The 263,932-nt window shown below is 41.1% G+C and overlaps 19 protein-coding genes, 4 long non-coding RNA genes and 1 other non-coding gene across 35 annotated transcripts in view; 12 read left to right on the top strand and 12 right to left on the bottom strand.

Annotated features, from left to right (window-relative positions):
- bcan (brevican) overlaps positions 1-20,354 on the bottom strand; it is a 24,805-nt gene extending 4,451 nt beyond the window's left edge. The window contains exons 1-11 of the mRNA XM_069656595.1: positions 20,242-20,354; positions 10,480-10,562; positions 9,763-10,155; positions 9,405-9,579; positions 8,942-9,069; positions 7,745-8,038; positions 6,356-7,282; positions 3,743-4,585; positions 2,745-2,984; positions 1,382-1,486; positions 1,113-1,271 (exon numbers count right to left, since the gene is read on the bottom strand). Coding sequence (XP_069512696.1) covers positions 1,113-1,271; positions 1,382-1,486; positions 2,745-2,984; positions 3,743-4,585; positions 6,356-7,282; positions 7,745-8,038; positions 8,942-9,069; positions 9,405-9,579; positions 9,763-10,155; positions 10,480-10,562; positions 20,242-20,246 — 3,352 coding nt within the window. The 5' untranslated portion in view covers positions 20,247-20,354. The remainder of the gene's footprint in view (positions 1-1,112; positions 1,272-1,381; positions 1,487-2,744; positions 2,985-3,742; positions 4,586-6,355; positions 7,283-7,744; positions 8,039-8,941; positions 9,070-9,404; positions 9,580-9,762; positions 10,156-10,479; positions 10,563-20,241) is intronic.
- Positions 20,355-26,169: 5,815 nt separating this feature from the next.
- Positions 26,170-29,839, bottom strand: isg20l2 (interferon stimulated exonuclease gene 20-like 2). Of its 3 annotated transcripts, none has more exons than XM_069656434.1 (4): positions 29,766-29,839; positions 27,506-28,337; positions 27,105-27,305; positions 26,170-26,806 (listed from the first exon to the last, which is right to left on the bottom strand). In XM_069656434.1, exons 2-4 carry the CDS (start codon positions 28,193-28,195, stop codon positions 26,693-26,695), a joined length of 1,005 nt encoding a protein of 334 aa, XP_069512535.1. In that variant the 5' UTR covers positions 28,196-28,337; positions 29,766-29,839; the 3' UTR covers positions 26,170-26,692. The 3 variants fall into 3 exon arrangements, with proteins under 3 accessions (XP_069512535.1, XP_069512533.1, XP_069512534.1); XM_069656432.1 differs by lacking the exon at positions 29,766-29,839 and adding an exon at positions 28,982-29,014; XM_069656433.1 differs by lacking the exon at positions 29,766-29,839 and adding an exon at positions 28,695-28,963.
- On the top strand, positions 29,572-34,489 carry mettl25b (methyltransferase like 25B). The gene is made up of 8 exons (XM_069656444.1): positions 29,572-29,811; positions 30,162-30,283; positions 30,766-30,982; positions 31,063-31,125; positions 31,372-31,509; positions 31,738-32,531; positions 32,726-32,910; positions 33,959-34,489. Exons 1-8 carry the CDS (start codon positions 29,674-29,676, stop codon positions 34,042-34,044), a joined length of 1,743 nt encoding a protein of 580 aa, XP_069512545.1. The 5' UTR covers positions 29,572-29,673; the 3' UTR covers positions 34,045-34,489.
- Positions 34,490-38,187: 3,698 nt separating this feature from the next.
- Positions 38,188-76,226, top strand: LOC138584248 (uncharacterized). Of its 2 annotated transcripts, none has more exons than XM_069656437.1 (8): positions 38,188-38,481; positions 38,575-38,592; positions 39,740-39,803; positions 39,893-39,936; positions 41,215-41,365; positions 41,471-41,584; positions 42,123-42,190; positions 76,016-76,226. In XM_069656437.1, the coding sequence occupies exons 1-8, from the start codon at positions 38,248-38,250 to the stop codon at positions 76,037-76,039; spliced, it is 717 nt and encodes a 238-aa protein (XP_069512538.1). In that variant the 5' UTR covers positions 38,188-38,247; the 3' UTR covers positions 76,040-76,226. The 2 variants fall into 2 exon arrangements, with proteins under 2 accessions (XP_069512538.1, XP_069512537.1); XM_069656436.1 differs by lacking the exon at positions 76,016-76,226 and adding an exon at positions 42,806-43,024.
- Positions 42,252-53,954, bottom strand: LOC138584242 (protein NLRC3-like). Of its 2 annotated transcripts, XM_069656421.1 has the most exons (13): positions 53,783-53,954; positions 52,694-52,831; positions 51,341-51,430; positions 51,157-51,264; positions 50,972-51,061; positions 50,770-50,895; positions 50,546-50,609; positions 50,116-50,335; positions 47,818-49,615; positions 47,555-47,728; positions 46,010-46,171; positions 45,845-45,891; positions 42,252-45,587 (listed from the first exon to the last, which is right to left on the bottom strand). In XM_069656421.1, exons 2-13 carry the CDS (start codon positions 52,780-52,782, stop codon positions 44,989-44,991), a joined length of 3,567 nt encoding a protein of 1,188 aa, XP_069512522.1. In that variant the 5' UTR covers positions 52,783-52,831; positions 53,783-53,954; the 3' UTR covers positions 42,252-44,988. The 2 variants fall into 2 exon arrangements, with proteins under 2 accessions (XP_069512522.1, XP_069512524.1); XM_069656423.1 differs by lacking the exons at positions 42,252-45,587; positions 45,845-45,891; positions 46,010-46,171 and adding an exon at positions 47,407-47,465.
- LOC138584257 (uncharacterized) lies at positions 57,073-59,002 on the top strand. The gene is made up of 3 exons (XR_011305439.1): positions 57,073-57,147; positions 57,959-58,026; positions 58,784-59,002. It is a non-coding gene; the product is annotated as an uncharacterized lncRNA (long non-coding RNA).
- LOC138584241 (NLR family CARD domain-containing protein 3-like) lies at positions 57,956-70,073 on the bottom strand. Of its 3 annotated transcripts, none has more exons than XM_069656420.1 (14): positions 70,034-70,073; positions 68,484-68,942; positions 67,390-67,479; positions 67,206-67,313; positions 67,020-67,109; positions 66,836-66,943; positions 66,639-66,743; positions 66,467-66,530; positions 66,037-66,256; positions 63,739-65,536; positions 63,476-63,649; positions 61,900-62,061; positions 61,734-61,780; positions 57,956-61,477 (listed from the first exon to the last, which is right to left on the bottom strand). In XM_069656420.1, the coding sequence occupies exons 2-14, from the start codon at positions 68,570-68,572 to the stop codon at positions 60,945-60,947; spliced, it is 3,588 nt and encodes a 1,195-aa protein (XP_069512521.1). In that variant the 5' UTR covers positions 68,573-68,942; positions 70,034-70,073; the 3' UTR covers positions 57,956-60,944. The 3 variants fall into 3 exon arrangements, with proteins under 3 accessions (XP_069512521.1, XP_069512520.1, XP_069512519.1); XM_069656419.1 differs by lacking the exon at positions 70,034-70,073 and adding an exon at positions 69,160-70,025; XM_069656418.1 differs by lacking the exon at positions 70,034-70,073 and having other exon boundaries at positions 68,484-70,025.
- LOC138584256 (uncharacterized) lies at positions 73,497-74,272 on the bottom strand. The gene is made up of 2 exons (XR_011305438.1): positions 74,204-74,272; positions 73,497-73,894 (listed from the first exon to the last, which is right to left on the bottom strand). It is a non-coding gene; the product is annotated as an uncharacterized lncRNA (long non-coding RNA).
- On the bottom strand, positions 75,318-82,944 carry LOC138584244 (E3 ubiquitin/ISG15 ligase TRIM25-like). 3 transcript variants are annotated; one of them, XM_069656429.1, is made up of 8 exons: positions 82,867-82,944; positions 81,264-81,722; positions 80,443-80,532; positions 80,259-80,366; positions 80,062-80,169; positions 78,545-78,706; positions 78,389-78,435; positions 75,318-78,130 (listed from the first exon to the last, which is right to left on the bottom strand). In XM_069656429.1, exons 2-8 carry the CDS (start codon positions 81,350-81,352, stop codon positions 77,601-77,603), a joined length of 1,134 nt encoding a protein of 377 aa, XP_069512530.1. In that variant the 5' UTR covers positions 81,353-81,722; positions 82,867-82,944; the 3' UTR covers positions 75,318-77,600. The 3 variants fall into 3 exon arrangements, with proteins under 3 accessions (XP_069512530.1, XP_069512529.1, XP_069512528.1); XM_069656428.1 differs by lacking the exon at positions 82,867-82,944 and adding an exon at positions 81,940-82,858; XM_069656427.1 differs by lacking the exon at positions 82,867-82,944 and having other exon boundaries at positions 81,264-82,858.
- A 1,872-nt stretch (positions 82,945-84,816) lies between these two features.
- Positions 84,817-86,039, bottom strand: LOC138584255 (uncharacterized). The gene is made up of 3 exons (XR_011305437.1): positions 85,864-86,039; positions 85,494-85,552; positions 84,817-85,184 (listed from the first exon to the last, which is right to left on the bottom strand). It is a non-coding gene; the product is annotated as an uncharacterized lncRNA (long non-coding RNA).
- Positions 86,040-87,241: 1,202 nt separating this feature from the next.
- LOC138584243 (E3 ubiquitin/ISG15 ligase TRIM25-like) lies at positions 87,242-94,143 on the bottom strand. Of its 3 annotated transcripts, none has more exons than XM_069656426.1 (8): positions 94,104-94,143; positions 92,554-93,012; positions 91,733-91,822; positions 91,549-91,656; positions 91,352-91,459; positions 89,835-89,996; positions 89,679-89,725; positions 87,242-89,420 (listed from the first exon to the last, which is right to left on the bottom strand). In XM_069656426.1, the coding sequence occupies exons 2-8, from the start codon at positions 92,640-92,642 to the stop codon at positions 88,891-88,893; spliced, it is 1,134 nt and encodes a 377-aa protein (XP_069512527.1). In that variant the 5' UTR covers positions 92,643-93,012; positions 94,104-94,143; the 3' UTR covers positions 87,242-88,890. The 3 variants fall into 3 exon arrangements, with proteins under 3 accessions (XP_069512527.1, XP_069512526.1, XP_069512525.1); XM_069656425.1 differs by lacking the exon at positions 94,104-94,143 and adding an exon at positions 93,230-94,092; XM_069656424.1 differs by lacking the exon at positions 94,104-94,143 and having other exon boundaries at positions 92,554-94,092.
- Positions 94,144-94,364: 221 nt separating this feature from the next.
- Positions 94,365-110,838, top strand: LOC138584250 (uncharacterized). Of its 2 annotated transcripts, none has more exons than XM_069656440.1 (5): positions 94,365-94,584; positions 106,246-106,519; positions 108,503-108,802; positions 109,393-109,462; positions 109,597-110,838. In XM_069656440.1, the coding sequence occupies exons 2-5, from the start codon at positions 106,351-106,353 to the stop codon at positions 109,667-109,669; spliced, it is 612 nt and encodes a 203-aa protein (XP_069512541.1). In that variant the 5' UTR covers positions 94,365-94,584; positions 106,246-106,350; the 3' UTR covers positions 109,670-110,838. The 2 variants fall into 2 exon arrangements, with proteins under 2 accessions (XP_069512541.1, XP_069512540.1); XM_069656439.1 differs by lacking the exon at positions 94,365-94,584 and adding an exon at positions 104,051-104,092 and having other exon boundaries at positions 106,188-106,519.
- Positions 97,573-105,158, bottom strand: sri (sorcin). The gene is made up of 8 exons (XM_069656442.1): positions 104,877-105,158; positions 102,604-102,642; positions 102,391-102,460; positions 100,897-100,940; positions 99,092-99,239; positions 98,648-98,761; positions 98,280-98,338; positions 97,573-97,970 (listed from the first exon to the last, which is right to left on the bottom strand). Exons 1-8 carry the CDS (start codon positions 104,910-104,912, stop codon positions 97,944-97,946), a joined length of 537 nt encoding a protein of 178 aa, XP_069512543.1. The 5' UTR covers positions 104,913-105,158; the 3' UTR covers positions 97,573-97,943.
- LOC138584252 (THAP domain-containing protein 2-like) lies at positions 109,960-111,845 on the bottom strand. Its single transcript, XM_069656441.1, has 4 exons — positions 111,747-111,845; positions 111,017-111,209; positions 110,781-110,888; positions 109,960-110,670 (listed from the first exon to the last, which is right to left on the bottom strand). The coding sequence occupies exons 1-4, from the start codon at positions 111,824-111,826 to the stop codon at positions 110,461-110,463; spliced, it is 591 nt and encodes a 196-aa protein (XP_069512542.1). The 5' UTR covers positions 111,827-111,845; the 3' UTR covers positions 109,960-110,460.
- snrnp48 (small nuclear ribonucleoprotein 48 (U11/U12)) lies at positions 111,825-116,406 on the top strand. The gene is made up of 9 exons (XM_069656430.1): positions 111,825-112,193; positions 112,552-112,665; positions 112,815-112,875; positions 113,169-113,249; positions 114,278-114,457; positions 114,641-114,762; positions 115,007-115,110; positions 115,234-115,353; positions 115,582-116,406. The coding sequence occupies exons 1-9, from the start codon at positions 112,047-112,049 to the stop codon at positions 115,664-115,666; spliced, it is 1,014 nt and encodes a 337-aa protein (XP_069512531.1). The 5' UTR covers positions 111,825-112,046; the 3' UTR covers positions 115,667-116,406.
- A 1,127-nt stretch (positions 116,407-117,533) lies between these two features.
- LOC138584259 (collagen alpha-2(IX) chain) lies at positions 117,534-145,745 on the top strand. The gene is made up of 26 exons (XM_069656446.1): positions 117,534-117,554; positions 120,793-120,877; positions 123,367-123,432; positions 123,535-123,722; positions 123,954-124,046; positions 125,402-125,455; positions 125,553-125,606; positions 126,895-126,948; positions 127,174-127,227; positions 127,403-127,456; positions 128,791-128,844; positions 129,119-129,172; positions 129,358-129,411; positions 131,417-131,461; positions 135,912-135,965; positions 136,063-136,116; positions 137,384-137,437; positions 140,224-140,295; positions 141,013-141,048; positions 141,437-141,481; positions 141,593-141,625; positions 142,563-142,709; positions 143,367-143,543; positions 143,716-143,806; positions 144,579-144,656; positions 145,042-145,745. The coding sequence occupies exons 1-26, from the start codon at positions 117,534-117,536 to the stop codon at positions 145,245-145,247; spliced, it is 1,977 nt and encodes a 658-aa protein (XP_069512547.1). The 3' UTR covers positions 145,248-145,745.
- A 4,585-nt stretch (positions 145,746-150,330) lies between these two features.
- LOC138583557 (uncharacterized) lies at positions 150,331-155,391 on the bottom strand. The gene is made up of 4 exons (XR_011305425.1): positions 155,334-155,391; positions 153,088-153,210; positions 152,113-152,194; positions 150,331-150,955 (listed from the first exon to the last, which is right to left on the bottom strand). It is a non-coding gene; the product is annotated as an uncharacterized lncRNA (long non-coding RNA).
- Positions 155,392-158,291: 2,900 nt separating this feature from the next.
- Positions 158,292-163,247, top strand: LOC138583972 (CD83 antigen-like). The gene is made up of 5 exons (XM_069656066.1): positions 158,292-158,373; positions 158,602-158,738; positions 159,487-159,715; positions 160,965-161,068; positions 161,180-163,247. Exons 1-5 carry the CDS (start codon positions 158,334-158,336, stop codon positions 161,339-161,341), a joined length of 672 nt encoding a protein of 223 aa, XP_069512167.1. The 5' UTR covers positions 158,292-158,333; the 3' UTR covers positions 161,342-163,247.
- A 2,364-nt stretch (positions 163,248-165,611) lies between these two features.
- trnas-aga (transfer RNA serine (anticodon AGA)) lies at positions 165,612-165,693 on the top strand. Its single transcript has one exon. It is a non-coding gene; the product is annotated as a tRNA-Ser (tRNA).
- Positions 165,694-166,420: 727 nt separating this feature from the next.
- On the top strand, positions 166,421-170,125 carry cfap418 (cilia and flagella associated protein 418). The gene is made up of 6 exons (XM_069656862.1): positions 166,421-166,594; positions 167,325-167,427; positions 167,907-167,971; positions 168,556-168,621; positions 168,841-168,936; positions 169,500-170,125. The coding sequence occupies exons 1-6, from the start codon at positions 166,449-166,451 to the stop codon at positions 169,654-169,656; spliced, it is 633 nt and encodes a 210-aa protein (XP_069512963.1). The 5' UTR covers positions 166,421-166,448; the 3' UTR covers positions 169,657-170,125.
- Positions 170,126-171,199: 1,074 nt separating this feature from the next.
- wdr73 (WD repeat domain 73) lies at positions 171,200-175,972 on the top strand. The gene is made up of 8 exons (XM_069656830.1): positions 171,200-171,297; positions 172,120-172,187; positions 172,664-172,749; positions 172,845-172,933; positions 173,519-173,586; positions 173,846-174,010; positions 174,212-174,583; positions 175,219-175,972. The coding sequence occupies exons 1-8, from the start codon at positions 171,239-171,241 to the stop codon at positions 175,455-175,457; spliced, it is 1,146 nt and encodes a 381-aa protein (XP_069512931.1). The 5' UTR covers positions 171,200-171,238; the 3' UTR covers positions 175,458-175,972.
- An 8,822-nt stretch (positions 175,973-184,794) lies between these two features.
- On the top strand, positions 184,795-190,388 carry LOC138584260 (serine/threonine-protein kinase Nek11-like). The gene is made up of 10 exons (XM_069656447.1): positions 184,795-184,800; positions 185,218-185,349; positions 186,123-186,213; positions 186,548-186,639; positions 186,735-186,818; positions 187,690-187,766; positions 187,878-187,940; positions 188,455-188,509; positions 189,017-189,205; positions 189,353-190,388. Exons 2-10 carry the CDS (start codon positions 185,233-185,235, stop codon positions 190,172-190,174), a joined length of 1,590 nt encoding a protein of 529 aa, XP_069512548.1. The 5' UTR covers positions 184,795-184,800; positions 185,218-185,232; the 3' UTR covers positions 190,175-190,388.
- Positions 190,389-194,681: 4,293 nt separating this feature from the next.
- On the bottom strand, positions 194,682-221,562 carry plekhf2 (pleckstrin homology domain containing, family F (with FYVE domain) member 2). Its single transcript, XM_069656797.1, has 2 exons — positions 221,432-221,562; positions 194,682-201,653 (listed from the first exon to the last, which is right to left on the bottom strand). Exon 2 carries the CDS (start codon positions 201,640-201,642, stop codon positions 200,902-200,904), a length of 741 nt encoding a protein of 246 aa, XP_069512898.1. The 5' UTR covers positions 201,643-201,653; positions 221,432-221,562; the 3' UTR covers positions 194,682-200,901.
- A 19,747-nt stretch (positions 221,563-241,309) lies between these two features.
- Positions 241,310-242,449, top strand: LOC138584780 (adenosine receptor A2b). Its single transcript, XM_069657089.1, has one exon. It carries the CDS (start codon positions 241,310-241,312, stop codon positions 242,342-242,344), a length of 1,035 nt encoding a protein of 344 aa, XP_069513190.1. The 3' UTR covers positions 242,345-242,449.
- The last annotated feature ends 21,483 nt before the right edge of the window (positions 242,450-263,932 follow it).

Here is a 263,932-nt window from a genome sequence, read left to right on the forward strand (position 1 = left end):
TATCTGATTACAACTACATCCTCTTTATTGGGGTTAATGTCTTTGTTGAAGTGTAAGAAGTTTTTTTAACCCGAAACAGTCGTTACATCGCTCTATTCAAAGCCACCAGACTCCATTTTAAAAAACAGTGCTTTTATCTCACAGAACAAGGTGGTTGCTGGTTTACTGCTGCATCAGTCTACTCGTTTTTTGTCTTACACATATATTGTATTTGCTCATACATTACCATTCAAAAACACCAAAGTAACACAGTAACACAGACAAACTAACTCATGAAGGCAGCAGTAGACCAGCAACTCCTGTGTTCTGTGAGGTAAACTTGCTGATTTTATCAATGGAGTCTGGTGGCTTTGAAGAAAGCTGCTGTTTCTGGTTAAAACAATCATCTTCCTCTGTAACAAAAAGGTCTTTCACTGTAGGGATGCTTTCAGTAATGTTGTCACTTAGAATAATAATCTGAAATTTTCAATGTCTAAAACTGATTAATTTTGATTTTGTAAAAAATGTTCTTTAATATCTCAACAGATATTAAGCCAAAAAAGGGGATACCTTTTAATGAAAATGAGCAGTTAAGAATCCTGTTATTCAACAAGCTTTGGATATTATACATAAGTTTTCCTGCTTGTAAAAAAAGTGTTTCCTTTACACTCACCTCACAGCATAAGTATCAGTCTATATACACACCCATGGCAACTGCCCGCAGAGTAACAATCAGCCACCAGAGGAATGTCTGATAACTATCTCATCCCCTTTTAGTTAGACGAAACACCAACACCAACTTCATAACCATGACATTTTCTTAAAAAAAACAGGTTCAATAAGAGGAGAGACATGAGAGGTCTTTGTTGAGTCTTGTCTGGGTGTTTTTTTAGGGGCCTTGTTGTTAAAACAAACCCATCACTGCGGGTTTTTTAGAGTCTCAATCAGAGTAATGATCAGATGACAGATCGATTGATATCATGGAAAGAAATGTTTCCATCCCTGGTGAGGTTTCTCACAAAACCTGTCTGCTTTACTGATGATGCGTTCAATGACTCCCAAACATCTCAGATCTGATGGTTGCCTTGTAAAAAGCAGCCCTGATCTCAGTAAATGTTGTTCTTTATAGTTACCGTTGATGTAGTCCTGCTCCTCGGGCGTCATGACAGAAAGGAGATGTCCGCCACACATGCGACAGTGCTGCTCCGCCGCCTCCCAGCTCTGCCGCGTGGAGAAGTGATGATAACAAAAGCCCTGAAACTTCTCCCAGCCGGGCTCACACGCCTCCGCGTCTGAACGGGACGATGAATGAAAGAGAAGAAAATTAAAAAAATATTCAATTATAAATCAGTAGAAAGTGTTTCCTAGTAGATGGAGGGTGTATTAAATAGTGATACTGAACCTGTCTCGCACAAGTCTCCTCCATAACCGGCCAAGCAGATGCAACGTGTTGATTCACCGTCGACACACGTGCCTCCATTCAGACACGGGTTCTCCAGGCAGGAGTCTGCAGCCATGAGAAGATGATGGTGCTTATTAACATTATATTAATATTATTAATTAATTCGTATCTTATTTGATAATTGAATAAACTGTCCAAGATGTGTACCAGATTTTGCTTCATTCAAATGATATTGCACTAACAGGAGTGTCCATCAGAGGGAGCTGTTGAATCAGATATTTGACCCTCTAATTTGTAACTACTGTACATGTTCCAGCATAAATAATGTTTGTAGAGTATAATAAGTTTTAGTTTTCAAAATAAATAAGGTTGTGGTGGTTTAAAATACAATCTTATTGCTTGTGCAAAGATTCAGTAAATCTGGAAGCTTTAATAATCTGCAGTGATAAATGAAGGCAGGACAGATCACAGTGCAGGGGTCCAGTTTTCATACCAGCAAGCTTCATTTCATGCTTGTGCAAACCAGAAAATATTGTTGAATCTTAACAATACTGTAATTATCTGAAAGGCAATTCCAATATTTCTAAACCTGGACTCTATGTTAGACCTTGATGAGTTTTTAACCAGAAAATGCTGTTACATCGCTTTCTTCAAAGCAGTAATTTTACCTTGTAGAACACAGGAGGTGCAGGTCACCTGCATAGTGGTATGTGACTCTGGTGTGTTTTACAAGTTATTTTAGATCCATCACAACAACATTAAAACATAACAGATCAAGGCAGCAGAAGACCATCAACTCCAGTGTTCTTCTGACAAAACTGATATGGCTGCTATTAAAAAAATATTTTAATAGCATCCAACTGAAGGTGCTTGTCTTCATCTGACTCCATCTTGTTTGACTTGTTTTTGGAGTTTGAAATGGTTTGTTTGGATCCAACCAAATATTGTGTGTAACACACAAGTGACACAAACAAATAACCAAAAAAATACCAGCAAGTCCGGTATTCTGCGGGGTAAAATCACACTTTTTTTTTTAATGGAGTCTGGTGGCTTTGAAGAGAGTATGACAACCATTTCTAGTTACAAGAAGCATATTACTCTAAAAACTGATAATAAAAACTTTCCTCTGTAACACAGAAAGGAACTTTCTTTTTGTTATTCTCTGAGAAATCCAAACTGGGAAGATAATCTCTCTCTGTAGTGCTGAATCAACCTGAAGTGAAAAATTGCAGCATCCCGTGAATCTCTCTCCTGATTGGGCATTTTCATTTTTATCCCCATTTCCAGATCAATGACACGCCGTACAAACACAAGCTGTTGTCTCTGTTAGCCTACATTTTCTGTACTAATGGAGTACAGGTACCTGAAGAGCCTCCTTGTCTTGCAATGGACACTTTAACAGCAGGCAGGGAGGCAGCCATGGCCGTCAGTCCCTCTCTGTGAGACTCGTCGGGGTTCATGGTGGGATCAGTGTCGGTGACATCGCTGCTGTCTGTGCCGAGTGTCGGGCTGATGGTTTCCTCCTCATCCGGACGCCATGTGCAGATTTTGACTGAAGGCTCGTCTGTGCCGGTGTCCCCCTCTCCTCCCTCTGATCCATGATCTGTTGAGACAGTTATTATATGTTCACAGGTTATATTTAATGATGAAAACTCTCTTTATAGGCAAAAGTGTGTCCCTCTTAGACAAATGTATGTTCAGGGCCTGTGTCCACGGAGTTTTTTTGCGCTAGCAGCACCCACAAACTCAATTTTACAGCGCCTCTCAGCGGCGTTTACTGTTGCTAGGTTACAAAAGTTGTCTAGCAGCACTTCCGCTTCCCTTGGTCGGCACTGTTAAGTCTGTTTAAAATCACTTTGTATGCTTAATATTCAAGGAAATTTAACAATAAAATGTAACAAAAAAAATTTTAAAAAAAGGAATCGTTTCCTGCCGTTAATAGCAGCTCTACATCTGGAAACTGTACCCTCGAAAAAACGAAAGGATTAGCTTCTCCTCCGCCATTGTTGTTGACAAAGTTGATATTGGAAGTCCCGCCCCTTCTTGATTTTGATTGGTCGGTGGATGTTAAATAATAAAACAACAACTGAAACCATTTAGATCAGATTTTATAAAGATTCTTTAACAACAATTGCTGCTCCCTGTCTTTTATTAAGGGCTGCAAATAACATTTATTTTAATATTTAACTCTCAAAACTCAAAAAAAAATAAATATAATAAAATAAATAATAAAAATGTTCTACCAGAGCATACACTGATATATATCCTTATTATAAAATACTTTCATGGAGTATTTTCAATACTTCATATGGCTGTGCAACTTAAGCTAAAAGGTCATGTGATAATTTAAATAACCATCACCATTGTTGCTGCTGGTTGTGTCCTCATCCTCGACATCTTGCTCCTTGGACACATCATCAGATTCCTGATTGACAGGAGGCTCCGCGCTGTATTCCCGATCCGAGCGGGACTCCTGCGGCGTGGAGGTGGACGGTTCAGGTTCCCAGCCGGGTGAGAGGGTCAGACGAGGGATCAGCGTAATCTTTACATCTGACCGAGACGAGGAATCAGTGCCATCCTCGCCGTCAACTCCCACTGAGAGGGTTGGATTCACCTCTTGGCTGTCTCCGGACGATTCACCTGACCCCTCGTGTTCTGGTTCTGTCTCCTCGGGATCGCTGTCTGTGGTATTTTGGGATGCGCAGACGAATACTTCTGGGTTTTCTCCTATTCCCTCCTGTTCAAGTTTGTCCTGGACGTCCTCCACATGTTCACCCCCGGATGAACAATTGCTTATGAAGGTTAAAATCTCTGGGGAGCTGGCTTCAACCTCCACAGCAGGCGGAGACAAGGTTACAGAAACCGAGGATGTCAACAAAGTGACCGCATCAGAAGAGTCGGAGTCGTATGTGACTGTGAGGACGTCTGCCGTTGGGATTTCCGTATGATGTCCACTGTGGTCTGTTGGATCATCTGTTGTTAACTCTGAAGTGCTGTTTGATTCATCGTCATGAGACGGGCTGGTCGGCTCTACAGTGCTGTTGGATTCATCGTCATGAGATGGGCTGGTCGGCTCTACAGTGCTGTTGGATTCATCGTCATGAGATGGGCTGGTGGGCTCTACAGTGCTGTTGGATTCATCGTCATGAGATGGGCTGGTCGGCTCTACAGTAACAGCTGTGTGCTCTTGAGTTGGATCATAACCTGTCAGGAAAAGCAATTTAGTGGAAAACCAAGCAAAAGATAGAAGAATTAAATCAAAGTGAAAACGAAATACAGGAGAAATACATAAAACATTTGCTAAAGGATTTGTCTGCTGTAGATTTGTTGAATATCAAGGGCCATGTTTGAGCAGCATGATTGAGGGATGTTGAAGCATATTGGTCAGGCTGCTCAGAGTGAAATATGTTGGTTGGATTGCCAGACATTCCCAATCCTTAGACAGGATGAATCCAGATACTTAGTTGAATGCAAACTGGTCAGAGTTTTCACTTAGTGAAGATGACTGTCATACACACACTGTTCATACACTGACTTACTTACTTCCCGCGGCAACTTATTCACAAATTCCTGTCAGCCTTTAGTTTGCGGTTAGCATTAAAAAAGCATGCTAATATTCTAATGTTAGCATGCTACATAAAGATGCTAAATCTAACATGTGCCAATATTGGAATGTTCCAAAAAAATACATGCTGATGTTTAGCTATGCTTAACGATGTAATCTCGAGGATCTCAGTTTCGTTCTCTTTGGCGACACCGATGGTGATAAACAGTAATTATGGGAGCACAATGTGCTGCATGTGTGACGTCCACGGTCGGCTCCGGTTGTAACTCTTGATTTTCCTGGCTGACGGTCGCTTTCCTTTTCAGACTGTTTGCTTCATCTGAGCATCGAGTTTGTTTCTTCTTCTTTGGATTTTCACTTCTTGTTGAAGTTGTATCTGTAGTCATCCATCTTTTCTTTGTTTGTTCAGCCATAGTAGATTACTGTTTACTCGCAACACTTGCAGAGAGCGGAAAAGCAGCCGCTTAGCTCCGCCTACCCTCTCTGGCAGACCAACCACTGCTGGCTGATGGAAAACGCGTCACTAACTTGGCGCCGCCACAGACACCCAGTCCATAATAATACTATATACTGCAAATGCAAAGGCTTCCATCAGCGGGCCATAGGCTCAGTCACCATTGTGTTACCTCATTCGGCGATAGATAGAGACTCAACAGACACTTATTTACATGAAAATCTGTCACAGTTCGGTTAGATTGAGGCACCAACACTTCTTGGTTAAGATCATGGTTTTGGCTTAAATATGACATCAACGTTGTGTTTGAGTTTCACGAGGGGACAAAAGAGGAGCTTTGCTGTGACGGTCACAGACTTCACCAACGATTTTACTGCTACATCCTGCAGAACCAAGACCATCACTGTGTACTGTGTATTTAGGAAAACCCCGTCAGGACCACAATCAGGTCAAATGAAGCATTTTTATCAACCTGGGGTAAGGATCTCTTCAGTTTTCATCCTAAAATTTGGTTTCCTAGTTTGCAAAGAGAATGAGCCAAATACTAAATGCATCCTCGTACAACAGTCTGTATGATATCTTGCCAAAAGCTCTGCACAATTTTCAAACATAATCCTACAAATCCCAGGTTGTCAAATACCAACGCTTGGTCACTGCTCCTCTTCTGATTCTTTCACAGGCACACAAGGATTAAAGGTACCCCTAGGTGTCTGATTACGTCCTTTCTAACACTTGGTTAACGTGAAACAAGACGTTTGGTTGAGTTTCGGCACAAAAAAAAAAGACTTGTAAGGTCCTCCAGTGCAGGAACTTGTGCATCAGCCTCCCTTTGACTCTTGTACGGCTCACAATAACATAGGCTATATACAAAATATAGTGCATTACTTTTGTATGCATATCAACCAACAGTGAATGAGAACAACTGATACCATCGGAACATAATATTGACTGTTACCTGAATCGGTTGTAGGGACCAGCTCAGAGGTGGCAGAGGTGTCGAAACCAACCAAACTTTGAGTCACGTTGTTTTCTGTCTCTTCATCTTGACTTGCAGTCTCCTCTCCGGACTCCTCTTCTTCTGGATGGTTCTCAGGTGTAGTGTTGTCGAAAGGTGTAATCGGGGTGGGGGAGTAATCACTTGTCTCATCAGTGTGTGGTAAAGTAGTCATCACCAGTATCTCCACAAGAGTCACAGTGCTGGCGTCTTCGGCGTGTCCTGAAACATCCAGAGAGGTGACAGTTTCGGTGTCCTGGTCCAGGTGGAGATCTGAGGTGTGGTCTTGTAGAACAGGAAGGTCTCCGTCTTGTGGAGCTACAGTCGAGCTGTTGAGGAGCTCATCTGCATCGGCTACAGATGTTGCATTATCCAGGCTTTCATTCTTAAAGCTATGATGCTCTGTGATCTCGCTGCTCTCTGGAGTTGTTGCATCAGTTGAGGGTAAAGTGGAGTCTTCACCGACAGTTGTTTCTCCATCAGCCATTGGGGAATCTGTTGGAGAGTCCTCATGATCTGTGTCCTGGTTTTCTTCAGGTGCTGGCTGATAGGACTCTGGGTGGTGAACCTTTTCTATGTGCTCCTGGGTTTCCTCCTCGGACACGTCCTCTTGGTGCTCAGATGTTGGAGCGACAGACGGATGAATGTCGACCGTCAGCATTGGCTCCTTGTCATAGCCAGACGTGATACCTTTAGCCTCCACAGGCTCCTGTTTAACTGGATTGGCCGTCTGTGCACGTTGGACCTCCTCGCCCTCCTTCGCCGTCCCCTCGCTCAGGCTGAACTCCTCCCCTGCTGGATTAGTCAAGAAAACAATGTCCTGGCCGATGTCCTCTGGCTCGGTGGCAAGAAAATCCTGAGGGGGTTCAGTGTAAGCGCCATTATCGCCTGGAATAAAGGGCAGAATTAGAAAGTGTTACTATAGTTTCCAGGATTTTATTGGAAGTTTTCCTACAGGCCACCAAGGAAAAGCTTGGTTGAGAGTCTGCAAAGAAAGCTCATTTGGGCCTCACATTAAGCTAACATGTCTGCTTGCTTTCCTCGATCGCATCTCTTCCTCACGTGTCAGCTACCCCAGGCAAGGATGTAAGATAAGGATGCAAGGAAGAGACACAAGGATGGAGGGACTGAGGCCAAATGAGGAATCTTTGGGACAGTCTCAACGTCAAACTTTGCATCACATTTTGAGGTAAGGCATTTATACATCATGCCGTCATGTTCGAAATCAAGATCAATAAATCAATCAAACCATCTCCACCCCCCCGGACTCATCTTGCAATCCCTTGGACAGCTCCCGATCCCCACGATCGCTGAATAACTCTGAGAATAAACATGAACCACCCTTCTTACTTCTGAAGCAGTAGACGTCATGTTGAGCGTGCACCTCAGGGAACCCCGTCTGGTTGCTGTAGCGATACACAGTCCTGACCCCGGGTTCACCTCCTCCACAGCGCTCTCTCGGGGTGACGATGGGGTAGCGCACACTCCCGTCTGCGAGCCAGCCCGGGCTGCAGAGGTTCAGCCCGTCGTTCCAGGCGGCGTACAGCTGAGCAGTGGTGGCGAGCTCGGCCCCGTGACTCAGGCAGTACGCTTTGGCCTCCCAGAAGGTGAAACGCTGGGGGGCGGAGCCATGGAACACTTCACCTTTACACAAGGGGACAGGTGTCAAGTTTGGATGTTTTACTTTGTTGTGGTTTTGGAGCTGAACATGATCAGGTAGATACTTTTTAACATACTACTTAAACGCATTAAACATGTTTGTTTAACTTTGTCTGCATCACTAATTATTTCTGTCTTGATATTTGTCTGTAATTTCTTTTACACTGTTTCATTATTGTCTGTAAAGCACTTTGGTCAGCTCACGTTGCTTCGAATGTGCTATAGGAATAAATTTGACTTGACTTGAGGTTTGTTTTTACAAATGGTGCGACGCCTGCGAGCTAGTTCACGCAGGCAACTCGAGCTGCACTGATGCGCCACTCTCCACAATCACCTGACAAACACTTCCTCCCAATTTGCCATCTATTTAAGCTGCAAGATTTTCCCTGCCACCGCTGCCCTGCACCAGCACTGCACCACCCCAGCATCCTCCTGCAGGCCTCCTGCTCTGGGGCTTTAATCTTGGCGAAAAATGAATGCAACTCCTCAAGCGTATCAAAACGATGCCACGGCGAATGGGTGCCGTAATCAAAGCTAAAGGCGGTCCAACTAAATATCAGAGTGAGTGACTTTTTTTTGGCCAGGCAGTGTATCACCTCATCAGTCCTCAAATTTCTGCATGTGAAATAAATCTGCGAGCAGTGATGAGGACGGAACAGAGCCAAACACAAGCTGTGTTCTGCTGCTGCAAACATTTCAAACTATTACAAAAGTGAGTCGTCTGACTGAACCCAGGTTCGTCCTTAAGTTTGCTCACTAGCTTTGTTGGTGTGACTTAAAGAACATGTAGTTAGACAATCATTTCAAACAAGTGCCAAATCACTATTCTGGAGCCCAACCTTCTACAAATATAAAACAGTAAATTTTATACATTTAATTTTGTCTTACCTTCAATATTCTCCACGTAGCAGTAGACGTCGTACAGCTCATCGGGCTCTAACAGCCCATAATTCCTCACTCCTGGCAGTCCGTCCATGTCCCCAAAACAGCCCTCCCTCGGCATCTGAATGGGATATCTGAGGATGGAAATAATGCACGGCGTTGAAACAGCAAGTACCCTTTTATGTCGTAATGGCAGCACTCGAGAGCTCATGCTTATTCTGGCTCCATGTTTGGTTTCACATCACAAGAGAGACAGCCCTCCAATCTGACAGACCTCCATGTTTGATGCTCCCTCCGGCACATGTTGCTGTTTTTGTCGATTTGGGCCGTTTCCAAATGTACATCTGAGTGTTTGAATCATAATTCTACACAACGCGAACTGCAGAATATTAAAGCTAAGAGGCCACTCCATCCAGCGTAAAATGGTTTGTCCTCTTTGTCGTTGGACCATTTCCTCTCAGGTGCTCACCTCACTGAGTGGTCTGAGAGCCAGCCGGCGTCACACTGCTCGTACCCGCTGTGGTAGGCGGCCAAGAGCTGCTCTGGAGTGGCAATTTCAGCCCCGATCTCCTCGCAGGCCTCTCTGGCCCGCTCAAAGGTGAAGGCGTAGCGACTGGATGCATCACGATAATGAAACACTACTCCTGAAAACCAAACACAACAGCTCTTTGAAGTCAGAGTCCTGTGAATGTCATCATCCTGCAAAGAAGCAAAGTGACGTACAGGTATTTCTACACCTGGGTCGTATTCCTACAAATTTTGGGTTGTTAATGGTGCAGTTTTGAAACTGCTCCAGTAGATTGCTTCAAATTGTACTCTTCTCTCACCTTTGACCTTGACCTGAGCCACGTCGTCAGCGTCCTCCAGGCCCTGCTGCACCTCGCAGCGGTAGAAGCCGGTGTCGTTCTGCCTCAGGCTCTCCAGCCGCAGGGTGAGGTCGGCGGGGGACGAGGCGTAGTTGAGCAGTGAGGCTCGGTCTTTGTAGGCCTCGTTGACTCTCACCCTGTCCCCGCGCGCCACAAGGATCTCCGTCTCTCTGCCTTGAGTCAGGACGCTCCATTTGACCCGGGGCAGGGACAGCACACGGTGGCGGCCGTTGGTGGAGGGGGATGGTGGAGGGTGGGCCAGAGACACCAGGCAGGGTAACGTCAGGGAGCCGCCCAGCACGGCAAACACAGGCGGGGAGGAGGGGATGGTCACCTGGAGAAGCTTTGAATCATCTGAGGAGGAGACAGTTTGAGGATATAGCCAAGAGTAGTTCCTACTGGTCACCAGCAGGGGGCAGTAATTCTATTTTACATATCTCTTGCATTGCCTGCACTGTTATAATGTCATCAGCGAAGTGACCTCTCTCAGTCTTCAGCTGCATCCTTCAGCCCATCAGTAACCTTGATCATAAAAATATCCTACAATGTGCATGTCAGCAAAAACAATGAGCAACAGGAAATGATTAAAGAGTGCCCCCGTGCCCTTAAAGGTCAGAGGTCATGTTTGATTTAATAGAGCAGTGGATGAGACAGGGATGCAGAGGGAGGGGCTCGTACCTGACTCGTGGTGGGGGGTAGAGGACGACGGCAGGACGAGCAGACAGATGGCACACAGCAGCACAGGGTGAAGCACATCCAGTCTGTGGGTGGAAGACAGGGAGGGAGGGGAGAGGAGGGAGGAGGGGCATGTTTGAACTTGAAATGACAATAAAATCTGGACTGCAGAGTTTGGTGATAAAGTATGTTTGACTTAAACTTTGCTCCTTTAAAGAACGTGTCAGGATTATTTTTTAACCCTTTAAATACTGAACATACCCAGGCTGCACATAGAGCAACATGCACACGGATCACTTGGAGGTGTTTGCATGGCCACCAGTGGATAACACTCTTTATACAACTGTTAGTTCTGTAATCTGATTGGACAAGAGGCGTTCCATGAGTGGCGATATAGAGAACAACATCACTCAGACTTTTCACTCAGTGTATCACTCCGCCTCAGCCAGGTGTTTTAAAAGCAGACTGTGTTTGTCTAATCGATCTGGTGCCTCTGAATCACACAGCAGACTAACCAGACTAACTAATCAAACAGATAAATGTACAGCATACAAAGTAGCTGATCTGTGGTCACCTGTAGACACAGCGAGCAGGAGAATGTTTGGGTTGCTTGGCAACAACAGTCCAGTTTCAGTTAAGTTGTGGAACTCGTTATGCTGGTGGAGCAAAAGCTAATCTGTTGTTGATTTTAATCTTTACTACTATTTGCCGCTTGTTCAACTGATGTATAAAAGCACTATCACACTTGAAGTCGTGATGTTGCGGCGCAAGGCACAGACGTAATGACAATCAGTACAACAGCACGACCTCGAGCGTGTTATTGCTTAATTAAACTTCTGTCTTTCTCAAGGAGGATGGCGGCTGCACTGGTGATCATGACGGTGCATGTCCTGACCGTGATAAAGCTTTAGCTCGATTATGGCGCCATCGTCTGGGTTAAATACCGTAAATAAATGTATTAAAAGTTTGGCATATACACCAAATATTACAGTAATTTAAAGTCGAGGTGAAATGAAAAATGTCATTTTAATCCTTTTAGATCACATCCCGGTAATATTGTGCATCTATTTGACAATATAGGCCAAAAAAATACAGAAAATCAATTTCTTCGTATTCTTATATCAACATCTGATCATTTTTTCTTCCGGTAAAACTAAATTTCACACGTGCTTACGTAAGTTAGCACCAAACAATTTCAACCAATCAATCTGCAACATTTAGCCGCAGAGCACCAAGAACTCGGTCAGTTAGCTAGCTACTGCGCTGTGGAGAACGTCTGTCTACGCCCACTTCTCAACGATCAAATCAAATCCCTCTAATGATATGTCCCGCCTGCACGTCCTGTTTCACTCAGAAATACGTCACGATACGGAAGCTAGGTACTCTCGAAACGCCGTTTCAACTTGCAAGTCCAAGTTGAATCTCAAGTCATTTATTTTTTGTCAAGTCAAGTCGCAAGTCATCAAAACAGCGACTGGAGTCGACTCAAGTCCACATCTCTGTAAAAATGTCATCGGAACCCCAATCTCGGAACCCCATCCTCTTGGAACGGCGGCAAAATTTTCAGGCTGTCCGGTGTAGCCAGCGGTTAGAGATAAAGGACTTCCAGCCAAGACTTCCTTGTCCGTGCGCTGCATTGTTTACGGTCAGACTAGCAACTTGAGAATCAAGAATGGTCTTGGAGTTGTGAGACGAAGTCTAAGAACAGAACTGTAAAATACATAGAAACATGATGAAAATACGGCCATCCTAACAGTAACCTTAATGATTTTGTTTGGTAATTGTTAGTGTGACAGAGTGTGTGTGTGTGTGTGTGTGTGTGTGTGTGTGTGTGTGTGTGTGTGTGCAGCAGACAGACAGCCTCAGACAGACAGAGGGACCGTCTGTGTGTCCTTGGATCCCCCTCTTTGCTGTGAGTCAGACTCGAGGAGCTGCAGAGTGTGAGCTGAATTCTGATTCTCTGAAACTCCCCGGAGGCTCGGACTGAAGCCCAACACCAACTAGATTTAACATTATTTAGGTCCTTTGATCCTCCGCTTTGTTCACTTTGAGGTTTTCTTTCCATCCTGCTCAGCTTTGTTGTATTGTGATCCTGTTTCCTCTGCACACCTTTGTTCACACCTTTGTTCTGCTCCGAGTTTCTCCTCTTCTCAGGGGCTGAAACTCTCCAACCGACCAACTCAAACTGTTTAGAAGAGCTTTGGTGCAACTTCGGATATGTGTTATATAACAGATGCTGCATGAGGAGATTGCAAACATCAACAGCTCATCATGGTGTAAAAGTAGTAGTAAAGTTTTTACAGACCAAAGGTCACTGAGAGAGTTTAAAGCTGAAGCTCACAACATCCCCCGAGGCCAAAGATGTGTGTTTATTTCCACTCCTGCCTGTCCCTGTGTCATTTCATGAATCTGCATTCCTGTGGACGAAGCAGTGAATAAATGATCACAGGCTCCCCACAGTGAAATGAAAAATGCATAACAGTCGAGCTGCAACCTGCAAGTAAGACCGATTTCCTGTAGTTTTTATGGATGAGTAAAATCTAATTGTCAGTTCATGCAGGAACAAACAAACCAACACAAACAGAAAACAGCTGGTGACCTCTGACACCTCACCGACAAGGGCAAGACCCGTCAGCGCTTCACCTGCAGGCCTGAATTAACGAGCACATCACCTGGAGGAGCCAAATCCAGACTGTTTAGTGTTTGATACACTGGAGAGTCTGCAACTGAGGGAGAACATGGGAATCTAAGCGTCAAATCACAGACGTTACGATTCCTAACTGTCAGTGAGTCCTTTCCTTTGACTGAGAGGAGAACTAAATTAAGAAGACGTGTGAAATTAAAGTTTGTTTTGTGCTCTCAGCAGAGGCACATTTCTAATCAAACCAGGATTAATCACTCAGAAAGTCTTTAATGCCTGAATTTGGCTCTGTCACTCCAAACTGAGAGCTTTGAAGACAGAAAAGCTGAGCCGACAACTTCTCTAAACTGAGCTGCAGACTGGCTGATACTGGCTGATAGGGGAATTTCAATATCGTTTAAACCATAGCCTTATTATTACATATTTTAGTTTAAATGACAGCAAATGCTTATTAGGGCCAAAGTCAAGTCAAGTCATAAAGTCATAAACTTACGAGAAACAAAAACTAGTAAAATCGTGTTTACAGGAACCTGTTTGAGCCACAGCCCCCCCAAAAAGTAGGTTGTGCTTCACGGCCCCCTCCCTCTGATTCACCTGTTTCTCCTCTCTGCCCTGTTGGCTCTGCTGCTCACACAGGCGTGCATGGCACGGAGCTCGGAGCAGATTTAACCTGTTTTCTCTGCACACAAGAAGCAGACTTCACAGAGGAGAAAGACTGAGCGACCCTCTGCTGCAGAAACACACGTTGCCCCTGGGGTTACCATCACCAACGACAGTTACCCTACGACCTCATGACAGAGACTGAAAGTAAACCAACCTGCATTACAGACAGAACATACAAAACTACTTTAAATCAGGGTGGGCATCCAGAGACAATTTGTGTGCATACATTTGCCAGTTTTGTTCTTGCAAATTTCTGACTTTATAATCTCATAAATTTGCCATTTTTTTCTGTCAAATTTACGACTTTAATCTTGGAATTTACAAGTTTTTTCTTGGAATATTACTCTTCTCCTCCAGCTTTTTTTTAATGGCCTTATAAGCCATCGTAAAATAGGCTTTTACAATAAGTTCAGCATATTTCTTCAGCCTGCAGCAGTGAAACAGGCTGTAATGGCTGCAACATAATCCTCGATCGATCAAAGTGCGTCCACTAAAAGTTCTTGTGTTTTCCAAGAACAGAAACATCACAACATTACAGAAAGGATCCCAACAGAGATGGAGCTTTATATTAAAGAGGAAGAGGATCTTTTTAACCAGAAACAGACGTTATGTTACTCTCTTCAAAGCCACCAGCCACCAGACAAGCTAACCAATCGAGGCAGCTCTCGTGTTCTGCAGGGTAAAATGTCTGTTTTCTTCACATCCAACACAATATATACCTGATACATTCAGCAGTTCAGATTCTTTCAGATTCTGGGTCATTATTAGAAATCTGAGCACAGCATAACAGGCAAATCTGAGCACAACAATCAAACACATGGAAGTAAAAAAATACGACTAGAAAGATGTTAAAAGTAAATAAGAAACAAGTTATATTGAGGTGTAACATTCGTCAGTTTTGTCCTCCATAACAGCCAATAAAGGAGAAAGTGGTCGGTTAAACCGTCAATCTCTCCGCTTCCTGCCAGGCTGCTTTCAGTTTCCCTCTACATCAAATGGACAAGAGATGGACACATTTAACTCCTCGTGACAGCCTCCTACCAATCAACTATTCATTTCAGACCTATCAACTATCTGATACACACGTGGGGCTGAGCTGGGTGTATCAGAAAAGAGGGGAGAAAGAGAGCGAGTAGAGGACGCATCCCAGGCAACATCAGAAGTGCAAAGACAGGCATCACAAGTGGCTGAATAGTCGATGACTTCACCTTGAGGGAAAAGGCGGCGAGGGCCAAAAGAGAGAGAGAGAGAGAGAGAGGATGTTTGACCGCTCGGTTTGCCAGAAAAGGTCATTTGAGGATGGAAAGGGGGGGAGGAGGGGGAGGGGGAGGAGGAAGGGGGTGAACTACATTCTTAAAGGACTGCACCAGCTTTGTGAGAGTTTGGCCCATTTGTCAGGTTACCCAGTGTGTAATGAGAGGACTGGTGCCGCTGCTGCACACACAGACAGCACAACACATCCTCACTAACAAGGAAATAAACCTTTGAAAACAAGCTGACGACTTCTTTCTGCTACTTTTGCATCTAAAGTTTATAATTCCACTTGTACCTGAACCTGTCTGCCACGACCAGAAGCTCGAGCTCGGCAGTTTGACCATCATCGTGATTTTTTGGAGCCAGAAGTGACCATATTTGGACGAGAGGGTGGATTTGTTTTGTCACTTCCCTTACCTAGTTGACAGACAGGTGACAACTTGTCAATCACCATAAACTCATTAGGAACATTTTTACAGAGGAGATACATCAAAAGAGAAAGAGGCTTCTCTTTGCAACCACGTCGCCCCCTGCTGGCCATTAACAAGAATGCAGGTTTAAAGCAACCAGAAACCAGAGGCTACGTCCACTTTCTGTGCACTCTGTGGTTGCAGAAAAAAATGAATCCTGTTTAAACGTTTAATTACCAGACAATCCTGCACTTCCTGTTTTCAACAGGAAATGTAAAGTCTGTCTGAAAAGGACCATAAAGATGATTCATTCCATCACAGGCCCCCTGCTGGACCCCCTGCAGCTTGCCTACCAGGCAAACAGGTCGGTGGATGATGCGGTCAACATGGGACTGCACTAAATCCCGCAACACCTTGACTCCCCAGGGACCCACGCGAGGATCCTGTTTGTGGACTTCAGTTCGGCATCAACACCATCATCCCTGAGATCCCCCACCACAAACTCACCCAGCTCTCTGTGCCAGCCCCCACCTGCCAGTGGATAACCAACTTCCTGAGGGTTGGAGACCCCTGCTCTACACGAATGACTGCACCTCAGGGGACCCCTCTGTGAAACTCCTGAAGTGTGCAGAACACACGACGGTCATCGGCCTCATCGGGGCGGTGACGAGTCTGCTCACAGACGGGAGGTGGATCAGCTGGTCCTCTGGTGCGGCCGGAACCACCTGGAGCTCAACCCTTTTTAGACTGTGGCGACGACAGTGGAGAAGCCCCCCCTCACAATCCTCAACAACACCGTGTCTACTGTAGACGCCTTCTGGTTCCTGGGATCCACTATCTCCCAGGACCTGAAGTGGACCTCCCACATAGACACCGTCAGGAAAAAGGCCCAGCAGAGGATGTACTTCCTGCGCCAGCTCAGGAAGTTCAACCTGCCTCAGGAGCTGCTGATCATGTTGTACATCGCCATCATCCAGTCTGTTCTCTGCACGTCCATCGCTGTTTGGTTCGGATCTGCTTCCAAACAGGATAAGAACAGACTGCAACGAACATCCAGGACCGGCACCGGTCCAGGGTCAGGAAACAGATTCTGATTTTCTCTCCTGACACCAATTAAAACACCTCAACGAAACCAAGTGCTGATCCGATACCTTTAAACAATAATTAACATCTCAAGGGCTTTTTTCTGACGTTGATTAATGATGATAAACAAATATGCACCTGGAAAACGCTTGACAAGGTCAGCCCCCACAAAGATACTGATCTGGTTGATTTTATCGCTGTGCCTCTTCCTACAAGCAGAAAGCGCGAGTGCTCCAGCTGTGATGCGGACGCTGTAGACGGCTGTAGTAATTAAAATTGGTGCATATCTGTTCCATCAAATGTGCAGGAGACAGAGGGCTGAAAATGTGGCTTGTGTCAGCGTGAATTTAGAGGACAGTGAGTTAATAGCACAGAGAGAAATATCAACTAATGCGCTCACTGAAATCACAAACTCACATGACCATGGCTTGATGTGACACTGAGGGTCTTAACGGGCTCAGATTGTTATTCTAAGTGTGTGACAACATGAAAAAGGAAGGATCCCTACAGAGATAGACCTTTTTGTTACAGAGGAAGATGATTGTTTTAACCACTAACAGACGTTACATCGCTCTCTTTAAAGCAACCAGACTCCATTGACAAAAACAGTCATTTTACCTCACAGAACACTGGAGTTTCTTGACTGCTGCTGCATCAACTGGTAAGTTTTTATGTTATTGTGTGTAACATAATTATTGTTATGAATCTGAACTAACCATTGAAAAACTTCAAAGTCAATCAATTTGAGGCAGCAGTAGACCTGCAGCTCCTGTGTTCTGCAGGGTTAAATTACTGTTTTTGTCAATGGAGTCTGGTGTGTGTGCAGAGAGCGATGTAACGTCTGTTAGTGGTTAAAAAAAACATCTTCCTCTGTAACAAAAAGGTCTATCTCTGTAGGGATCCTTTTTGTAATGTTGTCACACACTTAGAAGAACAATCTGAGCCTGTCAGTGGAAACAACAAGAACTTTTAGTGGACGACCTTTGATCCATCAAGGATTATGTTGCAGCCATTACAGCCTGTTTAATGGCTGCTGCCTGAAGCAATCTACTGGAGCAAAAAACACTAAAAGCTCTACAGGTTGTGAACATGACTTGGCCAATCACTCAACAACCATTCATGCGTTTGTGATCCAGTCCAGGTTGAATCTTTTAAGGGATCAAAGGATTCAGATGTGATGATTCAATAAAAGATCCAAAATCAATAAATGAAGATGAACCTGGTGACCTAAACCACCTTCTCTCTCAGAGTTTTTCACACCAAACCACAAAGCCGAACACAGCCTCCTTTTGTCTCTGTCTTTCAGATTTGAGAAAAGGGTTCAGAATCGCTTGCTGAGCCGTCGTTGGACCAACCCGACGCCTCCACTTCCCCTCCGCTGGAGCCCTCCACTTTCTCACGGGGAGAACTGACCACCGCCACCAACCTCCTGCCCCCGGGCAGCTCCTCCATCACGCCGGGCCCACCCGTCCCACATCACGCCACCTCAAATGACTCGCTCTGCCCATCTCCAGGGGCAACCTGAACCCCCCTCCCTGACTGACACAATCTGACAGGAAGCAAGGAGCAGCCGGGGAGGGCTGGGAGCACCGGAGACCTCTCAGAGAAACAGAGAGAGAGAGAGGAAGAAAGAGAAGAAGAAAGAGAGTTCGTACAGCCTGACTGAGTGCTGAGAGAGACGTCGAGCTCACAGGAACGATCTGGAAAGAGTCGGCCTCGAGCAGCAGCCATGTCTGATTAGCTGTTAGCCGCTGAGTGTGTGTGCCAGAGGGTGAAACTGTTAAAGACGTGACAAAAGCCATACGCTGCAGGAGTGTGAACTACTACAGCATTTAGACTGTGTGTGTGTGTGTGTGTGTGTGTGCTATAGTCTGCAGGCCACAAGCTGATTAGGTCGATTTCTGTACGTTTTAAGGACTTAACCTCAAACAAGGTGACAGAAATAAATAACAACAATTACAAAACTGTTCTGATCTCATTATTTCTGTGGGAAACTTCCAGATATACTGCAGAGTTATTGTTGTAGATTAACTGTGCAGAGACGGCAGTGACCTGCATGACCTGCTGCCCCCACAGAGAGCCAACTACACATTCAGTACACACTGAATAAACACACATCAGTTTTAAACGCCCCCTGTAGCCTACGTGTGTAATTGGTACAGGTTAACAATATTTAACATTGATGTGGACGCTTTAGTTGCCTGAACATCATAAACGCTGTCACAGTTCAGATTATCTTTGAGCATCCACAAACATCTGAGTGTAAACAAACTAGTTCCAAAAACAGCTGATTTTGCAGTTCAGACCATGCAACATTAGCGTGTTCTCAAAGCTACCAATGCGACGCTAACTGATAGCAAATTAGTGTCAGCTATAGCCGTGTCCCAGTCCACGGCTGCAGCCTTCGAAGGAGGCGGTCCACAGAGGATGCTCCATTCATAGCCTGCGTACACCGTTAAAGTCGAACTGAAATGCGACCTTGACCTTGTACCTGTTGCCTAGCAACAGGTAGCCAGCAGGCTAACTAGCAAGCATAACTAACGTTGCGTAAGTTAACCTATTATTTTAAAGATAATTTGTCTCAAGGGCCCTTTCGTTTTCTTAAACATGTGTAACACAAGCTATTGGATTGAGTTGAAACCAAAAACTTTGACATTTTAAAGTGTATTCCTCGGCCGTTTAAAAGTCCATCTCATTTCAATTGCCGCGCAATGCATCTCGGGATACGGAGGGCCGCGAAGGATGCACACGATGGATCCTTCGCGGCCGGGGTAACGGAGGACGCAATTGTCGGCCGCATCTGAAGGAGCCTATGAATTGGGACAGCCTTCAACGCGCCTCTGTGACGCAGTCGGCCTTCGAAGGCTGCAGCCCCTGGATTGGGACACAGCTTATGTCATGTAGCATCCTTGTTCAGTCATGTATTTCATTAATATTGGGTTGTTCAGTCATCATTTCCTGTTTTAATTTGAACCTCGTGTGTAGTTTACTTCCTTCCTTTGTTACCTTTCCCTTACTGTTTTCACCTGCAGTCTCACCTGTCCCCGCTCACTCACAGTCATATAATCTGTGTCCCAGTTCAGGGTCTGCATCCTTCGTAGGACGACGAGTATTTTCATTAAGCTCTACTTCATTACAACTAGACATTAGGGAAATATTGTAACTTTTTTAAACTGTAAAATCCTTTTTCATATAATATGGTAACATGGCAAATTTAAAGTTTACGTTAAAATATAGTTGATAGATGAAAAAAAAGACGCATTTTTGTATCATAACCTTCCAAAATAAACACAAACAGTTGAATAAAGTTCCACCTGACCAGCCACAATATTCAATGCTTAATAATTATAATTATCTATTAACACAATCTGTTTAGTAAAATAACTCTTACAGGCATTCTGCCTACTTGATCTATTTTCTCATTATACTTTGAATCCGGTGTTTTTACTTGTAATGAAGTATTTTTAACATGATGGTACTTTTACTGACTTGTGCACGTGTTATTACAAACTCTGCATTCAGCCTTATCGCGCGCATGTAAGGCATTTGTTTCGATTTCTGATCAATTAATTTGAACCATTAACAAGTTAAAGGATAAAAAAAATAACTGTAGCTTGTAATCAGTTTATTGTCCAAAAAACACACTCGCCTATTTAAGGATCAACGGCAATTACGACGTCAAGCATCATTATTAGTCAGACTAAATTGACTTACTTCATTTTATCAGACTTCTTCGTGTCCTCGCGCAGCCTCCAGGCACGTGCAGCTCGATCTTTTTCTCTCTTTTCCGCCCAAAAGTCCTTCAGCAGCCTCCGACCGCTTCTCGCTCAGTGACAGGGAGACAGAGGCTCTGACCGGCCGGAGGAGAGGAGGTGAAGAGAGGAGAAAGTGGGATGAGGGCAGCAGTGTTAAAGGACCAACACCTCCTCCCCTCCTCCTCCTCCTCCTCCTCCTGCTGCCTGGAAAATCATAATCCTGCTGAGGAGGAAGGACAGACTGAGAGGTGCTTATCAGTTATTTTCCTGTTAAAGATCAGAGAGAATCACGGGGATGAGGACCCAGGATAAATATCACCTTGTAAGATTACATGTGTCATGCTTTGCCCTTGAACTGCCCTATTTTGAGCAAAGATTAAATCACTATTAAAGCTGCAATAACTGACGTTTTAATGGCCACCAGGGGGCAGAGGAGCCCCACAGCAGGCGAGAACACACATCCCTCATAGGCGTTTCAGCTTGTTTTAGCTGATGTGCTAACAAACGCACAGCTCCAGCAGACAGGAAGCGACATTAGGTTATATTTGTCTGTTTCTGTCCTGAGAAGCGTGAACAACATTAAACAGTAATGTTTTAATGCCAAGTCTGGTTATTCTACTGCTGTCCAGTTGGTGGCAGCAGTGCACCTGTAAGCTGACGTATTGACAAGAAAATATTGGTCAATAAGAAGGGGAAGAACAAGGAAGAGAAGAGAAGGAGGGGGAGAAGAAGAAGGAGGAAGAGGGGAAGGAGGAGAAGGAGGACAAGGTGGAGGAGCAGGAGGAGAAGGTCAAGGAGAAGAAGGAGAAGAGGAAGGACAAGGAGAAGGAGGAGGAGGAGGAGAAGGAGAAAGACAAGAAGGAGAAGCATCTTGACTATTGCAGAGAAGGAGAAGAAGGAGAAGAACCAGGAAGACAAGGAGAAGAAACTTTTGAGAAGGAGAAAAAAGAGAAGGAGGAGAAGAAAGATGAAGTAGAAGGAGGAGGAAAAGCAGGAGAAGAAGAAGGGGAAGGAGGAGAAAAAGAAGAAGGACAAAGAGGAGAAGGACAAGAACAAAGAGAAGAAAGGAGGAAGAGGAGGAGAAGGAGAAAAACAAGAAGCAGAAGCATCTTGAGAAAGGGTTGTTCAAAACGTTTGCATAGAGGAGAAGAAGGAGAAAAAAAGAAGGAGGAGAAGGAGGAGGTGGAGAAGGAGGAGGAGAAGCGTGAGAAGAAGAAGGACAAGGAAAAGAAAGAGGGAGAGGAGGAGGAGAATAAAGAGGAGGAGGAGGAGGAGGAGGAGAAAAACAAGAAGCAGAAGCATCTTGAGAAAGGGTTGTTCAAAACTTTTGCATAGAAGGAGAAGAAGGAGAAAAAAAGGAGGAGAAGGAGGAGGTGGAGAAGTAGGAGGAGAAGCATGAGAAGAAGAAGGACAAGGAAAAGAAAGAGGGAGAGGAGGAGGAGAATAAAGAGGAGGAGGAGGAGGAGGAGGAGGAGAAAAACAAGAAGGAGAAGCATCTTGAGAAGGGGTTCAAAACTTTTGCATAGAAGGAGAAGAAGGAGAAAAAAGTTGGACTTTGAAAACCCCGGACAACAGGAAGGTGGATGAGCTGATCTTGGACAGCATTCTGATCCAGATTAAACTTTATACAACCTGGCCCTGATGTTTAGGATACACGCTCTTACCTTCAAGTGAACCCCTCCCCCTGGAAAAAAAAGCACGTTGCTTATGTACTGCTGCCTTGATCGGTTATCGGTTGTTGTTATGTGTCACACAAATGTGTTTGATCTGAACTCTGAGCATTAAAACTTCAAAGTCAAATCATAATACATACAAGGTGTGTAGCAAATAAATACAAACGTACTGATGAATGTAGCTATAGAGCAGCAACGCCTTTGTTCTCAGAGGTAAAATTACTGTTTTTTTCCATGGAGTCTGGTGAAGTTCTCGAGATTGATGTAACAGCTGTTTCAGGTTAAAAAAAACTTTGTTAAATACTTTGTGTTCCTTCTATTTCAAACTCTGCAGCTTTAATACATGACACTATAAGACCCCTAATGTTTCACATGAGCGTGCTCAGTGTATGTTTGTTAAAGGTCAACTAACATTGTGCTAAATGGACACATTCCTGCAGGCTTTGCAGTGTGTAATAAAAACTGAATTATGCACAAGTGGTTGATGCTGGGCCGTGACTAATATGTGGTGTGTGATGTGTGCATGGAAAGGTTAATCTGCACAGTCTAGATTACAATAACTTGACCCGGGGTGGTAATAAAATCCATTGTGTTGCCTAATAAGACCTGCCACGCTCTTTGATGTAGTTCAAGGCCTTATGAATACAGCAGGTGGTCTTTAAGTCCCACTTTCGAGAACAGTATTTAAATCAATAACGTGTTATTACCCCTAACAGAGATCTAATGGAGTAAAAAGGAGCCGAAAACGTGTTTCTGAGAATCCAAAGCCTGAGACTCGACTTGGACCTGAGGCATGATGACTCGGACGACTTGTGTGTGTTCATAAGTTTGAATGTTAGCTGTTAAATATAAAATGATCAAATTGTCAACATTCTGTCTAACTATCAAGTATGTACCCAGCGCAAACTGGGAGTCATGACGACTCAAAAAGCTCCCCGGTATGTGATCGTCATGATTGGATGACTGGCTGTCAGTCAAACTCCTCGCTATGGCAACAAGCAACATCAAAGCTCCCAAAGAGAAGCCTCATCAGTCGTACTCGTTACTACTCAACGCGGTCTCAGAGCAGACCATCATCATGGCTGCGTCTGTGCCAAGATAACACAGATACAATTCACTGTCAGACTTTGTTAACAGGTTATATAAACTGGCCAATAATATCGTTATTAGACGGGCTGCTAACACCTTGTGTTTTCTCCTTATAAAGACCGGATCCTACAGGTCAGAGTGCTGGAGCTAGGGTAGAAAAAAGTGACTTGACTCGGGACTTGAATTGCCTTAGAAAAAATGACTCGAGACTTGAGCAAAGATGACTTGGTCGCAACACTGGCTTTCACGTACGGAGCTAATAACAGAGCATCAGATCAGGTTAATCACATTGTGATCAATGCACATGGGGGGATAACCAGTACAGGATAATCAAAGCTAGTGAGTGGATTAAATCACATGTTGCTATGCAACACTTGTTTGACCTTGTCTTCAAAAGCTGAAGTCTCCAGGGATAGACTTAGACTTAGACTTAGACTCAACTTTATTGATCCCTTTGGGATGACTCCCTCTGGGAAATTCAGAAAGAGCTACTGGAGAGGCAGCCGTCTCCCACAGCGCTCAACTACAACATCTTACAAAACAGGAACCCTTTCTAAGGCTGAATTGGGGGAGTTCAAGAACTTACCTTAAACAGCTGATCCAGCAATCAGGTCGACTTTAAGCAGAAATAAAATGTGCAGATGTGTGCAAGAAAATAATGGCTCGATCCTTTAAAAAGAAGTAGATACCAGACAGATGGTGCTTACGCTTGCTTCATTTTTCACAAGATAAAGTATTAGATCCGAGACTTCTTCTGAACGGCTTATTTCCATGAAATTTTGTTCACAAATCTGTTTAAATCATCGTTACTCAGCACATTTAACAACACGATTATTATCATAGACTGTATATAGAGCGGACGTAGCCTCCAGGTCTGAAAAGTTAAAGGAGAAGTTTGGTTTTTTTAAACCAGGGCCCTATTTTTTTTCAAATTTGTGAAATGACTCATAGGAACAAAAACTTTTGGAATCGGTCCGTTAGATGTCCTCCGGCGTAGCCCCGATACGGTTGCAATAGCTGCAGCATAATCCCCTGGGGCAACTGCGCCCGATCAAAGTGCTTGTTTTTGCCACCGACAGGCTCAGCTTGTTACTCCAGGTGTCCGACAACATTATGGAAATGATTCCTACAAAGATCGTCCTTTTGTTCAAGAGTAAGGTCCTTTTTGAGAGAACAGAAGTCTGTTCAAGGAGAAGTCTCGAGCTGAAATCTCGCGGGTGGTGAGATGTTACCTGAACAGGACGGTGGAAACATGAGTTTTAGTTGGAGAGAGGATTTGTTTACGTAGACATCTGCCAGCGGGAATATATTTCAAAAGCCATGGCTGAATATTTACCTGATCATGATGAAGGTGAGGCATTTGAACCATCGCCCTGTTCAGGTAACAAAAATAAGTCTGACCTTACTTTTCTCTTGATTTATTCCCTCAGTAAATATTTTCAGCAAGGTAAAATTAAGATTTTTGTCAATGGAGTCTGGTTGCTTTGAAGAGAGCGATGTAAGGGCTGTTTCAGGCTAGGGGTCCTTTCTGTGATATCATTGGACAAACAATCCCAAGGATGACATCACAGCCATTTTTTCTTTATAGCTATAACAACAGGATCAATTCCAAAACTAAGGGATGATTTGTACGAAGGATTTAAACGATCTGAAGCCTTCTCTACTGTTAAACTGCGGCTCCAGATTTCTACTGTGTGGTTTATTCCCGTCTTCTATTGAGCACCTAAAACACTGTGCAATTCACTGCCTAAGAATTTTCCAGCACAGGGGATTCTTCTGCCTCCTCTGCCAGCTACTTAGACTGTGACCATGAGATGCTTTGGCCTCCTCTGTGGTGATGCTCGGGGGTTTTCAGCTGCCTGTTTGGTCGGCAGACAAAGAACAGACACAGGACTTGTCCATTGTAGAAACTCTGTTAAAGAGGTGATTCCAACAGAACTCTGCCAAACCAGGATGCATGGTTGCACTTAAATCTCACCTCACAAACTAACACTTTTACTTCCAAATGCTTCTGATTTAAAGCGAGAAAGTGCTGCTGAATTACAGTGAGGTTTGGTGCCTTTTTATCCCTCTTTAATGAGCCGCTCTGTGCCAGCAGATGTGTCTGGTGTGGCTTTTTCAGGAAGGATGGCATGCTGTATAATTAATGAGCCGGTGTTGGGTTCACAGCAGGGAAATAGTGCTGATCGCTCACCTTTAAGGACAAACACTTGCCAGAGGATACAGAAAAGTGGAGCAGAGTGAAAGTGAGGAGGACAGACGTTTTCAGCGTGGCTACTAGAGTCAAATCTGGGGAGAGCAAACTCCACGATGAAGCTTTTATGAGCTCTGAGACTGAAAATGTTGCAACACTCTCCACACTGACGTGACATGAAGATGAAACTCTCCCAGCTACTAACAAAGTTGAATCTCTAATATACACCTGGACTCATCCGGCATTGGAAAGGAATGACTGACATTAAAAGACTGAAAAGAGTTCAGACAAACAAGTGGACAATTTTTCTAAGTCGATGTGACGTGTAGTCGTTTTAAGCCCCTTTCACACGTGCTCTGCACTCCTGAAATATCCCCACATTGTCTGGGTGAACTGCATGTGAATGCGAATTTTTCATACCACGACTTTATGCAGCCTCCGAGAAAAATGTCCGCAAGAAGTCGAGGTGAGCCGATGCGTGAATGCAGCAGGTAATAGTCAGGAATATTCAGAACAGACAACGACATGCTTGATTATTTATGGTTCCTCATTTCACTATCGGCAAAATGTATTTTTCTTTTCTTTTCTTTTGTTATCATATCTTCTGTCGATCATTTGATGAGAGAAGTTAGCGAGTGGAGACGTGTGTTGCTTGGTAACAGTCAACGCTTTTCGAGTGTTCACATGGACACGCATCATAAGATCAGGCGCAGCTACGACCGGTGTCAGGCTTGGTGCACTCGGTGTGAATTCCAATAAAGAAGTCAGTCGTAGCTAAGACGGACGTAAGAGTTAAGACCTGTGTTTTTACGCCCAGCTGGTGCACTCGGCTCCAGGCGTGCCTGTGTGAAAAGGGCTGCCATGCAGGATACAGAGGTGTTGTCATTTATTTGAGCTGTGAGGCTGCTGGTTACTCAAAAAATCATTTATTTTCCACAAAAGTCACAGAGAGGACTATTAACCTCAGTGTTTCTTAATCCTGATGCCTTCCCTGCAGAGCACCATGGAAGCAGAACAATATGACAGTGTTGAAAGGAATCAAAGCTGAAAAGTAACACAAGTCAGGGCTCTTCTTGAGGCATTTTCACAAACCCTAATGGTGTGAGTGTGACTGTGAACTGCAGGCTTGACCTTTTGGAATGAAAACATGACTGCCCCCTCGTGGCAGGAGCACCTTTTAAACACAGCGTGAACCCTGAGAGAAAATCTAAGTGTTGAAACTAAAGGTCAAAGCAGAGTATCTATATTTTCTCCCATTATTATATTTCTGTTTTAAAGTTCAGGCAGCTTGTCGAAGCTTATCCAGGACATCGAATGAGCAGGCTCAGTTTCCATCACATCTCCATTCAAATACAGGACAGCAAAAAATGTAGCATGTAGGACAGCATAAATCTGCCACATCAAATGTCATTTTACGCTCAGTTTATTTCCACGTCGTCTCTTCAAACCTGGCACTAGCTGGCCTGTGATTTGGAGGTCAGTGTCCTCTCCCACTCCTCCTCCACCACTTTGTAAAGCTCCATAGTGGCTCTCGCATCCTCCACAGAAGAGTGACCCTTCCTCCCAGTCTGAGGACACAAGAGAGGACGAGTGTGACTCAATTAATAAAAACAGGGCATTTACCTTGTGGAACATGGGAGTTGCTGTTCTGCTGTTGCCTTGATTGGCTAACCAATTGAGACAACCAAAGACAAGCAACCCCCATGTTTTTCTGATGTAAAAGTCATTTACTGCATTCAAATTCATAACTGCCAGCTAAAGCAAACTACCAAAGGAATTCTAAAGGTTTTTAAAAAGTCATTTTGACGCCCAAAATATGTCAAAATAGAGAATTTCAACGACTCAAAATTCTTTGCTTCCTCTTACCTGGATGTCTCGGTTCAAGAGGGCCTTGGTGAGCCTCTTCAGGGAGGCACACTCCTTCTCCGCGAAGCCGGCCTTCTGGTTGAGCAGAGGGATTCGAGACGTGTCTCTGGTCATGGCAGAGGGGTGAGAGTAACAGAGGACCTTGAAGTCGTTGTGGACAGCGTGTCCAATCACCACCTTCCCCATGAGCAGCCTCAGGATCTGCCACCAGAAAAAACATCCACTCATTGAACTCCTTTGCTCTGTACAGTCCACTGCACCAAATTCTTAGTCATCTAAAATCATCTGACTTTACATTTCTTTATATTTCTGCTTTGGAAAAATGAAAATAGCTGAGCGATGTAACAGAGGACATACAGTATTATAACCAAACAATAATCTGTGGGAAATGACTTCCTTACCTCCTTCCTGGCTTCAGTGTAAGGCGTGGCATTGACGAGGTCACTGCGCCGGATGCCGCTCCATCGTGTGCGGTAGTCGGTGACAGGCACAGAGGGGTTGATGAATTTATCGTAAACTATGTCCCCTTCATAGTTCACCACACTGCAGCGAGCCAGCTGGCTGATGCTCCCCTTAGGTCCCGTTCCAACCATCTCACAGTCAATAGCCAGGTACTTAGTGGGGATTCCTGCTGCTGATGTCTTCGTGGTAGGTGGTTTATGGCTGCTCGATACAGAAGAGGCCGGGTTGGTGGTTGCTGATTTTGTGTTCACAGGTTCCTTTGGCTTTTCATGGCGGCTGTTGTTGTTCACAGTGACAGTGAAGGAAGGCAGACTGTGTATGGATGTTGAAGGCTTGTAGCTACAGTGTGAAGTGCTGGCTGTGCTGCTTGGAGTAGGTAAACATCTGTTATGTGTGGAAGCATGAAATGATGGCTCATTTGCGGGTGCTCCATTTTGGTGTGGAGCATGGCCATGTCTGAAATGTCCCCTTCTGTGGTTGTGTTGATGTTTGCCTTCTGTGTAGTCCTGTCGCTCCAAAAAACGCATCTTTTTCTTCAACCACTTATTTTTTCTGTTTTGGTTTCTTTTTGGAGCTCCCGTCTGTGCAGTTTCAGCAGGAGAGCACACGTTGATCCTAATGTCCGACATGGCTGAAGTCTAAAATACTGTGGCCTCAACACAAACTTCACACAAAGCAATTGTGTAGATCTGCTTATTTTGGCCTCCTCAAAAGTGTTTCACCCTCTGTCGTCCAGTTTGTACCAGCTCAAACCAGTTTAAATGTACCATCCTAAAAGACAAACACAATGTTATCAAAACCTGTCTGGATTTGCAGGATGCACCTGACTGACAGCAAGAGAAATAATGTAGGAGGGGCAGTTGAACGCATCAGATTTTTCACTTATTACAGGTAACAATAACATCATCCTATGGTGTTAATATTGTTTATGGTGACAGGACTCAGTGACAGCAGCACACATGTTTCAACTACATTACAGTAGCACTAAATCTGTGTGTATAACCCAAATAATATGTATTATATGACAGGGAACGACCCAAATTTGCTTCATATTCCACATTTAGGGTACCTAAAAATAATGTAATGGCTGCTGACTTAAAAATATGTACAAACAAGTTAAATCATCACCTCATGTTCTCAAAATGTTGAGATAATAACGTAACGGTGGTAAATCTCACTGTCGTTTGACAGATTAGCAAACACGGATGTTGACGTTAGCCACCAGCGACCGTTAGCTAGCTTGTCTGTGCTTTACTTAGCTAATTCCGTAACTCCGTGGATATTAATGTTTGGATACGATGGTAATCTAACGTAAATTTCGACTACGCATGTTTGTGAACATAAATAGGTTGATACCGATTGATTCACTATTAGGAAAACCTCTGAAAATAACTTTGTGAAATGTAAAACCAGACCTTCTGCACACTGTGGACCGCACGAGTCTTCCTGCTAACAACAAACTTTTCATATCCGGGTCATGATGCATTCAATGACAACTAGAAATTGGGAGAATATTTACCATAACTAGTATTAGTAGAGGCCTTTCAGGACAAAGTTTATAGAGATTTACAGAGTCTGACTTTATTTGGACGTTCATCAGTGAAAATCACAATAATCTAAAAACTGACATAAGCTACACAGAAGTTAAGTACTAACCAAAATAAAGTAACCTCACAAATTCTGCGACATATACACTCACTGAAGCCCAAAGTGGCGACGTCATTTAATTCTGGATCAATAATAATACCCCATAAACAGCCACCGATATAGCCTTTAAGTTGTTGTGACATGATTTAATGTAGCTGGACTTATTTTACTCATTTGTAACGCGAACGTACGAGCGCCGACCACCTAAAGCGGAATTAATGAGTAGCATTTGAACGCATCAGCATTTTACATGTGAACGTTACAGTTAGCTAGCCTGGTGGCTAAACACAACAAGCATTTGAGAAATGATACGCACAATATTTGCGTTATGAATGCCGAATTTAAGTACAATGCGAGTCATTAACTTTCGAGTTATTTTAGACACACTTTGTCTAACTTAAAAAGATAACGTAGCATTAACAAGCTAACTTATGTTAGCATTAGCTCGCCTATAAGTCCCATGTCAGTGAAACAGTCAGCAGCACGAGATGTGGAGATGTTTACACCGAGCCTGACAGCAGAAGAGCAGAGAGAGCTGGCGGAAAGACTCACATCGTTCCTGTCCCTGTACAGCCACCTGTCCAACTCCTATATAATCGTAAGTATCGATAACTGTCTGCTTTTACAGGTTACAGCCTTCCCATTCAAACATAGCTGTGTCAGGGAAGTGATTGCTTTGTTTTGATTTGAAAAATAACACTCATAGCATCACGTAGCCTTGGCAACGAAGCTGTTTTTATTTTGTCCCTCTTGTTTGAACATCAACAGCAGCAGTGATACATAAAGATAAGAATAAGAATACATGAAGAAGAAGAATTTGTACTCTCGAGTTGGGAAGCACTTTATAAAAACGGTCCTTCACTTCTTTTTGTACATTTGGACAGCTGTATTCAGGTCCCATCATTTCGTAGTTTCTCCTCTAATTGTAGGTTTGTTATTCCCCTCCAGGAGTTCTTCACCGAAGATCTCTGGCACACATTATCCAGCTCCTGGCAGCCGGTTCTGCAGGACCTGTCATACCCACAGATTGCAGACCTATTACTGGATGCCGCACATGGAGACAAGAGGAGGTACTACTGGTTTGTAATCAGGCCCTTTAGAAATTATTTTATTATGGGGTTTTATATGTGCCAAAATCAGGTAAAATTACATCAGAGCAACATAAATACAACAAACAAGCAACTAACATGCCTGAATGACATTCAAAGCAGCACAGTCAAACGACAGAGAGTGCTTAAGATGACAGAAGTAATAGTTCAAAGTTAAATAAACAGACAAATGTTTGTCACATATTCAGTGGACATATACAGTGTGCATTTAATATTATTTTGGCACAAATTATACCCCATAACATATGTTTTTAGTCCAGACTTATGGGGGGTCTCAGGCTGCAGATCATTTCATAATGCGTCCAACAAAAGATCAATCCGTTTGGAAAGGTCATATGTAGACATGCTTAAAGCAAGAGGATGTGGTCTTCTCAAACAGCCTGATTATTCTCTGTTAATGTTGAATGATTTAAATATTAACCACACAGAATGTGTCTTTGCAGATATCCTTCGGTGTGGCCTCTGTCCTTGCTGTCGTTCCGCGCCACAGCTCACGCTCTGGCATTTCCCAGAGAGCAGAGACGGGAGCAATGCAGGACGGCCGGCTCGGTGAAACCCGAGGAGTTCCTGGAAAACCAGAGTCAGAGCTCACTGCTGGGTCACATATTCAGGAAACATGTCAAGCCCAAGAAGCAGCATGAGATCCGCAAGCTGGGCACGGTACAGGAAACTTTATTTTAAGTTCATAGACTTTTTCCTTTTTTCTACAGCGTTTCTAATGTTTCTTTTTTTAATCCCAGCTGGTGAAACAACTTTGTGAGCAGACTGACTGCAGCAGAGTGGTGGATGTCGGCTCAGGACAGGTATCATATCATCACTCATTTTTTAGCAATATATGTACAGTACCTAAAAGCAATTTGACTCAATGCCAAATCACATCTTCATCTGTGCATGGCAACTATAATTATTATTATCATTATCGTTTGACCATTAATTAAATTATCAACTGTCAGCTAATGTCAGTTTTTAACACATGTGCACACCACATTCATAGGGAGTAAATCATTACATAAATAAAATAGATTTTTTCGCTGCTCTCCTCTGAACAGGGTCATCTGACTCGCTTCCTGTCCTTCGGGCTCGGGCTGTCTGTGACTGCGATAGAGGCTGATCACACCCTGGTTTCCATGGCGTCTAAGTTTGACGGACAGCTACTGTGGGCCTTGGAGAAGGACAGGCAGAAAAAGGTTGGTATACTATTAATCCGTGGACAGAGATATTTTTTTGAACAAAATTAAATGATCAAAATCACTTTTGTAACAGCTTCTTGAAGCTTTTCGCAGCATGTCCTCTTCCTCTTACTTATTTCTTAAAGGGTTAGCATTGATGATTAAAGCATCTTTAAGTGGACTTGAGCTTCATCTCCTGCTTCACATGATCCTTCCATGAGCACCAAACTTCTTTCTTCTTCCTAGAACGGCTCCTCTCTGCTCCCAGTATCACACTCCTCTCCGCACCATGTGGCAGGTTGGGTAAACCCCAAGGCATCATGGGAGGACTTCATCAAGCAGCTGAGTTCTGCAGTCTGTGTCCATGAAGGTCCCCGAACTCCATCTGGACCCAGCAAGAAGAGACTGCGGGGCTCTCATGTGGTCCAGACTTCATCACATCCAGACTCTGATTTTCCCTCGCTGGACTCTGAAATGACTTCACAACCACTGTTGAGCCGGAGTGAGTCTGAGGAGGAGTCCTGCTGCTCGTGTGTGCTGCCAGTCTGTGAGGAGGGTGTCCGTCCTGGTGTAAACAGCTTACAAGGATACCCAGACTTTGTCCTGACTGGTCTACACGCCTGCGGTGACCTCAGCGCCACCCTCCTCCGCCACTTTGTCAACTGCCCTCATGTAAGTGGCATCACCTCTGTGGCATGTTGCTACATGAAAATCACAACTAAAGAAAACCCCACCCCTCCAGGACTAGTGGAACGACCCGCTCCGCCGACACCAGGCCAGGAGTCGCCTCCCTCAGAGTTCGGCTACCCGATGAGCTCCTGCGTGCGGGGGCTGCCGGGACATCAGCTGTCATATAAGGCGCGAGAGGGGGCGTGTCACGCTGTCGAGGACTACATACGGAGGCTGCGGGAGGAGAGCGAGCTGCTGAGGACGCACTGTTACCGGGCCACGCTAGAGACCTTCATCAGGGATACGAGGCCGGATCTACGCAGGGCGGGAATCCAGACCATAAAGAAAGCACACTTATTACCGTTTACAGAGTGAGTCAACACGACACATATATTCTCTAAAGTTACAGCAGAGTTACAGCTTAAATGCTGCCCATAAGAGGTTTTTGTCACTTAAAATGCTGGATAAAAGCATGTCCCTATTTAAGATGGATTGAAACCCTGCAGTTATTCAATAAAACTCAGTATTATGATTATTCACAGCACTAATCTAAGATATATCTCAGGTACGCCCGTCTGGGTCTGGCTCGGGTCGGCCTGCCTCCCGGGCTGCATCTGGATCCGGAGCAGGTGGAGGCCATGTTGAAGCAGCAGGGCCGGGTGGTGGTGTACTTCAGCCTGGCCCTGCTTCTGGCTCCTGTGGTGGAGACGCTGGTGCTGCTGGACAGGATGATGTACCTGCAGGAGAACGGTGAGCTGCTGGACACATTTTGGGGTTTAAATGAGTAACAGGTACAACAGGTTTTGGAATTTCTCCAGTAGATTTCTTCAGCCTGCAGTGGTGATCAAAATGCGTCCACTAAAAGTTCTTGTTGTTTCCACTGACAGGCTCAGTTTGTTATTCTAAGTGTGAGACAACATGACAGAAAGAAAGACCTTTTTGTTACAGAGGAAGATGATTCTGTTAAACCACAAACAGACATTACATCGCTCTCTGCAAACACACCAGACTCCATTGACAAAAACGGTAATTTAACCTCCCAGATCATGGGAGTGGTCTACATTTTTGTACATAAAGGGCCAGTTCGCCGATTTTCCACCTCAGTCCTATCATGCTATTATGGGGAGCTAATGCCATTATGCCATTGAAAAAATTCAATTTGGCTCTGTGCCTTCGGAGGACGCCATCTGCTTCTCCAGTGGGCCCTGGAAAACCTCCGCCAGACTACGTAAAACGCGTCATCTGGTGGAGGCCAGGGAGCTCGCTAAACTACACTTCCTCAGTCTAGGATGCCCGCAAACCACACACCGTCTCGTTCACAATCGTCAAAAAATAGATGTTGATGTTTTAGACGATCCACCGGTATATTCTCAGCCCGCTCTGAGCCGTCACCTGCAGCAAAAACACTAGTATTTCACTCCACCGTCTCTCACTGGGCCGTTCCTTTCAGAGGGAGGGGCGAAATGCATGCTGGGTGTTGTAGGATTGTAGAATGGGCATTACAGAGAACGCCAGCTTTGACTGACAGTGGCTTTTTCCAGGGGAGAATTTTGTTATGTAGCTTATTCTTGCTCTTGGCCTTCATACACTCATCACGCTGCACTTTGTGCTGTTTTCATAGCTGCTTGAACAAGTTAGTCGTGTTGCTTAGCGACGCAGACGCAGGTTTCATGACCTCTTTGCATATCATTTTGTCTTGTTAACATCACTTGTCCTAAACCTGATATAATTTCAAACAAGCGATGACGAGCTGTTTTCGGGGGACCAGCACTCTTACTAAATTCTCTTCCGTCTGCAGGTGTGGACAGTCAGCTGGTTCCTCTCTTTGACCCAAACTTCTCTCCAAGAAACTTTGTGCTGGTGGCTCTGAAGTCTCGAGGATAAAGAGGAGGAAAACAGGAAGTCAAAGTACTGTTGTTACTCCTGTGTGGAAGAACAAAAGGGAAGTCTTAATGTTCTTTTCATTTTAGATTTTAAATAATAAAGGGAAGGTTTTCCTGGACATCCTTCAACATATTTTTTTTTACCAGAATCAGAACATGTCTCTCTTTCAGCTTCAATGTAAAACTGAACCATGCTCCAGATCTAAAGCGCTGGTATGTTTTTGTCAGGTTTTGTTGACATCATGCACGTCACACTGGTTCCCACTCTGTGTCCTTGTGATGCACAGACACAATCATGTGTCTGCCTTTTGTTTTTGCTTTCGTTTCTGCACGCTCAAATATGTGTGATATGTGGTTTGACTTGTTTTTTAGTCTATTCATTCCTCCGTGTCCTTTTTTGTAAAGCAGCAATGGAGCTCTGATGTATCTGTAACTCGAAAGCAATAAACAAAACCGAGACTGATATTCGTGTCCAGGCGTCCTCACTGATAAATTAAGGCACTGAGAAAGGAGACAATAATGTGGTGCCTCTTAGGGAGAAAAGCTGACCACATTTCCTCTCACTGCTGTCTTTTAAGGTCAGCCTGTGCAGCTTCAGTGTTTGTTTACAGAAAAACAACTACAGGGCACTGCAGGCAGAGTTGTTTTTTACACATTACAACATGTTTACAGCTTTATTTTCTCGTTGTGAAATATTTTCCATGCAGGTTTTATTGTTCCAGCTTTTGTACAAATAATTCTCACCCCCCCTAAAGTTAGTCAGAAAGCGCACAATCACAACCAGATGTCTAACAAAGCTCTCTTAGAATAAGGCTGCTGCTCTGGGACCAGTTAGGCTCCCGCTTTGTGTTGAGCATCTTGTTGATTTGCGACCTTCCCAGTGGTCCTAAATCAGTGCTGTTTGTAGAAACTCCATTCGTGGACTCCTACTCCACCTCCTGAGCAGAGCAGCAGAGACACACTGGTATCACACCTCCAGAAGCTTTGTCAAACAGCACAGGGCAGGTCTGAAGATAAACGAGAGCCATGAAGAATTTAGCCTTGGTGGTTTTGGGTTTGCTGCTGTCCTCTCAGCAGGGACATAGCATCAGAGACAACAGGGCAAACTGCAAGCCAGTGACCTCCAGCTTTTGTCAAGGTTTGGGTTACACCACGAGCCTCAGTCCCGGAGGAGTTACAGGCTATAACCTGCGGGAGATCGGTCAGATGGTGGAGACTGCTTGCTCACCGTATGTCGCCACACTCATGTGTCGTGTTGTCGTGCCTGAATGTGGCTCGGAAGACGACAGCCGGATGAAGCCATGCCGAGCTCTCTGCGAGAAGGTCAAATCGGACTGCGAGCCTGCCTTCAGAGCCAAGAGGTTGACCTGGCCGATGAGGCTCCGGTGTGAGTCTTTACCAGAGAATAACTGTGTACCTGTGAGTATGAGGGGACGTTTGTTGTTTTATTTTCATGATATAAAATGGAATCAGTGGCTTGTTCAGGTCTGGTTTCACATTTTGGAAGATTGTAAGGTTTGCATGATAAGATGTTTTCAATTTTAAGGAGGCAGTTAGCTTAGCTTAGCATTAAATGACTGGAAACAGGGAAAACAGCTAGCTTAGCTCGATCAAAAGACAACATAAAGTTCCTGCTAGTTCCTTTAAAGCTAACTCATTAGCACATCATATTTTGTTTGTTTAATCTGCACCATAAACTGCATAAAAGACAGGATGTAGCCACTGTGACATCACCAACTGGCTAGTGAATTCCTGTCGCCATCTTGCTTTTTTTGGGGCCATAGGCGACCCTATTTAGACTCGATGCTGGACACGATGCAGTGTTAAGTTTCTACCTGAAGTGACAGGCTGCTTTGGTCGTGACTTGTCAATCACAGGTGGCCCCGCCCTAAACCCTCCCCTCTTTCTGGTCTGTGTGACTCTCAGTGGGAGCATCAGTGACTAAATGAACATCATGCTGTGTTGAAGAAGACTTGAAACTAGAGATTGAGACCATAAACTCATTAGGAACATGTTTACTGAGGGAATAAATCGGGAGAGACGTAGGAACACTTTCTCACAGACTTATTTTGGCAACACGTAAAGTCACCCCCTGGTGGCCATTAGAGAGAATGCATGTTTAGTTTAAAAAAATCTTGTTATGTTCAGTGTATGATCTGTTTTTCAGCCTGCTGTAGCTTTCAATGTAAAATGTCAGCTTATGGTTTAAAGTTATAATCTCGAAGTTCTCAGTTTCGTTCTATTTGGCGGCACCTCATGGCGATAAAAGGCACTCGTGGGTGCATATGTCCCAGACAACCAGACGTCTTTGTGAGGGGTATCTGTCTCCTCATTGAACTTGCAACAAAGAGGCATATTCGCTAAAATGTAGAAGCATTTCTCTAAAGGTAAGGGTGAAAATGAAAAAGAGGCACCATTACTACAGTGCACAGTTTGGGTTTAATTGGGTTTAAAAAAACATCAACAAAGTGGTCATATAAACATCTGGGCAAGCCAAAGGTCCTCCTAAGCCCACCATTTGTGTCAACCCGAAGACAAACCGCCCATTGTCCTGCTTTTTTGCAAGTTGCACGATGCAGAAACAGGCAAAAGGAGCAAGTGTACTTATTATTGGGGGAAACTACAGAGCAACAGTATTGTGTATTCATACATCACTGATACGTGTTTTTGTTCCAGGGTCAACAAAGCCGTGTTGCACCGACTCCTCCCCCTGCAGCATGTGAGACAATCACTGTCCCTCTCTGCAAAGACCTGCCCTACACCGAGACGATCATGCCCAACATGCTCGGCCACAGAACTCAGGACGATGCAGGCCTGGAAGTACATCAGTTTTTCCCACTCGTGAAAGTGCAGTGCTCCCCTCAACTGAAGACCTTCTTGTGCTCCATCTACACTCCTGAGTGTGAGGCAGGAAAGCCTCAGCCTCCCTGCAGAACGCTCTGTGAACAGGCACGCTCTGGCTGCGAATCACTGATGAACAAGTTTGGCTTCCAGTGGCCTGACTCCCTCAACTGTGAAGCATTTACCACCGAGTCCTGTGAACGCGTAAGTCTGTTCATTTTGTCTCCAACATGACGATGAACAAATGTTTGCAATGACGAATTTGCCTTATAACTACAATTCAGTAGAAGACACCATCTCACATCTAAATCTATGTAAGTCACAGACTACAGACTTTGCAAAGACTGAGTAACTTGCAGGACCATTACTTACAAGACATGCTCCAAACACAGGAGCACGTAGGGATGCTGGGGTCGACCAAGAGGAACTTGCCACAAACAAAAGAAGGAGGTTCACTTGTAGTTGAGAAAAAGCATACAAGAGCAAACATATCGTAAATTTAAAAATCACTCATTTATGTTTGTGTTCTTCCAGAGACCAGCCTTCTTTCTTCCAACAACACCCCCATCAAAATGTGAGACAATCACCGTCTCTCTCTGCAGAGACCTGCCCTACACCGAGACCGTCCTGCCGAACCCTCTCGGCCACCTAACTCAGCAGGAGGCGGACCTGGCAGTACAAACGTTTACACCTCTTGTCCAGGTGGAGTGCTCGCCCCATCTGAAGCCATTCTTGTGCTCCGTCTACACTCCAGAGTGTGTTTCAGGAAGACCTATACCTCCCTGCAGATCGCTGTGTGAGCGGGCACACTCCGGGTGTGAATCTCTGATGACCAGGTTCGGGTACAAGTGGCCGGAAGCCCTCAGGTGTGAAAAATTTACAACGGAGTCCTGTGAACGCGTAAGTATGCTCTCTTTAACTCCACAACACAGACTTTATATAAGCAGTGGACTAAGCCCTGGTATCGTCACAACTTGGTTTGTGGACAGACAATTTTCAAGGCCCAAGTTCAGCATTATGGCCGTCACCATCTTTGTTTACTTAGTCACTAACGTACATGTGATCTAATAGCAAACTATGACGCTGTCTGCAGAGCTTTCCACAGGAAGTAAACCTTCTTGCAGTCACTGTGTGTCACCAACTATTTGGCCACTGTAGAAAAATCACTCCTATACCAGGCCACTCGAGTCAGGCCAAAGGAAATGTACCTTTTAAGTGACCTTGTGCACTTGTTTTTTTCCAGTACGGAGTGGGCAGCAGCGGGGGGATCTGTGAGCCCATCACCATACCGATGTGCCATGGCCTGCCCTACAACCAGACCCTCACTCCAAATCTTCTGGGACACGCGAGTCAAAGAGAGGCGATGGTGAAGATGTCCTTTTTCAACTCCTTCGTGCAAGCTATGTGCTTAGTGGACATCCGCCTCTTCGTGTGTATGGTGTACGCCCCCAAGTGTGTGGCCGGGGAAGTGCAGCGGCCCTGCAGGTCCTTTTGTCAGAGAGCCAAACGGGGCTGCGAGGGTTTGATGACCAGCTTTGGCGTTTCCTGGCCAGAGGAGCTGCAGTGCAGCTCATTCCCAGAGGAGATGTGCATAACAGTACGTTTTTGACAGCTTGTGAATGACTGAAGATTTGGTGAAGAAAATGAATCTAAATGTTTTCTGACTTCTTCTTTTCTTCTTTTTTCACAGGAAGACAGCAGGCCGGAGGTATTTCAGCTAAACTATTATTTTACTCCAACTAAAAAGTTTTCTAATTGCTCAGGTTAAAACCTGTGCAACTTAAAATGTAGAAGCCGGTGAAGGATGATGCTCCATTCCTACACTGGTGACTCCTACTGGTGGGTGAGGGGCTAATCTGAGAGGGATTTCATGTGCTTTGCCCAATAAAGCTTCTTACACAACTTTTAACAGAAGAGGACATCAGTGGTACAAGCTCATACCGACATACGCTACATTTTACCTCACAGAGTACAGGAGTTGCTTGTCTACCGCTACCTGAATTGGTTGGTTCTGTCATGATATTGTTGTGCTTTTTTTTAAATCTTCCATCCATCCATTCTCTATACCGCTTATCCTGTTGAGGGTCGTGGTAAGCTAATCCTAGCTGTCATTGGGCGAGAGGCCTTTCACGCTCACTTTCACCCCTACGGGCATTTCTAGAGTCACCAATGAACCTAACGAGTCTTTGGACTGTGGGAGGAAGCCGGAGTACCCGGAGGGAACCCACACATGCACAGGGAGAACATGCAGACTCCACATAGAAAGGCCCACAATGTCTGAACTGGGATTCAAACCAGGAAACTTCTAGCTGTGAGGCGACAGTGCTAACCATTTAAAACAACCAATAAATCTCGTAATACCACACGACAACAGACAAGTTGATGCAATGGTGTAGCAGCAACTCCCTTGTTGTGCAAGCTTAAATGAAGTCAGTGTCAGTGGAGTCTGGTGGCTGAGAATAGAGAAATTGAATCTATCTCTGTAGGGATCCTTTCTGTAATGTTGTCACACACTTAGAATAACAGCCTGAGCCTGTCAGTGGAAACAACAAGAACTTTTAGTGGACGACCTTTGAGGTGACACATTTGCCCCATCACAGCAGCCATTACAGCCTGTTTCACTGCTGCAGGCTGACGCAATCTACAGAAGGAATTCCAAAACTTTTTGTATTTATTGCTCATTTAGACCCCAAAATATGGAAGAGAAATGCAGCCAAGGTTTAAAAATGTTTGAAAAATCCCTGACAATTCTCTATGCATATTTTGTGCAAATGTATTTAACTTATAAATAGATTTATCAGGTTCTGTTGTATGTTGTGTGAAGCAGGAACCTCACTTGTCCTTGTTTCCTACAGATGCTCACTGCAGAAGGTGTTGTTGACAAGCTCAACGCTGGTGGCTATTCTGTTCGTGGCAAATGTCAGTTTATTTTCTATTTATTCTTATCAAACTATATTACCAATGACACATTTTATATACGAATGATCCGATTTATTTCCCCACTGTAGCCCTGACTCTCAGGACAGCTCGCCTCCTGCTGACTCTGGTGGACGTATCCTTTGTTCGGTCTTCATTGCTTGTAGTGTAACTACTCGGTACTTAGTTATGATACACTACTGGTCCCAGGGTCAATGATTCTGTCCATCTAGACATTAAGAAATCTGTACTTTCCGATACATCAGCATCTTTTGTGGTGGGACCAGAGAATGAGGTTGGGTCAGGTCCGGTCTTTAACGTTAAAAGAAAATGATAAGGTGCCACAGATATTTTTTTTTGCCCAGTGTGCCCAGTTTATAAAATTTGATGCAAGCTGGTCCAGTATTTTTCTTGCATCATTTGCATCATTTATCATGCTTCAATATATGTTGATTTCCCAAACACAACATCATAAAAGGTGAGGTCTACCGTAGGCAGACGTAGGTGACAGGATGCGATTCTTAAACCTTGCTAAACATACTTTGTGTGTTTGTATGAGACATATAAGGAGGGCCATTGCAAAGTGACAATAACTGACCCTAGGGGGTGAGAAGGCGTTGGACATTCGTAGGATTATGTAGGCATAATCCGAGGTGTTCCAGATGGGATATATAATCCCTCCAGCGAGCTCGAGGTCTGCCCCGGGGTCTCCTCAATGTGAAGGAGTAGCGGCTCTACTCCGAGCTCCCTCCGGATGTCCGAGCTCCTTACCCTATTTTTGAGGCTGAGCCCAGACACCCTGCAGAGGAAACTCATTTCAGCCGTTTCCTTATCTGCAACGTCATTCTTTCAGTCACTACCCACAGCTCATGACCACAGGTGAGGGTTGGAATGTAGATCGACTGGTAAATCGAAAGCTTTGCCTTCAGCCTCGGCTCTGTCGTCACCATGACGGTCCAGTACAACGCCTAGATTACTGCTGAAGCTGCACCAACCAGTCTGGCAATTCAAGACCCTGAGATACTTGAACTCCTTCAATTGAGGCAGAAACTCACTCCCCACTTGGGGAGAACAATCTACCCTTTTCCGGTAGAGGACCATGGCCTCAGACTTGGAGGTGCTGACCCTTATCCCAACTGCTTCACACTCAGCCCTTATGCCTGCTGGAGGTCCCAGTTGGATGAAGCCAACAGAACCACATCATCTGCAAAAAGCAGAGATGAAATTCTGAGGTCGCCAAACTCCAGAGTAGTTAGTTAATATCAAGATAAATGCTATCTGCTTTACCGACCAAGACCTCCAAACTGGTTCTGAATGCAATCTTAGACTTGTCCGTCGGTTGTAGTAGGAGCTATGATGCACTAAGGTGTTGAGCTACTTCAATCCATTTAAGCTCTTTAATCAGCACTTTCAGGCAGACAAGACTGGAGACCTGGATCAGGTGGAGGTCTTCAAAATGGAGCACTATGTGGCTGTGGCCAGGAGGGAGTATGTGGAGAGCTACGCGAAGAGGAATCCTCCCGCCGTCACTCAGGTCCAGCTGAGGAAGGCTCTGACTGCCCGTGGTAATACATCACATTTTTAACAGTACAGTAGCGACACACAGATTTCACTGAGCCCAATTCATCAGGCTAACTTCATTTGTGAATTGCTTTTCATCCATAATGCAGAGTTTAATTTAGATGAGGAAACCTTCAGGATTCTCTGGCGTGATCACCACTCCGAAGGTGGGATCGACTACGATGACTTTGTGGCCGTCCTCACAAAACTTCAGATCCTCAGAGGTAACGGAAACCAAATTTAGCTGTGCATTAATAATACCAAACGTTAGCTACACATGTGCCAACAATGTGTGTGTCAAATTGAGTGCTGTTACTTTAAGAATAACCCCAGTGCTATATGGTTTAGCAAGGTGCCTCTGTAACTCTATAACTTTGATAGAACTTGTGATGCTAATTTTGGCTAGCAAAAAAATGGCCTCCAACAAAAAGTACTCACCAGATTATTTTGTCATAATTTTACAACAGAAGACAAGAATCCCAGATGAGCTGTAATTCAGATTTTTCCCTGTCAAAATGTGGATTTTATTTTATTTGACCTTCTTACAAAATTTGATTCAGTGTGTTTTTGTTTGTGATGAATTGGAGGGTGTTTTCGTTCTGGATTGTTGTTCATGTTAGAGAGCAGTTTTGGGTATCTGGGATCATCAGGTTTGGATTAAATAATATCGACAATATGAAAACAATTCCTGACTTAATAACCGGTAGATACTGCACAGAAACACTGCAGATGTTTAAATTATATATTTGCTTCCTGTCTCAGATCGTTTCCGGGCACAGCTGCTCAGTTTGCCCTGCGACTGTGAGGTCGCCAGCTTCTCTTTCAAACAGGTGAGTTTAAATGTTTTCATTAATTCTGTCCAGAAATGGAACTTAATTTAACCATAAGACACGTCTTTATTGAGGGTAAATTCAGGTATTAGAGCAACAAAAGGACAGAAATACAAACAGATACATTGAGAAAGGTAAAACATTATAATTATTATTATACAATTAAACATTAAAAGAACTAATTTCTTGATCTGACAACACATATGATACGAAATTAAAGTAAAACATTGAATGAAAAGGCACAAAAGATAAAACTACATGATCAACAAGGCCAGAAATCATAAATGTCCCAATTCAGGAATTGGTTGTTACGGGGTGTGCAAAGCATAGTTGAAAACCTCAACAAATAAAGTCTGCCATATACGACATTGTAGTAATATTACATTAGTTTCATTTATATAACAAACAATTTGCAAAAACTTTCAAAATCAAGAAATTTTACACTCAAAATAGAAAACAATGCAAAATATATACAATATACCGTGTGGCATCTATGTGTATGTACAAAAAGATCTGTAAGGAAACAGAAACGGCAGGTAAGGATTTAACAATATTTTACCAGCACAATTTTATTTTCTTCTTGTGGGATTATCGTCCTTTTTTTTCTCTTTTCAGTTCATGAAATCAGCCGTATTCTGAGCACTGAACAGGAGCTGAGCTGAATGGACCACAGGAGGAATGTTTTTTTAAGACTGAGTAGCAGAGCTGTATTTTCAGATCACATACATGAATTGTCTTTTTAAAAAAATAATTTTAAACATTAAAAATGCTAATCTCCAGTAATTAAAAAACTTTCTTTACACAAATGTGTTGATTTTAATAAAAAAAGATGACTACATCCTGTTTAACTTGAGCCCATTTTTTATGCTTTGATTCTATTTTTGTAGATGTTTGTTGCACGTAACTGCTGTGATCATGACTTGATGCCGCTCTGATAATGTGCTGTCGACACTGAATCCATAAGAAACAGCAAAAGAATCTACAATACAAAAAAATACACTGATAATAGAGTACATTTGATTGGATGTTAATGTTCAACAATAATCACTTAACTTGTAAGTCTTTTGGCATTAGCATACAACATTCTATATAATCTTTTTTCCATATTAAAAAAAACAAAAGGTTTTATTTACACTCAATGGTCACACTCAGAAAAAGAAAAGACTATGGGCCCCTTTGACAGATCTGTGGCACATGGTAAAACTGCATGACCACGGTGCATCCCGGTCATGTTTTCGGGTGTCTGAGCGCATGTATTCGAGACAGAGTCTTGGTGTTGGGTCGGACTGGAGTTTTTGGCTCGTGCAGCGTTCTAGCAGGAAACACCAACGCTCCCTGAGGTGAAGCAGGTGTGGGAAGACCTAGCAGTGAGCGTGTCCTCATCTACTGGCCTCACAGGAACAGTAGCACTATCCCTTAAGATGTATAATAATGTTAGGAGTTCGACTGTCCTCTGTCCTATCAGCAACTCAGTTGTGGATAAATGCAAATTACAAAGTACATTTGCTACTTACACAACTGAGCTGGGCGTGAAAAGTACAACCATGGGGGCATAGTTCTTCTAGTCTTCTCGGTCCCCAGACCAGCCACACCTTGCCAAAAGCAGTATGATGTCAGGAGACAAGAGACACGAAAGCTTTCTTTCCCTTCCATCAGCAACTCCATTTCACTGCATATGGGCGATTACACTGAGCAAATGTGGTCTGAACCAGCCCTTCTCTGTGCAACTTACAATCTGAATATGTGTCCTTAAACTAGCAGAGACATACGACACCCACAGATGGGCACAAGAAGCTTTGCTCTGAACACAATGTCTGTGCTGGCCGTGGATAGGACAACTATATCCTTAGTCTTTTGGCATTCTCAGACTGACTGCACCTCGTCAAAAGCAGTATAATGATGACAAGGGAAACAAAAGTTTGCCATCTCAGAGTCTGATCTCCCATCAACAACTCCATTTGATTGCATTTGAGCAAATGCACCCTGAACCCACCTAGTATGTGCAACTTATTATCTCAATCATTTGTCTTTTAATCGCAGGAAAATTCTTTGCCAATGCCTTGAGACAAGGTTCTTGGTGGTCAAGAGTTCAATGGGCCTGACCACCCATCATTTTAAGACCTTTTTAAGACCTTGGGCGCTCAGCTGGGTGCAAGTACTTTTCACCCAGTTTTATTTCTGCATACTCAACGCTGGCGCTGGGTGTGGAAAGGACAACTATGCACTCGTCTTCTGGCATCACCAGATCTGCTGCACCTCTCCAAAAGTGGTATAATGATGTCAGGAGACAATGGAAACAAAAGCTTGCATTCTCATGGTCCTCCCTCCCATCAACAACTCCATTTGACTGCATATGAGCAAGTGGATTGAGCAAATGCACCCTGAACCCACCTAGTATGTGCAACTTGTTATCTCAATCATTTGTCATTTAATCGCAGGAAAATTCTACGCCAAAGCCTTTAGACAAGGTTCTTGGTGGTCAAGAGTTCAATGCGCCTACAATGGGCCTGACCACACATCATTTTAAAGCCAGTAAGACCTTGGGCGCTCAGCTGGGTGCAAGTACTTTTCGGCCATTTCCATTGCTACATTCTCAAAGTTGGCGCTAGACGTCGAAAGGACAACAATGCCGAAGGCGGTTTAATGATGTCAGGAGGTAAACAAAAGCTCACCGTCTCCCCCTCTCTGTCCCATCAGCAACTCAATTCAATATCATATTAGCCAATGCACTGGTATTTAACTGAAGACTCACAACATAACAAGCACAATGGAACTGAGTTGTGAACCAGCCAACGTAGTCAGTAATGCTTCCTTTCAATTGGAGGATAAACAAGGTCTAACATCAGGCCTAAGAACGATTTATGTTTTATATCGGGCACAAAGACAGAGGAGTTAAATGGCTTCGTCCTTATCCTGAAGGCAGGATAGACGGGCTCAGTGAAGGTGGTGTTGACGGTGTGAAGGTGGGTAATTTTATCAGAGGATATTTCGTAGAAGGACAGAGTGCCAGCAGGCCAGTCCAGGTACACTCCCACTCTGTTTGAGGTGGGGACAGAAATGGGTGCTCTTTTGTTACTGTGCAGCACAGAGTAACCTTTATCAGAGCAGCTCAGACTCCAGGACTGATCATTGCCTCCGAGACAGCTGTCTTCACCTTCCCCCTTCCTTTTGATTCCCTTGTACGTCACTGCTATATAAACTCGTCCTGCCCACTCGACCTCCCAGTAACAGCGACCAGTCAGACTGTTTTTACACAGCAGCTGCTTCCAGTAGGAAAATCTCTCTGGATGTTCAGGATATGTCTGGTTCTCTTTCCCGACTGTCAACTTCTTGTTCTTGTCTGACAGTATGAGCTTTTTGTGTGCTGTGTTTGGGTCCACTTTGAGTTCACAAGCATCTGAAGGAGAGAACAAAATTAAAAACAGCAGCAGTTGTTGTTTGACAAATGAAGTGTTTCATTTTTATTCTTAATTTTTTTAGGAATGGCTTTTCCAACATCTGTTCCTTTAATGACGTGAAAGTGGTTGCCTGAAGTTATTTGCTATGAGAAGCTGCAGATGCTTGGTTCTCCATGGTTCATGGTTGGCCAACCCTGTCCTGTCAATTAAAATCCATTTTGTATAACTTCTACTCATTAATAAAATCAAAACTTACACTTTCTCAGACCAGGTTTCATTGACTGCGATCCTCCATGGTCCAACCTGGTGCAAAAACAAAGCCACGTCAGCACTTTTCAAAAACAAGGGATGCTTCTGTTGAAGAGAGATATTTTGACCCCCGACACAAAGAAACTCTACCTACACTCTTGTCAGTCCCTACCTGACAGTGTATGATCTCTGCAGACCAGAAGAAAGCTGCTTCCCTCCTGAGTCTCCTGGATTATTGTAGCTCAGGTCCAGCTCTCTCAGGTGGGAGTGACTGGATCTTAGAGCAGAAGCCAGAGAAGCACAGCCTGCCTTTGTGATCAGACAGCCCGAGAGCCTGTAAACACACCAACACACAGCATACTGAGCAGGATATTCGAAACGTCCTTCTCTCTGGTCCACCTGGAGGAACCCAAGGTGTTCCCAGGCCAGAAGAGATTTATGATCCCTCCAGTGAGTTCTGGGTCTTCCCCTGGGTCTTCTCCCTGTTGGACTTAGTTTTCAACGCAAAGAAGAATTTACTCCGAGCTCCCTCCAGATGTCCAACCTCCTTACCATGTCTTTAAGGCTGAGCCCAGCCACCATACCACCATGAGGAATGTCCTTTTGTCTTCTTGTATCTGCAATCTCATTCTTTCGGTAACAGCAAAAACCTCATGACCACAGGTGAGGTTTGGAAGTAGATGAACCATCCAAATCTGAGGTTCAATGGGATAGACCAGGCCTAAACCTGGTTGCTCATATTCTTATCCCTAACTTCCACTCAACCTGCATATATGTGTTTTTTTGCTGAACTGAACCGACAGTCCAACCTTCTGGCCTGCAAGTTCCTGGGTGCATCTTACTAAGTTATCCAGGCCTCCCACCACTACCATACAGCAATGGCCGAAAGCCTCTGTCTCTTGTAGGAGCCCTACTCCAGCCCTGATCTGACCAATCCCTGTGTGGCCAATGTGGGATAGCTGATGTAATTTTAACTAAAGTTGGTGACCACTTCGAATCCCTGTAACAGCGGCATCCACCAGTTCCTCCCACCAAATTCAAATTAGTTTTGAACATCAAAGTTCACTGTTGATGTCAAAGTGGCGACAAACATGCTTCTGTACACATTTGGATAGACCCATGTTCCAATCAGAGGAACATTCCTTTTGATGGACGCCAGTTCTTCAATTGAAATTTTACCAAATCATGTAGAAAATCAGGCAAACATTCCTTCCAACTAAGTGGAGTTGTTAGTTCTTCTTTAAGAGAAAATATGCCATTCAACCATATCATTAAAGACTCATGCAATTTCAGACTCAACAGAACGTTGACCAACATGGTTGAAAATTCCTTAACAGAACCTGTATTCAGTCAATGTATCTCACACCTCACATATTAGATAGACATGGTTGTATTTGGATCGACCAGTGCTAGGTAAGCTGGAAATCTACCTTAATGGAGGGAGGACCAGATGCATTCCAGATGCTTTTAATGTAAATATCAAAGTCCATGAAGTTCTCAAGAACAAGAGGAGCACCTTGTTGTCCTCAACATATAGCTTATATTTACAATCCAAGTTATGAGTGCCATGTTTACAGTTCATTCATTAGACGCAGCTGTTTACCACCATCGCTGGTCCACTAAAGTTACTGTGAAATTAGAAGTTTTATATATTGGGTTATCCCACAACAATCCTCTCATAAGCACAGATTTGAACAGTCAGTTGAACAGTACTGACCTGAGAACCTCCAGTGTACAGTGTGGACTCTCAAGTCCAGCACAGAGCAGCTTGACTCCTGAATCTTGCAGGTCGTTGTTACTCAGGTCCAGTTCTCTCAGATTACAGGAAGGGGAGCTGAGAACTGAAGACAGAGCTTCACAGCTTCTCTGGGACAGGTTGCAACCACTAAGCCTGAAAAAAGAATCGGCGACAAAAAGAGATCGTGTTATTTTAGTCCATTTTTAATGTATTCAATTTATGTCATTGTTTTTTTAACCTACAGAGCTTTAGTGGAAGCTTTGACAACTGGTAACAGCCTCAGAAGAGCTTCCTCTGAAGCAGAGTATTTCTTCAGGTCAAACACGTCCAGGTCTTCTTCTGATGACAGTAAGATGAAGGCCAGAGCTGACCACTGAGCAGGAGAGAGTTTGTCTGTAGAGAGGATTCCTGAAGTCAGGGACCATTGGATCTCCTCCACTAGAGAAGAGTCCTTCACTTCATTCAGACAGTGAAACAGATTGATGCTTTTCTCTGGAGACAGATGTTCATTGATCCTCTTCTTGATGTACTGGGCTGTGCTCTGATTGGTTTGAGAGCTGTTCCCTGTCTGTGTAAGCAGGCCGCGTAGGCGAGACTGATTTGTCTGCACAGAAAGACCCAGAAGGAAGCGGAGGAACAAATCCAGATGTCCATTTGGACTCTGTATGGCCTTGTCCACAGCACTCTGGTAGAAAAGTTCAGATCTGTCGCTGAACAATCTAGACCACAGTGAAGCTGGTTGCTCCTCTGACAGCAGATTGACACCTGACTTGAAGAATGTCAGATGAACATGAAGAGCAGCCAGAAACTCCTGAACACTCAGATGGACAAAGCAGAACACCGTGTCCTGGTACAGTCCTCTCTCCTCTTTAAAGATCTGTGTGAACACTCCTGAGTACACTGAGGCTGCTCTGATATCGATACCACACTCTGTCAGGTCTGACTCATAGAAGATCAGGTTTCCTTTCTGCAGCTGCTCAAAAGCCAGTTTTCCCAGAGAGTCAATCATCTTCCTGCTCTCTGGACTCCAGTGTTGATCTGTCTCAGCTCCTCCATCATACTTGATGTTCTTCAGTTTGGACTGAACCACCAGGAAGTGGATGTACAACTCAGTGAAGGTCTTGGGCAGCTGTCCTCCCTCTCTAGTTTTCAACACATCTTCAAGAACTGTAGCAGTGATCCAGCAGAAGACTGGGATGTGGCACATGATGTGGAGGCTTCGTGACGTCTTGATGTGGGAGATGATTCTCCTGGCCTGCTCCTCATCTCTGAATCTCCTCCTGAAGTACTCCTCCTTCTGAGGGTCAGTGAACCCTCTGACCTCTGTCACTAGGTCAACGCACTCAGGGGGGATCTGACCTGCTGCTGCTGGTCGTGTGGTAATCCAGATGTGGGCAGAGGGAAGGAGTTTCCCTCTGATGAGGTTTGTCAGCAGCACATCCACTGAGGTGGACTCTGTGACATCAGTCAGGATCTCATTGTTGTGGAAGTCCAGAGGAAGTCGACACTCATCCAGACCGTCAAAGATGAACAGAACCTGGAACTCTTCAAACCTGCAGATTCCTGCTTCTTTGGTTTCAGTGAAGAAGTGATGAACAAGTTCCACCAGACTGAACTTCTTCTCTTTCAGCACATTCAGCTCTCTGAAGGTGAATGGAAACATGAACTGTATGTCCTGGTTTGCTTTGCCTTCAGCCCAGTCCAGAGTGAACTTCTGTGTTAAGACTGTTTTCCCAATGCCAGCCACTCCCTTTGTCATCAGCGTTCTGATTGGTTTATCTGTTCCAGGTGAGGCCTTAAAGAGGTCTTTGCATAGGATTGTTGTTTCCGGTCTGTCTTGTTTCTTAGATGCTGTTTCAATCTGTCTGACTTCATGTTCACAATTGACCTCAGCTGTCCCCCCCTCTGTGATGTGGAGCTCTGTGTACATCTGATTCAGTAGGGTTGGATGTCCTAGTTTAGAAACCCCCTCAAACACATATTGGAACTTCTCTTTCAGGTTGGATTTGAGTTTACAGCGACATACTGGAGCAAGAGTTCCTGCAAGGAAACATGATAAATAGTTCAATTATGACATTAGATTGTACATGTCTATTGCAAGAATCTGGAAATATAAAGGCAATACAGAGTTGAAGTTCAATTCTGAGCTTCAGAAGATTGTTGGCCTGCAATAACAACTCGTTTTTGCTCGCTTCTAGGTCAAATGTGGTGGCTAGTTGCCCAAATTTGATTGGATATCTTTAAATAATCGCTCCATGTTCAAGATAAGTCCACAAAAAAGGTTCACAGAGAGACAGAAGTGCTGACAGTATTTTAAATAGGTGATTCAGTCATAGTTTAATGTTTACCAAAGGTTATCGTTACATTGTCTGAGCAAAGTTTTGGGGACTTTACCAGTGAAAACTTACCAACCGATTCTTACCAACTTCATTGCATCAGCTGGAAAAACTGCTATATACAGTGTGAGATCTGATAAAGGTGTTTGCACAGAAGAATTAAGATTATTATGATATTTTCTTCTCTACTGAAAGGCCTCTTACTGTTCTGCAGACAGATGGCCAGCTCCTCCAGCTTCAGTGTCCTCATGAACTGCAGTGTGAGCTTCAGAAATACCTCTCTGTTACAGCTCTGCTCTTCATCTTCCTCATCAGTCATCTCCTCCACTTCACACTGGCCCCCTGAACATTCTTCTTCACTCAGAACCTTTTCAAACTTCTTAAGCTCGTTCTCCATAAAAGCAACCATGTTTTCCTTAAGAAGCTGTAACAAAACAATATTCACTTAACTTTCAGTTTCATGAAACTTTAAACAGACATTTTGCATCTGAGAGGCAAAACTTCTTCAAGATCTTCAACCAAGTGCAGTTGCTTTTTGGATTGAATTTAGAATGAGCATGACCTGAAAGACTGAGTAAGTATTTATTTTATTTGTGGCTGCTGTAGTCGGTCAGTGTGATTGTACATTACACACCATGAATATGGAGCCCAGGTCTGGTTTACTGCCACTGAAAACCTCTGATGTCTCCTGTTGGACTCTGTGAAGAAAACATGATCCACTTAAGATTGTTACAAATGATTACAACAGACGGACACTTAGCAGACCGATTAATGTATGCAGTACTGTTAGAGTGGTGTCATACTATATATAGATACCCCTAAAAAGAGTATTTGTGCTGAAAAGCTCTGCTGACTCACTTTGAATTTGAATCTTGACGACTGAAAGTAACAGGCTCACGCATGGACCAGTCACTCTTTAGGGACATACCGCTTGGTACGGGAGAATCTGCTCTGTCCTGCTGCGTCCTTAGTTTCAATGGGTCACTAAAAAATACAAAGAGAATTAAATGAACATTTGTGCTTTACGGTTCTGCTGAATAACCTAGAAATGTAATCTTACCTTTTGAAAGTAACAGGCTCACCCATGGACCAGTCACTCTTTAAGGACATACCGCTTGGTACAGGAGAATCTGCTCTTTCATGTTCAGTCCTGAAAAAAATGGAACATTGACAGGACATTAAGACAAATGAGTGAAAATGTGTGCTTTAAAGTTTTGCTGACTTACTTATAAAATTGGCTCTTACCTTTTGAAAACAACAGGCTCACCCATGGACCTGTCACTCTTTAAGGACACACTACTTGGTAAAGGAGAGTCTTCTCCTTCGTGTTCAGTCCTTAATTTAAATGGGTCGCTGAAAAAGACAAAGAGAATTTATAGAACATTTGAGCTTTAAAGTTTTGCTGACGTGCTTAAAAATGTAATCTTACTTTTCAAAAACAATGGGGTGACCCATGGACCTGTCACTCTTTATGGACACGCCGCTTGGTACAGGAGAATCTGCTCTGTCCTGCTGCGTCCTGAAAGAAATGACGCATTTACAGAATACAGTGGTATGACGGTAAGTATGATGGATTCCATGTCTGTGAAGAAATACTATAGTGTGTGTTACAAGCAAGCAGCCTCCGAGACTGAATATTGAAGCCTCCGCATAAGAGAAACAAACTGTAATTCATTTAATGACCACCTGAGGCTGGATCAAAGGCAAGTAAAGGCTTCTTCAGTTCTAAACTGACTGGTGGAGCTAGAAATATAAGCCTCTGTGGGTCATTAATACGTATAGATAGATTAAGCTTCAAATTACCAATACAGTTTCTTCTCTTTGTGATCGGAGGAATAAACTCCAGCTGACTATATACATACGTTCTGGCACTGCCCTTCTTTAAGTACATATTGGTCAGAAATGTTTGTTGCGTTATCCAAGGTCACAGGGAAAAATATTGTTCAGAATGCTCTTACTGCTCTGTTTGGTGTGTTGCCCCCTACACTTTGTCTTCCCTCAAATAAAAAGGACCTGGTAGCATTCTCAACCCTGCTGGCCAGGAGGCTGATTCTGCTGAGATGGAAATCCTCAGCTCCACCTAACATGTGAACTGGATTAAAGAGGTGCTTCATTTTCTTGAACTGGAAAAAATCAGACTAACCCTGTCTGGATCTGAGAGGACCTTTGAAAAAACTTGGAACCCCTTTTTGTCATATGTCAAAGGCACAGAATCTCATCTTAACCTGGTCTGAGAACCTAGCCTGAAAAACCCTGCGATATTTCACCTACTTTTTCTATTAACCCTGTTTTCTATTTTTTTTTCCTTTTTAAGGGGATATGTGCCAGGGGAGGGGTACGGGTGGGGATGGGGGGTCTAATTGTTAACTGTTTGTTTGTATGTATGTGTTTCTCTTGTTCTTATTGTTAAAAAAAAACACATTCTGTGCTTACATTATTGAATGGAACTATTATTAATACGTAAAAGCAATAAAGAAGGTTAATAAAAAAAAGCTTCAGATGACCATGACCTGGATGACTGAGAACCTTCACAGACATAACTTCAATAACGTTTGTGTACATACAGTTCGACTTTAAAATGTAATCAAAAACTAATCAGGATTGTTACAAGAAGCTAATCGCTTTGAATCCAAGGACCGAACTGTCATGGTACTGAACGACGTTACATCCTCTCCTCACTGAAAAAGCAGGTTTTACACAGTACTCAGACTTTTCTGGATCGAGACAGTGTACACATTTTAAGCTGAGCTCTGGCATGGAAAGTTCAGGATCTTGATCTTACCCCTCAGGTGGGTCCTGGCTCTCATGTTCCTCAGACAGAGTGGTGTCGGAGGCTGGGACTCCCTCATCCTTCTCTTCAGGCTTACTCATGGTTTAATTACAACAGTGATCAACTCTGTCCATAATGTCCATGAGAAACCTAACAAAGGTTTGTGACATTAGAAAAAATGTTTAATAAGAAGTATTCAGATATTTTCATTCAGCAATCAACAATCCAATAATCATAATTGTCAATTCCAAAAATAGCAGCCAAACACCAAATGGTCTTGTTCCAGCCTCTCCAAAGGGAGTGTAATAAAACAGTGAAAGATAACACCAAGGCAAGTGTGGTGCTGTTATCAACCTCCACATATAACTAATAACATAAAATCCTATTTTATACACAGAATAAATGTTTTAGAACTCAATTCTTTATCTGCAACACAGTAATGTTAAGATTAGAAGTGAAAGTACTGAGGTCACCTCAATCTGTAGCGCTTTCTTTTTACTGACCTCAGCTGTCTACCCCTTTATTTTTTATTTGGTTATTGTATCTTTCCCACTGAAACAAAGTCAATAAAAAACATTTAATTCATATGTGTCTCAAAAGCAAATCAGGAAAGTTCACTTTTGGTGTCTCAATCAACTGTCAACGCTCAACATCACAACTAAATGACAACGCTAAATGATGTGAAATTAAGGCCAGCCTCTGTTTTGTGCAGATGGAGTCTCTGATTATATCCTTGGCCTGTCTGTCTTCTTGCCCTGTCGGCCTGGCACATATTAACATTTTTAACTTCCTGTTCAACTTGTTGGTTAGTCAAACGTTTTTCTTTAAAAAAAAAGTAATGCTTTGTTTGCCTATGTTTTAACATCTTTCACACACCATTTCTTGCTATTTAGAGCCTGTATTAAAGTGAATTAAGATCAATTTCAGTGTCTTTGCCCACTTTTCAACAAGTGAGGGGGCGGAAAAAAAGTGCCCCCAAAACGCACTTATTTTGAATTACAAACAGAGATTTGAGCTTTTATTAACGGTATTCATTAACGTTAACAGTGACATATTAGAAGCACCGATGTATGACAAATTGTTACCTGTTTCTTACATTACCTTTTCAGCACAGAGGTGTTTTGCTTCGAGAGAACGGAGAAACTAAAGTATAAAACATCAGGAAATGACCGCGTGACGCCTTTTCTTTTCCTTATGGCGAACAGTGGTGTAGTCTACGTGATATACGCCGTACAACACGCTTTTATTCATAAAATTCACTTTGTGCGCTCTGTCTGTTACGACGCTCTTACGGACTCTTGGACCATGTCTTTCCATCGACCGTGACAGTATGTCACCTTACGTTACCAAGGAAACAAGTTTAGTTTTTTTAAAAAACTTTATTCACAACTTTACAAATACAGACAAATAAGGCACAATGCTTTATGTACAGCATAAGACAAAGTTTTGCCTCAGGTTGAGCATACAAATAAAATAAAAAGAACAGACAAATTATTTAACTGACATACAAATATAACTGAAAGGAAGCGCTATCTCATATTAACTTCAAATGTTCAAGTAGAGAAAACAATTTTCTGGCTTTCTTGTCTTTTACCAGTCTAAGTGACTTACTTAAGAGCTGTAACTCCTTCTTCCAATGGTTCAAGCAAGGTCTATTCTTACAGTATCTACATTTATGTATGAAGAACTTCCCTAGCAGCAATAACGCATTTAAAAAACAAAATCCAAGTCCTTGTTTTCAATGAAAATACCAAACTTAACTGTCTTTACTGTCAGAGGTGCAATTCAATCGCCCTGGACTGTAGCCAGCCCTGCATATCGCTCCAGAAAGACTGCACTGATTAACAATCAACGAATAAATGTTCAAGCAAAACACAGTTGCTTGGCGGCCATTTTTCTGGCTCGTCGATAGCTATGTAGCGTTTCATGTTTCAGATTGGCTAACTTAAATGTGTAGAATAACCAGAGATATGAAACAAAAGCAAACCCAGAAAGCTCTCTTTCAGTGTTTTCATAAGCCCGATGGCCCTGAAGCTGCTGCAGCTTTGGGTGAAACGGCTAACGTTACGAAAAGTACAGAAAGGGAGCCTGATACCTGTTGTCAGATGAGAGGGGAAGAGATACTGCCACTGCTGCTGTTGCTGTTTGTGTATGTCCAGTAATCAACAGAATGCAATGTTTTGATCCACTGTATATGGTAAACAGTGATACAAGTTACAAGTTACGCCCTTGTTCCTTTTAGATGAGAGCTGGACCTGTGGAGTGGGAGTAAGGCGAGGAATGTAAAAGCAGGCATCTTTGGTTAGGAGTGGAGAACCAGAAAGTTAGGTAAATATCAGCCAACATGCAAAGCTGGTATAAAAAATTGAAATGAATCTTAATCTGGTAAAGGTGCATTACTTTCATGCATTTACACAATGTTTTATACAGAGGAACATGGAGATGTTTAGCCTGTCTAGTATGATAATTCTGCAACTGTGAATTGTTAACAAAATAATATCTGTAAATAACTATTTAAAGACAAATGTACAGATTTGGACAATGTTTATAAAAAACAGTGAACAACTGCAATTTCAGAAAGAGAGCTGCACTTGGTGCAACAGAGTTGGAAAAAGTAGCCAATCTAATAAACGTTTTTTGCAGCCGTAATATTCTTTGGAGGTAAGTTGGAAAGGCACTTGCCCATACCATATTACAGTATGATAAATATGGATACTGGAACTGTAATATAATGCTAAGAAAGTGTGAATAAGTTATGAATAAGAATGTTGTTTACAAAACTCCTTATTTTTCTTAAAAGCCAGAGAGATTTAATGACCTTTTTGAAGACAAAACCAACCTGTTCTCTCCAACTGAGTCTGTGATCAATACCCAAAAAACATGTTGATGAAACTTTGATAATTTCATCATTGTAAGTTTTTTGATCACTGGCTTGTTTATTAATAACTGCAAATACCTGCAAATAAAGTGAAATGAGATGTTTTGATATTTAAAGACAGCTAATTTGTTTGAAATCATTATTTGAAAGATCATGATTTATTTCTCTAACGAGAGTTGTTAAATCTCTTGTAAAAGACTGACATGTAGGGATGTAGGCTGTTTGGAGTAGGCTGGTTACCAGCAGTTGTGATTAACACCATGGATGTGCTATCAGACACAATTAAGCCCATGAAGACCAAGAGTCCACTTCATTTGTCTTTATTTCAAGGGGTTGCAGAGGATGACACCAATTGTCTCTGGTTTTATATCTAAACAGAAATATACAATGGGTATTCAATATAATTATCACAGCAACTAAAACTTACACAATTGTAAATACATTTAGTATAAACTCAGGATAAAAAAAATCTAACATCTGATTCCCATCCTCCTGATGAGCCACTCCTCCTACTTCCTTTTTCCGCTCAAAGGAAAGCTCCTCCTCCAGACCTACTCTTCACAACATCTCTATTTGAAACAAAAAGGTTGGTGTCATCTGCAAGAAGCAATGGGACTGTAGCTAGAGACACCACATCAATATCATTTATATAAATAAGAAATAATAAGGGTTCTAATATGGATCCTCGAGGTACACCATATTGCATACGATTCCTTTTTGACTCATGACCATTAAAAAACATATTTTCTATTAAGAGCAGTTACTTAGCCACTGTACCATGAAAGCCATAAACATTTCTGAGAGCAAAATTGCATGGTCAACTGTATTCAGTGCTTTTCATAGGTCTGAAAATATAGCAATTGCAAACTCATTATTGTCCAAAGCTGAATATAGTCTGTCCGTAAATTCTTCATGGAGACAAAGACACCTCATGGGCATGGGCGACACATTTGTGTGTGTGTGTGTGTGTGTGTTGTGACAGTTTGACTTTTGGTGTCTTTGTTTTATTTTGTTTGGGTTGCCAGCCAGGTTTCTCTCCTGGCACTTAAGATAAGTCAGTCAGTTTTGTTTAAATCAAACCTCACAATGGATGAACACATAAAATGGACACCCACAATAAATGACAAAGCCCCACCCGCCAAGAACAACACAAACTCAAATTCCTCAGTTGCAAATCAGTGTATTAAAGCGCAAAACAACAAATCCCACCATCCCAAAATCCACAAAGTAATATCAAACAGTCCAACTCAAAATTCCACTTCGGGTTTTCTTTGTTTTCTGTACTCTTCTGTTTATGTCCAAATAAAAAAATATAAAGTTACATTTTTCAACTCAAAGTTCAAGTTCAGTAAAAAGAAAACAAGTAACAAAACAAACAAAAAAACCTTCAGGCAAAAAATAATGGGTGCTTACTTCAGTCAGTCCAGTTCAGTCAAATGGGAAATCCAGTTCGGGTTTTTGGCTGTGAATGCCAGTTCTGACGAGCAACAGCGTAACAGGGTGATCCAGGAGGGTTATTTCAGACGGAGGACAGATGACGACGGTGAATGAAACATACGGGATTACACGACCTTACTGTCTTCAGTCGGTAAGATGAGCGTTTGCTCCGACCGTCCGCACTGCTTCTGCCTTTTCTTTCTCCTCAACACTGACGGGGAAATAAGGGGTTTGAAAGGTGGCGCGAGCCAGGGACGAATCCGTGAGTGCGTTGTGAAAATGGGTGTATCCAGGGTGTGTATGTGCGTGCAATCCTTTTGGATGAAATCCAAATTGTCACAGTGTGTGTGTGTGTGTGTGTGTGTGTGTGTACTTCTGTACTTTTACAGTAAACTTAATAAGTGATAGGATTGAGTTTGAGAGGAGTAAAGGAGTTAGCTAATGGCAATCAGCTAAAGCTAATTTGCTAACGCCAGGGCTATATTGGTTAGGAAGCGGTGCATTCATAACTTTCTGTAACTTTAATAGGACTCGTGATGCCAATTTTTGCTAGCAAAAAAAACCGCTTTATTGTCACTGAAAGGGCATAAGTATCCCAAATGTGCTGTAATTTAGATTTCCTTTCAAACTCTTGGATGCAAGATTTTACCTTCTAACCTAATTTAATCCAGTGTACATTCATATTTTTTTGGTGGATATTTTCATTCTGTTTTTTGGTCATGAGACCAGTTTCGCTGTCTAGGAATCATCAGACGCCCCATCTTCAACACATTTACAGTTTGTAGATAATCTGAGCTCTAGTGAGATGGAAAAATCCATAATAAAGAATATCATAATACACATTTTCAAATACTGACCGTTTTAAAACAACTCATTCATAAATAAACAACATGCAATTATAGAATATTGTATATGTGCGTTTAATTTTTTTGGTTGGTTCTAATATTTGCTTCCTCTCTCAGATTGTTTCCAGGCACAGCTACTCAGTTTGCCCTGTGACTGTGAGGTCGCCAGTTTCTCTTTCAAACAGGTGAGTTTAAATGTTTTCATTAATTCTGTCAAAGTAGTGGTACTTCAGTTCTCTGCAAGATAAGTCTTTATTGATCCCCACTGGGCAAATTAAAATGTTACAATAACACAAGGACAGAAATACAAACAGATACATAGAGAAAGGTCAAAAATTATTATTATACAATAAAATATACGCAATACAAGAATTGGATTCTTGACCTTTCAACTCATGCCGACACTAAATGAAAATTAAAAAAATGAATGAAAAGGGACAAAAGATAAAACTATCTACATCTGGAGGCTCAACAAGACCAAAAATCATACATTTATAAATTCAGCAATTACTATGGGGTGTGCAAAACATAGTTGAAAACCTCAACATAAATTAAATATTAAAAAAAAACATTCTAATGGAAAAAAAAAAAATATGAATCCTATATCAATTTGATGTCTGTTTTATGAATTGTATGATAATACATGACCATATCACTCGATTGCAGAAGAGAAATAAAGTTTGCCGTGTTTGACATTGTAGAAATATTACATTAGTTTCATTAATATAACAAACAATTTGCAAAAAGTTTCATAATCAAGAAATTTTACACTCAAAATAGAAAACAATGCACAATATATACAATATACCGTGTGGCATCTATGTGTATGTACAAAAAGATCTGTAAGGAAACAGAAACGGCAGGTAAGGATTTAACAATATTTTACCAGCACAATTTTATTTTCTTCTTGTGGGATTATCGTCCTTTTTTTTCTCTTTTCAGTTCATGAAATCAGCCGTATTCTGAGCACTGAACAGGAGCTGAGCTGAATGGACCACAGGAGGAATGTTTTTTTAAGACTGAGTAGCAGAGCTGTATTTTCAGATCACATACATGAATTGTCTTTTTAAAAAAATAATTTTAAACATTAAAAATGCTAATCTCCAGTAATTAAAAAACTTTCTTTACACAAATGTGTTGATTTTAATAAAAAAAGATGACTACATCCTGTTTAACTTGAGCCCATTTTTTATGCTTTGCTTTTTGTAGATGTTTGTTGCACGTAACTGCTGTGATCATGACTTGATGCCGCTCTGATAATGTGCTGTCGACACTGAATCCATAAGAAACAGCAAAAGAATCTACAATACAAAAAAATACACTGATAATAGAGTACATTTGATTGGATGTTAATGTTCAACAATAATCACTTAACTTGTAAGTCTTTTGGCATTAGCATACAACATTCTATATAATCTTTTTTCCATATTAAAAAAAACAAAAGGTTTTATTTACACTCAATGGTCACACTCAGAAAAAGAAAAGACTATGGGCCCCTTTGACAGATCTGTGGCACATGGTAAAACTGCATGACCACGGTGCATCCCGGTCATGTTTTCGGGTGTCTGAGCGCATGTATTCGAGACAGAGTCTTGGTGTTGGGTCGGACTGGAGTTTTTGGCTCGTGCAGCGTTCCAGCAGGAAACACCAACGCTCCCTGAGGTGAAGCAGGTGTGGGAAGACCTAGCAGTGAGCGTGTCCTCATCTACTGGCCTCACAGGAACAGTAGCACTATCCCTTAAGATGTATAATAATGTTAGGAGTTCGACTGTCCTCTGTCCTATCAGCAACTCAGTTGTGGATAAATGCAAATTACAAAGTACATTTGCTACTTACACAACTGAGCTGGGCGTGAAAAGGACAACCATAGGGGCATAGTTCTTCTAGTCTTCTCGGTCCCCAGACCAGCCACACCTTGCCAAAAGCAGTATGATGTCAGGAGACAAGAGACACGAAAGCTTTCTTTCCCTTCCATCAGCAACTCCATTTCACTGCATATGGGCGATTACACTGAGCAAATGTGGTCTGAACCAGCCCTTCTCTGTGCAACTTACAATCTGAATATGTGTCCTTAAACTAGCAGAGACATACGACACCCACAGATGGGCACAAGAAGCTTTGCTCTGAACACAATGTCTGTGCTGGCCGTGGATAGGACAACTATATCCTTAGTCTTTTGGCATTCTCAGACTGACTGCACCTCGTCAAAAGCAGTATAATGATGACAAGGGAAACAAAAGTTTGCCATCTCAGAGTCTGATCTCCCATCAACAACTCCATTTGATTGCATTTGAGCAAATGCACCCTGAACCCACCTAGTATGTGCAACTTATTATCTCAATCATTTGTCTTTTAATCGCAGGAACATTCTCTGCCAATGCCTTGAGTCAAGGTTCTTGGTGGTCAAGAGTTCAATGGGCCTGACCACCCATCATTTTAAGACCTTTTTAAGGGTGCACAGATGGGTGCAAGTACTCTGAGCCCAGTTTTATTGCTGCATACTCAACGCTGGCGCTGGGTGTGGAAAGGACCACTATGCACTCGTCTTCTGGCATCACCAGATCTGCTGCACCTCGCCAAAAGTGGTATAATGATGTCAGGAGACAATGGAAACAAATGCTTGCATTTTCATCGTCCTCCCTCCCATCAACAACTCCATTTGACTGCATATTAGCAAGTGCATTGAGCAAATGCACCCTGAACCCACCTAGTATGTGCAATTTATAATCTCAATAATTTTTTAATCGCAGGAAAATTATACACCAAAGCCTTTAGACAAGGTTCTTGGTGGTCAAGAGTTCAATGCGCCTACAATGGGCCTGACCACACATCATTTTAAAGCCAGTAAGACCTTGGGCGCTCAGCTGGGTGCAAGTACTTTTCGGCCATTTCCATTGCTACATTCTCAAAGTTGGCGCTAGACGTCGAAAGGACAACAAGGCCGAAGGCGGTTTAATGATGTCAGGAGACAGGGGTAAACAAAAGCTCACCGTCTCCCCCTCTCTGTCCCATCAGCAACTCAATTCAATATCATATTAGCCAATGCACTGGTATTTTGGAGGAAAAACAAGGCCTAACATCAGACCTGAGGCCGATTTGTGTTTTATATCGGGCACAAAGACACTGAGGAGTTAAATGGCTCCGTCCTTATCCTGAAGGCAGGATAGACGGGCTCAGTGAAGGTGGTGTTGACGGTGTGAAGGAGGGTAATTTTATCAGAGGAGATTTTGTAGAAGGACAGAGTGCCAGCAGGCCAGTCCAGGTACACTCCCACTCTGTTTGAGGTGGGGACAGAAATGGGTGCTCTTTTGTTACTGTGCAGCACAGAGTAACCTTTATCAGAGCAGCTCAGACTCCAGGACTGATCATTGCCTCCGAGACAGCTGTCTTCACCTTCCCCCTTCCTTTTGATTCCTTTGTACGTCACTGCTATATAAACGTGTCCTGCCCACTCGACCTCCCAGTAACAGCGACCAGTCAGACTGTTTTTACACAGCAGCTGCTTCCAGTAGGAAAATCTCTCTGGATGTTCAGGATATGGCTGGTTCTCTTTCCCGACTGTCAACTTCTTGTTCTTGTCTGACAGTATGAGCTTTTTGTGTGCTGTGTTTGGGTCCACTTTGAGTTCACAAGCATCTGAAGGAGAGAACAAAATAAAAACAGCAGCAGTTGTTGTTTGACAAATGAAGTGTTTAATTTTTATTCTTAATTTTTTTAGGAATGGCTTTTCCAACATCTGTTCCTTTAATGACGTGAAAGTGGTTGCCTGAAGTTATTTGCTATGAGAAGCTGCAGATGCTTGGTTCTCCATGGTTCATGGTTGGCCAACCCTGTCCTGTCAATTAAAATCCATTTTGTATAACTTCTACTCATTAATAAAATCAAAACTTACACTTTCTCAGACCAGGTTTCATTGACTGCGATCCTCCATGGTCCAACCTGGTGCAAAAACAAAGCCATGTCAGCACTTTTCAAAAACAAGGGATGCTTCTGTTGAAGAGAGATATTTTGACCCCCTGACACAAAGAAACTCTACATACACTCTTGTCGGTCCCTACCTGAGAGTGTATGATCTCTGCAGACCAGAAGAAAGCTGCTTCCCTCCTGAGTCTCCTGGATTATTGTAGCTCAGGTCCAGCTCTCTCAGGTGGGAGTGACTGGATCTTAGAGCAGAGGCCAGAGAAGCACAGCCTGCCTTTGTGATCAGACAGCCCGAGAGCCTGTAAACACACCAACACACAGCATACTGAGCACGATATTCGAAACGTCCTTCTCTCTGGTCCACCTGGAGGAACCCAAGGTGTTCCCAGGCCAGAAGAGATTTATGATCCCTCCAGTGAGTTCTGGGTCTTCCCCTGGGTCTTCTCCCTGTTGGACTTACTTTTCAACGCAAAGAAGAATTTACTCCGAGCTCCCTCCAGATGTCCAACCTCCTTACCATGTCTTTAAGGCTGAGCCCAGCCACCATACCACCGTGAGGAATGTCCTTTTGTCTTCTTGTATCTGCAATCTCAGTCTTTCGGTAACAGCAGAAACCTCATGACCACAGGTGAGGTTTGGAAGTAGATGAACCATCCAAATCTGAGGTTCAATGGGATAGACCAGGCCTAAACCTGGTTACTCATATTCTTATCCCTAACTTCCACTCAACCTGCATATATGTGTTTTTTTGCTGAACTGAACCGACAGTCCAACCTTCTGGCCTGCAAGTTCCTGGGTGCATCTTACTAAGTTATCCAGGCCTCCCACCACTACCATACAGCAATGGCTGAAAGCCTCTGTCTCTTGTAGGAGCCCTACTCCAGCCCTGGTCTGACCAATCCCTGTGTGGCCAATGTGGGATAGCTGATGTAATTTTAACTATAGTTGGTGACCACTTCGAACCCCTGTAACAGCTGCATCCACCAGTTACTCCCACCAAATTCAAATTAGTTTGGAACATCAAAGTTCAAGTGGCGACAAACATGCTTCTGTACACATTTGGATAGACCCATGTTCCCATCAGAGGAACATTCCTTTTGATGGACGCCAGTTCTTCAATTGAAATTTTACCAAATCATGTAGAAAATCAGGCAAACATTCCTTCCAACTAAGTGGAGTTGTTACTTCTTCTTTAAGAGAAAATATGCCATTCAACCATATCATTAAAGACTCATGCAATTTCAGACTCAACAGAACGTTGACCAACATGGTTGAAAATTCCTTAACAGAACCTGTATTCAGTCAATGTATCTCACACCTCACATATTAGATAGACATGGTTGTAATTGGATCGACCAGTGCTAGGTAAGCTGGAAATCTACCTTAATGGAGGGAGGACCAGATGCATTCCTCAGAGCAAAAATGACCAGAGTTCACAAATGCATCTGCTCCCCAGGCAGCTTTTAATGTAAATATCAAAGTCCATGAAGTTCTTAAGAACAAGAGGAGCACCTTGTTGTCCTCAACATATAGCTTATATTTACAATCCAAGTTATGAGTGCCATGTTTACAGTTCATTCATTAGACACAGCTGTTTACCACCATCGCTGGTCCACTAAAGTTACTGTGAAATTAGAAGTTTTATATATTGGGTTTTACCACAACAATCCTCTCATAAGCACAGATTTGAACAATCAGTTGAACAGTACTGACCTGAGAACCTCCAGTGTACAGTGTGGACTCTCAAGTCCAGCACAGAGCAGCTTGACTCCTGAATCTTGCAGGTCGTTGTTACTCAGGTCCAGTTCTCTCAGATTACAGGAAGGGGAGCTGAGAACTGAAGACAGAGCTTCACAGCTTCTCTGGGACAGGTTGCAACCACTAAGCCTGAAAAAAGAATCAGCGACAAAAAGAGATCGTGTTATTTTAGTCCATTTTTAATGTATTCAATTTATGTCATTGTTTTTTTAACCTACAGAGCTTTAGTGGAAGCTTTGACAACTGGTAACAGCCTCAGAAGAGCTTCCTCTGAAGCAGAGTATTTCTTCAGGTCAAACACGTCCAGGTCTTCTTCTGATGACAGTAAGATGAAGGCCAGAGCTGACCACTGAGCAGGAGAGAGTTTGTCTGTAGAGAGGATTCCTGAAGTCAGGGACCGTTGGATCTCCTCCACTAGAGAAGAGTCCTTCACTTCATTCAGACAGTGAAACAGATTGATGCTTTTCTCTGGAGACAGATGTTCATTGATCCTCTTCTTGATGTACTGGGCTGTTCTCTGATTGGTTTGAGAGCTGTTCCCTGTCTGTGTAAGCAGGCCGCGTAGGCAAGACTGATTTGTCTGCACAGAAAGACCCAGAAGGAAGCGGAGGAACAAATCCAGATGTCCATTTGGACTCTGTATGGCCTTGTCCACAGCACTCTGGTAGAAAAGTTCAGATCTGCCTCCAAACAACTTAGACCACAGTGAAGCTGATTGCTCCTCTGACAGCAGATTGACACCTGACTTGAAGAATGTCAGATGAACATGAAGAGCAGCCAGAAACTCCTGAACACTCAGATGGATGAAGCAGAACACCTTGTCCTGGTACAGTCCTCTCTCCTCTTTAAAGATCTGTGTGAACACTCCTGAGTACACTGAGGCTGCTCTGATATCGATGCCACACTCTGTCAGGTCTGACTCATAGAAGATCAGGTTTCCTTTCTGCAGCTGCTCAAAAGACAGTTTCCCCAGAGACTCAATCATCTTCCTGCTCTCTGGACTCCAGTGTTGATCTGTCTCAGCTCCTCCATCATACTTGACATTCTTCAGTTTGGACTGAACCACCAGGAAGTGGATGTACAACTCAGTGAAGGTCTTGGGCAGCTGTCCTCCCTCTCTAGTTTTCAACACATCTTCAAGAACTTCAGCAGTGATCCAGCAGAAGATTGGGATGTGGCACATGATGTGGAGGCTTCGTGACGTCTTGATGTGGGAGATGATTCTGCTGGCCTGCTCCTCATCCCTAAATCTCCTCCTGAAGTACTCCTCCTTCTGAGGGTCAGTGAACCCTCTGACCTCTGTCACTAGGTCAACGCACTCAGGGGGGATCTGACCGGCTGCTGCTGGTCGTGTGGTAATCCAGATGTGGGCAGAGGGAAGGAGTTTCCCTCTGATGAGGTTTGTCAGTAGCACATCAACTGAGCTGGACTCTGTGACATCAGTCAGGATCTCATTGTTGTGGAAGTCCAGAGGAAGTCGACACTCATCCAGACCGTCAAAGATGAACAGAACCTGGAACTCTTCAAACCTGCAGATTCCCGTTTCTTTGGTTTCAGTGAAGAAGTGATGAACAAGTTCCACCAGACTGAACTTCTTCTCTTTCAGCACATTCAGCTCTCTGAAGGTGAATGGAAATGTGAACTGTATGTCCTGGTTTGCTTTGCCTTCAGCCCAGTCCAGAGTGAACTTCTGTGTTAAGACTGTTTTCCCAATGCCAGCCACTCCCTTTGTCATCAGCGTTCTGATTGGTTTATCTGTTCCAGGTGAGGCCTTAAAGAGGTCTTTGCTTTGGATTGTTGTTTCCGGTCTGTCTTGTTTCTTAGATGCTGTTTCAATCTGTCTGACTTCATGTTCATAATTGACCTCAGCTGTCCCCCCCTCTGTGACGTGGAGCTCTGTGTACATCTGATTCAGTAGGGTTAGATGTCCTAGTTTAGAAACCCCCTCAAACGCATATTGGAACTTCTCTTTCAGGTTGGATTTGAGTTTACAGCGACATACTGGAGCAAGAGTTCCTGCAAGGAAACATGATAAATAGTTCAATTATGACATTAGATTGTACATGTCTATTGCAAGAATCTGGAAATATAAAGGCAATACAGAGTTGAAGTTCAATTCTGAGCTTCAGAAGATTGTTGGCCTGCAATAACAACTCGTTTTTGCTCGCTTCTAGGTCAAATGTGGTGGCTAGTTGCCCAAATTTGATTGGATAACTTTAAATAATCGCTCCATGTTCAAGATAAGTCCACAAAAAAGGTTCACAGAGAGACAGAAGTGCTGACAGTATTTTAAATAGGTGATTCAGTCATAGTTTAATGTTTACCAAAGGTTATCATTACATTGTCTGAGCAAAGTTTTGGGGACTTTACCAGTGAAAACTTACCAACCGATTCTTACCAACTTCATTGCATCAGCTGGAAAAACTGCTATATACAGTGTGAGATCTGATAAAGGTGTTTGCACAGAAGAATTAAGATTATTATGATATTTTCTTCTCTACTGAAAGGCCTCTTACTGTTCTGCAGACAGATGGCCAGCTCCTCCAGCTTCAGTGTCCTCATGAACTGCAGTGTGAGCTTCAGAAATACCTCTCTGTTACAGCTCTGCTCTTCATCTTCCTCATCAGTCATCTCCTCCACTTCACACTGGCCCCCTGAACATTCTTCTTCACTCAGAACCTTTTCAAACTTCTTAAGCTCGTTCTCCATAAATGCAACCATGTTTTCCTTAAGAAGCTGTAACAAAACAATATTCACTTAACTTTCAGTTTCATGAAACTTTAAACAGACATTTTGCATCTGAGAGGCAAAACTTCTTCAAGATCTTCAACCAAGTGCAGTTGCTTTTTGGATTGAATTTAGAATGAGCATGACCTGAAAGACTGAGTAAGTATTTATTTTATTTGTGGCTGCTGTAGTCGGTCAGTTTGATTGTACATTACACACCATAAATATGGAGCCCAGGTCTGGTTTACTGCCACTGAAAACCTCTGATGTCTCCTGTTGGACTCTGTGAAGAAAACATGATGATTAATGTAGGCAGTTCTGTTAGAGAGATGTCATATTATAGTGATTCCCCTACACAGAGTATTTGTGCTGAAAAGCTCTGTTGACGCACTTTGGAACTGGATCTGGCCTGAAAACAATCGGGTGACCCATGGACCTGTCACTCTTTATCAACACGCTGCTTGGTACAGGAGAATCTCCTCTTTCATGTTCAGCCCTGAAAAAAATTGAATATTGAGAGGACATTAAGACAATTTATCGAAAATTAGTGCTAAACTTTTGTTGACTTGCTTATAAACTGAATCCTACCTATTGAAAACAATCGGGTGACCCATGGACCTGTCACTCTTTACAGACACAGGGCTTGGTAAAGGAGAGTCTCCTCTTTTCTGTTCAGTCCTTAATTTAAATGGGTCGCTGAAAAAGACAAAGAGAATTTATAGAACATTTGAGCTTTTAAGTTTTGCTGACGTGCTTAAAAACGTAATCTTACTTTTCAAAAACAATGGGGTGACCCATGGACCTGTCACTCTTTATGGACACGCCGCTTGGTCCAGAATAATCTTTTCTTTCTTGCTCAGGCCTGAAATAAAACGGAACATTGACAAGAAAAAAAGACAAATTAATGGAAAATTTGTTCAAAAAACTTTTGTTGACTTGCTTATAAACTGAATCCTACCTATTGAAAACAATCGGGTGACCCATGGACCCGTCACTCTTTACAGACACAGGGCTTGGTAAAGGAGAGTCTCCTCTTTTCTGTTCAGTCCTTAATTTAAATGGGTCGCTGAAAAAGACAAAGAGAATTGATAGAACATTTGCGCTTTAATGTTTTGCTGACGTACTTAGAAATGTAATCTTACCTTTCAAAAACAATGGGGTGACCCATGGACCTGTCACTCTTCATGGACACGCCGCTTGGTCCAGGAGAATCTGCTCTGTCCTGCTGCGTCCTGAAAGAAATGACGCATTTACAGAAGACAGTGGTATGACGGTAAGTATGATGGATTCCATGTCTGTGAAGAAATACTATAGTGTGTGTTACAAGCAAGCAGCCTCCAAGACTGAATATTGAAGCGAACAAGCTCCAGCTGACTATATACATACGTTCTGGCACTGCCCTTCTTTAAGTACATATTGGTCAGAAATGTTTGTTGCGTTATCCAAGGTCACAGGGAAAAATATTGTTCAGAATGCTCTTACTGCTCTGTTTGGTGTGTTGCCCCCTACACTTTGTCTTCCCTCAAATAAAAAGGACCTGGTAGCATTCTCAACCCTGCTGGCTTCATTTTCTTGAACTGGAAAAAATCAGACTAACCCTGTCTGGATCTGAGAGGACCTTTGAAAAAACTTGGAACCCCTTTTTGTCATATGTCAAAGGCACAGAATCTCATCTTAACCTGGTCTGAGAACCTAGCCTGAAAAACCCTGCGATATTTCACCTACTTTTTCTATTAACCCTGTTTTCTATTTTTTTTTCCTTTTTAAGGGGATATGTGCCAGGGGAGGGGTACGGGTGGGGATGGGGGGTCTAATTGTTAACTGTTTGTTTGTATGTATGTGTTTCTCTTGTTCTTATTGTTAAAAAAAAACACTTTCTGTGCTGACATTATTGAATGGAACTATTATTAATACGTAAAAGCAATAAAGAAGGTTAATAAAAAAAAGCTTCAAATGACCATGACCTGGATGACTGAGAACCTTCACAGACATGACTTCAATAACGTTTGTGTACATACAATTCGACTTTAAAATGTAATCAAAAACTAATCAGGATTGTTACAAGAAGCTAATCGCTTTGAATCCAAGGACCGAACTGTCATGGTACTGAACGACGTTACATCCTCTCCTCACTGAAAAAGCAGGTTTTACACAGTACTCAGACTTTTCTGGATCGAGACAGTGTACACATTTTAAGCTGAGCTCTGGCATGGAAAGTTCAGGATCTTGATCTTACCTCTCAGGTGGGTCCTGGCTCTCATGTTCCTCAGACAGAGTGGTGTCGGAGGCTGGGACTCCGTCCTGCTTCTCTTCAGGCTTACTCATGGTTTAATTACAACTGTGATCAACTCTGTCCATAAATTCCCCCAGATCTTTTTATTCCATTAAAGTAGCAAAACAGTCCAGCCTTTAAATCTTAAACAGGATTATTTTCTATGATATAATCATAAGTTAAGCAGGAAGTAAAGTGTAGGTAGTCTAATAATCCAATGATAATTATTTACAAGGCAAAAATAGCAAAACACCAAACTGTTCCAGGAATCCAGCCTCTCTAAAGGGAGTGTTGGCTCCTTGTATTTGTTTTATATGGTTCTAATCCAAACATCAAGGACCTTTGGACTTTGGGTTGGACACACTGAAACAGTAAACAGTGGAAGATAACACCCAGGCAAATGTGGAGCTGAAATGTGGAGCTCTAGAATAGAACAGAAGAGAACATATGTTAATTGCCAGAGGCACAGGTACAGGATGGTACATTGAAATTTGGTGTGTGTTGCTCCAAACGTCAGCTTTATAAACTATAAAAGATAGAAGAGCGACTACTTTATATGTAATCAATAACATACAATCATATTTGATAAACTGAATGTTTTATAACTAGATACTCTCAGAATAAAAGTGAAAGTACTTACCGAGGTCACCTCAATCTGCACTTTCTTTTTGCTGGCCTCAGCTGTCCACCACTTAACTAACTGCTAACTAACAAAACTAACTGCAAGTGCGTCACTTTTGCCTGCTTTTTATTCCTGTCTCTAATTACATATCCTCTGCCCGTCTGTCATGTTAGCCCTTCTCCACAACACATTTTAACTTCCTGTTCAACTTGTTTTGTAAGTCAAATGTTTATGTCTCCAAAACAAAGTCTTGCTCTCATGCTGTCCTTTGTTTTTACACCTTCACATATTCTAGTCTACTGTTCAATTCATTTATTATTATCCCCACTGATGTCAGCTTTTCCTCTTCTCTTCTGATACTTCTCACAACTAGACATTAATATTGTTTTTAACCCTGTTGCACTATTGATTTCTTTACTGTCACACCTCAACATGACCAGACCCACATTCATGTTATTTCTATTTTTAATAACTTAACTTGGTCATATCATAGTTACAGCTGGAATAATATGAGATGTTTTATTAACTGTGCTCAAATGTTAATCTGTCAAAGCACACCAGTTAAAGTATAAAATGAAATTCGTCCACCTGACCATGAATGTTTAGGTTTTTATACCTTACTGTGTAATGACGTGTCCCTACGAGAACGCTACCCTGTGTCTGATCTGACTACTTCATAGTGTACAACAAAGGAGAATTCAGGACATTGGTAACACAACAAAATCACCACTAAAGGTGGAGTACGGCTTTAGAAGTGCGTAAAAAGGATCATTATTTGTATTGCAAACATTAGAGATTTAAACGTTTTATAAACATTATTTAGCATTAACAGTAGCATTAAATATGCAGAAGCATCAAAGTCTGAAACCGAGTTACCTGTTTGTTACATTACCTTCTCAGCGCTTTTCGTGCTTCGAATGGAGTAAGGGAAGAAAAATCAGGAAGTGGACTCGTGATACGTTTTCTTGTTTTCTACAAGCGGCAACCTCCGGTGTTGAAAAATGAAGCCAATGCGGAAGTGCAAAAAACTGCAGAAATAAACATGTTTACAGCCTGGTACAAAAAACGGTTTTGTTATAAATAGCTAATTTTATTGTTCAGGATACCTGTACGGGGGGTGAATCTTTTTATAACACACTCGTTTTAATTATATTAAGCCTTAAATTATAGGGGTCGGATCACTTGATTGATAGGTGGATCCTGCTGGCTGTCTGCTAGACGTCAACACAGACACAGACACTGAGCTTAACTTCACCTGTTTGTGTTGTTGGAGACTTTTTGGGATTTTTTCATTCAGAGTTTAGACAAATAATCTCTCTGTGGGATTTATGGAACTTTATGGCCGTGCAAGAAGTCTGAGCTCCAGCTTTTCGGTGAGTTAAATGTTCGTGTTATTGTATTGAAATATTTTAGCACTAAGTAGAAGGTATACTGTGCTCCCTTTAGCTGCTTGTTAGCCTGTGCAGTGTTTATTTATTTAATCGTCGGTCAGTAAATAGGAGTCAGGATTTGTTGGCGTTTCCCCGGAGAGATTACAGCGGACCGTAGTGATGAAGAGACCGGTGCTTTTACGTTTCCAGTTACGTGTCGGCTCGCCGCTCTCTCACCGGGCGAACGAGCAGCGAGTCCGCTACCTCTTTAGCCTGATAACTAAACACCTGCAGTCAGTCACCGACAGAATCTCCTGCTGGGAAAGTCAAACCAGCTCATTCATGATTTATACATTCTATGGATAATAACCGTTAGCTACGCTGAGGAGCATATAGCCTAGCTTCATAGCCGTAGCTGGCTGATTCATGCGGCCCGCCCATAAAGCTCAGCCATAGGCTGTAGCTCGGTCGCGCTCCGCCTCTTTGCCCTAGATTAGCCGTCTCTAGCATTTCCAATATGGCGACCCCCAGCGGCGGCGCAATTCGGGCTTCCAAACGCTTCTTCAGAAACCAATGGGTGAAGTCACTGAGACTACGTCCATTATTTATACAGACTATGGTTTTCTACCACACAGGGTGAAACTAAAGAAGCTAAAGGTTGAAAAAATAAGTAAATAAGAGTAATTACCTGATATCGGCGGTGTTGCATGTAAATTTGGCTGCAGCCTGCATAACTTTACGTCGAATTAATCCTTCCAACCACTGTTTGATCATTTGAATTAAGGCCAAGTTTCTCGATTTTATTGGGTTGGACCATAGTCTGTATAAATAAGGTTTGGTCTTGAGTTTGGGCGTGGTTAATTTATCAATAAAAAAAAACAACCTCAAAATATAAAAGTATACCTCAAAATAAGTGAAGTAAGGGATAGTAGTGAGCAGGTTGTGACAGAGGTCTCACCGTGAAGGGTTTCCAACAACCTGCTGATCAAACATTATCCCGCTTATTACACAGCAATTAACTTACGAAATTATTTATTTGGCAAAAAGTATTGATTTGGAAATGTTTATATTAATTTAAAAATGATTATATTTCCATTTAAAAATAGTCCTTTACACTCACAGTGAGAGCTGCGTCCATAGCAATGGTTAACTCTGTAGCCTTCTTAAAATTAGCTAATCTATCCATTATGTAAACGTTGCTATGGAAGCCCTTAGTGGACATGCATCCTTGCATTTAATTTACTCCGTTTTCCCGTAATAACAAGTAATTTCAGTTGTTGGCTCGAGATTTCGACTTAGTCTTCTCATTATTTCGAGAAAACAAAGCTGGTTTTCTCGCGATAACAGGACAATTTTCTGTCGATCTAGAAAACAGAACAACAGGCGGGCCACTGTGATAAAGCCACGGCTGATCAGAGAAGGTTGTTTATGGTGAATCACGGAAACAAGCGAGAGGAAGCCGAAGGAAATGGACTTTTTGACAACTCGAGATGTTTGTGACTGAGGTGGACTTCAGAAAGCACATATTGTTTGGAGGACACAGCGGGGGTCACAAAGGAAAGACAAACCAGCGAGTGACAACAACTTACAGCATTAAGTAGTTCACCAGCAGCGCCAGTGAATCCATCAGCAGCATTACGGACGAGTGTTCCCACTGTGTAAGTATGTTTACAGAAACCACAGTGATTACTTCACATTATAACTGAATGTTCTCGTCAATCAGAGGTATCTTCGCTCCTGGATATTATTTGATAAAAGATCAGTGAAACGCAAGCTTTTTAATGATGCGGTTTAGTTATGATGAACTCTGCCTGCACAGTGTTTGGGACTGACCAAAAGCATATGTAATGATTGTGAGAGCAGTCACTGGCTTTATTTGTGGACTGTGCTCATTAACACGATCCATATGTGCAGGTGGGAAGGATATTCCAGTGGAGGCGACAGATGAAGCAGCCACTGCGAGTCTCCGGTGCACTGAGCACCTGATGGCACAGTCATGATTATTAAAGTTCATTAAGTCACAATATCTTTATTAAAACTAAAATAGTTGCTGATATAAACACAGTGTTAGGAGATATTAATAAAAACTACTGATGCTCTGCTCTTTTGGATTCCTACATCCAGCTATTCAGGAGACGGTCAGGATAACGTTTGAAATTAAGTGTTTGAAACGGATCAATATTCCACCTGGCTTCATTTCACCACCTCACAATCTGTGTCGCCAAATTTCCCCTGTCTCCAGAATGTACGTAGGCATGGGTCAGAGCGTGCTTATCAGTGTGCACATTTTCCCGTCAAGTTTTCTTTATAGATCACAACCTTTGCGTGGGAAGTGACGTACGCCACTTTCAGGACCCGTTTTGTGCGAATGCAACGTTTATAAATGGGACCCCAGGACATGCCTACACTAACGAGGTCAGTTAAGTTAGTTATGATCATCTGACTTGACAGCGGTGCCGCAACGTTATCTCGTGATAACTTGAGAAGTCGAGTTCTAAGGAAACGACCAGAAATGACTCCTTATCACGGGAAAGGGGAGTAAATAAAATGTATGGATGCATGTCCACTAAGGGCTTCCATACATTTCCACTGATGATGAAGTAAGACGTGCTGAACGTGACAGCACGTCAAATTTACCGGACTTCTTTTGCCGATTGATGTGATTAAAGTTAGTCCTCCGGATTGTATGATAAGAGCCGCATCATAGCAACGGTCTGTTCTTCATAGCAACGTCAGAAGCAAGTTTTTAACACAGCCCAGTAATAATAAATATTAAATTCACTGAGCGTAGCTGTTCTCATTATAGATTCGATTCCTTCAGTTAGCATTGGGTTGTTACTCAGGACGTGAAAAATTATTTGAGTTCTTTTTTATTTGCAGAGACAAAAAATAGTACGAAAAAAACATCATTTGCAGAACTTTTTTTTTTTAAAAGAAAATCATAAGTCAGAATAACAGCAAACATTATTAAAGGGAGTAAACCAGTTTGTGTGACAATACAAGTGTGTGGATTTATTCATTTCGTACATGCTCATGGCTAGCATTGTGGGCTAACATGGTTACTCTTGAGGTAAAAAGCTATACATGTTAAAAGTGATAATAATCCCTTCCAGTATACAGGCACTCCTAGTGGGTTTTTTATTGGTACAGCCTGAGGTTATTAGTTTGTTTCAATATGTCATGCATATACACAGGTACATATGTTACTTTAATAAAAAGACTGCGTAAAATGGAATGTGGCAGTGACGTTTTAACCCTGTTTATACAACAATGATTAAAGCTAAACACAGAAATGACGTGGTGTTAATATGAGATGGTTCCAAAAGGCCGGTGTGTTCCCTTCAGCCTTTTCCTCTTCATAAGCTCATGGTGACCTGGATGAACTGGAGAGAGAGATTTATGTTAATATTATTAAAGCTGTCTTGTGATCAGTCATCTAGCAGAGTTGTCAACTTATTCCTTGTTATTTTAACCTTAATTTGAGGGTGACCTTTGTTTACTTTTCTGACCTTATCCCTTTTCCTTCATTCATGTTCTTAAATGAAATCGGTCTGTGTTTTATTGGAGTGTTTAACTTTTAATTGTACAATACTTTAGCCAGCTGTTGTTTGGAAACGTGCTTTATAAATAACCTTTGGTGTGGATTAGCTTTAGAAAAATGGAAAGGTGACATCTCTGTTGTGGAAACTTACATCATCATACTGAAAGGTGGCTGCTCCAGTTTGGGTCGTGTCTCTCCTTCGGAACTGATCTGAAAAATGTGAATGTTTTAAATAGTTTAATTCTTTATTCGGACTAAGCATTTGTTCATTGATATAAAATATATATAAATGATTAGCCTCATAATGAAAGTGTGGTCTGTTTCATTGCATGGGACGTACAGTATGTTTCTGTCAAAGCCTCAACAAGCCTAAGCAGCCCCTTCATCCACCAGAAAAGCTGTTAATAAGCTGACAGTGTTACTTCTTCTTTTCCAACTGTTAAAGCAGCAGCATTTTTTGGGGGGGGGTTGTATTTTTTTTTTAATGCTATTTAATTTAATGCTTCCTTCAGCTCACTTACCAGTCAGGGCTCGCAGTCTTATGCAACAGGTTATGAAATCATCAAAAGCGATACGGCCTTGAGTGCTGTTTCGCTTCATAATGATGTTCATGGCCTGAGGGCTCAGATTGAAACCTGCATAGGCAAGGCAAAGCAAATTCATTTACAGAGCACCATTCATACATAAAGTGCTTTACACATGAAAAACAGAGCATTAATAGGACTCGTGATGCCAATTTTTGCTAGCAAAAAAAAACGCTTTATTGTCACTGAAAGGACATAAGTATCCCAAATGTGCTGTAATTTAGATTTCCTTTCAAACTCTTGATGCAAGATTTTACCTTCTAACCTAATTTAATCCAGTGTACATTCATATTTTTTTGGTGGATATTTTCATTCTGTTTTTTGGTCATGAGACCAGTTTCGCTGTCTAGGAATCATCAGACGCCCCATCTTCAACACATTTACAGTTTGTAGATAATCTGAGCTCTAGTGAGATGGAAAAATCCATAATAAAGAATATCATAATACACATTTTCAAATACTGACCGTTTTAAAACAACTCATTCATAAATAAACAACATGCAATTATAGAATATTGTATATGTGCGTTTAAGTTTTTTGGTTGGTTCTAATATTTGCTTCCTCTCTCAGATTGTTTCCAGGCACAGCTGCTCAGTTTGCCCTGTGACTGTGAGGTCGCCAGTTTCTCTTTCAAACAGGTGAGTTTAAATGTTTTCATTAATTCTGTCAAAGTAGTGGTACTTCAGTTCTCTGCAAGATAAGTCTTTATTGATCCCCACTGGGCAAATTAAAATGTTACAATAACACAAGGACAGAAATACAAACCGATACATAGAGAAAGGTCAAAAAATATTATTATACAATAAAATATACGCAATACAAGAATTGGATTCTTGACCTTTCAACTCATGCCGACACTAAATGAAAATTAAAAAAATGAATGAAAAGGGACAAAAGCTAAAACTATCTACATATGGAGGCTCAACAAGACCAAAAATCATACATTTATAAATTCAGCAATTACTATGGGGTGTGCAAAACATAGTTGAAAACCTCAACATGAATTAAATATTAAAAAAAAACATTCTAATGAAAAAAAAAAATATGAATCCTATATCCATTTGATGTCTGTTTTATGAATTGTATGATAATACATGACCATATCACTCAATTGCAGAAGAGAAATAAAGTTTGCCGTGTTTGACATTGTAGTAATATTACATTAGTTTCATTAATATAACAAACAATTTGCAAATACTTTCATAATCAAGAAATTTTACACTCAAAATAGAAAACAATGCAAAATATATACAATATACCGTGTGGCATCTATGTGTATGTACAAAAAGATCTGTAAGGAAACAGAAACGGCAGGTAAGGATTTAACAATATTTTATTTTCTTCTTGTGGGATTATGGTCCTTTTTTTTCTCTTTTCAGTTCATGAAATCAGCCATATTCTGAGCACTGAACAGGAGCTGAGCTGAATGGACCACAGGAGGAATGTTTTTTTAAGACTGAGTAGCAGAGCTGTATTTTCAGATCACATACATGAATTGTCTTTTAAAAAAATAGTTTTAAACATTAAAAATGCTAATCTCCAGTAATTAAAAAACTTTCTTTACACAAATGTGTTGATTTTAATAAAAAAAGATGACTACATCCTGTTTAACTTGAGCCCATTTTTTATGCTTTGATTCTATTTTTGTAGATGTTTGTTGCACGTAACTGCTGTGATCATGACTTGATGCCGCTCTGATAATGTGCTGTCGACACTGAATCCATAAGAAACAGCAAAAGAATCTACAATACAAAAAAATACACTGATAATAGAGTACATTTGATTGGATGTTAATGTTCAACAATAATCACTTAACTTGTAAGTCTTTTGGCATTAGCATACAACATTCTATATAATCTTTTTTCCATATTAAAAAAAAAAAAAGGTTTTATTTACACTCAATGGTCACACTCAGAAAAAGAAAAGACTATGGGCCCCTTTGACAGATCTGTGGCACATGGTAAAACTGCATGACCACGGTGCATCCCGGTCATGTTTTTGGGTGTCTGGACAGGATAGGACAACTATATCCTTAGTCTTTTGGCATTCTCAGACTGACTGCACCTCGCCAAAAGCAGTATAATGATGACAAGGGAAACAAAAGTTTGCCATCTCAGAGTCTGCTCTCCCATCAACAACTCCATTTGATTGCATTTGAGCAAATGCACCCTGAACCCACCTAGTATGTGCAACTTATTATCTCAATCATTTGTCTTTTAATCGCAGGAAAATTCTGTGCCAATGCCTTGAGACAAGGTTCTTGGTGGTCAAGAGTTCAATGGGCCTGACCACCCATCATTTTAAGACCTTTTTAAGACCTTGGGCGCTCAGCTGGGTGCAAGTACTTTTCACCCAGTTTTATTGCTGCATACTCAACGCTGGTGCTGGGTGTGGAAAGGACAACTATGCACTCGTCTTCTGACATCACCAGATCTGCTGCACCTCGCCAAAAGTGGTATAATGATGTCAGGAGACAATGGAAACAAATGCTTGCATTCTCATGGTCCTCCCTCCCATCAACAACTCCATTTGACTGCATATGAGCAAGTGCATTGAGCAAATGCACCCTGAACCCACCTAGTATGTGCAACTTGTTATCTCAATCATTTGTCTTTTAATCACAGGGAAATTCTACGCCAAAGCCTTTAGACAAGGTTCTTGGTGGTTCACTGCGCCTACAATGGGCCTGACCACACATCATTTTAAAGCCAGTAAGACCTTGGGCGCTCAGCTGGGTGCAAGTACTTTTCGGCCATTTCCATTGCTACATTCTCAAAGTTGGCGCTAGACGTCGAAAGGACAACAATGCCGAAGGCGGTTTAATGATGTCAGGAGGTAAACAAAAGCTCACCGTCTCCCCCTCTCTGTCCCATCAGCAACTCAATTCAATATCATATTAGCCAATGCACTGGTATTTTGGAGGAAAAACAAGGCCTAACATCAGACCTGAGGCCGATTTATGTTTTATATCGGGCACAAAGACACTGAGGAGTTAAACAGGTCCAATCTTATCCCGAAGGCAGGATAGACGGGCTCAGTGAAGGTGGTGTTGACGGTGTGAAGGTGGGTAATTTTATCAGAGATTTTGTAGAAGGACAGAGTGCCAGCGGGCCAGTCCAGGTACACTCCCACTCTGTTTGAGGTGGGGACAGAAATGGGTGCTCTTTTGTTACTGTGCAGCACAGAGTAACCTTCATCAGAGCAGCTCAGACTCCAGGACTGATCATTGCCTCCGAGACAGCTGTCTTCACCTTCCCCCTTCCTTTTGATTCCTTTGTACGTCACTGCTATATAAACGTGTCCTGCCCACTCGACCTCCCAGTAACAGCGACCAGTCAGACTGTTTTTACACAGCAGCTGCTTCCAGTAGGAAAATCTCTCTGGATGTTCAGGATATGTCTGGTTCTCTTTCCCGACTGTCAACTTCTTGGTCTTGTCTGACAGTATGAGCTTTTTGTTTGCTGTGTTTGGGTCCACTTTGAGTTCACAAGCATCTGAAGGAGAGAACAAAATTAAAAACAGCAGCAGTTGTTGTTTGACAAATGAAGTGTTTAATTTTTATTCTTAATTTTTTTTAGGAATGGCTTTTCCAACATCTGTTCCTTTAATGACGTGAAAGTGGTTGCCTGAAGTTATTTGCTATGAGAAGCTGCAGATGCTTGGTTCTCCATGGTTCATGGTTGGCCAACCCTGTCCTGTCAATTAAAATCAATTTTGTATAACTTCTACTCATTAATAAAATCAAAACTTACACTTTCTCAGACCAGGTTTCATTGACTGCGATCCTCCATGGTCCAACCTGGTGCAAAAACAAAGCCATGTCAAAAACAAGGGATGCTTCTGTTGAAGAGAGATATTTTGACCCCCTGACACAAAGAAACTCTACCTACACTCTTGTCGGTCCCTACCTGAGAGTGTATGATCTCTGCAGACCAGAAGAAAGCTGCTTCCCTCCTGAGTCTCCTGGATTATTGTAGCTCAGGTCCAGCTCTCTCAGATGGGAGTGACTGGATCTTAGAGCAGAAGCCAGAGAAGCACAGCCTGCCTTTGTGATCAGACAGCCCGAGAGCCTGTAAACACACCAACACACAGCATACTGAGCACGATATTCGAAACGTCCTTCTCTCTGGTCCACCTGGAGGAACCCAAGGTGTTCCCAGGCCAGAAGAGATTTATGATCCCTCCAGTGAGTTCTGGGTCTTCCCCTGGGTCTTCTCCCTGTTGGACTTAGTTTTCAACGCAAAGAAGAATTTACTCCGAGCTCCCTCCAGATGTCCAACCTCCTTACCATGTCTTTAAGGCTGAGCCCAGCCACCATACCACCATGAGGAATGTCCTTTTGTCTTCTTGTATCTGCAATCTCAGTCTTTCGGTAACAGCAGAAACCTCATGACCACAGGTGAGGTTTGGAAGTAGATGAACCATCCAAATCTGAGGTTCAATGGGATAGACCAGGCCTAAACCTGGTTACTCATATTCTTATCCCTAACTTCCACTCAACCTGCATATATGTGTTTTTTTGCTGAACTGAACCGACAGTCCAACCTTCTGGCCTGCAAGTTCCTGGGTGCATCTTACTAAGTTATCCAGGCCTCCCACCACTACCATACAGCAATGGCCGAAAGCCTCTGTCTCTTGTAGGAGCCCTACTCCAGCCCTGATCTGACCAATCCCTGTGTGGCCAATGTGGGATAGCTGATGTAATTTTAACTATAGTTGGTGACCACTTCGAACCCCTGTAACAGCTGCATCCACCAGTTACTCCCACCAAATTCAAATTAGTTTGGAACATCAAAGTTCACCATTGATTTCAAAGTGGCGACAAACATGCTTCTGTACACATTTGGATAGACCCATGTTCCCATCAGAGGAACATTCCTTTTGATGGACGCCAGTTCTTCAATTGAAATTTTACCAAATCATGTAGAAAATCAGGCAAACAACTTCTTAAGCTCGTTCTCCATAAAAGCAACCATGTTTTCCTTAAGAAGCTGTAACAAAACAATATTCACTTAACTTTCAGTTTCATGAAACTTTAAACAGACATTTTGCATCTGAGAGGCAAAACTTCTTCAAGATCTTCAACCAAGTGCAGTTGCTTTTTGGATTGAATTTAGAATGAGCATGACCTGAAAGACTGAGTAAGTATTTATTTTATTTGTGGCTGCTGTAGTCGGTCAGTGTGATTGTACATTACACACCATAAATATGGAGCCCAGGTCTGGTTTACTGCCACTGAAAACCTCTGATGTCTCCTGTTGGACTCTGTGAAGAAAACATGATCCACTTAAGATTGTTACAAATGATTACAACAGACGGACACTTAGCAGACCGATTAATGTATGCAGTACTGTTAGAGTGGTGTCATACTATATATAGATACCCCTACAAAGAGTATTTGTGCTGAAAAGCTCTGCTGACTCACTTTGAATTTGAATTTTGACGACTGAAATCAAAAGGCTTATCCATGGACCAGTTTCTCTTTAGGGACATACCGCTTGGTACGGGAGAACCTTTCCTTTCTTGCTCAGTCCTGAAATAAAATAGAAAATTGACAAGACATTAAGACAATTTATGGAAAACTTTAAAGACTTGCTGACTAACCTAGAAATGTAATCTTACCTTTTGAAAGTAACAGGCTCACTCATGGACCTGTTTCTCTTTAGGGACATACCGCTTGGTACAGGAGAATCTGCTCTGTCCTGCTGCGTCCTTAGTTTCAATGGGTCACTAAAAAAGACAAAGAGAATTAAATGAACATTTGTGCTTTACGGTTCTGCTGACTAACCTAGAAATGTAATCTTACCTTTTGAAAGCAACAGGCTCACCCATGGACCAGTCACTCTTTAAGGATACACCGCTTGGTACAGGAGAATCTGCTCTGTCCTGCTGCGTCCTGAAAGAAATTACGAATTGACAAAAGACAATTCAATTTCAATTTCTGTGAAGAAATATAGTGTGTGTTTCAAGCAATCAGCAGCCTCCGAGACTGAATAATGAAGCCAACACATAAGAGAAACAAACTGCAGTTTACAGCCATAGACTGTATAGAAAAAGAGGGTGTAGCCAACAATACGTGTTTGCGGACTGCTATTTTTTTTAATTTCTGCATTTTGGCCAAAATGCGAAGCAACATATCTGTGAAGGTTCTCAGTCAGCCAGGTCATGGTAATTCAAAGCTTCATCCAAAAGGCAACTGGACCGGCAACTGGAAAGTTCTTGAAGACGTTTCACCTCTCATCCGAAAGGCTTCTTCAGTTCTGACTGGTGGAGCTTGAAATATAATCCTCCGTGGGTCATTAATATGCCAATAGATGTTATAATCATTTTAGATTAAGCTTCAGATGACCATGACCTGGATGACTGAGAACCTTCACAGACATGACTTCAATAACGTTTGTGTACATACAATTCGACTTTAAAATGTAATCAAAAACTAATCAGGATTGTTACAAGAAGCTAATCGCTTTGAATCCAAGGACCGAACTGTCATGGTACTGAACGACGTTACATCCTCTCCTCACTGAAAAAGCAGGTTTTACACAGTACTCAGACTTTTCTGGATCGAGACAGTGTACACATTTTAAGCTGAGCTCTGGCATGGAAAGTTCAGGATCTTGATCTTACCTCTCAGGTGGGTCCTGGCTCTCATGTTCCTCAGACAGAGTGGTGTCGGAGGCTGGGACTCCCTCATCCTTCTCTTCAGGCTTACTCATGGTTTAATTACAACTGTGATCAACTCTGTCCATAAATTCCCCCAGATCTTTTTATTCCATTAAAGTAGCAAAACAGTCCAGCCTTTAAATCTTAAACAGGATTATTTTCTATGATATAATCATAAGTTAAGCAGGAAGTAAAGTGTAGGTAGTCTAATAATCCAATGATAATTATTTACAAGGCAAAAATAGCAAAACACCAAACTGTTCCAGGAATCCAGCCTCTCTAAAGGGAGTGTTGGCTCCTTGTATTTGTTTTATATGGTTATAATCCAAACATCAAGGACCTTTGGACTTTGGGTTGGACACACTGAAACAGTAAACAGTGGAAGATAACACCCAGGCAAATGTGGAGCTGAAATGTGGAGCTCTAGAATAGAACAGAAGAGAACATATGTTAATTGCCAGAGGCACAGGTACAGGACGGTTCATTGAAATTTGGTGTGTGTTGCTCCAAACGTCAGCTTTATAAACTATAAAAGATAGAAGAGTGACTACTTTATATGTAATCAATAACATATAATCATATTTGATAAACCGAATGTTTTATAACTAGATACTCTCAGAATAAAAGTGAAAGTACTTACCGAGGTCACCTCAATCTGCACTTTCTTTTTGCTGGCCTCAGCTGTCCACCACTTAACTAACTGCTAACTAACAAAACTAACTGCAAGTGCGTCACTTTTGCCTGCTTTTTATTCCTGTCTCTAATTACATATCCTCTGCCCGTCTGTCATGTTAGCCCTTCTCCACAACACATTTTAACTTCCTGTTCAACTTGTTTTGTAAGTCAAATGTTTATGTCTCCAAAACAAAGTCTTGCTCTCATGCTGTCCTTTGTTTTTACACCTTCACATATTCTAGTCTACTGTTCAATTCATTTATTATTATCCCCACTGATGTCAGCTTTTCCTCTTCTCTTCTGATACTTCTCACAACTAGACATTAATATATTTTTTTAACCCTGTTGCACTATTGATTTCTTTACTGTCACACCTCAACATGACCAGACCCACATTCATCTTATTTCTATTTTTAATAACTTAACTTGATCATATCATAATTACAGCTGGAATAATATGAGATGTTTTATTAACTGTGCTCCAATGTTAATCTGTCAAAGCACACCAGTTAAAGTATAAAATGAAATTCGTCCACCTGACCATGAATGTTTAGGTTTTTATACCTTACTGTGTAATGACGTGTCCCTACGAGAACGCTACTCTGTGTCTGATCTGACTACTTCATAGTGTACAACAAAGGAGAATTCAGGACATTGGTAACACAACAAAATCACCACTAAAGGTGGAGTACGGCTTTAGAAGTGCGTAAAAAGGATCATTATTTGTACCAAAGTGAACGTGCGAACTCAGGCGGAACTTGCTCCGAAAACGCACTTTTATTTAATTGCAAACATTAGAGATTTAAACGTTTTATAAACATTATTTAGCATTAACAGTAGCATTAAAAAATTCTCTAAAGTCTGAAACCGAGTTACCTGTTTGTTACATTACCTTCTCAGCGCTGACTTTTCGTGGTGCGACTTGCGAAAGGGAAGCAACATCAGGAAGTGGCCTCGTGATACTTTTTTCACTGTATGATGAAGAAATTCTGTAGTTAGGCAAGGCTTAGATTGCAGCTTCTCTACATTAAGGAAACTGTTTTCTTGTTTTCTACCACACAGGGTGAAACTAAAGAAGGTTCCAGAGAAAAGCAGCAGGAGATCAAAATCTAGTGAACTGTGTGAACCCGTCAGCGCTTGAAAAAATAAGTAAATAAGAGTAATTACCTGATATCGGCGGTGTTGCATGTAAATTTGGCTGAAGCCTGCATAACCTTGCGTCGAATTAATCCTTCCAACCACTGTTTGATCATTTGAATTAAGGCCAAGTTTCTCGATTTTATTGGGTTGGACCATAGTCTGTATATATAAGGTTTGGTCTTGATTTTGGGCGTGGTTAATTTATCAATAAAAAAACCCCCCAAAATATAAAAGTATATATTGTGACAGTTGTCTCACCCTGAAGGGTTTCCTCTGCTATAACAACCTGCTGATCAAACATTATCCCGCTTATTACACAGCAATTAACTTCAAAAAATATTGATTTGGAAATGTTTATATTAATTTAAAAATGATTATATTTCCATTTAAAAATAGTCCTTTACACTCACAGTGAGAGCTGCGTCCATAGCAATGGTTAACTCTGTAGCCTTCTTAAAATGAGCTAATCTATCCATTATGTAAACGTTGCTATGGAAGCCCTTAGTGGACATGCATCCTTGCATTTAATTTACTCCGTTTTCCCGTAATAACAAGTAATTTCAGTTGTTGGCTCGAGATTTCGACTTAGTCTTCTCATTATCTCGAGAAAACAAAGCTGGTTTTCTCGAGATAACGGGACAATTTTCTGTCGATCTAGAAAACAGAACAACAGGCTGGCCACTGTCATATTACAGACCAGGGGTCTTATTTATAAAAGAGGGTGTAGAATCCAGACGAAAACTGTATGTACGGAGAAAACCTGCAAATAGCGTGCGCCAAAAATAATTCAGATTTATAAAACCGTGCGTTCCGTTCTTTTGGATTCCTACATCCAGCTATTCAGGAGACGGTCAGGATAACGTTTGAAATTAAGTGTTTGAAACGGATCAATATTCAACCTGGCTTCAGTTCACCACCTCAAAATCTGTGTCGCCTAATTTCCCGTCCCCAAAATATACGGAGGCATGGGTCAGAGCGTGCTTATCAGTGTGCACATTTTCCCGTCAAGTTTGGGAAGTGACGTACGCCACTTTCAGGACCCGTTTTGTGCGAATGCAACGTTTATAAATGGGACCCCAGGACATGCCTACACTAACGAGGTCAGTTAAGTTAGTTATGATCATCTGACTTGACAGCGGTGCCGCGACGTGATCTCGTGATAACTTGAGAAGTCGAGTTCTAAGGAAATGACCAGAAATGACTCCTTATCACGGGAAAGGGGAGTAAATAAAATGTATGGATGCATGTCCACTTAGGGCTTCCATACATTTCCACTGATGATGAAGTAAGACGTGCTGAACGTGGCAGCACGTCAACTTTACCGGACTTCTTTTGCCGATTGATGTGATTAAAGTTAGTCCTCCGGATTGTATGATAAGAGCCGCATCATAGCAACGGTCTGTTCTTCGTAGCAACGTCAGAAGCAAGTTTTTAACACAGCCCTGTAATAATAAATATTAAATTCACTGAGCGTAGCTGTTCTCATTATAGATTCGATTCCTTCAGTTAGCATTGGGTTGTTACTCAGGACGTGAAAAATTATTTGAGTTCTTTTTTATTTGCAGAGACAAAAAATAGTACGAAAAAAAACATCATTTGCAGAACTTTTTTTTTTTTTAAAGAAAATCATAAGTCAGAATAACAGCAAACATTATTAAAGGGAGTAAACCAGTTTGTGTGACAATACAAGTGTGTGGATTTATTCATTTCGGACATGCTCATGGCTAGCATTGTGGGCTAACATGGTTACTCTTGAGGTAAAAAGCTATACATGTTAAAAGTGATAATAATCCCTTCCAGTATACAGGCACTCCTAGTGGGTTTTTTATTGGTACAGCCTGAGGTTATTAGTTTGTTTCAATATGTCATGCATATACACAGGTACATATGTTACTTTAATAAAAAGACTGCGTAAAATGGAATGTGGCAGTGACGTTTTAACCCTGTTTATACAACAATGATTAAAGCTAAACACAGAAATGACGTGGTGTTAATATGAGATGGTTCCAAAAGGCCGGTGTGTTCCCTTCAGCCTTTTCCTCTTCATAAGCTCATGGTGACCTGGATGAACTGGAGAGAGAGATTTATGTTAATATTATTAAAGCTGTCTTGTGATCAGTCATCTAGCAGAGTTGTCAACTTATTCCTTGTTATTTTAACCTTAATTTGAGGGTGACCTTTGTTTACTTTTCTGACCTTATCCCTTTTCCTTCATTCATGTTCTTAAATGAAATCGGTCTGTGTTTTATTGGAGTGTTTAACTTTTAATTGTACAATACTTTAGCCAGCTGTTGTTTGGAAACGTGCTTTATAAATAACCTTTGGTGTGGATTAGCTTTAGAAAAATGGAAAGGTGACATCTCTGTTGTGGAAACTTACATCATCATACTGAAAGGTGGCTGCTCCAGTTTGGGTCGTGTCTCTCCTTCGGAACTGATCTGAAAAATGTGAATGTTTTAAATAGTTTAATTCTTTATTCGGACTAAGCATTTGTTCATTGATATAAAATATATATAAATGATTAGCCTCATAATGAAAGTGTGGTCTGTTTCATTGCATGGGACGTACAGTATGTTTCTGTCAAAGCCTCAACAAGCCTAAGCAGCCCCTTCATCCACCAGAAAAGCTGTTAATAAGCTGACAGTGTTACTTCTTCTTTTCCAACTGTTAAAGCAGCAGCATTTTTTGGGGGGGGGTTGTATTTTTTTTTTAATGCTATTTAATTTAATGCTTCCTTCAGCTCACTTACCAGTCAGGGCTCGCAGTCTTATGCAACAGGTTATGAAATCATCAAAAGCGATACGGCCTTGAGTGCTGTTTCGCTTCATAATGATGTTCATGGCCTGAGGGCTCAGATTGAAACCTGCATAGGCAAGGCAAAGCAAATTCATCTACAGAGCACCATTCATACATAAAGTGCTTTACACATGAAAAACAGAGCATTAATAGGACTCGTGATGCCAATTTTTGCTAGCAAAAAAAAACGCTTTATTGTCACTGAAAGGACATAAGTATCCCAAATGTGCTGTAATTTAGATTTCCTTTCAAACTCTTGATGCAAGATTTTACCTTCTAACCTAATTTAATCCAGTGTACATTCATATTTTTTTGGTGGATATTTTCATTCTGTTTTTTGGTCATGAGACCAGTTTCGCTGTCTAGGAATCATCAGACGCCCCATCTTCAACACATTTACAGTTTGTAGATAATCTGAGCTCTAGTGAGATGGAAAAATCCATAATAAAGAATATCATAATACACATTTTCAAATACTGACCGTTTTAAAACAACTCATTCATAAATAAACAACATGCAATTATAGAATATTGTATATGTGCGTTTAAGTTTTTTGGTTGGTTCTAATATTTGCTTCCTCTCTCAGATTGTTTCCAGGCACAGCTGCTCAGTTTGCCCTGTGACTGTGAGGTCGCCAGTTTCTCTTTCAAACAGGTGAGTTTAAATGTTTTCATTAATTCTGTCAAAGTAGTGGTACTTCAGTTCTCTGCAAGATAAGTCTTTATTGATCCCCACTGGGCAAATTAAAATATTACAATAACACAAGGACAGAAATACAAACCGATACATAGAGAAAGGTCAAAAAATATTATTATACAATAAAATATACGCAATACAAGAATTGGATTCTTGACCTTTCAACTCATGCCGACACTAAATGAAAATTAAAAAAATGAATGAAAAGGGACAAAAGCTAAAACTATCTACATATGGAGGCTCAACAAGACCAAAAATCATACATTTATAAATTCAGCAATTACTATGGGGTGTGCAAAACATAGTTGAAAACCTCAACATGAATTAAATATTTAAAAAAAACATTCTAATGAAAAAAAAAAATATGAATCCTATATCCATTTGATGTCTGTTTTATGAATTGTATGATAATACATGACCATATCACTCAATTGCAGAAGAGAAATAAAGTTTGCCGTGTTTGACATTGTAGTAATATTACATTAGTTTCATTAATATAACAAACAATTTGCAAATACTTTCATAATCAAGAAATTTTACACTCAAAATAGAAAACAATGCAAAATATATAAAATATACCGTGTGGCATCTATGTGTATGTACAAAAAGATCTGTAAGGAAACAGAAACGGCAGGTAAGGATTTAACAATATTTTATTTTCTTCTTGTGGGATTATGGTCCTTTTTTTTCTCTTTTCAGTTCATGAAATCAGCCATATTCTGAGCACTGAACAGGAGCTGAGCTGAATGGACCACAGGAGGAATGTTTTTTTAAGACTGAGTAGCAGAGCTGTATTTTCAGATCACATACATGAATTGTCTTTTAAAAAAATAGTTTTAAACATTAAAAATGCTAATCTCCAGTAATTAAAAAACTTTCTTTACACAAATGTGTTGATTTTAATAAAAAAAGATGACTACATCCTGTTTAACTTGAGCCCATTTTTTATGCTTTGATTCTATTTTTGTAGATGTTTGTTGCACGTAACTGCTGTGATCATGACTTGATGCCGCTCTGATAATGTGCTGTCGACACTGAATCCATAAGAAACAGCAAAAGAATCTACAATACAAAAAAATACACTGATAATAGAGTACATTTGATTGGATGTTAATGTTCAACAATAATCACTTAACTTGTAAGTCTTTTGGCATTAGCATACAACATTCTATATAATCTTTTTTCCATATTAAAAAAAACAAAAGGTTTTATTTACACTCAATGGTCACACTCAGAAAAAGAAAAGACTATGGGCCCCTTTGACAGATCTGTGGCACATGGTAAAACTGCATGACCACGGTGCATCCCGGTCATGTTTTTGGGTGTCTGGACAGGATAGGACAACTATATCCTTAGTCTTTTGGCATTCTCAGACTGACTGCACCTCGCCAAAAGCAGTATAATGATGACAAGGGAAACAAAAGTTTGCCATCTCAGAGTCTGCTCTCCCATCAACAACTCCATTTGATTGCATTTGAGCAAATGCACCCTGAACCCACCTAGTATGTGCAACTTATTATCTCAATCATTTGTCTTTTAATCGCAGGAAAATTCTGTGCCAATGCCTTGAGACAAGGTTCTTGGTGGTCAAGAGTTCAATGGGCCTGACCACCCATCATTTTAAGACCTTTTTAAGACCTTGGGCGCTCAGCTGGGTGCAAGTACTTTTCACCCAGTTTTATTGCTGCATACTCAACGCTGGTGCTGGGTGTGGAAAGGACAACTATGCACTCGTCTTCTGACATCACCAGATCTGCTGCACCTCGCCAAAAGTGGTATAATGATGTCAGGAGACAATGGAAACAAATGCTTGCATTCTCATGGTCCTCCCTCCCATCAACAACTCCATTTGACTGCATATGAGCAAGTGCATTGAGCAAATGCACCCTGAACCCACCTAGTATGTGCAACTTGTTATCTCAATCATTTGTCTTTTAATCACAGGGAAATTCTACGCCAAAGCCTTTAGACAAGGTTCTTGGTGGTTCACTGCGCCTACAATGGGCCTGACCACACATCATTTTAAAGCCAGTAAGACCTTGGGCGCTCAGCTGGGTGCAAGTACTTTTCGGCCATTTCCATTGCTACATTCTCAAAGTTGGCGCTAGACGTCGAAAGGACAACAATGCCGAAGGCGGTTTAATGATGTCAGGAGGTAAACAAAAGCTCACCGTCTCCCCCTCTCTGTCCCATCAGCAACTCAATTCAATATCATATTAGCCAATGCACTGGTATTTTGGAGGAAAAACAAGGCCTAACATCAGACCTGAGGCCGATTTATGTTTTATATCGGGCACAAAGACACTGAGGAGTTAAACAGGTCCAATCTTATCCCGAAGGCAGGATAGACGGGCTCAGTGAAGGTGGTGTTGACGGTGTGAAGGTGGGTAATTTTATCAGAGATTTTGTAGAAGGACAGAGTGCCAGCGGGCCAGTCCAGGTACACTCCCACTCTGTTTGAGGTGGGGACAGAAATGGGTGCTCTTTTGTTACTGTGCAGCACAGAGTAACCTTCATCAGAGCAGCTCAGACTCCAGGACTGATCATTGCCTCCGAGACAGCTGTCTTCACCTTCCCCCTTCCTTTTGATTCCTTTGTACGTCACTGCTATATAAACGTGTCCTGCCCACTCGACCTCCCAGTAACAGCGACCAGTCAGACTGTTTTTACACAGCAGCTGCTTCCAGTAGGAAAATCTCTCTGGATGTTCAGGATATGTCTGGTTCTCTTTCCCGACTGTCAACTTCTTGGTCTTGTCTGACAGTATGAGCTTTTTGTTTGCTGTGTTTGGGTCCACTTTGAGTTCACAAGCATCTGAAGGAGAGAACAAAATTAAAAACAGCAGCAGTTGTTGTTTGACAAATGAAGTGTTTAATTTTTATTCTTAATTTTTTTTAGGAATGGCTTTTCCAACATCTGTTCCTTTAATGACGTGAAAGTGGTTGCCTGAAGTTATTTGCTATGAGAAGCTGCAGATGCTTGGTTCTCCATGGTTCATGGTTGGCCAACCCTGTCCTGTCAATTAAAATCAATTTTGTATAACTTCTACTCATTAATAAAATCAAAACTTACACTTTCTCAGACCAGGTTTCATTGACTGCGATCCTCCATGGTCCAACCTGGTGCAAAAACAAAGCCATGTCAAAAACAAGGGATGCTTCTGTTGAAGAGAGATATTTTGACCCCCTGACACAAAGAAACTCTACCTACACTCTTGTCGGTCCCTACCTGAGAGTGTATGATCTCTGCAGACCAGAAGAAAGCTGCTTCCCTCCTGAGTCTCCTGGATTATTGTAGCTCAGGTCCAGCTCTCTCAGATGGGAGTGACTGGATCTTAGAGCAGAAGCCAGAGAAGCACAGCCTGCCTTTGTGATCAGACAGCCCGAGAGCCTGTAAACACACCAACACACAGCATACTGAGCACGATATTCGAAACGTCCTTCTCTCTGGTCCACCTGGAGGAACCCAAGGTGTTCCCAGGCCAGAAGAGATTTATGATCCCTCCAGTGAGTTCTGGGTCTTCCCCTGGGTCTTCTCCCTGTTGGACTTAGTTTTCAACGCAAAGAAGAATTTACTCCGAGCTCCCTCCAGATGTCCAACCTCCTTACCATGTCTTTAAGGCTGAGCCCAGCCACCATACCACCATGAGGAATGTCCTTTTGTCTTCTTGTATCTGCAATCTCAGTCTTTCGGTAACAGCAGAAACCTCATGACCACAGGTGAGGTTTGGAAGTAGATGAACCATCCAAATCTGAGGTTCAATGGGATAGACCAGGCCTAAACCTGGTTACTCATATTCTTATCCCTAACTTCCACTCAACCTGCATATATGTGTTTTTTTGCTGAACTGAACCGACAGTCCAACCTTCTGGCCTGCAAGTTCCTGGGTGCATCTTACTAAGTTATCCAGGCCTCCCACCACTACCATACAGCAATGGCCGAAAGCCTCTGTCTCTTGTAGGAGCCCTACTCCAGCCCTGATCTGACCAATCCCTGTGTGGCCAATGTGGGATAGCTGATGTAATTTTAACTATAGTTGGTGACCACTTCGAACCCCTGTAACAGCTGCATCCACCAGTTCCTCCCACCAAATTCAAATTAGTTTGGAACATCAAAGTTCACCATTGATTTCAAAGTGGCGACAAACATGCTTCTGTACACATTTGGATAGACCCATGTTCCCATCAGAGGAACATTCCTTTTGATGGACGCCAGTTCTTCAATTGAAATTTTACCAAATCATGTAGAAAATCAGGCAAACAACTTCTTAAGCTCGTTCTCCATAAAAGCAACCATGTTTTCCTTAAGAAGCTGTAACAAAACAATATTCACTTAACTTTCAGTTTCATGAAACTTTAAACAGACATTTTGCATCTGAGAGGCAAAACTTCTTCAAGATCTTCAACCAAGTGCAGTTGCTTTTTGGATTGAATTTAGAATGAGCATGACCTGAAAGACTGAGTAAGTATTTATTTTATTTGTGGCTGCTGTAGTCGGTCAGTGTGATTGTACATTACACACCATAAATATGGAGCCCAGGTCTGGTTTACTGCCACTGAAAACCTCTGATGTCTCCTGTTGGACTCTGTGAAGAAAACATGATCCACTTAAGATTGTTACAAATGATTACAACAGACGGACACTTAGCAGACCGATTAATGTATGCAGTACTGTTAGAGTGGTGTCATACTATATATAGATACCCCTACAAAGAGTATTTGTGCTGAAAAGCTCTGCTGACTCACTTTGAATTTGAATTTTGACGACTGAAATCAAAAGGCTTATCCATGGACCAGTTTCTCTTTAGGGACATACCGCTTGGTACGGGAGAACCTTTCCTTTCTTGCTCAGTCCTGAAATAAAATAGAAAATTGACAAGACATTAAGACAATTTATGGAAAACTTTAAAGACTTGCTGACTAACCTAGAAATGTAATCTTACCTTTTGAAAGTAACAGGCTCACTCATGGACCTGTTTCTCTTTAGGGACATACCGCTTGGTACAGGAGAATCTGCTCTGTCCTGCTGCGTCCTTAGTTTCAATGGGTCACTAAAAAAGACAAAGAGAATTAAATGAACATTTGTGCTTTACGGTTCTGCTGACTAACCTAGAAATGTAATCTTACCTTTTGAAAGCAACAGGCTCACCCATGGACCAGTCACTCTTTAAGGATACACCGCTTGGTACAGGAGAATCTGCTCTGTCCTGCTGCGTCCTGAAAGAAATTACGAATTGACAAAAGACAATTCAATTTCAATTTCTGTGAAGAAATATAGTGTGTGTTTCAAGCAATCAGCAGCCTCCGAGACTGAATAATGAAGCCAACACATAAGAGAAACAAACTGCAGTTTACAGCCATAGACTGTATAGAAAAAGAGGGTGTAGCCAACAATACGTGTTTGCGGACTGCTATTTTTTTTAATTTCTGCATTTTGGCCAAAATGCGAAGCAACATATCTGTGAAGGTTCTCAGTCAGCCAGGTCATGGTAATTCAAAGCTTCATCCAAAAGGCAACTGGACCGGCAACTGGAAAGTTCTTGAAGACGTTTCACCTCTCATCCGAAAGGCTTCTTCAGTTCTGACTGGTGGAGCTTGAAATATAATCCTCCGTGGGTCATTAATATGCCAATAGATGTTATAATCATTTTAGATTAAGCTTCAGATGACCATGACCTGGATGACTGAGAACCTTCACAGACATGACTTCAATAACGTTTGTGTACATACAATTCGACTTTAAAATGTAATCAAAAACTAATCAGGATTGTTACAAGAAGCTAATCGCTTTGAATCCAAGGACCGAACTGTCATGGTACTGAACGACGTTACATCCTCTCCTCACTGAAAAAGCAGGTTTTACACAGTACTCAGACTTTTCTGGATCGAGACAGTGTACACATTTTAAGCTGAGCTCTGGCATGGAAAGTTCAGGATCTTGATCTTACCTCTCAGGTGGGTCCTGGCTCTCATGTTCCTCAGACAGAGTGGTGTCGGAGGCTGGGACTCCCTCATCCTTCTCTTCAGGCTTACTCATGGTTTAATTACAACTGTGATCAACTCTGTCCATAAATTCCCCCAGATCTTTTTATTCCATTAAAGTAGCAAAACAGTCCAGCCTTTAAATCTTAAACAGGATTATTTTCTATGATATAATCATAAGATAAGCAGGAAGTAAAGTGTAGGTAGTCTAATAATCCAATGATAATTATTTACAAGGCAAAAATAGCAAAACACCAAACTGTTCCAGGAATCCAGCCTCTCTAAAGGGACTGTTGGCTCCTTGTATTTGTTTTATATGGTTATAATCCAAACATCAAGGACCTTTGGACTTTGGGTTGGACACACTGAAACAGTAAACAGTGGAAGATAACACCCAGGCAAATGTGGAGCTGAAATGTGGAGCTCTAGAATAGAACAGAAGAGAACATATGTTAATTGCCAGAGGCACAGGTACAGGATGGTACATTGAAATTTGGTGTGTGTTGCTCCAAACGTCAGCTTTATAAACTATAAAAGATAGAAGAGCGACTACTTTATATGTAATCAATAACATACAATCATATTTGATAAACTGAATGTTTTATAACTAGATACTCTCAGAATAAAAGTGAAAGTACTTACCGAGGTCACCTCAATCTGCACTTTCTTTTTGCTGGCCTCAGCTGTCCACCACTTAACTAACTGCTAACTAACAAAACTAACTGCAAGTGCGTCACTTTTGCCTGCTTTTTATTCCTGTCTCTAATTACATATCCTCTGCCCGTCTGTCATGTTAGCCCTTCTCCACAACACATTTTAACTTCCTGTTCAACTTGTTTTGTAAGTCAAATGTTTATGTCTCCAAAACAAAGTCTTGCTCTCATGCTGTCCTTTGTTTTTACACCTTCACATATTCTAGTCTACTGTTCAATTCATTTATTATTATCCCCACTGATGTCAGCTTTTCCTCTTCTCTTCTGATACTTCTCACAACTAGACATTAATATTGTTTTTAACCCTGTTGCACTATTGATTTCTTTACTGTCACACCTCAACATGACCAGACCCACATTCATGTTATTTCTATTTTTAATAACTTAACTTGGTCATATCATAGTTACAGCTGGAATAATATGAGATGTTTTATTAACTGTGCTCAAATGTTAATCTGTCAAAGCACACCAGTTAAAGTATAAAATGAAATTCGTCCACCTGACCATGAATGTTTAGGTTTTTATACCTTACTGTGTAATGACGTGTCCCTACGAGAACGCTACCCTGTGTCTGATCTGACTACTTCATAGTGTACAACAAAGGAGAATTCAGGACATTGGTAACACAACAAAATCACCACTAAAGGTGGAGTACGGCTTTAGAAGTGCGTAAAAAGGATCATTATTTGTACTGCAAACATTAGAGATTTAAACGTTTTATAAACATTATTTAGCATTAACAGTAGCATTAAATATGCAGAAGCATCAAAGTCTGAAACCGAGTTACCTGTTTGTTACATTACCTTCTCAGCGCTTTTCGTGCTTCGAATGGAGTAAGGGAAGAAAAATCAGGAAGTGGACTCGTGATACGTTTTCTTGTTTTCTACAAGCGGCAACCTCCGGTGTTGAAAAATGAAGCCAATGCGGAAGTGCAAAAAACTGCAGAAATAAACATGTTTACAGCCTGGTACAAAAAACGGTTTTGTTATAAATAGCTAATTTTATTGTTCAGGATACCTGTACGGGGGGTGAATCTTTTTATAACACACTCGTTTTAATTATATTAAGCCTTAAATTATAGGGGTCGGATCACTTGATTGATAGGTGGATCCTGCTGGCTGTCTGCTAGACGTCAACACAGACACAGACACTGAGCTTAACTTCACCTGTTTGTGTTGTTGGAGACTTTTTGGGATTTTTTCATTCAGAGTTTAGACAAATAATCTCTCTGTGGGATTTATGGAACTTTATGGCCGTGCAAGAAGTCTGAGCTCCAGCTTTTCGGTGAGTTAAATGTTCGTGTTATTGTATTGAAATATTTTAGCACTAAGTAGAAGGTATACTGTGCTCCCTTTAGCTGCTTGTTAGCCTGTGCAGTGTTTATTTATTTAATCGTCGGTCAGTAAATAGGAGTCAGGATTTGTTGGCGTTTCCCCGGAGAGATTACAGCGGACCGTAGTGATGAAGAGACCGGTGCTTTTACGTTTCCAGTTACGTGTCGGCTCGCCGCTCTCTCACCGGGCGAACGAGCAGCGAGTCCGCTACCTCTTTAGCCTGATAACTAAACACCTGCAGTCAGTCACCGACAGAATCTCCTGCTGGGAAAGTCAAACCAGCTCATTCATGATTTATACATTCTATGGATAATAACCGTTAGCTACGCTGAGGAGCATATAGCCTAGCTTCATAGCCGTAGCTGGCTGATTCATGCGGCCCGCCCATAAAGCTCAGCCATAGGCTGTAGCTCGGTCGCGCTCCGCCTCTTTGCCCGTCCCTAGATTAGCCGTCTCTAGCATTTCCAATATGGCGACCCCCAGCGGCGGCGCAATTCGGGCTTCCAAACGCTTCTTCAGAAACCAATGGGTGAAGTCACTGAGACTACGTCCATTATTTATACAGACTATGGTTTTCTACCACACAGGGTGAAACTAAAGAAGCTAAAGGTTGAAAAAATAAGTAAATAAGAGTAATTACCTGATATCGGCGGTGTTGCATGTAAATTTGGCTGCAGCCTGCATAACTTTACGTCGAATTAATCCTTCCAACCACTGTTTGATCATTTGAATTAAGGCCAAGTTTCTCGATTTTATTGGGTTGGACCATAGTCTGTATAAATAAGGTTTGGTCTTGAGTTTGGGCGTGGTTAATTTATCAATAAAAAAAAACAACCTCAAAATATAAAAGTATACCTCAAAATAAGTGAAGTAAGGGATAGTAGTGAGCAGGTTGTGACAGAGGTCTCACCGTGAAGGGTTTCCAACAACCTGCTGATCAAACATTATCCCGCTTATTACACAGCAATTAACTTACGAAATTATTTATTTGGCAAAAAGTATTGATTTGGAAATGTTTATATTAATTTAAAAATGATTATATTTCCATTTAAAAATAGTCCTTTACACTCACAGTGAGAGCTGCGTCCATAGCAATGGTTAACTCTGTAGCCTTCTTAAAATTAGCTAATCTATCCATTATGTAAACGTTTCTATGGAAGCCCTTAGTGGACATGCATCCTTGCATTTAATTTACTCCGTTTTCCCGTAATAACAAGTAATTTCAGTTGTTGGCTCGAGATTTCGACTTAGTCTTCTCATTATTTCGAGAAAACAAAGCTGGTTTTCTCGCGATAACAGGACAATTTTCTGTCGATCTAGAAAACAGAACAACAGGCGGGCCACTGTGATAAAGCCACGGCTGATCAGAGGAGGTTGTTTATGGTGAATCACGGAAACAAGCGAGAGGAAGCCGAAGGAAATGGACTTTTTGACAACTCGAGATGTTTGTGACTGAGGTGGACTTCAGAAAGCACATATTGTTTGGAGGACACAGCGGGGGTCACAAAGGAAAGACAAACCAGCGAGTGACAACAACTTACAGCATTAAGTAGTTCACCAGCAGCGCCAGTGAATCCATCAGCAGCATTACGGACGAGTGTTCCCACTGTGTAAGTATGTTTACAGAAACCACAGTGATTACTTCACATTATAACTGAATGTTCTCGTCAATCAGAGGTATCTTCGCTCCTGGATATTATTTGATAAAAGATCAGTGAAACGCAAGCTTTTTAATGATGCGGTTTAGTTATGATGAACTCTGCCTGCACAGTGTTTGGGACTGACCAAAAGCATATGTAATGATTGTGAGAGCAGTCACTGGCTTTATTTGTGGACTGTGCTCATTAACACGATCCATATGTGCAGGTGGGAAGGATATTCCAGTGGAGGCGACAGATGAAGCAGCCACTGCGAGTCTCCGGTGCACTGAGCACCTGATGGCACAGTCATGATTATTAAAGTTCATTAAGTCACAATATCTTTATTAAAACTAAAATAGTTGCTGATATAAACACAGTGTTAGGAGATATTAATAAAAACTACTGATGCTCTGCTCTTTTGGATTCCTACATCCAGCTATTCAGGAGACGGTCAGGATAACGTTTGAAATTAAGTGTTTGAAACGGATCAATATTCCACCTGGCTTCATTTCACCACCTCACAATCTGTGTCGCCAAATTTCCCCTGTCTCCAGAATGTACGTAGGCATGGGTCAGAGCGTGCTTATCAGTGTGCACATTTTCCCGTCAAGTTTTCTTTATAGATCACAACCTTTGCGTGGGAAGTGACGTACGCCACTTTCAGGACCCGTTTTGTGCGAATGCAACGTTTATAAATGGGACCCCAGGACATGCCTACACTAACGAGGTCAGTTAAGTTAGTTATGATCATCTGACTTGACAGCGGTGCCGCAACGTTATCTCGTGATAACTTGAGAAGTCGAGTTCTAAGGAAACGACCAGAAATGACTCCTTATCACGGGAAAGGGGAGTAAATAAAATGTATGGATGCATGTCCACTAAGGGCTTCCATACATTTCCACTGATGATGAAGTAAGACGTGCTGAACGTGACAGCACGTCAAATTTACCGGACTTCTTTTGCCGATTGATGTGATTAAAGTTAGTCCTCCGGATTGTATGATAAGAGCCGCATCATAGCAACGGTCTGTTCTTCATAGCAACGTCAGAAGCAAGTTTTTAACACAGCCCAGTAATAATAAATATTAAATTCACTGAGCGTAGCTGTTCTCATTATAGATTCGATTCCTTCAGTTAGCATTGGGTTGTTACTCAGGACGTGAAAAATTATTTGAGTTCTTTTTTATTTGCAGAGACAAAAAATAGTACGAAAAAAACATCATTTGCAGAACTTTTTTTTTTTTAAAAGAAAATCATAAGTCAGAATAACAGCAAACATTATTAAAGGGAGTAAACCAGTTTGTGTGACAATACAAGTGTGTGGATTTATTCATTTCGTACATGCTCATGGCTAGCATTGTGGGCTAACATGGTTACTCTTGAGGTAAAAAGCTATACATGTTAAAAGTGATAATAATCCCTTCCAGTATACAGGCACTCCTAGTGGGTTTTTTATTGGTACAGCCTGAGGTTATTAGTTTGTTTCAATATGTCATGCATATACACAGGTACATATGTTACTTTAATAAAAAGACTGCGTAAAATGGAATGTGGCAGTGACGTTTTAACCCTGTTTATACAACAATGATTAAAGCTAAACACAGAAATGACGTGGTGTTAATATGAGATGGTTCCAAAAGGCCGGTGTGTTCCCTTCAGCCTTTTCCTCTTCATAAGCTCATGGTGACCTGGATGAACTGGAGAGAGAGATTTATGTTAATATTATTAAAGCTGTCTTGTGATCAGTCATCTAGCAGAGTTGTCAACTTATTCCTTGTTATTTTAACCTTAATTTGAGGGTGACCTTTGTTTACTTTTCTGACCTTATCCCTTTTCCTTCATTCATGTTCTTAAATGAAATCGGTCTGTGTTTTATTGGAGTGTTTAACTTTTAATTGTACAATACTTTAGCCAGCTGTTGTTTGGAAACGTGCTTTATAAATAACCTTTGGTGTGGATTAGCTTTAGAAAAATGGAAAGGTGACATCTCTGTTGTGGAAACTTACATCATCATACTGAAAGGTGGCTGCTCCAGTTTGGGTCGTGTCTCTCCTTCGGAACTGATCTGAAAAATGTGAATGTTTTAAACAGTTTAATTCTTTATTCGGACTAAGCATTTGTTCATTGATATAAAATATATATAAATGATTAGCCTCATAATGAAAGTGTGGTCTGTTTCATTGCATGGGACGTATAGTATGTTTCTGTCAAAGCCTCAACAAGCCTAAGCAGCCCCTTCATCCACCAGAAAAGCTGTTAATAAGCTGACAGTGTTACTTCTTCTTTTCCAACTGTTAAAGCAGCAGCATTTTTTGGGGGGGGGTTGTATTTTTTTTAATGCTATTTAATTTAATGCTTCCTTCAGCTCACTTACCAGTCAGGGCTTGCAGTCTTATGCAACAGGTTATGAAATCATCAAAAGCGATACGGCCTTGAGTGCTGTTTCGCTTCATAATGATGTTCATGGCCTGAGGGCTCAGATTGAAACCTGCATAGGCAAGGCAAAGCAAATTCATCTACAGAGCACCATTCATACATAAAGTGCTTTACACAATAAAAAATAGAGCGTTAAGATAAGATACACAAAGGTTGTTAATAAAGCACATTAACATTTTACATTGTTATCGAACAGGTGCTTCAGACTGACTTCCAGCCAGCAGAAAGGCTCTAGAGACAGTTTAATTTAGGGTCCTTATTTCCAACTCTTTTATCCTGCAAATCCAAGGAAATAATCTGCATGTTAGATTTAGGATAACCTAAAAATAAATATACATGAAACTGTTAACAAATTAGATAACACGTTGTTCAGTTAGTTTACCCATGGAGCTGAGGGCATGCTGCAGCTCAGGGCCCTCCACCGTTCCACTGCGGTCCCGGTCGTAGGATGAGAAGGTCGCCTTCCAGCCGTTCAGGACCTGCGACAGTTCCTTGAACTCATGAAAGCCCATGGTGCCGGACATGTCCCTCTGATACACACTCAGTCAAGGACCCATCACACACTTTTCATTTAAGCTTTTCACTCGAACATGAAGTTGGAACAAATATTGCGAAAATCTCGGTAGAAGATGGGGCACTTAGCAAGAGAAGAGCTATGTGATAAGACACTGAAGCTACAGTCTCTTTAAATTAAATATGACATACTGATGCTACTAAAAGCTCAGACTTGGTTATACTTTAGTAAAACATAACAAGAATTTCCAATGTGCAATGGCTATTAGTTGAATAAGTGCATGGACATGACGTTTTCGTGGTTTAGGCCCCTTTAGTTACAATGCAGGGATATCTTAATGCTATGGGCTTCCAACTTGCAACAGTTGGCTGTGTTTATATTCCACTGTCCCTGTACACAAAGACGAGACAGTAACAACTTCTACAGTTTGGTGTGTTAACTCTTCATGCAAACAGTCAACACTTCTCTCCATATTTCCCAAAACAAAAATCTACGTCCCTCACTCGTGAACATTTTACATTTCAGTCTCAGTCTTTTTTAATCTGCAATGCAGCAGTCAAACAGCTCATCACTGAATGAGTGAAAAACATTCTGGGACTTTCTGGCACAGTGCTGGTTTGTGACCTATTTAAAGGACAGGTGGTTTTGTCTGTAACACACATCTAAGCGATAAAAAAACAGACTGGTGGAGTTCCCCAAGGCTTATTTCTCGGCCCCATCTGTTCAACATCTATATGCTTCCACTACCACAAAAAATACAGAATATCTAGGCAAGGCACATCCATGATTCATGGTAACACTGGTATTAATTAGAGTGGTAAGACAAAGTTCAAACAAACCAAAACAAACAAAAAAGGTGCACAGCCAAATCCTCACAGCGTCTTTTTAACAAAACACTGAACAGGATTTTTTTTTTTAAAGGTTGCTCTGTCACCAACTTGTCAATCACAAGGAAGTCACGCTGTAAACCTGCTTCTAATAAATAGTCAATGAGTCAGACTTATATTTTAACATCAACATGTTAAGAACAAGAGAAACAACATTAGTCCAGTTCCCACTTCTGTAAAATGACTTCCTGTTTGCAAACAGTGCAATTCTACTGTGGGGAAATGAAACACTGCGTTTAATGACCCCTCCATTCACTGTCATATGTGTCTGTTTAATTTGCCCTTTGATTCTACTCTTCTTATTTATCTTTTTACATTTAGTTTTGCTTCTTGTATAGTTTGTCCTCGTGCCTTCTATTTTGAATTAGCTTGTCGTTGAAAGGTGCTATGCTGTGTTTTCACAGAGCCCTGACCTCAAGCCCAACCACGGTTTCGAAATGGCTTTTTTTCAACATTGGTGTTTGGGTGTAATAAGAGATGTTCACATAAGTTTGGTGATATAATGCAGCTTGACATTTTAACTCATCTCTAGATTTATGTCAAGTCTTTGTTTTCATTTTTGAAAATTGAAGGAAGAAATGTCAAAGGAACATTTAGTGCAAAGAATTTCAATAACCATGTGATATTTCAAGACACGTTTTAGTTCCTGTGTGGTTAAACTTGTTAACTACACCTGACACACCTCATGAGAAAGTGCCACTTGTTTTGGGGTTGTGAACAGAGACTCAACCACAGAGTGTTTCGAAGAACTTAGTGATGTGCTTTTGTTTACACCTTCAAGGATACATCCAGCATGCTGATCATCAGCCTGCAGGTCTCCAGGCTGAACGCTGTAGAAGATAAACACAGACAGTTAGCACGCAGGCTAAACCTCAGAGCCCAACCTCATATAGACACATCTAAATACACAATTAACATGTTTAACATTCAGTGGTTAGGAACATATCGCATTTCTGCTACCAATGAGACCCTATGTTTGACAGGTACGATGACTGTATAAGAAATCTAACTATCAATCGTGATGTTATCCTGGTGCATTATTCTGTTTACTGGTCAGTAAAGCAAACTACCGACTCCCAAAACGTCATGGTAGTTAAAAAAAGAAAAATGATGTTGAGTTGCTGAATCGTATAATAAATGGAACATGTAGGAAGGACACTGACAAGAGGCAGAAACAGAGGTTATGTAACAGTGTTTGGTTTCAGTTCACCACAACCTCGTTCTCCTGATGTTTCCTGTTGATCTCAACTGTCAGTTACTAAATGTAAAAGTTTGAAAACACTGCCGCTCAGCAGACACATTGTGTATTTACCTTAGCTCTCTTTTCAAGCTGAACTATTTTACAGTATTCTGCTAATGGATGTGTGACAGTGCAGCTCTGATTGAGTCTGGTTATCAGGCTATATGCACAGGCCTGTTCATTGTGCTTTCATTTAGCTGCCATTAATAGCTAAAAACTGCAGGTTTCTATTCAGGACAGTCATCAGATATGTGCTTAAGATTATGATTTCTCTGATTTCTATAACCAAGCCAGCATGTGACTGCAGAATCTGTACACGAGGGAAAAACTACATGGTGTTTGAAGAGTTCTGGTTTCCGCCTGAAGTCAGTTTGTAGTCAGAGAAGACAGACAAACAACGTTTGAGCAGGTTTGGTTGCACGCAGGAAAACAGTCCAATAAGAGAGGGAAACAGGGAGACCCATCAACTTTTTATTAATCTCTTTAAAAAGATATTTGCGTATGAGTGCAGAAAACAATCCCGTCATAGAAGTCGTCCAGTAACTTCATTCTTGCATTTTAAGTTGCTGGTCGGACTGTAAACAATGAGCAGCACACTGCAGGAAGTCTTGGCCCTGATATCCAAAATAATTGATCCTGTTCATTTCTAACCACATCTCGCCCAGCATTATTGGCCTTTACCCCTAGAGGCTAAATCATCTACAGACAACAGATGGGTTCGGAGATTACAATCTGCTCGTCTCCGATGACCTTCTTTATGCCCATAACGATGAGCTACATGGTTAAATGTTCTGTCCATATATCTGTTCATTTATATATCTGGCACTAAATGAAATAAGTGTCTCTACTTGAAAGAAGCGTTGTTTCAAAATAAGGTTTCTGAAAACAAATAGATTTTTTGACTGATCAGACACAAAGAAGTATCTTTAACGTTTGCTCCATTTGATGCTTTCAGTGCATGACGGGCCTCTTTATCGAACAGCTTCAGGTAAACATGTGTCTTGAGTAGATGTTTAATGAAAACAGCGTGATAATCTTACGTTTGTAAGATCCAGCGATGCCGGACTGTGTGAGGCAGCGCTGCAGCTCGTCTGCTGAGATCTGTCCATCCTGTCAGAGCGTCAGAAAAACAGAAGAAAGGGAAATACACCAAGCAACAGAACAGTCAGATTACAACCAGACAACACTGACCAGGCCGATAACACTGAGATGAAGTGTGGCCTTAACCTTATTGTGTGTGAGTGGGGTGTTACCTGTCCAGCTACAGCTGAAAAATATCCGTAGAGAGGATCCTGCAGCAGAGAGAGACAAAGAAACAAGATTACAGATTGTTTTCTAGCCAATCAGAAACTCACATCCTGTCAGCAGCTATTTTCCTTTTTGTTACAAAGGAAGATGATTTTTGAAACCACAAACAGACGTGACATCACTCTCTGCAAACACACCAGACTCCATTCACAAAAACAGTTATTTTACCTCACAGCACACAGGAGCTGCTGCTCTACTGCTGCACTGACGGGTAAGATAGTTTGTGTTATTGTCTGAGTTAATGTTTAAAATGGTTAGTTCGGCTCCAACACTATATTTGTGCAACAAGATATAACACAACAAAAACTAACTGATGAAGGCAGCAGTAGTAAAGCCACTCATGTTCACTGCTGGGTTAAATTACCGTTCTTGTCGATGCATATCAAGCAGAGAGGCAAGAATGTGTGCATCTGCAAGAGAGCTCACTCTGTTGTTTTAGCAACAGTTCAGTCATTGTCCTTTTTCAAAATGTGTTAAAGGAAGCACAAAGCTCTTTATTCACTCAAAGCTAATCAGTGCCCGCTGCCTGCAATCTGTACACAGTCCACGAGAGCTGACTCAGTGTGTGCGTTCATATCTACCTCTGATAACACGTGAAATTGTTGGTCTCATTATCGTGTGTGTGTGTGTGTGTGTGTGTGTGTGTGTGTGTGTGTGTGTTTGCTCCTCGGGTCTTCACAGAAAGGAACCCACCCTTCCTCACCGTAGACCCTCACCCTGTGTGAATTGTTTACATTGGCTGAATGCTGAAGATCTTTTTACAAGAGCTAAAAGAGTTCAACAGAATATTTCTATTTCAAACTAGCGGTGGTAATTTAACCTTCTACTTTACAAAAACACAGTGGGAAATATTGTACTTTTTACTCTACGTTTAACTGTAAGCTTTAACTCATAAATAAGACATACTATCAAAGATTATACTAACAGTATGAACAGCACGCTGTACATACTGTTTGTTATCTAACCCTACATACCTAATGTACATAGAAGCAACCTGTTACATAGGTGTGTCGTATTTATTTCATCATCCTGCACTATTCACCACTGCACTGTTGTCTTATGTCTGCAAGTGTTATTTTTTTATAGTATAGAATGTATATATATTAATACTTTTAATGTATATTTATAACTATAGATCTGTTAATGGTAGTATTTTGTTTTTACCTGTGTTGAACTATTTTATTTTAGGTCTTTTTCATTCTGATTCTGAATGACTTAAGTACTGTTCTTAAGTACAATTTTGAGGTACTTGTACTTTACTTGAGTACTTCCATTTAATGCTTCTTTCTACTCCATAACTTTCATTTGAGGCGGCTGTGGCTCAGTTGGTCATCTCTCAATAGGAAGGTTGGGGGTTCGATCCCTGACTGCTACAGTCAGTGTCCTTGGGCAAGACACTGAACACCAAACTGCTCCCGGTGTCATCGCCATCAGGTATGAATAGGTATAGGTCCTGATTTGAGATTGGCACTTAGACCTTTGCCATCGGTGTGTTAATGTAACATGAAAGTAAAGTCCATTTACCATTTGACAGCTTTACATACCGATTTCTTTGCATATTTACATAATCTTTTCAAAATAAAAGCCAACTAATTCATTATGATTTACAACTACTGATTAAACTACCCAGCCGTATATAAAGTAATGAATTTCATTGTAAAGGAGTTTTTCTACACCTTGGTATTGCCACTATGAGACGTTCAAGATCTGAGTACTTCTTCCACCACACACAATAGTGTATTATGTAACAATGTGATAATCAAAGGGGGCATTTATCTGCATAGCAAATACTTGAAACTTGAGTACTTTCAGTGCACGCAGGAAGATTACGTTTAAACGAGTACTTTTACAATGTTGTATCGCTACTTTTACTTGAAGATCTGAATACTTCTTCCACTGAGCAGCATGAGGAGGAGTGTGTCATTAAATGTGTATGGAAACAATTAAAGAACGCTGTGAGCTAAAAGTTAGCCTATAGCCAGATAATTCAAGTAATCCTTACTTTTATACACATTAAACTTCTTAATAACAGATAGAAACAAGTAGTACAACTATAGCATTATGCATTTTGGGGGATTGAACACCTAATTTTTGTCGGTTAGACCAACTTCCGGACTGTTTGGACAGGATGAAGCCTAGCTATCCCGGGACAGGACGGTGGTCGGCGGACATATTCAGCTTCAATCCGATATTTAATCACATTATAGCAGTTTCTTACCGCTCCTTGGGCAGCTCCGTATCCTGGATATGCCATGTTCGGTCTATCAAAAAATATCAATAAAACGGGGAATTCTAGTCGCGGTTTTGCCTTCTTAAATTCAGAGGGTGTGTCTGCAGATGTACGGAAACGCCAAGAGACGCTGCAAACTGTGATTGTAGTGCTGTAAAGCAGCCTGAAGCAACGACACGGGTCTAGATGTGAAAATAACCCGGGCTGAACCTAGCAGAAACAGGTAGGACAACGTTAGACCTATGCGACTGTTGTTAAATGTCCTGTTTCCTCACCGCGAGCGACTGATCTGAATTCTGATTGGCGGTGAGTGACCATGTGACCTCAAATTGACCAATTGGATGACAGACCCGACTACAATTTTAATCGCTTCTTGCGACAGTGAAAAACAACGTAATAAAACTAAACAGACCTTCCCACAGTGAAGGTAAACGTATTTAAGTTTAATTTAGAGGTACTTGTACTTCAGATGAGTCTTTTTATGCCACTGTCTACTTTCAGATGGAATATTTACTTATTTTCTTATTTGACAGATTAAGTTTGCAGATAAACCCCTGTGAGGAGTTTTTTGATGGTTATGAAACGGACTGAAATTAATTCTGATTTCTCTCTATGACCTACAAAAGCAAACCAGTTATTTTTAATGCCTGAACAGTTTACAAAGATTTATCTGAAACAAATCAATCTTTTCATGTAAAACAATTTTAATTATCTATAGTTTTGACAAAACAAAAGAAAACCAGTAGATTATTTAATAATTTAACTAACCTTTAGCAGCAGTCCTATACAATGAGCTTTACCTCTTCTTATTTCGATATATTTAAAACAGGCCTAGTTTGTCAGATTTTCCTTTATAGTCAATTTTGTCACTATTTCAACAATTGCCATTGTTGTTACAACCAGTGTGAAGAGTTTACACATTGTTTTACCAGTTTACAAAATCTAAGTTTAATGTGAATGTGCATGTGAAAGTAATGAACTGGAACTGAACTACGTTATTATATTGAAATTGCAAGATTCAAACAATTATGGACATGTTGTTCACTGTGATTTACAGCTGACCATGTTTAAGTTGCCTTTTTAAGTTTCTTAAAAAAAGAGATTTTTTAAAATTCTTTGGCTCAATAAAAATGAGTCAGTGGCAGTCAGAGAAGAGAGAACACCACAGTCATAAGTCTAAAACAAACCAGCTTGGTCTGAAAAATGGAAATGTTTAAATACATGCTAAAACACAGGCATGATCCCTGAACGGAAGGCATTACATCATTTTCTGATCTGCCCAATCCGCTTGTTGACTAGAGTGATGCTCCTGCTGCGTCCAGAGAAAACCCATCTGATGCTCCGTGTTTGGCTTCAGAGGCAGAGCAGAGAGGAAGTGGTGGACCGGGGAAGGACACAGTGACTTCACCTCCCTGACCACAAACACTTTTGTAGGGGAACTGAAGACGGACTCTGGGCCGTGATGGACAGGCTGAATCCTGACTGTTGGATATGGTCTCCTAGAACTCCTCTGTGTCTCCTTCGTCAACATTCAGGGAGCATTGTATCAGCCGTGCTGAGCCACCAGGAGGTAGAGGAGGAAGAGGAGGAGGCAGTAGGGCACCCAGTTGCATCCTTCTGCTGCACCACAGGTAAGTTTAAGATTTTATGATTAAATACAGCATGATACAATGTGGTATTATTTCTATATATTTGACATGATACGGTGGGATACAAGCGTTACGATACAACACACAGGATGGTACGATACATTACAATGCAAAAGTTACAGTATGATACACCACTTCATGACATAATACAGTGTGACGTAGGATACAATAGGATTTTATACGGTATGATACAATTAGATGCAAAACAATTTGACACTTTATCAACACCTTCTATTCCCACAAAGAGATCTTCCTTAGGGAGTTGATCTCCAACGCCTCTGATGCTTTGGATAAAATTCGTTATGACAAAGGCTAAGACAGTGCGGTACAATATGTTATAATACAACTGGATTCAATACGATATGGAACTGTACGATATGATACGATCTGATACAATATACTACTATGATACTTTACGATACAAAGATATGATGCGATACAATACTTTATGATATGATACTGTGCAATGTAGAGGTTAGGCTACGAAGGGATACGATACCATTTAATACAATTCGTTATGATACAATAGCTTATGATAAAATACCTGACAGTACAATAGAAAGGTAAGACACAATGCGATACACTACGTTACCATACAATTGGATTGGATACACTATTGAAGGGTACAATATGATACAAAGGTTAAGACATAATTTGATACAATATGTTAAGATACAATTGAAGTCTATATGATGTGTAACGTTAAGATACAATACGATACAAAGGTAAGACACAATGCGGTACAGTATGTTAACATACAGTTGGATTTGATACAATATTAAAGGCTATGATACGATATGAAGGTTCAGACACGATATAAAACAATAAGTTACGATACAATTGGATTCTATATGATGTGGCCCGATACAATAGGATGGCATACAAGGATTTGATACAATATTGAACAGTTCAATACGATAATATACAATATGATACAATACGATACAGAGGTTAAGACACAATACGCTACAATATATCACTATACAATTGGATTCTATACAATATACGATACAAAGGCTGAGACAATGCAATACAATACAATAATATATACTTTTTTTTGTCCCTGTTTAAAAATTCGTCTTCGACTCTAATCCCACACACAAAGTACTTAAAATAAAGAACAACACAAAGCAGACAACAGGTAGACAAAGTTGCACATACTAATCAAAGCCACAAATTTTGATTAACATGTTCAATATATTTGTTGCAGTAGTAAAAAAAGGCAGGACTCTATAAAAAAATAAAATAAAATGAAAAGAAAAATGATAATAAGTCCAATATGACAAGATGAGATAAAATACAACTTTTTTCACCACAAATGAATTTTTGTGCCCAAGATGTAAAGAACCAACAGCATCATAACTGCAAAGGTGTAACTATGTAACTACAGTGTGAAGGTGTAAAAAAACAAAACAGAACAGAGAAGTGCATCTGTGTTTCTGTTTCAGATTACAAGAACAGAATCCATTGATTTAATTATTCATTTCTTTAGAGATGTTTTTGTCTTTAATTCCATCCCTGAGTGCTTGTTTTTGTTTTTCCACCCACTATTGCGCGTGCATGCCTGTTGTGTGTTCGTGTGTGTGTGCCAGTATATGCAGAACACTTGTGACTACATTCCCAGTCCAAACCCAGCAGGTCTCATCAGCAGGTACAGGAAACAGAAGGATCAGGCATATGATTAAGCAGTGACGTGCAGCTTTAAGCCAGGCCCTGTATAACCCAGCCATGCATGTATTAGAGTGTTGCTGGTCATACATTATTGTATATAACTCCAATAATCAATATACAATCTAAGGATAAATGGATCTGTAATGTTAGGATAGGTCATCTACTTTGAAATCTATCAATAAGCCTAAAATGTATTGCTTTCATTTGACGGTTGTCAGTAATGGATTAGGTACAATTTGAGCTTTTGTCAACACCTGGTTATCATCTAACTCTCCTCCTCACCTGTATCTGCAGGTTTTCATGATGTCATCAATCACACTGATGATGCTCACTGGTCCATCTCCCAACCTCCCACCCACTTAGGGACCCCCAGTAGCTCTGACCTGACCGGGCGAGGTCCTGGTGCTCCTTCCTTACAGAGGCCAAAACCAGTGATGGATGCTGACGGGGGAGACGCATCGCAGCATTTCATCAATGGTTGTTGCTGGGAGGCTCCGGGTCGGGAGACCCAGGGCTGTGTGTGTGTTTATGGGCAAAGGGAACCAGAGGGTTTGGGTCACTGCTGGCCTGGATCTCCGTATGTTTACTACGGAGGTGAGTGTTTATCTCATGTCTAAACTGTACATTCAGGTTTTCTGCTTTTCAGGTCGTTAATGTTAATATTTTTTAAATACAGACAGACTTTATTATTGTAGTGCACTTTAATCATTTTGATTTGGTGTATCGGTAAACTGTGTGATGCTCTTCATCCTAGAAGCAAGTATTTGTTCTTCTAATTTTTAAAATGGAGGAGATAACTGTCCTTACACCATAAAGGTTGGATACCATCTTCACTTTGTTTTACAGCTACCCTACATCAGGGTGGTTTGAGGACCTCTCCCTCCATATAATAGGAAAAGGTTGATGACATAGATCCAAATTGTTATTGCAGCTAATAAATCTTGTATCATTTTAAGAATTCACCTTGCACACACCTGCAGCTTGTTGCACAAGTCCATATTTTATCTCCACCATTTTACTCCAAAGTTCAGATCCTGCATTTTCCTCCTACAATTCTAATCAACCCAACTGAAAAACTCCTCATAACATAACATAATATTTATATGTAAGAACTTTTTTTTTATAGTGAACCATTATCATGAAGATTTCACAAAATGCTTATAAATTCTATCTACTTCCTGCAGTGAGGAGGAACCTGGTGGTTGGAGTGGAGGTGGTGGAGGAAGTCGCAGTTGAAGACACTCTAGAAGTTATGTAAGTACTGCATAAATATACTATTGCGATCTTGTAACCTATTTGTTTGATGCAGAGTTACAGCTTCATTTACAGAAATACAATCATGAATGTTTTGGTTGAAAATAGACGGTTGTTGTTTTGTCTCTCCTCAGAACAGAGGACGTGTATGCAGATGATCTGCTGCATGCTGAGCTGCTGCAAGACGAGCAGCTGTACCCCACATGACTGTTTCCTGTATACACTGTAAACAAAGATATTACACACATCATTCCCAAATGTGTTTGTATTTTATTAGGGCTATAAGTATTTTTGTTGTGACGCTGTTTCTTTATTTATTTATGTGTTTGTTTATTGGGTAGTTGCAGAATATATTCAGAACACCATGCAGGATGTAAACTTAGTTAGAGTTAGCAAAAATGCTAATTTACACCCACAGTCCTGAGGCTGGTAGCTATACAGACACACAGACATACAGACAAATGACATCATACAGATACTAAAATGAAATACACGAGTAGAAATGACAAAATATATTGTGCAAAAACTGAAGTTACAAATGATCACAGCTTTGGTTTGACAAAAGTCATTGTCAGTTGTAATTAATAAGATTTCCAACAGAAAACAAAATATTTTTATGAGTGATACTTTTAAATTTAAATCTATTATATTATGTATAAATTAAATTGTGGACTTCAACTACCAGCATGTATTAATTCCTTTTCCCGCTACAGCCTCATAGATATATACACGCACTTATTTACATTTTAAGTAACACATTATGTACAAATATACGCTTTATACAATGTAGCAGCAGGGTTGTGCAAAGTTGCAGTTTAAAAGTAACATTCTGATTCTGAAGTTTTCTGAAAGAATGTTAAAGTTTTGTGAAAATGAAAATGAATGACTAAAAATGACCACAGCTCTCAGCAAAAAAATGTCAGAATTATCCAAGACGACACCATGTCTTAAAGTTTCCAGGTCTTTCAAGTTTAAAAGGAAACGGGCGGGCAGTTCAACTAACCAGAGTCGATGTCAAGCTTGCGTTGTAGTTCCTCTGTCAGCATATTTTTGTTTTTTAAATGTTCTAGCAGGGTCTTCATTGTCCTCTTGAGCCTCCTCTCCCGATCCCTGGCATTTCTTAAATCCCGTGTCAGTGTCTCCACCTTCTCCTGAGCCTCAGTTAACTTTTTTTTTACATTAACTGGATCAAGTGCATACTGATGATCCTGAAAAATATTAATTGTATAGCTTAAATGCTTTGCCCTCCTTGTATAAATGCCACTGTAGCATAAGTCCAGCATCCTGAAACAGTGATAAATACACTTCGTTCACTCACTGATGTTGATGTTGACTCCTCCTTGACCTCTGGAAGCTTCATTTTAACATCTGGACATTCTGCAGCTGCTTTTTGTGATGTCCTGCTTGACCTGGATTTACAGGGCACCTGGAGATAAAGTAAATTATTAAAGTCAATAGGAACACGCAATATCAGTATATTTAGTATTGCTATGTTTAATTATATGTTATACAGATTGTTTGAATTGATATAGAAACAATTTTCAATCGCATTACTTTGCAACGACGGCTGGGAAACTTGAAAATGGACGGGGTCACTCCTTCTTTTAAACGTGTCGTCTGCCCAGTCATATCAAAGTCCTCTGGCTTGAAATGACTGCTGCAGACAACTGAATAGTCATTTGGCTGGTAGTCCTTTCTTCTTAGGGCTGCTGTCCAAGCCTGTCTTCTAGTTTTAGCTTTTGGGAACCTGCACACACAACAAGTCCATCTGAACAACACTATGCAGTTCTGCATGCTTTAACTACAAATCAGGAGCATAATTTAACTGTTAGTGTATGCCAGAGAGGTCATCTGAGTATACATGCCCAAAGAATGCTCCTAAAATATGAAATTTATCGGCATATCCCACATCTTAATCGTAAATTGCAACATTTGCAATAAGGCCAAATTCAAAATATCAAAAGGGAAAATGCTGCTTACATGACATGTATCAAGTTCAGAATGATGTCCTATTCAGAACATTAGTGGAATATTTGTGTGCATGTAAACATACTAATTGTTAATGACATGGGTCAAAATTGAGAACCACTGCCACCAAAGAATATCACTTTCTGTATCTTACTGATTATTACTAAAGGTTTCCATCATTTTCTAGCCGATATACTAGTGTTAGCTTGATTAAGTATCACCTAACTTTGTATTGGCTCAAAGGGATCACCTATTGTAAATACTACATACATTCAAAACGTTCGTAACAGTAAAATATTGTAAAACATCCTCTCACCTATGAAACGTTATTCCCTGTTCCTTACTTTTGGCACTTCTTTCATTTACACATGCAAAAGCTGCACAAGAGTGTGGCATTTTCGTTGTCTCGACCGTATTCTAACGAAGGTTTAGAAGGCGGATAACCCCTCGCCAAGATGGCGGCGGCGTAGACGCATCTCACAAGCCCGAAACGACATCTCCCGCCTCAGCATACGTCATAACCTCGCGCAAGCAGAATATGGCCGCTCTCGGTGCATCCAAATCAAACCACCGATGATTTCGGGGAAAATTCCCTGTTTTTTATGAAAACGGTAAAATGTCCGACTCATTACAAACACAAACCATTGAGGACCGACTGAACTGTCTGCAGGAGCTGACAGAGTTCACCGAAAACTGTAGAAAACAACTAGATGATATATTTGAATCGCTGGGATGGTCGCAGGACTACAAGAACTACAACAGCGTAAGTCAACAGTTAACTAGCTTAAGTTAATTTTGTTTTTATGGGTGCTTCACAATTTTGCCTCATTTGAATGCACAAGTAAGTGAAAGGAAAGCGTTTTAACCTGGATTCCGAGCTTTAGGGTTAACGTTATTTTTAAGCTAGCTAGCTTAAACTGTTGACGTTATATCGACTGGTTATCTAATATAATACGTCAATATTAAAGACCGAGGCATTCTAACTAAGAGTTACATCATTTAAGTGGTGAATTTCCCCTTCCTATAGCCCACATAGCATCTGCGATGTATTCATTGTAGGCACTACAATGTCTGTGTAATTCACAGCTGATGTTCCTCCGATGTTTGTGGTGTTTTCTCAGGAAGCAATGGAGCAGTGTCCTTACGACCCAAACCACAGTGTCCCAGCCAGGAGCATGGAGAAACACAAAGCCTTCTGCAGCCTCCGAAAGATGGGCTACACAGCTGAGGAGCAGGTAACATACATAACATACAAATAGCTCTAATGGAAACTAAAGAAGCGATGTGTCAGAGTCAGAGAGTATATATATTACATATATATGTGCCAGTAATACCAGTGCTTGATCATTAATGGTTAATAAGAGGCTTAATCACTCGTTTGCAGGCGGAGATGGTCGATCCCTCTGTTTGTTATGAGAACAGCAGTGTCAGAAGCTTTACAATGGGTGAGTCTTTACTGGTGACTGTTATTGTTAATCCTGGTTCAACTAATAAAGGTAGAGAATTCAATAAAATGTCCTCTCATTTGTGAAGAGATTTGAAGAATATTTTTAAGGACAATAAGATATAATGATGCTTTTGTTTACAGAGATCTTCTTCCCTTTAAATAACATACAAATACAACTATTTTTATGAAATATAATAGCGTAATATAAAAGTTTAACAAGCTCCAAAGGTCAGATAATAAAGGTTTGTCTTTGTTTGGGTGCATTTGTCATTCATCATTTTTTATGTGCAGACAAATCCACCCAGCACCAGGTGATCCTGCAGGCGAGATCTGCTGCTCCGCTGATGAGGATGGAAGGAGTCTTCTGGCAAGGTGTGAGCAGCTCTGTAACAGCTCTCTTTCTTCCAGCATGCATAACAACCTGACCAAAGACACACAGGTTTTTATAAAAACAGAGGCACACAGTATGATTTCACAATGCAAGAGTTAGTCTCATATTGCAGATACCATGACAGGCCACTGAGTGTCACTAGAGGATTGAGCTGTGTTAACCTCACTGACTGTTTCCTCTCAACTCAGAGTTGCCTCCATTCACCCCAAATATGTATTCAGTAAAATTAAAAGTGTCATTTGTGTAATTTTCAGATTAGTCTCAATTCGGGATTGTCATATTTTATATTTAATGGCCTTTTTACTGATGACGTGTAATCCGTTTGTTGTGTGTTTTGTTTGCAGCGACAGGGGTGAGTATTAGAGGGGAGCTGCTGCTCTGGTTCAGGCTTTCCTGATCACGTGTAGTATCCTTTAACATCATATCCTTTCAAACCACGGGGCTGGGAAGGGACACACCTCACACACAATCTCTTTTCCCTTTACGTCTTGGGATAAGTCTTCATACATTTAGACAAAATCAGTCAATTTGGATAAATACATTTTATTTCATGACTTCTTTATTTCAGAGTCTTATGTTGAAGGTTCAGAATATCTGTGTCGCATCCTCTTCCTTTGAAGTTCACTGCTCAGTAATTTGAGTAAAAAAAAAACTACAAAATGTCCTCAAAAAGTTTCAGAATAAAGCCGTTAGCCAAGCAAAGGTTATGTGTTTTAAAACAAAAAAATATATATTTGTGTGAAAGTAGCTTTTGCAAACAAGCTTAGAAACTCTTAATACTTTATACATTTTACGGGAGCTGAAAGGTAATTGAGCAGGGAGCTGTTAATTTAAAAAAACACGAGTGAAGTTACAAATAGTTAGATAGGGAAATTCTTTCGGAGGCCAGCGTAGAAATCAAATCTAAAAAAGGTATAATTTATTATATCTGACTCTTTGAGCTAATAATGAACTTCATCAGAAACTGTGTCCGGGTGCTTCGTGTGTTAAGCCTCTGCTCCTCCATCAGGTCAGTACTCCGGCCAGCCTGTCGACGTTCCTCAGAGCCACAAGCGTGCGGTGTGTGACCTCACTGTGGCCGACCGATTGGCTCTGTACGATCATGCCGTTGGCGTCTTCGGCCAGCAGAAGGAGGCTGCCTCCTCGAATGATGATCTCTACGTAGACTTGGTGTCCAAACTCAAGAAGGGTAAGACTCACACATTATGGTGAAGAGCTCCAAGAGCCTCTCAAACAGTAGAATCAAAAAATACCGCCAGATGACCTGTACTTGTAAAAAATGCTTCTAACAGGCCACATGGATTCTAGGGGAATATTCTACAGCAGTTTTGTTTCTCCCTGGTCCTCCATTGAAATGAATGTTTGTGTGTAGATGAAGAACAGAATGAACCCAAGACTCATCTGGAGCTCATGGCAGAGATGAGGGACTACAAGAGGCGGCGTCAGTCTTACCGAGCCAAGAACGTTCACATCACCAAGAAGTCCTACACCGAGGTACTCGCAAGCACCAGCAGAATATCAAGCTGTCTCTTTATCCACAATGCTTTATCCAGAATCAGGAAGAAACACTGTCTCACCGTGTATGGAAAAGAGTTGTTGGAGAAGCACAAATGTTTTCTGTGTGTAACTGAAAATCTGAAGCTAACGTCAGAGCGGAGGTCTCCATATTTGAGATCGTACTCTGTTTAATTAAAGGTCGACAAATAAGTAATGCGGCATCACTGTGATCAACCTGCAGGTGATCAGAGAGGTCATCAACGTCCACTCGGCAGAGCTCACCAGACAGTGGAGAGAGGAAGAGGACGAGGAGGAGTCGACAAGATCAGAGCCCTCCTCTCACAGGTACAACAAACACTCTGACCTCTGACCTCCTGATGATAATGTTGATATTGGGTTTCCTGCTGATTAAGGAAATGTAGATCAGAGAACTCAAAAGGCTGACAGCAGATGGTTTGTGTCTGTCAGGCGTCGGCTGGATGAAAGGTCGGCGTCGTCAGAGTCTCGTCACTCCCACAGCAGACGCCATCGCAGCCGTGAACGAAGCAAAGAGAGAGAGAGCAAGAAGAAGAGGAAGAAGAAGGACAGGTGAGAAAGGACTAATTTCACTCTGGATGCTTTATGCAGGTGATACATATTTTTAAGTTTTGCAGTTGAACATATTTTTTGTACATTTCTTCAATCTATCAGTTACACTTTATTTTAATTAAACTATTCAATGAAATGAATCCAGTTCTTGGTGTTGTGAAAGTGACAGGCTTTTGTTTGTGAAAGTGCCAAAAAGTGTCCTCACTTTTACTTTCTGGATCCTCACAGGGATTCCCGCTCTCCTGATGACCACCACCACGACCGAAAGAAGAAGAAAAAGAAGAAGAAGGAGGACAGGGAGAAGGAGAAGTGAGGGTGCTGGATCAGCAGTAGCAAAAGTCAGATCAGATGAGGTCAAAGGTCACTGTGGCCTCTACAGGTCAGATATGTCAGGTGTAAAGACATGTTAAGTTCATAAACTGAAGGATTTTGCAAATAAATAAAATTTTTGGGAACCAACAATGTCGGCATTTTGAGCTCTTTGTGCTTCAAAATAACTTTTAATCGTGTTTTAATTGCAAAGTTTTTTGTTCTGTAATTGCATGTCTGCCCATCTAGAACAGGCCCCGCCCACCTCCTCCTGAATGGCTGGGAGTGGTTTCCAGCAGCAGACTAAATGGAATGTTGGACAGGAGTGTCATAGCTGGCACGCTTTTATCGCAGGGTCAGAGGTCACTCTTGTTCTTCGCTGTGTGTCACAATTTTTCGACACTTATTGGGAAAACCTGAAGTCGTTGAAATTGAAATTTGTGTCTAAGAAGTCTTGACACTGTTTTACTCTGAAAACAAAGATCTAAAATGTGCAGTCAGCATTTTAAAACTACGTATGAACACATTTCAAGTTGTAGAGTCACCTGCAAGAAATCTTGATCTTTGGCCTTTTCTGCCTTTATTTAGAAGGACAGTGAATCGTGTTGGAAACAGGGGAGGAGAGTGGGGACGACACGGGGCAGGGGGCCTCTGTATATGGGACGTGCAATTTAACCGCTGAGCTAAACTGTTTGTTACCGCAGTTTGTTAAACGCTACATGCTACATTGGAAAAAATAAAGAATGATGAACAATGTACAATGCAATTAAGGCATCCTTATTGAATGTTTTGTCCAAATCTCAAAGAGATCTGTCTGCAGTAAAGATCAGTAAAAGCCTTTTTTCCACACATTTGAGGAGTTTGAACCATAAAATTGGTATTTTTTGATCTGAAAGTTACTTTAAACTTTACTTCCAACTTAATACTTCTGTAGCACACAATAACAAATACAAACTAACAAATTTAGGCAGCTGTGATCAAACAACTCCCCTGTTCAGAAAGGTAAAATTACTGTTTTTGTTCAGTGAGTCTGGTGGTATTGCAGAGTGATGTCGTAGCTGTTTCTTGACAGTTTTCTGTCATTAACTCCTGGTTGCAGCTCTTAATTTAGATCAATGTTTACTTTAGCCTTATATATTTAGGTAAAATTCAATATTCTTCAGTATAATAAAGTTTAAAGGAGAGGGAGGGAGAGAGGATCTTACACACAAACATGGGAAAATAGGGTCTAGGTTGAAAAATCCCGAAGTTATCCTTTAAGTGTTTCTTATGAACTATATTTGAATGTTTAAGATTTTTAAATCAAACTTTTCAAACTTTTATTTACAGAGATTGAAATGTATCGTTCGGTGCAGATTTCAGGCTGAGCAGCAGAAACAAACCTGCAGGATTCAGCTTTTAGCTTTGGGTGTGAGTACAGATAACAACAAAGGAGTTTAAAACATTTCAGATAATAAAATAATGTATAATCTAATTCTTTCTGGCTAATTTAAGCTGTAAACACTAAAATAATGATGTAAAATAATAACAGGCTTCAGGTCAAATCTTCCACAGATCCATCCTTCTCTCTTTCTCTCTGTTTTGTGTTTCTCTGCTCATTCTGGACTCTGCCTCAGGTATTTCTCACCCTGTTGAGACGCAGAGATAGAGGACGAGAGGAACCCGTCAGTGCCTGGGAACCTGAGGGATCCTGGAGAGACAGACAGAGACAGGAGACAGACAGAGAGAGGACAGGGGGAACCATCGGGTGATAATGCTGTGAGGAGAGCTGCTCAGGGAAAGCTAAATCAGGTCATTTTTCCTCCCCTCATCTGTATCCTGAAAGCGTCCTGTGTGGGATCTGGTCTGGTGTGAGGGGACTCTGCAACACCATGGGAGCCTCCAGTGACAAGGTAAGGTGATGGTCTGGGTTTGACTTGAGCCCTGCAGGTTTGGTGTCTGATTTGGCTGCCTGATGGGACCAGGATTGGACTTGATTTGATTTAATTGATATGAGGTTGTTTTGTGGATGTGTGGGTTTCCAGTTAATATTGATCAGCTTCAGCAGGTTTGAATGGAGTCAACAGTAAATTGACATTTGTTCTCGGCAGGAACTCCGGGGTGAAAATTGATAAAACAGGCTTCGGTTTTAAACACTGGGTGGCAAATTACCAGGTCTTAAAAATATATCATAAATGACACAAATTTCAATATATGACACATTAAGATGTCAGGAAGAGCAGTATCAGAGAATCACAGCTTTAACCGACGACTCTCTTTCTTACCGATAAACTTCACCTGAACAGTTCATTGATGTTTTTCCAGTTTCAGTTTGGGAAAAAGTTTTAGTTAAACCAAACCTATTTTATGTTTTATGCTTCTGTTTACTTCTAAAGCTCTTACTGGCAGCTTCCCATCACGTATGACTTCCCTTTGAAACTGGTCTTATTGTCATTATCTGACTCGTACAAGCTGATGCTCAAAGTCCGGGGTGCAACACACACACACACACACACACACACACACCTTAAAGGAAATCAGTATTTATTTCTATGAAGATTTATTCTCCCTGAAATGTTAAAAAACAAGAGCAGACATTACGAAGGCTTTTTTATGGTTAGAAAAAACATAATTCTGAAATTATTTCATTTTAGGCCCAAAAATAAACAAAAATCTTCCCGGGATTGTCACAGGAAAAGGACACGGAGTAATTAATAAGGAATTTCTTTCCCGGTTTTCTTACTCAGAATGTTTTATCTTTGGACTTTTAGCAGCACTGATTAGACATCTGTGTAATGTGCCTGTGTATGTGTATCTGATGATAGCTGACCTCACTTTTGTACCTCTGCTCAACATTTGTTCCTTATATTGATAAAGATATAATAAAAAATAAAAAAGCCGCACATATTAACGAAAACATGGAGCTCAGTGAAAGAATGAAATGTCTCACCTGAATGTCCTCGAGGTCCTGAAAGTCGGGATTATGTTGCAGTAGATTTTGGATTTAAGCCAAACCAAGCAGATGTTTACTTACTGTTAATCTTACTGTACACCCAACACAGCCCAGGAACACTGCTGGCATTATTGCACCTCTGATATAGATTATACATTGTATAGCTTAAAGTTTGTTCTGCTGCATGTGTTCCAAATGTCACAGAAATGTTCACACTGATTGTTTCTGTTTATTTTTCTGTTTTCTTCATATAATCGTGTCACAAAAACGGACTTTGCCTCAGCTGTTTGACGCAGTTTAACTAAATTAGAAATAATTAAATTATATTAAAATAATTTTCCTTTAAAAGGTTAAAGGAAAATATTTATAAAAAGTGTTCCATATTATTTATTGACATAAGATCAGTCGGCTCTCCGTGACTCCACTTTTTAAGGAAGTTAAATGAAGTTAGAAGTCGACAGAGTCATGGGAAGTTGATTTGATGTTTTGAGAGTTAAATATTTCAGCTTTAAACGACCTGTGAGATTTTATTGTCACGGTTTACTGACCTCTTGTGCAGCTTTCTCAGCACAGGTCAAATGTTCAGGTTTTCCTCTCAAAGAAGCTTCAGGAATGTCAGAGGAGGCTGAGAACAAACTCAGCGGTTTCACCCTGACAAAGAAACCTCTCAGTCTGTTTCATTCTCACCCAAACACCAGCTCGGAGTCGTGGAGCATTTAAAGATGAATCTCCGTTATAAATGTCGTTCACTGTAACGTGCTTCTGACCTGAAGCTTCTTTATCATGCTTGTTTCTCTTTTTGTGCCAGATTAGATGCTGTGTGAGTAATCAGGCTGTAATTGTGAATAAGATACATTGTTCTGTAACTTTGCTGCAGTATGTTTAGCAATGAGATTAAAAATGGAAGGACCTTTCTGGGGCTCATTTACTGATGGGTGCAGAAGATTTTGGATGTGTTCCAGTCGACTGTTTAGGCGGCAGCTAAACTAAATTTGCTCCCAATCAAAGTAGGTAAATGTCTGACAACACTACAGAAAGGACCACGACAGAGATAGACCGTTTTGTTAAAGAGGAAGATGATTTTTTTAAACCAGAAACAGTCGTTGCATCGTTTTATTCAAAGCCACCAAACTCTAGACAAAGATTTTACCTGGCAGGGCTCATGGGAATTGCTTGTCGATCACTACCGTCATCGGTTAGTTTGTGTTGTTTTGTGCTGCACAAATAATTGTCTTGGATCCGAATGAAGAATTACAAACACAAAAGTCTTGGGGTGCCGGTTTAGCTCCAGGGGCCCCGTGTACAGAGGCTACAGTCCTCGATGCAGCGGCCAAAGGTTCGACTCCCGTCCTCGGCCCTTTGCTGCACGTCTTCCCCCCCAACCCTCTTCTCACATTATCTCCTGTCTCTCTTCAGCCGGCCTTTAAAAATAATTAAGAAAACACATCCGATTCCACAAGATAAAATACTGCTTTTCTTTAATGGAGTCTGGTTGCTTTGAAGAGAGCGATGTACCAGCTGTAACTTGTCTTCTGTTTAACTGTAGGGATCTTTATCATAATGTTGTCATTATTATTTTATAAGCACATGAAACTCAGATCTGTCAGCTGGTCTGAGCTGTCTTTATTATCTGTCCTGGTAGCACACAAGAGTAAATGTAATATATACAATGTCCTTGGGTTCTCTTAATTTTAACACTTAAAGTTTCTTTAATTTAATCCTTGTCTTGTCCGTGACATGCCTATTAATCTGTGCTTTTATTCCAAGACTTCTTTGACGAGAGACAATGAAAGTATTTTTGACCCTTGACCTTGAAATGCTGTTTTATGTGTAGGTTAGATTATATCTGACAGATCTCAGAAAACTAAATTGGCATCAATTTGTTAAATAATCAAACAAAAAGTTAAAATCAGGACATTTATTTTCACACAGGGTCAGAAAGTGACCAAAAAATCTCCCAGATGGACTTTAAAAACTGTTAACTCAGGGAATCAGTGTAGTTATTATGACTGTATTCAATTTAACTTACTCACTGAATCGACCACATCAGTCCTGTAACCTTTTCCATCAGGAGCTCATGTCTCCCTCCTGCTGTGAAATGAACCGACTGTCAGGCTCACGTGTTCTTCATACAGGTCGTATTCAAAGGTAAATCGATGGCACTGAATTAAAGCTGCTGTGTTTTTTCCCCCCTGCAGGCGTCTCTCCTCTCAGGGCTGCTGGTGTTCATGCTGTGTGTCGTCTCTTCTCTCTGCCAGGAGGAATATTCTGGATACCACTCAGGTCAGAGCTGCTGCACCCTGCGATGTGGTGGATCATCAGTTTAATACATTTCCACTTTTATGTTTTTTATTTAATTGTTTGTTCATCAGGAAGTCCTTTGAGTTCAATATAAATCTCTTTTTTTGAGAATGAACTGGCCGGGACTGCGCACCATTACAAAGTTGCAAAGATGATTAAATAAAACTTGGACAGCAGACAGGAAGAGTAACCAAAAATCATCAGCTCTACACATTTGTATAAATTGTTATTTTAGATAAAAAAGAGAGAATTTGTCCCTCACTGCATTCACCACAACCATGAAGCATCTGGTTTAACTGCTCCTGCATGAGGAGAGCGACTTCCAGCACGTCAGACTGGGATCTCCACCTGTACAATCCTAACCACTTGAGCTGTGTGTGCAGGGTTGACATACTAATATTGCAGTAGTAGCGCGCACAACTCCAAACTTTGTTTCAAAGAAGCGTTTTGGGTGCACGGTAGAAAATCAGATCTAGAAAAACGAAAGCTCCGACACTCACAGAATCATGGATGACTCAGTTTAATGCTGACTCGGCATGCTGAGGCACAGAGCCGGAACGCGTTCGTTACCCACAATGAGTCATCCATGATTCTGTGACTGCCGGAGCTTCCGTTTTTCTAGACATACTAATATTAACACCATCCTCACTCATTTAAGCACCTTTAACATTTTCCCGTGTCTCATAGCGAGACGGAAATTAACTCTGACGTCACCACTCTCCCCTCCGTGGTCACGTTACTGAAGACTAGAATAGAATTGAACATTACGGAATTTCCCCCATGGAGATCAGTAAAGGATTATCTTATCTTATCTTTATTGTCAATGCACCAGGTACAATGAAATTGAATCCGCAACTCACCATCAATGCAACAGTAAAATAAATGAATAAATACAGCAGGCAGACGCAACAACAAAAAAAGCAAAGAGCTAGTAGGGTCCCCGACATGTGCAAATGTGCAATAGTAAAGGGCAGGGTAGGCAGTGGTGAGGGGCATGTAGGGGACTGATAAGAGGCTCTATGGCTCTAGAGATAAAACTATTCCTCAACCTGGAGGTGTGAGAGGCAAAGGCTCTCTATCTTTTGCCAGATGGAAAGATGCTGACGCGGGTGAGTGGGGTCCTTACTGAGAGGTGAGATACTAAAAAGGGGCCATTTTTTTTGTCTTTGGTGAATGCAATGCCCTTCAGTATATTTGAGCGCTAACATCAGCATTTATTAAAAGTTTGGTCCAGAAAATATATAAAAAAAAGACACAAAACACAAAAACAACAAAGATTTCTATTTGAAATTTCTTTTCTGGTGCAACCATGAAATGTTTTGATGCTTTTTTCACTTGATATTATAAATAAATAATTACTGTATTAGTACAAATATATATGGCAATATTTTTGTCTGAAAATTATTAGGGATGCACGATATTATCAGCACGTTATCGGTATCTGCAGATTATGGCTTGAAAATGACATATCGGTATCGGCAGATATGTCATTTTTCTGCCAATATTTTCTGCCGATAAAACAACGCTTTAATTCTGCCTAAATGCTGATGATTCCCTACAAAAGCTTGACGTAATGCTACGACATTAACTCGGCGTGAGTGTGCGTGCGCACTGCATGCACCACGCCTCTTCCGTCAAGCGTGAAGAAGGGTGCAAGATGACTGGCAGTTTTTCAACAGACAGCGAGGTGGATTTCATTTTACTTATTTGTTCTGTGCAACAGGTAAAATTTGCCCTACTTGTGGCTACTGTCAGGATTGTTTCTGGGAGAGCATCACATAAGCCCGTCTAAGTTGTATAAAGTTTACAGTTTTATTTGAAAGAAAATGTTACAAACAAATAAATATGGTATTTTGTACAGATCCTAAGTTTAAGTAGTTTTCTAATATTGCCCAGTGAATGTGCATATTTTAAAAAGGACTGTATTATGTTATTTCTGCATCTGCTATCAATCCCACTGCAGCGAGACTTGATGTTCTCTGCAGTTTGGCGGCATCGGCAAAAAGGGTCGGAAAATATTGGCATATCAGATATCGGCAAAAAATCGTGCTTCCCTAAAAATTCAGTTTGAAGTCAGGATTAGATTCAGGACAGATTATTTGACCATACAAAAAATATTATAGAAGAAGAATAAGAAATAGAAACCAAGTTATTTTACTTCAAGAAAATGATTTACAATAAAATAAACAATAATATATACAGTATCTACAATACCTGTTTATTTTAGAAGAGTTACTTATCAAGATTAAAACCTGCCTGTGATTACGCACAATTGAGTTTCTACGAGCAGACCTCCTCCACCCTCAGCAAAGGTAGCACACCTGTGTAACTGGCACAAATTTATTTCACTCCATGTTGCAGTTTTAAAAGTGGCTCATGTAAGGGAGCATTCAGGAGTTGAACCCAGGACCTCTCTTTTACCCCACATGTGGGGGAATCAGGTCTGACATGCAGTGTTTGTGTCTGTCCAGGTGAGGACCACACCTATGAAGGCTCCCTGGTGGACCAATATGACAACTTAGCCTCTCCTCAGCCAGGTGAGCACAGCGGCCCTCCCTCTTTATTCTTACCTGATGAGCTAGCGTGTTAAGTCCACCAGAAACCACATGAACCATGATGTCTTCGTGTCGTGCCTTCAGAGTATCCACCCGAGCCGACTCAAAGCTACGACGAGGACCAGAGGTCCGAGGATGGAGACTACGACCCCTACGGCCCCGCCCCCACCCAGGTCACCATGATCACAGAGGACGCCTTCCCCTACGCCACCACCACCGAGTCCCACTACGCAAAGGAGGACACAGAGACCATGAAGGTGAGGCTTCCCCAGGTTTAGGTTCAGTCCCGGCTTCTTTCTTCAGGAACTTGAAGGCTGAGGGTCGGAGTTGAACCCCGGGCAGCTATGCATGGGGAGAGTGCTTTAACCGCAGAGCTGAAGCGGTGCCCTCTTTCCCATTTTTTGTTGTTTTTGATGCACATTTCCGCTTGTGTTATATTGACATTTTTTCAGGTACCGTATGAGTATCCTCCTGAAGGGCCAGACACAGACTCCTCCGAGGAGTCGGGGCTTGATGAAGGGCTCGTAGAGGAAGGGCCGACGGAGTGCGACTGTGAGAACGGAGCGCCTGGATTCGCTGGCTTCGCAGGACCAAAGGTGATCACTTCTTCCTTACTACAGAAAAACAGCTGGTTGACCTGCTGACGGTGACGAAGAGACACATTAAGAGCTTCAAAGTCCTCTGAAATCTCTGCACTGATCAGCCTGATGGAAGCAAAACTCGAATCATTTAAACATCATCGAGTGCATCGATTTGCCTTTCGATCTTTAAAATAACTCAAACCAATAAATCTGTTTAAAAATAGTTGCTAATTAATTTGATGGATGACAACAAGTTAGTTTATTTAAACTACATTTAAAGTTGTGAATCTCCTGCCCCAGTGAGATTAAATTCTTTTCTTTTCTGTAGCAGCACCAAAGTATAATTGTCCCTCCGTATACAGTGCCTTGAAGAAGTATTTGACTTATTTGACTCAACTGGAAGGGCTGCACTGTTGCCTCAAAGCTAGAAGGTCACTGGTTCAAACCCCGGTTTTGGCAAAGTTGGCCTTTCTGTGTGGAGTTTACATGTTCTCCCCGTGCATGCGTGGGTTCCCTCTGGGGTCCCCGGCTTCCTCCCACAGTCCAAAGACTCGGAAGGTTAATTGGTGACTCTAAAATGGCCCATAGGTGTGAGTGTGAAAGGTTGTCTGTCTCTATGTGTCAGCCCTGTGATTGACTGGCGACTAGTCCAGGGTGTACCCCGCCTTTCGCCCAACCGCGACCCTGAACAGGATAAGCAGAATAGATAATGGATGGATGGACTCAACTGGAGGGCTGCTCGGTGGTGCTGTGGTTGGTGTTGTTGCCTCACAGCTAAAAGGTTCCCTGTTGGAGTCCCGGTTTGGACAAAGAGAGCCTTTTTGTGTGGAGTTCCTGCTTCCTCCTTCAGTCTAAAGAGATACTCGTTTGGTTGGTGATCAGTCCAGGGTGTAACCCCGCCGCTCGCCCAATGACAGCTTGGAGAGGCTCCAGCCCCCCGCGACCTGAACAGGATTAGTGGTTTAGATAATGGATGGATGGACTTATTTGGGCTTTATTGTATGATTATGAAACGAAGGCCCGTCCAAAAAGCAGACATCTTTCTGATGCAGAAGTTTCCCTGAAAGGATTTTTTTGCTGCTGAGTTTCACTGCAAAGCACTCAATATTTTTATCTTAAATCATTTTAAATACCGAATAATAATGTCCCCAGCCCAGGATAACCGCTTTATTCTTAAGATTCTAGTTTTCTTTTTCATAATCTTTGATAGAAAGTGGTGAAAGTTTCAGTTTTAACTGTATTCATTTTGCAGAGCCACAGTAGCTTATCTGCATGTACCAGGATTCAATCAATAAAATCATATATTTGTCTTGATTTCTTGTTCCTTCACCTTCCTGATCTGCTCCTGACTGATTGTTTTTCCCTGTCAGGGATCCAGAGGTCTGCAGGGTAAAACAGGTGAGCCGGGAGCTCAAGGCAGAGAGGTGAGAAGCTACAGCATTGTTACTGCATGTTTATTAATGAGCAGAAAAGCGGAGTTACAGCTGCAGCTGCTGTTTGTCTGTGTCGACCGATCTTTAGGGTTATAAAGGAACAAAAGGGGTCCGAGGAAGAGGAGGAGACACCGGGCCTGTGGTGAGTAAATCGGGCTTAAGATAGATACTCGTGCACGTACAGCGTTGTTTGTAGTAAACACACAAACTGAAAGTAGACGTTAAACTGGATGAGTGAACAAAGTAAAGGAAAGTGGAACTGAGAAGCTTCAGGAAGAATTATAAAGGAGGTTTAAACGAAAGTAAAAGTAAGAAAAGATTTAAAAAATCCCCCAAATATGTTTTTTTATTCTCAGCTATGAAAACAAAATAAACTCAGATAAAATCTATGATTAGAAATGTCGAGTGATAACAGTTTGTCCTTAGAAATGTGTGTACGATGTTTGAAGATGTCTTTTGATGTTTTGTCTTTACACAGTTTCGCTGAATATTTGAGATAATGTATTTATAATGATTATTACACTCAATTATTGGCTATTAATCGTCTTTTATTTCCCACTTTATTCTTAGTTTTCCTTTGATTCCTTTATGTAATTGTATTGCTTCTATTGCTTTAAGTTCTTTAGTTGCTTTATTCTCTTTCTATTGCTTTTGTCGTTTTAATTCCCTTTTATACCTTCTATTGCTTTCAACTGTTTTCTTGTTTGTATTGCCTTTACTAGTTTTTATCTCTTATCACTTTTACAGCTTTTATTGCTTTTATTGCTTTATTTCTTCTCTTTTATCGCTTTTAAATATTTCATCTCCATTTACTGTTTCTACTTCTTCCTGCTTTGTCCCCTTGGTCTTGTGTCCGGCCAAACTGAAAGTAGAAGTTAAACCGAATGAAGGAGCAAAGTAAAGAAATTAGAAGTGAAACTAAAGCTGCAGGAAGAATTATAAAGGATGTTTAAGCAATAAAACAGAAAATGAAAGTAAAAGAATAAAAAAGAGATGATTTACAAATATATCTTTATCTTCATTTAGGACAAAAAAAACCTCAGATTAAAACCATGTTTTATAAAGATCCTATTTTCAGCCTTAAATAATACTTTAATTTTAAAATAGAAGATACAACACGTTCAGTAAAAACAATGTGTCCACTTTAAAAACAAGTATAATGTTGTCCTGTCTGCAGTATTTACACACTTTGTAACATTTAGAATAATGTATAAAAACGTCATTTGAATTCTCCAAACCTCCAAAACTAAACCAGCATCAGAATCAAATTATAAAAGTTAGATGTCAACGGCACAAACCTCATTTATACTAACAATAAATATTGAATTCAAAATTGTTTTCCTGAACGACAAATCAAGTTAATAAAAGCAGTTCTTTCAGTTCATCAGATTCATTGTTCTTGCTTTGACCTTTGACCCCTCCTCTTGCAGGGTGACCCCGGGCTTGAAGGAGACGATGGAGCTTCCGGTTTCTCTGGAGCGATGGTGAGTTAAAAACCAGGCTACGCGTTCAGATCGCCGCCTGCAGGTCTGCTGATTGTGTTTAATAAAGAACAGAAGGAGAGGAGGTGTGTCTGCTAGGACATCATTAAACACACTTTAACTAATGCTGAGCTCTATGAAGATTAGTAGATTCTTCTGTGAGATGATCTTAATCTAAGCGTGTACGTTTTAAGCTGAAATGTGACTTCAGAGGTGAATCTTTTTCAGGGAGAGCCTGGACTTCCAGGAGACCCAGGCGAGCTTGGGGAGCTCGGTCTGAAGGTAAACACACTCTCGCTGCTCGTTCTCCCGGTGCATAATATTTAATATTTATATATATACTAATTATGGTGACGCTTAATGTTCCACTTTTATTCTTCAGAGTTCACCAGCTTCATGAAAAAGCTCCAGCAGTTTCAGTGTTTTATTAAAGTCTGACATGTCGTCCTGTCCACAGGGAGACTTTGGCATGGAGGGACCCCGAGGAGGAGTGGGCGGTCCTGGTGAGACTGTAAGAGACCCCATGTTCACTTCATCTCTGTCATTTGTATCTATGGAGAAATCTGATCGCAGCTTCGACCTCACACGGGATTCACACTACTTTGTTAGCATTTACACACAAGCATGATGCTGCCAGCTTCATGTTATCTAACATACATGTAGCTGTGTCTTTGACCTCTTTATTGCTGTACTTTGAAGGGAACATTAATCAAACAGATGTAAACCGGCTGAGGTCAGCTGGGAGGCTCGTTTCAATCAGCCCTCTGACGGATGTTGTTCCTGCATCCTGAAATCATAAATAATATTGAATTTATTTTTTTATCGATGACGTTAGGGATGGTGCAATTTAACACAATTCCTGTACGGAAGAGTTTAGGGCGTTCATTTTTAACTCTTGTCCCTCGTTGAGCCTTTAAATATACAGAGTAATAAAAAACTAGAGATATGAAAATACATACCATAATATAACAATAGTCAAATTCTAAACACCATTACAAATAAATTATTATTTTGTTGTGAAAGATTTTATATCTGGAATTATAAATCTGGATATTTAAAACATTTGTAATTACAGTAAAAATAATACAGCTCAGTTTAGCTATATTTAAATGTAATTAAATAAATTATATTTATCTATCTATTTATTTCTGATATGAATCTTGTAACTGTACATTTCAAACACAGTTTGATTTTCTCAACACCACCTTGATCCTGGAAGCAGCTCTTTAAAATCATTTAAAACTTTTTAAAAAGTTAAATAACAGAAGCCGAGAAAAGCCGATGTCGTGATTTTATTTTAAAGTTTATCTCTAAATTATTCTCGTGTTATTTCTGGATATCAGAGTTGTTTGAAATGATACTGAAATAGTAGAAAATCATTTATTTCAGGGAAAATGTGACAAAATAGAAAGATCTGTAGTGTTTATAGTAAACACGAGCGTCCCATGAAGAGAGGCGGAAGTTGTAACAGTCGGGGGAAACAACCTGCAGACCTGCGTAAAGTGTTTGGAAATCACCTGCCCCTCCTCCTTCACCACCATCACTACGTCACAACCAAACCTCAGCGGCCATGTTGGTTTTAGCGCCTCCTCCACACGCAGGCGGAGCGGTGATGACTTTGGGGGTTTCCCGGCCGACAGCTGCTGCAGCAGTTTTCAGTTTCACTCTTAAAAAAACAAAATGTGTGAAATGATTCTTATTGAATATGTTAATTATTGTATTGCTCTTATTAGTATCATTTTAAACCTTACAGTCAGCACAACACACACACACACACACACACACACACACACACACACACACACACACACACACACACATTGATTATTTATTTGTTTATTTCAGGGTCCTCGTGGTGACGCTGGAGCCACAGGATCAAAGGGAGGTAAAGGTATCAAGGTGACTGAAAACACACACACACTTTTACACTTTATATATTAAACTCTTGTTTACCTGTTCTTTTCCTTAAACCTTTTATTTTGAAAATATTTCTTTAAACGTTTATACCTCAAGCATGGATCAGTAACAAGAGGAACCCGTACGCTCACTCTCTGAACATCGTATTCGCTCTTTTATCCGTCAGTAGGGATTGTTCTTTCTTACAGCTCTCTTTTCTTTTTCGTCTTTCCTACATTTTTGGATCCGTTTTAACTCTCTGTGCTTTTGTTTTCAGGGGTCGTCCGGTGACGAAGGGAAAGAAGGTCCTCAGGGAGGAGACGGACAGAAGGTATGGAAGTAAAACTGAGCACAACTTTTAGAGTTTATCTGCGGGAGGTACGAGTGGGACTATGAACAGTTTTGTCAAATATTAGGGCCTCTGTTGTTTAGAGAAGTGCCTTAAGGCACTTCCTCTCCTCACCACTGGAGGCTGATAGAGGTCAGAGCTAACTTGATGTTGATCTTCTCCTGCAGGGTCAGACTGGAGCTCCAGGGTTCCCAGGCGACGTTGGCGACCGAGGATACAACGTAAGAAAGATGAGATGATCTGAGTCTGGATCGTTCACACGTCTTTTCTTGTTTAAAGTTATAAAAAAAGCCAAAAAATGTTGATATTTATTAAAGTACTGCGCACACAGAAGGTGGGTCAGAGTTTCTGCACTTCTGCCCTGTGGCGAAATATTTGCGCACATTTAAGATGTTTTTTTGTGCACACATTATTCTTTGTCCTTTGGAAATTATATTATTAAAGCCAGAGTTATAATTTCATGAACATCTGTGTCAGTTAAAGTCGAGCTGAAACGGCATTTCGAGAGTATCTAGCTTCCGTATCGTGGCGTATTTCGGAGTGAAACAGGACGTGCAGGCGGGACATATCATTAGAGGGATTTGATTTGATGGTGGGCGTAGACAGACGTTCTCCACAGCGCAGCAGCTAGCTAACAGACCGAGCGTTCTTGGTGCTCTGCGGCTAAATGTTGCAGATTGATTGGTTGAAATTGTTTGTTGCTAACTTATGTTAGGACGCGTGAAATTTAGTATTATCGGATTTTGATATAAGAATACGAAGAAATGGATTTTTTGGCCTATATTGTCACATAGATGCACAATGTTACCGGGGATGTGATCTGAAAGGATTAAAATGACATTTTTCATTTCACCTCGACTTTAAAGGTGTATATAATGTTGATGGTTTTTATTTACTTTATCATTTAAATACTCTTTTACTCCACTTGTGTATTCCAGTCCCTCCAGGATTTTGCGGCTTTCTCCGTAATTGTTGCGGCCTAAAATGTCTTTTTTCCTGTTAAACACATTAAACATGATAAAGCCTTTTTGATACTAAAGTCACTCTCCATGAAATGCTCATTATGCACTGCACATTCACATTCAATGCTATCAATATGTGCAAAGGAGAATATACACATTATTTATTGCGTTTAAGCTGTTCTACTCGTTCTTTCGGCTGCTGCAGCAGAATATAAAACACTTGACGAGAACAGGGGGATTACTGTCTCACTGAGACGACTGTTTGAAAGTGACTGAGCGGACTGCCAAGTGTCACCTCAGAGACATGGGTAAATAATAATAATAAGAAGAAGATTCATTATGATGGATTCACGGTTTAGAGGCTCGTTAAAGACTCTGTAGTTCTGATCTTTAAGCGCGCGGAGAAAAAGTTTGCTCAGTGTTTTTAAAACCTCGACAGGATTATTTCTCTGTTGTTTTCCACCCTTTCCTCGATCTTCTCGGACCGCTCCGCCATGCGCTGTAATTCTGTTGCCTGATTTCTTGTTTAAGATCAGATTGTTTCATTTAAAGTCTTTTAATTCCCCTTGAAATTCTCGGAGTTCTTCAGCGATGTCTGACGTTATTTCTCTAAGCATTAGGTTGATGTGAGATTCCTCCATGGCTGATCGTGTCTTTACTTCAGGTGCTCTTTTTTCGTCCTCTCTGTGACTGTACCAGAACACAGATTCATTCCTTATTCAATTTCAAAGTCTCTTTCATCTTTTTCAACTCAAAGATTCATTTTTGCATTTTTAAGTATTTTATGACAATAATTTTACTTAAAACACATCTGTGTGATTGCAAGGAATCTTTTTCTGTGCTCAAATTGTCCCATCACAGACACCGTAGATTCCACTCAGGGATCAGGAGACTCACAGTCAATTTATTAATTAATGTGTTTGATTTTTCATTTTTACTTAGAACAAAACCTTTAAGTTTACTTTAAGTCAGATTGTTCAACAACCTCGTGGACTTCTCCTTTATTGTGTTTATTGTATCATGTGACTTTGCTCCTCTTTCGTCCTTCAGTGAGTTTCGTTTCATCTACATAGATAACATCATCTCTGATGGGGAAGTGAGATTCAGCCAGTGTTATTACTCAACATGCACTGTTTTTACTGTGTTTAATAAGCTGCTTACACCAAAATATATACTCAGGTCATGTTCTGTTAATCTTTAATCTTCTTAATCCTCATTATGCAGAGATGCCTCAGTGATAATCTTCTCTGTTTGTCCTCCTCAGGGTTATCCTGGACAGCCGGGAGCCTTCGGACCCAGTGGACCAAAGGTATGACTATAGGTCATTATTAAATATCATTGAAACGTCATGGTAACTTAGTTCTGCATTTACATACCTCCCCTGCATGGGGGCTGTGTGTGAAACTGTGTGTGGGTGTGTGATAAATGTTGCGTGAACTTTGAGTTTCCTTTTGACAGCCCACATTCCAACAGTTAGGATTTCCCTTTTGTTTGCAGTAAGGGGAGTATTAGTATATATTCGTAATAACACCCAGAATGAGTGTAAAACTTGAAACATGAAACTACAACAACCTTGAACTGATAGTCAAGTCGGTGCTCAAGATTCACAAGGAGACCCTGTTTTGTTCAAGAGATCACAAGAAAAACACCTGAACAGCTCAAAGAGGAAGAAACTGTTGAGACATTTAAAGCTAAAAAAAACAACATGTGAAAAACAATATGACAGGTCAGGTCACAAGAATAACCAGAGTATGATCACAGTCAGCAGCCAAAGAGTCACAATGTGAATGTCAAGTGATCTGTTGAGGTGCTAATGAGCCAACCAGAAAACTAGCACCTGGTTACTGACAGTGAAAGACAGCTGCAGGCCTGAAACCAGACAAAACTCATGTGTGGACTATCAGTTACAAAGGGACTTTACACCGTAGAGTTGTGGGTTTTTTCATCTCTGGATGTTGACAATCTCCTATCAGCTCTCGTCCGACGCTGATAAATCTTCTGTTCGTGGCTTCTGTTCCGACCAGGGCTTCCTTTTCCGTGCCCTGCATTGTTTACAGTCCAATTGGTAACTTGATCAGTGACTGTATATAAAGATGGACGACGCATCTCCACCTCCTCTTGTACTTATTTGAAGCCTCAACTCCCCTCGGACCGGCGGCTGCCATCTTGCTCATGTGTATCCAGAGTGTGTGCGGTAGAGATCGGCTGGTGGAGCCGCAGTAGTGACGCCCCGCCCCTTCCTCTACCTAAAACACACATTGTGGCCTTGACGTGTCGGAGCCCTCAGGTGCACTAGAGTCCATCGCTGTGTCCGAACCAGCATACTAACGTACTGCCTACTACATACATACATAGAAGACACGCCCCCCTTCTTTCTTAAAGGTGTATGACCCTCTGAGGGCATTGTATAAAACACAGAGTTAACATAAAGAATGAAGAGTTTAATTAATTATTAACAGATCAAAGCAACCTGTGATTTTGCAAATCATAGTTTATCATAACATTAAATTGATATGCTTTATATATCTTTTTACTCTGTTTATATGCAGTGATGGTAATTATTTATCAAATCCTTATTTCTTATTAGTATATGTTAAGTGTACTAATACTATACTCTGACAAAAATACTAATTTCCCCAATTAACCCTCGGGGATTAATAAAGTATTTCTGATCTGATGAATTATTGTCGAGCAGTTTCCCATCCACCAGGATCCTTGCATTAATGATTTCACCCAGCTCTTCCCTCAACGCCCGAGCCAACCGAACCGGGTCAAAGGAGCTGAAACCTGCCCGACCCTCCTTCAGCTTGAAAATAACTTCCAACTCCTCTGGATGGTCCTCTTCCATCCTCATCATCTTTGAATTTCCCCGCTGCTTCCTCCCTTCGTCTGACTCCTGCCACAAATTGCTCTTTCTTTTCCTGTCTTTTTTCCCCATACTGCTTTGCCAACTCCCTCCACCTTCATCGTCAGTCTCCATGGTAGGTGCAACAAGACGTGTGCGTTTTATTAATTTATTGTCAGAAACGGCCGAACTTAACGCAGACCCACCTTGCTGCTCAAGATGTGCTGCTCCGCCTTCCCGCCCTGACATCTCGCGTGGTTATGCGTTTTGATCAACTTCAAAGAAGGGGTGTTTCTCGTAGCGGGGGGGCGTAACGTGAATGGTCTTGCAGGCCGCAGACAACCCTGTCTCAGTCAGTGGGCTCAGTCTGCAGCAGAACAGCTTCTTGTGTTGGTCTGAAGCAGATATTCACGCTGATGGAAAGTTCAATGACTGTAGTGTTAGTGTTAGTTACGTCTCCTCTCGCCGTTCCTCCTCTACTCTGCTACTCGGGAACAGAACGCTGCAGGAGCCCCATTAGCCCACAGAGCTGTCAATCATGAGGTCACGCCCCCTTTTTATAGCATCAAATAACTAATTAAAAGTAAACTTCTCACTTGGACATAAATCAGCATGATAAGAACTAACTATAATGACAGAAACCATGTTTGAGAAAAATGTCTGGCCATGTTGTTGTGTCTAAACCAAGATAAAATGTTCAGATGATCAATTATCTCATAACCACGAGGGAATAATTTGTCCGAGCTATCTTTATCCACAAAATTCTCCATCATCTGACGCTAAATGTGACTTCTTCAAACAAACTGGTTTAGGGGTAATACTGATGGTAGAATCTATGCTGAGGAACGAGTTAGTTACTGTTACACATCACTGGCACTTCCCATGAAGAAGAGTGTAAAGTTTCTGTTCCTCATTTTGAAATGTTGTAATGATTTTCAGGCAGGTTTGAAGGCCTCTCGTACCCTATCTGATGTGATCGCCTCTGACACTCTCACTTCATGTTTGAAAAACACCAGAATTGCTGCAGGGGTTTTTTAAGTTTTGCCCCACGTAGAACAGAAAGTGAAACATACGTGTCAGACGTCTCTATGTCTGGTTTGGGGTTTTGTCTGAGTAGAAAGTGGAATACTTAAACAATGATTGCTTTGTGTGTGAACATGCCCTCTGTAAAGCACCAGGGAATCACTGATCTGATGACGCGTTTCAGTTTCTCAGGTATTCTCTGTGGCTTTAAGTTTTGTGGGAATAAAGAAAATTACTGTTATGCTGGTGCAGGAACACCAGAACGTGTTGGAAATGAAGAAAAATTACAGGGTGTCAAAAGTGAAACAAAAACTGCAGCCACAGTCGGATGAAGGTTGTTAATAGTCCATATAGCTTGTAAACAAGGCAAGCAAAAGTGAAAGTCGGATCCTTTAATTACATCAAACTACACTGCAAAAACGCTCTGCAACAAGTTCAAGACCTCTATTGAAGTGTTGCTGAAAGCAGCTGTTAGGATCTTTTGTGACCCTTGTAGCGGTACGTCTCATCTCTCTGCTGATCCTGGCCTGTTCATGCGTGTGTAGTATCCTCCTCCTTCTGCTTCCTTTGAGCTGTCTAACTGTGAAACTTTAAACTGCAAACAAAGGCTCTTTTGTGCTGCATGCTGTAAATCTCTGTGTCAGTAGCATCAGAGCCAGGGGCCATCATTTAAAGCAGCTTTATTGAAGTTCTCAATCTTCTAGCTGATGGTCTGGTTTGCTTGTGTAGCTCATATAAAGGTATCAGTATCAAAGTGAGTCTGTTTCCACACCAGTTGAAACTCCTCACAGTAAGTTAAAGCACGCAAGCTTGATCAGGAAAATGTACTTAAAGTCTTAGAAGTAAAAGCACTGTAGTTTTTTTTATCATTAAACCATAAAAATGTTTACGTTAAAGCTCCTGTGAGGTTTTTATCTGGTTATGAAATTAACCCTGATGCCTCAACATGATCTACAAAAGCAAACAGACCATTAGCAAGAACAGGCGAGGAGATTAACAGCACATTGCAGAAACAGCCTTTGTTTACATTCTCTACATTCACAGTGAGTGATACGTTTGACAGTTTCAAGAAAGCAGGAGGAGATGTGATCAGAAAACACGACTTACACACGTACAGGACAAGATCAGCGAAGAGAGGAGACGTACCGCTTTGGCACCAACATAAACAGATAGATAAAACTTTATTGCAGCACAGCAGCTCCATTTGCAACACATGTAAGTTAAGGACAGGATACAAAATACATACACTGGATATAACATTTCATTACACAGAGGACAGTGTTCAGGGCCCTTTAGCGCACTTTTGATCTGGGATTCAGCTCGATATTTAATTTCAGGATGGACTGGTGAACACAAGAGTTCTTCAGTGTAACCTCATTAAAACCTGGGGCGCAAGAAGATCGACACAAATCGGAAGTTCCTCACAGAATAGCTGTAATGTTACAAGGCTGGGACTTGCATCCATACGTTTCCCTGTTATAAGGAATTATTTACGGTTGTTTTCTCGTGATAACGGGATAATTTCCTGTCAATCTAGAAAACAGAACAACAGGCTGGTCACTGTGTTTACAGAGCCGGACGTGCCATGCTGCCATTGCCCACACTAATGAGCTAAGTTAAGCCTGTTTCTATGTTTGTTAGGGGCACGAGTTATGATCATGTGACGTTACGGTGGTGCAGCTTTATTATCTCGAGATAAATATGTTGAGATCTTGAGAAAACAACAAGAAATTACTCATTATCACGAGAAGACGGAGAAAAAATATGTATGCTGCATGTCCACTTAGGGCTTCCGTACTTATGACTGTTTTCAAAGACATTAGAAAATAGTGAGGACGACCTAAACTCCAAAGGGACACATGGACTGAAGTTCCTTTCCTTTCTCTCTCAGGGCACTCAAGGTCAGGACGGCCTGCCCGGCAGTGACGGCGACCCTGGAGAAGATGTGAGTTGATTAAGAGTAAAAGTCCCAGAAATACACCCCAATACAAACCCTGTTGTTGATAGAAACCCCTGTTGACCCCCGCGGTTTGTCTCCTCAGGGTCCCATAGGAGTGCCGGGTGTGATGGGAGAGCCCGGACAGTTTGGTGCCAAGGTAACATGCTCCACCTCCACACAGTAGGAGTTAGTAATGGAACACACATTTAGAGTTTAGTTTGAAACAGGAAACAACTAATGATCTCATTTCAGCAGCTTATTTTTTCCACAGTTTGTACAAAATAATCTGAAGTTGTCTGATTGGCTCTTCCTCCTAAACATTTTGTCTAGCTTAATGTCCGATTCTTTGTAGTTCTGATTCAATCAGGGGATTTTATGTGAGTCAGGGGGAATTTAACTGCAGGCCTGCAAGAGCCAGATAAGCCCGACTTTCCCATTTATACTGTTTTAACAGTCTAGAGGGATGAATCATGGCATACAGTCACCAGTTGTTTTTTAGTGGTGTGAGTCATTTTTAAGTCATGCCACAAATCACTTGATTAAATGATGTTACTTTTATAAACTAGATATTTAATCAATATGCCCTATTTTGAATCCTCTTCCCTATTTATATATATATGTTGGGATTTGAATGTCTCACAGGTACAAAACGTTTGTTTTAGTTGGCAGCTGCTGTCCAAATTACGTCCACTAAAAGTTCTTGTTGTTTCCACTGACGGCACAGATTGTTATTATTAGTGTCTGACAGCATAACAGAAAGAATCCCTACAAAGATAGATCTTTTTGTTAAAGGCAAAATGCTTTTTTCAAACCAAAAACAACTGTTGCATAGCTCCCTTCAAACCCACCAGAGTCCATTGACAGAAACGTGATTTTACCTTGTAGAACACAGGAGTTGCTGCTCTATCTCTGCCTCAGTTGGTTAGCTTGTTTGACTTATTGTGTGACTTTTGTTTCAAATTGTACGTTTGGATCCAACACTGTATTCGTGTATGAAAAAATAACACACACTAACTAACCAGTTGACGCCGCGGTAAGCCAGCAACTCCTGTGCTCATGGGGGTAAAATCACAGTTTTTTTCAGTGGAGTCTGGTGGCTTTGAAGAGAGTGATGTAATGGCAGTTTCTGCTTTGAAATTGATCTCACTCTTTAACATAAAATGACTTTACTCTTTGTACTTATTAGTCAGACATATAGAAAACAATCTGAGCCTTTAAGTGGATGTTCTTTGAGCAGCTACCTCTGAGGTTTACTTTACAGCCATTAAAATAAGAGCCAGGTTTACAAGCACTGGACCTGATGGTCATAACACACATGATTTCCCCTCTTTAACAAGTCAAAGTGTCTGCTTTGAAATAACCCTGTTGGATGAATCGAACACCACAACCTTCTCACTGTAATAACATCTGTTCTACTCCTGCAGGGCAGTAGGGGGGATCGTGGTGTGAGAGGACGTCGAGGCAGAGTGGGCGCTGTGGTGAGTGTGCAATAAACCATCCTGTTGCTTTAATGTTGAGGCTCTGACAGGTGAATCATCAGAGGTTTCATTCTAAAGAGGGAACGCCCTCTGAGAGTGTGTATATAAAACCAGCTGCAGGCTGGTTAATGGATAGAGAAATTGTGTGGCAGCTTTAATCCCCACTAAGTGTCCTAAAACAAGACGCTTTTTAGCAGTTTACTCCTGGAAGTTATTCTAGATAACAACTTCAGTTCATGTAATTATTAGAAATAGGGATGCACAATACTTTTTGCCGATTGCCTGTTTTGGATACCGATACATTAGGCACATGTTTTTTTCCAGCTAATTGCAGAGAACATCAAGTCTCCCCTGTAGTGGAACTGATATCATGCCTGCTCTTATTGTAGTGGCCCACTGGCAGATGCAGACATAACATAATGCAATGCTTTTTAAGTGTCACTGGGCAATACAAGAAAACTACTTAAAGTTAAATTATGTTCAAAATACCATATTTATTTCTTTGTGGCATTTGCTTTCAAATAAAACTGAGACATTCATACAACGTCCCTGAGACAGTCCTGACCACAGCCACAACGAGGTCAAAGTTTACCTGCTGCACAGAACAAATTCATCAAATGAAATCAACCCTGCTGTCTGTTTTGGAAACTTTGAAAAAGTGTGAGGGAAATTCTCCTCTTGAAGATAATTTGCTGAAGAACTGACAAGCCGATGTTATGAGAAACGACGTGGTCACATATGCTGACTTTCCTTCTGACCGGAAAAGAACAGAAAGAGAAATAAACATGAAAGATGATCCATCAGCCTTCTCAAGAAGGGAATAAGGAAGGTTTTTTAATAATATACTTTTCTGAAGGGAACTGAGAACGCAGAGTTGACTAGTTTTATTTCAGAGCCACTTCCAGAAAAAAATCCTGATTTAAACTCTGATTTCATTCACCAAAGAGCCGCAGCATGTTGCTCATACAAGCTCCTGAAACAAAAGACATGGATTCACACCCTGAAAAGATCCATCTGTGTTTTATTTGAGTTTCAGCCTTTTTTAAAACAACAGGAAAATATAATAATAATATAAATGCAATGTGGAACAACATGATTTAATTATAAAATAATATATATTAATCAAGAACTGCATAATGGTAAAATAGAGTAAACAAATATGTAAATTAGACACAGAAATACATTGAGATAAATTAGGAGAAATGCACTTAAACAGTGAAGCTTTGTGCATTCACCTGATCAGCCAATCACACGTTGAGAAGAAGATAAATCCAGCAAGTGTGAAAAAACATGGGAGTGTTTTTTAACTGACTAATACATATTAATTTCAGTAGAACTTTGTGGTTTTCTGTTTAACTCAAAGTTTCACATCATGTTATTCATCCCGATGCAGCTGTAGAAAGTATCTCTGCAAATTCCCCACAGGTCACTTCCCGTGAGGCGGCCTCTTCATTGTTGTGGCCAGATGAGACACACTGACAACAATAACAGAGTCACAAGGGAACGTCCCTAAAATAAAAACAGACACAGTTTCATCGTGTGACCAGAGACATGCCAAAGACATCTGGAGAAACATGTCTGCTAAAAATACACTGTAAATACTTTTGTTTTCGTCAAGCCCTATTTTTTTAGAGCATATTTATAAACTACAAATGCGCTGCATCCATCAATAATAAGAGCATGAAACTAAATACAAAAAGGGACAAAGAGGTGACTGTCAGAATTTAATGGTTATCCATAGTTGTAGAAGATCTGTAATGTTTAATGCTTTCCACCCTTTTCTCTGTGTTATTTGTCAAACCGCTTTTGGAGCTTTTATTTTGAAGGCGGGTTTTGCTTACCTGCTGCCAAACCGGAAAAATAACCCCGGTCGTAATATGGTTCAGTGTGTGTGTACTGTTATGGAAGTGCTTACCGAAGGTCATCCTCGAGTGAAGCAACCAGCTGGAAGGTGTACAAGCTCTTACTGTAGCAGCTGGAGCCATGATCACACTGTTTTACTGATGGTTTGTGAACTGTTAGTGTTTGTGAGATTACGGCACCGTTCATGTAAAATAAAACTGTTGACAAACCATCAGTAAAAGAGTGTGATCGGTGCTCTAGCTGGGTCTGCTGCAGTATTTGTTTTGTGTGCCATTTTTTACGAGTTCTTCAACTTGTGGTTCTCCAAAGCGGGTGCAGAATATGAGAGGAGAAACATGGGGCTGGTTTATTTCTCACAGCTCTTCACGTTTTTAAACTTTGAAGGTAGATTTAAAAGTAAATCACTTAAAAAAGCGAAAACTTTTATCTCTGACAGTGGAAAATATGAATCCAGTGATTTATGACAAAGACGAACCTTTTCTCTTCATCATTTCTGTATCTGATTACTGTCAGCTCTAACTGTAGTGCTTTTACTTCTCCTAAAAAAAAACACATAATCTCTGTCAGACTGTCTGATCAGCAAACTAAAAACAGAGCTGCTGTTCATGCTTCCTTTAAATGTGACATTAATAGAGATTTAATTGTGAAGCTCTAAGGGAAGTGTTTTAAACAGAAATGTGAGTCTGTTTCCTTTTCTCTCAGTTTCCTTATTTTATTCATTTTGAACCTGGTTTTGTTTGCAATGAAACGCTGAAGCTGCAGAGAAAGAGAGGAAAGCATCAGCTCATCAAAATAAGATCTACATTCATATTCAACATAAATAACACATATGTATGTAGCATATTGTAATATATATATATATGTGTGTAAAAGATTTAATTAAATTGATTGACTGATCGAGTCTCTTCCCGTCTGTTCAACAGGGAGCTGGAGGAGAGCAAGGAGATGCGGGAGTACCAGGAAAACCAGGAGCGAAGGGTCTGCAGGGCCAGACTGTGGGTACACACAACACTCAGAGTACAATACACATCAGTTATTAACATACAGGCTCGTATTCATCTCATATCTCTGTAGACAAGAGATCAGGAGCTTGATGTTATAGTGAAAGTGCGAAATGTTCTTATAAGAAGAAACATTTTAAATACCTGGATTTCTTCTCGCACACGTATAGTTCTAATCTTGAAGATCTCAATGTTGTTCTCTTTGGTGCCACCTGTGGCGATCAAGCACACCTCCCAGATATCCAGACAGTGCTGCATGTGTGACGTCCACGGTCGGCTCCGGTTGTAACTCTTGATTTTCCTGGCTGACGGTCGCTTTCCTTTTCAGACTGTTTGCTTCATCTGAGCGTCGAGTTTGTTTCTTCTTCTTTGGATTTTCACTTCTTGTTGAAGTTGTATCTGTAGTCATCCATCTTTTCTGTGTTTGTTCAGCCATAGTAGATTACTGTTTACTCGCAACACTTGCAGAGAGCAGAATAGCAGCCGCTTAGCTCCGCCTACCCTCTCTGGCAGACCAACCGCTGCTGTGAAGTCGCCACAGACACCCAGTCCATAATAAATCTATATTCTGCAAATGCAAAGGCTTTCATCTGTGGGCCATAAGCTCAAAATCTTCGAGATTATTACTTTAACTTCTGTGAAAGTTCAAAGTCTTGAATGAATCTGAGGTTTTATTATAAAGGTAATGACTGAGTTTTTCTTTTCTTCCAGGGGGCCAAAGGTGAGACAGGACCTGACGGTGAGAAGGTAAGCTCCATGAGTTAAAGAGCACCAGTGTGTTAGACTGAAAGAGCATCATACGTCTACTTTAAACATAAACACTGAAACAACTCCATGTGAAACATTTGAATAACAACACAGTTTGCTTCACACGCAGTCAAACTTAAGTTCACTCATTTTCTTAAACTTGACCTTTGATTGCTCTTTAATCACTTGTCTGATAATCCTTGAATTATATTTGGGTTCTTTTCCTGTTCAACTAAAAATAACCAAACAGACACGCGGAGTTTCCCTTTGTCTGTTGTACCTGTTTTTCCAGCTTATTGTTTACTACAAGATAACCGCTTTACGCACCTCTACAATCAGTCAGCTGTTCCTCTTTCATCACATGCTTTGTCGGGTTGTTTCCCTGCAGGGCGCCGCAGGAAAGAAAGGATTTAAAGGTGCTAAAGGACAAAAGGTATTATCTGATGATGAAACGCGTGTTGTACTTTCCATTTCACTTCCTCTTTCCTATGCCTACCGGGATTCACTCACTGATTTTTTTGTTCCTTCTTCCTTTTACCTTCAGGGAAGCGGGGGAGACCGTGGAGACAAAGGACAGGTGGTTACTATGTTTTATTTTGAACAATGTCACACATGTCGCGGTTACAGAGTTTCCGACACAGGCTCCATCTAACGTCTGGTTTCACAGCACAGACAAAAGGTCAGGCAGGTTAAATATAGTAAGCAGTTTGAAAATGGATGGATTGAGGCTAAGGCAGTTAATGAATGCATGATGTGTCCATCACTTTTGTGCCTGTTATACAGCTGTCCCAATTAAATGACACCATACTGTATACGATTAAATCTCATTTAAACAGCTGACGTAAAATCTTCAAACAGAAGTGAAACCAAATGTGAGCCACAGTCGGAGGAACGTCGTCATTTAAGATACAGGAACAACAACCTCAAACAAGAGCACACAAACCTTTTCACATACGTCATACCTTTGCAGGCTTCCACACGAGGAAACGGTTTTGAACGTTCAGCAGAATCAGATCTCAAATGTTTGGAAAAACCTTCTGATGATCTCGGACATACATGACATCAGGCCAAACTTCTGTGTGTGGAATAAAGTCGTCTTACTCGTTTGGTTAAATTACAGTACTGATCAATATTAGTAGTTTTTAATTTAGTATAGAATTATTATATCTGGACCAGAATCTATCTGTCTGTCTGTCTGTCTGTCTGTCTGTCTATATCAGACTATCTGTCTGTCTGTGTGTCTGTCTGTGTGTCTGTCTGTGTGTCTGTCTGTCTGTCTGTCTGTCTGTCTGACTATCCGTTTGTCTCTCTATCTGTCTGACTGCCCACCTTCCCTTCTGTCTGTCTCATTATCTGTCTCTCTCTCTACATCAGTCACTACAAACATTGACTCTCAGATTTGAATCATCTTTATCGTCATTGCACGCAGTGACGAACCAACATGATTACAGTTAAATGTTGTCTCGTTTCTTCTTCATCTCTTCATCCCTCCTTTTATTTCTTCTTTCCGACAGCGTGGTCCCAAAGGTGCAGACGGCCGTTCAGGTGTCCCCGGCCCCGTGGGACCGCCCGGCATCCCGGGTACCAGAGGAGAGCGCGGCTCCATCGGTGACCTGGGCGTTAAAGGCCGAGCGGGACCCAAAGGAGTTCCAGGTCCAGCTGTGAGTAAATGATCGTCTGCCTGCAGATGACTCATACGGCACAGGTTTAGCAAGTTGTAGGTGTCACAGCAGTTTCTTAATAGACTAATATCTTTAAAATGACACCTCACATTACCATTTGTCTCCCGAAAAGTGACAAATTTGGATTCCTAAACCTCCCCACAACAGAAAGTGAGAGTTCTGTCCTCGAGTATATTAAATAATCTTTACCTTATTTCTTCTCATTCCCTCCTTGAGAAACACTGACTGTGATTTTACCCAGCAGAACACAGGAGCTGCTCTTCTACTGCTGCCTCGATTGGTTTGTTTCTTAGTGTAGTTGTATGTTACACTAACATTGTGGTGGATCCAAACTAAACATTTGAAACCCCAGAGTCGCACAATAACCCAAAACAAAACAATCAAGGCAGCGTCTGATTTGAAGGCAGAATTGTTATTGTTCTTGTCAGTGGAGTTTGGTGGCGTTAAAGAGAGCGATGTAACGTCTGTTTGTGGTTAAAAGAATCTTCCTCTCAACAAAAAGATCTCTGTAGGGATCCTTTCTGTCATGTTGTCAACAATCTGAGCCTGTCAGTGGAAACAACAAGAACTTTTAGTGGACTGACTTTGATCAGGTGCATGTACACGTGCAGTGTTGTTAAGATTTCTGTCCTGCAGGGCCCTGGTCTGACTGACGAGCAGGTCCTGCAGCTCTGCAAAGGCGTGGTCACGGCCCAGATCTCCCAGTATGCCGCCTCCATCCGGGCCAAGTGCTCCCAGGGCTGCCCGATCAACAACCGCACACTCATCGGGCCCCCGGGGGCCAGAGGGCCGCTGGGATCACCGGGAAAACCTGTAAGTCTTACCCTTACGTACAAGTACTTGTTTTCTCTTTAGTTACACAGGTTTTATCAAACAGATTATCAGAGCCCCCCTCTCTGCACATCATTATACTGTTCATCATTACGCTGCGATGTGATTGATAGATTAAAGCCTAAACGACACCATCTCTGTCTCCACCTTTCAGGGCAAAGCAGGAAAAGCCGGAGCGAAAGGTGCCCGAGGTGCTCAAGGTGACAGAGGACTGGAGGGACAGACAGGAGCGCAGGGCCACAGAGGTAAGATCAGATTTTAATGCTGTTTTAATTTGAATACATGCAGTAACCCTCCATTTAGATTCCATGACGTGTGTGTGGGGAAGTTACATGGCAGACGCACACTGAGCTGTGTCAGGAGGACATATGTGATGTTTTATATTTCCTCTAATAAATAAATAACGCCCTCCAGATTCTCAATCGTGTTTTCAAATTGTGTTATTTCCTCTAAGTTTTGTGGCTCTTAATCCTTGTTCAGACCAAAAGCGTGTTTTAGATGTTTTTGGCTCAGTACCAGGATTTAGCGAAATGACACCAATTATCTGTGATGGGAGTTTCACTGAATCTAGCAAGTCACAAGTCAGCTGAAATCTGGCTGACTAATTTGTAGTGATTTATTGACAATATACGGCTTAGAGGATGAAGGACTAACCACTGAAAGATGCAGATTTGCAAAAAGTCCAAGTTCAGGCTTTGTCAGGACTTTGTGCGAGACAAGCAAACAACGTTAAAATGCTTGTTTTTTGAATGTAGTTTGGATAATCATTTGTTCTGTAACCTCAAGATGTTAGAGGAACCTTGGCTGATGGTCTTTTGTGACAGCAACAACTTTTTGTTATAATTGAGCGCTAAAATATCAACACAAACGAAAAGCTAAAAATGAAGATGTTACAATCTAAACCAAGAACGAGGACCCAACATTTATCAGCAGCATCAGCTCACGGCCTCATACGATTATAAACCTGTTGTGATTATACTTCTCTTGCTCAGCAGCTCTTTGTGTTTTTGTCAACAGGTCAGAAGGGACCTAAAGGCCTTGCAGGTGCTCCCGGCAAAGGTCTGCCAGGACCTGATGGACCACAGGGCATCAGAGGTTCGACTCCACACACTCACTCATTATTTAACATCTCTCTGAAGTTGTTGAAGCCGATAAACATTTTAATTTAACAACTGATTAACTTTTTTTTCTGTGTTTATTTTTATTTTTTGTGTCTATATTTTAGGCTGAGAGCATCGATAGATGATTAGAAGTATTTTATACTTTCTATGTAGAAAAAAATAAAAAAAATAGATTAAAACTATCCTGCTTTAGTATTGGTGCGCTACATTTAATAGCTGGATCTGCACCAAATTACACAAGGGTTAATGTGTAGGGTTACATCTAAGGACCTTGTGTGCCTGTTTTACTTCTTTGTAAATAAGGCACCAGACTAGTCTTTAGAACGACTCATCTTTTTGTTACTTTTTCCTCTCTGCAGGTTTACCAGGTCACCCAGCAGAACCCAAAAATGGCATGGAGGGTCCCCTAGGTCCCCGTGGCTTCCCTGGTCCAGTCGGTCAGTCCGGCATGCTCGGGGTCGCAGGTGTGCCGGGATTTTGCGAGGCGCGGGACTGCAGCATTCATGCGCCGGTGATGCGTAAAGAGCAGGGTCTGGTGAAAGGGCCGGTCAGTTCAAAGATCTGAGCGAGAGCGACAAGGACTGCTGTGAGATTAAAGAGACATACCCCTTAAAGGGTCCTCTAATTCAATTCCAGCTGGGCTCAAATGGGACTGAAAAAGTGTTACATTATTGAGATTAGTTAAAAAGAAGTGATTCTATCATTCATTGACCTATGCTGAGAATGTCAGTGGGCCCAGTATAGTACCATGGGGAACTCCGCTAGGGGCAGGTTTGGTCAGAAATGAGAAATGTTCAAGTATAAAACCAGAAAAGACTTCTAATCAAGCCAGACAAGGCTTCAAGTGAACCCTTTGACCTTTTTGAGGAGTTCTACTTAAAACTCCAAAAATTGTTACAATTTTGACGAGGAACAAGTGCGTCTAAAGTTTGTAATTTGATCAAGACACTGAATAATTCCCCACTGATTCTTTCCTCCAGTTAAGGTTTTGTTTTCTCTGGTTAAATAAACAAAAATAAAAAGTGTTCTGTAAATATTTTGTAAAGTAACTCAAATACATGTACTGTGCTCTGGAATATGTTTCAGATAAAGTCTCTGACATTTTTTAATCTGAGTCTTCAGTTTCTCACTCACCACGTTAAAATGTTTGAAAGAGAAAACACAAAAAATAACCTGATTCCAGATTGTTACCAACATCTCTGATTCTTTCAGCGCATCACAGAAAAATCAAAAACTAGACAGCAGTTTGATTATTTCTGTTGATCACCAGATAACAATACTCTCCAGACTTATTGGTGCGAAAGCGCTCTATGCTGTTGGACGTAACAAGGCTGGCAGAATCTGTAATTCATTTCTGGATGTTGATTACTGTGATAAACTTTCAAAGAAGCGATTGTTTTTTTTAGGAGTTACCACATACATACTTATTTTCTACTTTTTGACAAATATAAACCTTCAAAATTATAAAAGTATGGCGGTGTATTAGGGCCATTGTTGTTGTTTTTTTAAAATCTGGAGCCAGAAAAGAAAAATATGATGTGAAAAAAACACCAAAAGTCTGAGATTAAAGTCGTAAATTTGCCTGAAAAAAATGGAAAGTGTTTAAAGTAGTTTGTATATTTTTGTCTGTAATGCAGGTGTGTTTCTTTTAGTTAGCCATCATGAGTGTGTAGGGTAACTTTCATGTGTGATGGTAACGCCCGGGGGCAAACGGGGAGCATAGAGACACAGGTGAATCAGAGGGAGGGAGCTGTGAACCACAACCTGCTTTTTGGGGGGGTCGCAGCTCAAAAAGGTTCCTACAAACACGATTTTACTAGTTTTTGTTTCTTGCAAATTTATGATATTATCGTCTCATAAATGTACTCATTGTTTTCTCACAAACCTGCTGGCAGATTTACCACTTTAATCTCAGATTTCCTATTTTTTCCTGGAAAATGTACTTAAATCTTGTAATTTGTAATTTTTTTTTCTCAGAATAATTCTCTTCTACTCCAGTTCCATTTAATTTAATTTTTTTTACAATGGCCCTAAACTGCTACTGTATAAAAGAAAATGTTATCCTCAAGAACAAATCTGTGTGAATTACTTGCATTTTAAGAAAATAAAGTTTGCACCAATTTCGCAAAAAAAATGTGCAAGAATATCAGACTACCTACGGACATTTTCACGGCGTTCTAAAGCAATACAGTTATTTAGTAAAATGAACCTGCCAAAAAACGTTTTCAAATTATAACTTCATACTTATTTTTTTCTTTCTCTTATGTGGCGGATTATTTTAACTTTAAAACTTTTTATTTTGAAATTCATCAACAAACAACCAAATAAATCATGAGACAGCTGCAGAAAGGAAAGAGGTATTTATTGCTCTACTGCTGTCACAAGACAAGCAACACAACAGGAAAAACATATAAGTCAGATTCCCCTATATTTAAAATGACACATGAGAATATTGGATTATTGAGGCGCACAGTTCAATCATCCATTTGATATGTTGAAGAGAAGGGAGATTTAAAAAAACACATGGTCACATGGTTCGGGGTACCTACAGATACAGATTTGTGTTATACAATACTAATGTTAAACATAGTGCTGGTGTCACATCTTTCATACAGAAATTCACATTCCAACAAATTAACCAAAACATAACCTAAACTTTCTCAAGATTTTCAGTTTATAAACATTCAGCCAGCAGCAGAGAACTTGGCAGAGAAACGAGTGTTAACAAAACTAAAACTGGACAAAACAAAAAGTACATTCATATGAAAAAAAACATTCAAGTAAACACACACATAAAGAAGAGCACCATGTTCCCCCAGCGTTCATAGATGGGCAGTATACTTGTGTTCTTACATGGCTTCATTTTAGGAAAATGCCCCCTGAGCGTATCTTTTAGTGCACGTCATTGGAGAATTAATGTTATTATGACCGGTCCCAGCTGACACAAAACTCTGTTTAAAAGCACCAGCTTGTGTCAATAAAGGTCAAATATGCTTACAGCCCAATTGTAGTGATGAGGTCAGTTTGTAGAAGGAGAACGACGATCAGGAAGCAGGAAAGAGCATCAGTAGAGCTGAAATGCTTAAATTAGAAGTCAAACAAAACAGCCAAATTAATGACAGATTTAAGACGGGACAGACAAGACTAACTGAAAATTTAAAGTATTTATGATTGTGAATGTAATACTTGTCATTGATTTGTTACACTAGGGTTAAATTGTTATATTTGTAATATTTTCCACCTGTACAAAATTTGACAAAAACTATTTTATTATTAAACTGGAAGGGGGCAGACTTAAAATCACGTCCAAAAAAGAGATTTATTGAGTCAGTTTTGTCATAAATTCGGTACCATGTCCAACTCAAATGTTTAAAAATAATTTGTAAAAAAAAAAAAAGATAAAGGATTTGGACTTTTAAGTTACATAAGAGAAATAAGAACTTCAGTTTTAAGCCTCGCTAAAAGCTAACTTCATGCTAATGTGTGTGCAAAATCAGAAGCTAGAGGTTAGAAAAGTGCGTAAAAGGCAAAGATTAAAGTGTCTAACAGAGCTGAGGAAATAAAGAACAGTAGTTATATAAAAGTGCATGAAAAGTTTTTCCTTCATATAGTTTCTGTTGAAGAAGGAAATAGCTTAAAATAGGGATCCACCATAAATATCAGCACGTCATCGGTATCAGCTGATCAAAGGTTTGAAATCAAATATCAGTATCAGCCCAGAGTTAATATGTTGATCGATAAGATGACACTTTAATTCATAAAATACTGACATATAGGTTGCTTAGTTTAACCTTTATTTGCGTTTACAGTGTGGGGCCTCTAGTGGCTACGGTAGGTGTTACATATTACAGTGGGATAAGCTTAAGGGGTGTAGTTTAAAGTGCAAAAAGTCTCTTTTTGGGGGCAGTGAATTGGTCAAACAAATACTGAACTTTTAACCAAGAGACGAGAGTTGTAGTCTCTTGTGAAACCAAAAGTTAAACAAGCAGACTTCTTTAAAATGATGTACATAAAGTCACTAAATGTATGTAAGCACACTGTTTTACTGCATTTTTTTCTGCAGTTAAAACACTGCAAACCATGTTTGTTTTTAGGTACAAACTACAACACTTAGGCTAAATTATGTTTAACATTAGAAGCGTACTTGTAACTGTGGTGGAAAATGTATTTGCAGTAGACTATAGACTTAATGGGTCTATAATTAGCAACCTGCCAAAATGATCTGAAAAATATCGGCATAAATACTGTGCATCAAATATCGCGCATCCCTAGTTTATTATTTTATTATTATTTCAGACCTCTTGAAAGTAAATCAAAAAGTATTTTATAAACTTGATTTGAAAACATGTATTTACATACAATAAATATACAATATATAAATACTTCTTTGTATTATATTTATAATAATACTACACTAAGTGAGTTGGGTACAAAATGGTTTAAAAATAGACCTACTGCAATCTACTCTTCAGCTAGAAAATGGTAACAGACCTGATTTTACAGGATTTCCAACAGATTTTATAATCTTATAATACTTATAAAACTCTGAACTGCATCGGGCATTTGGGGGATTTGTTTCGTTACTCTAACAAACTAACATTCGGGTTTATAAAAATACGATTCCCCTCATCATGATTCTGTTTTTACTGGTATTAAAATTCTACCATGGCACAGTCTCTTTAGGCTCGTGAGACTCGACCAATCAGATGCTCTTTCCTGCTCCGACTCTCTTTCACCTTCCTTCATGTACAGTCGGACAGATACTGGCTCGTCATTTTTTTTATACCATTTGCTGTAATTAGCCGATCAAAGAACAAGATATGCATCCAGCGGGACATTTTCCAGAGTAAAAATAAAGTTTTGTGCTTTTGTTTCCTCTTCATTTCGAGACCTTTGAGATGAGACTGAATCTGAGAAACGGGACACTCAAAGCTCCAATCGTCTCTTTTGGCAGCTATGTTGGATCTGTAAACACAACGGAATGTGCACGGACATTTTGGAGCTTTTCCTGACTGTAGTCTTTCTTTGATTAGCATGATACCTGGGCAGACAATACTGTAAACGTCTAATTAATGCAATAGCAGCTGATGTAAATCTTTGTTTTTGCTCGTCTGAAAGTTGCCTGTAAACCCTTTTGTTCCTATTAGAAGTCTCTTTTTCCTACTGCAACCTCTTTCCTAGAAACATCCCTTCTTTTCCTTTTGTTTCCCTCTGTCTCAGTCTGTACTGCTTAAACAAAAAAAGGAAGGTGTCAAAATCATAAGGCAACAAAAGCTTTGTTCTTGGAACTCTGCGGGCTAACATATACCGCGTTAAAACCGATCTGGGATTTTATTTTAATTCATTTATCTTTAATTTCAAAAAGCAGAAATCAGAAGTAAAAAAACTGAAGGCCATGTCCGTCCATTTACTGTCCACAGGCGAACTTCTTTAGCATGAAAAATTAATTGTGCAGTTTGGACAGATCCTGTCGAGTCTGGACTTTACAATAAACTGTTGAAGAGCTGCCCCCTCCTCTCCCTGCTCATCATTGATCCGTGGATGGAGCTGAGCTCCATCAGTTAACGCACGAGAGCAGAGAGGGGAGGTGCAGACAGCTTCTCTCCGCAAAACAAGAGCAAACTGCACGGATCTGCAAAACTTCACGGCCATGTTTGCGCTTGAATATCATCAGTGCGGTTTGCTTTGTGAATCTGACCTTGAGATGGATAGCGGAGAAAATGATGCGCAATTTATGGAGCTATCAGCGGCCGCAATTTATTTTGAGTGACTTCCCTCCTCAGAGTATTGAGACAGTAGATGGACGTGACCAATAAATAATACTTAAATTATATGTTTTTCAGAACTGGAAGACACTGCTTTTTTTTTTCTCGATAAAAACGTTGCCGAGAGAGGGACTAGTGAAATGATCTCAGAAGACCTGGATGTATCATTAGCATAGTATAAGGCCTCTTCATTGTTATTGTCATATAGGACCAACGATAACAGACAGCGCATGCAGCTTCACACTGTCTGCCAGGCACTGCCAGCGAGGTAGTGAGTTGTTTCAGAGCTAATACAAATATGAAAACATAAAAAAGTAAGCACAAATAAAAAGAGCTATCTAAGCGTGCGTGAAGAGGACATAAACAGACAGCCAACATGGAAATATCCCTGAAGCCTGTAATATAAATAGCAGCATAGCATGGAGAGAGCTGGTTTCAGAGCTCGATGATCAGGCAAACAGTCCCTTGGTCATCACAGAGAGGAGCAGCAGACCAACGGACCCTGCAGCTAAAAGACAAATTAGAAAGTAAGTTCAGCATCGGGGAAGAACTCTTACACATTACCCATGAAATGAAGTAATTCCAGCCTTTCCTGTTCAGATTGATGCTAACAAAGCATTAATCTCAAAGTATATGTTAGCACTAGCATGGCTCTGTTCAATGTTTGAATAGAACAAATCATGATGCTTGTTTACAATAACTTAGGTATTCACACTTTACAGACGCTGGGCAAATTGAGGCAAAGAGAAATAAAGGACCTCTGGCCATATTTTAAGTTAAGACAACATATTAGCTAGCAAATTAGCTACAATTAAACAACAGCTAAAGTTAGCATCCAGACACTTACTAGATAATATTGCTATTAGCTAGGAAGTGGCTGAATGCTTACACTACTATTTGATGGTGTTACATGATACAGTAGGATATAAATACCTAGCAAACATTTATGCTAGCTTGGAATTGGTTGAATGCTAACAGTAGCTATCCCAACCTGAGCATGACATCAGAGGAAAATGGCTGCCAACTTGATAATGAAGAGTTAGGGGGACATTTGGTCATATTTCAAGCATATATGATAACCCATTGGGTACCCTAAGGCAACAGCTAATGTTAGCATTCAAACTCTTCTTAGCTTACATTACATTAGTAAGGAACAGATTCCAAGCTAACATTATGCCTTCCCTATTGTATCTTTTAACAATACTAAAGTATTCGTTTTTAGCCACTTCCTAGTTAACGGTAATATTAGCTAGTTATGGCTACATGCTAACGTAAGCTGCAGTCTGACCTTTGCTAACGGGTTATCATACATGTTTTAACTGGAGGGAATTATGGTAATTTTCAACTTATGACAACACATTAGCTAACCAATTAGCTACAGTCAAACAACAGCTAAAGTTAGCATCCCGCCACTTACTAAACGATATTAGCATACTTTACTGAGATACTGAACATTGCATGTATTACTTTCTTAACAGCAACATGTTATTTTGCCAGGCTTTTTCCCTGGAAACATCTAAACGTTTTTTCCAAAAAAAACCAAGATCTAAAACATGACGGTGAGTCCCTGGATACGACATTAGTATGTTAGTGGGAAGACCTGGTTACAGATCAAAGTACACTTTCAGCAATCAGCCTGTTGGTGATTAATAAAGGGGGACCCACCCTGATTTCCTGTAGCAGAAAGAGAGTGTGGGCAGGTTTGGCCAAGGAAGTTGATCCTGTGCTCTTCAACTGTGTCCATCTCCTGTTAAAAGACAAATTAAATTCAAACCTGAAATAAAGAGGACAGGCTCAGATTGTTATTCTAAGTGTCTGACATCATTACAGAAAGGGTCGCTACAGAGATAGACCTTTTTGTTACAGAAGATGATTTTTTAACCACAAACAGACGTTACATCGCTCTCTTCAAAGTCACCAGACTCCACTGACAAAAACATTAATTTGAGCTCTCAGAGCAAAGAAGTCGCTGGACTACTGCTGCTTCGATTATTTACATGGTAAGTGTTGTTGGGTGATTCTGTTATGTTGTACATGTTTAGTTTGGATCCAAACACACAAAAAAACTAACCAATCAAGGAAGCGGTAGAACAGCAAACTCTGATGTTCAGTGAGCTAAAATACCTGTTTTTGTAAATGGAGTCTGGTGGCTTTAAAAGAGAGCGATGTAACATCTTATTCTTTAACAAAAAGGTCTATCTCTGCAGGGATTCTTTCTGTAAGGATGTCAGACACTGAGATTAACTATTTGAGTTTTAAAAATACCCTTATACATTGACTTTACTTAAAGGGATAGTTTGGTTTGTTTGAAGTCGGGTTGTATGAGGCACTTATCAATACTAAGTGTACTACATACAGTAGATACATCAGCACGTCCCTTGTTAGTTCCTACAGGGAAGCTAAGCTGAGCACGGCTGCAGACGGGGTCAAGAGAACCACGTACTCTAGCCAATTAGAAGAGTCCTACATATGAACAAACATCAGTTTAGTGTACACTGTATTTTAGTTTTTTATCACCACTTCAACCTGCCCTGCCGACCATTATCTACTGTACATAATACACTTGCTCTCGATAAGTAACTCATACAACTTCAAACAAACTGAACTATCCCTTTAAAATATCAAAGGTGGGTGACATACCGTATCGCACATTGTGCAAAGTTCAACATCAGCACATTGGTCCAGAATCATCAGTCCACTTTTAATTTCCTTGCATGGTGAAACGCATTTGTGCGAATCCTTGGCTCTGTAGACGGCGAAGGCCTGCAAGAACAAAAAAAACAAACAGTTAATAAAGTGTTGAATCTACATGAACAAGACGGTTTTTGGTTGCACCCATCTAAATAGAAGCTAATGTAACTAGGTGATAGGGAAGTATGGCTGAAGTAGTTTAACTCCAGTTAGCTGACATGCACCATGTCAGCCGTGACCAGGAAAAGTGATGTCTGGAAGTACTTTGACAAAAAAGACGACGATAACGCGCTGTGCAAGATATGTGCTGTTAAACTTGTATATCATAGAAATACTAGTTTGATGCTTAACCACAGAAGAAGTAGAGAAGCCAGCGGAGACAGGCAACAGGCAGTCTCACATCACAACATTTGCTAGCCCTGTTAGCACACGTCGTTGTGATGATACCAGAGCGGAGAAGATTAGCCTGCTAATAACGGACATGGTGAGTGGAGGTATGCTCCCATTAAGTGTTGTGGAAGGAGAAGGCTCTGTGAGCTGATGGCGTTTGTTGAGCCGGAGTACAAGCCACCGTCACGCCGGACAACAGCTACGAGAGGGGAAAACGTGAGTTACATGTGAAGCAACACAGAACAGAAGTGCACTCAGTCCGCTACCGCTGTGACGTTTGACAACGGAATGTTTTAATTAAAGGGTCTGTTAAGGTTGTTTAATGCATTTGAAATTACACTTGCTTTCCATTGTTGGCTCTTTATTTACATTAAAATAAAAGCGTTAGATAGTAATGTTCTCTTACAGGCATATAGCCTATTTCTGGGCCGGTAAAAAAATATAGAATTTGCGAGTACTCGATTACTTGTTCATAAGGTAATTAGATTACTGGAATATTGAGATTACTGGAAATGCTCATCCCTAAATGTAACATAACAATCCAGCCATAGGTTTCACACTATTCCAGTGACCTGCAGGGGGCAGTAACATGCTATGTTTGATGTCAGACGAAGTGATTCACAGTGTGAAAACTGAGAGTGTCCTTGTTTGCAATTTCCACAGAAAAGATTCAAAGTGAGTCATGTGTTTGTTCAAAGGAAGCAGGATGTCAGGAAACACATGTACAGGTAAAGACCAGCAAAGAGATAAGAGGTACCACTTTGTCCACAGGGGGCGCCAAAAACAACACCAATGGAAAGTTTCTCACTGTAGCTTTAAAACAACAATTTGCTCAAAGTGGAAATTCCGTTTGTGTGCACATAATGCAACGGAAAATTAAATTAAATACATTTTATTAGAATTTTGGTGTTTTGTTAAGTTGGTATGATAACCAATCCTAGTTTCAGAAATGCCTCAGATACAGCCTGTGCAGGAAAGTGCAGGATCCAATGTCACACTGAAAATACGTTATTTTCCTTGCAATGCATGTACATAAAGAGTTAATGCAAAAACACAGTAGGAACAAATTTGCATTTTTGTGCGAGTTTTATATTTTAACTTTTGCAACATGCTAGCATGAAGCTGTGTCCTGAAAGCGTGTGTCCAGTCTCGTGACCTCCTGAGGTTTCATCTGAAACGGTCAAGCCAAACTCCATTTTAAAACACTGCAGTTTAAAAGTTGTTTTGAATCCAGACCTGATTGTGTTTGGTTTTCCGATGAATCTGGTCGTGCTTAACCAAAGCGAACAAACATAAATAATCTTCACATCAAACTAGAGTAACACGAGACTGGAAGACTGAACACAGCATTACAACCAGCAGTCATGCTAGCAGCTGTACCTGTACTGAGGCTCAGCAGTGCTTAAGCTAAAAGCTAATGGTAGCATGTCCAATGCTTCAAATGACACATGCAGAGGTTTAGCGGGTAAAATGTTTACTCTGATTATCAACATTTTATAGTGTTAATGAATTAAAGGAAACAAAAATCTGCTTTTTAACCTTGATTAAAAAAAAGTACTGCAAATGGCAATTTTTAGTTAGATTTTAGTCATGACAAAATGTTATCTGACATGAGATGGAAAAGGGAGTTTGAAGTTTTTATAGTTTTTAAGATATAGTGGAGTGGGGGCAGGTTGGGGATTATTGATTTATTACCTGTCCGTGCTTCTTTGGGCTTTTTTCTGTTTGAATAACAGTGAAATGTCAGACATTAACTGTTAGTTGCTTTTGTATGAAAACACTTGTAAATTGAGGGGGGGTTTTACCCTGCCATCTTTGCTCCACCTGCTGCTTTTACAGTGTTGATCAAATGGGATGGTGGGATGGCCGCAGCATTGATAAGTAGAGTTGCTTTTCTTCACCTCTGCGTTGCATCTCAGGAACCCAAACGCTGCTGTGTGTACATACAAAGAAGAAGAATAGGCCTGTGAATGTTAAACCCATGTTGTCTCTTTGGAAAGCCTCCAGATCTACAGCACGTAAAAAAAGAAAATACGTGCAGGCTTGCTTGTTTGTCTGTTTTTTCTCCTGAGGTCTGGCAAGTCTTACCAAGGGCATCTCCATTCACCATATTCACACTGCAGTAGTGACTAGCTAGATAATGGTTCATTAAACACGTGATTAAAATATGGCCCAATGAGTGTGGATTCTGCTATCCATAGTTGAACTTTTAATGGAGAAGTGCTACAATTACTATAATTCCAACTATTTCGACTATTATAACCTGGACTACATATAGGTATGATATTATATTAGCATTTTAGCTTCCCATCCTGATTGTGATGTCAGAGGAAAATAGCTGCCGTGTGAATATACTCAATTGTGGTGAAATATCTGATTAGAGAACATTTTTATAGGTTGGTATGGGAGGTTTGTCAGTTAGGTCTAAAACTATTCAATTCAGTCTCAAACAGTGATGAAACACTCGTCAGTTATGTTATTTGTTTGGAAATTCATAATTCCTTTAGAAAAGAGGGTAAAGCAGTGAACAGATTTCTCTGTTATTTGGGGGTACGTTTAAAACACTAATTAATATGGCAGTTTTTATCTTACAAGAATGTGAGCTTCATACAGGAAGTACCATTCATTTATTATTGTGATAAATTATTATTTGTGTGTGTGTGTGTTTTAACTTTAAATAAATAAAGACATTTCAATAACTGATTAATAGAAATACTCCAGAATACTGAAAACAAAAAAGCCCTTGAGTCCTGTATAATAGGCTGACAGTAACCCAATAAAGGCCTTTAAACATTAACGACACTGTGGGGATTCCCTGTCCTTTATCTGTGTTGTTATTGATTGTAAAATGAAACGACCTCTTCCGAAAAAAGCACGGGGAATCCCACAGGGTGCTTTCATGAATACCGGATAAAGTAAATGTTTGCGCTACATTATAACGCCTGAATAACACATTATTACACGGTTTAATTATTAGCCTTAACTCGAGGCATACCTGATACAAAACTTTTACTTAAGAGGTAACTTTTTTTAAAGTTAGTAGTAAGTTGGTACGGTATTATCTGCAGCTGATATGACGCCATGTTTGTGACACATTCTTTCTAAAATTAGCAAACAAACCAGCAACATGCCTGGCTTGATAGTAAAGAGTAAATCCGCTCTACCCGTACAGTAACGCTGAACTCCATTCAAAGGTAATGAACTTATCAACTATTAACTAATTAATCAAAAAGTTAGTAGTAACCATGATGATACAGCAATTATATGCTAAGACAGGCAAAACGCGACATAATGTTCCCTTAACACTATCATGCTAATCTACAGGATCCGGTTGTTAATTCGGTTCACATCAAACTGACTTCCATGCGACATTTATTTTATAATACAGAGTTTAGTAGTTAGCAGTTACCTAGCTTGATGCTAGCTTAAAGGCCTAGACAATCGGCATTATTCTAACGCCGATTGTCTAGCAAACACCAACTTTTAACATGTGCCTTTATGTCTGCTCTTTAAGGTATACGTACACAGTAATAAGCAGGGGAACATTTTTATAGACATTTTTAAACGCAGTTTGGCGTGCGTGGCGATGCCAAACGTGTACCGGGACTTGTCTCCCACAGCATATACCACGAGTTTGCAAAAGTACACATACTGCATGACAAAGACGCAAATTAATCGCTGCCTTTACATTAAAGGTCGTTTATATACTGAGTTTAAATACTGAGCATACTCACCTAGCATAATAATTGATGACACAATAGCTTCTGTCATTCTCAACTGCATGATGAAATGCTCTGATACTGATGAAAGCCTACAGATTCAGAATGGAAGTTAGCTGAGTACAGAGGCGGGTCTTCCGCCTGCCGGTCATTGTTGTACTGTAAAAAAAAACAAAAAAACAACCCATACATTTTACAATATTATTTACACTGAATTTGGGAAACTAAGTTAAGATAAATTTGTATTGATTCCAAACAAATAAACTCTCCTAGTCAAATTACTTTAACATTATTTGAGGGACGTAAATCATTTAGTTTACTTAACTTTTAATTACAATTTAGTTGCCATAGAATTCTCTTGTTTCATCAACAAGTCTTAAAACACTGCATCAACCTAAAATATCTAGTTTACTTAACTTTATATTATCTATCCATCCATTATCTATACCGTGCAGCCATTTTAAATCTTAAACTTCATTGTAGATTACTTTTAAAAGGTTTTATCTCTAAAGGTTATTTGATGTTTCAAAGAGCCAATAAAAATCCTTCAGCCGTTAATGGCCAACATGGGCAAGGTATTAAAAGAACCTCTGAGTGGACAGCAAAATAGCAAATTCCATTAAATACATAGAGATTATTTCCTTGTCAATGTGCAGGTGGTAGACAACAGAGAAAATGACAGATAGCTGCAAGGGTTTTGTTGGCAAAGCACGTTCAACGTGCTAACATATTATAAAAACAGCCAGTGACAGAAACTATTAACTGTATGTCCCTTTGACTCACATTCTTAATTTCAATAGACTTATTTTTGTAACTTGGAAAACTTTTCATTAGTTGAGATGACATAAACAGTTATCACATTAAGAGTTATCACAACATTTACACCAACTTCTTGTTAAAGTTACAATCATGAGTTACCATGTATTTTTTACAGTGGGCGAAGAAAAAGGAAGGACTGTCTCCTTCTACAGGAAGTGCTCAGCGCTGACGTTCGGTAGGTGCAGTATAAAGGTTCAGTTTAAACTCTAGTCAGTCATACTGAACTTCAACACTTTTCACTCCTTTTGCTTCATCATCATCATCATCATGACTTTAGATTTTCTGAACGTCGCTGTCCTGTCCTTTTGTAAGTATTTAAAACCAAATCTTACTTAATTTAGAGCACTTTTTCCGGATGATAGGCTACATTAAGGCTACTCTGTGTGATGATACTGTATTTAATTTATAATTACGTCATATTTACTTTATAGGAGGAGCCAAATGCATTTTTAAAGCCTAAGAATTCTGGTGACGCTGCCTGCAGGCTTACATTCATAAAAAATGAACCTAATGTTTGGATTTATGTGTTTCTCAGGTGTGGGCCTCGCTGTGGGCAGGACTGGGACCGAAGACCTTCCGGAGGTTGTATGCCTTACTGGTGCGGATGTTATACTTCCGTGCCCCGCCAAATTTAAGCCTGACGTGGGGTACTTGGCAATAAGATGGTATAAGGTAAAAATTGGAGTTTAATATTTATTTATGACAGCTCTTAGAAGGACACATTTGCACTGACTAGCCTACTGCTATTACGTCTCTCACTAGCTGGTTTGAATTCAAATACGATGCTACTTTCACTTTCTTTTGAGGAAGCAACAAAATGTACTTTAATATTAAAGTGCTCATTTTAATGATATTCACGCTGTAATATTAATAGTAACTGATTGTTTGACCAAAAGGTCGTAACTCAACGTCCACTGAAAATCTTTGTCCTTGTAGTAATCAATACTGGTGATAGCTGAAGTAGGAACAAACTGTATGATGAAAATTGTAAACATATAATGGTATAGCTTTAGCCATTAATGGAGTAGTGTTCGATACATTAGTCACATAACCACAAGTAGTTAAATATATTGTAGTAATGGTTTAACTGTGTGTATAATAATTCCTCCAGTAGCATGATTACTACCACTGGTAAAAATAATTACCTTTATTATTATAATATATATATTATATAAACAATAGGAAGCTACAGTCAATATGATGCTAGACCAGGAGGACAAAAGATGGAAAAACACAGCCGAGAGACAAAAGAGTAAAAAGGGTTAAAGCAATCGAAGAAATAGAAGCAATTAGAAGATTAAATAGAAATTAAGTATTGCAATAAATTACATCAGTAGTGTTTGTTTACACCTGACTCAGTGCTGATGATGTCACAGGTCATGTGTTGTATACACCTGACACAGTGTTGATGTTGTCACAGGACATAGAACACACATCGTCCCGTCTCAGCGGCCTTCTGACCCGAGACCTCCCCAACGGAACGACGCAGTGGTACCTGGGCCTGGAGCGAGAGGTGGAGCTGCTGGGCAACTCAACCGACATCTTCATGCCCAACATAACATGCACCGATAGCGGCGTGTACACCTGTCACCTGGCTGCACCTTTGGGTGAACAGAACCGGGAGAGGAAGGTCCTCCTCACTGTCTCAGGTAACGGTCGGAAATACAAGAAGTTTCCTATTTCTTTAATTTTTCGTCTCTGAGTAGATTTGGACAAAAATGTATATTTAAACACAGATAGAAAAGAATATTTTGCATTTTTAAATCCATGAAAAAGAGAGAAAGAAAAGAGTTGATATTTGCACTAAACACCCACTAACTATTTGTCAATACCTTTTACTTCAGGGGAGATATAACCTACATATAACATTTTTAAAGTGAATGACATTTTCCTGTTTCATTACTTCTCTATTTTGAATATCATTGGACTCTTTGGTTAGGTCAGACACCCCCTCAGGTATCAGTAACTTGATCAGGGGACTTCCAGAGTCAGTCGAGTATCACATCATGGATGAAGCGTAGGTGTAATCGGGATAGTTAGCTTTCAAGTACGCCTGCTTGAACCTCAAACTGGAACATCGATTTTTCCCTTTTAAACTCACTTTAAAACAACAAAAGTTAAGTCTTTGGCCTCTTGTAGGAAAACAATATGCAGAAAGGCTCTGTGGGGCTTAATGCTAACGTCAGCATGCTAACATGCTCACAAGATAAGATAACACACCACACTTGTGCCACAAAAGAGCATCAAATACAAGTGGAATATAAAAACATAAATGTAAAGTGTATGAGGGTTAAATGCAAAGAAACAGAGAAATAGAATAGCAATAGAAGTTAAAAGTAAATGTTAATATGATCTTTAACAGGTATGATGTTAGCCACTGCAGCATCAAAGATTACATGTTTGCACTTGATACAAACTTTTATTGTGATGAACTTTGTATTGGATTTGTTGCATGAAAACTGTTGAACACAAGATACCACAGCATTTAACACAAACTGTATACAAAGTGTGTGCAGGTTTTTAGACAAATCAAACAATCTCCGTCTGTTTTAGCACATATACATTTGGTACCTTAGAAGCCGAACATGTTCAACATCTTTATTTAGCATGTTAGCTTTATTTACATTTAACTCCTCATTTAAGGAGTTGTTCATGAAGTTCAGAAGGAGGATCAGCAGTTGTTAGTTTTAATAGATTTTTACAGGAAGTTGTTTCTCTAGTTCTGGCTAAATGTGCTTCAGCTCCCTGATTATACAGTTGCTTCTTCCTGGCGTATACAAGCAGAATGTCCTAAATAAGACATGAACACGTTCACATCATGACCTCAGCAGCTCTGTGTTTGATTCAGTTCATTCAGGTTTAAACTTGTGTAACTTTAATCTTTATTTTCATTTCCAGATTGTGCTGATGCGTCAACAGAAATCCTGTTGAATGACGCTTACATACTGGTTGTCGCCGCTTTGCTGCTGATGTTTGCACTTATATTCTTCAGGATAAGCTATGTAAGTAATAAAATATGCTAACGCACACACTAATGCATGAGAAAGTCTTCTCTTCAGCACTAACATGACTTAAAGTAGCAAATGATGAACTTTCTCGTCTCTCCTTCACAGGTTTGTTTGAAGAACTTCCTCAGAGAAAGAAATGAAACAACAAAAAAACTAACTTTATTGGACGCACCATTCAAACCGCTTGACAAAAAGGACTTAATGTTGATATACACTTTAGGTCCTAAACCATCTAAAACACCTGCAATGAAGCATATCTGCGTCTGAAAACAAATCCTGGGCAGAGGATGTATTCTGCAAGAGAAATGGTTACGTGATAAGCAGGAAGGAAACAAATCTAAGTCCACAAAAAAGCTTCTTTAATGTGTTTCACTTGTCCTAAATTTCAGCCACATTTCATATTATGTATGATTAATGAAATGGAATGGCGTAAGATGGGACAGAGTGAGCATGTCCGTCTCCGACACCACCAAACAGAATCAAAGAGGGTCATGTTTTATGGTCATCAACCCTTAACTTGAATCACAGGCTTCTTTTAAATAATGCCCCTACTTCTAAAACTTTAGCAGAAAACCATGAAAAAATTGGAAAATAAATGTGGACTCTAGATCGGGATGTTCCTCCCCCGGGCTGTCCGGCCACACAGAGTCCAGTTCGGACCTGTAACTTATGGTGCTGGAAACCGACCGAGATCATGAACAGGCCAGCAGTGCGTCAGGAAGTAGCAGGAGGCCTGGACTATGAAACAGGATTAGCGGTTAGCGAGTTAGCTTCAGGGTTAACGCGGTTACATCGCCATGGTAGCTTACACCAAACAAGCTCTGGGGCATGTAATGTAAGAGAGATCAACCTTAAAGCTTGTCCTACTGACCAATCGGAGTCTTTACATCCTGGAGAGAGGGAGGAGGGCGATAGAATTAAGAGAGGAAAACAGTATTTAACATAATGTACCGCTATAACAACTTGTTAACTGGACACTTAGCTTATAGGTGAAAATGATTCTCTTGTGAGATTAAAAAGAATAAAAAAAGAGTTAACGACGTGAGATTGTAACACTTCTGCATTATTTGAGCCGACACAGACTCCATTTCTTCTATAACATTGAGTTTGGAGTCTGTTTTATGTTTTAAAGTTCTCATTTATGTACTTGAAATGTTTGAACTGGGGAAGCTGGCTTTAAATGTTTCAGCAGTTTTCAGTGCTTTGTCTTGTCCATATTCTAACCGGAGGAGGGTGGAAATCCAAAAATAAGAGTCAGGAAAGTTTTATAGAAAAAATAAGTGACTTTTTTTATTTATACTTTTATGTCTGATCACGTGCTGAAGTGGGAAACTCCAATGTGGTTTTTTTTCAGCAATGAGAACTAAGATGAAGTGCCCTTTTAAAAAACGAGATGTGAAACAGAATGACTTGGTCATCGCTTCTATGTGTTATTTACAGTTTGGGCTTTTAGTTTCAAAGCGGGGGAAGTGCCTATAGAGACAGGACTGTCCCTACTGTGCAGGTTCAATTTATACTGAATTCTTTATGTGTGTCACGTTTTGTAAAAATGTTCTGCTTATGAATCTTCTAGTGTTTTTTATGTTAATGTTGAACTGTTGGTAGATTTCTTGTTTAAAGCAGATTTTAAGTGTTGTTAAGTGAACTGTAGAGATCCTCTTTTTTATTTATTTATTTCTGTAATTATGTGAAGCCAAACTTCTACTTTGATTTTCTGTTTATTCATTTCACTTTTTCTCCCTATCACCAATTTCCCTCTGAATGTATGTAGTTATGGTACAACTGTTTTTCAGAAGCCTTCGTTTGAAACAGAATTAAAATCTAGATTCTTACAATTGTTGTCTTTGTTGTGTTTATATTTCCATTTATGTCGCCTGTAAATGTAAAAACTGGAATCAGAGACAGTAAAAATAAATGATGTGCTTGTGCTTTACAAAAAGAATTTTGAAGAAGTTTGTATGCAGTTGTTTGTGGTTTTGTGTGTGTTATGTGGGATTTCCTGCTGTTCATTTAAAGTCAGACATTATGGCTGCAGATGGAGCTTGTTTTGATGTTTGGGGCTGATGGTTGTAAGTTGTGTTCATCAGGGTTCCCACGCATCCTGTAAAACCTGGACATTTAGAGACTAGTTTTCCAGTCCTGGAAAAACCTGGAAATTGATTAAAATGACCAAATACCCTGGAAATAATTTATGTTGTCCTGGAAGTTTTTAATTTACTTTAGCCCCTCACTCAGATTTCATACATAAACCTAGGTGTGTAGTCTTGTTTGAAACTTGACTGTTGGTAGGATAAGCTGTGCAGTATGACAGGTTTGCCCTCTCCTGGCGCGCAATGTCTCCTCCTAGTGGTGGCTGTATTTTTAAACTCATTGCGTTTCTGAGTTTTGACCCTTTGAGGTTGCTTTACCTGGTTAGTTTGCTGAAGTGAAGCAGCAGATTGTTAGCAATGTGAAGTCAGCAGCTAATAGTTATTGTCCTTTAAGTATGAGCACACGCGTCATTTTATGTGAAGCATGTGAAGTAAAATGGATTGTTTGTAAAGTTAATTTATCGATGCTAATTGGCTTAATGAACGACTTCGCCCCGCCATTCCGCCTCTGTGTATTTTACACAGAAGACGGAACACGAGAGGTGTTATAATCCTGCCTTGAGGTGGCAGCGTAGAAGGAGCTTGAGGCACTTCATCGTGGACTCTACATCATTGGAAAAAGGAGCAATAAAACTGGGGTTAAATGTGTAAGAACTAGATTATATGACAGTTTGCGAGTAAGTGCTGTCCTGTATTGTTAAGAAAAACTCCTGGAAATGATTTCTTAAAAAGAGTGGGAACCCTGGCTCATGCAAAGAGATGGTGTGAGAGATGGATCTCCTGACTCTGTATGTTGTTTTATTTTTGCAAAGAGTAAAAGGTCATGATGCAACTTTTCGGGAATCATTGGGGTTTTTCCCTAATTTTCGCTCGTCCTTAGACCACGCTGGAAATAAAAACAACATAGCTTCCACTATAATGAAAATGACTTCCTCGGTGCTTTTCTTTGAAACGCGGCTCATGTAGGCTAAGTGTGAGTTTTGTTTTCTAGTAGAGTTTGCATCTTTTTTTTAACAGGAACAACAGAGGTGTGAATTGGGTTTCTGTAAACTTTGCCTGAACTGCTTTCCTGTCTGCAGGGAAAACCCCACCTCAGAATCACATTTTATTAAGCAGCTGGGGTTTTCTGATTAACCTAGCAGGAAAGCTCAGATTTCATTGAGCTCTGCATACAAACCATACGTAACCTATATTGTCAAATCAATCTTCTTAATACATAATCAGATATATAATAAGATGATTGATTCGATCATGCATTGCTATGTAACCTAGAAAGCTGAAATAAAGATGCAAACAACAGGTAGTCTGGTAAGAATTGGGAAAGAAGAAGAAAACATTATTCACTACACATGTAATACAAGACACTGTGAATAAGCTCTATATCTCTGAGGAACATGATATGATATGATGAAGAAAATATCCGGTTTTATCATGTGACAAAAGATGACAGCCATATTTCTCCACTGAATAATTTGATAAACTTGCAGTTTCTTGGATGCAGGATCTCTCAGTCCACAAAATCTGTAAAGGAGATTATTCCAGGCGTAGTTAAAAAAAAAAAAAAAAAAAAGATCAAATAGGACCAATTGTTGATAAGGTTAACTATTTTTGTAACACAGAGACTGCAACAGTTAAAGTAGCTGAAAAGGTTTGATCACAGTTCAAGTATACTCCTCTGAGTGGGCTCAAGACATTGAATGGTTTTGGGGGCAATTTCCTCCTTGATTTTAGCCAAAAGGAAAAACAAAAACTAACTACACTTTTGTCTGTGGAGGTTCTCAGTCATCCAGATAATGGTAATTCTAGGCTTAATCCAAAATGCAACTGGACTTGTTTGAAGATCTTCAAGAACTTCAACCAAGTCCAGGTGCCTTTTGAATTAAGCTTAGAATAACTACAATAATGTTATGATTGCGTATATTTTACACACATTTAGAAAAAGTCAGGGTCCTACAATTTACACAGTGTTCTATCTTCACAGTTATTACACTGTAAAATGTAAATAAAATAAAATAAAATCAATAATTTTACTTAATAAGCATGGCTGAAGACGAGTAAAGGCTTTACCACAAGAGGTCTCACCTTAAGCGACAGTGATATTTTATAGAATGTATTTTTTTTACCACAATAGTATATATTTATATTGCTAGAATTGAAGAGATGGGTAGTAACATTACGAACGTACTGTACTTAAGTATAATTCGAAGGTACCTGTATTTCCTCGGGGTTTTCCATCTAACGTTATTGTACTCCATTACATCCCAAAGACAAATACTGTAGTTTCATCTGACTTTTTAAATAAACATTTAACACTTGTATACAGAACTAATATTTGTCATAGAGTATGTTTACATAAATGCGTTAGTATTTTCATATATAATATATTCAGTTCCAACTATACATGATCTGTTTTATATAGACTTTGATGAACATTAACATGGTATCCGGTTGTCGTGGCCGAGTGGTTAAGGCGATGGACTAGAAATCCATTGGGGTCTCCCCGCGCAGGTTCGAATCCTGCCGACAACGTAATATCCTTTTCCGTTTTACATAAAAAAAACTTCGTTTTGCCATTACCTTTACCCGACTAAAGCTTGTGCCTTCGTACGTTCGTCGCATTATTTTAGCAGCTAGGCTAATCATTACTTTTGTAAATGCTAGATGCAACTGAATTTACAAATAACAGTACTTCCCTTTCATGTTTTCAAAATAAAATTGTGATGCTGAGTGAATGTAGTCTGCTCTTGTGATAAACGTGGCAATACTAGACGCGGAATACTCTTAATAATAATTTGTTTATAATTTTACTCGGATTAAAGTAAAAAGAGTATCAAAATATTCTTCAAGCACCAACATAATAACTAGTCACTTTGCATAATTGGCCATTGAAGAGTATTATGTTGAATTGTATTGGATTAAAATTATTGATTTATTAATGTTAATCACTTTAAAGTTGCAGATGGAAAATGTTGATCTTATATAAAATAATTTAGAAATTAAGGCGAGTTAAAAGTAAAGTAATTGCCCCTGAATTTTAGTCGACAAGAATTGTAAAGTAAAAAATGGTAATACTTAGCTAAAGTACTAGGACTCCAAAAAATGGTGTAACTACATATCTATCATTATCAATAAACAGTGGACTCATTATTTCTGCACATAACATTTATTTTGAAGGCGACGTCCTTCTGTTACCTAGCAACGACGAACGCTCTCGAGCGTGCTGGCCGCTCCACGAGATAACTAGGTTAGCCAACAAGCTAGCAGAGAAGATAGATTCCCCAAACATGGATGACGATGATGACCTGGATGAACTCCTGGATGAAGTTGAAAAAAAGTTTTGTCGCAACGTTTCTGTCGCATCTTCAGCTCGCGTGGAGACGAGCGAGGCTGGAAAACGCTTGAAAGACAATGAAGGACAGAGAAAAAACAGGTAAACAATGCTAATTCGGCTAGCTAATGTCCGCTGTAAGCTAACGTTTAACAGTAGGATGTGCAATATATCAGTGGGTTTCCATATAACTTTAATTTCTAAGCTTTTATGTTTTGAAAACGTTTAATGAGCTGTTATATTATGTGCTTTAAATTGCCTTATCGTTAGCTTAATATGCTACAAGCTAAGCACTGAGGCAGACGGTTAGCAGTTGTAGTTTGTGAACAAGAGACTAGCTAACGTTATATATTAAGAATTATAAAGTAAGACAGAATGTTTGGCTACGTTTGAATATACTACTAACTAGTTTTAAGGGATACAGTAATTAAACTAATTTAACGATCAAAAAAGTGTCATATTTGTGAGTTGTATTTTATTTAGGCTACATAGTACTAATGTATAGATCAATTTATACAACGTTGTAGATTCTCGTGTTTATCTTGAGGGTAAATAGTTTCAGAAAGCAGCTTTAGTGTGTGTTTTTTCAACAAGAAGCTGAAGCCAGGACATTTTAGTGAGAGCAGGTCCTTAAAAACATCCCTTGCCCCCAAAAGGGGACCAAACAAAGTTATCTAGAAATGTTTTATTATAATGAGAATTTATATATTAAGTACCCACAAAGCTCACAAGTGTGCCAAACTACTAGGACTACAATGGTATAGAAATACTGAATGATTTTATTTTGATTATAGAACACAAAGTTAGTTAAAAATGTTTTTTTCTGATTAAGTACCCAAAAGCCTGCTCAGCCGATAAGCAGCATCACTGAAGATATCAACGCTCTTTTGGAAGAACTACTTGAGGACGACTACAGTGATTCTCCTCAACAAAAGGTGATCATGTACTCGTACTTAGATTTGAAAAATACCTGTACACAGCTGTCATGCTCCCAATTTTCTTTTTATTCAAGGTGTCTGCAAGACCATTTTAGAGGTGTACCTGTGACACATATTGAGTCCTGTTTTTAAGAATTTTAATGAAGTGAAAATGGAAAAGAAAATTGAGGGAAACACTCCTCATTTGATAGACGGTATAATTTGTATGCTGTTGCTGCAGAAAAAATGCACTAAACTGGACTGTTTCGCAACACATGAGCAATTCAGTGATTTCCTTTTTTGCCTCTGGCTTCTTTACCCAACATTATCATCATGTCACTGCCTCATCTTTAAGTCTGTACTATAGACTACACACATCGGATGCACAGTGACAAACACAGGTGGTAATACATACAGTATATTCAGGTTTAAATGAACTGACAGGAAATTTCTCCTCAAGAATATACTTTTAAACTGTCTTTCAAATTTAATTCCAGACTGAACAGTTTCCTAAAGCTACACAAGAAGGGAAGAAGCTGCCGTCTCAGTCTGGAGGGAGAAAGTAAGTATAGTCCTAAGATTCTAAGAAAAAAAACAAAACAAGTACAAACAAGGAGAAAGTGCAATCTGCCATTTAGGAAGTCATTTAGAAGCTTTGTGTGCGTGAGTTGAACCAAATAAAGCCAACGCAAGGATCTATACCCAGTCCATTTGCCTTTGATGTTATTTTCCATTGGATCTAAACTAAAGTCACACATTGAAACAAACCAACCAAACAATCGAGGCAGCAATAGACAAGCACCCCTCGTTTTCTGCAAGGTAAAATTACTGATTTTGTCAATGGAGTCTGGTAGCTTTAAAGGGAGCAATGAAACAGCTGTTTAAAAAGTCTATCTCTGTAGGGATCCTTTCTGTAATGTTGTTAATGAAGGGTTAAGACCTCGAAATGTGGAAAAATTGAGCTCAGGTTGAAAAATACTTCAAATATGTGTCTATATTTTACATTTCTAATCATGTTACCCAGGTTCTGCTTTAAAAGAAATGCTTGTATTTGTATCGCTCTGTTGGCTCTTTTTATTTCCCTAAAGCTGGACGCTGTTTTTCTGTTTGCTTGGAGACGATCTGTCCCGTCTGTTCTGCATCCAGGTGCTGTCCTGTTTATGTTGGCGGGAGCTCTGAACCAAACGGTGTAGGAACAGCCACGTCCAAGAGGTGTGAAATAATAATTCTGCCTGTTTCTCGGTTTATAAAGATCGAGGACTCTGGTACTGATTGTTTCTCTGTGACTGAACTGCTCTCATAGTTAGCGAGTTATCCTCAGCTAGCTACTATTTGTTTGAATCAGTTATACTAAGATTGCATTTTAACATACAATAAATCATAACCTATAACGTTTAAAATACACTTCTGTAAAGGAAAATGTATCAACAGGTCATGTGACCAGCTGAGGTGTACATCCTGCGATTTCCGGGTGCTGATGTTTGATGACTGCGAGTGGGATTTGTCCTGTGATTACCTGTTCCTCAGGTGAGTCTGCAGCATCATTGCAAAGCAATTCTTACTTTACGACAAAGTGAACTACAGAACACGTTCACTTACAGTTAGAGCAACGACGATAAATTACTCTTAGGGAAATTAATCTCAAAATAGTTTTATAAAGCTTCATTTTGGTGATCTTTTAAGTGTCAAAAGTTTCTGTTTCAGCTTCTTAAATGTGAAGGTTTGCTGCTTTTGTCTTTTTGTAAATGAGGGTTTTGAAATGTGACAAAAGTAGTAATTTGAAGACGTCACTTTGGACTCTGGGAGGTTGTAAAGAGCATTTTTACAACTTTTGAAGACTTTATGGACTAAACGATTAATGGATTAATCGTGAAAATAATGAACACATTAAATGATATCCAAAATAATCTGTAATTATTTATTGCCCTGCACACAGTCGACTAACTTCCCCTTTCCAACAACATAAATCATTTTTTTGCTTGTAAGCCCTTAAAACCAAACAATGTTTACTTGCTATTTGCACTTAGGAGCTGAGTTAATTTATCTACAGTGCTCTTTAAACTTTCCCTTCTGTCTCTCTGTGTGTGTAGAAACAACATGCCGGACCGTCAGAAGCTCAGAGCCAAGCTGAAGAGGAGGAGAGGTTTCCGGGCGTACGCCTGCCAGTGCAGCTGGATCTCCACATTAGAGCCGACAGAGCTCAGAGACCAACCTCAGCTCAGATGGGTCTGTGGCAAACACACGTGATCTATGAAAAGTTCAGGAAAATGTGCACACCTGTAAGCAAACTCTGACCCATGTGTACAAGCATTTTGGAGGCAGGGGGATTGGGGACACAGATGGTGAGGGGGTGAATGAAGCCAGGTTGTAAACTGACGTCTCAGTTATGACAGAACCACCGTAAACATTCATTCCACTAGGGTTATTTGTACTCGTGCCTGTGGCGAGCCGTGTTCCACAAGCATTTTTCAATTGTAAAGGTGTAAACATATCTAAAGTAAAACTAGAATAATCCTGTCACACCTTCTCATTCCCCCCCGGAGCACAGAGAAGAGGGCCAGGTGTGGAAATCCAAAATAACCTCGAAAGACAAAGAATTGTTGAACACATCGTCAACAGTTTTATTAATATGTTGTTGTACAGTAAGTGTATATGTCTGCATTTTAATTAAACATTTCTCCTTCTTAGTGATTAAAAAATCGGTTGCTGCTCTTTAGTCTGACTGTTGTTTTGTTTTGGGTTACATATTTGAACAGAATATCATGTTTTCTCATCTTTTTCTGTCACTCGAAGCATTTTCTGAGCTGTGCTGGTTACAGTAAGACTTTGTTTACGATAAGCGGTCATTGTCTTTTTCTGCATTTAACACAAACGTTAGACGCACGGGGACATAAAATCTGATTCATTCAATTTTCTGCTTCAGAAATGATCACAGTTTTGAGTAATGTCTGTTACGTCATTCAAAGTACAAGTTGTGGGCTGTTAAACCAGCCAGTTGTATAATTTATCTTATTTTTGGATATAATATATATCTTGGATAACTATGGATATAATTTCCAACAAAATGTGATATTAAAACAGTTTGTACATTTTTTTCAAGCCTGATTTTTTTAGTATTAAAATGAAATATGAAAAAAAAGTATTCAAGATATATTGTTTTTCACAGTTGTAGTTCATTTAATTTATGACAAAACCATACCTGCAACACTACATGCATGTATGAAAATACAGTATACATACCGGTACATGTGCCTGTCTTTCTGCTGTCTCTGAGACAGAGACAGAGTGACAGAAAAGTGACTCACTGTCCTTCCTGTCAGATGGATGAACAGAGCAACAGGGCTGAGGAGGAGGAGGAGGAGGAGGAGGAGGAGGAGGAGGAGGAGGGGCGATGGGGCCCTGCAGGAAGGATGAAATGATGATATACACATATGAGACACGTCGGGGGCAAAGACAGAAACAAAAACAACATAAAAAGAAAGAAAAGGACAGAAATATGGATCAACAGAAAACAAAAAGACGTGTCCATTCACTTTTTGTCTACTTCTAATATATTTTCCTTTCTTTTATCCCTCTGTTTATCATTTTGCCTTTGTTGCTGTGTGCTTTCCAGCTTTACAAGTAAAAAGTGAAATAAGTTACCACTTTTAAAGAATACTGAGCTAGATCTGAGTGTTTCCGCACAGTAGAAACCAGGAGAAGGATCTGTCCAGCAGAGGGCGCGCTAGCTTTATCCTTTAGTTGAATGAACCGCCGGGAAACTCAAGAATGAGACGTAGAGGAAGTAAAACATCCACGAACAGACCGATACCTGTTGCAACGTGAGGAGATGGAAGAATCACAGCTTGATAATATTATAGATGACTGGTTCATCGAGTCGCTGAAAACGTGAGAAACTGTTAATTTAAACTTTATGTTAACTACTAGCTTGAATCGTCATTTAGTCAGCACCGCTTCCAGCTAGCCTTTCAGACTGAACCCCGCCGAAAGTCCTGCTAAGATTTACTTCCCCTTAGTTATCTTAAGATGTAAATTGATTTCATATTATATCAAAAGACTTTTCCTGCTTTAAATTCAGCCATTTTCCAATCGGCTCTCACTTAATACACTTAGCAGCACCCGTTTTACTTAAAGGGAGAAGTTTAAGAGCAAATCACTGGATACGACAACTTAACACCAGTGCACCAATGCATTAATTCCGTTTAATAAACTTACACTAGGTGGACTATTTCCGTGCCGAATTTAAGAGTGTATTATACTGATTTAGAAAATGAAGTCACAGTGCGTAGGTAATATATGTGCCCTTAATTCAAATGAAAGTAATACTAAATATTTACTTTTTTCAAAGGAATATGGTGTCAACATAAAAGTAATGCAGGATTAGAGAATAAAATAATCTATATTTTTGCCATTAGCTCTGCCACATATTTATAGTAACATTATGGAAATGTTTTGGTAAGATTTTACATTATGAAGAGTGTCAAAGTGAAGCTGTGAGATTTAAATATAATATCATCATGTTATTCCTATTGTCTGTGGCTGTTTAAAGGTTATGTTGTCTTTAACTCTTTCTCACACATCGTACATAACATTTCTCTTCTACTTCTGGGAAAATCATAATGTAATAATTTGTGTCAATTGGTTCCTGGACTTACACTCGATAGATCTGTTGATGTGTCCACGTCAGTAACACCTGTCTGGCGTCTTCAGGTACAAAGATCTGCATGAGTATCAGCTGGAACATCCCACACAGGTCATCGAGTGGACGTCAGGGAAGAGTGAGTAGATCTAATCCTCATTTTCTGAACGTATAATAGTTATAATTGGTCTGTTTGAAAACGTACCTGCTTCTTGTGGCCTTTAATGTCACATTTAGTATTTTAAACTGAAGTTTATATCATGTCGAGAGGCTAAGAAGGTGCACATTTGGAACCCTTTAGGAATATTTATTGCAAATTTCAGTCATGTTGTCTATTGAAGTCTTATTCATAATAACATAGAACTTAATTTTCTTGTGCACACATGTTTGCTAAATCTTTTCTGTGTTTGGAAAAGAACATAAAACACAACAAAACTTACACTTGATAAAAATTGGACTGAAATTAGACTAGAGATTTAGATTTAGAAGGATGAAGACTCAGCAAGAAACTGTTGACTTCACAGGAGATGTTTTCACAGCTTTTCAGAGACAGAAAGAGACAAACTTCTGATATTGATGCTTTTAATGTTAATAATTAGTTTGTTGTGTTTACAGCCGTGTGTGTGGCAGGATACACTCCGTCTAAAAATGAAATTCTGGAGCTGCTTTTGCCTCTGAAACTCTTCGCTGATGAAAATAAGGTAATCCAGCCCGGACTCGAGCATGTGTTGTCATAAACACATCATACAAATGTCACTATAAGCTTCTGCTGTGTGTGTGTTTATGTTGTGTTCAGGGTCTCTGTGCAGAACGGGATTTCAAAGTTGCCCACGGTGGCTTCACAGACGGTCCTGTCCGCTGCCTCAGACACGTCCCGGGAACGAGGTGAGTTTGTAAAGATTTAGCTGGAACAATCTTATTTCAGTTTTCTTCTTCTCTCCCGCTACATCACTAAATGTCTTAAATAAAGTAATTACAAAAAAGTAATCAAAAGTAAAATATTACAGCATTTGGATAATTAAAGAATCATTTGCCTTTTTTAAAGCGAAAATATTTAATGATTTACACTTTTAGAGAATTTGCAGCTCTTCCTGTTTTTCATTGTCATAAACAGAATTTTTTTGACGGTTGGTTGATCCAACAAACAATCTGTAGACGTCACACCTCGCTCCAGGAACATGTGATGAGTTTTTTTCCCTTTTGTTTGGACACATCATCAACCACAGGATTAGAGCTGGCATAGGAAAAACAGCTTGGTAGATTTAAAAGTACCCAGGTAAAAAATGTCGAAGCCACTCCCCCCAACATTTAGGTGTACGACGAGTCGACGACAGAGCTGTAAATTCTCTGTTTGTTATTTTAAGTTCATATGATTGAACCACCTGCTGTGGTTTTTCTGACATGAAACATTCAGTCCAGCAGAGAGAACTTTTAAAGAATTAAACCTCCTTCCTACGCGTGTTCTGGCAGGTGTGTCGTCACCAACGATGGGCGGAGCGCAGACCTGCAGGTGTGGGACCTCGGAGGAGACGACACCGGTGAGTTTCATCAGGTTGAATATGTGAATGAAACTAGGAAGATTCTCGGAAGTCTATTAAGTGATTTCTGTATTTCATGTTTATGTCGTCCACTGTGACACACGCTGGCCTGTTTCTCTCCACACTCTGTATCCTTTATGCACTGAAAGTACTCCAAGTTTTCTTTAATCTTGGTGTTCTGAAGTGTTTCTAAATGTACTTTAGAGTCAGTTTTTTTCTCATGACTGGTTATCTGCTGTGTGTTATCGTCCGATGACAGACGTGATCAGGAGAACGGGAAGTATCGAGGGGAGGAGGAGCGGTTCAGAGAGCGGCAGCAGGATCGCCGCTCGACTCTCGTCACAGCCTCAGGTTCTCCACGGAGCTCAGAGCAGCGACGTCCGACTGACCGAGCTGACCTCGGGACGGACTCTGTACACACTCGGTAACACAAACATTTATCTTCATGCTCAGTGATAAACATGCTCCTCATTTTTATTAGAAGAAGTCAAACATGAAGTATGTGTAATTAGAATTATTGTTAAGTAGACGGACAGTATTGTCCCACAATGCAATGCACAAAGGAAACCGAACAGGTGATGCTGTAACAGAAGGATCATTTAATGACTTTGTGTCCCCCTAACAGAGGCCGACTCAGCAGATCCTCTGACGTCCTTACAGTTTGTGAGTGACGGCGTCTTCCTCGCCGGCTGCTGTAACGGGAACGTTTACATCGCCGACACTCGGACGTCTGCAGCTCCTCAGATTTCTCCTCCTCCGCCGCCGTCTTCAGCTCCATCTGTCCTCTGGTGGACGGACGCCTCCGCCTCCTCTTCAGGTCCGTCGGGCTGCAGGCTCGTCAGACTCTCCTCGTCAGGTCAGGCGGTGATCTCAGACACGAGGAAGCTGGGCGGAGCTGTGAGTCAGGCTCAGCTGGACGTCCAATCACGTTGCTGCGACCTGGATGATGTTACTGTGTCGTGGGCTCCGGCGCTGGACGACTGTATCGCAGTGTCAGGTGAGTTCACAGAAACACAGTAATCTGTTTTAGTTAAAGAAATGATTGATGCGAAGACCAAATCATAACCAGAAGCTAGTTAGCTTAGCTTAGCATAAAGACTGGGAACGAGGGAAAACTGCTAATCTGTACAAAAACTGAAGAAAATAACATTTGTTAAGAAATATCACTTTTCATATCTAACTTTACATTAAAGTCCTTTTAATAAGCATTAGTAAATTATACTGTTCTGTTAAACTGTTAATAAATGTGTAGTAAATAATTAATTTATCTTAATAAAGCAACAGAAAGTATGTAAAAGGTTTGTTAGTTAAACTCCAGTGTGTTTGTAAAGCTGTACAAGAAGCTCATAAAACTTAAGCAGTCTATAAACTGTTAACAAGTTTTTACTGATAAATGTCTTAATATGTTAATATACATGTATTTGACACTATTAAAGCTTAGTTAATAGGTAACATAGCCCTTATAATGTGCTTATTACATAGACCTATATAAATACAAATTAATTTGTAATCACATGGAGGCCTTACCAAACTTTAAAAGTTAAAGTTAAGTAAAATTAATAAGAACTTTCCTTTAATAAACACCTAAAACTCTAATCAGTAACAGCCGTGTGTGTCACCTCCCTCCGGCAGGTTTCAGCGGCTCGGTTCAGATCTTCGACACCTCAGTCTGGACGTCGGAGCTGCAGGAAGCTCAGCCGCTGTTCGAGCATCGCGGTCACGCAGTTTCATCGCAGGCTGAAGACGGCGTCCGTGTCCTCGTCACCTCCCACGTCTGGCATCCTGAGCGGCCGCGGACGCTGCTGTCTGCGGCCTCGGACGGCTCCGTGCACGTGTGGGACTGGGTCGACCAATCGGCTGGCAGCAGGTGACGGTCAGACAACAGGGTCGAAGCAAAGACCCCCTTAAGGAGGAGGACAAAAGGATCTGATGTTACCTCTGAGGTTCACTGGACTTAAACAGACGGGGACATTCAGTGAAAGCATGAACACAAAGACAAAATGATCACTTCAATGTGATTTATCAAGTCAAAACATAGTCTGGACTCGTGTTGCTTTAAAACCTTCCTGTTTAGATTTCTGTATATATAAAATACTGGAAGAACAGTGTGAAGCTTCTTCACTAGAAATCGTCTATTTGAAAACAGTTTACAGTTTTCTGTGCGTAAGGATCAACAGAAATATCTCCTGCATGATAACAACAAGGAGAGGATTTGGCCGACACATCTGCAAAGAAGTGATGCAACAGTAAACAAAATAAATAAACTGTGAGACTGTTTTTACTTGTTTTTCTGTCTCATGAGAGTCAAACTACAGCAGGGTTCAGTTTCACCTCCGGCAGGTTTTAATAACGTCACATTTTATACTTTACCAGAAATAAAACATTTAAACCGGATTCTCTGGCTGTCTCTGTCGCTCTGTTTTCTCGGGGTGCGTCTCTTTATGTGAGACGTTTATTCTGTTGATACAACGATGCCAAACAATACGAGTAAAATAAAATCAGAAAACACTTCAAACTGCAGCTCTCATTCTCCTTGGTTTAACAATGTTTCCTGCTTTCACTAGAAAAAGAGAGAGCTGTTTGATTTCAGTCTGACAGCTGATAAAATAAGTGATTTCTTTATATGCACGGGGTTGTAGTAACCATTGAACAACACAGAGGTTGTGGTCTGCTTCAGTAATCTACAGTACTTTGTTGTTATGAAGTAAACATGGTGGGTATTTCAGAGGCTGAATCCAGTATTTTTAAATATGTATTCTTTTTCCTCCTGTGGTCAGAGCCTCTAAAGTTATTTAAATGTTTTATTATCTTGTGCACAAAAGTTCGTATCTGGTTATTTGCAGGAACAAGATAAAAAATATTAGCTTTGAGGACTTTTAGCTAACATGGCTCGCTTATCCATTAATTCCTTCAGTGCTTTTACGGTACAGAGTGATACAGAGTGATACGCAGAAAAAAGGAAAACAAATCAAAAATCCAAAACTGTCCAGCAGGAAGTAACTACACGTTTATTTCTATGCAGTAAAGTGCTTTTCCCCTGTGGGACAGGCAGAGGCCGGCCTTTAATCTAAAGCAGAGAGGTTAGAAATGGAAAAAGGAAAAGTTCATTTCACACTTTGCTTTCTTGCCTCTTGAGCGAATCATTAGACTCTCCTCAACAACAACATCTCCAAATAATGAGAAAATGCTGCTCTGCCTTCAAATTGTTTAGCTGTCTGTCCAAGCTGAGCAAACATCCTTCATTCACACACTTGAGTTAAAATTCACAGATCGATGCAACCACAAACCTCCTCTTCACTCTCCAGCCTTAAACACATAGACTGTATAAATAATGGATGAAGCCACTAAGGGAGGAGCTAGACAAGAGTGAGGTGTTGGCAAACGCTAAGTTATCAAAGTTATACAGTTACCCAAATGAGATTGTATTTGTGGCTGTGGCTATTTAAGATCTAGAGGTATGAGGCAGACTTGCTCCTAGCGTGTTGGACGGTCTGTTAGTCCAATAAAGCGCACACACAGATTATCTGTCTGATATTTACATGCACAAATCTCCAAAAGGCTCCAACAGCACAAACACGGCCCAGAGGTTACGTTCAGGGACTGGATTAGCTGAGGGGACACCTAGCAGACAGCTAGCAGCTCCCACCTGTCACTCAAAGAGGCCACGCCCCTAATGCTGCATCACTTTAAGCCTTAATATAATGTAAACAGGTGAGCTGTATAAAGATTCTCCCCGTACAGTTGTCATGAAGAGAGAAATGAGCTATAGAGACCCAAACTGTTTTTTGTACCAGGCTGTAAACATGTTTATTTCTGCTGTGAAGTTTAACATGGGGCTCTATGGGGACTGACTCACTGCTGGAGGCAGCCTCAAGTGGACACCAGAGGAACTGCAGCTTTTTGCACCTTTTTGGCTTTATTCTTTAGCCCCAAACGATGTCACTTGTTTAAATGTTCACCTCTCTTTCTTTTACTTTTCTTGTATCTGAAACCTTTTACACACATTTTTCTGAAACTCATCCAACTTAAGATTTTTCTCTTTTACCCCAGAAACATTTTCTTCACACTGATGATCCCTGCCAGCAGAGAAGACCCTCCCTTAAGACGCAAAGACAAGAAAATTTATCAGAGCCCAGTTAGACTTCCTGCCTCAAGGTTCTTAGGGAACACAGGTCTGCTGCTTCCATCATGGTTTCAATTCAGTTTGGATTTTCACAGGTTCTACCTATCGGCCCCTTCATACTTTTTTGGGCGACTCCTGTCATCTGTTATATACATCTTATATACATCACTGAACACATGGAGTTTCTGTTTTTTTATGTTCAGCACCTGAATAGCAGAACACTAGCAGGTATAGAGCCACAACCTGCTGTGCCATCTGCAGGTAAATTAGCTGTAGAGACCTCAGACTTTGCAGCTGTTGTGAGCAGTATTTACTGTCTGGAAGAAAACAGAAGCTTTATTAAAGTACGACAGCAAATAAAAAACCCTGTGCTCCCAGTTAACTCCTTTTTTTGGTGATTTTGTAATATAGCTTTCCAACAAGACATTAACCATTTCCAGCTGTACTAACTATCATTAGGTAGATTAAGTCCAAGTGTTTCCTGATAGGAATTCACCATTTTTATGTTTAATTTTTTATATTGTTTTCCACAAATTTTTTTTTTTTTTTTTTTTTCGATGACACCATCCACGCAATATAGGACTGTTTACTTGATGCTAAAGTATGTTACAGTGGGCTGCTACGCAGGTCATTGTGTTTCTCGAAACACATTTTCTTTCCCCTTTTGTTTTTAATTTGACAAGAAAATCAAATCCGATTTATAGAATGTCTTAATATTTCTAGAATCTACAACCATTGGTCTAACTGTAACGTACAGGCCATGAAACTGCCATTGTAATATTACAGAAGTATTGAACTTGACATGGGCGTGCCCTGTTATATAACAAATGACACAATTCTCTGATTTGTCTTATCCTGTTAGGACACATCAAAAGTCTAAGAAAACATAATGACGTGAACAAATTAGTTTGGTGATGAAATGGTGAACCTCACAATGCAAATGTCTTCTGCTATAACCTGTAAACAAAAGGAGGCACTAAGGCTTGTAAACCCTAACACTGAATGGTTTTATTAGTTTATTTTTATTGTTATTATTTTATGTTTTTTATTAGTACTCCAAGAGACCGGTGGGATGATAAGGAGACCTGGATAACTCATGACAACAAACACATGCCCAGATGTCGTCAAAAGATTTATTGGCTTCTATCACTGCTGAAAAACAAAAGCCAAAGTCCATGTTCTGTGCAAATATGAGGAACGGCAGTTTTTAGCACCTTTTTGGCTTTATTCTTCAGCCCCAAAGGATGCCGCTTGTTTAAACATTGACCTCTGCTGTTTATTTCTCACTTAAACTCTTGTCCTTGTCTGACTACCTTTCTTGTTGCTGAAGCCTTTAACCTTTTAAATTCTGTTTAAACATAATCCAGACTAAAATCCACTCCGCTACAGTGGCCAAATGGAGGAAGGATAAATAGCAAAAAAACCCCAGACTGTGTAAATGCACAAAAATATTAATATCAGATTCAGAACCAGAATCGGGGTTTATTGCCATTTGTTATTTTTGCTATTTGTTTTGGTGATTTTGGTGCAAAACAATTACAACAGAACTAGAACAAAAATAAGTAAAATACTGAAATAGAGGCTCTTTTTATTATCTCATTATATTCTGACTGTTCATTTTCCATGTTAATATATACTTGCAAGGACAATTCCTGCTTTATATTACATTCCATATTTCTATATTTTTTCCAGAACTAAATTTTTTTATTTATTGCCATATACAATGCACCAGCCCTAAAAGTCTTTCAGCCATGAAAGCCACGCGTTTCAGCCATTGAGGCCTTCATCAGGGCAAGTACTAAATGGTCGCCAAGCTGCTTCCTGTTAAGATTAACAAGCAGTCACGTGATTGGTGTGAACAGGTAGTAGTCACATGATCTAGGTAACCGATACATTTAAGCAAGGGAAATCAACATTTTAAATATTTACATAATAAATGCAGATAAACACAACACCAAAAGGAAAAACAAATGCTTTTAAAAGTAGCTTTTGAAAAGGTTAACACAGTACACAAGATTATACATGGAAATATTTAAAAAACTCAGAGGTCCAAAACAAAGATGATCATAGAAAGGGGGAGAAGTCAAGTTCCCCATTCAAACAAGGATATTGCCTGGCTTTTAATTATCCAAAATGATTCTCTTTGTAAGAGCCTTTTGAATCCGTCTCCACCCCTTTTTGAGTTTGCTATGTGCTCTATACCTGATATCTTTAAAGAACTACAGCTGCCGTGACCGACCTCTTTGTAATGTAAGGCCATGGGATACTGTGGGTTGCCAGATTAATGTGTATGTACATGTAATCTGTGTGTATGTACATGTAATGTGCATAGGCCCAGCCCACTATTCAAATTTCCAACCGCCCCCTCCATCCCGAAAACAAACCGTCATCTTCATTTTTGCAAACTCACTACTGACTGCTAACCTTAACGTTACTACTGCTGATTACTACATTTCAGGCTAGCTAAGTTTCAACAAGTCGCCACTAAACGATGGCAGAGACGCTGGCTCGCGCATCGCCGAAGTGGTTGCCATAGGTTACACATAATGATATGCATATCGTCACCCCGTCCATTAACGCTCCTTAGGTTTGTGCCGTCTCAAACCTGCCAATCTGAAAACGTGTTGTCAAGCCTGTCCTTGGTACACTGCAGGTTAAAAGCAGACAGGCCCAGCCATGATGACGACTGCTGATGTTGTCCCTGCTATGTCTTGAAGCACATGGAGATGTTTACAAGGTTTAACACTGGATTTTCACTGGAGGGGGTCTTTCACCTGTCTAAATACTCCTCTTCATCGATCACTGTCACGTGTATAGAGTTTTGTGTGTAGGTGTCTCTCTCTCTCTTGCTCTCTTCTCCCTTTGTCCTGCAGGTGAGAAGTGGAAGATTGGCTGCCACCTGTGAGCTCCAGAAGAGCTGTGGATTGGCTCACACTCCAGCCAATTAGCCAATCCGAGACGGAGGGCACCATTTTAAAAGCCTCTCTTTTGCTTTGTTCTGCTCTATGTTGCTTGGCTGTCTAAGATGGTTTGTGGTGGGGAGGTAGAGCTGAGGTAAGGCTGGGGTACCCTTTACATTCACGCACTTAGCAGGAAAATTGTTACTACACCAGGTTATGGGTTGTTGCCACTGTTGTACTTTTATTATTTCAGACACTTTGTAGAGGTAGTCAGGCCTTTTGTTTTCGTTTTTCTTTCCTCACAGATAGAGTTGAGCTAGGCCCTATTTTGTTGTACTTTGTTTATTTCGTTTGGCACAACCCCCCACAGTTCCTCCTTCCCCCACATTTTTCAAACCTATGTTTGTTGTTTACCTTCATTTATATTTTGTGAATAAACCTTTTTTCTTTGACTGCCTCACATCAGCCCTGAGTTCTTTCTTTGTTGGTTGTCAGCGTTATTGTTTCTAAAAGGGAAACGTAACAATCACCAATTATATTCTTTATGTTAACATGCTTGTAATTAATTCAGTTGGTCTTTGAATTTTTTAAATTCCATCCTTTCAAACAAAAGTTTCTCCTCTCAGCTCTCGAGAAAAATGTTTTTCATGTTTGTATGTAATCTGTGCAATATGTGAACAGAGCAGGTAATTGCCCCTCGCCTTAGTCCGGACAATAACTTGACCCGATTCTTCTGGCACTAATCTTATTTCATAACTGCTTGACTCAGCCTGTATTTCATTTCAGCTTCAAGAATTTCAAGCAAAGCAGTCCAATGCATTTCAGCTGTCAGCATTCGTACACATTTTCTATGAGACATACAGTGTATATATACTCTAGTATCATTTCCACTTTGCTCCGACACTTTTATATACATTTGAAGCTTTTCTGGATGTTAATTCGCAATTCTCACCCCAGACACAGTCTCTCTGAGACCCTCCCCTCTGGCAAGAGGCTGTGCTCCATCAGGACCAAAAACTCCCGACACACGAACAGTTTCTTCCCCTCTGCTGCCAGCCTCGTCAACAAGGCCCCTGCCCCCCCCACCCCCCCACGTGACATGGACTCTCATCCAGCCCCTCAGTCACTTAACACTTAACGAGTGTTAAGTCTGTAATCCGGACTATGCGTTACATTAACGCACACTGGACTTAATATTGTCTGTATACTCCACTATTTTTAATTTTATACTGTAAACTCTTTGCACTGCTTAATATCCTGCACATCTGTACAGTTTTTAATCACACCTGTTGTACATGTTTTGTATTATATGTATTGCTCTTCATATTTATATTCTTATTGCCTATTTTTTATCTTCTATTTTCTTATTTTTATTCATGTTCCGTGTTAATTGTTCGGCACCAAAATCACCAAAACAAATTCCTTGTGTGTTTAAACCTACTCGGCAATAAACCTGATTCTGATTCATTTGTTTCAACAATATGAAATAAATGAAATATAAAATATGGCATATTTAATGCTTATATATTTATAGTATGTTAATCAAACACATGCTCTCATTCATTCTTTGTTTGGGTTAGACTGATTGAGTTCTAGTTATTCAAATAAACATAGGACACTGTGGGCTGCAATCAAATCTGATTTAGAGTATTTCTTAATATTACTATAATCTACATCCATTGATCTAACTGTAATGTACAGGCCATGAAACTCAGTCACATTACTTTTTCTGTTCAAAGAAAGCTTGTCCTGCCATTTTATTGTAACTGAAGTATTGGACTTGACATTGGCGTGCCTTGTTATGTGACAGATGACACGAGTAGCATCCTTACAGGACGTTATCATGGGATATTTGTAAGTGATTTCTCTTATCATACTGGGACAGATCAGAGGTCATACACAACATAAGGACTTCAACAAATTAGTTTAGTGATGACCTGGTAAAACTGACAACGCAGCCTTTGTATCTTTAGCAATAAACTCTACACAATAAGAGGCACAAAGGCTTATAAGCCCTAACCCTTAATCGTTTTATTATGTTTTTATTGTTATCAAAAAATTGTTGTGCTCCAAGAGCCAGATGGGTTATAAGGAGAACTAGATGTCTCTTTATATTGGTCGTCATAATATATGGTGGAATCAGGTTTATTGCATACAGCTGAACTTCAGTGTTACATCTAGCTTAATGACACAGATTTAAGTGATGGCAGAACAAATCCAAAATCCTTGTTTGAAGCAAATATGAGTTCAACTATGTTTGTGTGATTAAATCCTTTCATACAACAATATGATTTTCTTTTACCGAGGCTCAGCTGTTGCTTTGTATGTTATCATAATTAATATTGGATATAATATACTTAAGCTAAACTGATCTTGGTGAACATAATGGGGTATCAAACCATAGTGTTACAGGTTGGATCAGACTCATTGTGTTACAGTGACTGTCTGTATCTGCTGGATTTAAACTTTATTTTAGCCAATATTACTCTATTTTCAGAGCGCAGTCTTTAAATAATCCTTCAAAACCTTTCAGTAAATTTAGCATTATACACAAGTTACAAAGCATCTGCACTTAACCATACCTGACAGTGCTTTAAAGACCAGCTCCAGTCATGTTTTAAGACATAAAATGTTCTGCTTAAAATTATAAATTTAGTCTGATGCTTTTTCTGCAAAACACGTTTAATTACCTTGTAAAAATCCTCCAAAGGCATCTCCTCCTTCTCCCTCATAAAAATTCTGAATCTGCATAGGCCCCGCCCACTATGCAAAGGTTTTTTTATTGACAGAGTAGCATGCTTACAGGATGTTACCATCGGACATTTGTAAGTGATTTCTCTTATCTTACTGGGACAGATCACAGGTCTTACACAACATAAGAACTTCAACAAATTACTGTACTTTTTTCTCTAAATGCAAGTTTAGCTGAAGCTATAGTGAATCTTCAGGAGACTGATCTAGACAAATCAAGCAATTATTGGGGAGGGGCAGCAGATTTCTTTTAGTATTAGGCCTAAAGATTGGATGTATTAACCAAAGCTACCAAAGTAGCACTCTGGTCTAAAACAGTGTAATCTTCTGTTTTAGACCAGATTACATAAACTGGGTAATAACTGCTTTCTCCAGTGACCTGCAAATGTGGAAAAAAACAAACATGAAATTGCAAAAACTTTTTTTTATTTCCATCTTTATTATTTTGTGCATTTGTGTTTGGATCTAATAAGGAGGATCATAGATGGAAATTTAATTTCAAAAGTCCTTATGCACGTACTACATTAAAGCAATTGTGTGTATCAGTTTATGGAGTGAAATTGTGGAATTCTCTGGATAATGATATAAAATGTTGCACAAATATTTTTCCATTTAAAAGAATGTATATAGAAAAAGTAATGGGAAATTATGAACTTAATAAGTAAATCATTATTTGCTTGTTTCGGTATGAAGTGTTGAATTTTGATATTTTTTGAGAAAAGGAAATCACCAACAGGTTAGCCATAATTTTTGTTATCATCATGAAAAGGGGAAGGTATTATAAGTTTTCTTCTTCCTGCTCCTGTTTGTTCATGGACAGTGTTAAGTATTTGAGAAGGTGTATCATGTATGCTGTGTTATTAAACACTGAAGTGAGCAAATAAACGGAGTATGAATGAATGAATGAATTATTGCTGTTAGAAATACAGACTATGATTTTGTTTTTACTGACATGAAGCTCCCACTCACATTCTTATGTTTGCATGCGCTGGTAACAAAGAGAGAGCAGTAATGATGTCCTTCATTGCATCCATGTTTGGGCTTTTTTTGACACCATGGGTTAGAGAGCAGCGGATTAATCGAAATAAGTCAATTGTCTGTTTCTTTACAGAAAATTGTATAATGCAGTGAAATACAGGATACTTTCTAGAAGCTAATCATGTGGCAATAGCACGGCGTAAGTGAGGGATCTCGTGGTCCTATTCCAGGAAACATTGCGTGTCAAATATCATTAAATCAATTTTACTACAATGATATAACAAGTCACAGACACACCAATGTAAAACAACAACAACCAAAACCTCAATACCTAATAAGAAGGGAGGAGCAAAAGATGCAAATGAGCAGCATCATGTGGTGGAACATAAGTTTCAGTTTTGTTTCAACTCTTATATAAAGCAGGTTCTAGCGTTTGTACGAGCAGATCCTCTTTCACTGACGGTGAGTGACACATTGTTTTTTTGCATTGGGCATTTTCTTTAATGTAAATTTTATAGTTTATGTAAATCTATTATTGGAGAGAATTTCTATTTAACAGTAATGCTATCATCTGACTAGCTTTTAATTTTTTATAAAAGGACACAGTGGCTTATAACTACTTAGACAAAAGTATTTATTATATTGTTGTATAATTCTTTATTGCCAAAAAGTTAATTTTACATAAGGATGGATTTATTATTATTATTATTATTATTATTAGGTTTTGTAAATATTTTCATTAACATTTATGAAATCCTGACCAAAACATTTTAGGTCTGACATTTGAAAATACGACCATTTCTGCTTAAATACTTATTAAGTCCTTGGTTAATTACTGTTGTGTGTGTGCATGTGTGTTGGTTTGTTCTGTGTCATTAGGACATAACAGCAAAGATGGGACAAAAACAGAGCACACTTACAAAGGAGGGTTACACCCTTGAAAGGGAAACGGAACATGGTTATGTAGTCACAAAGGACGGTGAGAAATTTCTCATAATAACAAATATCAAGGTAAGTTAAGCTTATTTTACACTTAACATGAGTGTGACAAGTTATGACATTTCACCAGAAAAATAAAGCTCAGTTCAAATGCCAATAAACACAATTTGTTTAAACTAATTAAATAAAAGAAAGGTTCTCTTTCTCTTTATTGTAACCAAGCCACAGGATGTTATCTGGTCAGACCAGGAATGCATCAAAGTGGGGGAAATGAATTGTACTGATTGAATATACAGTACTGTGTAAAAGTTTTAGGCAGGTATGAAAAATCTCACTGCACTTTGTTAATTGATGAAAATAAACGATTAACACTTCCATTTTTTAAAGCATTCTTAGTTTACAGCGTTTTTTCACACGTGCCTAAAACTTTTGCACAGTACTGTAAATTCCACGTAAGAAACTGTGCACTTACATATCAATTCATTCGTGCAGATATTTTTCATTCTTTCATACAATGCAGGGGTGACAAAGACTAACAGACTAAAATGATTTTGACCCTGTGACAAAAAATGTAAAAAAGCTAAAGAGACAAAACAATCACAGCAATAGCAGAAGGCTGATTATTCAATGAGGCTCCTTGCTTGTATAACAGACTCAGTGCAGTTGTGGAGGGAGTGCAGAGGTTTGAAAGCACAATGCGAGGCAGCAGGTAAACTGGCAAGTGTAGGGTGAGTGCAGCTTGTTGACAACTACCACGGGCACATACTTGTGACCTGTTGTTTGTTGCGGGTCACTTAAAGTGTCAGAAGCCTTTGCCAGACCATTCTTACACGTATTTTTAACAGGGGTCCAAAAATGTGGAATTGATCCAAGAGATGAACACCCTCAAGGACACAGGTCATCCTCATATTATGAGCATCAAGGAGACTTTTAAAGGTAAGTTATATGTCATGTGCTTCTATTTTTGGTTTTCTGAAACTGCTGCAAAAAATTTTTGTTGCAAAATATGAGGTTACAAGAAATGCATCTGAAATACTTGAGTAAAGTATTACACTAATGATTATTTTATAAATAATTATCTTAGATTATGTTTCAAAATGTAGCAAATCTTAATTTTAGAACCCAGAAACAGAGCTTTTGATCCCTGAGTACCCAAACTAGGACTAACTTGATCTGTGTAATTTTGGGAGGATTATCTTATCAGCTTTAAGATGGTTTATATGGTTCAAAGATGTTATCAGACTGATTCTCTTTCACTCTTGTCATGCAGATGAAGCTCTGAACGATTATGTAGTGACGGAGTACTGTGAGGGCGGGACCCTTGCTGAAAAGATGAGAGAAAAGAGTTTCAAAGAGCCTGAGGTACTGCCAGAGAGAGAGAGAGAGAGAGATATATCAGTGCATACAAGTCTATATGTGCTGATTTCTAAGTACCATCATTTCTTTTTCTTTTCTAGGCACTGAGCATGATTGCTGAAGTCTGTATGGCGCTGAGAAGCATGCATGAAAAAAATGTGCTTCACAAACATCTGACGCCACAGGTACAGCACACATTTATTCGGATTAAAACATCAATGTGTTACCTCAGAGTTAACACTTTAATATTACAACGGACAAACATGGAGTCTCATTTTAAATATTGAATGAAGCAATCCTAACATAAATTGTTACGACAATCATTTATCAATCAGTTATCTCAAGACACTTTTTAAAAAGAGCCGGTCAAGACCATAGTCTATGTTATACATTTACAGCTGATCTCCATGTATAGCCTCCACAACATCACTACTCTCACGCTTGGTGAAGCACCGCCATGAAGTTAAGTTTAGTCTGAAGAATTGACCTAGGACTAATTGGCTATCCAATCAAAAACTAACTTCCTGCAATTGCTAGTTAATGCTAATAAATTTTGCAGATAATCCAACAGTCACAAAACCATGGGTCCACTTGTACGAAAAGTTTTATTTGGATCAGATTGTTCCGGATTTGGAAATCCCGTTTTTGCTATCCAGGATCAGCTTATCCATGTTGCTATGGTCCCGGTTTTTCAAAGTAAATCTGAATTGTATCAACTAAGAGACAAAAAAACAACTTTCTTAGATCACACTGAACATGGAAATTAACAGCAGGGAAGTAGATAGTTCTGCAGGTGCAGCACGTTTTAGGTCTGTTTTATTCATTTTAACTGCTGTAATTCTGTGCTGATTAGGGCCCATTAATGAAAGGTATAAGCAAACTGGGGGCTTAGTTGAAGTAGCAGCTAACCAGCAGGGCTGCTGTTGAAAAGTCTCCCCCTGAAATGTAATAAAACCTCCATGTTTTGGAGTGTATTTACTGGAAAGTCTTCATTGTATTCAGTCAGCAAACAATATATTTTTAAACTTACAGTTTTACCTTTTCTTGTTTTTTTAGAACATTTTCCTCACCGAGTTTGGAAAGGTGTGCCTGGGTGGCTTTTGTAAAGTCAAGGAAAAGTACTATATACTCCTGTTCTAATAACAAATATAAATACAGCTGGCTATATATAAATATTTATGCATTAATAAATGTATTTTTTGTGGTTAACACGGTTCATAAAACGCTGATGTGAATACCACCAGAAATGAAGGAGTTTGGTACCAGGCACCGGAGGTCTTCACAAACCAAACGTATGATGCAAAAAGGTACAGACACATACGGGAATAGAAAATGTTGACTACATTTTTCCCTCAAGTTTGTTGAGTTTTGTTGGACTGACCTTTTCTTTCCCTTTTTTTAAACTCCAAAACATTTCAAATGTTTTAACTCATTAAATGTGGCTTTCAGCATGGCAGAAACACCAGAATCTAAATCATCTCTTTTAAGATTTATTTTAAAAGCCATTGAGACATTTTCAAATGAATACTAGTTCAGTTTTTGCTTAAGTAATTACTCTAGATAATTGTGTAACTGTTTGCTGAAATATGGGCAACAGAAGATAATTGAAACGGTGTATCTATCAGATCTTTAATGAAGCTTTCAGTCTTAGCCTGATTAAAGCAGTCTAAACACGTTACAGACACCTCATTGTGCATTTTCTTATTTGACCTGTAGAAGTTTTAATAATAGCATTAATAAAAGTAATAACAACAATAACAACAATATCAATATTAATATTAACAATAATAATAATAATAATGACACTTTCCTCATCTGTAGTGAAGTGTGGTCACTGGGATGCATACTCTACGAGCTCTGTACTCAAAAATCAGCGGTAAGTTACCCAGACATGTGCATGTCATTGAAAATGAATATAATGAATATGACTATAGACAACAGGACATTCTACAGCTATGCTAGCAGCTCTGTGAGGCTGTCTGAGACAGGCTGCTAGCATAGCTGGTAAAAACATGGTTACTATAAATCTTTTTTTTAATTCACAGTCTTTACAATTCAAGAATTAAATATTGCAAATGCTTGGTAACATGTTGTATCTTTAACCAGTGAGAATGGGAAAAACATGAAAATCTGATGAATCTATTTTATGATAAGATCATATTTAATCTCACACAACTTTGACAAAGGCCAACATTTTTACTTAGATGTGATTTTGACCTATTCTGAAAATACTGAATGAAAATCATTGTGCACAAATACGTCACTTTTTACAGAAGTAAGGTGCTTGTAGAACATAACGTCTTAGTGACAAAACTTATTTTCTGTTTGTGATGAGTAACTGCAATGACATTTATTTCCTTATTACAATTCTTTTCTCCTTCAGTTCTCTGCAGAGAATACAGTTGATCTCGTCTCCAAGTTTAGTTGTGGTTCTGGCCCACATCTGGATGACGAGTTCTCAGAGGAGTTTCGTGAACTCTTGAGTGCCATGTTCCAGAAAGACCCCAACTCTCGACCAACAGCCTGTGAGATTTTGGAACGTCACATTACTTTGACATGTATCTTCAACAAGGTTTGACTTTTAATAAAATAAAGAAAGACAAATTGACCTTACTAACACACGTCTGTAAATGTTTACCTACATATGAAAAATCCAGCAGAATAGGCATGCAGCATGATATCCTATAGATTTCTCTGACACTGCCTTTTTTTTGTTAAGTGCAAAACAACTGCAGAGTACCTCCAGACTCAGCTTGTCAAACTAAAAGCTGTGGCAGACAATTTGGAAAGAGTGCACACGGGCACCACCATCGGCAGTCTGGCAGGAGGAGTGGTCGGAGCAGCTGGTGGGATTGCAACCATAGTGGGCCTTGCTCTGTCCCCGTTCACAATGGGAGCCTCTCTAATTGTCACTGGGACTGGAGTTGCCGTGAGTGTGGCTGGTGGAGTCACTGCTGGTGCCTCAAATATCACAAATATGGTCACACAGTCCTCTGATCGCAAAGCTGTTCGACGCATCATTAAAGAGTTTGAAGAGAAAGTAAATGCTCTTGCCACCTGGCTCCAGGAGATTGGCCGCAGTTTAGTGACTATGAAGAAATGCTTACCAGCAAACATAACCAGAGATGAGGGCAGCAGTTTTAAGGAAGACAATCAGGCAAAGGCAGCTGTGAGGCTAGGGAAGGGCTTGGGCACCGTGACTGAACTGTTCCGCCATCTTAGAGTGGCAAACATTGGCAAAATCGCAGGACAAGCATCCAGGTCAGTACGTGTGGCTGAAGTAGCAACTGGTGCACTTTCTGGTTTATTTGTGGCAGTTGATATCTTCTTCATTGCTGTGGATGCTAAAGAAATACACAACATTAGACAGACACAGGAGGATGGTGAAACATCTTCTGAGATCATGAAATTTGTCCTGTCCATCAGAAAATCTGCAAAAGAATTGCAGGAAGTTTTGGATGAGTTCAAAGAAACAATCTCAAGTGTCAAATTTCTTGATGATAAGAGCGAGTTGGAATGGGATTGCTCAGTATCACAGTAAACCATTGTGCGTCTCCTATGGGTGTTGCTTCTGGCTCTCTAATGCCACATGTAAACACAGATGTGACAGATTCAGAGCAGAATATGTAAATAACATGGTTCATTCATGTGTTACATGTGCTTAAGAAAAACAGACGGGTACACAATGCATTTGTAAGAATTCTCGATGTGTCGAATATGAAAGCAGAGTCATAACAAAAGAGTAATTCATTCTATCGGGGATATTTGTGAGATGAATAGTGAAACTTTCAAGTCAATGGTGTCTTTTGCTGATTAGACAGCTTAAAACAATGAACAGTGACACAGAGTGGTACGCCACATGCCTTCATCACATTTCTAACCTTGTTTCTTGACATAACAAATCATCAACAAATGATGTCGTGGAGCTATTGAGTCTTTAATTATTTAGTATACTAATACATTATGTACTTTGCCTCTTTACGTTTGATTTGATTTTATTGAGTGTTAATTTTATGCATGGGAATACTGAAGAAATGATGAATGTTTATGGTGACAAGGGTGTTATTGCTGTTCAATGATGTTTTACGCAGCTAGCAACCAGAAGAAGTAGACAGATATTGTTAAATATCTGATTAAAAATTACACATGACAGTCACAGATGTGCACTCAGGTAGCTCCATGGTTATTAAAGATCTGAACATTGATTTAGTTATTTTTCTCTCTTTTCATTGTTTGGTGCATTTTATGTAATGTGGTTATTTTATCAAAATGAGGATCCTGACATGCGGCTGATTCAGCTGTAAGCTCGTAGTTACCAAATAACTGTATTGATGAGTATGATTAAGTATGAATAAATAAAGTTTTAAGCATTACTTGTCTAATGATTTAATCCATCTTTTTCACTCCAGAAGAGTCCCCTCACCTTTTAATGGTAAAATTGAGACACACACACACACACGCACACGCACACACACACACACACACACACGAGCTGGTCAAAACACCAAACACCAAGGAGATGAACTAGCAAAAATGTATTTTAATTTGAGTTGGATATGAACGTCCAGATTTTAAAACGGGAAGTAACAGGACGAAAATTGAACAGAAACAGGTTTAATGGAAACGTTTGAAACTGCCCACTGTGTGTGTGTGTGTGTGTGTGTGTGTGTGTGTATGTGTCGTGTGTGTAGGTGCCGTGTGTGTGTCGTGTATGTGTCGTGTGTGCCGTGTGTGTGTACCGTGTGTGTGGTGTATGTGTGTGTGTGTGTGGTGTATGTGTACGTGTTGTGTGTGTGTGTGTTAGATTTGCAATACCAAAATTCCAAAAGGGACAAAATCAGGAGGTTTTTGAATGGACACAAAAGTCGGTCATTATATTGAGTGACAGAAGACAGAGCTGTGAGTGTGAACCCTCTCATGGTCTAATGTCAGATCTGATGAGTCACAGCTTTACTGCAGACTCTGAAACAGCACAGAGTCTGTGAGTTATAATGGAGATCTGACGTGTACACTCAACAGGCGGCTCATTGAGGACCAAGAGACTGACAGTGTGCTTTAAAGGTCTCATTCCATTAATTACAAATTACACTTCACATCACTGGGGCCCATTTTTACAAGCAGCATCCCTGCAGCTTGTAGACCGATGGGAGGCACTGAATTCAGTTTATTCCTTTTAAATTGACCTGTTTCATGCAGATGATTAACCTATATTTACTTACTGTGAGTCTGAGTTTTAATTTGAGGGTATTTGACGTTACAGCAGGGACTGTGTAGAGAGCTTTTCTTTAGCTTACCACCAAAATCACGACTTTGTTTAGTGTCCGTCTCCTTTATTTCCTTTGCAGATAACAGATGATGGGTTACATTTACATTTTTTACTGGTACAATATCAAATTAAACTCTTTTTTGAGACTTTTTTAAACAGAAAGTGTAAATGTTTTTTCCAGTTTTAAAAGTGGCACAGTCCTGCTGTTCTTCTCCAAAATAGATTACTGTAACTCCTTCCTTTTGGAGTTAATCTAAAAGCACGCTCTCGTCTCCGACCAGAGCAGAATGCAGCAGCTCGGCTTCTCACTGGCTGTGACAGACGTCATCACATCACCCAGCGCTGACCTCACTACATTCCTGTTTCTTCAAACATATCAGACCACTTAGGAGTTAAAACCTTTATTTAAATGGTCAGAAATGATGTGAGGTACATTCCATCTGCTGTAAATAGGTTAAAAACTATAAAGGAACATTGACGGTTGCCCTTTTTAACCTTAATAGCTGCAGCCTGTAATCAGAGCCTGCAGCCTCGATCATCATCATCATCCTTGAAAATAACCACCATGATCACCGCTATTATCCTTCATTATGAGCTGACTAATAGCTGCTTTGATTACCTGTCAGTCTCAGTGATGCTGCAGACAGATTGAACTTTAAGTCAGCGCTCAGGACTGGAGAAGAATTATCATACATCTTTTTTTATTGACACACAGAAGCTATTTTAGATATCATCGTCTGAAAAAAAGCAAGAGCAGGAAGTCCTTTACATAAACCAGACATTTACTGTATGTCGATCCTCAGACGGACACGGATTCCTCCGCTCCATCTAATATCCTCCTCCTCTGATTCACACACTTTTTACTCTGCAGAAACTTTAACAACAACGGCAGCTCGACCTGGGCGTGCAGACCTTCTTATAAGTTACAAACTCCCCAGCTGGAGGTTAAACTCAAGTCATATAAAAAAACAGAATGATAGGTTATAAGTAGGGTCCTGACAATCCAATGATACCGATCGATCAATTCAATAATCAATGATTAAATGTTATCGATACAGTGTGAAAATATAGATCATATCCACATCTTTAATACACACACACACACATGAACAATAGAAGGTCTGTTCTTTTCCTTTTTGTTATAAAGAACTTTGTACTCATAAAATTCTCTTTTTCTTTATATAAATGGGTGACGTTGCCCATAAAGATCCAAGGCCTTTAACTGAATGTCATTATATTGTGGCAGACTTTGTGCCATCTGTGAATATCATAAACTTGTATAAACTTGTGATTTATACCTAGCTGAAAGTATTTAATGGACAGGAATGGGTAACAACAGCTGACAGATGAATGGAGTGGTGTTTAAAGTACAGTGCTTACCTCCAAGAGGTACTGGAGTACAAGTATAAAGTCGGATAAAATTGAAGTGAATTTTTTCGTTTGTACTTAGCTAAAGTGTTTTAGCCATAGCTAGAACTCTATTTATTGCAGGGACAAATTGCTTGAAATTCGTATTTAACAAACAGCAAACATTACTTAGCTTCCTACCTTGAACCAGGTGTGGGTTCTTCTTCCATGACACAAACCTCCAGCACAGGTATGATCCGTCAGCCATCTTCAAATTCATCCAGGTTCATTCTTAACCTCCAAAATAGCAGTTAGCTGTCAGCCTGTAAAACAAGTAAGGGCGCTTTTAACAAGTTAGGTTTGCATTACGATCAGTTCTAGAGTGCAGTCATTTTGTAGGACTTGTCTTAAATAAAAATCGCAGTTTTTACCTTCAGAGTTACGTTAGCTGTATCAATTTTATTTGTTTGGTTCTATTATGTTATTAAAGAATGTTAAATCTGAACAGAACATCTTAACAGTTTATTGGTGCATTATCGCCACCTACTGGACTGCATGTTTATTGACGCTTAGCCGCCAACTGACCTGTCTTCTACAACGTTCTGTCACATCTGTGTGCGTGCAGCAGCGACACCCTGTGGCGGTGGGAGTTACTGCAGGGACCTGCCTGTGGCGATGCCTTCAAGTGCAACCCGTGAATTTGACGAAAACTAACCTCCTTGATGAAACTTAATACTTCTATTTAACTAAAATCTCAGAGGAAAATAAGACAAGTTTCCATATAGCTAAAGTGTGAAACCGCAACACCAGGTTATTACAGTAGACTGTTATTGTGTGGCATAGCACTCGAATGCACCACAATATCATTTATCTTTTAAACATTCAAAGGTTAACCCCGTTTTCTGGTCCATAATAACATAAATTATGAGTCAAAATTTAAAATTAAAATAACAGCCTTAGTGTTTTATGCCATTATTATTATTCCCACTAACACTAAAATAATTGTAGCTTCTTATTTTCCTTCCTTTGGGTGCTACCTTCATTGGCATGGAAGGAATTGTCTCAAACCGTTGGCTGAACTTAATTAATATGCAGTTAATATTTAATAACTTTAAGATGTGTGTTTTGAAGAAGCTCTGGCTGCTATCTGTTTGTCTTTAGAGATTATAATTCGGTCATTATTATGCGTACAATGACAGTCTTTGGCATCACTGCAGGTCGGATTCCTTTGAAGTTTCTTACAGGAACATGTGGATATTTCCCTGCTGGCTTCCAGTTACACAGTTTAAATAGATTGTTCAGTCAATCCGTTTTATTTGTTGCTGCAGATATATATGAATTATTAATACAGTGATCTATTCTCCAAAGCTGTTTATCATTTTATTTAATTTTAAGAGGCAGAAGAGCTGAAAGAAGACAAAAGAAGACACCAGACCAGCTTTAAGCAATACATTATTTATAGATAACATATACTTAAAGGTTTCTGAGAGAATTAGTAATGAACAATGATATGCTGGGTTACATTCTGATTGAAGCCCTTTTTTTAGAAGCTTTTTAAAATAATTAAAATGACAAACAAAAAAGAACTAAGAAAAAAACGACACCATAAAGCAACAGAAGGAAAATTAAACCTCCATGAGACAAACTCAATCATGTCTCCTTCAGTCGACTGAGACGTCTGCTCTCCTCAAATCTCAGGATCTGCAGCTTTATTCCTTCCTGATTGCAGAAACCGGGTTACTAAAGTGCACACACACCATAGACTGTGTAAACGAAGAGGACATACCCAAAGGTCTTTAAAATGAAGCCAATATAGAAGTGCATTCTCTCTAATGTCCAGCAGGGGGCGACTTCAAAGTCTGATTGTTGGGAAGCAGATGAGAAAATGGTCCTCTTCCTCTCTTAATTTATTCCCTCAGTAAACATGTTCCTGGTGAGTTTCTGGTCTCAGTCTCTAGTTTCAAGTCTTCTTCAGCACAGCATGATGTTCATGTAGTCACTGATGCTCCCATTGAGAGTCACACAGACCAGGAAGAGGGGAGGGTTTAGGGAGGGGCTACCTGTGATTAACAAGGTAATACTATTCAAGGTTAACTACTATTTTGTTTTTTTAGCTAAAATTAGCATCCCAATTAATGTCACAGTTACAGCGGAATATGGATGCACCTGCTGCAGCGTTTGCATACTCCTTTCTCCTCTACAGCTCCACCCGCTCTCAAATATGGCCACTCCTGTTCCCCAAAAAACAAGCTGGAGACTTCGAAACCTTCACCACGTTCACTTCTTTTATAGTCTGTGGTACAAACGCACTGAATGTGTCAACAAGAGTTCATGCATCAACCCCTGCTGAGGAACAGGGGTCATTAAAGTCCAGATGTGGGGAAGACAAGTTTTTGATGGTGCTTTCGAGTGTGAAAAAGCTGCAGATGCTGAGATGTGACTGACAGGAGGAAGAGGAGGAGGAGTACAGGGAAAACAGTCATCCTTTCAGAGCTGATCATAACTGTACAACAAAAAAACCCAAACACATCTGTACAAATGTACAAAAATCAACAGGATTAAAACGAAGATTCATTTAAAAACATCCGACAGTCACTGTGGACCCGACAGTGCGACGTCATAACTCGACCTGCATCAAAGTCAATGTGCCAGCTTTGTTAAGTGCAATCCACAGCAAACCTGAGCCGGACTCTGTGCTTCTGTGTCGTCTCCTCCGCCAGCACCATCAGCGGCCACGGTGAGTATAAAGGACAGCTGGTTAGTGATCATTAACATGTTAATTCTCTAATCACTTCGGCTGCTTGTACGGCAGCAACAAACACATGAACAGCAAATTAAATCTGTAAAATCAAAAGACGTAAAAAAAAGAAAATGATCCCTTTCTTCTCCCTGTTCTGCTGCTTTAAATTTCAGTTGAGACGAGGTGCTGCTGACCTCATCTTATAACAGAGATTACAGACTGCGTACAAACATAATGCTCAGACTTTTTACAGTCATAATGTAGATAAACACCTGGTTGAGCTGCTTCTTCTGTTAGATGCAGCTGCAACTTATTGTTTTCCCTGTTTAACATAAAACGCTTCCAGTGAGGACAGACGTCTCATCACGTTTAGATAAAAGTGCACCTCTGAAGAGTTTCATTCCAACATCTGTTCTGTACCTGAAGCGTTTCAGCTCCTTCCTTATTTAAGAGACAAAGATTAGAATATTAACAGTAAAGTAAAGCTGCTCTGGAGGATTCACAGGTCCAGAATTTTGGTCTGATTTAAACCCTATTTCGCCTTCAACAAACGTGGGAGAAATGTGGTCTCGGTCGCTTGATTGGTGGAGATGTTAAGCCCAATATTATCTTGAAGAATGCCTCAGCATGAAAACACCGGCTAAAAAGAAGCTAACATTAGCAGCATCAAATCGAAACTGGACTTGGTGAGAAAAAATTGAATTGAAATTGGAGATATCATTGACCTCATGTCACACGTTGCATTATGGGATTTCACTCTTTGTGTGGCACTGCAGGAAACAATGTCCACACTCTGAATTCTGTCACTTGAATGAGACGGTTGGTTGTAAATGTCCTGCTGTATAGATTTAATGTTTATTTGTAGTATGAAGCAAGTGAACTGACGCCACACAGTGCCCGTCCCTCCATCTGCAGAATGTGGAATGAAACCACATCAAAGTCAATCTGACCGATTTCACACATTTCTTTAAAATCCCGATGACGTGATGTCTGTTGGGATCCGCTCCAAACAAACATGTTTTCATACACCTGGAAGATGGTTAGTTGAAGATGTCTCGATGACACCAGAGAACCTCAAGATTCTGCAGATTTTTCACATTTTATATTCAAAAAATTTGGCCACATTGAAATTTTAACAACATTTTTTAACAATCACTTTTGCAGCTGTTGTGCACTTTATAGTAAATGGGGACACAGCTATAAAGCAGGACACAAATCAGCCAGGAGGCGTTACAGGAATTCATGATTTAATTTATGATGACAATTTGCTGCTTTTGAACCCACAGTGGGTTCTGTTAAGGTGCTGCCGGTGTGTAAAGCCCTTTAAATGTTAAGTCAAGACAAAACTGAACCCAAATCAGCTGAATATAATCTGGACCAGGACTCAATTTCCCAGTGATGCCCAGTCCTGGACCTGGTCTTTGATATAAGGAAGTGTTCAGACGTGATTTAAAATCTATTTCTCTGAGTAAAAGAAACAACTTTAGTAGAAAACACGGTAATATCACAAAAAACTACTTAAATCTAAGTGAATGATTCAGAAACATGAGGGTTAAACAGTTCTCAGGGGTTTTTCGGTGTGTTGCCTCTTTAAGAAGGAATGAAACTCTTCACAGGAATCACGGGAAGAGAAACTGACGACAGGAACGTCTATGAACCTGAACTTTGTGCTCTGCTGCAGCAGGTAGTTTATCATAAACTGAAGCAGCCTTTTCAGTTCCTGGAACAGATGCTGATCACATGATTCCAGTCACACACCTGTCACATGATCTGTGCTTCTCAGAGGAAAGTTCTGATGCTGGAAAATAAAAAAGGAAAGGAAGAAGAGAGAGAGAGCGAGAGAGAGAGAGAGAGAGAGAGAGGACGGCTGTGAGAGCTTGTGTTGGCCGAGAGTCTGCAGGGAAAGTTCCTGTAGGAGGGGTGGGTTTGTTTTGTGACCTGTCGTGGCTCTCTGACCTCAGAGCAGCACAGGGAGGGGTCAACGGCAGGAAGACGACGAACTCACTTCCTGACTAGTTCTTTCCAGTAAATTCAAACCACCTCTACTACAGAGCAAGGAGGAATCACACGGACTGACGCAAGACGAGACACAGCCCAGACACTTCCTGATTGTTGCAATTCATTCATTCATCAGTCACTGGACGTATCTGCAAAGTTATGAAGAATCAGAACAACTGAACTGCCACTCTCTGTAAAGCATTATGTTTTCATATAATGTTGCTGCTCTTTTAAGTTTTACATTGAAAGAAACATCGAGTCAGAGCTGATATTCTTTGGGTCAAAACACAAAATGTCTGTTTTTTAGGCCTTTTCCACGACAGGAACTAAACATGCAGCAACAGTTCTTTATGCAGAAGATCTGAGAGTTCTGCTTGTTTTCTTGTGAGCACATCGTCAGGACATATGTTACTAAATTAATCACATTTCCCTCTCATGTTTGGGTAACGTTTGAATTAAAGCACTCCCAGTTTTTCCCACTAAAGCTGGATCTGCTTCTCTGAGCTGCAGGCGTGCACACAGAGGGTGTTCCTTCTACTTACAACTCGCTTCCCCTTTTACGTTTCTTACAAGCCTCCAAACTGGAGTTGTCGTGCAGGTCTGCAGGTCACGCGTGTGCACCGTCTCTTCTGTGACTTATGTTTGCCTTGTATGTAAAGGTTAACAGACGTGTGAAACATGCGTCTTTAAAGAAACTTTAGGTAGCCTGGAAGCACGCAAGGGAGGGACTGAAATTAGCATTTGCTAGCTGCCAAACAGAGGTAAATGTAGTCCTGTGCCTGTGTGTCCTTCTTTTATTAATTTAATCACTTTTATGAAGATATTCTCAATGTAGGAAAGGTCAAGGGTTAAGGTAACATTATATATGCTGTATTTCTACCCTCAGGTACGACTGACTCCGTGTTTAAACTTCTAAATTGTTCCATTAATTCTGCAAACATTAATTATGGTTATGCTTATGTTAAGTTATTCTGATTTGTTACCGGTGTCTGAAATGTCTCTAACACAGCCTAAAATGCCGTATCAAGCATCGGCGAGTTCCCCAGTCAAAGCACCGATCAGAATCAGAATTAATCAGTTTCTTCTTTTCCAAAACAGCAGCAAACACAACATAAAGATACATCATGGCTGCCATGAGCAGCTGCTGTTTCAGAGCGACAAAGAGGAACTGATTTCAGGTACATGTCAAGTGACTAGAGCAAAAACGAGTGCGATGCTAGCAGAGTGCAACGTTAGTCAAAGCTAGCAAATCAGGGTGTGTTTTTCACTTTAAGAATTTAAATAGTTAAAACCGGTAAAAACACGAATGAAGCAGTTTCATGTTAAAAATCTGGGTTTCTTTCTCTGGTGGGAACGGTTAGCCGTGCTGCTGCTAACATTAGCACAGCTTGTTTTCAGGGTTCGGATTCAGGTATCAGAATCAAAAGACTTTTTAACACTTCCGCCTCAGAGCCGTAACGAAGCTCCGTCCTCATGCCACTTCGGTCATTCTACATTGGACCGCGTTGTGGAGGCAAAACATGCACAGACGCCATTTAGCCTCTGTTACTACCTCCGATGCCGGCTCAGAGGCGGAATGATGGGGCGAAGTCGTTCTACATAGAAGAAGGAACAGAGGCGTAATGCTCTCGCCTTAAACTGGCAGTGTTAAAAAAGCCCTAATATGGGGAAGGAAAAACGGTATCTAAACATCTCTGCTGCTGTGCATCCTGCAGACGGTTCTACCTCCAGTTTCTTTATAATCGCTCCCTGACAAATATTGCATAAAAACAACGACAGCAAACCTAAGGACGTCTCCTTTGCAAAACTATCTGGTAAAAGCAGCACAAAGCACGAGCTCGAACCAGGTTGAAAAGTTCCTGTCGTGGAAAAAAGCCTCCAAGCTGCTCTAAGTGACGGGCTTTTTAACTTCTCAAACGTAATTTCAGAGTCAGTGCTTGATGGCTGCTTCAGGCGTCTTTCCAACGTCTGGAAGAAAACAAACTTTCCAGGAAAAAGCCAAATTAAACGCTTCCTCTGTCGTCTGTCCTCTCCTCTGTTTGCAGCACACACACACACACACACACACACACACACACACACACACACAACCAAACAACAACTCACTCCTGTCTAATGTGTTTCAGAGTCAACCTGTCAGGTAATCCCTGTTTTTTTGCAGCCTGGATTCATTAAAAATAAAAAACCCTTTTTCTTTCTGAACGCTGAGCTCGACTTTCTACAAGGCACTACGTGACGTTACAGGCAGAAGGTAGAGTTAGTTTACGGGCTCACGCAGTGTGTTAGCGGACACAAACACACCCACGGTGAGACCAGCTGATTTGTCAGAAGCAACTATATTATTAGGTCAACTAGAAAAGCTCTGGGTTAAGTGTAAAGTCCACTCTGTTATTTATAAAAGGGTCTGACATGAAGCTGCAGACAGTTTACAAAATACTAAATGATGTTACAAAAAAGCCCCTTTGGGTGTCGAACCTGAGGGTCAGAGGAGATAAAGGTTAGAGCCCAAATATTAGATTTTCCCTGCAGAAATAACAAGCAATCATCTTGTGTAGTTAAAGAACAAAGACTTTAAAAAAGAGGATTAAATTAACTTAAGAAGAAGAAGAGGGGAGGGGATGCTTCTCGTTAGCACCATTGTGTTCTGTAGTGACGAACTGCAGCCTGATGAAGAGTCCAGAGAGACGGGATGGACGTCCTCCTGGAGTTCCCACCCAGGTTATTCCACATTTCATTGTTTAATCAGGAAAATATTAATCCCAGCTGGAATAAGAAGAAAAAATAAAACATTTTGGTTTGAGACTTGATCTCCAGAGTGAATTAATCCTCAGGCGGAGCACGAGTCGATCTTCTGAGAGGAGAAAGAAGTGTTTCCTCCTGTGTGGACGAGATGCTGTCAGGAGGAGAGCTTCGCTCCTCAGTCACTGCTGTCGTCTTCGTCGTCGTCGTCCGACAGGTTGCTGCTGTTGAACTTTGACCCCGGCCGGCTGATGGAGTCTGAGCGCAGCGCGAGGCCTCCTGACGTCAGCTGCACGTAGCAGAACTCGCAGACTCTGACGGGTTTGGACGACTGGCTGGGCAGGAGGTACTTCTTCTCCGAGCACGGCCCGCACACCACAAAGCCGCACTTCCTGCAGTGATGGCGGCGGCTGACCGGTGTGAACTTCACCTTCTGGCAGCGCATGCACACCGTCGCCTCAGAGTCGGGCACCCAGACGGCGGCGTGCTCTCCCGTCGGGGCCTTTCCGCTCTTCTGCAGTAAGTCCCCTACACACTTCCCTATGTGGTTCATCCACTCGGACTTCTCTGTGGCGGTGGCGGCGTACACGGCGAAGGACTTGGTGGGCGTCTTGATGAGCCAGCCGTTGCGCAGGTCGCCTTCGTCCGGCACCGTGTCGATGGTGACGCTCTCCAGCGGGATGATGTGCTGCTTGTTGTACTTCTTCTTCTGGATGACGATGTTTCCGTACACCAGGATGTCGTTGAAGAGGAAGAACTGGCGCGCCTTGGGCTTCTTGCGGCAGAGTTTGGTGAGGACGCCCTCGCCAATCAGCACGCGGCCGGGGATGGCCAGCGGCTGGCCCGCTGCGCCGAAGCAGCCCTCCACCACCGCGATCCGTTTGGAGTTGGCCTCGCTGTTGGCAAGCCGGTCCACCATCTTCACCTCACCTGCAGGGACACAAGAAGAGAGGAAAGATTCAGCGTCAGTTTCTTTTACAAGTTCAGCTCATAAATCAGTGGTTCCAACAGCCCTACATCCAAAAACAATCGGGTTGTAGGCATGGCGGCCCCCTAAAAGACTCAGAGTTGACTTGCATTTATTCAGTTGAATCTCTGAGCTGTTGTTTTTCCGCTGAGTCATTGCACACGGAGCTATGCAGGAGCAACAACACAGCAGGCTGTAAATTTCAGTCTCAAAATGAGCCCTCGCTGATCACGGTTCCTGGAGGCCTAAAAAAAGTGACCTGACACTGGTTACAAATAAATAAATAAATAAATAAAGCAGTCGCACGTAAAAAAACAAATCTGTTTGTCTGTCGCTCTTTTGCAGACGCATGAAGTCTAGCGGGTCTGAGCTGAGCTGTAGACACATACTTGTTCCTCTACTGAAATCACACAAAGTCACGATTCCTCTTTCTGTCCTGCTGCGTTTCCCTCTCCTCCACACGGCTCAGTAGAATCCACAAAGCCACCTTCTGATCATGACATTTTCCACTATGAAAGACCCGTCACGTGTGTGCCGAGTGTCACATGATCCGATTCTACAGAAACATATCTATGCTGATTAGACCGCAGCTGCAGAAAGCGACTTCACGCAGGAATCTGCTGATCTCACACCGATTAGAAACCCTCTGATGTTTGTCGCAGCTGTCATGTAGCAGAGCGCTTCATGCAGCTGCAGTGAGAATTAGGCCTCACAAGCATGATGCATACGTTTCTATTCATCAACATGTTCTGCAGTCCACTCCATCCTTATGTGTGAGACATCTGAGGACGCCGCTTTAGGAAACACTGATGGAGATTTTTTCACCATTTTTTAGACATTTTAAAAATCGATTAATGTGAAAAATGATCGACACATTAATCAATATTGAATTACGTTCCAGCCCTGGACTCCACTTCATCCAGAGAGAATTCACTTATCTCCTCTCCTCCGCTGTGACCCACACAGCAGCGAGAGCACCGCTTCGGGTTTTTCTTACAGCTGCACAGAGGAGGTCAAAGGTCACTGATGATGGAGATGGAGGAGTGCTGGCGCTGTCTGGCGGGCCCGGAGGGCTGAGTGCAGAGCTGTGACCTCAGAGAGATGCTCACATGCATGATGGTGTACAGTTTAATGCAGACACAAACACGAGCTCGCTCTTTTTCAGAGCACTGCTGTGAGTTCTCCTTTAATGCGTTTATCTGTAGATCATCTGTCCAGCCGGCGCTAATTAAACTTTCTGCTATGAGGCGACAAGACTGACCACAACAAGCACCACAGAGAAGAGACTAATGTTCAACCAGTGGAAACCAGCAGCAACAGTAGCAACAATATAATAAGACAAAAACAGACAAGAAGAAAAATATTTTAAAAATAATATCATACAAAATATGTGCAACAGGTGTAATTAGAGCTGTACAGGTGCGCAAATAATGTGAGGTTTTGGTCCTGATTGACTGCGTCCTCTTGCTGGAGGGGAGGGTGTGAAAGAGACCGGGGGTGAGGGGGGACGCCTGCACGCCTCAGGGTCCTGGAGGTGGACAGCTCTCTGCAGTTAACTTTCTTTGACAGTTAACGGTAAACCTTCAGCTTGTGGACATTTGATTAACGGTGGTTGACATTTTTAGACACTTAAAGAAATAATCTCAAAGATTTTCATGTAAATAAATGTCTGTTTAGTCTCTATCTATCTCTGAATGAGGTAACACAACAGTGACTGAGCCTGTGGCCCACCGATGAAAGCCTTTGCATTTGCAGTATATAGTATTATTATGGGCTGGGTGTCTGTGGCAGCGTCCAGTTAGTGACGCGTTTTCCATCAGCCAGCAGTGGTTGGTCTGCCAGAGAGGGTAGGCGGAGCTAAGCGGCTGCTTCTCCGCTCTCTGCTAGTGTTGCGAGTAAATAGTAATCTACTATGGCTGAACAAACAAAGAAAAGATGGATGACTACAGATACAACTTCAACAAGAAGTGAAAATCCAAAGAAGAAGAAACAAACTCGACGCTCAGATGAAGCAAACAGTCTGAAAAGGAAAGCGACCGTCAGCCAGGAAAATCAAGAGTTACAATGTGACAGAGGGAGCCGACCGTGGACGTCTGGTTAAATTGGGGATCCTTCCGCAATTATCTTATATCGCCATTAGGTGGCACCCAAGAGAACGAAACTGAGATCCTCGAGATTGTCTGTTTAAAAGATCAAACAACAAACTGATTAATCAACAAAATGATCTGCTGCTTAAAGGATGATTAAAAATACTGATAAGAAATCCTCAAGAAGTGACTTCATTATAAATTATTAGTATTACAAGAAGCTTATTGATCAATGTAATGACACAGGAAAAGTCCTCTAACCCTGGGTTGAGATGCACTTCAGTCTAAATCAGATGTGCAGTTTTTTCTGAACCTCTCGACCTCAGTGAGTTGAACTTTCCACAAGTTTGAGCAACAAACCAGCTGCAGACTCCATGAGGAGCGTTTGTTTACACCCTTTTGTTTTGTAGTGGGTGGACGTCCCTGGAACAAACTCCAGAACTAACAAACACAAAGAAGACAAAGTGTAGGTGTTGCACAGTCGGCTTCACGCCACAGAGCTGGAAACGATGCTAATTAGCCCGCAGAAGCCGGTGCAGCCTGGGCCGGACTCCCCAGTGATCTGCACACTAATAACCCAAAGAGAGCTGCTGCTGAAAGCCCCGGGGAGGACGGTGGGGGCTGCTGACATGTCAACCCTGTTAGCGAGGGCAACCGGCCAACCAGCTCCCATCAGCAGACAGATGACGGCACGGAGAGCAAAGGCTCCGGAGAGCGAGAGCGGAATAAACACAGGCTGGAGGCTCCCAACCCAGTAATCAAACCGAGGCCGAGCGGGATGAAAGGGACTGAAAATACGACAGGAAGAAGAATCTGATTTCTTTGCTCTGCAGAGATTAATGTTACAGTGACGACATCCTTCAGAGACGAGGGACACACAGAGAACGAGGAGGAGATCTCTCTGCATGTTTTCACTGGTTGCTTCTACACTAAGAACAAAGTTACTCGCTAACCAACACCCCACTAATTATTTAAATTATGTTAACATGGATCAAAATGACTTATAGCCCTGATAATAAATTAAACATTAAAAGCTTGAATTAATAATATTCTCTCTCTGAACTGACGTCATATTTTTTATTCTCTTTAATTGTCTTTAATAATCAAATACAAATGTCAAATCAATAATAGATACCAGCTCAGGAATACTGTAGATGACGCTTCCATGCCGTGCCCTGATTTCTAGACTCACAGTTCTTCAGGAAATGACGCCGTTATCTCAACAAGAAAAGACGATTAAGCCACTGGGTTGCCGTGGAAATAGGGCTGCACAGTAAAATTAATATTAATCCTGATCAAAACTCTGCTGCATGTCAAATCAAGCGCTCCCTAAACTAACAGCCGCTCCCCAAGGGGGCGATGGAGAGGTTTGGGCTTCACTTTTGGGGGAGCTGGTGTGTCATGTGATGAGCGCCTACCTCGCAGCGGCAGTTTAGAGTGGAAGAGTGAACAACAGAGACGGGCAGAGAAACTAAAGTCAAACGTCTGGAACAGAAGACGAAGAGCTGGTCCCCTGAAACGGCTCGTCAGCGCTTGTTTGGAGGCGTTTCGGGTTCAGAGTGAGAAAGAATCATCAGCAGAGAGGTCATGAAACCTGCGTCTGCGCCGCAAAGCAACACGACTACAGAGTCACAAAGCACAGCAGGATGAGTGTACGAAGGCCGCGAGGAAGAACGAGCTGCTCCCCGTCAGACATCCAGAACAGAGACGCTGTACAGAGACACCCTATCCACCCAACTGCCAAAGACACACTGAAATTACCCATGATGCACCACATTCAGGTAAAGAACCTGATTTCAAGTCTCAGTTTAATGTTAAATTTGTACATGAGCCAGATTGCAGCACAAGACGAAGCTGAAAGTGTCGCTCTGTTTATTTAAATGTGGGAAAAAAAAAAAGTCCCTAAAATTAATAAATAATTGTGATTATCATTTTGGCCTTAACCGTGCGGCCTTAGGAAGAAACACAACTTTTACGTTGATGTGGTGAGCTCGTTTAGAGACTTGTAGCAGTCACAGAGCGCGCTTGTCTCCACTCGATGAATTCAGAGTATTCACACTCCTTTCAGCTGTTTTTGGTTTCCTTCAGCTCCTGGGGGGAAATATCTCCTCAGCTGCTTCATGCTCCACTATGTTCACCAGCTAGTGTCTAACATTATTCAGTCCCACCAGGCCTGAGGGGGAGAGGGTTCACTGGGATGTGTGTATTCTGAATGAGACAATCAGGTAATAAATCGTTTTATCCATCTATAGATGGAGTGTGATTAAGATCGGTGCGTTGCAGTGGCTCGAGACACTTTAGGGGTGGGCAGTATACCGGCTTCACACCGTCACCGGTGTCACGTTTTAACGATTCTGCAACGTTTTGGTTTTCGTGCACGTTTTCCATCACCATCATCTACAGGAAAAGCCCGACTGATATCACACAGTCTATCTCTTCTGCAGAGCACACAGAGACCTGACGCTCTGCATGCAGAGTGTGTGTGTGTGTGTGTGTGTGTGTCACCTGCCTGTAGACACGCGCAACGCTGCAGCCGTCATACATAATGTCAGTGGGATGATGGAGTCAGACACACAAGTTACACAAGTCGGCTTTTCAGTGAACGTGTCCTCATTATTAGCGGAACGTCGTCCCGTTGCTGTGGTCGCATGAACGGACCGTTCACGGAGCAGAGGTGCCGTGGAATGGCTTCACCTGCTGCGCACACACGGCATGAGGTTGTGCATTTGGCGACAGGAAGTAGGACGTGCAAGTTTCGTTTCCAAAAGTTCCCGTCACGTGGGCTGCTCACACTGATTAAACATACATTTGAACACCATTAGAAGCAGTAGCTGCAGCTAGCAGGTCTGTTTGTGGTCGCTGAACCAAGCGCGGTAAAAGAAGGAGGATTTTTGTTTTGTAAAATCGAAAATAGACTTTCAAGTCCCAAATATGAAGTGTAATTGTTAATTGTTAACATGAAAACACACTGATGTGTTCCCTTACATTAACAATAGAGGAAAAAGAGCTAGGATCATGTTTAAAGTAGAGTACCTTTTCATTTTGTAATTCTGCAATATAATACAGATCCCGCCAAAGGAAAAGAAATATTAATGATATACATTTTAGGTCATATCGCCCACCCTGCTGTAAACCTGTATAAAAGACCCGTCATACCGCCCAGCACTACTTTACATTTCTTTAAGTAATGGGTTAAATGAGCTTCAATCATTTACAGCCAGAAGCGGTACTTAATAGGCATTAGGCTGGCAGCAGGTGTCCGCTTCCCACCTTGGGGACCGGTCGGGTTTGGCAGCCAGATGGAGGGTGGCGTACCGGTCTCTTAATGCCAGCTTCACCCTCAGTGGAGCTCACCTCCACCAGCTGCTGTGTTATCTGAGAAAACAGACACACCAGGACGGACAGATGTTGCCTGCACCGAGCCAGGTCAGCGCACGCTTCAGGCGTGTATCAGCTGCAATGCTGCCCGGGTTAAAGGTTCGAGTCCCTCTAGAGTCACTCATAAAAATGCAACCGACAGTAACAGTTTGCAGATCTCCGTTTTCGAGTTATTTCGTGGAATATTTACTGGAAAGAAAAAGAAATACTGGAACCTATTATTGAGAAAATAGAGAAACTTTCTCAGGTTGGGATTTTATTTTTGTTGTTTTTGAAATAAATTATGGATTTCTAGATTATCTTCCTTTGGAATTAGTTAACTGATTCATTATCATGAATGAACAAGTTTCTATTTCTATAATTTAAGGTGTCAAAATTAATTCTAGGAAACTTTGCAGGAAGTTATCAAGAAATAATAAGTTATTTCTACACCTTGCATCAAACTAACTTTTGTGTTTGAGGATTTGTTTATAAAATATCTAAATAATAAGTCATAATTTAATGCCTTCAATCCTGCACAACAAGGCTCAAAGTGCATCCAAGAGTCCAACAAATAATCAGGAGAAGCTGCAGAAAATAAAATGTTATTTTGGAACATTTTGCCAAAGCTCGTCTGGAGTTTGTCGTCTTGAATACCAATCGCGTCCGAGCCACTGGCTGTGCTACCTTGGGTTACAGAAACAGCAGTGGCTTTAGATAAACCCGATGATTAATTCATTAGGAGTGCTGTCCTCTCTCTCAGCTTACAAGGCCCGGCTATTTACTGCCGGGACTGAATCAGAATAAACCTTCACCACAAACACAAGAAGGAAAAGTGGACGTACAGCTCTTTGTTCTCCACAAAAGGTGGGATTAAATATACAAGAAAGGTATTAGCTTGACGCAGCTGTTCTCCCTTCAAGTTAAATTCAGACATTATTACCTGAGTAACAAAAGAAACCCATTTCACCCACATCAGAAGCTTTTGTGAGAGCCAATATGTGACGTCACCTTCAGAGTTTAAGTAAAAACGTCATTGCAGCAAGGTCACAAGATACACACAGGTCGTAAAAGCCTCGACGTGAAGACATCATGAAGCAGGCTGAGAAATGGCTCAGTTACCTGCTCCGTTTCTTCAACACAAACCTAAGAGAGACAGGTTACCTATGTTTGCATGAAGACTGATTACAGCCTAAGCAACAAACAGTGCAGAGGACTCGTTGTCTTCCCAAAGTAAATCACATCTTTGAGTCACTAAAGGCGAGTCAGAGGAGGACAAAATGTACATTTGATACGAGTCAGGTACGTGGCAGTTGCAAAATGGCTCCACAGCGCCCCCTACATAAAGCAGCAGTATGTTTAAGCAACACAAACAGTATGTATAATTTTTAGACCTTGAAAGAAGCCTATGGAGCCCTTAATCTTTATTTACATTCAGCATGAAAATGTAGACTCTGTCGGTGCGGTGCCGGATGTTACTACGGGAAGTGTTCTGGTTTACGTTTGTAGTTGTTTGTAGTCAGAGTAGTATTGACCAATCACGCATTAGCAGGCTTTGGTGGCATGCAGGAAAAAACAGTCTGTGTGGTCCATCAGCATCATCTGACAACGATTAAGCTTCATCCCGCTGAAGTCAGCCAGAGTGCAGCCTCTGTGTAACTTACTGTTTACAGTGAGACTGAGACTCTGAGAGGGATGGGACGAACCAAGAGATGACAGAGTTTATTAAGCAGACACATCTGGAGGGAGAATTTACCTTCACTCTGATCTGAACACACGGTCGCTTCTCAGGCTGATCACTGGACTGTAAACAATGCAGCGCACGGAGAAGGAAGAACTGATTGTAAGTCCTTTATCGTTAACGCCTGGCTTCACCAAAAGGAACAGAAAGTTTGCCATCACACCTCAATGATGATAGCTCTGGGCTTTTTGAGACTGATGGAGCCCAAACACAAGCTCAATCACCTTTTACATCCGTCTAATGTTGCAGCAGAATGAAAATGGAACAAGTCTTTAAAGCCTTTCTGTGAAGTAGAAACCCAGCTTACATTCGGCACACCTGAAGATAATCACTTGTGAAACTACTTTGACTTTAAACAAAAAGAGGATGTGGAGTTTCATCTCTTCTACATGACTTGAATTTAAACCTCCAGCGGTTCCACACTGGGAGGCCCGGAGAGGAAGGGAAGCGATGAGTCAGACGCTGAAGGGAGAGAGTGAGTGACGATGACAAAGACGGGGAGTGAAAAGAGAAAGAGCGTTTCTCTGGGCTGTAAACAGCAGCCGCAAAATAACAAGGACACCCATTTATCCTTGGGGGGGTAATGTGAGGGCAGATGCTGTCGAGGACGAGCCATTGTCATTGTCCCTGCCTCTTGTGTTGGTATGTTTTTCTGTTTGAGCTGCTGCTGTTGTTTTACAAGGTGAAGTTCCAGCATATAGAAAGCAGGATACAGCACCTTTACACTGTTTTACAACACTGATCACAAAGACTGCTGCTTTAAAGGTGAAAAGAAATCTACAAATCTTTATATAAAAAGCAAACAAAGACGTAAAGAAGCATAACCTCTTCAGGTCTCTTAGAGCCTCACTTCTGCCTGCATGGAGAAGCATCCGGTTAACACACCTTCATTCTTCAGGGACGTTGAACACAGACGGCAAACTTCATGTCTTGACACAACTCTTCCAAACCAAACATGCGTTCATTTAATCCAATAAAGAGAGACTCAATCAGCGTATCCATTTTGCTTTTTAGACAGGAGCTAGTTTGCAGAGCTAACATCAAGAGTGTCAGCTGGAGTGCTGTGAATGGACAAAAACGGGAGCTTCACTTTAGAGGAAGAAATCATGACAAGGCAAAATGCGTTGCTTTTGGAAAACGAATTAGCTGCAAGTCTGGTTAAAGATAAAAACCGGTATCTTATCTAAATGTTTGAACTAAAAATCATTTTGGAATTGAAACAAGGAACGATAAGAAGCAGAATCAATACGTGTAAAGTCAAACCATACCAAACAAAACAGCCAAGCAGACCTGCCGTCTCCCTGCTTGGTATCACGGCTGATGACCGTCAACCACCAACGGTCTCCTTGGAGAAAGAGAACTTCTCCCTGGTTAGCTCAGGTTTAGTTTCAATCCTGTGTTCCTGTTTGTACTTTCACAAATCAGCATTATTTTAACTGTTTAATGATCGCTGTGTGAAGTTACTGCTGAACTGTTGCAGCTTTGATTTAAAGGTTTCCAACTAGGGCTGCACAGTAAATCACATTTTTATCATCATCTGGATGAATTAGAAAAATTATAAGACGTAAACGAGCCCTGACAAAATCAGTTGCCAATGAATTTAATTGTTGATAATTAGTCGGTTACGTCAGCGTGCATGTTTTTCACTCTGTGCGCAGATATGACATAATTTTCCGGAGCTGCAGAGGGGTGAGCCATCCCTACTATCTCTGCTGAAAGTTGCGACCAGGAAGCGACAAGTAAACTAAACATAGTCAAATGTCTGCAGCAGATGCAACAACATCGTATCCTTAGACATCTGAAGTCTGGGAGCATTTCACCCTCAACGCTGCAAAGAAAAGGATCGCCTGCAGGATTTATAAAGCAGACCTTGCTTATCACGGGAGCACGTCGGTAATAAGCGAGCTTTTATTGTGAAATTTGTGTAATGAGTGGAGCGAGTCTGCAATAAAAACAAAGCTAATCAAACTACTAGTGCTGCTAAAGTGGCTTAAAACAGGTTTTCCCAGAGATGCTGCTTTAGCCAGAAAGCAGAAATAAAGAAGCACGATGACTCTGTGAGGGGATTAACTTTCTTTTTGTGATTCATGACGCAGCATCCAGCACCTGGTCTGGATGTTTATACCTGACTGAATCCAAACAGGACAGTCCTGATAGCAGAGAGCCACCTCAGAGAGGCTCTTATCGGCTCGGGCTGACCTGAATATCCTGCCCTGCTGCGACGTGTCAACAACATCCTGTCTGTATGCACACAGGATTACACAGCAGCGGTGTGAGTACGAGCACAGATAAAGGGATTGGAGGATAATCTGTTGTTAAAGGTGATGGTTTGAAAACTAAACCAAGGTCCCACCTGTTAAATAACCTGGAGTCGTATTTTTAAAGCAGATTACGTACACCAGAAACCAGACACAGAAATCTGATTAGTTCAGTGTCAAAGTGAAAAAAGGAAGTTTCTTGCAGTTGCATATTGCTCACTTTTAATGCAATATATTTAGTCTCAATATTACTGCAAAGACTGGACATATTATAAGCACTATTATAAAGGACTAGCACTATATTTAGTGTTGATTACAGTAAGTGCAGTAAGTGTGTCAGCGCACTTTGGTCATTAAGCAGAGATAAAAACAATTCTTATCGTGTCTCAAGCTTCACACTGACAATGCTCTCAAAAACAATCATTACCTCTTCCTTCTGTTAGCATATTCACAGTATTTCATTTTCCAGTCTGGAGGTAATTTTCCTCCCTGGATGAGACCATTACGCACACCTTAATCCTGAATCAAACATGTACAACTTTGCATTTCCCAACCATCACCCGGGGGAATGTTCAATCATTAGGGGATCTCAGGCTTCATGCAGGTCTGGGAACATTTGAGTACCACACCTTGACAAGAACTTACAAGAGAGGGAGCCAAAGCCTCTACCTGCCTGCACTGGATGGCAGGTAACGTTGAAGAGTCCTGGCGTTAACCTAAAAAGTCTCTAAGTTAAATGTAGACAGAAAATTCAAAGCCAACCTCAAGGCCATACCTGAAGAGTTATAACAGCAGTAACAAACAGGTACTCAGGGGGAGATAAAGATGAGGATAAACTACTTGTAATAAATTCCCTCCAGGTGCTGCTGAGATATTGCATTCACAGGCATCTTACGAATGTGAGGTAGCATTGACTTTGACCTTTGACCACCAAAATCGAACCAGTTCCTCCTCAAGTCAAAGTGGATGTTTGTACCATATCTGAAGATGCATCCTCCAGGCGTTACCTAGATACTGCATTCACAAGAACAAGATAGGAATAAGGCAGAGAAACATATTTTTCCAGGATGTAATGATGTTCAAATGAGGTTGACCCCTGACCTTTTGAGTAAAAAAATGTCATCACATGACAATGTTATCCTTTTAGACATTAGTGTGAAAGGTTACAATCTGCATTCAGACCCGGGTCAAATGACTCTGCAGTAGGCCCGGGTAATTATCGCCTCGGCTCCGATCGGCATTGATGGGAAAACAAAACCTGTGTCGACACGCTAATCTCCGCCCCCTTTCCGGTGGGATGCTACGCTCCGTCGGTAACTTCTGCGCCTCCTCGTCATCTCAGCTACAAATTTCCGCCCGTTTGTCCAAGCATCGCTCGAACATCGTTCCAGATTTGTCAGCGTCGACATCTTCACTGTGGCACATTTCGGGCACATTTCTGACGTCAGACGGTGACGCAGCAGAAAAGAGACCAACAGTATACTTCACTGGCAATGGGAAAAGAGACAATCAGCATCTATAAGCGGGTCTTTCCGGGTCTGAAAAACTCGTTAATTTCGGTGGGTATGAGATGAGAAATTTCTGTAGGCTGGACTTTAATTAAGCACTATGGAATTGGCTTGATAACAGATGTTGTTCCTTATTACATGCCAAATCTGATTCTCTGCTCCTGCTAACTGGAAACACATCACTTCCTGTGAAGCAAGGAGGAGCTGCAAGATGGAGCGTTTCTACATTTCATCACCTGATGACGAACTGTTCTCATGATCAAGACTTCACAGGAAAATGCTTTGAATGCACAACTTCCTTCACAGATAATTGATGAAATTAGCATTAGCATAATAAACTGCCTGTAATCCTGTCACCAAACTGCATTTCACAGCCAGTTTTACAAGCATACAAGGGGAAGTGTTTGATTCTAATAATCTTTTGGAGTATCAATTTAGGATCATTTTAACAGTAAAAATGTATCTAAAGCTCTAACAAACCTGCCATATATTTCACTTTGAGTTTAATTTCTACCTTAAAAGTTTAACCTGCTGTTAAAAAGCTTCTTTCCACCTGCAGCACTGACTTCATTTCATATCTATGAACAAATAACTTTCCAGATACATGAACTGAGAATGAGACAGATTTTTCCCTCAAACCTTCAGGGACCTGTTCCCACTGTTTCCACGCTTCCTCACGCTGACCTCTGGTACGCGGGAACAGTGAAAACTGTTTCCTCAGCTCATCACAGCCGTCTCTAATCATTTACACAGCCTGCTCTCAGGAGCAAAGAGGAGCTGAAACTGATTAAAAACCACAGTGAGCTGTAATCAGAGTAATAACAGACCAAACCTCTTGACAAATGACTGCTCAGCTGCACCGAGACATCAGTGTCTCGTACACAGTCCATGCCCTCTCTTATTCTGAAAGGACAGCCTTGTGTGTGCCAGTTGGGCTGCAAAAAGGGAACACTACCACAATACTGTATGCTGAAGTAAAAAGCATTTATCACATGAGCACGCAAATCTTTTAAGTGTTTAATTTTAGCTCCAGAAGCTTAAAAAAAAAAAGAGTAAAATGACCTTAACAGTCGTTTCCAGTTGCTCCCTCCTGACCTCAGCTGTCCTGAAACGCTCATCAGCTCCATGACGAAACGCCCCCCAACGAAACTCTTTCCCTTTCTAGGTCACACGCTGACATCAGCAGAAATATGGCTTCCAGTAGCAACAAGAAACTTTCAGTCTCAAAGTATTTCAACCTTTTTGGGGAAAGCAGCCAAACAACACAGTGATCCAGCAGTAATATCAGTGTTTAGCTTTGCAGAGATTTGGGTTGAGCCTGGGAAAGCTGGAGCCTCTGCAGTCACTCCTGAACTCACGTCTGTCTTCACTGTCATCAGCAGGGAGGGTTTAATCGCTCACTTAGGCAGGTTCAAACACATGAAGTGAAGGAGCCGGGAAGTGATACACATCAGGTTCAAACGTGCAGCGGATTCCCAACAAGAATGAAATGAAATTGATCAGATGCTACAACAGCAGAACCACAGAGGAAAGCCTATTTTTGGATAGCTACTGGTATATCGGTTACGATGAGTGGAACATATGACATAAAACAACTAAAATATCTTTCTGGATTTCATGGGAAGTGTAAGGGGCAACGCTGTACCTTACTATAGCTACCTGTTAAGCTGTTATACTATAATGCCTATGGAAATACCACATGGGTATCACCAGGGACTGTTAGACTATAAGTTTCTGTTACCCTGAATATCCTTTTGATAACAATTAGCAGGTGGCCAGTAGCGCTAAAGTGGGCTCCCATCCCCAGCTCGCTAGCCCCCGTCACTTTCAACCAAGAGCTCTTTTTACACTGCCAGTTCAAGGCGGGATTATTACACCTCTGTTACTGTCTTCTATGTAGAACGCACGGAGGCGTAGGCAGGGCGGAACAGTGCCGCGCTGTTTGTTTACACATCACCCACGTTTTGCTTCCGCAACACCGTAACGCTGCACAGCGGGGCGGCTTTACGCCAACGGTGCGTGGTCCAATGTAGAATGACAAAAGCGGCATGAAGACGGAGCTACGTTACGGCGCTGAGGCGGAACCGCAGCGTAAAAAGGGCTAAAGACACAGCAACAACCCTGAAAGTCTCCCAGACTATAAACTATCAATACCTACAGTTACTTGAATTTCATGGGAACCTTGAGAACCATTCAACCCCGGAGTTTGATTTTAACGTGCACATGATCATCGGCATTCTCGGGTTTAAAGGGAGGCTTTCTAGCTCAGTGAGCAGCTCCAGCTGAAGCTTACGAGGCAGTGTGACCTCTGTGAACAGTCAAGGTGCTCCTGGTCATTGGTTTGAAAACACACTTTCAACCTGAAGGGGCACAGCTTGTAGCTCGGTGTGGACGGTTGTTGGCGGGTGTTAAAAACGGGACTGACAGGATGGAGTGTGTGAGGAATGTGCTCTGAACAGGCCTCCATCTGTTTCCCTCATTCTGAGCTCATGTGTGCAGCAGATCGACCTTTGAACCTTTCCCAATGCAAATAAACCCAACAGGTAGCAGAAAGCTATGACCCATGTTTGGCTTTAGTTCCACATTTCGCAGCTCTTTATTGCTACTTCAGGGTGCTTCTACATGCACCATGGAAACAACTTAATAAAATCACGTTAGCTAAAAACTCGCCCACAACAGATCGATGCAAACAGCAGAAAAAACAAGTGGCGGCGACAAAACAGTCACTAAAGTAATCCATAAGTGTCAGGAAGCTACAGATAGAAAAGAAATGCCTATAATAAAAACTTCAACAAGACTTTCACTGTTTGATTTACAACCTTTTACCATCTATTCATCAGTAATGACAAACCCCAATAAGCACTGTCCAGGCCCTCAGCATTGTGTGTGCATTTATTCCATGATTCATTTGTAGCTCAGGAAATCAAGAAGAGCGTGCACTGATGAAACAGAAACCATCAATACTCACACTTCCAGATACATCACAAAAGCAAACACAAAGCTGGTTAACCTCCCTCCTCCTCCTGAGCTGTGTCTGGATGAACTCTCCTGCTGCTTCCAGCTCCCTGAGGCTGACCAGTACCCAGTGTGATGAGCTGTTAGCTCAGATCAGTACCAGGATTTCTCTGATGGACACCAACTCCCGGCGTTCTGTTTCAGCTGTGGAGCGCCTGTCCATCTGTCTCCGCTGAGTGGCAGTTTCACTGTATCTAGCAAGTCACATGAGGGCTGAAATTTGTCTTAGTGCAGCGCTATGAAGCCAAAATAAAGAGATTTTACTGAAATGTTATAACAATTAAAAGGTTAAAAGGATGCAGAAACACCTTCATCGGGAAGCAGATTTATAAAAAGTCCTAATTCATGCCTCGTCAAGTCCGTCTGCAAGACAGGCAAACAACTTTTAAAATGCTTGTATTTTTCATTTTTTCAATTTGAGTTCGACATCAACACTTGTGATGCAACCTCAGTCCATCAGGAGAGTCTGAATGCTAACAAAAAAATGACACAACTGTATTGCTCAGGTTGAAAAACACCTTTGCATTGACTTTGTATGTAATGCACAAAAAATAACCTGGCTTTCATTTACCTATATTAGGGTTATTATGATACAAGAATGTTAAACTTCTACACATTTCTAATATATGTACAGAGTCGTAAGCGTGTCTATTTGCTTTACTCAAAGCCATCATGAAACAGGAAGTAAATTAAGTTTAAGTAAATCGTCCTGCAATGAGCTCAGTCATCATACTTGACAGAAAAGCTTATTCAAGTGTTACAGACTCATATTAAACTGGTGCACTCATGTAAGAGATCGATTTCCTGTCACTACAGGGGCCTGTAATCGCACTTCCTTCACCTGCATCTTTGATTTTCGACCCACTTTAATCTTTATTCATCACTTCCTGTGGGTAAAGTTGTTACTAAATAAGATGAATTGTTGTGACTTCTGAAGTTATCTTACCAACACGTAAATTTCAAAGGCAGTTATGTTGAGATTAGAGCCATGAAGCATGTGCGGTGTACCCCAAGGTAGGTGTTTGGGACCGCTTCTGTTTTTAGTTTCTACAAAGGATTCAGTATGAATTTGAGTGATAGCTGTGCATTAATCAATGCACATTATTTTGAAACACATTAGACCAGAAGAGGATATTGTCTCATCATGTACTGCCCATGCCTTCTTAAGAAAAAAGCTCCGTGTTTCTCAAGTCTGTAGACGGGTAAAACAACTGTTTCCTTCCTTTCTACTTCCTTGTACCTTTGGTTAGATTTGAGGCAGGTGAGTCCATGTGTTTTCTGTATTTCCTCAACTATGTTTCTAACCGGCTCTGCTTCTTCTTACAACTGTGAAATCCAAATCATCATCAGGTCCTGGGTTTCATATCAGCTGCTGCGTCCACATCTCCACCAGTACTAATGCATTTACACTGGAGAACTTCCAGGTTTGAATGTTTATAAACGAATCTTAGTACTTGTGCAATGATAGAAGAGCCCTTCATGCCTTCATGTTCACAGCAGAAACAACAGCAAGGAGACAAACTACAGACACACAAGTGTAAAACGCAGAAAAATGGAGAAGTGAGATGTGAGTGAGTTGAGTAATAGTTTGTGGCTAAATGTGGCCAGATATGAAAATGAGAAGTGTAGATGTTGAAAGTAGACACTGACTGTACTACTCTCCCTATCAGGTGCATGGATAAAAATGTTAGCAAATATCTTGTAGCTTAGAAGCTACATTTAAATAGTTACCAAATGCCAAAAATACACTCACAGACCAAAGTCGACGCTAACAGAGTGTAACATAAACATCAGTGCAAAACTACCTTACATATGCATGGATGCACACACGATAAAAACAGTCCGTCGTCGATCACTGGTGTCTCTGTAATAGGTGCAGTAAACAAGTCAGGGCATGTCTCCCTCACTGCCGTGTTTCAGGGGGGATGAGCCGAGTCGTGCTGCGTTCAGGAGCACTCAGATACGTGAGCGATCAGACCAAGATCGAACAGAGTAAATTTTAGCGCAAGCTATATCAAACTCATTTTATCAACCAGTCCTACGCTGAAACATTCAAATATCGGGGCACCTGTTGAACAGTGAAAGAAAACACTCAGCTCACCCCGAGTGCACAAAGTTAAGCTCAAATTCATTATCATATGAAACACCTTGTCCCCAGTGTCGCCTCAGGACTATTTGAAGAATAAATTCAAACAGATAAAAGATAAACATAAAAAAGCACCTGTGAGCGTGGTTATGATTTACATTAGGGAGCCTATAGATACCAATCTGTATCCATATAAATAAGAGGTAAAGCGAGCTCTAGTGCGTCGAATCAAGCGCTCCCTATTGAGTTAATCTGTTAGTTTATCTGTGAGCTACTTGTTAGAGCACAGAGGAAGTGACCTGCTATTCTTATGCTAATCTGCATCCATTTATAAACAGAGACTCGTTGGCTTACGTGTGCTGGGTGTTGGATTACACACCAGACATCCTGTGCTTCATCACTGTGCAGAGTGAAAGCAGGTGAGCTGAAGGGGAGGGGAGATTACCTGTCAGGTAATTAATGCGTCTCAGCCTCGCCCTCTTTAGCGCTAGTAGAACTAGTTTAACCACGCTGAGACACAAAGAGGAAGAAGACACCTCAAGGAAACGCTCTGTCTCTTCCAGCAGCTTGAACACCGGATTAACCGCTCGATAATTTTACCCGCCGCTCCAGTTTCCTCTCTTGGGAGTGGATAACTGGAGGTTCACTGTTGGATCTTTATTTACATGTGACTGAACTGGTGGTTACTACTGACCAGAAAAGCAGAAGAGCAAAAGTGGCGGCCTGCAACATTTTTAGTCCTCAAAGAGTAGGACAAAAATCAGCCGTGGTGCACATGGCACATCAGAGACCATATTTTCCTCCTTTTAAATAGTTCACGTTTTACGTTAAGATCATATGTTTCTGTCTAGTGAGGCTGCATATCATTAAAACTGGCCAACTTCTGAGTGTCCAAACAAATAAAAGACGATTTTTGGTACGCTGTGTTGCTTTTCTTTGTTTAGTAACACTTGAAACTTAATGTCCTTTGGTTGGAAACCATCCAAAACTTTTTAGACAATCGATTAATCAGAGTAATTTATTAAGATTAATTGAAAATTCCCTGATTGCATACTATTGGATGTGAATATTTTTTGGTTTCTTTCCTCATCTTTGACGTTTAACTGACGTTTCTGACGTTTGGCGACATGATGACACTGCCCAACATTTTTCACCTGTTGTTGGCCTTTTTTTTTTTAACATGAAAACTACTAATTATTCAAGAAGAAAATCAACTGATTTTGTCGGCCTGATGTCTGCTCACCACTGAGTCTGGTTCTGCTCGAGGTTTCTGCCTCTTAAAGGAAGTTTTTCTTGCTCATGGTGGATTCATGTTGGGTCTCTGTAATAACAAAGAGTACGCTCTAGACCTGCTCTAAAGTGTCCTGAGATAAAGTTTGTTAGGATTCGGCGCTATATAAATACAATATGGTTGATCAACAGTGGAAATAATCACTTGAGGCAGCCCTAAATATGACCTTTGAAGATGTTAATTTGGGCTGCTGGGAAACTTTCCTGAGCGTTGAGAGGCATGGTTGAAAGAAAGTTTAAGGCCCTTCAGCATCAGCTTCACTTTTGAAACCAATAAGCTCCATCAACTTTATTATACTCCTACTTAACTTATTTATTTGTTGTCACTTCCTTTTTGTAACCATTGATATGGTTCTTATTTTAAACCTCTTCTTGTTGCTGTGATTGTTGTGTGGTACTGCTGGATGTAAAACAAATTGCCCCTCAGGGATAATAAAGACATCCTTGAGCCTTGAACTTCTTAATTTAAGTTTTGTTCCTCAGCCGCACCTAGCAGGGCGGCATTTTAGTCTCATGTCTCAACAAAGAGGTCACATGTTCAGGAATCCTCCCTACCAGTTTGTTACAAGGTCTACGTGCAGGTGCATCATGCCAACCTGTCGTGTTGGACTTACCAACTCAAACACCTCCTGACTCATAATAAAAAAACATATTTTCTGCCAAGGTCTCATCCTAATTCTCATTCCCATTAACCGCTCCTTCCTGCGATCGCTCACTCTAATCTACAAGGACATTCAGCCTCAAATTTAATCCATTCCTTTTCCAATTCCAAAGCTGGCTTTCACCTTGAGTGTTTAATGTTTACAACTGTCAAAATGTTGCATAAAAGTGAACTCTGTATGTGTGACCTGTACTTCAGCTGAGACGTGACCATTTTTTAAAGATGATACTGCGGCAGCTCTACATCCACTTCCTGGTGAGGACTGTAATTTCTCAAACTGGTCTCCTGTGACGATAAAGTGGATGATTCCCTGAAGAAAACTAACTTGCTTTACCGGAAATCTTAACAAAAATATTGTTTCCTGCATTCAAAATGTGACGATTGCTGCTTTTTGGTGTTAAATATTAGTGCAAATTGTAAATATCTTTGTTGTTTTGAACTGCTGATCAGACAAAACAAGACATTTGAACACATCATTTTACGTTGCTTCAAAATTTGATGGCATTTTTCAGCATTTTCTGGTGTTTAATCAACGCCTGTAATCCTGGGTTGATAAAGCTCTGACCTACCTACAGGAGTCATAACATCCTGACCTTTTTAATGATTAAGCCACTACAATAAAAGTGTTTTTAACATGCCGCCCTTGTTATTATATTTCCATATTTTCAGGGCCTCCTTCCCATTGTTCAAGAGGACATGACACATTTTTTGATCTACTTTTCTCCCTAATATCTCCTTTTCGATGTAAATAATCTGTCAATGCCCTATAAAACAAGAACTATAACAAGGACTATAATAATGACTATAATGTTGTGTGGAACTAAAGCACAAGTGGAAGTCATGAAGCAGATCTACAAACTTTGCGGAGGGTGAGGAATTCCTGTCTTAAAGTAAGAAGCGTGTTAATTGGATGTAATAAGCTTATAACCACCAGGCTGAACTACATGTGAATGAACCTGGCTTGACCTTAATTGGAGGCACAACACCTTCCATTTATAAGTGGTCAATTACAAATATTTAACCCACTTTAACCCCTTTCAAAGCCTGACTCAAGCAAAGTGAAGACGAGGCAAACTTCCTCATTTTGAGGTAGTTTTACCACATGCAGGGTGACGCATTCACCTCCACTACAGACCTCTGTCGGATCATGGGTTACCTGTACAGTAACGTACAGGTGGGTGAACTGAACACAAACTCAGCAAAGTGCTTGTTATAAATCAAACGTCAAGCTAACCCTACACAAGCTGTGGAGAGCATGATAAATGGAGCGTTTCCAGTCCCATTAATAAATAAGTCACAATGACTTTATCAAAAGGATTAAAAGTGCCAACACGTGAGAGGCACATAAAGTAACCATGAGTCTTTATTTCCACACCTATTACCCACAAAGTTTCCTCAATGAGTCTTCAAGTTGTCGCCCAAGTTTGTCAAAGTACTGCCAGTGGGCAAAGTTAGCATGCTAGCACAGAAGTTAGCTTCCAACATAAACACCGCTCATTTGGTACCGAAGCTATCTCAAATATTTGCTCTTGTCGTTGTCTCTACACACAGCTGTATGTCAAACGTACAAGTTTATGACTTTATGAAACACAAAGGAGAGTTTTTAGTGTGCTAAGTTAACCAGCTAGCGCCTGTTAGCATGAATGGGAAAAAGTAGCACCAGCCCACGGAGGAGTTAAGCTGTAGCTTGTGACAGAGCAGCAACAGGGGCAACTTTTAAATCAGAAAAACTACCTACCCGACGGCTCCTCTCGTTGCCAGGTAACTTTGCAGTGACTTGAAGCTGAGTTGTAGTCCAGATAATGTCAGTAAAGCAGTGACTCCCCCCTCAGAGACCGCAGAGTCCGCAGACAGAGACGGACAGCAGCTGGAAACTCAAACGCCGCTGAGCCCAGAAAATAAAACAACAATATGGCAGCAGAGAGCCGCGTTCATGGCCCGCTGGGCAGTCGGTAAATACCACGACGAAAAATGGCTCGAATAACGCTCTGGGGAAAAAAACTTTCCTCGATTAAGCAGAATCAGCTTTATTGGCCAGGTATGTACACATACAAGGGATTTGACTCCGGTTTAACTTTGCTCTTTGTACACATTAAATATTAAAAAAGTAAACTAATTTGAACAAGCCTCCAATAAACATTTAATATTAAACTAGTATCTACAAGTCTGCAAAAGACAATAGTGCAAGTATGAGGAGTGCAACGATGCTTAACATTTAAATTGGTTGTTGGCTATTTTAAAATGAAAATAAACTAAAATTTTCACTTAGTATTTTCGAGCGGGCACGTCATGCCTCATCATTCCCAGTTACTTTTTGCTTGTTATTGTAATAACTCTGTTGGGCACATGTAGGTGTGTAGTTCTGGTCATTACCTTCATTACAAGTTAACTCATTGTAAGAAAGCATGCACCATCATGTGCACGTGTGGGAGAAAAGAAAAAAACACACCATCTACATCCAGCCCACAGACATAAACCACAGAAACAGTAACTGATTTTATGCTGTGACAGTTGCAACCAATTTTTCCGACAACAAAACCACAGTAGCTGCATGCAGCGAGGCAGAAAGACTGAGATATTAAATACAGAAAGGGGAAACAGATAAACAATTTAAAATGATTGTACATCACACTGGGAGCCAATAAAGTGTCTTAAAAAGTGTCTCTTATAAAGCTTTATTATTTTTTAACTGTATTCTGTAAGTCTTAGAACACAAACGTATTATTGCAGTGTATTAAATATGATCTTCTTCTTTCTTCTGTTTGTAATATGTGAAGTTATTGTTATTGAAATGTATTTATTTTGATTTTATAGTATATTTACCTGTAATTTAAATAACTTTTTTTTTACATCTTATATCATTCATTCTATGCAATTTTTAATCAATTAAGTTGTTTGTCTTATTTGAACAAATATCATAAACCATTTTTTCCCCATCCTCTTCTTCTATTTCTGTCTTTTTGTTCATTTTTTAAAATATAATTCCTTCATTTTAAGGCAATTTGAGCTGCAATTCTAGTTTAAAATGTACCAAACCAATAAAGCTTATTACAATTATTATACTGATTGTTATGTAAACTTTCATATACAATAGGAGCGTTACTGTTAGACCAGTTTTTCTGGGTTTGCATGTAACATGACAGTTTCCTGTTATATCTAATCTATATAAACAACTGTGCCATAGTAAATAATGTTTGTTTTTTTATTGACATTATCACTTTTCATGGAGTAAATACCTGAAATAATTTCCGGGGAGCTCTCAGGAAGGAAACTCTGGTTTCTGGCTCTTTCTAAATTCTACAATCGAAAATAACAAAGCGTCAAAAAAGACAAAATAAAGACACTGAACACAAACTAACCTTTTATTTTATAACATACAAAGTCAGGACAGATTGAGCCTGGTCATAACTGCTCATGGGTATTTGTGGTTTAAAAAGGCTTAACATACTCAACCTTTCCATGTTGACACATTCAAACGAGTTTCAACAAGTATTCCCACGTACAGTGAAGGCAGCACGAGCGGAGCCAGAAGCTGAGCTGTTGGGAGGAGACCTACAGCTCCTGGTTCTGAGGAGTAAACAGGACCGGACATGCTGCAGATTACCAGAACGAACTGCACAGTCACACAATCTATGAAAAATGAAATTCAAAGTTCCTCTTTCACTTCTTTGATTCTTCAGCAGAACACTTTTTCTTTTCATGGGTAAAAATGCTGCTGCTTTGTGGACAATCTACAGTTTTCTCCATGTTTTAAGCCTCTCAGGACTTCTGATTCATGTTTGTTCATGAGTTAAGCCTGGAAGTTCACTCTTTACTTTCCAAAAACAGGCACAACTCAGGGCCCACTTACTAGACTTCTCCTGAGCTTTCACTGTTCTTCAACACACGCTTCCATCGTCAGAAACACAGAACTCCTGCAAGTCCATCCACAGACAAAAACCACGAGGTACCTTTGGTTGAAAGCTAAAAAAAACAAACTAGAAAGTGGACATTGCGTGAAGATAAGTGTGTGTAAGGCTTTCGTCAAGTTTGCAATGTACAAATACGCAGAAGAAGAATCACAGAGAGCAGCACAATGAGTCTCTGCAGGTCAGGTTTATTTGTACCGCTCTGTTTTGTAAAGAGCTGCAGGGCAAAACAAACAGATGGTTTCTTCTCTTGTGCTGTTTTTTGCAAAAAAATACCCCTGAGAGACACACATTTAAAAGACAAATAGAAACACACATCTGCTTGTTCCACTTAATGGAAAAGCACAGGTAAGAATAGTCAAGCTCTAAATGAGCTCCTTTCATACTTGGTTAAAGCCTTTTAACAAGCAGCAGCATGAATGTGAGCTGGGTGGAGAGGTTGTTACGTTATTGGAGATGGCATCTGATCAATTCTCACTCAACCTTGGAGGATTTAATCTAACAGGACTGCATACAAAACCAAAAAAAAAGGATGATAAGCCAGAAAATGTTACATTTGTACCTCGGTTATGAGCCTGTAAATCTGGTTTAATATAACTTCTGACTTTTTGATCATAAACTTTAAACGGTTATCGTTTAGAAGACTACCTCCCAAACGTTTTCATGTCAAGGTTACATTTACAGATCCCCATTCGATTACATTTTACCCCAAATCTGATAGAATTGTTGCTTTAAGATGTTTCATTACAGAATGTGGAACCAGGTCTGCCTCCTAAAAGTCAACTTTGTTCTTCTGTCCACTCACTTTTTTCAGGCAAAGATCTGTACTTACTTTTTTAGGCCACCTTTTTGTACAACGAGTGATGCAGGAGCCACAGCACGGCAGACCGTACACCTGAATGATTCTCAAAGTGACCCTTCAGTGCTCAACCTGCAAAAGTTTTTAACAAGAGCAAATTATCTGCAAAGGTGTCCTCCTCTTCAAAAGAAACACACAGACATTCCTCTGCAGACACACGTCTAGAGGGTCTACGTGCAAAGATTGTAGATGTAGCCTCTTGGTTAAAAAGTGAAGCCAATGTCTTAAACCTGTATTCTTTCTAATGTCCAGCAGGGGGCGACTCCACTGGTTGCAAAAAGAAAGTCAGTCTCTTCCTCTCCTGATTTATTCCCTCAGTAAACATGTTCCTAATGAGTTTATGGTCTCAATCTCTAGTTTCAAGTCTTCTTCAACACAGCATGATGTTCATTTAGTCACTGATGCTCCCATTTAGAGTCACACAGACCAGAAAGCAGGGGAGGGTTTAGGGCGGGGCTACCTGTGATTGACAAGTTGCTACCATGGACTCCTCTCAACTCTGTTGACCAAATATGGTCATTTCTGGCTTCATAAACCAAGATGGCAACAACATTACAGCAGGTGATCGCTGCTACGTCCACTTCTTATTTCAGTTTCTGCTCTCAGAGTTTGAAACCCTCATCAACAGCAGGTCATTCAGACTCTACAGGGACCGCGGTAACAAGACCCCGTTCAACAACATGAGAGGTTTAAAATGAGACACTGTGGATGAGCACCAACGCCAGCATAAACCATTAATTTAGTACACGTAGCCATATTTCCCCAAATTTACGGAGAACTTAATTTGCATTTAGATGACATCGATCAGTGTGAGCGGGATTGAACCTGCGACCTTTCTCAACAACATTCTGCCACCAAACAAATCTGGTGCATAACAATAAACAGCAGGACTGTCGAGAAACGTAAATACAGTTAAATAAACAATAAAATATGACTAAATATAACATAAAATCTGGAAAATATTTCTGTTTTTATGGTGTAATGAAAGAGCTGTGCAGTGTGTGTACAAGTGTGAATCACAGAGAGTTTATTAATTTATCCCAAACCAGGATCATTTTCTAAAAGTTGTCTAAATATAACAGAGTCATTTTGATGCCTTAACATAATCAGTCTGCAACTATTTCACAACGTTAACTATGTGTATGTTATTGTTGCATGTCCAAAAGTAAGAAAACAAAGATTTATTGGCCCTTGCTTAGCTTTTATAGCTAACTTAAACGCTTTATTTGAAGGTCTAACTGGGCCTGGCTTAGAGATAGTTGCACTTAACTGCTTTATTTTTCAGGCCGAACCGAACCGATGCTAACTTGAACACTTTAAGGTTTAATCGGACCTGCTTAGTTATTATTGCTAACTTCACTGCTTAGTTTTTTAAGGTGTAACCAAACCATTGCTAACTTATTTTGAAGGCTAGTCATTATTGCAATCTCAAACACTTTGTTTAAAAGGCCTAACCGCCCTTTGTTCAGTTCCTATCGTTTATTTGACGGCTTATTGTGAAAGTCTTATTGGACCTTGTTTAGTCGTTATCGCTAACTTCACTGCTTTATTTTTTAGGTCTAACCAAACTGTTGTTTATTTGACCGCTTTATTTTGAAAGTCTTATTGGACCTTGTTTAGTTACTATTGCTTATTTGACTGCTTTATTTTGTAGGTCTAAGTGAACCATAGCTTACTCACCATCACTTACTTTATTTTGAAGGTTTTACCTTGTTTAGTCAATATTGCAAAGTTGAACACTTTATTTTTAACATCTTATTGAACCTTGCTTAGTTATAATTGCTTACTTGAATGCTTTACTTTGTAGGTCTAACCAGACCATTGCTAATATGACAGCTTTATTTTGAAGGTGTAACTGTACCTTGCTTAGGTGTTATTATTAACTTGGGCGCTTTACTTCGTAGGTCTAACCGAATCGTTGCTAACTTAACGACTTTATTCTGAAGGTCAAATTGGAACGTGCCTGGTTAGTACTATAACTGGACCTTTATTTTGAAATGCGCATATTTATTTCTAACTTGATCGTAGAGCCCTGCATGTGCAAAACTGGCACTAGAGGGGTACCTACATGATCATATTTCCAGCATCGGGCCCCTGATCGAGCTGCTGCGTTGGACAAGTCGGGAATTGAAACAGGGTGGTGGAGACCAAAAACTTGATATTAACACCACTTCTACGCAATGTGTCTCTGTGTCCTTGTGGTTGGCACAAAAGACTATTTTGCAATGATGTCAACTACAGCAGCCTTACAGTGTGATCAGTTGTTAGGTTTGTGTACTGTAGCTTGTTATGGCGCTCTCTTAGCCCCTGGTAACTCTGACCAATAAAGATGAAGCTTTAAGATGTCTTTTATTTTGAAGAGTAAAAGTGAAACTATTTCTATGTGATGGAAATTCCTTTGTCTTCTCTTTGCTCCACTTCCCTCTCCGTCATGCGTTCAGGTTGTCAGGTCTGAGACAGGAGCTGACTCAGGCTCCGAATACCCATGATGCATCAGTGCAGCTGTCACTTAACCACATTTGACTGACAGGCCGTAGGCCTCACATGCTGCTGACGGAGGAAACCAGGCGTCCATTGTTGTTTGGTTGTGTGTCTGCTGAGTTTTGCAGACTGAGCTGTCTTAGGGACATGTTGATATACTGTACGTCAGTGTAAATGTATCTATGAATAAAAGCCACAGACAGGCGGGCTGGGCATGTTCCTGAGAAAGAGAAAAACTCTTTTCAGAACATTTCTGACTTATTTACATATTTTCCAGGCCAGCTCCAGTCATGATTTAAGACATATGAAATAATCTCTGCTTGAAATAACAAATTGTGTCTGATGTGTTTTTTCAGCAAAATATGTTTAGTTACCTTTTAAAAATCCTCTCAAGGCGTCTCCTCCTTCTCCCTCATTAAAAAGAATCCAGAATCTGCATAGGCCCCGCCCACTATGCACATTTCCAACTGCCCCCTCCATCGCTTAAACAAAACAAGCCTCTGCCATCGTTTAGTGGCGACTTGTTGGAGCTTAGCAGCTTGAAATGTAGTAACCAGTAGTAACGTTAACGTAGTGAGTTTGCAAACCTAACGATGACGGTTACAGCTGGCTGGCGCATCGCCAAAGTGGTTGCCATAGGTTACACATCATGATATGCATAGCGTCACCCCGTCCATTAACGGGATTGGCTCTGTAGGTTTGCGACGTCTCAAACCTGCCAATCTGAACACGTGTTGTTCAGCCTGTCCTTGGTACACTGCAGTTTAAAAGCAGACAGGCCCAGCCATGGAGATGATGCTGATGTTGTCCCTGATGTGTCCTGTAGCACATGAAGAACACCACATGGAGATGTTTACAAGGTTACACACTGGATTTTACCTGGAGGGGGTCTTTAGCAGTAAAGGGCTTTTCATCAAAATGAAGTGAAACTAGTTCTGAAAAGATTTAAAGAACTTTTGAGATCCAACATAAGACGTCTCTCTGACTATATCAGAATATATAAGAATTCTAAACTATTGGGAAAATGGTACATGTGGACACCTCTAATTGTACCTGTGCGTTTTCTGTCAAGAGTGGCATGCTAGCTAACGTTAGCCTCAGGACTAGAATGTTAACCTTTGCTTGGAAGCAGCTCTGTCTCCTCTGATTCTTCTCTCTCTCGTTGGCTTTTGTGATCCTGCTCAGAAAGTACGAATCATTTAGATTTTAAATCCTGATTATCAGACCTCTTGGTAATTATCAAGACGGCTGCGATGAGTCTACATTAACAGCTAATCTGGGTCAAACATCGGTACCAAACGAGGGCCATATCCAGAGTCCTCCCCTGATTGCCTGAAGGGGTGAATCGGTTGAAATGAAGCCGCTCCTCCTGCAGTCTGACTCCTGCCGCATTTTGGTGTCCTTTCATCCATCCATGTTTGATAGCGCTTATCCTGTTCAGGGTCGCGGGGGGGCTGGAGCCTATCCCAGCTGCCATTAGGCGAGAGGCGGGGTTACACCTTGGACAGGTTGCCTGTCAATCACAGGGCTGACACATAGCGACAGACAACCTTTCACGTGTCTTTGGACTGTGGGAGGAAGCCGGAGTAACCGGAGTACGGAGTAACACAATAAGAGTTCATGGTTTAAAGTCGTCCACACACTTTTGGCCGTGTTGTGTATTTTGCCTCCTGTAATCAGGTCCATGTACATAAAAGTCCGTTATATAAATGTAAAGCTGCTGCGGCTGCTGAAGCCCGGCTGTGTCTCTTATAATGATCTTATAGCCGCAGCTGAGGCGACCACTCCCCCCCACCACCCTCAACCATCCCCCATCCAAGCTCGGCTCGGACACGCAAGTCTAAACAAAGATGACATCACCGCACACTCAAACGTGACTCAGAGCGGCCGACTCGCGCTCGAGCCAGCCTACCATGAAGCTCAGCTGCTGCAAACTCCCATCTGTCGCCTGAAATCCACAGCATCAGCCCCCAGCCGAGCTCCAGAGAGTCACCCGGCAGGGGGGGCAGGGGAGGTGGACGGGAAGTTATGAGAAGGGGGGAGTTAGGGTACAATGTGGGGGAGGAAGAGGAGGGGGACTCAGTGCTTGTCTTTCCCCACAGACAAGTGAGCACGTCACAGTCAGAGTGAATTAATCCAACGCTCGGTGGTGGCGTGCCGTGGATCGGACGCCCTTGCTTGCCTTGTGAGTTGCTGTGTCATCCTCCTCCCCCACCTCGCCCACCTCCCCTCTCAACTGTGATCTCCATCTCTGTGTATACTGTATGATTTCCCCTCTGGCTTCCTCTGCTCTGTCGCTGCAGTTATCTGATGACACAGAGGGATGCAGCTCTGTGTCTGCAGACTTCATGCATCCTTTGAAATGGACTGTTGTTGGTCTTTGCCTCCTCTGAATGAGGATTTGTGTGTAGCTCTGCAGGTAACACGTCTGTTGTGTTGATAAAAAAAACTAAATGACTAATGAGTTGAAATTGTTTTGGAATTGCTCCAGCAATTGCTCAACCAGCATCAGGAAACAGGCCTTAATGGCTGCAACAAAGTGCGTCCACTAAAATGTTGTTTCCACTGACAGGCTCAGATTGTTATTCTAAGTGTGAGACAACATTACAGAAAGGATCCCTACAGAGATAGACCAACCAAACTCCATTAAAAAAACAGTGATTTAACCTGACAGAACAAGGGAGCTGCTGGTTTGGCATTTTAGCAGTCACTATGTTGGAAGCCACAAGTGACCATATTAGGACAAGAGGGCTGCAAACACTGAGTTATCAAAGCTGTACAGTCTATGATTGATAGAATCATGCAGGTAGGTACAAGCAGGTATGGTGAGCACAGACACAGATAGCTGCTAATCAGTGCTAACATATAAATAAAGTCTAAAAACTGTGTCAGACGTGTTGGACGGTCTGTTAGTCCAACAAAGCGCACACACAGATTATCTGTCTGATATTTACATGCACAAATCTCCAAAAGGCTCCAACAGCACAAACACGGCCCAGAGGTTACGTTCAGTGACTGAGTTAGCTGAGGGGACACCTAGCAGACAGCTAGCAGCTCCCACCTGTCACTCAAAGAGGCCACGCTCCTAATGCTGCATCACTTTAAGCCTTAATATAATGTAAACAGGTGAGCTGTATAAAGATTCTCCCCGTACAGTTGTCATGAAGAGAGAAATGAGCTATAGAGACCCAAACTGTTTTTTGTACCAGGATGTAAACATGTTTATTTCTGCTGTAAAGTTTAACATGGGGCTCTATGGGGACTGACTCACTGCTGGAGGCAGCCTCAAGTGGACACCAGAGGAACTGCAGCTTTTCACACTTACGCATTGGCAGCACAACTAGTCCACCCCTTAAGCAGACTTTCTGCAGACTTCCAGCGCATCCACACTTCCCCATAAACCCCTGATATCATTACCCACAATTCATTGCAATAGAGATGTGACTCTGTAATTTTTCCAACTGCATTTTATTATTGAAGTCTATGTTTATGTCTGTCAGCGGCTTAAATGAACTCCGACAGCAGAGGTATCTGCAGCAGGACCACCATCACGCCTGACGAAGCACACGTATTAATCCCGCTTAATGGTCCTTTAACTGCACGACTTACCTCCTCACAGCTTCACACTGAAGCTTTACTCTTAATGACAGGTCAGGGGGAGCTCGGCCATGTGAGGGTAGAAAATGCATTATTAACACACGTATATAAACAGCTCTGCAGAAGAATGTCTTCATGTAGCAGATAATGAGAACCCAGGAGACTTGCCCTTGTTGGTCTGGAGGAAATTTAAAGCTCACATAAATTCATATTTGCGGTAATTGCATTGAAAAAGGACCCGATACAACTGACGCATTCTTCAAAACAGGATGTAGACATCTTTTATTGAATGCAGAATCACACGACATTGTTGCCTGTTACATGTGTTGTCAGGTTTCCTTAAGAGATGTTCTTCCTTCCTGATACAGATAGACTTGAGTATCGGTCGATGCCGAGTACCTCTCCGACACTTGCAGGATTAAAAATGTATAGGCCGGGGGACAGGTCCAGCTCAGGATGCTTTTTGCTACTTTCTTTTCACTATGATTTCCTGTTAGCCTTTATCTCGGTAATGACCGCTCCCAGCTGAGGGCCGTTTGGTCTCAGGGCTCCAAACACCCCCTTTTTAAACGTCTGTCTGTATGTTTGTCTACATGATGTCAGTGCACATATGAAGGTACTGCAGATGTATAAATAATTTGGCAGGGAGAATCCTGAAACTTATGGGACAGAAACAAAGTAAGATTCAGGGGCTTGTTGATATTGTATTTTGAAATATTACCCACAACATCTTCAAAAAAAAGACAAAACATTACTGTGATTGGAAATTTAGTCGTCGGAGGAGAGTTAATAAAATAAGGAGTTCAATGGTGGTGATGGGGGCGGTCCTCTGTAAGGTTTGTGTCTCTATTAGTGAGATTAAATGTAACATGCCTTTGTGTGTGTGTCAGCGCGACAGCAGTGCAGGATGGTGGCACAAGCTTTCTCTTTCTCCCAGGAGAACCCGTCTCATGACCCGTGTGAAACCAAAACAGCTGGTTGACTTTGTTTCTGTCTCACACCAAAAAGTTCCTCTGTTGGAATTAAAAAATAGATCATGGTTTTGGTTAAAATTCTGAGTTAAGCTAATTTACATGCCAGTTTCACTTGTGTAACTTTAACAGGTGGTTCCACACAGGACACATTCTCAGGTCTCTTAAATGTCCTCTCGATCTTTGTTTTGCTTTTATCTGTAAGTTTGAACTGATACCTGACACAGTTTCACATCTGCTTTATGGCCTCCAAACTTTGAGACCGAGAAAGGAGAACACTGCGGGGGCAAAGTGCCAACATGTTTTTAAAAAAACCCATAAAGGTTGTTTTTATTGATTTGTGTCAGTCACAGCGGGAGGGCTTCAGTTCAGCCTGGGCCACGTGTCCGATGTGAAATGACCGAAATGATCGCTGCTTCCTCTGTCCCCCGCTTCACAGTTTGAGCTCAGAGGAGGAACTAAGTTTAGAGTTTTAATGTAGCTGACCGACTGAGTTTCATAACAGGAGGACACGTGAAAGACTTAAGAAATGAAAGAGTCCCACATCTTCATTTTTAAACTTTATTTTTTGGCTTTATTGGACAGGACAGCTGAAGAGAGCGGGGGATGACATGCACAAACAGACGTAACATCGCTCTTTGCAAACACACCAGATTTTACCTCTCAGAACACAGGAGCTACTAGTCTACTGCTGCCTTCATCGTTTACTTTTTCTGTGTTACTGTGTATTTGTTCCCACAGCTAATGAATTAGCAACAGACCGTTTAGCTTTTATAATTTGGTGCTTTCAGACCAGACACAGATAGCTTTGTTCGTTTGGACGGGTGAGAACACAGGAAACTAATACAGGAAGCAAACAAAACACAGTGCATTGTGGGTTGTTAACGGATGCTGACACTCACAGAGACAGACACGCAGCCAGGCAGCAAGATGAGCAGACAGACAAACAATTTCACAAACGCTTGTGGAAACTAACAAGAACGCGGAGGCGTTCAGACTGTTCAGTGGTAAAGGATGATCGAGCGCTGGAAGAGCCTCTCCAGCTCCATCTTCTCGTCCAAATATGGTCACTTCTGGTCCAAGAAAACCAAGATGGCGACGGCCAAATCGTTGAATTTGAAGCCTTTAATCGTCTGTCAACGAATGGAAACCCTTTCAGAATGTCCCAGAAGTGTGCATCTCGTTTTACTGTCCCCTGGAAACACTACTAGGCACACACCCGCTACGTTTCCCAATTTAATTAGAGGAGACATGGGCTGTGTCAAAATGCTGTACTATATACTACATGCTATATGCTACATGCTACATGCTATATTCTGCATACTGCGTTCGGCGGTAGTCTGTAGTATGGAGGAGCTTTTCTAATTCACTTTGCAGTATGCTACGGCAGGCGGAAGCAAGCTAAAGTAAGCTTCTTTAGCTATAGTGCCCCCTGCTGCTGGAATGCTGCTGCTGTCCATCATTTCAACTGATGCTGTAAAGTCCCAGCGCTTTGCATTAATCACATGAAAAGCCTGAGCCAGAGAGGAAGTGAATCTCTTCTGCAGGTAACACATCTGTTGTGTTGATAAAAAAAACTAAATGACTAACGAGTTGAAATTGTTTTGGAATTTCTCCAGCGATTGCTCAACCAGCATCAGGAAACAGGCCTTAATGGCTGCAACAAAGTGCGTCCACTAAAATGTTGTTTCCACTGACAGGCTCAGATTGTTATTCTAAGTGTGAGACAACATTACAGAAAGGATCCCTACAGAGATAGACCAACCAAACTCCATTAAAAAAACAGTGATTTAACCTGACAGAACAAGGGAGCTGCTGGTTTGGCAGAACTTTTATTGATTGATTTCTGCATCTTTACCTCACAGTTGTATCTCAGGTTTAACAAGGTGAACAGATCTGTCTTCTTTAAGGGAACACTGATCCTCAGCCAGGTGTGATGTGTTGTTGACCTTGAGTAACTCGCCTCCTTCAGGGTGTTTCTGTAAATAAAGATTCTTAGTCATCCAGCCGTGTTAGATAAGCTTTATATAACACGTCTATCTTTGGTCTGCTCAGGTAGTCGTACTTCAGCGAGCTCCTTAAACAGGCCGGTCGTTGTCGTCTTTAACAGCCACTGTAGCAGAGAAGTCATTATTTTCCTGGTTGCCAGGAGTGAAAATATTGACTGCTCTGATTGTTGTTTTCTCAACGAAGAGGAAAATCACTCAGACGGCTGCTGATGAGTTTATTTTGTTAGAAAATTCAATCATGAATCTTTTATTTTGATATTTAAAATCGTTACTTATAAAAGTCTAGCTCCTGTTTATATCTCAGAGTACCTATTTAGGTTTGTCTGTTTAATCTGTTGCATTTAACCATGGCTCACGCACACACTCACAACGGTTCAACGGTGCCATGAAGGAGAAGGCAGGAGATGTGTTCCAGGAAGCAGCAGGTCCAGAACCAGGGTAGCACTCTGTTAAAGCCGACGAACCAGAAGGTAAGTCAGAGCCAGGAACCAGCAGGTATATGTGGCGGGTCAGTACGCTGACACATGAGCAAATAGGGAAACTCACAGCAGCGTCGTTGCAGGGGAACACCGAGCAGCCAGGGGAAGAGGCAGGAACCAGGAACCAGAAAACTGAGGTGATTTCCAGGATTACAACAAGGCAGGCAGAGTCGGCAGTGGGGAAGCAGTCCGAGTGAAAGTGCTGGAAAGTCTCGCGTGGGAGGCGAAGAACAATCTGGCGACAAGTGAGTGAGAAGGAGAGGCTTATATACTGGCTGACTGCAGATGGAAAGCAGCTGTGTGCACAGGTGAGCTGCGTTGGCTGACGAGGTGGGCGTGGCAGCAGAGGAGGGCTGAGCCGTGGAGCAGGACTGTGACATGAAGTGTTTACAAATGCATGTTGTAATGTTTCAGCTTGGACGCTGCAGGAAGAAGAAAGAGGAGAGAATAAACACAAAGAAATGAAGAGAAAACATTACGCACCATTCATCAGTGGTTCTACACAGTTTATAAAGTCTAGTCGCAACTATGTTAATATTTTGAGCTTGTACTTGTTGGAAGGAGTTGGTGCTCGAGTTTGCTTTTGGTATATAAACATAAATAAAAGAGCGTTCAGCCTGCAGCACTGTGAGAGTGAAATAAGCTTTAATCCCTGCAGACATCATTAAAGCACACGGGGGCTGTGCAGCTCTTTCTCCTTTAAATAAGAAATGAGACACACTTGAAAATTGATCATCACCGGCATGACCCCTGGAGCTTCTGTGCTGGGTTAGAAAGACATCAGATGTCAGATGTGATCACATCCATGGTACATTTTTCTTTAATATAATATTTCTATCTTTAATTAAGATGCTTGACTGTCAGAATAATGTTTACTAGTGTTGTGCTTTTTTACTCTTTTCTGTTCATTGTTTTTGCACAAAACAAAGCTACTTAAATAAACCTGATTCTGATCGTGATGCAAGGACCAACGAATAACGCTCCTGGTCTCCTGACAGTTCCTGCTATACCTAATGTTCTGGGAACGTAGCGTAAAGGCTTCTTAATGTTGCTTAAGATGATCTCTCCTGATGTTCCTGTGGTGTGAGGTTTGTTAAGAGTGATCTGCTCAGAAGAACGTCGTGGCTGCATCGATTTCAAATATTAAACATGTTCAATATCAACGATCTGATATCCTGTTGTGTGGGGAACCCCGAGGACAGACGAGCACGCTCTCTGTGAATCGTCACGTGGAACCAAACGATAGCCAATCAAGACGCAAGCTGACTGAAGCAGGAAGCACAACAACCGCAGCCATGGCGACAAAAGCAAACGTGCAGCATAAAGTAACATGTGCAGCCCATGTTCACGCCGTCTCCAACACTTCATCCACAGTTTTTTTTCTTTCTGTATTTTCAGTGAAAAGTCCAAAAACTATCATCGTCAATTCTCCCCGCCCGCCGTCGGTCGTTGTTGGTTCATATCGCTGCTCTCCACACTACAGGAACAAAACTGTTCAATCTGACGTTATCTGTCGTCATGTGTGGCTCTCTCACATTTCACACATCTGCTGTTGTGTGGGTCAGGCATTAGAGGGAACATCTTCTAGTAATGGTCCTCTAAAGGTTCAAGAGATAACATCCTCCCGGCCTTTAACAAACATGACATCATGACCTTTAAAGGGATTGTTACAAGAAAACGTCTTTTACGCGAGCGCAGACGTTCTGGCTGTTGCAGGTAAGAATCTGGATAAGGTATTTCAGTTGGAAATGTTTAAAGATCGACTGGTAGGTTACATATAATTGCAGGATCAGTGCTATTTGTATTTTAAATAATGTTCTTGTGTTTCTGCAGGTTCTAACATCACTTTCTGTTTTTATTTGATATAAATCAATTTTTAAAAAGATGTGCAGACGTTCTCTGACCCGCTCAGAGCTCACTGGGATTCTTTCGACAGCTTCATCGAGTTGTTTTGACAAATATTTAAGGCCCTGGAGAGTCTCTGAACTTCTGAGTGAAACATCAACTTCCAACAGAGGTTGGAGGTCAAAGGTCAGAGGGCTTTACACAGGTAGACTGTAATCAGCTGCTATTCTCATTACGAAGCTCCTCAAAGACTCTCCTCCTACAGGTGGGATCGGAAGGAGGGAGAGGAGGAGGTGCCTCATAACTGCCACCTAGTGACAGCAGCAGTCACCTCAAGCTGCACCTGCAGCAGCCGATAGGAGAGGTGACGAGGCTTCTCCTGCGACAGGATGAATAAGGTGGATTTTAATTATTGCATCTTGATGTCTATTATTTATTTATCAGTTTAATTTCATAATATTTTACGTAAACGCTCTTTCTCTTCTGTATCGCTCCTGTGAGCACGTTTCTTCCAAATTATTTATAAATAAACCTTTAGATCAAAATGTATTATCTCTTATTTCACCTTTAAAAGGTGGCGTACACACATCCGAAATGTTCCAAACTTACACATTTTTATTCAGAACAGAAATAAATTTAATTAATTTAATTAATTAATTAATTAATTATATAATTTAATAAATGACATTTTTAATGCATTAAAAATATAACATGGACATAAAATTAATTTACTCAGATGTAAAATGTCTAAAAACCTTTTATGGTCAATTTTAATCTTGAAATGGTTTTGCATGAAATCTTTGTTTAGTAATTATTTTAATCATTTTATTGTATTATGTTTCTGTGCACATCAATAAGAGAAAAAGATGGTGCAGATATTATTACCTTATTAAAACCAAACATGTGTACAGCCAGGCCACCAAGCTGAGTGGAACAGCACTGAGCTAAATGCTAACGTGAGCATGCTAACAGGCTCATAAAGATGATGCTAAGTGTGCATAATGTTCACCACGTATATGTTTTCAGTTTAGCATATTAGCATGTTAGAAATAGAGCACAGCTGAGGCTGATGGGAGTATCTGCTCGCTGTAACTGATTTTCTGGCCACAAGGGGGCGGCAGACCAGACTGAGAATCTTTAGGTTTTATGATGATGTGACTTTTTAGCAATCAGTTGCTTATAAAAATAACATACAAATAAACATTAAAGAGCTTTATAAAAAGGAAATTAATCTACAATTAAATTAAATTGAATTAAAAATGTTATATCTGCAAAAGAAGTGTTGGAACAAGGACGTACGGTATGTTTACAAGCTTTAACTGAAGCACTCAGGAGCTGTTCGAACATATGCAGAGTTTAAGGTGGAATTCCCCTTTAATCTTTATGATCTGGAGGAGCTGTAGTTATAAGAAGGAACGAGGAGTGTCGGCTGCTTTGAGCTCAAGAATCAAATTGTAAACGCTGAGATGTGAAGCATCACAGCCGAGCCGCCCGCTGTGACCTCTGGATTAAGGATTACCCACCACACACACTGAGGGGCGGGATTATGCTTTTGTTTTGTTGTGTCCACTGCTGCCAGAGTGGGACCGGAGCCAAACCTGCAGAAAAATGATACTATTACACCACACAGGCAGAGAGTGCTGCTCTCTCTGCTGCAGGGTTTCTGAGGCTGCATGAAAGGATGGCACGCATTACGTGATATGTATTGCTTCTGCCTGTGTCCTGGAAGCTGTAGTAGTGACGGGTCAATCACAGGTAGCCCCGCCCTAAACCCTCCTCTCTTTCTGGTCTCTGTGACGCTAAATGGGAGCATCAGTGACTAAATGAACATCATGCTGTGTTGAAGAAGACTTGACACCAGAGATTGAGACCATAAACTTGTTAGGAACATGTTTACTGAGGGAATAAATCAGGAGAGGAGGAGGGGGGCGTTTTCTCATAGACTGCAACCAGTGGAGTCGCCCCCTGCTGGACATTAGAATAAATGCAGGTTTAAGGCTTCACCTTGAAAACAGAGGCTAACATGAAGACAAAATGATATCCACGGGGAGGAGGAGCAAGTTGAGATGGTGCATTCATCCAATAAGGATCTTATTGGATCCGCCTCCTCTGAGGTTTTCTAGGCAAGTCAACTGGTAGTTGACCTCTGTGGTTGACCCCTGTGGTTGACTCTTGATACTCTGGGCAGATTTCATATTTCATCTGGACTGAGAACACCTCGGGATCCCCGGGAAAGCAGCCAGGGCTACCTTGTTTAGCCCGCTGCCACTGTTACAATAGGTGCATGGATGGATAGACACGGTCCTGTGGTCGATTACCCCTCTCTCTCTCTCCGCCTGCTTTAGCTGCATCACACGACCTGTGCTGAAATACATATCGAGGCCCACACTTCCTGCATTGATAATAACACATTAAAAATGGAAACACAGGAAACTGCAACATAAACAGATATAATGACACAGGCACCCTCCTTAAGACATGGACTCAAGGTCCGGTCGTGAAGCAGGACCCTCCTCAGGGTCATGACATTTAGACTGTGCTGATGTGATGCATCCTCCAAAGAGTCTCTAAATTATACACACTCATTGACAAAAGTCTGGTTCTTTAGGATTCGGGGATTTGGGGGAAAGATGAAAAACACTTTTTTTGCTTGGCGACTTTGCATCTCTGAAGAGTCAAAAAGGCAGAGAAATAACTGAACAATAACAAGAAAATGAGGCTGAGACGGCTGAAAGTTTTAACAGACTTCAGCAAATAATCTGTGAAAAAAGAGAAAGGAAATTAAAGGATTTAGAAGATGAAAGTACAGTACAGTAAAGAGTATTAGCGCCAAACATAAGCCAAAAAAAAGGGACTTTTTGGGGTATTTTGCATTTTATATTTGGAGGATAAAGTCGGATGGCACTTAGACTGAAGTTTGGATGTTATTCTTCACATTTTTACTTTATTATCTGAATGCAAAATAAAATAAAAAGACTTCCTCCTCTCATTCTTTCTTATTCCTGCTCCATGCTCTTTTCCACAGAAGGCAGTGAGAGTTCATTAATTCTACAACAAAGCTGATTTATCTCCTCAGACACCCTGAGAGCACACTACCATCCTCATCCTCAGACACCGTTGTCCTGTTTTGTGTGTAGCTGGCTTGAATCTGTAGGGAGGAGGGCGGGGGGCTCCGCTGTCATCATCATCATCCTCAGCCAATGGAACAACCAGCGGAGGAGACACTTTAACCGTCTCCCCAGAGCGGAGCGGACCAGAGCGCAGCGCCCGGACGGAGGCGCGGATCCATCCTTTATCCTCCTGTTCGCGTAGTAACATCTGACAGTGTGTTTCCTGCTTCTGCTCGTGGACTCTTTCCGTTTTTTACTCCACATTTAAGGACTGTGGGATGTTTTGATCTGCAGAGGAAGCCGCTGTGTGGATATCCAGCAGGGAAATGCTGCTTTACGGACGGCTGGACTCTGCGTCTTGGAGGGAATTTAAATCTTAAAGTGAGTAGAGTTGGGACTGAATTTTATCTGTGCATAAATATTTGAGGAAGACAATGGGTTAAACTTCTAGAAAAACACACTGAAAGTGCTTTTAAAGAGGGTCTCTCGTGCGCTAAGATCTGCAAGGTTTCCCCAAACTGTAGCCAAAACGACGAGCGCATTTCTTTAAGAACTTATGTGTAATTACTGCATTAATTTAATGTTTTATACATCAGTAAAGTGTCCTGAAAGACGCTCAGAGTCCTGCAGGGATTCCTCTTTGCATCCCGGGGATTACTGTCTGCATGTGCGGGAGGTTTCTGCGTGACTGCGCGCTGGAGATGGATACACAGTGAGATAAAGACATAAAGCTGGAGGATATGACTCGTGAAAGTGAAAGTAAAATGACTGCATGGCCTATAGATGCGTGTTTGTCACATCTTTGAAGTTGGAAACGTCCATAAAAAGTCATCTTTAAAATATTTATTAAACTGAGAAATCTCTTCAGGTTGCAAATGAACATTTTCCTGAGAATATTAAACCCCTTTAAACGCCTCCTGACAGTTAATTATTTAATAAATTAGACTGGATTGAACAAGAGTGACGTTGTGTTTACTCTGAAGTATAAGTACAGGGGCTGTCCAGGAAGCCGCCTGCCTGCATGTGCAACGTGTAGATTTGTGCCTCTGCGGATTAAAGACCACGAGCACCAGCTGGCTTTTGTTTACTACTACAGCTGTTGTAGCCCGGCCAGATTATGACATCATCCCTCTTTACTCTGGAGTACATACTGTCCAACCGTCCATCATCCCTCCATCCATCCACACAGCATCCATCCAACCGTCCATCATCCCTCCATCCATCCACACAGCGTCCAACCGTCCACACAGCATCCTCAGCCTCCTTCAGTATCTATCTATCTATCTATCTATCTATCTATCTAATAAATCAATTTCTCCATCATCTATCTATTAATCAATCATCCATCTATCAATTATTCAACCATCCATTCAATCTATCAGTCCATACACCCATCCATTAATCGTCCATACTTCCATCTATCTATCCATAAGTCTTTCTTTCCATGCAACCATCAATGATCCATCTACCCTTCATCCCTCCATTCACCCATCTATATCCATCAATCCGTCCAGCCGTCCGTCCAACCATCCATCAATCAATCATCCATCCATCCGTCTATTATGTATCAATCCACCCATCCCTCTATCAATGCGTCCGCCTGTCCATTCAATTGATCCATCCATCCGTCAATCATCCAAACATCAATCCATCTATTTCCATCAATCCATCCATTTGTTCATCAATAACCCATAAAGACATCCATCCATGTATTACCCAGCCATCAATCATCCATATATCCATCTATTCATCCATCCATCAATCGATCAATTCATCCATCCATTTATCTACCCATCATCTATTCATCCATGTGTTCGGTTGACTTACGAAGTTATTTTTGCAGGTTCCATGAGTCCCTTTCAAAGGAGTAATCGTATTTGACCTCTCGATGTGATGAAAGTCTGCTCTGTGCGGGAAGTGCCCTGATTTCAGTCGCACACGGTCCATGAAACTGACAGAGAGTCAGTGGTCATTAGGATGTGAAGCCTGTCGAGGTGTTGAAGTACATCAAACTTTCATGCAGGACACCAGGGATTATATCTCTGTGCAGAGGAATAAGTAGGGCTTCACTCTACAACGATTGGAGTCACAAGTTCAGAAGTCAACTTGCGTTTTGTCCGTCAAATCTCTCGGATGCTTGGGCAGGCGTTGGGGGGCTGGGAGGCGAGCTACCAAGAACTAAATTATCTCTGCTTTTTTCTCTGGTTAAATAATAGTTAAAAACATCATCAGGAAACTTTCAGGCCCTGAACGTTGTCCAAGCTACAACCAGAGACACCAGCTTGTGTGACTCTGACCTCTTCCTCTGTTTGTTTTCATTTAGGTCATGGAGTGACGTTGCAGCAACAGTTGATACAATGATTGAGACCGGCACGCCGACCACGTTTGGCGGAACTGAGCCGGCACACTGCACCGTGTGCTGCTGTACGCTCGCCAACAAAATCCTCATGGTGCTCTTCATGGTGCTGCTCGTCTTCGCCATCCTGTTTGGGAACTTAGTGACCCTGGCGGTGTTTCTCGGGACGAAACACTTCAAGACATCTCAGGGTTACCTGAAGGCGTCGCTGGCTGTGGCTGATCTGGCGGTGGGGATATTCGTGGTGCCGCTGTCCGTCTACGCCGAGGTCTATCTCATGCTGACAGACTCCGCGCCAGAGTGGACGTCATACAACTCACAGTCTGTGAGTTTCCACCCGTGTAACGTCATCGGACCCATCTTTGCTGGGTGCACTTTGGTCTCCATCACAACAATATTCCTGCTGACAATCGAGAGGAGCATCGCCGTGTTGAGGCCGCTGCACAAAGACTCTGTGATCACACGTAAAAGAACCATGATCCTCATCATCCTCTCCTGGGTGGGGAGCTTCTTCTTGGCCGTGTCTCCGATGGTGTTCAGCAGTGAGATCGCTCTGGAGTACAACTCCTGCAGCCGGATGTGTAACTACGCTCTGGGGACGATCGGGGAGTTCCCCAGCCAGGCCTGGAACATCCTCCTCCTATTCCCCGCATTCGACTTCACCCTCCTCGGTGGAACTGTGGTCATTAACATCATCTCTCTGTCCAGCATCAGGCAGCACTCGAGGCGCAGAAAACACCTGGCGGAGAGCGAGTGCCAAAGCAACAACAAACCGACTTTCTCTGACATCAAAGCAGCCAAAACCATAGGGACATTGACTGTGGCGTTTACCGCGTCATTCACCCCCATCGCCGTCTTCGTGGTCGGGAACGTTTTGGGGAATAAATGGTGCAACTTTTCCTTTTTCGCCTTCTGGATTCTGGCCACCAACAGTTGCTGGAATGTGATCATTTACAGCGTGAGGGATCAGAAGTTCAGACTCCGAGCACACAAGCTCCTCATGCCTTTCCAGAGAAAAGACTCGACCAAAACCTAAAACATTCAGGGACCAAAGATCAGGAGCAGGACTCGCTTAGATGTTTGTCACACAAACTCTTTGTTCAACACACGTCGAGTCTCGTGAAGAGACACGTCTGCATGCTTAATGGATCGCTGTTTTGATATTACAGTTTCTTTTAACATCATTAAAAGCATGGAAAGTTTTCACATGTTGGATATTAAATGTCCCTCTTTGTGGGCATTTGTCTTGTATTGTGTAACAGTACAGAAGCTTGCTTCAATGTGTGGAATGGTTGTTTACTCGAGTGTCGAGTGTGATCAATTAAAACATGATGCAAAACTAAATCTGCCGTCTGATTCGTCAGTGTGTGAAGATGAGTGTGGATGTCACAGTTAAATGTCAGATTGTTTCTGATGTTACTAAAAGTTATGAGTAAACACATTTCTCTCAGGGATCTGCGACACACTGCAACTCGTTCTCTCCCAGCTCACCGAGTACTGCAGCTTCCTCAGTGGCCGATCGAGGAACCATCTAGGCCCTGCGAGGATCTGTGGTAAAGTTAGTGACAGATAAACAATGTGAATGTTAGGGTTGTGTTAAAAACTGAACCCAGAAGCAGAACAGACCAGAAGCCAGTTAACAATCTGACAAAAAAGAGATTTATTGTACAAAGAAAATGTAGTTGAGAGCTGATGAGCTGACGGGCAGGTCTGGAGTCGTGGTGAGAGCAGGGCTGAGGGCAGGCAGACAGGCAGCAACAGATTGAGCACACGGGATGTTGCACCTGAAGCACAGGTAAAAAGCAAAGTCAAAGAAAACAGGGACAAGCAAAAATACAAGACAAAAATACTTGTATCAGGATTAGTAGGCCGTAGCACTGGTACCACGTAGGTGAAGGAACGATCTGTCGATGAGAGGAAGGAGAGCCGGAGTTCATATACTGCAGTGTTGATGAGATGATGATCAACAGGTGTGCCAGCCAGGTGGAGCAGGAGGGAGAGTAGCCACGCCCACAGACGCACACAGCACAGAGAGAGACAGACAGGGAATCACAGGAGACAGAAAGGAGGGGGGGAACAGGAAAGGAGACAGGCACCGCCTAAACCATGACAGTGAGGTTAAACTTTCAAAATAAAGCTTGTTGAAAAACCTTTAATATTTCTAAGAGTTTGCACTAAATTTAAACCTACTCCAATGTGCAGATAATCAGATGCCAGGAGAGGAAGATGAGGACACAGTTTGCATTCCAATGCCGTACTCCCATACTATTTAGTATGACAAAAAGGACTAATGTCAAGAGCAGTGTGCCAGATGTACCAGGATGTCCCACGACAACCGCACTGTGCAGTCACATTATGTAATATGCAAGCCTGCATACTTGCACAGCACAATGACCGTGGAGCTCGGGGATGGTGTTTTACATCTCCAAGGAAACTCAATATTCAAACTTTGTGCATTGAACTGTGCAGGGCGTATAAGAGAGGGTAAAAAGTGGTTGTCAGACTTGTCTGCACGCTGCATGCAAAGTAGGTACTTTGAAAAGCCTGGGAGAGTATATAGCAACGTTTCAGGAGCAGGACCACACCTCAGCCGCACCTCTTCCCGCATTCCCATAAATTCAAACCTTCCCCTCCCCTCCTCTTTCAGTCTCACATTCTGCACCGCTCCCTCCCACCCCTGCTCTTTTTCTTTCCTTTCTTTCTGTCCTCAGATCCGCTGGGCCCTGAGGGGTTCATCGTGCCCGGGTGAAGCTTCCCCAAAACGCTGGTGGACGAAGTTCGACCTCTCCACGTCCAAGCATCGTTACCATCAATCTCATTAATCAATAACTTGTTGAATCGCATCCTGTTGAAGGTGTGGTCCTTGCTAGTGAAATGCTTTATTAAAAAGAAAAAGTTTGACATCTGAAACACGGACAGAAAGAGTGACGGGGAAAACACAAGGAGAAATACTCGGGCTTGATCGTGAGCAACATAAAAACTAAAATGACAGCAGTCAGCATCCTGAGCACGACAGACATATCCAAGTATGCTACAGCTTCGATATAAACTGTGTGTGTGGTGAGAAGGGGATGACAGGTCAATATAAAATGAGGCTTCAGATTCCTTCTTCAGGTTCTGTTGCTGAAATAACTGACACACGAGAGGAATAAAAAATTGAAAAACAACCAGGTTGTTTCATTTTTAACAACAGCTGCATTTTTAAAAAGTGTCTGGCTCACAACAACAGTGCTGCTCTTTGACGCTCCATAACCACACGCTGCGTCGTCTGGAGCGAGCAGGAGCAAAGGATCTGAGTTTATCGACATCATTCAGCAATAATTTGCTATCTAATTTGTTATCTCCGTGCAAGCACTAATCAAACGTTGTCACTCTTCGGGCACAGATAATGAGATTTTAAAAAGGATATTGAAGCCGATGAGTCCCTTCTTGGCGTGTCAGCTCCGTGGTCGGGTCGCCTCCAGAGATCAGATGATCCGCATTGGGAGTCAACTAGAAGGAGATTATGAAAACCAGGAGAGGAACAGGAGGACTCCGAATGAATCCTACATAGTTGGAAAGAAGCTTGCAAAAGAAATCTGAACTGTTGTGTGTTGACGTTGCCATGGTGACCATGCACCAGGGTTCTGCCCTCAGTATCTCCCCAGTTGGCTTAAAACAGAAGCTGTGTCCCGATCCAGGGGCTGCAGCCTTCGGAGGCCGATTGCGCCACTGAAATGCGTCGAAGGCTGTCCCAATTCGAAGGTTCCTTCAGATGCGGCCGACAAATGCGTTCTTCGTTTCCACGGCCTACCATATCCCGAGATTCAAACAAAATGGCGGACATTTAAACGGCCGAGGAATACGCTTAAAAATGTGAAAGTTTTTGGGTTCAACTCAATCGAATAGCCAGTGTTACACATGTTTAAGAAAACAAAAGTTAAATTGTCTTTAAAATATTAACTTACACAACGTTAGTTATGCTAGCTAGTTAGCCCGTTAGCTACCTGTTGCTATGGATTGGGACACAGCTAACGTCTTGTAAAAAAGGTTCCATGGCTACCGTCGCTAGTCCGCCTGCAACCAGGAACCTGGAAAAGTCTACTCGTGTGGTGTGGTCTCCATCTTACTGCCACGGCAACCACAACCCTGGTCAATAATGTTATTATGACTCGTGTCTGGGACTTCCGGGGCTTGGTCGCCCGTGCATATTTGAAAGACCAGAGGCGAGCGTTTGGCTGCCAGGCTAAAGGTAACAGATGTGGGCCTACCTGTTTCCTCTCGAGCCCGCCACTGATCTGTTGCTTGTCGCTCCACCAGCTCGCTCTCCGTGCTCCGACTGTACCGCGGGCCAGAGTCTGTCTTTCGTTGACAGTTCAATAATTAACTTTTGAACGTGGACAGAAACTTGAAAAGAAAACTCTGTGGGGAAAAGGAGGACACACTCACTCTCCAATGTGGTTTGGACACTCAGCAAACATCCCCGTGCACAAACGCCCGCCTCCACCTGTGTCCACTTGTCTCTCTTAATAACTTTGGCACGCTCCACGACTAGGTAAGCTCACCCTGACAGAGCCTGACAGCCATGCAGGGCAGCCACTAGAACGATAGTGACGTGACACTTACCCACCCACTAGTTTAAAACAGTGGGTTGTGCCCATCACGGCACGTCAGCGTCACGTGAAAGTGTTTGTGGACACGGGTGCTACTTAGACTTCACTGCACGTGAGTCTGTGGAATAAGATCAAAGGCCCCAGTGAGTCCCTGGTATCGTCAGACACTCTTCTTTTCAACTTCGTTACAGTTGTCAAACCGGTTGTTTTCATTGACGGGTGCTGTGACATCTTCAGAGGATTATAAATAGAAGTAACGCACATAAAGGACTTTCATGAGGTACTCATCATTGCAAGCACACCTGAGAGTATAGGGAAAGCTCCCTCAGGCCTTCATCACGGCCCTCTTCAGAGAGCTCTCAGCGAGCAATGGTCCTTGAACTGCCTCCATCGTGAAGAAGAAAGAACACATGAAAAATGCAGGACTTCCAGCCATGAACACTGACATTGGTGAGTCACAGAGCGGATGAATGAGGGACAGGAAATCAATGAGAAAAAGGTTAAATACAAAGATGGAGGTTGAATCACTGCCCTTGAATTTCATATCACGAAAGCTCATCGATGAAACGGAGAGAGGAAGAGCGGTGAAGTGAAAGAGGAGCGAAGCAGACGGAGAGACAAGAGGAAACAGACGGCGAATCAGACGATTGTGAGGCTGCAAAACAAAATCACAGTTGGTATTTTCTCTCGGAAAGAACATCAAGTCTGCAAAAACAAAACATGGCTTGTGGCTCAACAGCTGAATGAAAACAGGACGCATGCAACTAAATCTCAAACCAAGCAACATGTTTGCCGGGGCCATTCTGTGCAAAGTCAAGACGCAAACTGACGCGACCTGAATCAGTCACACCCACACAGAGAATATCGGCAACTCCATCAATAAATTGCATGACCCTGTAGTGAAAGTCTATCATCGTTGAGTCAAACCAAACTCCATTCAGAAAGCAAGCATTTTAAAAGACGTTCGCTCATCGTCTTGCAGACAGACCTGACACAGCATGAGTTCAGACTTTTTCCTGGTCTGCATCATGATGTAGTTATATACGCATCCTTTCAACCCCTCAGGAACATCTGTTTATTTTGGCCTCATAGTTCTGCAGATCTCAGCCCACGTTTGACTTTCTAGATACAGTGAAGCTGCCACTCAGCGGAGACAGATGGACAGGCGCTCCACAGCTGAAACAGAACGCCGGTAGTTGGTGTCCATGAGAGAAATCCTGTTACTGATCCGAGCTAACAGCTCCTCACACTGGGCACTGGTCAGTTTGTTCCAGTAATAACATAGTTTTCCATCTTACGCCACCTTCAAGACAAACTTTCCTTTTTTAATATGAAAGTGCTTCTTGGTTTGAAATGTCTGTCGGCATCTTGAACTGTGTAACCGTCCGAACCCACCTGCTGTGTCTGCTTATCTGTCTGCCTTCAGCACGTCTCAACAAATGGTCCACCTGCAGGCTCAGGTCTTTGATCACCGCAGGGGGGGAACCTTCCCTTATCAGTCCCTGTGCTCTTTGTGTTGCTCAGCGTGATTCACAGGGAGGCATCTGCAAAAGAATCTCCATTTCAAAAAGTAGAAATGTCACAGCCGTCCTTATTTTCTGCTCTCAGGTCTGTTATCATCCCTGCTGCCCTTTATTACCTGTCCGGCTTCGCCTTTCTGCTCTTCAGTCCTTTGTTACAATAAAAGACCATTTATTAAATATGAGAGCTGTCTGAACTTCCTGTCACTTCTTTTTAATCACTATGAGCCAGGTCCTCTCGTGTGAGTGACAGCAGTTGTTTACTTATTTATTTATCTGATAGTCGTCTTGTAAACGATCCTTCTTCTTCAGCCTCGGATGTTTTTAATCATCCTGTGACGTGACGATGATATAAACATCATCACCCCGCCCACTCGCCGTGAATGTTCCTGACTGTTACCTGCTGCGTTCACACATTGACTCACCCCGACTTCATGCAGACATTTTACCAGGAGGCTGCAGGAAAAACTCAGATATTTGCAGCCCACCTGGACGATGTCGGGAAAGTTTCAGGAGTGCAGAGCATGTGTGAGGGGAGCTTTATACTCTTTACTGCTCGCCTCAGGTGTCTGTATGATGTTTTCTACTGTTTTCTACTCTCCTCCTCTTCCTCCTGCAAGTCAGGAAAATGTCCGGACCTTAATGACCTGAAATTGTTCATGCGTGAAAGGGGCTCAGTTATTGCAGCTCAGGTGCAGACAGTCCATCATTTCTGGGTAACCTCTCCTTCCACTACATCTGTCCCCGCTGGTGTTGAGCAGGTATGTCTTCAGCCTGTCGTTCACACTTACATCTATGTTCGTGCTCGGCGCCCTGCTCTTTCTCCCCCGTGTCCCACTCTGTTTTACTCCATTGAATTCTGTGATTGGCTGTTAATGAGATTGATTTAGCTCCCCTCGGTCTCTGTGCGGCTTCTAGAAACAGTCAGTGTGACTCAGACCTTCATTGATGTTTTTATTACAGAAGAGCTGCTGTCTCCACTTTACCTAAAGCGGATTTATTAAGATGTTTGATCAGTGTGGCTTTGTTTTTCACTCCCCTCAGAGGAGTGAGGCAGGCGGTCACGTTTCTGCGCACATGGCTTTAATTTTGAAGGAGTGTGAGGAGGCCGTTTCCCTCAGTCGAGAGACGCTGCGAGCACCTTCATGTAAACAACTCATGACGGGAGGCATCTTATAATATTTTAAAGATTAGAATGAGGGATATATTTTCACATCACATTGTTTTAATTAAAAAAACAGATTTTTAAAAAGTGATTTTTCTGGTTTTATTTGTTTGTTGTGTTATTTATGTTTATATATATGTACAGATATGTTTGCTGTTTGGGATCCTTGGACGTGGAACGACCTGCCTGAGAAACTCCGACTTACTACATCAGTATACTAATAATAAATAATATTTATTTATATAGCGCTTTTCATGGTACTCAAAGTCACTTTATTTATTATGAAAAACAATTAAAGAAACAAAGTAAGAACAGAAGAAACACAGAAAGAGGAATTCTTTTATCCATGGTGTTTGTATTTATTGTCTCTTTTAGTCAACAATTGTTTTAAGTTGTTCCTCTTTTATTGTGTGTGTCTTCATGTTTTATTCCCACATCTTTGTGTATTTTATTGTTGGAATTTTATCTCTTGTAAAGCACTTTGTAAAGTGGTTTTGGTGTGTAACTATTCAACTGTTTTTTTCATGTTTAATGTTGTATTAAGGAAACATTTCTTGTAGGACGCTCATCCTATTTACCTTTTCATATTTACTTATATGTATATTTGTTGTCTGACAAAGGAAGAAGAAAGAGGCACCAGAACTTTGTGGCAGAACAGTTATTGTTGTGTTGGACTCCAGATGTGTCGAATGAAGCGGTTACTGAGGGTATGTTAGGGTGTATTACTTATTCATTTACACATGTGTATTAAAATGTATTTAAATGTATATGTTACTAAATATTTCAACTTTAAATATATCATTTGTATGTTAAGTGTGTGTGTGTGTGTGTGTGTGTGTGTGTGTGTGTGTGTGTGTATGTGTGTGTGTGTGTGTGTGTGATGTATTTCTAAATGTGATTCTGAACTTGTTTGTTTTCCTCTGTTAAGCACATTGAGTTACATTTGTATGAAATGTGCTTTACAAATAAAATGGAGTCAAATCATTTTTTGTGCGTGTACTTTTTGTTGTTGTGTGTCACTGCAAAAAGTGAAAAAAAAAGTTATAAAAACTTTTATAGTTCTTGAATATTTTTAAGAGTTTTGGTGTCATGAAGAAATATAAAAAAGTATTTTCTTTACATTCTCTTAAAAAAAAAAGTTTATCAATCTAAGATATTTTGCTTCTTTTTTTTTTCATTTTCATTTTTTTGATGTAATTTTAGAAACTCGATCATTTTTCACGTTGAATCCATATTAAATATAGAATACACATGGACTGAGACACTCGGCTGCAGCCTTTGTTCCCTTTCTGGAGAGTTTTCGTTCTCTGGATGGAGCAAATGTGTCTCTTTAATATTCTAATCAGGCAACAAATCAATCTAATCAGTCGACCAAGGCGCCTCTCAAACCAACAGCAGCTGTTTATGATCAGGTGGGATCCATTTTTACCTTCAGAGATGAAATGAAAACAACTTGTAGTTCTGAGGAGCATCTTTAATCAGGACAGAAAACATCTCGTGTGTGGGTGTTCACATTTATTTTATTCATCTACTCTGCACTTCACAAACTTTGCACTCAGGTCAGATTAATGTGAAGATTTGCTTCACTTACAAAGACAAAAAGGAGAAGAGCATGTGACCCGCCACAGCCTTACGATCACTCACAATATGGACGTGTGTGTGTGTGTGTGTGTTCATGAGTACTTAGACCTGACTTTGTACAGTACAATGGGGACCGGCTAACATTAAGGGGACCGAAGAGTCAGTCCTCTCTTATTTAAACAAAGAATTCATTAAACAAAAATCTAATACATGACCATGATTAAATTTAATTTACTCAAAATAAACTACATAACTTTAAACACTGCCTCCTGTGGCCACAAGTAGCAACTACAAGACAAAGCGCACATTATCCAGAAATACAATAAGTTCATAAAAATATCAGCAGCTAAAAAGGAAACCAGCAGAATAACACCTCAACAGGAAAATAAAGTGTTTTTACTTCCTGTTTGTAAAGTTCATTAACACAAGGTAGCATTAGCCATTAGCATTTATGTATAAATAATGGACGGAGCCACCATGAAGTTAACCACTGGTTTCTGGACTGCGTAAATGAAACCTGTCTGCCTTTGGCCTTCACCATGATGGTTTACTGGAGCCTGTAGTAACCATATTTGGATGAGCATGAGCGGTAGTTCTCCCCCATTCTCTCTTCCCGTTTCCGACGCTATCCATTGACCTCTCGATCAATAAAGGCATAAAAAGGGCAAAAGAAAAAAATCAAATAATAAAAAACACAAACCAGGAAACTTAAAATAACCGATCTTTTCATCAATTCGGTCCACCGTAATCTCAGCACAGTGTACCTGCTACTTTGTGCAAAAATATCAAAACTAGAACTTAACTCAGCGAAAAGCTGAAACTCAGACTTCTTGCACGGCCAGAAAGTTCCATAAATCGCAAAGAGACAGATTATTTGTCTAAATGTGTCCAAAATCCCCAAAAGGCTCCAACAACACAAACACAGCAAAGTAAAGTCCAGTGACTGTGTGTCAGTGTTGACGACGAGCAGACAGCCAGCAGCACCTGTCACTCAAGCCGGGGTGAAAGGAAGAGCTGAAAGCCACACTTGAGTAAAAGTTCTGATATCAGAACACAAAATGACTTTGAGAGAAGTGACAGTCAGCTGTGACATGACATTAATATTATTACTCCAGTAAAGGTATAAAAAGAGAAATAAAATATAGACTTTTACAAACATAATCTTAATCATCACTTCTGGGCCTCTCTACATGTGTGTTGGTGAGTGTGTGTGCAGACCCTTGTGAGACCCTTCCCTCTGCATCTGTTCTGTTGTTTTGCAGTGCACGGGATGTTTTCAGGAGGGGCGCCGTCGTGGTTCCCTGAGCCAATCACAGCGTACAGGTGAGTGTGGGAGTGGTTCAAAGTAGCAGCTTGGCCCCATTCAGACCGGGGAACACGGCGACAGAGCGATGCAGAGTTGGCCTTCTTTCTGTCGGACAGGTAGGTGCCTCAAACCGGGTAGGACAAGCTAACCGGCGATTAGCATGCTAGTGCAAAGCTAACCGTGATGCTGTCAGTGTTAGCTCGCCGGGGTGGGCATGTTCTCGCACGAGAGAGTGAGAGTGAGCTTCTGGTGACGAAGAGCCCAGGAGGAGCGGCCAAGTTTGAATGTGTTGTTGACAAAAGGAAGGAAAAATCCTGCTTATTATACATTTAAAGTATGATTAAAGTCTGATATTTACTGAACTTTAGTATCAGAAGTATTTTTCTGATATTAATTGTACTAAAGTATTGAAAGTAAAAGTACAACTTAATGATGTTAATAAAAGTAAGTGATCTGAACGTAGTCACGTATCACTGCTCGCTTGCATCTGACGCCTGTACTTGACTTAAAATCGAAACTGCGGCTTTCAAAGTTATATAAATATTCATCCCTGAAACAGTTAAAAAATTCGGTATTTATATCAGAGACGTTTTTTGTACTAAGCTGTGAACATGTTTGTTTCCGCCCACCAGCATGGTGACGCTTAGTAAGTTTACATTGGAATAAAGACCTGGGTTTTGAATGCATATCATCTTTTCTTGTGGTACTGAAGGAGTTGAATTCAGCACTCTGGACAGGCGATATTAACAGGACAGAACCGCACACAAACAGGTTGTAAAATAATGCTAGCCTAAACATAATGTTGGTTACAGTTCCCTAATTGCAGAATCAAGTTGTGTGCAGTCGGTTTATGTTGAATCAGGAAGAATCAAATATTCTCACACATGCCTTCATTTTCTCTCACACACAAGTTATGTAAGAGTTTGGATTCGGGGGAATCTTAGGTTAAGATCTGGGTTATGTTTGGAGTAATTTGGAGGTTTAGTTTTGGGTAAAAAGGATTTAACAAACTTTTGGCTCTGGTAAAACTTGTGTTTGTTCTGATATTCCCAGCAGCAGAATAATCAGTGCAGCACTAAGCTTTGTTGAAGAGCTTTAAGTGTCAATATGGATTTAGTGCCACAGTGTTGAAGCTGCACAGACGCCTCTCTGCCCGGTCCCAGCCACCACCAGAATGAACCGCTCACACTCGCTCTTCAACACACACTTTCTGCTCTCAAGCTTCAGCAAACAGCTCTTCCTCTTTTGCTTAAGGACATGCACAAAGAACTTTATTTCGTAAATGTCACAGTAATGTCGTCCTTTGTGTAAGTCAGTCATGTGTTAAATGTAAAGCTGTGCTGCTGGTGTGACTGTTCGCTCTAAACCTCTGTCAGCTCTTCCTGCCTAAACAGACCAAACACAGTCAGTCACACAGAGCTGACGTCAAACCTTCCAAAGACAAACATTCAACTTAAGTCGACATAAATTCAATAAGTTAGACTGCACTTAAGATGGAGGAGGAAAACTGGAAATCAATTCAGACACACCGGCTGAGACTTCTTCTCTTTTCTCTCAAATACCCCTGATTTTGTTCTGTGAGGTTTTTTGCAACATGATGGCTCCAACGTTTTGAATTAGGTACTTTTTCAAAACTCCATCCTCTGATAGCAAAGTGTTGTGTGCACAGTTTAAAGTAAACTCCAAGTACACACTCGAGGGGTAATTCACGAATAATGGATTGCAGCCGCGAGGTCTGATTCACAAAGCAAACTGTACTGATGATATTCAAGCGCAAACACGCCCATGAAGTTTCGCAGCTCCGTGCAGTTTGCTCTTGTTTTGTGTCTGATTGTGAAGAGGAGCTGTCTGCACCTCCGCTCTCTGCTGCGCCGTGCTGCGCTCTCAGGCATTAACTGAGCTCCACACTGACGGAGCTCAGCTCCATCCACAGATCGATGATGAGCAGGGAGAGGAGGGGCAGCTCTTTAAACAGTTTATTGTAAAGCTCAGACTCGACAGATGTTTACTAGTTTAACTGTTTTTCACTGAGCTTCATTACTTGAGCAAGTCCGTAACAGCAGCTCGTTAGAGACTCAAAAGCTGCTTTCCCACTGGTCCAAAAACCCGCTAACACCCGGCTTTGTTGCTTAGTCAGAAAGGTTACAATCTGCATTCAGACCCGGGTCACATGACTCTGCAGTAGACCCGGGTAATTCAATGGGAACACAAAACCCGTGTCGACACGCTAATCTCCGCCCACTTTCCGGCGCGATGCTATGCTCCGTCGGTAACTTCTGCGACTCCTTGTCGCCTCAGCTACAATTTCCGCCCGTCTCCGTCCGAGCAGCGCTCGAACATCGTTCCACATTTGTCGAGAAACAGACTGAACGAGTAATAGATACAGTAACCACCGTAACATCTTCACTGGTTACTAACCCTGTCTCCGGCGCGTTTGTGATGCAGCAGAAAAGAGACCGACAGGAGGATACTTCACTGGCAATGGGAAAAGAGACTATTGGCATTTATAAAAACCTGCGTCAATGCACTGATGTCGGTGTGAAAGGGGTAAAATTGGCAGTTTGCAGTGGCTGGTCGAGGGTAGGAGGGGTGAGCCAATGAATAAGTTAGTGGAGATGAGTTATCGTTTCGAACGATTGACACGTGAATCGCACATCACTCCAGCTGACACACAGAGACAGACAACCTTTCACTCTCACACTCACACCTACGGGCAATTTAGAGTCACTAATGAACCTAACGAGCATGTCTTTGGACTGTGGGAGGAAGCCGGAGCACCCGGAGGAACCCACGCATGCAGGGCAGACTCCACACAGTAAAACCCACTACGTCTGAACCCGTATTCAAAGCAGGAACCTTCTAGCTGTGAGGCGACAGCGCTGACCACCGTGCAGCCCTGTCAGAAGAACAGAAGCGTGTGGTAAGAGAATCAAGACAGGAAGTGAAATCTCTCTGCAACATTATTTAACTGCTTTTTCCAAAGAACAAGAGAAATCCCTCCGACCGTGTTATGACAGTGTTGTGTCATTTTCCTTGAGAAGATCTCCTTTACACATGAATGCAAATTATTCTGTTGTGCACTGCGGTTTTACTTCACTGCAATAACAGAATCCACTGATTGTGACGGTTCAATTTAAATAAAGAAAATAAGCTGTAAAAAAGCTTTGAGCCACTTATTTTGTTTCACTTATTTTGGTTCTTGTCTGAACCTGTTAAAATGTTAAAAGAAAAATCCAGTAATGGCTTCGACCTCGAGCCGGTCCGTCCATTTAAACCTGGTGAAGTAACAAACTGATTTGAATCCAGGCTGAAGAAGAAGTCCGGGTCTGTCTCTCCGCACAGACGTCACTTTTGGACTCTTAGAATGAATGAAAAGAAAAACCATTGAGAGGAGCTGTATTGATCCAGAGAGCGCTCGGTGTGATGCAGCCTCTGCCCGACACGCTGAGGGGAGTCAGTAGTTGTTTCGGAGAGAGTCGGGGCTGCGGCAGAGGGACTGAAAGTTTTGGTCAATAATGTTCAGTAAATTCTTTTCTTGCTCATTTGAGTCCAGCAGCTCATTTCGACCATCCTGCTGCACCTCTGTGAGCATTTCTAAAGCAGCTTTTATTTCCTACAAACTGTGAGCGTGACAGTCGGCAGGTTATGTAAATATATGAATACAAACTCTACGTTAAAAGGAACAGGTGCACATTCAGAGCCGCTCTGTGAATTTTATTATCAGGAGGTTAGCACATAAACAGGACACAGTATTTATGCAGCCACGCTGGAGCCGTGTTTTTCCTTCAGGTGGTCAGGTCACAGATAAAAACCTGCTCCACAGTCACATCAGCCACATGCAGATCAGCTAAGAGAACTCTGTTGTAGCTCAAATATTTTCCACATGGCTTCTTAAAATATGGAAGTAGGTCAAAACTGGAATAAAATGTCCAACAGTAATTGTCTCTTACATCATGTTCTGATTTTACCTTCCGCAATGAGGTGGTTTTCATTTCACACAGCTAATCAGAGAGCATTTTACACCTGTTGAGCAAGGTGAACGTAATCAGCTGCGGTCGTCAGTCTGTGCTCGGCGGCTGGAATCACACATGGAGTTATGTTCTGTGAATACTTGTGTTTCGTGAAATGTGTTTGTGTTTTATGAAACATTGCATAAGTGTGTTCCTTGGACATCTCGTTTGAATTGGCGCTCAGTGCGTCTCTGGATACGTTGGGCCGCGAAGGATGCAGCCGATGCAGCCTTAAATATCAATACCTGTGAACGTTAACCTCAGACCAACACAAGAAGCTGTTCTGTTGTTAAACACACCGGCGTGCGGGATCCTTGCTGTTTTTTTCAGCAAGTTAAATCTGTGTTTTGGTTAGCGGAAGTGGCTACAGCGGCTCCACCTACAAGTGAAAAGTTTAAAGTTTTTATATTAACAGGGACGGCTGTAAAAACTCAGCAGGTCATTAGATCATCCTGCGCTGCTCGTCCGCTGTCCTCACCTACGTCCGCGGTGCGCACCTGCTTTCAAACACGTTGTCATCGGCCTCATGAGGACAGTCCTTGTAACACATTGCCCGCAAAAGCACAAGGTTTTGTCCTAGTCTTGTTTTCCTCATCATGTGGAGTGATTTTAATGACTCTGCCTCACGGTAATTACGTGGCTTATACTATTTGTGTGACATGAAACCATGGTTACACACATTTCCTTTCTCTGCTGGAGTGAGGGGAGTGGGTCTCAGAGCTCGGCTCTGTGAGTGTGACGTCAAACGGAGCTCACTCTGCGGCGGAGTGTCAGTGGGCAGGGTCCGGTTTGAGAAAGGCCGTCTGTCACACTTTGCGAGGCAACACTGTCGTGTATTATTCATACTCATCTCATGTCCGACACGTGCCAAGGACCATGAAGGCAGCATAATAAAACAGCCACACGTGGGAGAGACTGTGAGGTTGATTTGATTTGCAGGCTGGATGTTGTTTCAGGACTCTGGCTGCAGGTTTTAATGCAGGTCCTGATTCACGGCTCTGTGAGAAGCTTCATCTGTGAGCTAAATTAAAGCAGATGAATGAGTCAGGGTCTCCAAAAGGAAGATGAAAGGAGAGGTGGGTCTCTGTGGCAACGGATCAGACCCAATTCTTTCAGTGTTTCATCAGATGTAAGGATTCGTGTGGGTGTATGTGGGTTTTTCGTTCCCATTAGCTGAGGCTCCATTAGTTTTCTGCAGATTTTAAAAACACGCCATCTTTTTTATTCTGTATTTTCTTCTTAAAACCAAAACTTCTAAATCACTTTTATTCCATTTTATTCAGAGAGAGAAATAAACAATCAGGTCAGATTAAAAACTTACGTTTGATCCATTTAATAATTGTTTTAATAATACTGTTTTATCACATCTGGTTTATCCAAAAAGCATAACAAATTAATTTTTCATTAAGGAAATAAATAAAGACACGTCTCCTTGTTCAGAGCAGCTTTATTTGACACACCAGCAGCTTCTTCAGAAGGAAGAAACGTCGCTCTTCAACATGACTTTAATAATAATAATAATTCTGGTATTTTTTAACCTGGGCCGTATTCATACATACTTCAGGCTCTACATGTCTAAAGGTAGAGAAACCTTTCAGGGGGTGTCAGGTAAGGATAAAGAGGGGGGGCATCGAAGCTAAGCTAACGTAACTGACTGTTGAGATTCCTGGCTTTTGATCTTTGTTTTAAAATTAATGTTTGCTAAAACAGAGACACCGAGATTTTATAATCAGTGTCCTTGGATTATATTTCTACAGCAGGTCTGTAAATCCGCTTTCCCACTGGTCCACAGACCCGCCAACACCCGGCTTTGTTGCTTAGCGGGAAAGGTTACTATCTGCATTCAGACCCGGGTCACATGACCCTGCAGTAGACCCGGGTAATTATTGCCTCGGCTCCGATCGGCATCGATGGGAACACAAAACCCAAACATTGATGGGAACAAAACCTCCGTAGGTAACTTCTGCGACTCTTGTCATCGCAGCTACAAACTCCGCCCGTCTCCGTCCGAGCAGCGCTCGAACATCGTTCCAAATTTGTCGGCGCCGAGTTTGATAAACAGACTGAATGAGTAACAGATACAATAAAGACCGAACCACGGTGACATCCTCACTAGTTACTAACCCTGTCTCTGGCACGTTTGTGACGTCAGATGGTGAGGCAGCAGAAAAGAGACCGACAGGAGGATACTTCACTGGCAATGGGAAAAGAGACAATCGGCATCTATAAGCGGGTCTTCCCGGGTCTGAAAAACCTGGGTTTGAGTTGCGTCAGTTCATGTGGGTAATGCTTAACGGCTGAAGGTTGAGTTTGTCTGACTGGCGGTGAAATGATGCTGATGGTAGATGAATTTGTAAGACGTCAGCAAAGCAACAAACCTCATGAAATAAAGCAGAAATGTTTTTAACTGTTTATCTTCAAATGACAACAGACACAAAAGTTTGACGCTTCCTTTGCTGATCTTCTGGAAGTGACTGTTGTTAGTGCGTCTTCACATTCACTCGCTTGATACCACGACCCTGAACTAACTGTTGACTTCACTGAAATTACATAACAGAAATTCCTCTGTGAAAAACGGATTCAACTCCAAAATAGTGCGAGTTATTTTCAGGTTAGCTCGTGGTGTTCTTTCTGTTACTGGGTCCTCTCTGTAAGAACACCAGTCTGTTGGTCCATAACAACCTGCAGTCATCTTTATTTTTAATTGTGCTGAAGCTGCAGCACACGGAGTTCTTGTGTGGTGAGTTAATCTGTGGAAGTGTTTTGAATAAAACAAAGAGCGAGAATAATTTGGCGTCTCAGAAGCTACAGAATCAAAGGCGCGCAGAAAGCAGCAACTTATCTAACCAATTATGTTGACGTGTGTGTCGGCTAAACCCCTGAAACCCTCGCTCGACTATCAGGTGTTTCACAGGATCCTATTAAAATCACTGCCTTTGTAAGCTACTTATCGTCCGGACCATGACAAACTTTAAAGAACGGAGCCTGAACGAGGGTTTAATTTGTCACAATTATGGATGATAGGTTTAAGACAGCGCAGAGAGAGGGGAGAGGACGGGAGACAGGAAGTAGAAAAGGTCTCTAAAGAGGTGTTTTCAGTTCTGAGGACTCCCCGATAGAAACGAAACTAAAAACCTTCAAGGCCTTCATTTCTGTTTGCATTCACGTCTGCAGCAGGCTGGCGGTTGGTATAGAAACGCCACAAACACCAACCAAAACAAGATGAAGGACACCGTGGTCGGATTGTGTTTGCGTTGTGAGTTTTATGATGAAACCAGAGTTTTATGTTTTACACCTAAATTGAAAAACTATAAAACAAGTAAATATCTATAAAAGAATGTGAGTGGGTGTTGTAGAAAGATGTGAAACCAAACTCAAAGACAGAAGATTTAAACACCTAAATATCAGCATTGATTTCATTGAAATCAATAATGATTTTTTACTAATTATTTTCAGGTTGTTGGTGTTAAAATCAGCTTAGTTAAAACCAAGTATTCTGATTGGACAAGAGGTGTTTTGAGTTCTGTTAATTAACAGCATCTCAGAAACGCACAGGCCATCAGAGCACCTGTCAGCAGCCTCTTAATTCACTGAATGGAAACATACAAACAGACATAAGACAATGTAACTGGTGTGAAACACGTAGACACTCACAGAGCAGCATCAGTGCAGGAGGATGTTTGGGTTTCTTAGCAACAGCCCAGGTCAGAGTTCCTGGACGAGTTTTGTTGGTGGAGTCTAATGCATGATCAATAGATGGCCGACATGACGGCTCCCTAAAGTGAAGCTACAGTCATTGAACTTTCCATCAGCGTGAATATCTGCTTCAGACCGACACAAGAAGCTGTTCTGCTGCAGACTGAGCCCACCTGAGGGCTCCAACACGCCAAGGACACCTGAGGGCTCCAACACGCCAAGGACACAAGGTAAAGGTGTGTGTCGGGTAGAGGAAGGGGCGGGGTGTCAATACTGCGGCTCCACCAGTCGACCTCTCCTGCTGACCGGATAGAAAAGATGATTCGTTTTTCTTTCTAAGATGTTCCATGAAGAGTCACCACAGTCCGACAGTCAGAGGAATCCTGTCGGAGAGGTCCTTTCTTGTGTGGAATCATCGAAACAACAGTATCATGATGAAACTATTGCTGTTATTGTTATTGTACAGACTCTGGGATATCACAAAGTTAGCTCATTTAAATCCTGTGAGAGGCGGCTGTAAGTGTTATGATCTTTATGCCTTACATAACAGTAATTACAGGTTTGTGCAAAAGACTTTAAGGTCACATCTGAGAGCAGCTCATCGTGACAGAACACAGACGACGGTTTTAGCCTCCATGTCGTCCATAAAAACCTGATAACCTTGTCAGGCATTATCCTGTACGTATCACTCGGTCTCAGCCAGGTGTGCTGAATGCTGGTCTTTGTCTTGATTGATCAAGCTGGCACCTCAGAGTCACACAGTCCACTGAAGACTCTTGTTTAAATGATGCTGAAAGATAAATTGCAACAGAATAAACAAAACAGAAATACAAAGTAGATCGTCTACTGACACATGTAGACACACACAGAGCAGGAATGTTTGTATCGCTTGGCAACAGCTCATTTCAGGTTCAAGTTCCAGAACAAGTTGGGTCGAAGGGGCCAAATCTCTCACACACACACACACACACACACACACACACACTGCACTCCTGGAGATTTCCCGACCTCTGCAGGTCAGCTGCATGTGTGAACGCCAACGGTCGAATTTTCCACCTCGACTTTATGCAGACTTTTTTCTTGCCGACCTCCAAGTAAAATGTCTGCAAGAAGGGTGAGCCGATGTTTGAACACAGCAGGTAAAAATTGGGAACAACAAAAACCATACTTGCTGTCGTGTAGTGATATAATATTGCCAAACAAAAGCTCAAGATGCTTTACTGTATCGCTCCACCTCTACAATAATAGGGTGAAAAGAAGGGAAGTAATGTTACCCTTTTTTTAAGCTTTTAGTTTGATTCATTGTTAAAACCTGTAAAATAATGCATCATATGTAATAAATTCATCATTGAGATTCACCTGAGATGGAGGAGATCTCTCGGTGGAGGAGGTTCAAGAAGTCTGTCACCCCAAATACAAGCTGCAGAAGAGGGGCACTCCAAAGATGGTTGACGACACACCGGAGACGGTGCAGGAATCACCTGAGACAGTTGAGAACACTCCCGAAATGGTAGAGGACACACCCGTGATGGTTGAGAACACATCAGAGACAGTCGAGAACACTCCGGAGATTGCAGTGGACACTCCAGAGATGGTAGAGGACCCTCCAGAGACGGTGCAGGATTCACCTGAGACGGTCGAGAACACTCCAAAGATCGCAGTGGACACTCCAGAGATGGTAGAGGACAAAAAGCCACCGCAAATACAAGCAGCAGACGAGGGGGCAGATCCAGGAGTGAACAGCCCCCCAATGCCCCCCAACACACACACACATGCCACACCACACACACAGGCTGTAACAGGCCACAGGCAGCGCAGTGGTCCAGTGTTTACAGACAGAAGCAGCTGGTTTCTGTCTGTAAACACTGAAACACTGCGTCAGCGTGGGTTTCCCCGGGATGCTCCGGTTTCCTCCCACAAATATAATAAAAAAATTGGATTAAAAATAAAAATAAAGTCTGAAACTTAAATTCTTCAAATATTCATTCTTTCTGCAGAGCATTGTTAAATATTCTTATACTGTTGTACAAGGTTAGAGTATTCTATCGTGAAAAATGATTTATTATGCTTGCTGAGAGCGTATCAAGTGACTTCACTGAAAAGGCTCCTCCATAAAAGAGTTCCCTTTTTCCACCATATTTTCATCACTTTGTGGACACGTGGCAACACAGATTCAACTAAAACAAATGTATTATATGTTTGCATAAAAGAGAGACAGAATAATAACACAACGTACGATGGGAGCAGTTTGAGACGTGTCGTCCATCTAGTCATCGGTGTGACGTCACATGGAGCTCACTGCGCAGGGTCCGGTTTGAGTCACACTTTGTGAGCTAACATCTCGTTTGAATTGGCGCACAGTGAATGACGGGATACATTGGGCAGCGAAGGATGCACCTGACGGATCCTTCACGGCCCGGGGAAAAAGAGGACGCATTTGAGACAGCCTTCAACGTGCCGCTGTGACGCAGTCAGCCTTGAAATACGTCCTTCTTTCAAAGGGTGAAGCCCCTGAATTGCGACGCAGCTCATGACTAAATACACTGGGAGGATAATAAGTGTAATCAGGGACAGGTGAGACAACCAACAACAAGTGTCATCAGCATTATCAGGAATTTGAGTTTCAAACTTGCCAAAAAAGCTTTTGTTTTAAGACATCCTTTTTAAAACGTGTGTAGAATATAGAATATGTAGAATAAATAATAAACATAAATAAACATTCACAGACACATTAATGTTTATAATGTTTATAAACCTTTGTATATGTAGCTAACCAATGGGCGTTGTCAGGGAGCCTTTGAAAGTCAAAAAATGCTTCCTTACAAACCTTCACAGTCTTAAAATTCTTCTCACAGTCCGACCGTCACTTCAATTAAAGCTCCAGTTATTCTCCCACTCTGCCTCCTTTGTGTGGCCGTGTCAGTTATTAGTGACCAGAGTGCCTTTAATGTTTTCTAATGCATGCTCGTATTGTCAGCAACAGCAGCAAATGTCTCTGCAGAGGAGGAACACAGGAGGATGAAGGCGGGGTGAGTCATCAGAGGGTGGAAGATAAAAGAGGGACCTTGGACGTGAGGCGTTTCCCTTTCAGGACAGGAAGCTGTTGGTGGTGTGTTCAATGATGTTTACTGACCATAGGAACATTCACTGTGTGAGTAATCAATCAAAGCAGGTTTAATTAGCTGGAACATGCAGGTGAACATTTATTGTTTCAGTGCTTTTTGTTTGGTTTCTTTGTCTTTTTCTTTTAGAAGACTTCCGTTTTATTTCAAGTCATTGTGTCCAATGTGGCAACGACTTGTTTGGTTGGCTGGTTGTTTGTTTGTTTGTTAGTATAGTTAGTTTGTTTGTTGGATGGCCGGCTGGTTAGTTCGTTAGTTTGTTGATTTGTTTGTTGGTTGGTTGGTTGGTTTACTTATTGATCCCAAACTGGGAAAATGTGGTGTTACATCAAATAATAGAACAGTATACACAGTGAATATAAATGTACTTATATAGTTATTATATCCCAACACTAGAAGATAGAAATATGTAACTTAATAAATTATTAGTACGAGTAATAAATGTAGTACTTGAGTGAATGAATTAAGTTACTTTTCACTAATGCAAATTGATAGATGCGTGCCAGTCGGTCTGCTGCCCCCTAGTGGCCACAAACTTGATGAATGCAGCTTTAAAAGTCGAGCAGCACCTTCAGTGACTCTCCAGTTGAACGAGCGTCTCCTTGCTGACTGTAATTACTCCTGACGGGGCTGATATGTCCTAATTAATGCTCTCTGCTCTCTCCGCAGTGCAAAGCTGGACTGTCTGATGTGTAAACTGCAGGTCAGAGCAGGTAATTGCAGGTCTTTGTGCTGACAGAGACAGCTTCAGGCAGAGCAGACGAGTCTTAATTAAGGCTTAACGAGGAACATGTCATGTCAGAGGAAAGAACCGGGTGAATGAGCATGCACTCACTGCCGACCGCCTGAAAACTCACATCTGACATGAGAGCATTAGGATTCATAAACGCTGCTGGATGTGTCCGCTCTGCACAGTTTGTTTTTTGTTCTTATTCAGACACTGAGAAGTTTAAAGCAGATAAATAAAGATTATAAAATACAAAGAGCTTCTGTTTCTACCCTCCAATTAAATCTTGCTCCGTCACACTTCATGTGCTTGAAGTAGTACACCCACGTCATTAAAACAAAAGGTGATATGTGGAGTTTAATACATGTTAATTGCTTGTCATAGAACTTTTAATCACCTCCCTTCAGAAAAAACTGTTTTATCTTGTTTTCCACATTTGCAAAATATGGATTCATCACATTGTTTAGATATATTTGTTTATTTCAGAAACATTTAGGAATGTATTTGTTCTTCTTTAGAAGATATGTGTTTCAGTTTGATAATATTCGTATAATTACGTAGAATATTTGAGTTTTTATTTATGCTTTTGTTTTGAAAGGACTGGGCAGGTTGGGTGTATGGTTTTGAACCAGGGTAAGGAACGAGGAAGACGCCTGATATTCAAGATCCCCTTATACATCCATCAGCCATCACATTATGACCACTGACAGGTCGAGTGAATAACAGCGACAGTGGCTTCCGACAGTGTGAGGGTTTCGTTAGGCAGCAAGTGAACATTTTGTCCTGGAAGTTAATGTGTCTGAAGCAGGAAAAATGGGCGAGCGTGAGGATGTGAGCGACTTTGACAAGGGCCAAACTGTGATGACTAGACGACTGGGTCAGAGCATCTCCAAAACTGCAGCTCA

This window comes from Semicossyphus pulcher, unplaced genomic scaffold, assembly GCF_022749685.1.
Source record: "Semicossyphus pulcher isolate SPU_LCO1_2020_fin unplaced genomic scaffold, fSemPul1.0.p SCAF_9, whole genome shotgun sequence".
Classification (NCBI taxonomy): domain Eukaryota; kingdom Metazoa; phylum Chordata; class Actinopteri; order Labriformes; family Labridae; genus Semicossyphus; species Semicossyphus pulcher.

What these genes read in the sequence shown, in the direction of transcription:
- cfap418 (XM_069656862.1), top strand. Translation starts at nt 166,449, where the DNA reads ATGGATGACGATGATGACCTGGATGAACTCCTGGATGAAGTTGAAAAA. An exon ending in GTGATTCTCCTCAACAAAAG is followed by an intron (nt 167,428 to 167,906) that starts GTGATCATGTAC and finishes ATTTAATTCCAG; the next exon opens with ACTGAACAGTTTCCTAAAGC. An exon ending in GGAACAGCCACGTCCAAGAG is followed by an intron (nt 168,622 to 168,840) that starts GTGTGAAATAAT and finishes ATGTATCAACAG; the next exon opens with GTCATGTGACCAGCTGAGGT.
- plekhf2 (XM_069656797.1), bottom strand. Translation starts at nt 201,642, where the DNA reads ATGGTGGACCGGCTTGCCAACAGCGAGGCCAACTCCAAACGGATCGCG.
- LOC138584243 (XM_069656426.1), bottom strand. Translation starts at nt 92,642, where the DNA reads ATGAGTAAGCCTGAAGAGAAGGATGAGGGAGTCCCAGCCTCCGACACC. An exon ending in CGTCAAAATTCAAATTCAAA is followed by an intron (nt 89,997 to 91,351) that starts GTGAGTCAGCAG and finishes GTGTGTTTACAG; the next exon opens with GCTCTCGGGCTGTCTGATCA. An exon ending in GAAACCTGGTCTGAGAAAGT is followed by an intron (nt 89,421 to 89,678) that starts GTAAGTTTTGAT and finishes TCTCTCCTTCAG; the next exon opens with ATGCTTGTGAACTCAAAGTG.
- sri (XM_069656442.1), bottom strand. Translation starts at nt 104,912, where the DNA reads ATGGCATATCCAGGATACGGAGCTGCCCAAGGAGCG. An exon ending in AAGACTGCAAGCCCTGACTG is followed by an intron (nt 98,339 to 98,647) that starts GTAAGTGAGCTG and finishes CACATTTTTCAG; the next exon opens with ATCAGTTCCGAAGGAGAGAC. An exon ending in CCACCTTTCAGTATGATGAT is followed by an intron (nt 97,971 to 98,279) that starts GTAAGTTTCCAC and finishes CTCTCTCTCCAG; the next exon opens with TTCATCCAGGTCACCATGAG.
- LOC138584248 (XM_069656437.1), top strand. Translation starts at nt 38,248, where the DNA reads ATGGTGAAGATGTCCTTTTTCAACTCCTTCGTGCAAGCTATGTGCTTA. An exon ending in TCCTGCTGACTCTGGTGGAC is followed by an intron (nt 39,937 to 41,214) that starts GTATCCTTTGTT and finishes CAGCACTTTCAG; the next exon opens with GCAGACAAGACTGGAGACCT. An exon ending in AAAACTTCAGATCCTCAGAG is followed by an intron (nt 41,585 to 42,122) that starts GTAACGGAAACC and finishes TTCCTGTCTCAG; the next exon opens with ATCGTTTCCGGGCACAGCTG.
- LOC138584252 (XM_069656441.1), bottom strand. Translation starts at nt 111,826, where the DNA reads ATGCCACACTCTTGTGCAGCTTTTGCATGTGTAAATGAAAGAAGTGCC. An exon ending in CAGGGAATAACGTTTCATAG is followed by an intron (nt 111,210 to 111,746) that starts GTGAGAGGATGT and finishes TTGTGTGTGCAG; the next exon opens with GTTCCCAAAAGCTAAAACTA. An exon ending in TTCCCAGCCGTCGTTGCAAA is followed by an intron (nt 110,889 to 111,016) that starts GTAATGCGATTG and finishes CTTTATCTCCAG; the next exon opens with GTGCCCTGTAAATCCAGGTC.
- LOC138584260 (XM_069656447.1), top strand. Translation starts at nt 185,233, where the DNA reads ATGGGACAAAAACAGAGCACACTTACAAAGGAGGGTTACACCCTTGAA. An exon ending in ACAAACATCTGACGCCACAG is followed by an intron (nt 186,819 to 187,689) that starts GTACAGCACACA and finishes TTGTTTTTTTAG; the next exon opens with AACATTTTCCTCACCGAGTT. An exon ending in GAAAAGTACTATATACTCCT is followed by an intron (nt 187,767 to 187,877) that starts GTTCTAATAACA and finishes GAATACCACCAG; the next exon opens with AAATGAAGGAGTTTGGTACC.
- LOC138584244 (XM_069656429.1), bottom strand. Translation starts at nt 81,352, where the DNA reads ATGAGTAAGCCTGAAGAGAAGGATGAGGGAGTCCCAGCCTCCGACACC. An exon ending in GAGCCTGTTACTTTCAAAAG is followed by an intron (nt 80,170 to 80,258) that starts GTAAGATTACAT and finishes ATTTTATTTCAG; the next exon opens with GACTGAGCAAGAAAGGAAAG. An exon ending in CAGAGATCATACACTCTCAG is followed by an intron (nt 78,436 to 78,544) that starts GTAGGGACCGAC and finishes TTTTTGCACCAG; the next exon opens with GTTGGACCATGGAGGATCGC.
- snrnp48 (XM_069656430.1), top strand. Translation starts at nt 112,047, where the DNA reads ATGTCCGACTCATTACAAACACAAACCATTGAGGACCGACTGAACTGT. An exon ending in ACTACAAGAACTACAACAGC is followed by an intron (nt 112,194 to 112,551) that starts GTAAGTCAACAG and finishes GTGTTTTCTCAG; the next exon opens with GAAGCAATGGAGCAGTGTCC. An exon ending in GGAAGGAGTCTTCTGGCAAG is followed by an intron (nt 113,250 to 114,277) that starts GTGTGAGCAGCT and finishes CTCCTCCATCAG; the next exon opens with GTCAGTACTCCGGCCAGCCT.
- LOC138584242 (XM_069656421.1), bottom strand. Translation starts at nt 52,782, where the DNA reads ATGAGTAAGCCTGAAGAGAAGGATGAGGGAGTCCCAGCCTCCGACACC. An exon ending in GAGCCTGTTACTTTCAAAAG is followed by an intron (nt 50,896 to 50,971) that starts GTAAGATTACAT and finishes TGTATTTTTTAG; the next exon opens with TGACCCATTGAAACTAAGGA. An exon ending in ACCTGGGCTCCATATTCATG is followed by an intron (nt 50,336 to 50,545) that starts GTGTGTAATGTA and finishes GTTTTGTTACAG; the next exon opens with CTTCTTAAGGAAAACATGGT.
- wdr73 (XM_069656830.1), top strand. Translation starts at nt 171,239, where the DNA reads ATGGAAGAATCACAGCTTGATAATATTATAGATGACTGGTTCATCGAG. An exon ending in TTCATCGAGTCGCTGAAAAC is followed by an intron (nt 171,298 to 172,119) that starts GTGAGAAACTGT and finishes TGGCGTCTTCAG; the next exon opens with GTACAAAGATCTGCATGAGT. An exon ending in ACGGACTCTGTACACACTCG is followed by an intron (nt 174,011 to 174,211) that starts GTAACACAAACA and finishes TCCCCCTAACAG; the next exon opens with AGGCCGACTCAGCAGATCCT.
- LOC138584780 (XM_069657089.1), top strand. Translation starts at nt 241,310, where the DNA reads ATGATTGAGACCGGCACGCCGACCACGTTTGGCGGAACTGAGCCGGCA.
- LOC138584250 (XM_069656440.1), top strand. Translation starts at nt 106,351, where the DNA reads ATGGACAGGCTGAATCCTGACTGTTGGATATGGTCTCCTAGAACTCCT. An exon ending in ATCCTTCTGCTGCACCACAG is followed by an intron (nt 106,520 to 108,502) that starts GTAAGTTTAAGA and finishes CTGTATCTGCAG; the next exon opens with GTTTTCATGATGTCATCAAT. An exon ending in GAAGACACTCTAGAAGTTAT is followed by an intron (nt 109,463 to 109,596) that starts GTAAGTACTGCA and finishes GTCTCTCCTCAG; the next exon opens with AACAGAGGACGTGTATGCAG.
- LOC138584259 (XM_069656446.1), top strand. Translation starts at nt 117,534, where the DNA reads ATGGGAGCCTCCAGTGACAAG. An exon ending in TGAAGGTGAGGCTTCCCCAG is followed by an intron (nt 123,723 to 123,953) that starts GTTTAGGTTCAG and finishes TCCTCCGAGGAG; the next exon opens with TCGGGGCTTGATGAAGGGCT. An exon ending in TGGGATCACCGGGAAAACCT is followed by an intron (nt 143,544 to 143,715) that starts GTAAGTCTTACC and finishes TCCACCTTTCAG; the next exon opens with GGCAAAGCAGGAAAAGCCGG.
- mettl25b (XM_069656444.1), top strand. Translation starts at nt 29,674, where the DNA reads ATGTCAGTGAAACAGTCAGCAGCACGAGATGTGGAGATGTTTACACCG. An exon ending in TGGATGTCGGCTCAGGACAG is followed by an intron (nt 31,126 to 31,371) that starts GTATCATATCAT and finishes TCCTCTGAACAG; the next exon opens with GGTCATCTGACTCGCTTCCT. An exon ending in AGAAGGACAGGCAGAAAAAG is followed by an intron (nt 31,510 to 31,737) that starts GTTGGTATACTA and finishes TCTTCTTCCTAG; the next exon opens with AACGGCTCCTCTCTGCTCCC.
- LOC138584241 (XM_069656420.1), bottom strand. Translation starts at nt 68,572, where the DNA reads ATGAGTAAGCCTGAAGAGAAGCAGGACGGAGTCCCAGCCTCCGACACC. An exon ending in ACCTGGGCTCCATATTTATG is followed by an intron (nt 66,257 to 66,466) that starts GTGTGTAATGTA and finishes GTTTTGTTACAG; the next exon opens with CTTCTTAAGGAAAACATGGT. An exon ending in TGTACACTGGAGGTTCTCAG is followed by an intron (nt 62,062 to 63,475) that starts GTCAGTACTGTT and finishes GTGTGTTTACAG; the next exon opens with GCTCTCGGGCTGTCTGATCA.
- isg20l2 (XM_069656434.1), bottom strand. Translation starts at nt 28,195, where the DNA reads ATGTCGGACATTAGGATCAACGTGTGCTCTCCTGCTGAAACTGCACAG. An exon ending in ACACTGAAGCCAGGAAGGAG is followed by an intron (nt 27,306 to 27,505) that starts GTAAGGAAGTCA and finishes TTCTGGTGGCAG; the next exon opens with ATCCTGAGGCTGCTCATGGG. An exon ending in TCTTGAACCGAGACATCCAG is followed by an intron (nt 26,807 to 27,104) that starts GTAAGAGGAAGC and finishes TTGTGTCCTCAG; the next exon opens with ACTGGGAGGAAGGGTCACTC.
- LOC138583972 (XM_069656066.1), top strand. Translation starts at nt 158,334, where the DNA reads ATGACTTTAGATTTTCTGAACGTCGCTGTCCTGTCCTTTT. An exon ending in TGGCAATAAGATGGTATAAG is followed by an intron (nt 158,739 to 159,486) that starts GTAAAAATTGGA and finishes ATGTTGTCACAG; the next exon opens with GACATAGAACACACATCGTC. An exon ending in TATTCTTCAGGATAAGCTAT is followed by an intron (nt 161,069 to 161,179) that starts GTAAGTAATAAA and finishes TCTCCTTCACAG; the next exon opens with GTTTGTTTGAAGAACTTCCT.